Genomic DNA, 219,221 nt, shown 5'->3' with positions numbered 1-219,221 from the left:
TTATATTTAATTGTCAAATTACTTTTGGTGCCTTGAAAAAGGGGGATGGCTACTCTTAAGAGCTGTAATTCCTAAACCCTTCCTCCAATGTGAATGTACATACCCTCAAATTAAACCTGAGAATGTGCACTTTCAGCCCATATCCATTATATAACTATAGCTTGAATATGTTTTGGTAAATACCTGAAAAAACTAAAATTGTGTCTGTGTCCAAATATATATGGACCTAACTGTAAAGGGGTTGGCCAACATGAAAGCAGATTTTCTTAGCCGACAGTTAATTCACCAGAGAGAGTGGGAACTCAATCCCGAGGCCCCTTTTTTTTTTTTTCTTTAGATAAGTCAAGTTTTTGACATCCCTAGAAGACCTTTTTGCCTGCAGGAAAAACAGGAAGGGGAGGCAGTATTTTTCCCCAGTCTAGGAACAGGGATCCGAGGGTCTAGACACGTTAGCGCAGGAATGAGATTTCGAGCTGGCATATGCATTCCCCACTCTGGCATTGATCCCGCGGGTACTACAGAAGCTGAGCCAGTCAAGCTGCAGGCTGATCTTGCTGGCCCTGTGGTGGCCAAGAAGATCCTGGTTCGCCACTTTGAAGAGGTGGTCCATGGCTCCCCCGCAGCATCTCCCAGTCAGGAGGGATCTTCTCTTGCAGGTGCCCACTCTGCAACGTTATGGCTCCAGAAAGGGAGATCCTTAGAAGAAGGGGGTGTTCTGAGGGGGTTTTCCTTCCCACCGTCACTGTGATCCTAGACTCTCTTCAAGCAAGGGTGGATAAAGGTATGGCAGTAAGCACCCTAAAGGTGTATGTGGTGGCCTTATCGGTCTTTTCGGATTGGAGACTCATGTCGGAGCCCCTAGTTAGAGGTTTCTGCGGGCCAGGGAAAGGATTACCCACATCCTTACATAATTGCATAATTTTCCAGCTTGGGATTTGGCTTTAGTGTTAGAGGCTTTAACCAAACCACCGTTTGAGCCAGTGGCACAGATTTCTGTTAGGGTTATATCTTTTAAGTTAGCTTTCCTCTTAGCCATCACAATGGCAAGGAGGATAGGCGACCTTCAGAGCCTGTCTATCAAGGAACCCTTCCTGGTGGTATTAGAGGACAGGGTAGTGCATAGACAGGATCCTCTTCTTTTTTTTTTTGGCCAAGTTGGCCTCATGGTTTCATAGGACAAAACCCTAGGAATGAGAGGGAAAAGAGTTTTCATTTTTTAGATTTCAGACGGTGTTTACTGACATATTTGGATAAAGTGACCTCAGGAAGTTGAGTTACCTTCTAATTTTGGTTAGTGGCCTGAGGAAGGGACAGCAAGCATCTAAGCCAACAATAGCTAGATGGATCAGACAAAACATCTCCTTAGCTTATGAGCAATCAGGGGTTTTAGTTTCTTTACACCTGAAAGCTCACTCTATTTGATCACTGGTGATCTCATTGGCGGAGGGGGCCAGAGCATCCATTGAACATATCTGCTAAGCAGCCACATGGACAAGCCAGAACACCTTTGTGAGACACTACAGGGTAGAGTTGTTGTCACCTTGGGACCTGGCGTTCGGCAGGAAAGTATTACAGGCAGTGGTCCCGTCCTATGGTAGGCCTGAATTCCTTGCCTCTCATCTCAGGTGTGCCGTCCTAAAAGATGACTAGAGAAAAGTACCAGTTACAATTACTGGTAACGGTGTTTCTGGGAAATCTTCCAGGATGGCAGGCCTACTTACCACCCATGTCTGGTGTTGGTTCAATTGAGGCAGATTACCTTTCATACACCAGGGTGCGGGAATACTCTAACATAACTGAGGAGTGGAGGAACGGCGGGGAATTTAAACTCTGTTGTCTTGATTGTGTTTCCTGTCAGGTGGAACTAGTCATTTTTCTCAGGTGTGCTGTCCCAGAAGATTTCCCAGAAACACTGTTACTGGTAAGTGTAACTGGTACTTTTTGTTACTTTGCAGTCTGAAATGAATGGCAGACACGGTTTATGTTTTATCCAGCTGTATTTACTTAGTGCAACTCACATCCAAGTGAAAGATATACCACCAACATGTCAGAAAAAAACAGAGTCACTGAGTCAAAAAAGGATCACCCCCTTGTGTCAGTATTTTGTTGAACCATCTTTTGCTTTAATTAACTTTGCAAATTTAGACATTGCAATATTTTCCCGCTCTTCTTTGCAGAACTGCTCAAGTTCAGTTAAATTGATGGTGACCGTTTGTGGACTGCAGTCTTCAAGTCATTCCACAGATTTTCAATGGGGTTTGAGTCTGGGCTCGGACTAGCCCATGCAAGGACATTCACATTTTTCTCCATTAACCACTGTGTGCTCATTTTTGCTGTGTATTTGGGTCATTGTCATGTTGGAAGATAAACCTTTTTCCCATTGACAACTTTCTGGCAGAGGGCAGCAGATTTTCCTTAGGAATTTGACGGTATTTTGCACCATCCTTTTTTCCTTCTATCCTGACAATTGCTTTAGTCTCAGCTGCAGAGGAAAACCGCCGTAACAGGATATTACCATTTCCATGCTTTACTGTAGGAATGGTGTTATTTGGAAGGTGAACCGCATTGGTTTTCCGCCAGACATATTGTTTAGTGTTATGGTCAGATGAGACTAAAATTTAATTATTTGGCCTCAACACCTTTTTCCATGTGGCCTCAGAATCATCAAGGTGTGTTTTGGCAAAGCCCAGTCGTGACTGCATATGGCCTTTCTTGAGGTGTGTTTTTTTTCTTGCAACCCTCCCATACAAGCCACATTTGTGGAGAATTTGTGATATTGTCACATGCACACAATGACCATTCTTTGTCATAATTCCTGCAACTGCTTCAGAGTTGCTGGAGGCCTCTTTGTAGCCTCTCTGACCAGTTTCCCCCTGGCTCTTTCATGCAGTTTTGAGCAACATCCTGATCCAGGGAGGTTCTGTGTTGTACCAAAAATGTTCCACTTCTTAATAATAGACTGCACTGTGCTTCTAGGCATTGATAAAGCCTTTTACATTTTTTTGTATCCATTTCCTGACTTGTGCCTGTCCACAGTTTTATCCCGGAAATCTTTTGACAGTGCCTTGCCACCCATAGCTGGCTGTTTGCTTCAGTTGCACTACAAGGGACTGAAATGCTCCAGGAAAGCTCTTTTCATGCTGAGTTAATCAAAATTACAGCTGATCCCAGTTAAAAGTCAAATGGCTTTTTGTGCCATTGAGAAGGTCATTAACTACACCTGATTGAGTTTACAAGTCATTTTTAGGAGGGGGTGATCCTTTTTCCAAGTGATTGTTTTTTAATTTTAAAAAAAAATTCTGACATGTTAGTGCTGTATCTTTCACTTGGATATTATACAGTCAGGTCCATAAATATTGGGATATCGACACAATTCAAACATTTTTGGCAAAGTCTAATCTGGCCTTCCTGTTTTTGAGGCTCACCAATGGTTTACATCTTGTGGTGAACCCTCTGTATTCCCTCTGGTGAAGTTTTCTTTTGATTGTTGACTTTGACACACATACACCTACCTCCTGGAGAGTGTTCTTGATCTGGCCAACTGTTGTGAAGGGTGTTTTCTTCACCAGGGAAAGAATTCTTCGGTCATCCACCACAGTTGTTTTCCGTGGTCTTCCGGGTCTTTTGGTGTTCCTGAGCTCACCGATGCGTTCCTTCTTTTTAAGAATGTTCCAAACAGTTGTTTTGGCCACGCCTAATGTTTTTGCTATCTCTCTGATGGGTTTGTTTTTTGTTTTTTCAGCCTAATGATGGCTTGCTTTACTGATAGTGACAGCTCTTTGGATCTCATCTTGAGAGTTGACAGCAACAGATTCCAAATGCAAATAGTACACTTGAAATGAACTCTGGACCTTTTATCTGCTCATTGTAATTGGGATAATGAGGGAATAACACACACCTGGCCATGGAACAGCTGAGAAGCCAATTGTCCCATTACTTTTGGTCCCTTAACAAGTGGGAGGCACATATGCAAACTGTTGTAATTCCTACACTGTTCACCTGATTTGGATGTAAATGCCCTCAAATTAAAGCTGGCAGTCTGCAGTTAAAGCACATCTTGTTCGTTTCATTTCAAATCCATTGTGGTGGTGTATAGAGCCAAAAATGTTAGAATTGTGTTGATGTCCCAATATTTATGGACCTGACTGTAAGTTGCACTGAGTAAATACAGCTGGATGAAACAAAAACTGTGTCTGTATTCAAAATGTGAATTTTTGTTTGGGGGGGGGGGGTGATTCTTCTCTATACTCACTGTAAATGTATTGGTTTTAGTTGCTTTGGGGGGGTTCCTTCAAGTGGGACAACTTTTTCTTAGGGCTGGTTCAAACTACATTTTGCTCAGCGCTGTACATTACAATGGGAGAAAGAACATGTGACAGTACAATAACAATACAATGCGATACACGAGGGGTTCGAGGGCCCTGCTCTTTGGAGCCTACAATCTAGGATGCATTCCAGTGAGGTTTATTTCTGCATCAACACACAGAAAGTAGGTTACGTGGATGTCAATGGCATGATTCACACCAGTGCTTGCAGTTCCAGTGCGTTCTAGTTCCAGAAATAAAAAGTAGAACATGTTGCATTTTTCCTGCTAAGAACTGTACTGGAACATGGTAAAACGCATCAAAAATGCACCAGAACGCAATGGAACACATAAAAAAATTAACTGGACCCCAAAAGACCCAAAAAAGGAAAAATAAAAAAAAGTATCTGGAACACATCAGAAAACACATAAAAACATGCATGCAGAAACGAATCCAAAGTGCGAATCTATGGTGTGAATTGTCCCTTAGGTCAGCAAGCTTCTGCTCACATGGGGGGCGGGGGCATTTATTAAAGTAGTTGTAAAGGTAAAAGTTCTTACCAAAATGCATTCTGTGTATTAAGGTAAAACAACTTTCAAAAGCTGCTGCCCCCAGCCCCCCCCCCCTTAAATACCTGCACCTGATCGCAATCCAGCACAGTGCCCATCTGCAGCAGCTTTTTGTCCCTCTCTCTCCCTTCACAAGAAACTAGGCAGCAGCAGGAGCTGTTGGTTCCTGCTGTTGTCAGTCAAATCCTGTGAGGAGGGGGCAGGGCTGAGCTGCAGTGTGTGTCTTTTGGACGCACACAGCCCAACTCGGGATTGAACTTGCATGAGTGCCCTATAGCAAGGGAAGATAAAGCGTTAGAAGTCCAGTAAAGAGGTACTGTCAAATTATTTTTAAGCAGCATGTGTTCGCTAACTGTAAACGCATTTAAAAAAAAAACTAAATTTTTTAGGTAATTTTACAATTCTGTGTTGTGCTACATTCGTAACCGTCTTGGCCTGCAGGTTGGACACCCCTGATTTATAACTTCCAGTACAGCTGCTCTAAAATAGCATGACAAGGGAATAAAACTTGCCTCTGAACACCTTTTTGTGTGCCTGTTGGGAGTGAAAATATCTCATCTTGTTGCAACTCTTCCTGCCTCATCCCCAGTTGTCCATTTGTGGTGCTCTGCTACCCAGGACTATAGGTGCAGGGGTCACAAATACACTTGAAACCTGTTTTAAAACTTAAATGTCAGGCAGCATGATTTGCATCTACATTTGTTGCTAATTTGTCACACACTGTCTCTAATCAGATTGTGATCATGATTGGCTGGGCTACTGAGCTAAGGATCTCCTTGTGAAAGGTGACTGTTCACTTGATTGGCAGTTGATCAGCTTCCTGGGACTTTGTATATATGGGAACCAGCTTGTTATGTAAAAACACTTTCATAGTATGCTATGTATGAATGTTAGTTAGTGACCTCAGATTGTACGCCCCTTGAGGGTTAGGGACTGATGTGAATGTACAATATATATGTGTAAAGCTCTGCGTAAATTGACAGCACTAAGTTCCTGAAATGACTCACAACCAAAATAATCCTGTGGCTCTATCATCCATCAGCTTCAGGAGAAAAAAAACTTGAACCTGCCTCTGCTTATAAATATGTAGGGGGCAATTCAGAGGGGAGGAGTTGAGAGAACCTGGGTTACTCTATGATTTCTGTGATCACCTAGGGCAGTGATTCGGTTGGATGTGCATGTCCCATGTGACTCAGGCAACCATCTTGGGTCAGGTAGAGTCTATTTAAGACTTGACCCCTGGTTTTGGTGTGCTTTATGCAAAAAGATAGTGTAGGGACAGGGTTGCCGTCTGTCATAGACAGTGCTAGTGATAGGAAAAAGTTCCGGTGGAGTAGGGAGAGAGCAGAGACTACATCTACCTTCTGAGGAAGCTTTCCCTTTGGCCAGGCCACACTGTGCTCCTTGTGGAAGACACTGTCGGCATCTTTGAGTCTTCATACTGCTGCCTCTCCGTTGCATAGTTGTAAGTGGCTCCAGATAGGTGAGTCTCCCTACCGGGCCTGTTTGTACTGTTGACCTATTGTCTCTATACATCACTCTTTGCAAATCAGGACTCTGTGTGCTTATAGCCCACCATACCATACTGCACCTACCCGAGAGGCTGCAATGGAGAATTGTCAGGAAAATAAATTCATAGTGAAACTGAACTGAGGTGGATGGGGAAATTTTCCCTGCTGTTTCATATGTTGACAGTAGGACTCCCCCGCTGTCACAATACACTGATAATTGCTGTATTCTGAATGCTGGTTTTCCTGCAGGACTGTTTGATAGAAGCCAGGACAATGACCAGCTTCTGCTGAACACAGATGGCTACAAATGGATCGAAATTCGTCTGATTTCGGCTGAATTTCAATCTATGTATGGCCAGCTTACTTTTTTAAAATTATCTGAGAAATATACAATCTTACCTGTGCATTTACAACCAAATCTTCACTTTGCTCAATGATGAGTTATGGTATCAGAGTCAGTTGCCCTAAAGCTGCCCATACATGGATAATGATTTGACTGGTTCTGCAGGGACCAAACGAATTTCAAATAATGCATGAGCACTGTGCTTGTACAGAAGTAAGTCTACTAACTAACTTCTGTATAGCCGCCCTGCTGGAAAATGTACTCTGAATCAGCACTGAAGGCTATAGCTTGCAGCACTGATCTGTGTATTCTGATATTGGGGAAGTCTCCCTGCTGTCACAATACAATGACCTTAAATGTGTGGATGGGGGAATTGGGTCATTCTTTTGCACACATTACCCCCCCCCCCCATAGGCACTGCCCCCTCCTGCACACATTATCCGCCTCCTCTACATGTTACCCCCCCTACCTGTACACAATTTCCATCTCCTGTACATGTTACCCCCCCCCCCCTTACACATTGTCCACCTCCTGTACATATTCCCCCCTACCTGTACCCAATGTCCCCTCCTGTAAACATTACCCCCACCCCCACATGCGCACACACATTGCCCCCTCTATACTGGCCCCATCATCCTCCCCCCTACACATTGCCTTCTTGACAAACTGTCCAGCTCCCCGGAGAACACACCAAGGCCAGCAGAAGTGTAGCAATATGTGGATTAGAGGCTTCCCGGAAAGAAGTCTGCTGCTTACTTGGGGCAGGCAGAGCGGTAGAAATCTGCCTGTTACAGACAGCGGCTGTAGGTTCAGTGAAGAATCACTGTATTGGTCTGCAGCAGCCACCTGGGCCCCCTGGATCGTCAGCAGGGTTGCAGGTGCGACCCCTGATGCTATGCCAATGGGAATCAGATATGAGTAGGGAGGGTGATCGGGGGGGGGCAATTAAAGGAACTCATCCCCTGACCCACATGAACAGGCAGGTCAAGAAAACTAGAGAGACTAAGAGAGCAGTTTGTGGTTTTGTGTTTCAAATCTGAAAAACAGGAGCTTGATGCCGAAAAGCCCAAGAAGCACTAATAGATTTGATAAAGTATGCTTTACCAGGGGGGAGAGGAACCTTCTGCTTCAGACTATAGGCTCCAATGGTAACTTGTCTGATCCACTTTGCAGTGGTGGAGAGGCAAGAGGATCCTTGTGGGAAACTTTGCAAAGAACAAAGAGGCAATAGCTGACAGATAAACACTCACTGTGCACATCATGTCCAAGGAAGGCAAATACAATTTTCCTAGAATGCATTGGAGCCATGCATAAAGATGAAAGAACAATATCAGAATTCAGGTGGAATGCAGAGTTCATCTTTGGCAAAGGTGATAGACAATGCCCAATACTAGATAATTGGTCTACAAACCCCCACCTGTCTGGAGTTACCAGTAGAATTACAAGACCAAAATCCACAAACAGTAATTGTTGGTAAACTAATACAGAAATCTACTATATACAATATATGAAACAAATATCAATAACATAGGGCTGCATATATGTGGCATTAAAGCCCACCCACTGGAAGGCTGAATATATGCGTGCAGCTGCTGGCAAGAGGGTAACTCCAATGCAGTTTATACTAGAGCTAGATGGCTGCTGGGGAAGTTACATATCCTAGTCTTAGTTATGTTGGATATTACAGTCAGCTGTGATTCTCTGCTGCTGCGACTGACAGTTACCTGGGGCTTGATTATTCTCCCCTTATTTTCACAGAATACATGGTGCACTGTGAATAGGGGAAATCTTGCTGTTTACTTAGTACTCCTCTTTCCTCATCCATGCAGGGAGCTCACTCTCACCACAGTAAAGTGTTTATATAGGACCCCATAAATGTGGCTACTCAGCATTAAAGCCCACCCGCCGAAAGGCCACATATATGCATGCGGTTGGCAGGAAGAGGTTAACTCTAATGCTGTTTATACTAGATTTAGGTGGCTGCTGGGGATGTTAAATATCTAAGTCTTAGTTATGCTGGATACTACTGTAAGCTGTGATCCTCTGATGCTGCGGCTGACAGTTCCCTGGGGTTTGATCTTCCCTTATTTTCACAGAATACATGATGCACTGTGAATAGACAAGGGGATATCCTGTTGTTTACCCAGTCCTCTCCTCTCATCCATCCACTTGCAGTATGACATACTAATTCACTGTAAACACAAGAGAACCTAGGCCTTCCTCTCTTGGCACTGTCCATGCCACTGACACATATTATTAATTGGATATTTTATAGAAAACATAAATGCTGGTTCAGGCTAGAAGACTCCCTAACATCCCCAACCTCTTTACCTTGAAGTCAACCCCAAGTTCCCACACTCTGATCAAAAGGTCTTAGCTTTCTTTTTATGTGGGTATTATGATGCCAATACTTTGAAATCCAGTGTCCCCCCAGGGCTACTTGCAATCACTTTTTTGTGTTGGCTGGGGGAATTTCTCTCCAGTAACCAAGGCAGTGTGGGTTGGGTGCTTTGGCTCCTTTGGTACTTTAACCACAGATCTACATCCTTATCCTGGTCACTGGCTCCATTATTTCCAGTTATGGAATTTCAACAACCAACTTTGCAAAAAATGATTTCTCTTTAGGGGTCTTTTGTCCTTCAAAACTCTGTATCTCTGACCTTAAAGAATGTGCTTTTTTCACAGAAGCCACGACCCCCATGGACGCATACAGTTGTGTTCAAAATAATAGCAGTCAGACAGCACTAACCTGATCAATCACTGTTTTTGGTAGAAATGATATTTCTACATGGCAAATAATTTACTAGCAGGAGTAGTAGAGTAATAGAAAGCCAACAGACCCAACAGTCATGACATGCATGCTGCTGATTCTGTGTAATTGAATCACTAATTGAAAGGGGCATGTTCAAAATAATAGCAGTGTGGAGTTCTATTAGTGAGGTCATTCATTCTTTGAAAAACAGGTGGCAATTATTGCCCTTATTTAAGGAAGGAAGGCAGCAAATGTTGTACATGCTGGTTACAGTGCATTTCTCTGTGAAATTCTGAGGAAAATGGGTCGTTCCAGACATTCTTCTGAAGAACAGCGTACCTTGATTAAAAAGTTGATTGGAGAGGGGAAAACATATAAAGAAGTGCAGAAAATGATAGGCTGCTCAGCTAAAATGATCGCAAATGCTTTAAAATGGCAACCAAAACCTGAAAGACGTGGAAGAAAGCGAAAACTACCATTCGAATGGATAGAAGAATAGCCAAAATGGCAAGGACTCAGCCAACAATCAGCTCCAGGAAGATGAAAGAAGGTCTAAAGTTACCTGTGAGTACTGTTACAATTAGAAGACGCCTATGTGAAGCCAAGATATCTGCAAGAAGCCCCCGCAAAGTCCCACTATTGAAAAAAAGACATGTGCTGAAGAGGTTACAATTTGTCAAAGAGCACATTGACTGGCCTAAAGAGAAATGGCACAACATTTTGTGGACTGATGAAAGTAAGATTGTTCTTTTTGGGTCTAGTGGCTGGAGACAGTTTGTCAGACGACTCCCAAACACTGAATTCAAGCCACAGTACACTGAAGACAGTGAAGCATGGTTGCACAAGCATCATGATATGGGGATGTTTCTCATACTACGGTGTTGGGCTTATTTATCGCATACCAGGGATCATGGATCAGTTTGAATACATCAGAATACTTGAAGAGGTCATGCTGCCTTATGCTGAAGAGGAAATGCCCTTGAAATGGGTGTTGCAACAAGACAACGACCCTAAACACACCAGTAAACGTGCAATATCTTGGTTCCAGGCCAACAAGATTGACGTTATGGAGTGGCCAGCCCAATCCCCAGATCTTAATCCAATAGAAAACTTGTGGGGTGACATAAAAAATGCAGTTTTTGAGGCAAAACCAAGAAATAGAGAAGAACTGTGGAATGTAGTCCAATCATCCTGGGCTGGAATACCTGTTCACAGGTGCCAGAAGTTGGTTGACTCCATGCAACACAGATGTCCAGCAGTTCTCAGAAACAGTGCACACTTTTCTTCAATTTATTTAGAGGAACAACACAAATTTGATATTTTTCTTCATGTTTTGATTTGGAATAGAATGTGTAGTGTTCCCAATGCATTTGTGTGTATGGAAATAAAAGCTACACCCTGCTATTATTTTGAACACAACTGTATATGTGGCATATGGACATTTAGGCCCAAACTCTCTGCTGCTGCACATTTGTGTCAGGAAGAGGTTAAAGTACAGTATGACTGAACGCAAAACTTTTTTTTTTTCAGTGTTGGATAGAGTGGAGAGATATTACAACACCTGTCAAGGTTTTATTGTGGTCTGTGCCCCCATTAGGAAGATTCACACTCTGTCTATCCTAGGAAAGTTGTTATAAAAAGTGAAAGTAAAACCCACATTTTGGGTTGTCTCCAGAACAGTAATAGAGGAAAAAATATTCAAGGGATCCATAGTTCTGTTGACAGTCAAGGAAGATCTGTTCACACTTCATAAGGTGGAACTGAGTTGGGCGGCTATTCCAGCACAGTCCCACGGCATGGACAAGGCAAAATGCATTGTCTCCTATGTGTCCGGTTCACACCAGTGCATTGCAGTGGTTTGTGGGCACAGTGCACTGAAAAAAAGTATTGCATGCAGTAATTTTTTTTAAGCACAATGTGAAGCAATCCACTACGAGGCCGGAAATTGAAATTTATATGATGTCTGTATGACATCTTAATAAAGTTTGTTTAAAAATAAAAGGAACCATTGCGATGCACCAGGCTCAGCACATCACAACGAGCCCAGATTTCCTCTCACTTCCTGTTTTGCTTTTGGGACAGGAAGTGAAGGAAAATCTCCTCAATGGTATACAGATGGCGAAAAAACTGACAGGGGTTATAACCCTTCCTTAGGGCCCTTTCACAGGGTCAGAGTCAGTTTTTCAGATGGATCCAGACTGAACCACAATGTATGTCTATGGGCAGGGGGATATAAATGGATAATCACATGTGTACATCCACCTACATCTGTGTTCATTCAGGTTCATTTCTGTTTAGATGGGTCTGAGCGGATGTAAACAGATGCTATCCATTTAGACTAGGTTGACACTATATTGCATGCAGGGCTCGACAAATCCCAAGTGCCATATAGCCATGGCAACTAGAAATTTCATCCTGGCAACTGGGATTTTGTCAGCTGTCCGCTGTCAGGCTGACCAGGATGTCGCTTCACAGATCCAGGGCCCAGAATTCCCAATGAGGAGCAGTCAGGCTTTACCTCTATCTCCCTTTTATACCCATAGCAGTTTAATCAGAGCCTGCTCCCCATCTCCTTCACGGTAGTCACCCCCAGCCTGCTCTGTCTACAGACATTTCCGGTTTCAGACTCCCAGCTGGGGACTCCTCAGAGGTCATATGACATGTCACATGACAGCGGCTCCCACACAACTCATCCTCAGTATTCTTCCGCTGTGGGGTGGCCGGTGGAGTCCATGGGAGTGATGTCACGCAAAGACATTCCAGAGCCTGCCCATGTGGCTGTGTGCATGTTGATTGGAGAGTTGATGGAGGTGTACATTCCATCGTTTCGCTATGAGGACAGTGACCTGGAGAAGGGATACACGGTAGAGGAGAGTCGGCTGTTTGTATGGAGTCTAATATAGATGTATAGTACAGAGGAGATGGGGGATCTACTGTAATATGCAGTATGAGGGACTCAGTCCTGTCAGGTAACCAGCTCTGAATCCATGGACCCCTGACTGTATGATGTCTTCATGTACAGGTGCTGGAAGGGAGGGATAATCAGAGTCCACAGAGGGGACACCACACCTCATACTGACTTCTTCCCTTCCTTCCACTGCCCAGAGCCAACCAGAACCCTCTTGTCTGGCCTCACGCTCCAATTCATGGCATACACAGTCCATGGTGCCTCGTACTTGTAGATCTCCTTCCAATTCCTGTACAGCCAGACACTGTAACATAAACACGAGCCTTTCCAGGTATGCCACCATGTATGCGCAAAAGATGCAGATGGCTACAGCTTGTATGGCTTTAACGTTTAGCCAATCATCGGCAAGGGGGCAGGCCACCAACCACAAACATTCTGAGGGATGAATACATGGTTGATTGGATACATGGCTTATGTCCCCACCCTCTCATTCAATGTGCTGTCTAGGGTACAAAATTGGGCTGCAAAATTGCACTGTAGGGGAACAAGCAGGAATGTGGAACACATTTATGTGTGATTCTGGTGTCAACTGGCCCTTAAGAAAAACATTTTTGTTTATACTTTTGTCACTTATGATTGGTTTCTTCGACAACTAAAGAAAAAAAAAAGGAATGATTCAAAAACTGGTGTAACTGAACGTGTTAAACTGAAGTGAACAGATGTAACTTGCATTCCGTATTCATCATTTCTTTCTTGGCAAGAAACCTGACTGAACTCATGATGCCTGTGTGAAAACCCTTAGGGCCCTTTCACACTAGGTGCAGTTGGATGCATTTTTGACTGCATTCCAACTTTATAGAACAGGGGTCTCTGAACTTTCTAAACAAAGGGCCGTTTGCTGTCCTTTACACTTTGGCAGGGCCAAACTGGCCATTGGGACTAGAAAAGGTCCCAACATCAGTGGGAGGAATGGCGCCTCATCATTGGTGTCATTGGGAGGAATTGTGCCCATCATTGGTCTCAGTGAAGGGAATTATGCTATATTGTTGGTATTAGAGGATGAAATAGTGCCCCAAGGGCCGGATAAAAGCAAACAAAGGGCCACAATGCAAACATACAAAAACTCATGTAAACACACACAAATGCATTGCAATGCATCACTGTGCACATAAAAGCCCAAGGAGAGAAGTGACCTCACAGGACAAATGCAGATAGAAACACGTGTGTCAATTGCATGTAAACACACATAAAAACATGCATCAGGTGCAAGCAAATGTGCAAAACAAAACGTGCAGTAGATGTGCAGTTTCTAGTATGAATGGGCTCTTAGGGCCGGTACATACCACAATGTGCTCATTTTGTAGTGTATTCCCACACGGCACATTTTTGACAGACCATAGGCTGCCTACACATGGAAACACACAAAAAGCACGGCAGGTGCAACTTTGAAAGTCGCGCCACATCGAATCACATGGTATTGTGGTACTTCGTTTTAGTGGCTGCAAGGTGCATTTGCTAGATTGGGGTGCCATAAACCGCTTCCCGTCCAACTTATAGCAGAAATACTGCTACAGGGTGGCATGGGTGCACAAAACCACGTGTATATATACGTGATTTTACATTTCCAGGAAGGGGGCGTGCGCGCGCCCTAACTGCGCCACCATTTGTGGCTGTCAATCACTGGGTCCCAGTGATTAATTGCTGGCGCCTGGTGATTGCCAAGGATCTCCGATGGGAAGGAGAACTGTTTGTAAACAAAACAGTTCTCCTCCCTGTCAGCTCGCGCACACTGCTTTGCATGGCAGTGCACAACACAACCATACAGTAGAAAGCAATGTGATTACAGTGAAGCACTAACGCTGGCCATACACTATACAATTTTCTTTAGAAAATTGCTTTAGATATACCAAAAACCATATAATAGGAGGTCAAACCTAAACAACTCTTTCACTTGTATCCAATTCAGCAGGCCCTTGCACTACACAGTTGAAAGTGAATCTAAAGAAAATTGGACAGAAAATTGTATAGTGTATGGCCAGCCTAACACTTCGCCCCATAGTAAAACACTCCCAGCACACAGTTAACCTTTTCATCACTCCAGATGTTAACCCCTTCCTGCCCAGTGCTATTAGTACAGTGTCAGTGTTTTTTTTTTTTTTTTTTTAGCACTGATTACTGTATTGGTTTCACTGGGGATGTCAGTGCCACCAAGTCAGTTACCCCCCCCAGTGTCAGAATGCCCGCTGCAGTCCCGCTAAGAGTTGCTGATTGCCGCCATTACTAGTAATAAAAAAATTCCAATATATATACACCGCCATTTGTAAACGCTATAACTTTCACGTAAACTAATTAATTTACACGTATTGGGATTTTTTTTAGCAGAGAAATGTAGCAGAATACATTTTGGCTTAAATTTATAACGAAATTTGATTTTTTAAAAAAAAGTTTTACTTTTTCACGTTTAACCAATTCAATACAGGGCAATTTTACACCGTCCTGCCCAGGCCAGTTTTCAGCACTCACACTTTGACAATTGCGCGGTCATACAACATTGTACCCAAACTAAAATTTTATAATTTTCTTCACACAACTAGAGCTTTCTTTTGGTGGTATTTAATCACCACTGGGATTTTTATTTTTTGCTAAATTAACAAAAAAAGACCAAAAATTTTGAAAAAAAAAGTTTTTCTTTGTTTCTGTTATAAAAGTTTGCAAATAAATAATTGTTCTTCATAAATTTAGGCCGAGATGTATTCTGCTACATGTCTTTGGTGAAAATAACCCACATTAGGATGTATTTTTTAGTTTGTAGGAAAGTTATAGGGTTCACAAACTATGGTATAGATCCGAATATTGATCAATCCTGAAGTACTGACGGCCAATCTAATTTCTTGAGGTCCAAGAATGTAAGAACAGTACAGATATCCCCCAAATGACCCCTTTTTGCAAAGTAGACAGTCCGACGTACTTCATAAGAGGCATGGCGAGTTTTTTGAAGTTGTATTTTTTTTTTTGTCATAATTTTTTTGAAAATTAAAAAAATTAGATACACTATTTGTTTTTTACATATTGTCACCAGTGCAGTCCAGCGTCATCATATAACTGGCATGGCGGTGATCAGGGACACTGGTGACAGTATGAAAAAAAAAAATATTCTATATTTTTTTTTATTTTTATTTTTTTAAGATTTTTTTTTTCATATTTCACTATGACCAAAGTAGTACAATGTTACCATAGTAACATTGTACTACTTTGGGGAAGTGATCAGTATTTTTTTTTTTTTTTTTACACAATTTGCTTATAGCAAAGAATTACTTTGTTATAAGCAAGCATTTACCTGAATGACATCGATTCATTCAGGATTTTTTTTTTTTCTTTGTGCTTAGCTGTGATTTGGCCACAGCTAATCACATGACATGTGCATGTGATTAGCTGTGACCATTCACAGCTAGACACTAGTATACAATGGATGGCATGAATGAAGCCATCCATTTTATACAACTGTCATGTGACCTGCTGTGATTGGTCACAGCAGGTTACATGGTACCGGCAACGGGGCCGATACTTAGATCTGTCAATCTGCGCATGTGCAGGAGGATGCCATATGGCGTCTACCCGGACGCTGATGACATTTGCCGCCCGCCATTCGGCCATAGGGTGGGCGGCAAATGGTTAATAGCAAAAAGTCAAAACTATTTTTTCTCAAATTGACGGTCTTTTTTTTATAGCGCAAAAAATAAAAAACGCACAGGCGATCAAATACCCCCGAAAGAAAGTTCGATTAGTGGGAAAAAAAAGTATGTAAATTTCATTTGGGGTGCAGCGTTGCATTACCGTGCAATTGTCAAAGAAATGCAGCGCCGTAACGTAAACAATGGCCTGGTCAGGAAGGTTATTAAATCCTCTGGAGGGCAAGTGGTTAACAATTAATGGCATCCACACGTGTCTCATAAGGGCAGCCCATTCCTGTGCAGTGAATAGGGTCACCACCTTTAGAACCCAACACATATTAATTACACAGATTCTGGGGATAATTTATTGCAGATAAGGCACTATGCGAGTTTAACCGCCTCCTACCCGCCATAGAAGGATGCCAAAGGATAGGCCCAAGGTGGTTCTTTCAGTCTGGGAGCACGTCATATGATGTCCCTGGGGGTGCACAGCGTGACGATCAGTGGTGCGCTGTGTCCCTGGGACACAGCGAATCACCGATCAGCGGAAAGAGCAGATGACTTTGGCTCTGTCGTGTGATCAGCTGTGTCCAATCACAGCTGATCGCATGTAAATAAGGAAATGCTGGTTATCGGCATTTCTCTCCTCACGAGCTGTCACGCTGCCGGTAATCGGCATCCCTCAGAGGGGACATCTACACTGATCTGATGATCAGTGCCACCTGTCATTGCCCATCAATGCCACATAGTTCCTACCAGTGGACATCAATGCCACATATCAGTACCCATCTGAGTTGCCTTTCAGTGCTAACTACCAGTGCCACCTATGAGTGCTGCCAATCAGTGCCACCTAACATCATTATACAGGATTTATATAGCGCCAACAGTTTGCTCAGCGCTTTACATTATAATGGGAGACAATACAGTAACAATACAGTTCAATACAAGAGGGTTGGGAAGGCCCTGCTTGGAGCTTACAATCTAGGAGGATGTCAGTGCCACCTAACAGTGCCAGCGAGTGCCATATATAAGTACTGCCTTTCAGTGCCCATCAGTGATGGCTGTGAATGCCTGTCAATACCCATCAGTGCTACCTATCAGTGCCCATCACTGCAGCCTCATTAGCGCACATCAGTGAAGAAGAAAAATTACTCGATTACAAAACTGTATAACAGAAAGTAATTCCAAAATTTTCAGTTGTTTTTCAAAACATAAAAACCGACTGATTAAATACAACCAAAAGAAAGCTGTCTCAAAAAAATGTAATATGGGTACAGTGTTGCATGACCGCGCAATTGTCATTCAACACTGACAGCGCTGAAAGCTGAAACGTGGCCTGGGCAGGAAGGGGGTATAAGTGCCCTGTAGGCAAGGGGTTAATTTCCACCTTAACTAGTTACCGACCGCAGATAGCCGAATGACGGCTAAACTGCGGCCGGCCAGTTCTGAGTGGACGTCATATGACGTCCTCCTAGAACGCGCTCTGGGGCGCGCACCCGGCGATCTCCATGATCGCTGTGTCCTACGGACACAGCTGATCACGTGATGTGGTAAAAGGCCAATCATACCGGCCTTTTACCACTTGATCAGCGGTGTCCAATGACACGCTGATCACAGGGAAATGCAAGTGCCGCTTCTCGGCTGCACTTTCCTCACGCTGTCAGATCGTGAGGAAAGTACTGCGGAGAACCGGCAGTTGTCAGAGCGGGGATCGGCACCGATCATCAGGGCACTGATGATCAGTGCCCTGATGATCGGTGCCCAGCAATGCCACCCGCAAGTTCCGCCCACCTGTGCCCAGCAGTGCGCCCACTAGTTCCGCCCACCTGTGCCCAGCAGTGCGCCCACTAGTTCCGCCCACCTGTGCCCAGCAGTGCACCCACCTGTGCCCAGCAGTGCACCCACCTGTGCCACTCTGCAGTGTCACACACCTGTGCCCAGAAGTGCCACCCACCTGTGCCCACCTACCAGTGCCACCCACCAGTGCAGCCCAGCAGTGCTGCCAGTCAGTGCCCAGCAGTGATGCCAGTCAGTGCCGTCTATCAGTACCCATCATCAGTGTCACCTATCAGTGCTGCATATTAGTGCCGCCTATCCGTGCCACCTCATTAGTACTACCTATCAGTGCCCTTTAGTGCTGCCCATCAGTGTTGCCTTATCAACGCACATCAGTGAAGGAGAAAAAATACCTGTTTGAAAAATTTTATAATAGAAACAAAGAAACTTTTTTTTTTTTTCAAATTTTTTGCACTTTTTCAATTTATAGCGCAAAAAGTAAAGCGCCCAGTGGCGATTAAATACCACCAAAAGAAAGCTCTATTTGTGAGAAAAAAATGATCAAAATTTCATATGGGTACGTTGCATGACCGCGCAATTGTCAATCAAAGTGGGCAGCGCTGAAAATTGGCCTGGTAAATAAGGGGGTATATGTGCCTGGTAGGCAAGTGGTTAATCAGCCACAGGACCTGTGTAAATAATGTATTCAGTTTTGAATGGATGAGGTGACAACCCTAGCGGTGAATGTGCCTAGAAATGCAGGTTTCCCGCAGCACATTTGGTGTGAACATGCCCTTGCGCTACCCAAAATGGAAAACAAGGTTTTTCCCTTTAGTTCTACTTCTAGACGTACTGGGGACCCCTGCCTGCTCTGCGAACTAGGCCTCGACCTTGTAGCATCTACAAATCATCAGCACCTGCAAAGCTAACACTCGCTGTTCTTGGCCCCAACTCCTGAAACATGAACAACTATTTTCACAAACGTTTATTGCAGGAGTACAAAGCCGCTAACATGACAAGCATGGACACACAATGTGTTTGGCAAAATGGCGGCAGGCCACCTCGCTAACGTCCCTGCACCAGGGATGCCGGGAATTGTAGTCCAACAACGGCCATGTACGCACACCTGGACCAATCCCTGAAGATAAATACGGGTGGAACCAAAAGAAACAAACTCCATTTCCCATGATGCCTCTCATTCGTTGACGTCTCGCGATATATTTAGCAATCCTATGAACAAATCTATACTGTACATTCATGCATGTAAACACTGTACACCAGGAATGCAACAGTCGCCATACGCCTAGTACGGGCCCAAAGGGAGTTCATAGTATGGCTACAAATTGATGGGAGCCCGGTTTCTGCGGCTGCGCAACTCCTTGCGCCGAGTGCGCTCAGCCAATAGGAAGAAATCACATGCTGACAAGCGGACCAATAGGCAGGCGGGGAGCGATATTTAAATTGTTTGTTGGGTTTCCTCGGTAGACGGTGTAGAATTTCTGGTGATCGGAAGGAAGCGGAGCTGGTCGGTTGGCGGCAGGGGCTGGCGCGATAGTAATCATGGCTACCCGCCGGGCTGCTGTAAGTACGGTGTGTGTGGCGTCTTTCTGTAGTTCGCGGTGCTATGGCTGGCTATAGGGCGTCATTCGGTGCAGATTTACAGAGCTCTGTGAGGCCTAAGCTGCGGGACGTTCCTGAGCATGACCGGTGTGGGGCAGTGTGATCACCCCTTCCTGTGTGAGCAATCCCCGGGCCTGATCCTGGACTGCTAGAGCAAGGAGGCCGGCTACAGGGAGGGTGTGCTGCTGTATGGGGGGGAGGTGTTGCTGTATGGAAGCCGCTCAGCACCTTCCCTGCCTGAATATTGGTGGCATCCATGATCCAGTGACATGGAATGAGTTCCTTCTCCCCAAACAATCCATTCATCCACTTCCTGGCCCTGGAGTCGCAGGAAACTTTCCCTGCCCCTTCTAATGTGAGTTCCTGAATCTCTCCTCTTCCCTTTGTTTTGGAATGAGGTTAGTTGTGGCCATGTACACTACACATCCCAGAGTACATCCTTCTCTCAGGAAGGAGAGCAGTATGTTCCAACATATGGGGGGATCCTAGCTCCCCTGTAATAGGAAGTCAGATTGCCACAGAAAAAGGAGTTGGAGGATGAGAGGTGTGTTTGTGTGTTTATGAATAAATAAAGTTGGGAATATTCTTTATCCCTTCACATTTGTGTGGTCCATAATTCTCATGGGTATGAGCCTGTTCATTTGAATGGACTCCTGTGCCCTGGGCCACACAGGGCCGTAGTCTTTGCACTACTTTAGCAATCACAGCCCACCCAGAACTGAGGTTCCCAGTACAGTTGTGATTTTCAGTGTGGGTGGAGTAGAATTAATGGCACCTGCCTTCCTGTGTGTGGGTGGTGCAGCTCCAGTCATTTGTGAGGGTGGTGCAGCAGCTGCACCTGAAGATGTGAACTAGGGGTTAGTATCGTGTTTATGTGACATACTCTCCATTCTTGACTCTCATCGATTGGTATGAGGATCTGCCTGATTTAACTGCTAGCCTACAGGGCACTTATGCCAATTTCCAGCTTTCAGCGATGTTGCACTTTGATAATTGTGCAGTCATGCAACACTGTACCCATATGAAATGTTTATATTTTTTTTTTTTTTTTGTGTGTGACCGCTTTATTTTGGTGGTATTTAATCACCTCCTGAGTTTATTTTTCTTAAACAAACCTAAAACCACTGAATTTTGAAGAGAAGTTTTTGTTCTAAAATTTTGTGAAGTGAATTTTCTCCTTCACTGACGTGTGTTAATGAGGCACTGAAATGTGGCACTGCTGGGGCTACACAGATTATCGGGGCACACGTGTACATGTCCCCTCTGAGGGATGCTTGTTGTTGGCTCTCCTCTCGAGCTGTCAGCGTGACAGCTCGTTGGGGGAGAAATGCCGACAACCGGCATTTCCCTGTTTACATGTGATCAGCTGTGATTGGACACAGCTCATCACATGACCAAGCTGACATCTTCAGCTCTTTCTGTTGATCAGTGATCCACTGTGTCTGCTCCCTGAGCCGCGCATGCTCTGTTAGAATGGGAGAACGTCATGATGTCCTCCCAGAACAAGAGAACCGCCTTGCATCCGTCATTTTTACTATATGGTGGGCAGGAGGCGGTTAAAGGGGAAACTAAACTCTCAATCTGTAGTAATTCTCTTTGTGCTGCTGGCCTTAGTACAGGGCTGCTCAGCCTGTGGCCTTCTGCAGAGGGCCTCTGATATGGCCCTCTACTTCAAACCATGGAAGTGCACTCCTAGTTCTGGTGTACAAGATATGCTGGTAGTCTATAGCAAGTGCACATGCAGTGTGGGTAAACTGTAGCACATCTGTTAAAACATCCTTATACGGGGCTCAAGATAGTAAGGCCTTGTTTGGGGGGGGGGGGGGGGGGGTTGTAAAACCCCATGCCTGATGCAGGTTTTTACCACATCTGGTGTAGTCAGGGCTTGCAATGGTGACTTCACCCCATACTCCAGGGGGCCTGTGAGGCCTCTCACATTGTCCTTTCCCCTTGGACAGGAGAGGCAACTAGCTTCTCTCCCTCCCACCAGCTTTCAGTGGCTGCAGATGGAAAATGTTCAAAATATAAAAATTAGTCTGGCTGAAAGACAAAAGTTCAACCCTTAATGTTATAATCCTACACCCACAGTTGATCCAGAGGAAGGCAAAAAAACCCAGCAAAGCATGATCCAATTTGCTCCTGCAGGAGAAAAAATTCCTTCCTGATCCCCCGAGAGGCACTCGGATATTCCCTGGATCAACTTTACCTATAAATGTTAGTATCCAGTTATATTCTGTGTATCCAAGAAAGAATCCAGGTCTTTTTTAGGACAATCTACTGAACTGGACAGAACCAACTCTTGAGGGAGTCTATTCCACATTTTCACAGCTCTCACTGTGAAGAAACCTTTCCGTGTTTAGAGATTAAATTTCATTTCCTCCAGACGTAAAGAGTGCCCCTTGTCCTCTGTGATGACCTCAGGGTGAATAACTCTACACCAAGTTCACTATGTGAACCACTGATGTATTTATACATGTTGATCATATCCCCCATTAATCTCCTCTTCTCAAGAGAGAATAAATTCAGTTCCTCTAATCTTTCCTCATAGCGGAGCTCCTCCATGCCTCTTATCAGTTTAGTTGCCCTGCTCTGTACTTTCTCCAGTTCCCCAATGTTCTCTTTTGTGAATTGGTGCCCAAAACTGAACTACATATTCCAGATGAGGTCTTACTAATGATTTGTACAGGGGTAATATATCTCTCTGGATATCCTCTTTTAATACAAGATGATTTTGCTTGCTTTAGAAATTGCAGCTTGGCATTGCAAGTGGGTTTTTTTTTTTTTTTTTTTTTTTTCCTGCAACTGGTAACCTTTTGAAGAGCAAGGGCCACTTAAGTGATTTGTTACAGTACCCATGCCTTAGTAAATGGATAGGAAGGTTTTGTTTTTTTTAAAGCACTTTTAGTTAATACTGGTTTTATACTTATTTTGATGCATTCATATAGTATGGTTGCTTTTATACAGCTTTTTGGCGTTTTATTTATTTTTTTATATGATCTGTATTCAGGACCCCTATTTGGTCCTGCACGTTTATAATAAAGTGACTTTCTGATTGTGTAAGTACAGCTGAAGGCTGTATTATAATTTGCCTTTAGCCCCCCTTTTTTCTGTAGCAAACACACTGTCCTGTATCCATAAGTATGTTCCACTTGTTGTTGCCCCACACTTTGTGTTAATGTAGCCTTGCTCTGCAGACTGTCAGTGTTTTACATCCAGCTATGTGCATTCACCAGCATAGCAATAGTCTTTAGACCAAGGCAAAATGGTGGCGGCCGACTCGCATATGCGTAGTGTTCTGCGGTGGCCATTTTGCGCATGCGCGGTGCGCTCCGGTCTTTGGCAAGATGGCGGCCGTTAATAGGCAAATCGCCAGTATACAGTATAAATAGCACACAAGACGTCTACCTGCATGGCACACCCCTTCTGAAGATGTACTAGTGTACGAAACGTGTCTTGGAGGAGCCTGCAAGCTTTGACGTCAGAGATCCGGCGGCCTCATTTGATCACTAGCTGGTTAGTGCTCATAACAAGTTGCTGCATTTTTTTTTTTTCCTACCTATTGCTCTGACACGGCTGTTGGCATGTTCAGCATTTAATGTAAGAGGATATATATATTTCTTTGCTGCTGCAGAATATCCTTCATTAAATTTTTCTAACATTACTAAACTATGGGCATTTCCATTTGTTGCTCTGCATTGAGCATTTAATCCCCCAGAGCTCCCCTTGGTGACCATTCCACTGCACTGAAGAGACTGCACCCATGTCCTTAAAGTGGACCTCCAGTTTGAGAACATTTATCAAGACTATGTCCCTTCATCCTAGGCTGGCTCTATCCTGAAAGGGACCCCCTGGCAGACCTCCATTTTGTTGATATATTGCGCAATTTGTTTGCGCTTCCAGTAAGTGCGCATTTTATACATACCTTGCCCCTCACCGAGTCTTACTTCAACTACGACCGTGGGAATATTATATCACCTGAGCTCTTATTTTTGTAGTCTAACCCATTTATGAACATTGCCACCATAAATTTGTCCGAATTGCACCCAGCGCTGCACTTATTTTAGTTACATAAACCTGCTCCCACCCAGTTATAGGTCTATTCTAACTACTTTGTAAAGGAACGATGTCTCTACTTTGGGTATGCTGAGGTGCCTCAGTCCAGTCACATGATCTTGCCAGCAGTTTGTCTAGAGGAGATTGCCAGTGGCTGCGGAGCCTGGGTGATGACACTCATAGGCTTATGGGGCATCCATTGTTGGCTGCCCCTCTTCTACACTGAAGCCAGCACTGGGATCCGATCATGTGTACCCTCAGCATAGGTAAGTATAGTCATCTTTCCATTTGTAGAATGGGGTGTGAGTAGGATTTCACTGGAATGCGCTTTTTTTTTTTTTTTTTTTTTTTTTAAATATATATATATATATATATATATATATATATATATATATATATATATATATATATATATATATATATATATATATATATATATATATATATATATATATATATATATATATATATATAGAGTTGAATCGTGTTTTCAGCTTGCGGTGATCACATACAGTTTAGTTCTGCTTATTTCAAACTGAATTGATTGATCAGCTGTATCCTTATTTCATTTTGAAGTTAAAGAATTGTATAGTATGCAGGGGTGTGGAAATTTTTGAAAAAGCTACTTGTCCAGGGACTAAATCAGTGTCCCAGTCTACTTTGTCCTGCATGAGAATCTACTGGTCCTGATAAACAAAAAAATCAATATTAACCAAAACCGTATTTAATCCTGAGATGCTGTTAGGAATGTTTGGTACTCTTAAAATCAAAAGTGCTCTATGGTAACTTAAACATTTTTACTTTTTTTTTTTTTTTTTTACATTGCTCTGTATGTCCCCTACCTGCCGGTCTCCAGCACTGCACCCAGCAACTAGCAGGGAGGGGAGAGACCGTGAAGTGTAATGAGCACCAATTGGGTGCTCATTAGGGTAGTGTCTGGCTTATCCTTAATCCTTTTTGATGCCAGATCCATTTTTTTTTTTTTTCCATTTGTTTAAAAAGAGTTTTAGGCTTTAAGATTACACAACCCCCAAACATCATATTTTCTGAAGGCAAAAACCCTAGAGAGAATAAAATGGTGGTAGTTGTTTGCATGATATTGCAAAGATCTAGCAAACAGTTTCAGTAAAATCTACTTTATTTTAGGGCACAAAAAGCAATTTTTTTTTTGTAAGGTCCTCTGTGACGGTGCATGGCATCAGACCCCAGCCCTTCTTACCAACTCGTGACTGCAGGACCAGCCGATCTCACACCACACTGTCACGTTGTGTAACAATGCCATTCTCAGCTGCGCCCTGCACAAAGATTTTCCAGCTCGTGGGACCACAACCTGTGCCAGCAGCCTGAGAGCGATTGTTACTGGGTCAGGTTAATTACACAATTAACCCTTCACACTGCCACACCACCTTTTTACAGAGGAGGAAACTCACAAATCTTAGTATAAACGTCTGTTATACACCCTGTCACCACAGACAGATTTATTCAGAGGATTTTCACATACAGTAGCACTCTTCAGAGACAGGGATTCTTCAGTTCGCATTAAAAGCTTTAGACCCCACACTTTTCAGAAAATAGGATTTTTTACTAAAAAGGTCAAAATGGTGTAATTTAAAAGATTTGACAGAGCAACAAAACAGAGATAAGAAGTTCAGAAGGCAGAAGTTCTTGGTTTAAGTCCAACTGTCCGAACAAAAGTCTGCTTTGCTCTCAAGTCTGAGATGGTTCCTGTTCGATGTTAAAGAGCTTCTTTTTCTCCAGGCTCAGTCTTTCTATCATCTCAAAGGGGTGTCTCTTGAGAACAAATGACCAATCGTCCCCCCCCCCCCCCCCCCCCCCTTCATTACCAGGCCAATTTTCAGCTTTCAGTGCTGTCGCACTTTGACGATTGCGCGGTCATGCAAGATTGTACCCTTATGAGATTTTTCTTTCCCTTTTTATTTATTTATTTTTTTCCCCCCCTCACAAATAGAGCTTTCTTTTGGTGGTATTTAATTGCCGCTGGGCACTTTACATTTTTTGCACTTTGTTTATAGTGCAAAAAGTAAAGAGATTTTTTTTCTTTCAATTATAAAATTTTTCAAACCATTTTTCTCCACTGATGTGCGTTGATAGGCAGCATTGGGCAGCACTAATGAGGTGGCACGTATAGGTGGCACTGACTGGCGCAACTGCTGGGCACTGACTGGCAGCACTGCATTGGTGGGCACAGGTGGGTGGCACTTCTGGGAACTGGTGGGTGGCCCTGCTGGGCACCAATCAGGGTACTGGTCATGAGTGCCCTGATCGGTGCTGATCCCTGCTCTGACAACTGCTGGTTCTCGGCAGTACGTTCCTCGCGCTCTGACAGCATGAGGAAAGTGCAGCCAAGAACCGGCAATTGCATTTCCCGGTGATCGTGTCATTGTACATTGCTGATCACGTGGTAAAAGGCCACTGTGATTGGCCTCTTACCACATCGCGTGATCAGCTGTGCCAGATCCTCACCATGTCCTCTTCTGACATTGACAGCTGGCTGCTTTTACTGAGTTTAGGAAGCCAGCCCCTGATGCTACCAGGTGCACCCTCTATTTGATGTATAGAAGCTGCTGGCTCTCGGGAGGCCCTAGGAGCAGAGCATATCAGTCTCTGCTAGAGTAGGGTGTCAGTGGGTAGGAACACTAATTTAAAAAGTAAGCAAACTAAAGGGGTGGCATGTTGCAAATAAGGAGGGTTTAACAGGGAAAGTATATAGTCAGCTTTACTATAGATGAAAGGGTTTGCTTCAATATGTTTAAACATAGTTGAAAGATTGTATCATATAGGTCCAGCTACATTTACTAACAATGGCCTTTCTGACTTGTAAACGGGTGGCTTAGGAAGAGTCACATTGCATGGTGTTGCACAGTACTATGGCTGGTTTTTAAGATGATGGCACACTTTAAAACCCTGTGAGTGTAACCAATGGCTTTTCATAACTGAGCTCCTCCAGCCCCCTTAACTTTGCCCTTGGACTCTCTCCAGTTTGAAGATATCCTTGGTGACCAAAACGGCCTTCTCAAGATGTGGCTAAACCAGACTTTTGTAAAGTGATAGGATTTGCTTTTATCTCTTGGCATTAAGTAACCTTTTTAATGCTAGCCTTGCTTTCTTAAGGATGAAATTGCATCCTATTACTCTGTGTGATCTAAAAGGACCCCCCCCCCCCTATCCTTTCCATCTTCAATTAATTACTCCCAGCAAGTAATCTGCATGCATATCTTGCGCTCACAACCTTTTTTTTTTTTTTTCTTTTTTTCTTTCCAGATTCCACGTGAAGCAGACAATGCTGTTGGAGCAATGAGATCAAAGGCCCAGCTGAACGGTAGAAGAGCTGCTCTAGGAGAAATTGGTAACAAGGTGACAGTGCGAGGTGGAAAGCAGCCTGCGGTTAAGGTATTGTACACCCAATTTTATACAGACTGGTAATTGGGAACCATTTACAAAAATTTCACTTTTCAGAGTTTAATTTACAGAACTCCAATGCAACATCAAAGCCTGCTACTACCAAAGTGTCAAATGTGAGTGTGAAGCCAAAAGTTGTACCTGTGACAGTGATTGAGGCTCCCCCACAAGTGAAAGTAAGTTAGAATGAAAGTTATAACAAGGTTACTGCCTAGAACACCAGTAAATTAGTTTCCTGTAACTGAACTTTGCTTTCCTTAGCAGACAAACTGTATTAGATTTTAAAGGTGTCATAGTAATCTGGTGTACTGACTTCTGACATGTTTGGCTTGTTAAGGAAGCCTCTCCAGTTCCTATGGATGTGTCCATGAAGGAAGAGGAGGAACTGTGTCAAGCTTTCTCTGAGGTTCTAAACAATGTGGAAGACATTGATGCTGATGATGGTGGTAATCCACAGCTCTGCAGCGAGTATGTCATGGATATCTACAACTACTTGAGACAGCTAGAGGTATTATGTTTACTAAAATGAGACCTGCTTTAAGGCATTTGGGGCACAAATTATCTGCATGTCTGTAAATGCATATACAGTAGGTGACTGGACTCTCCTTCTATATGCCATCTTAACTGATTAACAAAATATCCTATTCTAGCTGTACACACGGTTTGGCCACTTAGTGTTGAGTCAGAAACAAAAATGAGCCACGGCTGGCCCTGGCACCAGCTGGCTGGATAAGTAAAAACTTGATTTAAGTTGGCTGAACTGTGCATTCTATGAAAGCAGTTGCTGTCTGGGTTATCCAGACAGCTGTGACTACACCAGCCAGCAGTTCAGATTTCACCATCCACATGGTTTAACTTGGATGGGGATATCTCTCTAATGGGGGCTAATAAAGTAGACCTCTACACATGTGGCTATCCTTGGGAAGCAGTCCTTTGACAGTTGTGATTGCACTTGATATTGTGCTAATGGTGGTTTGTTTGTTTTTTTGTTTTGTTTTTTTTTTTTGTAGATTCAAACCATGGTAGATTTTGGTCTTTGACAGTTAAGTAATTAGAATATATTAAATCTAACTTTCTGGAAATGCAGACATTGGTCTGCACAGTTTTTTTTTTTTTTTTTTTTCTTTGCTTTAAGAAAACCATTAGTTTGTTGAATTGAACTTAACCCTTTAAAGTATTGCACCAGCCCTGCATGGACTTTTTTTTTTTTTTTAACTTTTGGACAGCTGGGCAGGGGGGGGGGGGGGTGTGAAGATCCTTCCCCTGCTAGTTGTCAAAACAGGGATGCAGGGGCTGATCCATTCATAACATGTTTACACCCTGAATATGGGCATAACTTGTTACAAAAAGTGAACTTTATAATGTCTTGACTGCCTAACTTGGGAGGGGGTATTTGCAGTGTGGAAGTTCACAATTTGTCATTTACCACAGGTCAAGCAGTCCATAAAACAAAGATATCTAGAAGGAATGGAGATCAATGAACGCATGAGAGCCATCCTGGTTGACTGGCTGATCCAGGTTAACTCTAGGTTCCAGTTGCTTCAAGAGACTCTATACATGGGTATTGCTATTATGGATCGGTTTCTTCAAGTAAGTTGCCTTTTCTTAAATGGAATTGTGGGTACCCTGACCAGTAAAGAATCTGCAGGCCTCGTATGGGGGGAAAAAAAAAGTCAGCGTAGCTATTTACTTGTATAGCACTAGCAATATTACACAGATTGGAAGGACCTTGAGGGTAGGGACCGATGTTAAGTCCCTAACTCTCATACATGGGGCCAACGTGGACAGGAGCCAATGAACCTACCAGCATGTCTTTAGTGTGGGAAGGAACAGGAGTACCTGGATGCAAACCACAGGCCAGTAGTGTGCTATGGTTGGGATTTGAATTGATGACCCAAGTGCTAATCACTGTGCTGTCCAATAAGTTACTGTCACTTAAAGCATTCAAGTTGTTGGTACTGCTGATCTTTTTAATTTGGCTGTCCCAAGTACTAAAGCCAGAGATGGTCACCCTAGAGACCTCAGGGCAGCAATGGCACCCTACATACGTAGTACAAGCTGTTCTAAATATTAAACTCTTCCCCCTAGGTTCAACCTGTCTCCCGTGGCAAACTCCAGCTGGTTGGTGTGACTTCACTCTTTGTGGCTTCCAAATATGAAGAAATGTACAGTCCAGAAGTTGCAGACTTTGTTTATATCACAGACAATGCCTATACAGCTTCCCAGATTAGGGAAATGGAGATGTTTATCCTCCGTGAGCTCAACTTTGACTTGGGACGACCACTTCCCCTTCACTTCCTTCGCCGCGCATCCAAGTCATGCAGTGTAAGTTTGCATAAAGCAGCCAATTTCATGGCAGTTTAAGGGCACTTGGCATGGTGCTTTAGGTTAATCGCATAGTTATGTTGAATCATAAAATAAAAATTGTTTTACTGCCACCTCAAGATGCTGGCAAATGCTTCCTCAGTTTTTGTTGGTGTTCTAGGTTGGATGCCCTCTTCCATTCTTCAAAACTTTTTTTTTTTTTTTTTTCTCTAGCCTACAGAAACTTTTTTTGGTATCTTCAATTAGGGATTCTCACTCAGTACAGCACTGGGGTGGTCTGAATATTGGCTATACAAATCGGTGCTTCTTTGCACTGGCCAGACCTTACTAGACAGTTGCTAGCCTAGAATGTGACCTTTGAGCTCTTGCAATGTGGTGATTTTTGTTATTTTTACCACTAGCTGCAGAGTACATCCTGGGGTCCAGGGCTTTGGTACAACTCTAGGTGTAACCCTGTCATTTATGCACTAGGAGTTGCCTCACTGTACTGGTTTGGTGAGCTTTCACACTTCCCCTAGTGTTTACTACAGTGAGTTAAGGATGAGGGGAATGCTTTGCTGTACAGGGCAGGCAAGATGATTCCTGAATCAAGGTTGGGTAGGCCATTTGGTGTTCAGGCCAGAGACCACATCCCAGGTGTAAAGTGGATGGGTCCTGCTCTTATGTGAAACACTGGGACTATAATACAAATTCCTTTTTGTAGGGATAACTCTGTAGTCCAGATTGACTTTTGGATTACCTTTTGGGCAGCTACAATTTGAGAGTTTGCACTGTGAAAGGATTCATTGGATCTCATGCATGACCACACAACCTTCACCTTCCTGAATTCTGAAGCCTGGACCTTGTCTTCAGGTCTGGGTTGCGGTGTTGAGTTGTCTAGTCGGCTACCTCCCTTTATCCTTAATGTCACAGAAAAAGACCAGGTCCAAACTTTGTAATACAGAAGGTCTGACCACCCCATGGTGGCTGAAACTCTAGCATTGCAGGGGACTTAACATAACCTGGTTCAGCTCAGCGTGGGTACTTCTAGCAGTCCAGTGATACAAATAGTTCTTTTGGTCCTTCCTTGGTTCTTAGTGGCTGAACTGCTTTTGTTTCTAACTTCCTCTTCATGTATGGAGAATGACTTTTGTAGTTGCTGTAAAATCTGACTGAGTCCCATCCATTGTTTGTGCCCTGTGCATCTTTGTTGCAAGACAGGAATACTGGGAAAAGTGGGTGTTGCAGGGCTAGCTTGCTTCCCCCAACCCTCCTCCCCACAGAATAAAAGGCAGTACGCCAGCCTCAGTCATTAGTATTTCCTCTGGATGGATGTAACCTGTTTCCTGGAACCATGTGAGAAGTTCTCTTCCCCAAGGCTGGTTGGAAGCTCTGTTGGGGAGGGATTTTTTTTTTTTTTTCTCCCCTCTTCTGTCTTCTAGGCCCCGCAGCACTCTTCTCCTAGAGGATTGGATATTAGGCTGACAGGCTTGACCCTTCCAGGGCCAGGACAGTGACATCCCTTTTGACCAGTGGGTCCCCCCTGTGGAGAGGGATGGGGCAGGGTGGATAGTCAGCCTTACCTTATCTGGAGACTGCATCTTGAGTTTAGGGTTTGCTGTCTCTGTCATCCAGTGTAGAGCAGTGTCTTTTGCAGACCAAAGGTCCTGACCCCAAGAGAAGAAAATGTGCAGTCAAATTGGGTTCTACTTGGAGCAAGTCCTTGTGCCGATCCTGTTAATCTTGTCAAGGAGGACTGTACCTCAGCTTGTGTCGGTAAAGCGTTGGTAATCGCGTTCAGTTCCTTCAAGACTAAAGGGTTTTAAAAAGAGAAGAAAATCCTGCCCCACCTTCCCCTTCCTCAAAGGAAGCTGGTCCTTCCACAGCCAAGACCTATATGCCTGTGAAACTCGGGATGGAATTCGTAGATAGAGCTTTTGGGGGTGAACTCCTCTGAATGTTCCCTCAGAAGAGGGAGATATCTCAGGTACTAGGTCATTGAGATACAAGCTCTCTGGAGGAAGTAGATGACTTGCTAAATGCCGTTTACAAAATGATAGAAATGGAAGACTGAGTCCATCTTTCCAGACATGACTTGATGTACAAAATTTTAAAATCTTTCCCTATGCTCTTCAAAGCTGTTGGGTTTCTTGCAGACTCTTCTGCAGAAGCAGAGTGGCAGCTAGAGCTTCAGCTCTAGTTCTTCTGCTAAAGATCACTTTGGCTTAAAACTTGGTCCAGTGATTCTGCCTCCAAGGCTTGGTTGTGTGCGCTGCCCTTTATGGGAGATGACCTGTTTGTTCCCGGGTTGCAGGAGGCATTGGATCACACGGCAGATAAAAAGGCTTTCCCAGAAAGAGCACAGGGTGTTGGGTAACGCTTGTGGCCAAAGGCAGCAAACTGAACTGGGTAAAGTGGCCAGGCCAAGGAAACATTAAGCAGGCAACAATGGAAAAATAGAGGAATCTTGTTTAATCCTCCAATGACTCCTTTCTCCCACTGGGGGGATCCAACCAGATATGGATCGGTTTGCCTCTCTCAAATGCAAATGTTCAGAGATTTTTCTCCATGGATGCGGTAGTGGCCTTAGATGCTCTAGCAAATCCATGGCCTTACAGTCTAGCTTACCCCCCCCCCCCCTTCAGATTAATCCCAGTGGTAATAAAAAAATTCAGCTGGAGAAGTTAGATCTCGTCCTGATGGCACCACATTGGCCTACATCCTTGGTTTGCCCTCCTGAAATCCCTAGCAGTTTGCCCTCCCTTGTTTCTTCCAAAAAGGGAGGATCTTCTGTCACAAGGACCAGTTTGTTGTCTGGGCTTGGACATGTTAAACCTCTCGGCATGATATCCAAGGGGCAGTTAAAGCAGGAAGGCTTTTCAGATGGGGTAGTCGAAATGTTGGTCAACTATCGTAAGCCAGTTACTAGAGCCACTTTTTTTTTTTTTTTTTTTTTTTTTTTTTTTTCCCCCACAATCACTACGGCTCGTAGAATAAGTGAGTTGCAAGCTCTATCAAAACCTTTTGCTGGTATTTGACAGGATTATTCTGAAAACAGACCTGGGTTTTTTACTGAACATAGCTACGACTTTTCACAGGTCACAAGACCTTGTGCTACCCTCCCTCTGTGCCTCTGCTGCCAATGGAAAGGAAGAGCATTTCTGTCGACTGGATGGAAGATGTCACTTGCATTACTTAGTTGTAACCAAACCATTCCGAAGGTCTGACTTATCCTCTTTGCAGGCAAACGTCAAGGTTTTCAGGCCTCTAAGCCAACTATTGCCAGATGGATGAAGCAAGCCATTTCTTGTTGCTACCAAACCAATGGATTGTCAGTGCCTTTCATTAATGCACATTCTACTAGGGCCTTATCCACATTCTGGGCAGAAGAACTGGTCCTTCCCCAGATCACATTTGCAAAGCAGCTACTTGGTCAAGCTTCTCGAGATTCGTTAAGCACTACTGCGTGGATCTCCTGAACAGTCGGGAGCAATCATTTGGACATAAGGTCCTCCAGGTGGTGGTCCCACCCTAGGTTGGTAAGTTCTTGCTTAACATCTAGTGAGCTGTTCTGGAAGACTACTTGGGAAAACTAGAGTGAAAACCAGTAACTCCATTTCTTGGCGTCTTCCAGGATAGCTGGGTTCCCACCCAATGCATTGTTATGCTGTTTGTCAGGTCTGTCCTTCAGTACTTGTGGTTTATTGAGGCTGGAGGACCACCTTTTTAATTCTGTGTGGGGTAACTGGTTTCCTTTCTCATGGGAGGAGCTCTACATCGCATGGGCTGGCCTGGAAATGGTTACCGGTAAGTAACTCTTTACCAGTGAAACTTTGTTCTGTGGGCAGCCAAGTGAAGGGGAAATCTAACTGTGTAAAATGGGATGCACAGCAGACATGACTACAGGTATGGAATGTTGCAATACTTTCTTCTCCTTCCCCCCCCCCCCCCCCCCCCCCTATCTACAGCAGTGTGCATGCTTGTCTGAACAGCCTAGATAATGCTCTTTGTTGGTGGTAACCGCATCTTATCAATTTTATAACATGCGCCCTTTTTTTTTTTTTTTTTTTTTTTTAAATGCAGGCTGATGCAGAGCAACACACGCTAGCAAAGTACCTAATGGAACTTACCCTTGTTGACTACGAAATGGTCCATTTTAACCCTTCTGAGGTTGCAGCAGCTGCACTCTGCTTGGCTCAAAAGGTCCTTTATGTTGGCAGCTGGGTAAGAAACAGATTTCCACATGCAAAGCTTGTGGTGGTTGTAATGGCTGACATTGCCTCTGTATAAGTGTGAAATATTTTTGACCTGCATTTTAACAATTTGACGACCGGCCTATGGCCAAATGGCGTCCGTAAAAATGTATTTGCTTTCTGGGAGGCTGCCATATGGCATCCTCCCGCACATGCGCAGTTCGCGCTTGCAAAGCCGTGCAGCGGCGCAATCTGTCACCGGCCGTGTACCTTGGACACGGCCGATGACAGATCTGAGTACCCCGTTGCTGGTACCATGTGACCTGCTGTGACCCATCGCAGCTGGTCACATGACGGTTGTATACAATGGATGCCATCCATTGTATGCTAGTGTCTAGCTGTGAATGTTCACAGCTAATCACATGCACATGTCATGTGATTAGCTGTGGCCAAATCACAGCTAAGCACACAACAAATACTGATCACTTCCCCAAAGTAGTACAAATTTTTTTTTTTTTTCTTTCTCGGTCACCAGTCGGTGTCCCTGATCACTGTCATGCCAGTTATATGATGATGCTGTACTGGTGACAGTATGGGCGAAAAAAATAATGACTTTTTTCATTTTCTGAAATTATGACACAACTTCAAAAAACTCGCCATTCCTCTTATGAAGTACATCTGTCTACTTTGCAAAAAGTGGTAATTTGGGGGATATCTGTACTATTCTGACATTCTTGGACCTCAAGAAATTAGATTGGCTGTCAGTACTTCAGGATTGATCAATATTCAGATCTATACCATAGTTTGAACTCTATGACTTTCCTACAAACTAAAAAATACATCCTAATTTGGGTTATTTTCACCAAAGACATGTAGTAGAATACATCTTGGCCTAAATTTATGAAGAACAATTATTTATTTGCAAACTTTTATAACAAACGTGTGGGTTTTTTTTTTTTCAAAATTCTTTTTTTTTTTTTTTTTTTTTTTTGTTAAGCAAAAAATAAAAACCCCAGCGATTAAATACCACCAAAAAGCTCTAGTTGTGTGAAGAAAATTATAAAATTTTAGTTTGAATGACAATTGCGCAGTCATACAACATTGTACCCAAAGTGTGAGCACTGAAAAATGGCCTGGGCAGGAAGGTGTAAAATTGCATGGTATTGAATTGGTTAAAATGGTTCAGGAAAGTGTATCTGCTGGAAACATAGTGAGTTGCCTGACACTGCTGCATTAACATGACAAGCAGTGTTAGCTGTGCCAGGAGTCTTCACTGCTGAGAATTGACACCTCTCCCTCCTAAGCATAAGGGATTATTTTCAGCAGGAGAACTGATGGTCAGAGCTGAAACTAGTAACTTCAGTAGAGGAGTTAAAAAAATATCTTTTTTTTTTTCTTTTTTTTTCTTTCAGGCAGGGTGTGGGGGGAATAGACCTGTAAAGGGTCTTCATGCGGTGTAGTTCCATGCCAAAGGTTTTTGTATTGGCCATATCTGTTCTGTATATTTGGATACCTCCTTTTTTCTTTTTTTTTTTTTTTTTGTTGACTTGTTAGGGGCCCACACAGCACCACTACACTGGCTACACAGAGGAAGATCTGACTCGGATCATGAAACACATGGCTAAAAATGTTACCAAAGTCAACCAGAATCAGACAAAGCATGTGGTAAGTGACTTGCTGATCCATCCAGAAACACTGCATAGCATAGTGTAAAGACATGGGTTTTTTGAGGGTTGGCTTTAGTAAATGGATTTCATAGAACGGAATGCCTGCAGTCTTCTGCACACTATTTGCTGCAATTTTTCAAACTAGCAATTTGCCACCCAGACCCACTGTATTGTGGGATGGGAAGGAGTTTCAGCAGCATATGAAGACATGTTGAGGCACACATACAGGTTTTTGTGAAGTACTAAAGGTAGCTGTAAATACTACAGTAGGGTAGTAAGGTTATGGGCCAGGAAACTGTTCAGAAAGGTAAACTTTCTTTTAGCTTGATGCAGCATTGCTTAATTTTAAGGCTTTGCCTTTAAGTTCTTTTATGAATTGGGTTGAACTTGCTGGTTTAGGGAGTGCATCTTGGCTACAACTATAAAGTCCGAAGCAAAAAAACTTCATTTTCTAGTGAGGGGCTAGATCCTTTGTCACATTGCTGCCCACCACCTGGGCACTTATCAAAAACTCATGAATTTCTCACTTGAGAGCCTTTCCTCCATTTGTGCATGGGGTGATATGAAATCTCTCCATTGGCACAGATGGTACTCTCATTTCTAGAGTTTCTACTCTAGCCAAAAGAATAGGGCTTTAGATAGATTTCCTCTGTATTGCTGTACTGATGCCATTAATTTTTGTTTTCAGGCTGTAAGGAATAAGTATGCCAGCAGCAAGCTGATGAAAATCAGTACACATCCTCATCTGATGTCACCAGTTATTACAGAACTGGCTGCAAGTTTGACTTCCCAGTAAACTAGCTTTGAAAACGGCTACCACTTTTGCACTTTTTTTGGAACTGCCAATCCAGGCATGAATGCTGCTGACTTTTGTAAATAGTTTTAGAAGTTTTAAGATTCTTATGCAACATTGACTGCTGGGACTCCTGAATACAAAATAAAATTTTTCCCTGTTTTTTAAAAGTGTTGTGGGTTTTTAATTTGCATTTTTAAGACTGTATGCTGGAAGGTTTCTCACTATGTCACCCTGATTTGTGGTTCATGGTGACTTGAAGGGGGAGGAAGCTATCTCATTACCACAGCAATAAAACCAGACCCAATGGTGACCTGTTTAAAGGGGTTCTCTACAGCAAGTATTAACCTTGCACTGATGCACAAACTGAATTGATTATATGGGACATTGCAATTTTTCCCACAGTCTAGAAGCATGCTTAGAGGACAATTTTTGGTCTAGAATTTTCTGCTTTGTGGGTTGACTTGGCTGTTAGGTTGGGGGTTCACTGGTCAGGATCGACTTCCATAAGTTTGGTTTTGTGTGTTTGGGGTGTTTTTTTTTTTGTTTTTTTTTTTTTTTTTTTTTTTTTTTTTGTGATTTCCCTCAAAAGGAATTCACTGCAGTCTACCATCTCAAAGATTTAACTTGGTTATACTAATGCCTAGTGTGAAGCCATACAGTGAAATGCATGTTATACCCATGATACATTGCACTGTACCCTCTGTATAGGCAAGTATGGCATTTAAATCTGCTTTATATGGATAAAGTGTATAGACAACAATTTGTGCATGTTCAATAAAGTGTTACATCTTACAAACATAGTACATATAAAATTGTTACAGAATGTGTCCTAACCCTGTAACATACAAGATCAATGCAGTCATATGCTGTTAATAAACCCCACAATTTAAAAGAGATGCTGCATCTCATCAATAGGGGGGGGCTGGGGTGTACTCTTTAAATAGTAATGCGATGATACCACTTATGGAGTTTTTTAAGAAGATTTCTAAGTGAGATGAGAAAATTCATTGAGCAACAAATACAACATATGTAATATTTACAATGTACATCCATCAGAACAGATGGTAACTAGAACAGATAATTCAAGGTACATACATCTGCCCGTAGAAATTGGAGGGAAGCATTTAACACCATGAGGGGCCAATCAATGAGGGGATCCCAGCAACACCAATAAGCAGACTGCACACCCTATGACAGTACCTGGTGCATAAATAGGTATATAAGGATTGAAGAGGGTATAGTAAGGTCTTGCTAAATGGATTATACCAATTATAAATCGAAGGATAAACGAACCTCCCTGTTGACCATAGTGGGGCTGCTGGCTATTGTCCTGGTAGGAAACCACCTGAGTCAGCCTGGAGAGGCAAATATTGTGTATAAGGGTCTATAAGAAAAACAAAGGAGGTGCAGTGTGTGTGGGTTTGGGGGAGCATGGAGGCCCAAACAGTCCACAGTTAAGACCCTGGTTTTAGAAAACTGGTAAAAACAGCTGATAAAGGAAACACAGGTATCAAACCTTGCCTGCAAATTCAATAAAGAGTCATAGGCCCTGGATCAGCCGCAAATAGTGACCTGACAGATTAATAATATGCCTTCTGGGGTGTAATACTGGTCTGTACTATGGCTTTCCTGGATAGTAGTAGATATCCTTTAGCCAATCGTATGAATCTGCAGAGGTATGTGCCATTCCCCTCCCCTCCCCCCCATGCTTAAATTTCTCTCAGTAAGACAAATGACATTTACTGTACCTATAAAGATGTGAAAAATGTTCAATACAAAGGCCTGAAATGCCACTGCCATGAGCCACTACTCCCAGGATGCCTGTGCCATTTGACATCACTGAACCGGTCCACACATGCATGCCACATTAAACCACCTTAAAGATGGTGGGGAATGCACCAGTGGGTGACACTTGGTGGCCATGTTGGACAGCCCTTCCTGGAAGCGGGCAGCATCAATAGAACGCGGCAGCCAAGTCCCTGTGTGGCAACACAGGGACCACGTCTGTGGTGCTAACAGCCACCCATTGATCACTGTGCCATCCATAACAGGGACCAAATGCCCACCCTACACAACCCCAAGCAGATGCATATCAATCAAATATAACAAATGGATATATTCCAGAATCATTAAATGGTGACAATTCAATACAGTAATACTGGCTCAGTTATACCACAGCCCCATGTGCTAAAATATGGAGGAACTTGAACAGGTGCAGAGTTCAACAAGCATGACTGTCAATGATTAAACTTATTATAGTAAGATTTTAATCAGATACAAAGGACTACTGGGTATAGATTACAAAAATGGTTTGTAGAATAAAATTTCATTGATGTCTGGTGTGCATGTAGCATTTGACCATTCAATCTGAAACCACTTTTTGCAGTATGTGTTTTATACCAGTTACCCCCTCTGGGCTCCTTGGGAATTACATCCAATACCATAAATGAAACCATAGTGGTATCAAATCTGAGTCGTAACTTCTTGAGTCTTGCCAACATAGAAGGCCCCATATTTGCAGGTCATAAGATATACCACGCCTTCTGTGTTGCAATCCATGCAAAGTTTAGGGTGGAAATCGCCCTGTTAGGTAGGGTGAATAATTTACCTGAATTGATACAAGGACATAGGTCACATTGGTTACATTTAAACATCCTTGCAGAATGGACCTTTGTATATATTGGATGAGGCATGTAATGGCGCTTAGTGAGTTTGTTGCGTAGAGATGTAGATTTCTCAAAACATCTTCCAGGACAACCCCTTGAGATGTAGAGCCTTATACAGGAAACCTGTACGCCCAGAACCTTAAAAGCTGGACCTCCAGGCCCCTCTATTCAGTTTTTAATAGTTCCTCCAGAAGGACAGATACATGTTCAAAGGAACCAGTATGGGAGCCCTAGGCTCAAGGGTGGTGCTGGTGTCTCCTGTTTTTGGTACAGTACCTCTTCTTTGCCTGGTGCGATCCCTCCATGTCTGCAGAGGAGTGGAGCTGTGCTCCTGGTGACCCCCCCCCCCCCCCAGCAACCCCCTGAGAGGTGCGGTCCACGTGCGCCCCCCCCCCCACGCCGTTTGTGGTGGCCTGCTGTGGAGCCTGGGGGCTGAGTCAGCTTCCTTGATTGCAGAGTGGGCAGCTGTGACTTCCAGGCGGCAAAGCAGCTGCACTCAAAGCTGGTCAACTGGAAGTTGTGGTGAAGTCATCGTCAGGAGACTCATGGTTCCAGTCTCCATAGCAGTGCATGCAACAGGCTCGGGTGGCTGGTGCGGTGTGAGACCTAGCAGAGGCTGTGGCTACCACACCACAAAGGACATGATGGAAGGCGTTGGCACCGCCAAGCAAGCAGGCCCCTAAAAGGAAGTGTGCAGTTTGTGTGGCAAAATTGGGTTGAGCTTGGGAAAAGCCATTATGCTGCAATTGTGTGGATAGTCTAATTAAGGATGAGTCATTTACAGCCTGCCATAGGTTTCTTACCACTATTAAGGATGACACGACAACTACATTTGTCATTTAGATCCCTGCTGGATAGAATGCAGATACCGCTGGGACCTTTAGACCCCGTCGGCGGGTACTGCGGTATCAGAAGTGTTGAGAAGGGAGGACGACGCAGAACAAGATCCTAGGTCCTTTGCTTCCTCACAGGCAGGTTTGGGCTCAGAGAAGGATAACGGTGAAGCTTGCTCCTCCAGAGGTTCCAGGTACAAATCGGCCCTTGATGTAGATGACCTCCTTAAGGCTATCTATGAAACCTTAGAGATCGAGGAGAACATATGTCTAAACATAACCTCATGTATCAGGGTCTACATGCTAAAAAGACTAGGGTCTTTCCAGTCCATAGTTCCCTGGTTGATACCATTAAGCTGGTGTGGAAAAACCCTAAATGGAAGCCCCTTTTTTTTTTTTTTTTTTGGGTAATCTTAAAAGGAGATTTTCTTTTTGATGAAGACAGATCCCAGGGATGGAACAAAGTTCCAAAGTTAGACGCCCCCTTATCTAAAGTCTCTAAAAAGATGGACTTAACTTTTGAAGATATGGAGTCCCTAAAGCAGTGGTTCTCAACCTTTCTAATGCCGCGACCCCTTAATACAGTTCCTCATGTTGTTGTGACCCCCAACCATAAAATTATTTTCGTTGCTACTTCATAACTGTAATTTTGCAGTGGGAGGACTAGCGCCCCATCACTGATGTCAGTGGGATGAATAGTGTCCCATCGTTGGTGTCAGTGGGAGGAATAGTGTCCCATCGTTGGTGTCAGTGGGAGGAATAGTGCCCCATCGTTGGTGTCAGTGGGAGGAATAGTGCCCCATCGTTGGCGTCAGTGGGAGGAATAGTGTCCCATCGTTGGCGTCAGTGGGGGGAGGAATAGTGTCCCATCGTTGGCGTCAGTGGGGGGAGGAATAGTGCCCCATCGTTGGCGTCAGTGGGGGGAGGAATAGTGCCCCATCGTTGGCGTCAGTGGGGGGAGGAATAGTGCCCCATCGTTGGCGTCAGTGGGGGGAGGAATAGTGCCCCATCGTTGGCGTCAGTGAGGGGAGGAATACTGTCTCATCGTTGGCGTCAGTGGGGGTAGGTATAGTGCCCCATCGTTGGTGTCAGTGGGGGTAGGTATAGTGCCCCATCGTTGGTGTCAGTGGGAGGAATAGTGCCCCATCGTTGGTGTCAGTGGGGGGAGGAATAGTGCCCCATCGTTGGTGTCAGTGGGAGGAATAGTGCCCCATCGTTGGTGTCGGTGGGGGGAGGAATAGTGCCCCATCGTTGGTGTCAGTGGGGGGAGGAATAGTGCCCCATCGTTGGTATTAGTGACACAAATGATGGGGCACTATCCCTTCCACTGACACCAATGATAATTACCTTGCTGACTCCTGCTCCAGCCTGGGCTCGCTCTCTCCCTCTCCCATCTACAGCCTGCATACCTGGCTGCAGCAGCAAAATTTGCACTTACCTGTCAGCTGTCTTCCTTCTCTGGCCTCTCTGCACTCGTTCCTGCAGCTCCCTCAATCTTCTTCGATCTCTGCGCGCTGCCGCTCGGCTCCTCCTCTCCAAGCTCCACCTTCTCGCCGGTGATTGGCCGCCTGTGTGCCTCTCCTGAGCTACAGTTCCGGTGGCCAATCAGCGGCGAGAAGGCGGTGACAGGGGCAGCATATCATCCCGCCCACACATCGCCGGAGACAGCAGCGATGTCTCGGTTCCTAAGACCATCGGAAATATGTTTTCCGTTGGTCTTAGGCGACCCCTGGGAAATGGTCGTTCGACCCCCAAAGGGGTCGCGACCCCCAGGTTGAGAACCGCTGCCCTAAAGGATCCTATGGATAAGCGAGGAGAGATCTTACTCCGGAGGGCCTGGGATTCCACCTCTATTACTTTTAAGCCGGCTTTATCCGCCACCTGTGTCGCCAGATATCTGGAATGCTGGTTTACCCAGTTATAGACACATCTTTCAAACACAGCAAATACTTTACTCCTGCGCTGGGGATGGACTCAACAGAGGCTAAGATAATGTAAATGTTCTGGAATATGCTCTGCTTGCTGCCCTCAAGGGACCAGGGTAGCCTAAAATCACTGCATGCAAAAGAAAAACAAAAAGAGGGCGCACTGGCCTAGTGCATTATCGTTTAAAATATTTATTGAAAGAATAAAAAAGTAGGTATCATACTCACAATGGACATATAAAACACAGGCACATCACAATGAACAAAAGTGTTCAATCCATATAGCATCTAAATTCACAATGATGGAACCCTGGATGACCAACTAACTATCTGACGCATTTCGAGGACTCAGCCTCTGTGGCTCGGAGGAACAGGCTGAGTCCTCGAAACGCGTCAGCCAGTTGGTCATCCAGGGTTCCATCGTTGTGGACTTAGATGCTATATGGATTGAACACCTTTGTTCATTGTGATGTTCCTGTGTTTTATATGTCCATTGTGCGTATGATACCTATTTTTTTATTCTTTCAATAAATATTTTAAACAAAAATGCACTAGGCTTGGTGCGCCCTCTTGTTGGGTTTTTTTTTTTTTTTGCATTCACAGATGCATCTCTCGGCAGGGACTTCCAGGCAGCAAATTCTAAAATCCTTTTCTTTGCTATGTAAAGCGGTAGGTATGCCTCAACCCATCAGTTTTGCATTCACAGATGCATCTCTCGGCAGGGACTTCCAGGCAGCAATTTCTAAAATCCTTTTCTTTGCTATGTAAAGCGGTAGGTATGCCTCAACCAAATCAGTTAAACTAGCTGCAAGAACTTCTGCCCTGGTGAATTCAGCTAGAGGGGCATTATGGTTAAAAACCTGGGCAGGGAACTCCGCGGCCAAGCTGCGCCTTTGTGCCTTGCCCTTTACAGGTGATAACCTTTTCGGTCCAGGTCTCGAGGAGGCTCGATAAAAAGAGGGCATTTCCAGAGAGCAAAAAGAGATGTTACTTCAGGAGGGTTTTTCATCAAAAAACACAGGTCCGGCAAAGTAAGGATGAAACATTGGACAGGGCATAAGAACAAGGGTGAAGGGAAGGGGGGGGGGGGATGTTATTCAATCCTCAGGGCCCCGCCAAGTCTCAATGACTCGAGCGCCCCAGTGGGAGGAAGACTGGAACCTTTCTCCCTCAGTGGGCTTTAATCTCCTTGAACCCGTACGTTGTGGACTTGATAGGAAAAGGGAACAGGTTGGAGTTCGACCCCAGTCCCCCCCACCAGGTATCTGATAACCAACCTTATCAAGGATTGGGAGAAGGCACAGGCTCTGTCTGGCCTAATTGGAGACCTGGTAGATCAACAGGTCCTTATTCGAGTTCCCCAGAACGAGCAGGGGAAGGGATGTTATTCCCATGTTTTTGTAGTGAAAAAAAGCCCTCAGGCAAGTTTCGCCTTACCTTAGACCTGCACCCTCTCAATCAGTCTCTAAGGTACAAACACTTCAGGATGGAATTGATCTTCTCTGTAAAGAAAATCCTTTACCCAGATTGTTTCATGGCTATGCTGGATATGAGGAATGCGTATCTTCACATCCCCATTCAACATGCGTGTCAGAAATACCTTAGAATAGCGGTAAGGGTGGGTACAGAGATCCACCATTGGCAGTATTGGGCTCTACCTTTTGGTCTGGCCTCAGCACTGAGAATTTTTACGAAAGTGCTTGCATTGGCCTTGGCTCCTCTAAGAATGACGTCTATTACAATCATTCCCTATCTAGACGATCTCCTCTTCATGGCCAGATCTCACCAAGAGTTGACAGAGGATCTGTGGGTTGCTCAGGACTTCCCTGGAGTGGCTCATAAACAGGGACAAGTCATTTTTAGCTCCCTCCCAGAGAGTTACCTATCTGGGGTACGAGATTTCCTCGGAAGAGAGAAAGATCTTCCTTCCACGGGAAAAAATTCTCAGGATAGATCAGGTGCTGGCAGAGCTGCAGACCAATTTGTCCATGGCAATATGGGATATGAGGGCAGTGGGTCTCTTGACATCATGTTTCTTGCTGTCCCCTGGGCAAGATTCCACCAGCAGCCGCTGCAGTCTTTTCTTCTTAGGTTTTGGAACAGGAACAGATCTGCTCTGGATCTTGCAGTCTGGCTCCCGTCCAGGATCAAGAGATACCTATGGTGGTGGCAGAAGCAGTACAATCTAGCCAAGGGGCTGGAATGCACCTTATCCAGTTATCATTATGACCAATGCCAGCAGCTTTGGTTGGGGAACCCATCTAGGCGATAGAGCGTCCCATTTGTCGTGGTCCTTGGGGGAAGTTCGGAGATCCTCGAATCAAAGAGAGCTTCTAGCAGACCAGCGAGCGTTGGATGCCTTTCAAGCAGATCTAATAGACCATCACATGCAGATCCGTTCAGACAATATGGCTACAGTGGCATACATCAACAAACGGGTACAAAAAGCCCTTCTCTTCAAGCAATCGCAGACAGCATTCTGTCTTGGGCCGAGCAAAACTTGCATTCGATATCTGCCATCCATCTGAAAGGTGCACAGAATTCCCTAGCGGACTTTCTCAGTTGGAATCCAGTCAAGCACGATGAATGGTCTCTCAACCAGAAGGTGTTTGCAACCATCACTTTGAGGTAGGGCATGCCGGAGGTCAATCTCTTTGCTTCCCAGGAAATCAGGAAAGTCAGCCGGTTCTTCTCCCTAAATCCGCGAGATCAGGCTTTGGGTGTAGATGCCTTCACAAACGCATGGGAGTTCAGTCTCTGTTATGCGTTTCCTCCAGTGAGGCTGATCTCAGCAGTCCTGCAGAAATTTCTGTTGGAAAGGATAAACTTCATTCTGGTGGCCCATTTTGGCCAAAGAGACCATGGTTTTATCTGCTGTGGAGCCTGGCCTCGGTTCCCCCGTTCCCTCTTCCAGAGAGGGATGATCTGGTCTTTCAGGGTCCAGTGCTGCACCGTCAGGTGAGAACCTTCAGGTTGGCAGCATGGCTACTGAAGAACAACTCATGAAAGCTCAGGGGTTTTCTGACAAAGTAGTAAGGACTTTGTGAACTGCTGCAAACCAGTTACCATAGCTATTTATACTAAGGTCTGGAAAAGATTCAACTCCTAGTTGTTAGGTAAGGGTCAGAGCCCCCCAAATATCCCGTCTGTGTTCGATTTCTTCCAGGATGGGGCAGATCAGGACCTTTCGGTTAACACTTTAAAGGTGCAGGCCTCAGCCCTTACTGTTTTCCACCATGTCCCCCTCCAGCAAGATCCTTTTATAGCAGATTTTTTCAGGGCTCTTTCCAACTCCAGGCCGGCGGCGGTCAGGTCCTGTCAAGTTTGGGATCTGTATTTAGTCTTAAAAGCTTAGGTCCTTTGTCCCTTTGAACCTCTGGAAAAAATCTTCAACAAAGTTTTTAACTCTAAAAACTGTATTTTGGTAGCAATCACATTGGCCAGTAGGGTGAGTGAATTGCAGGCGCTTTCCTTTATTAGGGAGCCCTTTTTGTCAGTTTTCGAGGATAGAATTGTGCTCAAAACAGATCCTGGGTTTCTTCCCAGTTTCCTACTCCTTTCATAGGTCTCAAAATATAATCTTGCCAACCTCCTGTTCTGCTCCCGCAAGCAAGGAGGAGGAAGATGAAGTTTATTAGATGTTAGAAGAAGCCTTTTGACCTATCTTAGTAGATTCAGAGAGTTCAAAAATTCAGATTCTCTTTTTGTTCTTTTTGCGGGAGCGCGGAAGGGTTCCAAGGCTTCCAAGTCCACCATAGCTAGATGGATTAGGATGGCTATCGCGGCATTGTATAATTTATTAGAAATACCACCCCCGTTTGTTAATGCACACTCAACTAGATCCTTGTCAGCATCCTGGGCAAAGAGCCGGTGCATCGCCAGAACAAATCTGTAAGGTGATAAATAAATAATAGTGCAGTGCTAAAATGATGATTAAAATTATGACCATGGGTGGGAAAAAAAAGCAATATAATATGAGCGTATAATTAAAACATATAAATGAAGATAAGTATGATATACAGTTGTGTTCAAAATAATAGCAGTGTGTTGAAAAAAGTGAATAAAGCTCAAACTCCTAATAGCTTTTATTTCGATACACACAAATGCATTGGGAACACTACACATTCTGATCTAAATCAAAACATGAAGAAAAATATATCAAATTTGTGTTGTTCCTCTAAAAAAATTGAAGAAAAGTGAATATTAGACTGTTCAAAAAAATAGCAGTGTTTGTATTCTTCTTTACAAACTCAAACATTCACTATATAAACTGAAAAATGTTTGAAGATTTTGCTTTCCTTTGAATCACTTAATATTTATTATTATTATACAGTATTTATATAGCGCTGTACATTATAGTGGGGGACAGAACTTGAGACAATACAATAACAAAACAAAACATGAGGGATTCAAGGGCCCTGCTCTTTCGAGCTTACAATCTAGGAGGGAGGGGATAGTGGTACAGGAGGAAGTGGCTGTGAGGGATGGAGTGGTAGGAGGAGTGGAGGAGATCGGCTGTTAGGTGAGGGTGGGGTGGGCTTCCCTGAAGAGATGGGTTTTCAGGGTGCGCCTAAAGGTGAGGAGGGTAGGTGACAGTCTGATGGATTGGGGTAGTAAGTTCCAGAGGACGGGGGAAGTCCTGGAGAAGTCCTGCAGTCGGGTGTGGAAGGTGGAGACCAGGGAGCTAGAAAGTAGGAGGTCTTGTGAGGAGCGAAGTTTATGGGTAGGGTGGTATTTGGGTATCAGGTCGGTGAGGCAGTTTGAGGCAGCATTATGAATGGCTTTGTATGTCTGTGTTAGTAGTTTGAATTTAATGCATTGGGCAATCGGGAGCCAGTGGAGGGAATGACAGAGGGGGGTGGCAGAAGCGGAGCAGTTGGTAAGGTGGATGAGTCTGGCCGCTGAGTTCAGGATAGACTGAAGCGGGGATAGTCTGCGATGAGGTAGGTGGGTGAGAAGGGAGTTGCAGTAGTCCAGACGTGAGATAATAAGGGAGTGAACAAGTTGTTTAGTAGTGTCTGGGGTTAGGAACAAACGTATTTTGGAGATGTTGCAGAGGTGGAGCCTGCATGAGTTTGCCAACGATTGGACATGGGGTTGGAAGGACAGGTTTGAGTCTAGAGTGACACCTAGGACTTTGGCTTGTGGGGTGGGACTGATGGTGGCGTTGTTGGTCATGGGGGGGGGGGGCACGGGCTGGGGGGAAAATCAGGAGCTCGGTTTTGGAAAGGTTCAATTTGAGGAAATGGAGCGACATCCAGTCTGATATGTCGTTCAGTAGGTGGGTGATATGGGCGGAGACTGAAGGGGTGAGGCGAGGGGTGGAGAGGTAAATTTGCATGTCATTGGCGTAGAGATGATAGTTGAAGCCGTGGGAGTCTATCAGTTTGCCGAGGAAGGAGGTGTAGATTGAGAAGAGAAGGGGCCTGAGGACCGAGCCTTGGGGGACCCCAACAGAGGGGGAGGTGGTAGCGTTATAGGTAACGGTGACGGAGCGTTGGGATAGATAGGAGAGCCAGGAGAGAGTGGAGTCTCTGATGCCGAGGGAGTGTAGTTTGTTAAGGAGGAGGGGGTGGTCGACTGTGTTGAAGGCCGCGGAAAGGTCGAGGAGTAAGAGGACTGAGTAGTGGCCATTAGCTTTGGCGGTTAGCAGGTCATTAGTGATTTTGAGGAGGGCGGTTTCGGTGGAGTGTAGGGGACGGAAGCCGGACTGTAGTGGATCGCGGAGGTTGTTGTCAGTGAGGTGGGCGCTTAGGCGATTGTAGACTAAGCGCACAAGGAGCTTGGATGTAAATGGCAGCAGGGAGATGGGTCTAAGGTTGTTCAGGTCGGTGGGGTCCAGGGAGCATTTTTTGAGTATGGGGGTGATGTGCGCGTGCTTTAGGGGGGAGGGGAATGCGCCAGTAGAGAGGGAGAGATTGAAGATGTGGGTGAGGGAGCGTAGGATGGAGGAGGACAGTGACCGGAGGAGTTGTGTGGGAACAGGGTCAAGGGGGCAAGTAGTGAGGCGGGCTTCTGAGAAGACCTTAGTGACCTCCTCAGTGGTAGCAAGGCTGAAGGAGCGGAGTGTTGGGGAGGTTATAGTGTGCAGGGACGTTAGGTTTGGTGGGGGGTAGGGCGGTTGCGAGGTCAGAGGAGGGAAGAGTTGGTGGGGTTATGGTGGGAGGGAGGCTAGGTGGGGAGGTAGGTTGAGCATTGGCGATGTCCTTACGGATTGCGTCGATCTTATTTTGGAAGTGATTGGCAATCTTGTGGGCGGTGAGTGAGGTACTGGGTGGGGGTGGGGGGGGGAGAGAGTAGGGAGTTGAAAGTGGAGAGGAGCCGGCAAGGACAGGTGGAGAAGTTGTTGATGTATAACCACTGTAGTTGTATAAGCACTGTTTCTGAGAACTGCTTTACATCTGTGTTGCATGTAGTCAACCAACTTCTGGCACCTGTGAACAGGTATTCCAGCCCAGGATGATTGGACTACATTCCACAGTTCTTCTCTATTTCTTGGTTTTGCCTCAGTAACTGCATTTTTGATGTCACCCCACAAGTTTTCTATTGGATTAAGATCCAGGGATTGGGCTGGCCACTCCATAACGTCAATCTTGTTGGTCTGGATCCAAGATGTTGCACGTTTACTGGTGTGTTTGGGGTCATTGTCTTGTTGGAACACCCATTTCAAGGGCATTTCCTCTTCAGCATAAGGCAGCATGACCTCTTCAAGTATTCTGATGTATTCAAACTGATCCATGATCTCTGGTATGCGATAAATAGGCCCAACACCGTAGTATGAGAAACATCCCCATATCATGATGCTTGCGCAACCATGCTTCACTGTCTTCACAGTGTACTGTGGCTTGAATTCAGTGTTTGGGGGTCGTCTGACAAACTGTCTCCGGCCACTAGACCCAAAAAGAACAATCCTATTTTCATCAGTCCACAAAATGTTGCGCCATTTCTCTTTAGGCCAGTCAATGTGCTCTTTGGCAAATTGAAAGCTCTTCAGCACGTCTTTTTTTCAACAGTGGGACTTTGCGGGGGCTTCTTGCAGATAGCTTGGCTTCACATAGGCGTCTTCTAATTGTAACAGTACTCACAGGTAACTTTAGACCTTCTTTAATCTTCCTGGAGCTGATTGTTGGCTGAGTCCTTGCCATTTTGGCTATTCTTCTATCCATTCGAATGGTAGTTTTTCGCTTTCTTCCACGTCTTTCAGGTTTTGGTTGCCATTTTAAAGCATTTGCGATCATTTTAGCTGAGCAGCCTATCATTTTCTGCACTTCTTTATATGTTTTCCCCTCTCCAATCAACTTTTTAATCAAGGTACGCTGTTCTTCTGAAGAATGTCTGAAACGACCCATTTTCCTCAGAATTTCAGAGAGAAATGCACTGTAATCAGCATATACAACATTTGCTGCCTTCCTTCCTTAAATAAGGGCAATAATTGCCACCTGTTTTTCAAAGAATGAATGACCTCACTAATAGAACTCCACACTGCTATTATTTTGAACATGCCCCTTTCAATTAGTGATTCAATTACACAGAATCAGCAGCATGCATGTCATGACTGTTGGGTCTGTTGGATTTCTATTACTCTACTACACCTGCTAGTAAATTATTTGCCATGTAGAAATATAATTTCTACCAAAAACAGTGATTGATCAGGTTAGTGATGTCCGACTGCTATTATTTTGAACACAACTGTATATCAATCCTATACAATGTGAAATTACATAGGGCAAAGTGATCCGTAGTGATGACTAAATGGTGCTCTTAATGTCCCCAAAGATTCAATTGGTGCTTGTGATTGCGGAAGAAATGCGCACTCACCAGATGCGCAATAGTAATGCGCGTTCAAATAAATAATCCTGATGTCATCAAGGTAATCATCTGGGCCAGTAGATGGAAAAGGCTCCCTCTCAAGGTGAATGGGTCCTGGAACTTTAGATGTTGATGATCCAGGGGTGTCCAGATTTCCCTTTAAGGGATTTGGTGGATGCAGCTCACAAGAGTTTGTAGGAGGCTCCCTCTCTGGAGGCAATGGGCTATTATTTATTTATTTATTTATTTCATTAAGGTTTTTGTTGGTTACCTTGAGTGCATAGCTGCTGACAGGTCAGCGCTCGCTTCTTACACTTTTATAAATCTGTAAGGTGGCCACCTGGTCCAGCTTTTCTACCTTTGTGAGGTATTATTGCCTCGATCTGCTTTCTAGTAAAGATCAGGCATTTGGGCGTAAAGTCCTCCAGGCAGTAGCCCTGCCCTAGTGGGTAAGTTCTTGATTATCGTCTCAAGGGGCTGTCCTGGAAGATGTTTTGAGAAAACCAGAGTTAGACTTAATGGTAGCTTGTTTTCTATAAGTCCTCCAGGACAGCCGGGATTTCCCACCCTAAGTATTGTACGGTAATGTATCTTTATGCATAAATGGTTATATCTTTTAGTGCCTTCCTGTGGTTCTTGAGCAAACTGAAGAGGGAGGCCTGGAGAACTGTCTTTTAAGGTTCTGGGCTTACGTGTTTCCTGTCCCGGAGGGAGGAGCTCTACGTCTCAAGGGGCTATCCTGGAACACTTAGGAAAACCAGAGTTACACCAGTAACTCCTTTTCTATAAGTACGATTTCTGGGTAATTACCAATATATTTCTTCACAGTGGGACCTTCTATGCACCTTGACCTGTATCAGAGATTTTTATACCACTTCATTTATGGTATTGGAAGTAATTCCCAAGGACCCCAGAAGGGGTAACTGGGATAAACGCAAATTTGCAAAAAAAGTGTTTTGGATTGAACGGTTAAATGTTACATGCCCGCCAGGCAGCAATTGAAACTTTATCCTACAAACCATTTTTGTAATCTATACCTAGTGGTCCTTTGTATCTGATTAAGATATTACTATAATAAGTTTAATCATTGACATAGTCATGCTTTTACAACTCTGCACCTGTCCAAGTTTCTCCGTATTTTGACGCATGGGGCTGTGGTATAACTGAGCCAGTATTACTGTATTGAACTGTCACTATTTTACTGATTCTGGAATATATCTATTGTTATTTATTATATTTGATTGATATGATATGCATCTGCATGGGGTTGTGAAGGGTGGGCTCTTGGTCCCCGTTATGGATGGCCTAGTGATCGATGGGCGGCTATTAGCGCTGCAGCCGTGGTCCCTGTGTTGCTGCACGGGGACTTGGCTGCGGTGTTCAATGGGTGCCGCCTGCTTCCAGCGGTGGCTGTCCAATATGGATGCCGGGTGTTGCCAGCTGGTGTGCGCTCCCCTTCATCTTTATGGTGGTGTAATGTGCAGTGCGCATTCATGGTCGGGCTCAGTGACGTCAAGTGCTACTCCTGACGGCGCGGGCATCCTGGGTTGGGATCCCTTCAAATAGGGGAGGCGGGCAGCTTCTCATGGCGTCATGGTGGTGGCATTTCAGGCTCTAAGGCGAACTTGAGGCCTTTGTATTCAACATATCTTTCATATCTTCATATAGCTACAGTAGATTTGTCATTTGTCTTACTGAGATTGAGGGAAAGGTTAACCATGGGGGTTTGCTTAAGGGGTTATATATACATATGTCTCTTTGTAGATTAATACACAATTGACTAGAGGATATCTACTATCCAGGAAACCCATAATACAGACCAGTATTCCACCCCAGAAGAAGTATTATTAAGTCATCAGGTCATTATTGGGGGCTGATCCAGGGCCTTTGACCTTTTCTTGAATATGTAAGTAAGGTCTTTCCTTTATTGACTGTTTTACCAGTTTTTCATAACCAGGGTCTTAGCTGTGGACTGTTTGGGCCTCCATGCCCCACAAATCAAACAATTATTTACGTTCTTTCCTTCTGTGTTTTTCTTATAGACACAATATTGGCCCCTCTAGGCTGACTCAAGTGGTTTCCTACCAAGGCAATAGCCAGCGGCCCTATTATATTCAGCTAACAGGATTTATCCCATGATTTATAATTGGTATTAATCATTTAGCAGGGTCTTACTATACCATCATCAATCCTTATATACCTATTTAAGCACCAGGTACTGTCATAGGGTGTGCAGTCTGATTCTCTGGTGTTGCTGGGATCCTCTCATCGATTGGCCCCTCATGGTGTTATCAGACGCTTCCCTCCAATGCCTATGTGCAGATTTATGTACCTTGAATTATTATATCCATTCTATTACCATCTGTTCTGATATATGTACTTTGTAAGTATCTTACATAGGATGATGATTTGTTTATCAATGCAATTTTATATCTTTCATTTAGAAATCATCTTATAGCTCCTGAAGAAGCAGTATCATCGCAAAACATGTTGAGCCATTACTATCACTATTTAAAGAGTACCCCCTCCTAGTTGTTGACGGGATGCTGCATATCTTTGAAATTGTGGGATTTATTATTAGTATATGAATCTGCATTGACCTTTTTTGTATGTTATGGGGTTAGGACACATTCTGTAACAATTTTATATATGTTTGTGCATGTTCAATAAAGTGTTACATTTTACGAATCCTTGTTGTAGTGCCTATAAAGTCTATAGGCCTTTTTTTTCTCCAATTGCAATAGTTAATATTTGGATGAGGCACTTTGGAGTTTGTACTGTGTCCCCACAGTAACCACTCTGTGTTGGGAGCATCTATTTCCAGTCTATGATGTTAGTAAGCATGACGCTGAGTTTTTTTTTTTATACTGTTTGCTGCCAGAGCATGAATATCATCTTTTTGCATATTAAAGCTGAGACACAATCTGTAGCTTTAAGCAGAAACTGGAGAAAAATGGTGGTAGTGCAATAGTTTCAAGTCTGCAAATTTTCAGTAAAATATAAAGATGTTCCACCATGTAGCCCAACATGTCAAATCATACAACTGTGTACTGGTAATGGGGATGGACTCAGTACCCAATTGTTTCCATAGGTGGTGACCTTTAAAAACTTTTAAAAGTATTCAGTTTAGTGTTGCTGCATAATGACCCCACAATAATCCCCCCTCCCACAGCTCACTGACCCAGCAATGACTATCCGCTTCAGACTAAACCCGAGCTCACCCCAGCCCTTACACCCTTCTGTCCTGGGTTGTCAGTGCCTTATGTCAGTCAGAAAAATGGCCTAGCATCAATGGTGGTGCGGCAAATTGTCTAGTGTGTGACCACCTCTACCTGCAATGCACTCTGATTTAACTTTTTCATGGTTTGTTTGGGCCAAGCTGCTCCAAATGAAGTATTCATTTACTAAATGATGACAGTGTCAGCGCTCTGGCCAATAGGAGTTGGGGGCTCCAAACACGTAGCCTGTTCTGTCCATCTGTTCCAGTCCTTGCTGACATCACTTCTGCCCAACAGGCGCATGCGTTCCATGCTGGTTCCAACTGGCCTCTGGGGTCTAGTGTCTCTGGTCAGCCAGACACCACTTCCAGCCTGCCACAACGCTTAAGCAAACATTGGACTAGGATGCAGAGGACTTTTATCTGTTAAGCCCATGTTCTTCTATATTGTAAGTGTTTTTTTTTTTATTACCGCTGAATTATTAAATTACTATACTGCACTTAGATGGTGCTTCCTCTCTTTAGTTGCATGTATCTCAATCTGGAGACAGTTGAAAGTTAATTTAAGGTCATGTCCCCGTGTTCTTGGTTTTGATTTCGTGTTAAATACTGTCCTCCTGAACCTTATTCACCCCCTTGATGTAATTCAAGGTTTCAGTGTCTCCCCTTTCCATTCTTTCCTCCAGACTGTACATGTTATGTTCCTGAACTCGCTCTTGATATGTTTTATCCACCAGACCTTTCACCATTTTTGTTACCTGTCTCTGGACTCATTCTATCTTATAAATATCTTTTTTGTAAGTGAGATCTCCAGAACTGGACACAGTATTCTAAATGAGGTCTAACGATCTATATAGGGGAATCAAGACCTCCTTTCTCCTGCTGGTGACCCCTCTAGTGATGCATCCTAGAATTATATTCGCTTTCCCCACTGCCTGGCCACACTGTTTGCTCATTTTGCAATTATCTGAAAGTACCCCCAAATCCTTTTTCTATGAAGTCCTGGCGAACACTGTACCTCCAATTTCTCAAGGTTTTTTTTCCCCTAGCTGCGTTATTTTACTTTTTTTTTTAATTGATCAGTCTTCCAGCAATGCCAAATCATGTTCCATATTACAGACACCTCCAGGGATATCAACCCTATTACATGCCTTTGTGTCATCAGCAAAAAGACATACCTTACCTAGCAAACCTTTAGTTTTATAATTTACAAATAAATAGAACAGGACTTAGTACAGAGCCTTGTGGTACACCACTAGTGACTGGTCTGTTTTGAGTGAACCCCATTCACATCCACACTCTGGTATCTATCCTTTAGCCAGCTGCATATCCACTGAACCACCCAAGGGCTAAGTCCTAGCTTGTACACCTTTTATATTAGATCATTATGTGGGACTGTATCAAAAGCCTTGCTGAAATCAAGTTATGCTATGTCCACAGCACCACCATGGTCCAAAACATTTGTAATATAATCAACAGCAAACTAAAGTCTGCTCAAAGACAGAAGAAGGGTGAAGAGCAGAGAGTCGATGACTGACAGACTGTGAAGTGAACGATCGGCAGTCTTTGGCAGCAGACAGATGCAGCATCGGAGTGATGCTGCATCCACTTAGAGGAGTATGGTGTTTTTTTTTAAATCCCAGGGGATATTACTGAGACTGCACCCCTTCAGATCGGTGGGGTAATTACTGGGATCGCCCCCCTGCAGATCGGAGTAGTTACTGGGACCGCCCCCTGTCAGTTCTGGACTAGGCTGTCAGTAAACTCGGACCCAGACTGCCAAGCGCTCCTGCGGGAGCGGACTACATTCACAGAGCGGTCATCCCTAAATGTGAATCCTGAGTGTGAACCATGAGGCAGTGGAGGACACATGACCAGATCTGACCAGACCTATGTGAGGACATCTGAGGTTTCTGTTATAAATGCGCATAAAGATTGCATATCTGGTGAGTGCGCAATCTATACCCTATTTTCTCACCTCATCCACGATTTTAGTAATTGGACGTCTGAAGATCATCTGAGATCTCACTCACATTGTCACCTTGGACTTATCTTTATTTGATATAGTGCATCGTTTTCACGATACCAGCCACATAATTTAGTGGCACATATACTTGCACAGTGTCACTTTATTGTATGTATTTATATATGAATTTATTTATTTATTATCTTTTTGAATTTCTATTAGCGTTGCACCCCCCCCCCCCTTATTTCTGTTCATCTGAAGGTCTTATACGGTGCCTTTGGTGCATAGCGGCTGTTATAATATATTATCTTAGCGCTCACTTATTTATATATTTTTAGAATCTGCTTATAGGGATTCTTATAGGGATTCTACGTGCAGCCCTGCACTATCCCTGACAGTATCTTCGTTTGATTCCCCCTAAGTCCCAAAATCAGACTGAGCCTGTGGGTCCAGTCACTTTCTCTGACCGACTCCCAGCAGTCCTGACTGATATTGAGCCACCAGGCAGATTGATAAGGGTTTCTATCAAATCTGATTGATTCCGTGCATACTACCTTGCATTTGGAGGATTAGCCTGCTGTTCTTGACCTAAGGCAGTGTTTCTCAACTCCAGTCCTCATGGACCCCCAACAGGTCATGTTTTCAGGATTTCCATTATTTTGCACAGGTGATTTGATCAGTTTCACTGCCTTAGTAATTACCACAGCTGTTTCATCTGAGGGAAATCCTGAAAACATGACCTGCTGGGGGGCCATGAGGACTGGAGTTGAGAAACACTGACGTAAGGTCATAGAACTTCTTCAGCTGCCAAGATCTTTCCGTTACTCTTGTTGTTTGGGTCATTCTGTGTGGGGATTGCAAAAATGCACTGAAAGATCCTAGACCCTTCTTGACAGTATGTCAGTGTTCTTCCATTTTTTGGAGAGAGCTCATAAATCATTGGTCTCTTCCCACCATAGATGGAGTTATCCACACTAACAGGCACTAGACGGATTAGGGGTGTTTTCACCTTTTGAGATTTTACTGATAGTCAGCAAATTCTCTCCTCAGATCCCAGTATGAGTTGACTAGAGAGGCTCTCCATCCTATTTTGGTGGTAATGTTAACCTGCCAAACCATGTCAGAATGGGTAGACGTCCATAAAGAGGACCACTTTATTGCTTGGGCATGTTCATTTGTCATGAAGTGATTGGAATAAATTTCCAGAGCCTTGTCGACCACCCCCTCCTCCTCAAAAAACTACACTCCCTCGGCCTCAGAGATTCTGCTCTCCTGGCTCTCATCCTACCTGTCACAAAGCTCCTTCAGCGTTACCTATAATGCTACCTCCTCCCTCTCACTCCCCCTCTCTGTTGGGGTCCCTCAAGGCTCTGGGTGCATACTCGGACATAAATGAAACATTTAGGAAACATCTTGATTTGTTGCCCTTTGAAGAATGTTGTCTCTTCAGACCTGCTCTAGACAATATCATTAGAGACACCACTGGTGGAAGGGGCATGTCCTGCCACAAAGCGTGATGTCTGTGGAAGGGTTTCAAGAACCCTACTCTTCTTCATCTCCTACTGCAGGTGCTGCACATAAGTGCTCAGAGCCTGTTTCTCACTCAGGCCACAGGGATCACAGTCAGAGATATTCCATTTCCTCTTGTAAAACTTACAAAAAGGTACACCCCCACCTCTTCAAAAGTGAGGGGTGTTTATTCATGCAGAGTGCTGAGGCACCTCACTACCATTTGGGTGTGCAGGTTGCATTCCGCAGCCATCAGTTCAAAGTGGAACTTTGGTCAGAAAATTAACTCCTGCTATATCACTTCAGGTTGGCCCCTTTTGCAAATATAGCTATGTAAAACATTGCAAACAAGTGCCTATATGGTTTACAATCCAGTAAAATATTCTGTCTCACCGTGCTCTGCACATGCTCAGTTGCTATCTATTTTTCAACACTGTGCCTAAAATCAGAGCCACTAGAGACCAATCTGCTCACGGCCTAAAGATTTGCTGCTGCTAAGGGGCGCTGGGCTTATGCAAAATGGCAACCTCTGGCAAGAAGAAACAGGAATAATGCTGAGGCAATTTACAGCACAAACTAATTTCAGTAGCATAATTATTAATGTGGAATGTATGTTTCTTGCTAAAGAACATATTTTCTTATGTTATTATGGGTAAAGTTGTGCTTTAAACCCTTGCTTTTACCCTTATGTTCAGCATTCACTCATCAGATCCTACAGGGTTGTTGCCAAGAGTGTATCTGTCGGTGCTGTGCAAGTTCTCCACACTCTAGGACCTCTGGTTTCTGACTTTGGAAAGAGCTTGCCTTCCAGAATAGTACCCCTCTTGCCCCTGCATCCTTCCTTACAGGGGAGGGGTTTTCTATCTTTGGGTACTGTCAAGTTATATTTACCAATTAACAGTCCTCTCCCGTTTCTGCCCTACACAGTTAACACAAATCTTGTTAGCTTGTTGGATGTCAGAGACATCCAAATTATTCCTTTGGATCAAGAAGTCCCAGATATTACTTTGCTGGCTAAGGACAGGATATTGCCTTCCCATCACCCTGAGGAGGATTCTCTGTCTCGTGTTTCCACAACTGGGAGTTTTTTGGTTCACCAGAACAGACTGTTCCTGCCTCATCTGGGGATGAGTCTATGTAATGATCGGGCTTCCGTTGTCTCTTGGGTGCTACAAAACCTTCCCCTCGGTGTCCTCTTACCTTCTGCAAAGTCGAAAAGGCTTTCAGACATGGCGATTCCTCCTTTAAAAGGGATTCTAGTGTTTTTTGCTCTTCTAGATCTATACCTTAAAATAAGCATGTGGGTATTCTTTTCAGGGACAACTAAAATGGCTTTATGCATATACATTTTTTTTTGTTATTTTACCGCAAGCCTTTTTTTTTTTTTTGAAGATGAGACACTGCTCCGATGACACTTAATTTTACTGAAAGCCACCTCATCGTTTAAATAACAGAGAGGGATACTGCTTTACATGTAAGGGGATGAGAGCGCCCCCTGTTGTCAGGATAGAAGACTACATAATATTATTCTATATTTACCGGACAAAGAAGTTAGGGAACTTAGTACTATGCTGGTACTAGTAAGAAAATGACATTAAATTAGAGGGGGGCACCTAAGATGTTTTTGAGGCTAATAAGGTTATCAGATGTTTTCTCTTCTTAATTTTAAACATTAAGCCCAGGTTCACATATGTACGGGGCTGGTTTCAGTGCGATTTTTCAAAGGCGTCCACTGTAGTTTTGTTAAGCAGTTCAGGTGCGCATATTTAAAGTGTATGACACTTGAAATCATACCTTACCCTTTTAAAAACACACTGTGGCCAGCCTGCACATACAGTTGTGTTCAAAATAATAGCAGTCAGACATCACTAACCTGATCAATCACTGTTTTTGGTAGAAATAATATTCTACATGGCAAATAATTTACTAGCAGGTGTAGTAGAGTAATAGAAATCCAACAGACCCAACAGTCATGACATGCATGCTGCTGATTCTGTGTAATTGAATCACTAATTGAAAGGGGCATGTTCAAAATAATAGTGTGGAGTTCTATTAGTGAGGTCATTCATTCTTTGAAAAACAGGTGGCAATTATTGCCCTTATTTAAGGAAGGAAGGCAGCAAATGTTGTACATGCTGGTTACAGTGCATTTCTCTCTGAAATTCTGAGAAAAATGGGTCGTTCCAGACATTGTTCAGAAGAACAGCGTACCTTGATAAAAAGTTGATTGGAGAGGGGAAAACATATAAAGAATTGCAGAAAATGATAGGCTGCTCAGCTAAAATGATTGCAAATGCTTTAAAATGGCAACCAAAACCTGAAAGACGTGGAAGAAAGCGAAAAACTACCATTCGAATGGATAGAAGAATAGCCAAAATGGCAAGGACTCAGCCAACAATCAGCTCCAGGAAGATCAAAGAAGGTCTAAAGTTACCTGTGAGTACTGTTACAATTAGAAGACGCCTATGTGAAGCCAAGATATCTGCAAGAAGCCCCCGCAAAGTCCCACTGCTGAAAAAAAGACATGTGCTGAAGAGGTTACAATTTGCCAAAGAGCACATTGACTGGCCTAAAGAGAAATGGCGCAACATTTTGTGGACTGATGAAAGTAAGATTGTTCTTTTTGGGTCTAGTGGCTGGAGACAGTTTGTCAGACGACCCCCAAACACTGAATTCAAGCCACAATACACTGTGAAGACAGTGAAGCATGGTTGTGCAAGCATCATGATATGGGGATGTTTCTCATACTACGGTGTTGGGCCTATTTATCGCATACCAGGGATCATGGATCAGTTTGAATACATCAGAATACTTGAAGAGGTCATGCTGCCTTATGCTGAAGAGGAAATGCCCTTGAAATGGGTGTTCCAACAAGACAACGACCCCAAACACACCAGTAAACGTGCAACATCTTGGTTCCAGACCAACAAGATTGACGTTATGGAGTGGCCAGCCCAATCCCCGGATCTTAATCCAATAGAAAACTTGTGGGGTGACATCAAAAATGCACTTTCTGAGGCAAAACCAAGAAATCGAGAAGAACTGTGGAATGTAGTCCAATCATCCTGGGCTGGAATACCTGTTCACAGGTGCCAGAAGTTGCTTGACTCCATGCAACACAGATGTACAGCAGTTCTCAGAAACAGTGCTTATACAACTAAATATTAATTAAGTGATTCAAAGGAAAGCAAAATCTTCAAACATTTTTCAGTTTATATAGTGAATGTTTGAGTTTGTAAAGAAGAATACGAACACTGCTATTTTTTTGCACAATCTAATGTTTACTTTTCTTCAATTTTTTTTTAAAGGAACAACACAAATCTGATATATTTTTCTTCATGTTTTGATTTGGAATAGAATGTGTAGTGTTCCCAATGCATTTTTTGGATGCCATTCAAAATGCATCCAATACACATACTGTATATGTGAACTGGAGCTAATTTACATTCAAATACTTCAAAGGGTTAACCCCATTCCTATAAGGAAATATTTTTTGCATCATTTGATAGTTGAAGCAAAAGTACAATATTTCTGTTGCTGCATTGCAGTCTGGCTCACGCACAGGGAGCTGGACCAGAAATACCTTTGATGAACCTCCATCAAAAACTGTGTTTGGTGGGTTCAATGTGTCTATCTAAAAGCATTTTGGCTAGAATTTAGTTGTAGAGTGGGGAAAGGTTAAAGTGCCTCTACCAGGGTCATACTATGATCTATGTTCCTAGAGTCTTCTGCATTACCACTGAATGTTCCAGCAGGACATATCATGGCAACAAGTGAAGAGGGAAGGGATTTCCTTCACTCCCTGGCAGGCACCGGATCTGATGTAGGTCAAATTTCCTAACTTAACAGGTCATTTGCTTTTACAGTGTTCATGAAGACATTTTAGATTGAGGGAGGGGCACTATGTAATAAGCAGATCTTACTTTTTACTGCAAGATGCACTTTAAGTTGTTATAAGCCCCATCCCATGGACAGTGTTCTAGTTTGTGCTGCTCTTTATTTGAATATCCCCCCATTTGAGCCCAGAATCAACTGTAAGGGCTCTACAGATATAAATCTATGTCCTGCCACATTTAAAGAAACCCGTCAAAAAACAAAACTTTAAATCAAAAAAATAAGTAATCACCAAGAGAAAACCTGTACTGCTATTCAAGTGGTAAATAGTGATTGTTGTCTGATACTCCATAAAGGCACGCTTTTGCATGTGCATTGTTGCTGGGGTTAGGTGTTGTAGAACACACTATATGCGCACTGCCATTGATGTTTAATAGCACCCCAACACACATAGGGGCACAAGGGGGCACTCTTTACATCTGGAGGAAAAGAAATTTAATCTCCAAACATGGAAAGGTGTCTTCACAGTGAAAGCTGTGAAAATGTGGAATAGACTCCCTCAAGAGTTGGTTCTGGCCAGCTTAGTGGATTGCTTCAAAAAAGGTCTGGATTCTTTCTTAGATACACAGAATATAACTGGATACTAACATTTATAGGTAAAGTTGACTCAGGGAATATCCGATTGCCTCTCGGGGGATCAGGAAGGAATTTTTTTTCCCAGCAGGTGCAAATTGAATCATGCTTTGCTGGGTTTTTTTTGCCTTCCTCTGGATCAACTGTGGGTATAGGATTATAACTTTTTTTTGTTTTCTATGGTTGAACTGAATGGACTTTTGTCTTTTTTCAGCCGGACTAACTATGTAATATATATATATATGGACAAAACTAACATATGTAATAAAAACATGGTTGCAAACAAGTGTCCCAGATCCTACACTGCAAAGTGTGCTTATTTTGTGAGGCCTCACTCACATGGGAGTACTACAGCATATACACCCATGCAAGGGCAGCTGCTGCTCCCAATTTGACAGTTATGAGGGTGCATGGCCCCAAATGTACACTGTCTGCAGGTTTCGTGCAGCTGTTGAACCCCAACTGACATGAATGGGAATGCATCCTAACAAACCTAGGTCAAGCCCCTTTTTTTTGGCTGACTGAGCTCATCTCCTAGCCAGAGGAGAAACTAAGTGTTAACTCTCCGTCTAGTGTGCATACAGTATATGTTTTGTAAGAGATTTACTTTAAAAATCATATTGTGTGCTTATATTGACCCTATAAAAATACTAGAGAAAACAAATCGAGTACTCAGGCTGGTCGAACAGTGGGTTCCACACCACTGGCTGGTCTAGTTCCTCTTTATCAAGGGTCTCTAAACTGCAGTCCGAGGGCCAGATATGGCCCTTTGCTACCCTTTATCCAGTCCTTGGGGCGCTATTCCTCCGTCTGAGACCAACAATGTGGCAGCACTTCTTCTATTGAAATCAATGATGGTGTACTATTCTTCCCAGTAGAACCAATGATGGTGTACTATTCTTCCCAGTAGAACCAATGATGGTGTACTATTCTTCCCACTAATACCAATGATGGGGCACTACTCCTCCTACTAACCATAACCTTGAGGCCATGTTTATTCTCACTGATGCTGGGGCCAGGACATATGCTATCCGCACTGGCCCTAATCTGGCCCTCCTAAAGTCTGAATGACCGTATACCGGCCCTTTGAAAAGTTTGGAGACCCCTGCTCTTGATGACCTCTAGTCACTGCAGGACACAGTAATGTATGGGTTGTTAGGAGGAACCCCTGCAGCTTGTGGGGGACATGTTATTTTACACACTGGAAAGAGTAGGATAGGATTAGTTCCCAAAGCTGTTACAAAGTTTCTGAAAACCAGCTGATGAATGGGATGGAAAAGAGCTTGGTGAATTTGGCAAGATTTCACTTTGCAAAGAACACCCAATCATGTGCAAAGAAAAAAAAAAGTATTTTTGCTTGAACATGATTGGATATTAGAAATGAGCAAAGCTTTACCTCATTCATTGACCATTATGCTTGTCCATACATGTCCTCTCTTTCCCCTCTATGTGACTCCTAATGGAAGCTAAAATGGCATGTCAGTGATCTTCCTCTTTGAATGCAGACCTGTCCATGAATTCAGGCTTTTTGGCAATTTATACACTCCTTTTTGACACAATGCCTGGGTTTTATGGTTTCGTGCTTAGCTGTTATTCAAGGCATCTATAGGTCTTATTCCATTTCATTGGCTTTTATGCATGGAAACCTCATTTGCTTCATCAGGCCCTCTTCCTCCAGATAAAAAACCAAACAAAAAAACTTTACATTAAATTAATATATTGGTTAACCACTTGCCCTCCAGAGGATTTACCCCCCTTCCTGACCAGGCCATTTTTTGCGTTAAGGTGTTGCGTTACTTAACTGACAATTGCTGTCATGCAACGCTGCACCCAGATTAAATTTATGTCCTTTTTTTCCCCATGAATAGAGCTTTTTTTTGATGGTATTTGATCGTCTGTGCGGTTTTTATTTTTGTTGCACTATAAAAAAAACAACAGAAAAAAACAGAATTTTGAGAAAAAAACAAAAACACACTATTTTTGACTTTTTGCTATTAAACATGTCCAGTAAAAAAATAAAATAAAATAACAGTCATAAATGTAGGCCAAAATGTATTCTGCTACGTCTTTGCTAAAAAAAAAAAAAAAAAAAAATAATCCCAATATGTGTAAATTAATTGATTTCCATGAAATTTATAGCGTTTGCAAGTGGTGGAATATATACTGGGATTTTTTTATTTTTACTAGTAATGGTGGCGATCAGCGACTTATAGAGGGACTACGGCAGGCATTCTGACACTGGGGGGAACCGACTTGGTGTCACTGACATCCCCAGTGACACCAATACGGTGATCAGTGCTAATGAAAAGCACTGACACTGTACTAATGGCACTGGGCAGGAAGGGGTTAACATCTGGGGCAATCAAAAGGTTAACTGTGTGCATTTTACCAAGTGTGCTGTGTTTGTGCTTCACTGTAAGCAGATTGCTTTGCATGGCTGTTCTATTACAAACAGTTCTCCCCCCGGTCGGAGATGCTCGGCAATCACTGGGCGCCAGCGAGTAATCACCGGCAGGGACCCGGTGATTGACAACCACGGCCGCGAATGGTGGTGTTATCTACTTTTGTACATTTAAGATCATTATGTCTATATATTATGTATAACCATAGGATGTATTTTATATGTATAATATTATATGCTGTGTTTTGTTTAGCAGCCATACTCAACTGCACACCATGAACACCTGAAGAAGCAAAAGTACAAAATTCGTCAAAATCTTTGCACCCCTTTCCTGATATACATATACAGTAATTATCATGATGTTTTCATATATATTTTTGATTACAAGTGATTGAGGAGAGGAGGTGCCTTTCTGGGGGGCTATTTAGGGGTTTATGGCCTGCTTTAGACTTTACTGTGGAATTTTAGGGGACTATATACACCCCAACGGTTTTTAAATGAAATTTTGTAATAAACTTTGATGATTTTATTTTATGGGTTCGTCTAATCTGTTCTGAGAAAAAGGCATCAGCACTATTTATTAATTTAATCTTATTCTTTTTCTTTCTTGACTTCTCCTCCTACAATTTGCAAGGGATGAAGTGAATGTATTATTCAAATGAACCTATTAGTCTATTTGTGTACTAATGCTGTTTGTAGTGTTACTTTATGCAGGTTATTTTAATGGATATATATTTACCTTTTAAACAATAATAATAAATGCACATTTTTTTTTCTAGGGAGCCTGCAGAATATTGCACCTGAGATCAGCAGAATGCGGGTGCTATCTCAGGCTCCTGCAGACTCCCAACATAGGTGTCTGCCCACGCATACCTTGTACAGACAGGCAGCTACCTGAGAGCAAGAAGAATCAAAACTACCAGAGCGCTCACCCACACCGTCATAGTTCATTGAAAACTGCAAGCCGTCAGCTGCAATGAATGATGGTACTTGTAGGCATTCATTCACAAGAAACTGAATGAATGACTTGGGGCTCTGCCCACATGGCCGCATCATTCATTCAGTGTTTCCTGTGAATCAATGCCTACAAATACTGTCAGTCATTATGGCTGACAGCTTGTAGCTGTCAATGAACTATGAGAGCTCTGGTGAGCGTTTTTCAAATAATGACAGCAGGCACGTAGAGAAGATCCCCCTCCCGCTGTCAAAGAAAGGGGTGTGTGTGTGGGGGGGGAGGGGAACATCTAAAAATGGGGTGGACCATGTAACATGTTCCAAAGGTGAACTCATCACTTTAACCTGGGACTAGGGATGAGTATGTGTTTGGGCCGAACTTAGGCTCGGACTGAAACTGGAAGCAAGTTGCCACTTCTGCTAAATCTATGCCCAATCAGCTGCGGTCAAGGCATTGCCCACTTTGCAGCAGAACATAAAAAAATGGCAGGGATGCTTGTAACATCATTGACCTAATATGACCACTGGCCATATATGAACAATGTCATTGACCAAACATGGCCATATCTGGTCAAAGTTGTCACAAGCAACAAGTAATGCAATTACAGAAAGAAAAAAGGAAAGAACTCATGCAGATAAAAACAAAGGATATTTATTAAATAGCCTATTAATGGTTTCAGACTGGGCTGGCGTCTGTTAATGGGTATTTAGGACATTTGCAACACCTAGTCATTTCCACATCACACCAACTCATTTCCATCGTAAGCAACAGTTAAGGCTACAAAGCTTTAAAAACATGGCGGTAAGTGCATATTTTGTTAAGTACCTGATATAATAGCCTCAAAATTGCATTTAAAATCAGATTATGTTATACATTCATGGCTAATTTTAACATAATTATATACTTTTGTATATATTTATATATATATATGTACAGTATATGTCATTTGAATTATCCATTTACAGTTTCAGAGACTGAGATGTTTCCTGTAACAGGTAACAGCATTAACATGGGCCAGCCATATTCTCATATAAGACTATGCAACTGTGCAGTGAATATACATCTAATACGCAGTGCCTAGCAGATTCTGCAATCTATTGATATATAGCAACTACATTCTTACTGCATCCCGTTTCATTCCGCATTGCCTTTTCCTATGTCAGTCAGTGATGTGTTAGCAGCATATGAAACAGTTTCCTTCACTTGGTGAGAGAAACAGTCTTCATCTTCATATAACTTAACATCAGTAAACAAGAAAATTAAGGCACTTGCTATCACAAACTTGTCATATCATTCACTCTCTTTAGCCATCTTGCTACTGTAAATTCTTGCAACACACTGCTCCGCAATGCATTGTGATCTACTGGGCAGCAAAGTCCAGATATAGGATTAAAGGCAATAAATAGCTTCCAGTTCAGTGCTTTGGTGTCCTTGATTTGGGTTCTGTGTAGCTGAAAGACTGCCCCTTCCGATAGGCACAGGGCTGTCATTTAGTCTGATGTTCTCAAATATAGATCTTAGGCACTTTAGAGCTACTGGAAGGTGATAAATAGAAAAGGCTGGGATGGTCCAGATGAAGTCTGACAGTTAGATCTTGGTCACATAATTATTAGGGAAGAGTCCTTGCTTGCCACGTAGTCGGCCTGTCCACCATCCTGAGTGATCTGTTAATTAGAAGAGATTTTTTTTATATTAAAAGTAGTATGAGGTAATAAATGTAATACATGGATATAGAATCACTGGAATCAGGCAAATCACCTAATGTAAGCATTAGACAAGTAGATTGTTTTTTTATTTTTTGGAAGTAGACTTATTTGAGGAATGTGCCATCAATTAAGGCTGGGTAATGTTAAAATGTTGGTAAGAGAAATTGCAGCATTGGATTTGATACTGAAAATGAGGAAGGTGAGGCAGTACACATTGAGGTTGATTTACTAAAGGCAAATAGACTATGCACTTTGCAAGTGCAGTTGCTCCAGAGCTTAGTAAATGAGGAGAAGCTCTGCTTGATTCCAACATCCAATCATGAGCAAGCAAAATGTTTTTTCCCTTGCGTGTGATAGGGTATTCTGTGCAAAGTGAAGCTTCGCCTAATTTATGAAGCACTGAAGCAACTGCACTTGCAATGTGCACAGTCTATTTTCCATTAGTAAATCCACCCCCTATTGCCCTTGGTTTTATGAAGGTTTTATACTATTGAGAAAAAAAAATCTAGTGGACCAACTTGTTACTATGGCCACAGCAAAAACGACTTAAGGCCTTTTATTGTCTTTTTATGCTACCTTAGCATTACACTCTACCCAATTCCATTTATATCCCTTTTAAACCAACACAGTGACAACAGAACTCAGTCACCAAATGATGCTCCTTGAAGATCTTTCATAAAATAGACCGCTCACTAGCCTGCATATTTATGCCTATTGAGTAGTAAGTGAAGTTTTGGCCACCATCACTAGCTGTTGAACAGTTTGGCCTCTATTGATCATCAGATTAGAGAAGGTGCACGTTCAGCTGCAAAAGACCTTCCCTTTATACCAGCTATTTCCCTGCGCGGACTGTAAACTCCCTGAAGGGTCCACTTCAGAGCTAGATGGGACTGTTCCCCTTTGAGAATAAATGGTGATCTATTCATTAACAGGAACACCACTAGACAAGTGTTTTCGTTGTTATGGTTTGTTACGAGCATCTAAGCTTATATCCTAAATGGGTCTGACGTTCAGATGCACAGATCACTCTGGTGACACTGTTGGGACATCAATGACATAACCAAGGAGCAACTAACTCACTTGGCCTTTGAGGGAAATCATCTCTTTGGATCTGCATTGACATCATGATTTGTAATGCCTCAGGTGGTCAATGTGTACTGTTGCCGCAAAGTAGAAGATCCATAAGAGGTTGGATGCATCCCACCTTTTTCCTTCATATACTTCTTCAGTAGGTGCTCTCAGCCCCCTCAGAACCTGAGTCAGCCCATAAGACTTCAACTTAGAAGTCAGGTAACCCCTCAGAATAGTCCTCTGTATGAAGGTGCAGCACCACTTCACACCTTACACAATTTGGCTCTCCGGAATTCATTCGGAAGAGAGTCCCCTTTATGCCCACAGGATAACTGTTGCTTCTAGTGTTCCCTCCTGTTTATTATTATGCCCCTAGTACCACTACACAGACAAACGTACCTTCCCCCAGCCTCCCTGCGTTCATCTCATGCCTGGACCCCTTGCTCTAGTCCAAATGATAACCTGAATTCAGGAACTGTGCCCCATCGGGCCTCTACCTCCTCAGGACATGAAAAGCTTCCATTTGGCACACGGTATACCTAGGCATCCCTCTTCTCCAGAGATAACCATGACCTACAAGGTTGACCGAGACCAGCTTTACCTGTTCCCTACTTGGATAAGGACCTGGATCCTCAGTGTTGCTCAGGCACATCTACAGTTATGGCGAAAAATATTGGCACACCTGCATTTGTCAGGTAATGCACCATTTCGCCCAGAAGATTATTGCAATTACAAATGTTTAGTAATTCTCATGTTTATTTCTTTTGTTTGTATTGTTATGACAAAAAAGTGGTGAAACAAAAGCCAAATCTGACGTCTTCCACACAAAACCCTAAAAATGGACTGGACACAATTATTGGCACCCTCAATTTAATATTTGGTAGCACACCCCTTGGAAAAAATTGCTGAAATCAATCACTTCTTGTAACCATCAAAGAGTTTCTTCCACCTCTACTAGAATTTCGGACCACTCTTCTTTCGCCAACTGCTCCAAGTCTGTCAGATTGGAAGAATTCCTTTTCCCAACTGCTGTTTTGAGATCTCTACACAGGTGCTCTATGGGATTGAGATCTGGTCTCATTGCTGGCCAGATCAGTATTCTCCAGTGTTTTGTCTGAAACCATTTCCGGGTGCTTTTTGACGTGTGCTTTGGGTCATTGCCCTGCTGTAAGACCCATGACGGACACCCAACTTTCTGACACTGGGCCCTACATTGCACCATAGAATTCTTTGGTAGTCTTCAGATTTCAAAATGCCATGCACACGGGTCAACACATCCAGTGCCTGAAGCAACAAGGCAACCTCAAAATATCAGTGAACCTCCACCATGTTTGACTGTAGGCAATTATTTCTCACAATTTTGAGAAGGTGCTAGTTTTGTCTGGTCCATTTTTGGGGTTTTGCGTGGAATGGTGGAATCAGATTTGGCTTTTTGTTTCTTTACTTTTTTGTGTCATACCAATACAAACAAAATAAACATGAGAATGCCTAAACAATTGTAACTAACAATTTTCTGGGCGAAATGGTGCATTATCTGACAGAAATGCAGGGGTGGCAATATTTTTGGCCATGACTGTACTTCTTTTCAGAGCATTGCCTCTTGTGTTCAGTCTAGTGCAGGGGCGGACTGACAACTCATGGGGCCCCAGGCAATAGGGGGTCATGGGGCCCCTGTGTCCTTGCCCAAATTCAAAAACACCTATGAAAAAGGTACCAGGGGCATCTCATGGGGCCCCCTACTGACCCCGGGCCCTCAGGCAGTGCCCGAGTTTCCAAATGGTCAGTCCGCCCCTGGTCTAGTGCCCTCCCCTGGCATTGTGGGATGCTCTGATAGCCTCCTGTGACAGAAGTCAGCTTTACAGATTCTTGCATTCAGTACCTTTCTACCCCCCACCCCCCCTCCCATACAGCAAAGATTTACATCTTTTATTTTAACTGGCCTTTCAGAGTAGGATCTGTTGGGGGAAAGATACATTGTAAAGATGATTGTTGTTTACAAACAGGATGGAGTTGGTAAACATACATTTGGATGGGTGGTCTATGGTTTCATTTTCACAAGAACATTATCAGCCTCTTAAAGGATAAGTTCACTTTTGGGAACATGTTCCACCCGTGTTTAGGGTGGAACATGTAGCATGTTCCTGCTCCTGCAGATCTCCCCCCGTGACAGTCGGCTGGGGATCTTCTCCCCACACCCGCTGTCATAATTTGAAAAGAACGTAGCCATGCAAGGCTCTGTCCCCACACAGCCGCGTCCATTCAGAGTTCTGAGATTGAATAGACTACAAGTACAAACAGCCTTTGTGGCTGACAGCTTGTAGTTCTCATCGATCTATGAGGGCGCTGGTGAGCATCCTCTTATTTCATTGATTTTTCCTGTCATTCAGTAATTGCCTGCTTTTATCAGAGGTACGGGCAGACAGCTACACTGACAGTCTACAGGAGCTGATACAGCACCCATGATCTGCTGATTTTGGGTGCAATGCTTTCCAGGCCCTAAGAAGAAAAAAATGTAAATGCAAATTTTTATACATGCAAAAAAATGTGTATTATTTTTTTTAAGGTGAACTTTTCTTTTAAATACATTTTGATTTATATGCAGCCAATTCAGCCATCAACCCAGCATAACTGATGACATCAAAGCTGACTGGACCTACATACAAGGACAGTGTGAGAGGATCACATCTATCATATTTACCTTCTTTGACTATATCTATGACATCATTGGCATTAAAGCTAAGTTCATCTGTATCTTGTGCATCATATGCATATAGGGCCTTGCATTGTGGCACGTTTGGTTTTGGTTTAGGCTGAGGCTTGGGTCTTCCTCCTCCTGGTGGGGGCCGGTTTGTTGTCTGCCGGCGTGCACTAAGACAAAAAAAAAAAAAAAAAAAAGACAGGTGAAGTGACATTTCAGTAAATGTTGTTGATCTGCACATGCACAGTACATTATATATTTCATGTTCTCACTGGATAGGATTGGAGTAGACTGACCAGCAGATGGGGCTGTTTTACAGAAAATATGAAATCTGCCTCTACCAGATGAAAGAACCGTCTGTTCAGAGGTCACCATTCACCCCACAAGCACTAACAAGAATGACATGCTTGGAGAGATAATTACATATTTATGTTAGATCAGAAATTAACTGATATCAGAAGCCAATTGCAGTTGTCAAGCAAATCAATGAACTGTAAGATCTATGATAACCTGAAGATAACCATTGGAATGACACATTTATAATAGTGAAATTTATAGGTGCAATTTTGGGCAGCACAGTGGCTTAGTGGTTAGCACTTCTGCCTTGCAGTAATTGGGTCATGGGTTCGATTCCCAACCACGGCGCCTCCTGCATGGAGTTTGCATGTTCTCCCTGTGTTTGCGTGGGTTTCCTCCGGGTACTCCGGTTTCCTCCCACACTCCAAAGACATGCTGGTAGGTTAATTGGCTCCTGTCTAAATTGTCCTAGTTTCATCCTTGGCCATGTGGGATTTCCTGCATGGTAGGGGTTGGGGAAAGACCTGGCAACCTACCCTGTAAAATAATTGCTAAGAGAATTCATGGAAAAAGTCGCTTACGAGTGACAGTCCATGCAATCGCCAAGGGTCGGATACGACTGAATGGATAGATATATAGATGCAATTTGCAGAATACTACATATTCACTACCAGGTTATCACAGATAAAATATATACACTGATTAAAGAGTGTTCCTTTAATTTTTTTTTAGCAGAGTATAGCATCAAGCCAATAAAACTCCTGGGATATTGATCTGGTCAGTTAAGTAACAGAGGGTGTTGTTAATCAGTTTCAACTGCTTTGGTGTAAATGAAATTAACAGGTGCACTAGATGGGCAACAATGAGGTGACCCCGAAAACAGGAATAGTTTTACAGATGGAGGCCACTGACATTTTTTACCCTACTCATATTTTCTGACTGTTATTCACTAGTTTTGCATTTGGTTAGGGTCAAAGTCACTACTGGTAGCATGAGGAGATACCTGGACCCCACAGATATTGCACAGGCAGTCCAACTCCACCAGGTTGGCACATCAATACGTGCCACTGCCAGAAGGTTTGCCGTGTTTCCCAGCACAGTCTCAACAGCATGGAGGAGATTCCAGGAGACAGGCAGTTACTCTAGGAGAGCTGGACAGGGCCGTAGAAGGTCCTTAACCCATCAACAAAACTGGTATCTGCTCCTTTGTGCAAGAAGGAACAGGATGAGCACTGCCATAGCCCTCCAGCAGGCCACTGGTGTGAATGTCTCTGACTAAACAATCAGAAAGACTTCAGGAGGGTGGCCTGAGGGCCTGGTGTTCTCTAGTGGGCCCTGTGCTCACTACCTGGCACCATAAAGCTCAATTTGCATTTGCCAATGAACAAAAGAATTAGCAGGTCCACCACTGGTGCCCTGCGCTTTTCGCAGATGAGAGCAGGTTCACCCTGAGCACGTGACAGTTGTGAAATAGTCTGGAGAAGCCGCGGAGAACATCGTTCAGTATGACTGTTTTGGTGGTGGGTCAGTGATGGTCTGGGGAGGCATATCCATGGAGGGGGACACAGACCTCTACAGGCTAGACAATTGCACTCTGACTGCCATTAGGTATTGGGATGAAATCCTTGGACCCATTGTCAGACCCTACACTGGTGCAGTGGGTCCTGTGTTCCTCCTGGTGCAGGACAATGCCTGGCCTCATGTGGCGAGAGTATGCAGGCAGTTCCTGGAGGATGAAGGAATTGATACCATTGAATGACCCCCACACTCGCCTGACCTAAATCCAATAGGAAACTTCTGGGATATCATGTTTCGGTCCATCTGATGCCACAAGGTTGCACCTCAGACTGTCCAGGAGCTCAGTGATGCCCTGGTCCAGATCTGGGAGGAAATACCCCAGGACACTATCCGCCTTCTCATTAGGAGCATGCCCCGATGTTGTCAGGCATGCATATAAGCACGTGGGGGGCATACAATCTACTGAGTACCATTTTCAGTCACTGCAATGAAATTTCAGCAAAATGAACTAGCCTGCTGCATAATTTTTTCCCTTTGATTTTTGGGGTGTCTTTGAATTCAGTCCTCTGTAGGTTGATAATTTTCATTTCCATCAAACGATGGGGCATCCTTATGTTCCTAACACATTACCCAGTCCATATCAGTGTAGATATCTAGCATGATATTTTTCCCTATTGAGATCTATGTGTTTTCAAAATGTTCCTTTAAGTTTTTTGAGCAGTGTATTATTCCTTCTAAAGCTAAACTCCAGCTAGATGTAAAAAAAACACTAATTGATGCAATTACACATTCCATAAAAAGACATTAAACAATTTAACAGAAACCACTGCATTGTCACGGATTGTTTTCAGTTGCTTTTTAAGGGAGAATTTTCCATCATGTTTCTTCGTCAGAAACCTCACTGAACAGAAGTTGATTGTTTAGTAGGAGTCCACACAATGAGTGAAATTCGAGCAGTCCCTTCATCCGAGTTTTCTAGCATGTCCCAGCATCACCTGATCAACGTCTGCTAAGGACAACCCTGGTGACCCTGCTAAGCTTTGATCAGTGTATGGGCAGTTTAAAGGGTTAATTCACCTTTATGAAAAAACCTGCCTATACTGGTAAGGGGAGCCTGTAGATAATAAACTGTGCAGCTTTGACCGTAGTTGGATAATGTCCTTGCTATTGGTGTAGGCCAGTGGTCGGCAAGCCGCGGCTCGCGAGCCACATGCGGCTCTTTACACATTTTAATGCGGCTCTTCTGTGTGCCGGGCGCCCGCTCCCCTCCCTCCTCTCGGGCGGTCGCCCCAAAAGTCAGGACTCTGCAGCTAGCCCAGCAATGGGCAAACTACGGCCCGCGGAGCGTGGCAAACATTGGCTGTCAGGATGTAGGCGGGGCAGCCAGGATGTAGGCGGGGCAGCATGACGAACTCCTCTCCTCTCACAGTCCGCCCTGAAGACCGGAACGGCGCGGGAACACGGCGAGAGGAACGCGTGGAGCAAAGGTAAGTGAATTGACACAATATGGGGAATGAATTACTATATGGGGAATGAATTACTATATGGGGGATGAATTACTGTATGGGGGATGAATTACTGTATGGGGGATGAATATATGGGGGATGAATATATGGGGGATGAATTACTATATGGGGGATGAATTACTATATGGGGGATTAATTACTATGGGGGATGAATTACTATATGGGGGATGTATTTTCAGTTTTAAAAATGTGGCTCTCAAAATAAATTTCAATCGTGGTTTTGGCGAGATTTGGCTCAGTTGAAAAAAAAGGTTGCCCACCACTGGTGTAGGCCATTTATGTACATCCTGAAGCCTGGCTGAAAAACTCCCAGAGATCACGTTATACCATCCTGTCTTGTTGCTAAGATACTCCTAGTTTTTATTGTTCACCTCCATCATCACAGGAGTGAGCTCCTCCAATTCCACCCCCTCCCCCGCTCACATGCGCTCTCCCCTGAGCTCTGAGAAAACATTTGAGAGCTCACTCCGTAACGGTGGAGGTGAACGGTAAGAGTTATGAGTCTCTTAGTAACATCCTAGCAACAAGGCAGCATTTGATGATGCCATCTCTGGGAGTTTTTCAGCCAGGCTTCACAAGGTATATAAAAGACCTACACCTATAGCAAGGGCATTATTCAACTTGGTCAGAGCTGCACATTTTGCTTGCACTACAGGTGCCCTTTATCTGCATAGGAAGCAGGGGCGGACTGACCATTTGGAAACTCGGGCACTGTCCGAAGGCCCAGGGTCAGTAGGGGGCCCCATGAGATGCCCCTGGTACTTTGTTCATAGGCTTTTTTGAGTTTGGACAAGGACACAGGGGGCCCATGATCCCCTATTGCCTGGGGGCCCCATGGGTTGTCAGTCTGCCACTCATAGGAAGCTTTCTGGTAAAGGTGATCTATGCCTTTAAGTGTGTGGAAAATGACATTTTATATCCATACTAATCTGTGCAGGCAGAACTCGGTGATTAAATACTGGTTACTCTAACACCTCGCAACTCATGGAAGATACTCAGTTTATTTCCTAGAACAACATTTTGCCTTGGCATTGATAGAACTTCAGCCTCAGCTACAGCTTTGAGATTAATCAGCATTTAATTTCCTGTTCACAAACAAGATTTGACCTCATCCTAACATCAGCAGCATGTGGTAGAAGTTTACATTACATATGGCTGCTGTATAGAACGCATCTAAATATAGACCTACAATAAATATCCCGCCATACCATACATGATCATTTATTCTTGGAGCAGAATGAGGCTGTGCAACGTGTCATGTCGGAGGGTGATACTTTCCATATATGCATGTCGTTTTGCGCTCAGTTATAAAGCAATATTTGCAGAGTATAGATCATTTTATAGCCCAAACAATTTTTTTTGTGTGTGAAATATATGTTTGAGGACACATTTTATTGCGACCTGTGGTTTGTACACTCATGCCTTAGTCTAGTTAAAACAACATTGTCTCAGTATTAAACCACCAAGCGGGTCAGCAGCAACTACTGAGTACAAAGAGCCTTTGACTTGTAGTGGTCAAGTTCTCTGTGGTGTCTTGTGCGTCCTCACAGGAGAACGGTGCCTCTGTTTACTGCACTGCTAAAATGCCATCACATAATCTTCCTTTAAAGCGTCTCTAAAGCCAAAAGGCAGGGGAACCTTAAACTGGTTGTAAACCCTTACATATACCCAGTGAAGTGACTGGCCTCAGGTGATATACAGAGATGAAACAAATCCTACTACATACGTTGGACCTGATTATCTGCAGCCTTCTCTTCACTACAGCCATTGAGCCTGGGTTCACACAGATGCAGTGAGGAATTTACCGGTTTCTGTGCAATTTCCACACCGCATCATAATTGCACCCCGTTCATATGAACCAGTGCGGGTTTCTATTTTAAGTTAACAACACTCTGAAATCAGTTTGCAAAACATACTGCGAACTCCTACCTAGGCGATCAGATTCTGGGTGCGTACTAAAAAGGGGTCCTGCACTTTTTTGGTGCGGATACGGTACGATTTGAGCCATACAAAATGTATGGCTCAAACTGCACCACACATATATCAACATGTGATTTGTACTGGAAGGCGGTGCCGTTCCTGTGTGAATCACATCTGATGTGCCGCACCACATCAGTATGAACCCAGGTTCAAAGTGCTGAATTTATAAAGCTTACATTAGAGTTCAGAAAAAAAGGAGGCGAAGAGCTGAAGTTACACACTATACGCACTCAGTGAGGAGAGCTCGGATAGCTGATTGGGGGGAGAAAGACACGCCTCTCCACACAGCTCACAGCAACAGAGCTGAGCCTGTCAATCTGCTGGAGCTCCCTCACTGTCATCATTTTTTCTCTTGATGTCAGGAAAACTTGTCAGAAGTGACACTTAGTGCACTGGATAGAAACAAGTACTCACTATAGAGGGAAATGCTTTGTTCATATTTCATGTCTGAAGTTTACAACTTAACTGCTTTCCCACCGCCCTATAGTAGAACTACTGCTACAAGGTAGCAGGGCTGTGCAAAATCACGTGTATATATACACACGTGATTTTCACTTCCAGGTAGGGGGCGCACGTGAGCACCACCCTACCTGCACCGCCATTGGCAGCTACGGATGTCAATCACCGGGTCTCGACTAGTGATTCCCCGCCGGCACCCAGTGATCGTATGTAAAGCTGACAGGGGAGAGACCTGTGTGTAAACTCAGGTTTCTCTCCTGCCAGCAAGGACATGCTGCTTCACGTGCTGATGCATGTCTCGATAGTAAAACAACACACAGTTAACCCTTTAATCTTCCAGATGTTAACCCCTTCCTGCCCAGTGTCATTGGTACAGTGTCAGTGCTTTTTATTAGCACTGATCACTGTATTCGTGTCATTGGGATGTCAGTGGCAGTTAGTCAGTTCCCACACATCGTCAGAATGCCCGCCGCAGTCCCGTATTCCCGCTATAGGTAGCTGATCGCCGCCATTACTAGCATATATATATATATATATATATATATATATATATATATATATATATATATATATAAAAATTCCAGTATATATACACCGCCATTTGTAGACGCTGTAATTTTCACGTAAACCAATATACATGTATTGGGATTTTTTTTTTTTTAGCAAGGACCTGTAGCATAATACACTTTACACTTATGAAGAAATTTAGATTTTTTAAAATTTTTGTACTGGATATGTTTTCGAGCAAAAAGTCAGAAATATTTTTTTTTCCCCCAAAATAGTCAGTCTTTTTTTGTTTATAGCGCAAAAAATAAAAATGCAGAGGTGATCAAATACCACCGTAAGAAATCGCAATTTGTGGAGAAACAAAGGACATAAATTTCATTTCTGTACAGTGTTGCATGACCGCACAATTGTCAGTTAAATTAACGCAGCGCCATATTGCAAAAAATGGTCTGGTCAGGAAGGGGGGTAAATCCTCTGGACGGCAAGTGATTAATGCAGGGGATGCACTAAGGTTAAAACAAACAAAAAAACCCCCAAAAAAAACACAGTTTAGGTTTAGAACCACTTTAAGCCCCTACCTTGTTTGAGTAGCAGAACACCAGTGTAGCAGGACTAGTAGCAGTTCCTACTGCGTTAATTGCTGGAATGGAACGGTTCTGACCCTTGGTCAAAATTGCTGGTTCTTAGCATATAGAAGCTTTCAAGCTCCCATGTTATGTAAAGCATTTGTGTGCATGGCTGATGTTGCAGGAACTTGCAACAAATAAATGGAAATATTTAAGGGAATACCACCATCCCTTCATAGTAGACTATCCCACCAACAAAGATTTTATGGGACTTTACTGGTAGTACATAAAAAGAAATATTTTAAATGTATAATATTTTTGATTTTTGTCCATTAGTAAAATACCATAGATATTGTAAAATTAGATGCTCATATCTATCCACCATATTTCTGCATTCCCTCCATCCCATTCCCAAACATCGTAAGTAGATAAATTCATAGCTTGAAGCACACAAAAACACTTAAAGCACCTGATCTAGCCCCACCACTGAACGCCTCACTCCTTCAGTCACCTCTCACATTACTAACTTACGGACATATCAACATGGATGTCACACCACTTCCTCAAACTAAATCTTTCCAAAACCGAGATGGTAATATTCCCCCCACCTGCGCCCTCCACCCTGACTTTTCTGTAAAAATCAATAATACACCTATCAGTCCCTTCCCTCACGCCAGGGGGTTATATATAATCCTAGACTCCAACCTGTCCTTACAGCCCCATAGCCAATCGCTGTCAAAATCTTGTACACTTCACATCCATAATCTCTAAAATTTGTCCCTTTTTAACTAATGAAACCACCAAACTACTCACCGTAAAAACCGCTTAGTGTGCCACCTCTCTCTGCCAATCCCTCCACTGGCTTCCGATTGCCCAGAAAATTAAATTAAAAGTACTAACAACATACAAAGCCATACAAAACCCTGCCCTGTGCAACATCATCAATCTGGTCTCAAAAAGTCACCCAAATCATCCTCTCTGCTCCTTCCAAGAGCTCCTACTCCCAAGTTCTCTTGTCTCCTCCCCTATGCTTGTCTCCAGGACTTCTCCAGAGCCTCTCTCATTCACTGGAACTCTCTACCTCAATCTGTCTGGTTCTTACTCAAGCCGCCTTTAGGCAGTCCCTGAAAACTCTTCTCTATTACCTTTTGTACCACTTACCCCACCTTACTAGATTGTAAGCTCTTTTGAGTAGGGCCTTCTTAACCCTCTTGTATTTTATTGCAACTGTCCTGGCTCCTTTTATATATAACAGCAAACTGTTGGCGCAATGTAAATCCTGTAGAATATTAATTGAATAAGAACAAGAATTATGCATTTGTGGTAGAAATTGTGAATCCGCCTACTGTCAATGTTGGGGCATGGAATGGAGGGAACATGCAAATAAGGTGGATACATATCAGCGCCTCATGTTTTACTATATCTATGGTATTTTACCAATTGACAATATTATAAAATGTTATCAGTTGTAATGGTTTCTGTTGATATGTAATACTGCTGAATTCCCATATAAACCTTGTAGGTAGGATAGAGTTGCAGGGACTTGATTCACATATTCCTTTGGTCCTAAGAGAATAGAAGCTACTTTCTGATCATGTGTGCACATTGTAGTGGTTTGTATGTTTTGAGGTCTCAGGCCTTCAAAGGACAGGAACGTGAACAAAGACTCCTTATGTTGAACTCCCTTCACAGCAGTCACACTCTCATCCGCTTACTTCCTGGAGGTTAAACTGAGCAGCCCATTGATAGCAGCTTGCAGTGGTCAGGTTGTACCTTGATATTTCAATGGTAGGAATAGCAATTTTGGCTGCAGGTATGGCATAAATGACTGTGAATTATACTTTTCTATGTGTACTTTACCAGCAAATACGCACTAATAGTACAATAAAAGTGTAAGTTATAAAAGGTTGTAGGTATCATCTCTAAAATAAGGAAGGAAATAAATACTTTAGACTGTTAGAATAAAAGGTTCTGCTTCATAATCTCATAATTAAAATAAGTAACTGTTGAAGCCTTTTTGACAAGCACTGTTCTTAACCACTTCCAGACCGGACACTTACCCCCGTCCTGACCAGGGCAATTTTCAGCTTTCAGCGCTATCACACTTTGAATGACAATTGCGCGGTCATGCAGCACTGTACCCATATGAGTTTTTTACCATTTCTTTGAGACAGATAAACTTTATTTTGGTGGTATTTATTCACCGCTGGGATTTTATTTTTTTTGCTATGTAAATGAAAATTAAAAAAAAAGTGTTTTTCTTATAAAATTTTGCAAATAAATAATACTTCTTGGCCAAAATTTATTCCGTTATCTTTTTAGTAAAAAAAAAATAAGCCAAATTAGTTTATAACCAAAAATTATTTTTAAATTTTTTTTTACATTTTTATATTTTGAGATTATTTTTTTTTTTTTTACATACTGTCACCCTAGCAGTACAGTGTCACCATGGTGACACTACTATTTTTGGGGGGGCGATGAAGATTTTTTTTTTTCTTTTACACTGATTGCTTTTACAAGCAATCATTGTAAAATATGTAAAAGCAATCATTTCTCTTTCTCTCTGTCAGCATTCTTGCAGCCATTGAGAACTACTGAGTGAGCTGTGATTGGTCAAAGCTTGTCAGATGGTACATGGCTGTTGTGAATAGCCTTGTACCATGTGACCTCTGTGATCATTCACAGATTTCACACGTAGTAAGCAATGATGTCAGAAGTGACATCTTGCTTACTACTTTGCATGTGATCACTGATTGGCCAATCAGTGATCACATGATCGGGACCTCGTACAGAGGTCCCGTCCGACGATCGGTGTTTCACTGTGTCCGGAGGACACAGCGGGCAATGGATCGCGGTGCTGTGCGCTCCCTGGGAGCACGCACAAGCAGGATGCGGGGAGGCCGTTTATAAACGGCCACCCGACCCTGCACTGCCACCGTCCGGCCGTTTATATACAACGGCCGGTGGGGAAGTGGTTAAACCTCCGCCCATACTACAGGAAATACATGGACTGATCACCCTCTTCTACTCAATTCCTCTGGTAAGCTAACAAGAAAAGTGACCTTTATGAGAAATTTTATATCTTCTGTCAGGTCACTGAAGCGCAACTAAAGTTCCGCTGTAAAAAACAGCAAGCAGGCAGGCTTTTATTGCAGAAGAGGCGTGCAATATCTCATCTGAAATAAAATGCCCCTACCTGCCCGCTCACTGTGTTCTCTGGCACTGTAAACTGAGCTGCACATGTGCAGCTCAACTTACAGTGCTGGTCTGTGAGTGTTGGGAGTGACGTCATCCCGCTCTGGCCAATGAAGAAGCCCAAAGACCAGCACTCAGATGAAGATGCTGGTGCTGCTGTGGGGCCGTTGGACAAGTATTAATACCTAAAGCTCCCCTTAAATATGGGAATCGGGCAAAAGCACGTTAAAAACAAAAATTAAAAGGAGGGACATGTAACTGTTTTATGGAATGCTACATTCACATATTACTATCTAATCATAACATTTTCTAGCATGGCAAGATGAAGCGATAGAACTAATGGAGGCTTTCCCAAAGTGGTATTATAAGAATGTAATCAGACAATCAACTTAAAAAAGGATAAATCTGGGGTACAAAAAAATACATTCATACTTGCCTCTATGCTGCAGTATAGGTGTGTCACTGCAGTTGTCCCATGCCAAGACTAAGAACTGAGCTATCACGTGACCTCTGATCAGTCAGCTCTCTGTCTGCTCATAGCTGAGAGGATTGACGGTCAGTCATTGCTCTCCACTCTGCTCCTCCGGCACTCAGAGTGCCAGGCTTGGGTGGTGACCATGGCTGGCTCCAAGTCTAAGTTGTACCCTGAAATGTGGAGCCAGCTATCAAACTAGCAGACAGGTGGCTCCTGACAATGTTGACAATCAGGTGACTCTGGGTCACAGGAGAACAAAAGGTAATTTATTTTTGATCCAAAAGGGAAGTACAGCCACAAAAGGTTAGGCCATGTTCTCTTTAAAAGAAGAAATCCGGGCAAATTTTTTATTTTCCCATGCAGTGGAGCTGTGCCAACACTGCACGGGTTAAATGCTTGTTTTTGTCTAGGGGCTCAGAAAGTAAGGATATACTTACCTAATCCGAAAGTGAGGATGGCAGGAACAGTCCAACGCTGGATGTGAGGGTGCGTTTTCCGGAGGAATGGGTAAGTATAGCTTTACCCTAAGCCTCTAGACAAAACGAATATTTAACCCATGCAGTGCGGGCACAGCCCCACTGCATGGGAAAACAAAAATGTTTTAACTGGAGTTCTGCTTTAAAGCATAACTAAAAAAAAAAAAAGAAAATGCAAAGGTTTAGGCTTAAATTCTCAATTGTTTCATTCTGTTTCTCTAAAGAGAAATCTTCCACCTGGGAATACTTATTCCGGGGAAAAAAAAAAATATTGGACAAGTATTAATACCTTTAGCTCCACTTTAAAGAAGAGACTTGGGCAACAGCATGTTAAAAGCAAAATTAAAAGCAGAGCATGTGACAGTTTTGTGAGAAAACCGGTCTTAAGAGCTGGTTCACATCGGAATCACACAAGAACATGGTCTACAGTCCTGTGCAACTCAATGGGGTGTGATTTTCAGCCTATTCATTTGATTCATCCAAACACAGATCACAAACGCAGTGCATTCGCTTGCACTTGATCACACAGTTCCTCAGTACCATGCAATCCAGTGCAGGCGAATGCACTGTGTTTGTGATCTTGTGTTTGGAGTGTTGTTAGGAATACACTGGACAACCGCAGAGGTTCACACACCCAATACATTTTAAACACAATGTGGGAAACAAACAAGCACCGAACACAGTTTTCCCATACGCTGCTCTGGTGTGAACGAGCCTTAAAAAGGTTGTTTCCCTCACATTGGGAGGAAAAAAACCTGGCAAGGATTTTAACTGTTCCATACTTTATCCAAAACAAAAAAAAAAAAAAATTATATATATATATACACACACACATACACACACACATATATATATATATATATACATACACACACACATATATATACACATGCATACATATACACACACACACATATATATATATATATATATATATATATATATATATATATATATATATACACACACACATACATACATATATACACATGCATACATATACACACACACACACACACTTTAGGACACGGCATCTTTAATACAGTACTGAATACATCTTACCCTGCGACACCTTGGTCTGGCACACGCAGACAATCCAAGCTTTGTGGTTGCTGTAGATTTCTGGCTGAAGCTCCAGCCACTTGCCTTGGTAAAGTTGGGTGGTCCATAGAAGGATGGTTTGTTCTAGAGTTACTATATTGCCTTCCATGTTTCGGTTGCTGATGCCCATACTGGGAACTCTGTATCACCCCATTTTGATGAGACCCTTTTACAATGAAAAAAAATAAAAATTACTGAAACTATATAATTTAGTATGACACCAGTTTCCAAACTCACTTATAATGCAATATACCACAGCAAAGCTTTGTATATTCAGTACTCATTTTCTACTAAAAAAGAAATTGCAAATACATATATAATGAGTCTATATGTTTGCACAGGTGTAAATGTATTTTTCAGATCAGAACAAAAACAAAACGGTTATATTAAAAACACCTACATTTCCTTTAAAGTATTTTTATGCTGTACACTTATGACCACCCTCCTAACATTTCCCTTTTGCCACTAAAACAGCCCTGATCCATCGAGGCATGGATGTCACTAGACCATGGAAGGTATACTGTGGTATGTGGCATCAAGCCGTCAGTAGCAGACCCTTTAGGTCCTGTAAGTTGCAAGGTGGTGCCTTTATGGATAGGACTTTTTTTTCCAGCACATCCCTCAGATGCACAGTTGGATTGAGATCTGGAGAGTTTGGAGGCAAGTCAACCTTGGACTCATTCTTGTGTTCCTCACCCCGCTTTTGAATCACTGGCAGAGCACATTACCCTGCTGAAAGAAGCCACTGCCATCAGGAAATACGGTTTCCATGAAGGGGTGTACTTGGTCAGCAACAATGTTTGAGTATGGAGTGCGTGTCACGTAACATCCACAGGAATGGCAGGACCCAAGGTTTCCCAGCAGAACATTGCCCAAAAGAATCACACTGCCTCTGCTGGCTTGCCTTCTTCCAATATTGCATCCTGGTGCCATCCTGTCCCCAGGTAAACGACACACACACACCCAGCCATCCACATGTGATTCATCAGACCATGCCACCTTCATCCATTGCTCCGTGGTCCAGGTTCTGATGCGTATGTGTCCATTGTAGTCAGTTCTGGCTATGAACACTGGTCAGCATGGGCACCCTGACTGATCTGCGACTACACAGCTCCATATACAACAAACTGCAATGCCCATTTTTTCTGCCTTCAACACATCAGCTTCAGGGACAGCATGTTTCTTGCTGCCTAATATATCCCACCGACTTTCAGATCCCATTGTAACAAGATAATCAATGTTATTTGCTTAACCTGTCAGTGGTCATAAAATTATAGCTGATCAGGGTATATAACATAATATTTAAAGGGAATCAATGGGAGCTCACCATCCCTGTTAATACAAATAATACTGTACCTGGTGGTGGTGGAGCAGCTCTGCTTGGATAGGACTTGACTTTATTTGTGTTATTTCTTCCATCAACAACATTTCTCCTTGTGGGCCCTGGAACACAAGGAAGACAAAAGGGAATTATCTACATAAAAGCGCTGTTAGCGCTTATGGTACATCAGAGGAGGATTTAAACATACAGTTACCATTGGGCACCGAGTACATTTTCTCAGAGTAAGTAGTTTTAGGCTGATCTTGGTTGAAAACGGTTTACAGTAATCAATGCCATTTTAACACACAATAAGAGGCAATCATTCTATTTTGCATGCATAATGGATTCCAACTTCTACAAAAATATGGTTTACAACCATCTCAATATTCATTGACTGTAAAGCTGAATACACAATGTGCAGTAGATGGCAGATTATGCAATGTCCTCTAGATATTATAAATCATATTTTATATGGACTACATCAACATAAAGAAAAGGGAAGCTATGCAAGTTATTTGCAGACTGAGAACCTGTCTTATATCAAGACTTCAAGATTGAAAAAACAAAAAACAAAAAAAACAAAAAGTAAAAGTTACAAGTAGAAATCTGTAAAAAGGAAAAGGAAAAACTCAGGTTCATCATAAATTGGGCCAATCAGTTGGTGCCTAGATTTACATCAAATCTCACATTTTCTTTAAAAGCAAATGTAAACCTGGTCACGGACACCTCATATACAGTGCATATAAAGTGTAAAATGTCTGATGTAAAAAACTGAGACAAAGATAAATCAATTCAGAACTTTTTCCACCTTAATGTAACCTATAAACTGTACAACTCAATTGAAAAACAAAACTGAAATCTTTTAGGAAGTGAACATAAAAACTAAAATAATGAAATAATGTGGAATCCATTATTCCTCCCAATGTCAGAATGCCCGCCGCAGTCCCACTATAAGTTGCTGATCACCCCCATTATATATATATATATATATATATATATATATATATATATACATACAGTTGCAAGAAAAAGTATGTGAACCCCTTGGGATTACGTGGAGTTTTGCATGAATTGGGCATAAAATGTGCTCTGAACGTCATCTAAGTCACAATAGAAGAACACAGTCTGCTGAACATAATACTACACAAACATTAGATGTTGCCATGGTTTAATTGCGCATAACATGTAAACATTCACAGTGCAGGGAGGAAAAAGTATGTGAGGCCCTAGCTTAATGACTTCTCCCAGAGCTAATTGGAGCCAGGAGTGAGCCAACCTTGACTCCAATCAGTGTGATGATATTGGATGTGTTGCTGACAGCTGTTCTGCCCTTAAAAAACACACACCTGTTTTGGGTTTACTGGTTTCAAGAAGCACTGTCTGATGTGAACCATGCCTCGCAGAAAAGAGCTCTCAGAAGACCTACGATCAAGAATTGTTGACTTGCATGAAGCTGGAAAGGGTTAGAAAAGTATCTCCTTGAGCCTTGATGTTCACGTGTCCATGGTAAGACAGACTGTCTACAAATGGAGAAAGCTTAGCACTGTTGCTACTCTCCCTAGGCGTGGTCGTCCTGTAAAAATGACTGCAAGAGCTCAGCGCAGAATGCTGCATGAGGTAAAGAAGAATCCCAGAGTGTCAGCTAAAGACCTACAGAAATCTCTGGCACATGCTAACATTTTTGTTGACACATCTACAATAAGGAAAACATTAAACAAGAAAGGAGTACATGGGAGGACACCACGGAGGAAGCCATTGCTGTCCAAAAAGAAGATTGCAGCACGTTTGAAGTTTGCAAAAGAGCACCTGGATGTTCCACAGCACTACTGGCAAAATATACTGTGGACAGATGAAACCAAGATTGAGTTGTTTGGGAAGAACACACAACACTATGTGTGGAGAAAAACACGCACAGCACACCAACATCAAAACCTCATCCCCACTGTAAAACATGGCGGAGGGAGCATCATGGTTTGGGGCTGCTTTGCTGCCTCAGGGCCTGGACAGATTGTTGTCATGGATGGGAAAATGAATTCCAGAGTTTATCAAGACATTTTGCAGGAAAACGTACGACCATCTGTCCGCCAACTGAAGCTCCGCAGAGGATGGGTGATGCAACAGGACAATGACCCAAAGCATACAAGTAATTCAACAAAACAATGGCTGCAACAGCACAGAATACGCCTTCTGGAGTGGCCCAGTCAGAGTCCTGACCTCAACCCCATTGAAATGCTGTGGCATGACCTTAAGAGAGCGATTCACACCAGACATCCCAAGAATATTGCTACACTGAAACAGTTTTGTGAAGAGGAGTGGTCCAAAATGACTCCAGATCGTTGTGCAGGTCTGATCTGCAACTACAGGAAACGTTTGGTTGAGGTTATTGCTGCCAAAGGATGGTCAACCAGTTATTAAGTCCAAAGGTTCACATACTTTTTCCTCCCTGCACTGTGAATGTTTACATGTTATGTGCAATTAAACCATGGCAACATCTAATGTTTGTGTCGTATTATGTTCAGCAGACTGTGTTCTTCTATTGTTGTGACTTAGATGACGTTCAGAGCACATTTTATGCCCAATTCATGCAAAACTCCATGTAATCCCAAGGGGTTCACATACTTTTTCTTGCAACTGTATATATATATATATATATATATATATATATATATATATATATATATATATATATATATATATACACACCGCCATTTGTAAACACTATAACTTTCACGTAAACCAATTAATTTACATGTATTAGGATTTTTTTTTTTTTTAGCAAAGACATGTACCAGAATACATTTTGGCCTAAATTTATGCCAAAATTTGATTAAAATTTTTTTTTTTACTGGACATGTTTAAAAGCAAAACGTCAAAAATATTGCTTTGCTTCTCAAAATTGTCGATCTTTTATTTCTAGTGCAAAAAATAAACACAAAGGCGATAAAATACCACTGTAAGCAAGCTCTATTTGTGAGAAAAAAAAGGACGTAAATTTCATTTGGGTGCAGAGTTGCATAATGGTGCAATTGTGAGTTAACCGCTTCCATACAGGGCACTTTTACCCCCTTCCTGCCCAGGCCAATTTTCAGGTTTCGGCGCTCTCACACTTTGGATGACAATTGCGCGGTCATACAACATTGTACCCAAACTAAAATTTTTGCATTTTCTTCACACAACGAGAGCTTTCTTTTGGTGGTATTTAATCACTGCTGGGGTTATTTTTTGCTAAATTAACAAAAAAAGACCAAAAATTTGAAAAAAAACCCCACGGTTTTCTTTGTTTCTGTTATAAAAGTTTGCAAATAATTAATTGTTCTTCATAAATTTAGGCCAAAATGTATTCTACTACATGTCTTTGGTGAAAATAACCCAAATTAGTATTTATTATTTAGTCTGTAGGAAAGTTATAGAGTTCACAAACTATGGTATAGATCTGAATATTGATCAATCCTGAAGTTCTGACAGCCAATCTAATTTCTTGAGTTCAAAGAAAGTCAGAACAGTACAGATATCCCCCAAATGACCCCTTTTTGCAAAGAAGACAGTCCGATGTATTTCATAACAGGCATGGCGAGTTTTTTGAAGTTGTAATTTTTTTGTCATAATTTTTCAGAAATGAAGAAATAAAAAAAATTATTTTCACAGTTTTTTTTTTTTTTTTAACATACTGTCACCAGTGCAGTACAGAGTCATCATATAACTGGCATGCCGGTGATCAGGGACACTGACTGGTGACAGTACGGAAAAAAAAAATTGATAATTTGTTTTACTTTTTTTATTTATTACATTTTTTTAAGATTTTGTTTTCATATTTCACTATGACCAAAGTAGTATAATGTTACCATAGTAACTTTTTTTTTTTTTACACAGTTTGCTTATAGAAAAGAATTACTTTGCTATAAGCAAGCATTTACCTGAATGAAATCGATTCATTCAGGAATTTTTTTTTTCTTAACTGTGATTGGCCCAGCTTGTGCATGTGATCGCTGTGACCATTCACAGCTATCCACACTTGTATACAATGGATGGCATGATAGGAAGCCATCCATTGTACAGCGCTGTGTGAACTGTTGGCGCTTTATAAATACTGTATAGTAATAATTGTATACAACTGTCATGTGACCTGCTGTGATTGGTCACAGCAGGTCACATGGTACTGGCAACGGGGCCAGTACACAGATCTGTCATCGGCCATGTCCGAGGTACACGGCCGGTGACAGATCTTGCTGCTACGCGGCTCTGCTGGCATGCAAACTGCCTGAAAGGAAGTCATATGGCGTCCACCCGGAGGAACGAGGGTTTTTGCCAGCCGCCATTCGGCCATAGGCCGAGCGGGAACTGGTTAAAGTAACGCAGCAACGTAACACAAAAGATGGCCTGGTCAGGAAGGGGGATAAATCCTCTGGAGGGCAAATGGTTAACATAATATAGACAATTCAGAAGGAATGGTTACATCTGCAACTTTTCTTAAAACAATCCCTGGTGGTCCTTCCATGTTTAGGTACTTCCTGTTACAAGGTGACAATGCTCTGCCTCAGTTTCTCAATTCTGTTGTCATCCTGTCATATGTGCCCCCAGTGAAGAGCACAAGATGCTGTGTTGACACATAAGGCAGGCATGGTCCACCACCATCACTATATGAAGTTTGCTCTAGAGCAGCCTCTCAACCTTTTCACCACAGAAACCCTTGAAATAACTTCCCAGTCTCAGGGAACCCCTGCTAAAAGTTACTATATCTACAACTCATGATACTTGGGTAGTAGGAAAAATGCTCCTTGCATTTGTGGTCACTAGCAAGAATTACCCCCTGACAGATAGCTAAAAAGATCAATGGTGTCAGTGGGAACTTATCTGAGAGGCAAAAATTGCTCAAGAAACCCCTAGCAACCTCTGTGGGAACCCTAGGGTTCCATGGAGCCCTGGTTGAGAAATCCTGCTACCTGCACCTTAATAGACAATCACTGTGGAACTACAGGAAATCACTGACGGTTGACATGATCAAGACAGCTAGGCTGTGTATACCAACTCATTAGATAGACACTAGTCCCCCAAGTCTGCAGGAATGGTTTGCTAGATTGAATAGAACAGAAGAGACAGTAGAATCCATTCATATCTCGCAAGACAGAATGTCCTCCTTTACAAAAATCTGGGCAGGCTGGATCGATTTTAAGTCCACAGATTCATACAGGCAGATCATGTCACAGACAGAGGAATGAGCTTCTGTATAAGAGGAACAGACAGATAGGGTCTCTCAGTAGGTGTGGCTTATGACTGTGCAGTGGGTGGAGAGTGGAGTATGTAGCACACAGCAAAAGGGCTCCCAAGTGTCAATACTGAGAGGTTGGGGTCCTCATGAAGTCTAATTCTTTTATTCGGCAACTTCAGCCAGCTGAAGCTTCCCAAACTTCCCCCATGCACCTCTCAACAGAGGGGAAGTTCCCCTGTTACTCTCTGCTTCCATCTACTACATAGCTCTTCACTCCACTGTCCCCCTCCTTTTTTTCCCTCCCCCTCCTTTTGACTTGAGGGACCTGGACTGATATATTATTGGATTGGGTACGTTTATTGGGATACCGCTGAGCAATAACCAGATATTTAGCAAATATTTAAAGTATGGTTTTTCATGGTGTGGGCTCTGCTTCCATACACAACAAAGCAATGGTTAGAATCAAGTCTGCCTACATTCCAGGGAATCTTGTCTGCCAAGATAATTGTTTTTATTTTTAATTCTGTTCTGCATTTTGTTGTTTTATTTGGTATATTGTAATGGGATATAGTATGTATTCTATCCCTTGTGACATGTTTTCTTTGTTCTGTACTTTTCTATAGTCACGGTCTATGACCAGTCTTTGTCAAAGTCAAAAATTTTTCTCATTCAACATATTATGAGAAACTCCCCCCCCCCCCCCCAAAAAAAAACACAGTCTTGGTGGTATTGAACTAAAATATCCGATTTACTGAAGGTGTTCAGAAAGTACACACAAATTGTTACATAGTTAGTCTGGCTGAAAAAAGTCCATTCAGTTCAACCATTAAAAAAAAAAGAAAAAAGAAATTTATAATCCTATACCCAGTTGATTTGGAAGGAGGCCAAAGCATGCATAAGTAAATATTCACTTCAATTATCCAATCAGGTATAGATTAAATAATTTCTTTTCACTTGACTGGATGATTGGAAATTAATCTTCACACAATAGATGGCAAAATCAGATAAATTTTTTATGCCTTCCCAGCAATATTGACAATCAAACATCATCCCTCCCCTCAGAAATTCTTTTTCTATACCCAACTGTATTTATGCTACTCAAATTTATATTGTACTTGGAAACTCTGACACTAAACGCTTCTTTGATGACTGAATTCACAGAATTCTATGAAGTTATACTATTTCATAGTGCTATAAACATCTTTATGAATTGACATGTTTATAGTGCAAAAGCAGAAATCTGATTTTATACAGAACTGTGGTAAATTGGATGGTATAGGCAGTGGAAACCTCCAGGCCATGACTTCACTTCAATTCACTATATAAAATATTGTGGGCATACTGCAAAATGAATTTAGAATTACATTTACAAGCTCTGTTGGCTATTGTAGGCTATTAACAGAAAAGGATTGCTGTAAAATAGGGACACTACTAGGTCTATGTAGCCTTTCCACTAATCTAAAGGTGGCCACAGATGGATTGAAATTTGCCCAGTTCAGCAGGGACCAGCTGAATTTCGATCCACGTGTGGCCACTGAAGTTGAACAGAAGTCTATCTACCGGTCAGTTAAAAGCCGCTCAATCAGGAACTGCAGCACTGATCTATGTATTTGGGCAGCGAGGAAGTCTCCCTACTGTGAGAATACAATAGCACAGCGTGGAAGATTCCCCCATCCACCTCAAATGTTTGGATGGGGAAAATCAGTTCAGTGTTTTTCGTTCAGCCCACTGGCTGAATGAAAATAACGGAACCATGTATGGCCAGCTTTAGTCTGGTTAGTGAGTGGCAGAATGAAGATAGTGTAAACCTACTGTATATAATCAGAATATACTTACGAGAGTTCTTTGGAAGGCCTGGACCAATGTTGACCTGTAGCACCTTATTGCTGTGTTTCAGTATGGCTACATCTCCAAACCCTTGAACAAACTGTACCTGTCGGGAGCCACTTCCTCCACTCCATGGGCCCCAAGATTCTTTCTTTAACTTCATTTCAAGCCTAAACAGAATTAAATTAGAAATCAGAATAAATATGATGGCAGACCTTTATTTTCATCAAATTTAATATTACTTATAACTGTTATTTTCTCCATTGTATGTTAAAATGTCTTGCTTCTTACTGGTAAATTGTGAATGCCATACAAACAGAGCTGAAATTAATGGTTTGGAGTGGAAGCATGTGTACCGATATGATCCCTCTCAGGATAAAAGTGTTTGTTAAACTCACTGTATAGCAGTTTGTATATATTCTTTATGTACGGTGCATTTTTATTATTTTTATTTAGATAAATATGCATATGAATATTTTATTTTTTTAATGAAATCAGCAAACTTTGCCTTTTCACATTATCCACACCCTCTCTCTAAGAGTTTAAGAATCTGAAAGTAAAAAGCTACTGCTGTGCCCTCTCAGGAAAAAAATTATAATATGGTGGGAGTCATTTTCCATTCATGCGCACTTTATTAAAGTGTTACTAAGCCCAGTACCCTACAGTCACTATATCTGGTCTCCCACAGTACACAGAACATGGAAATGCAATTATTTTAGTAAATATAAACTGCAATCTTGTGACTTCTATCAGTGTCCAGCAGAGCACTGTTACAGATTGTAGGAGGAGTTTTCATTCTACCCAGATTGTCCTATGAGGCTGCAGAACCCTTTCTCTGTCTGGACAGGGCTAATTGTCCCTCTGCTGATCACATACACTCTACCAAGAAAACCAAAACACTTTAGCAATACACACCAAACTGAGCATGCCCAGCTTGCCCCAAAGGCTCTGTTCTATCAGAAGATGGATTGGGGATTGTAGAAGGGGAGCATCAGAGAAGACAGGATCAAACTGCTTTTTTACACAATGCAGAGGATTAACCCCTTAGGTTCCACAGTGAATATAACAAGCATGCTTTACTGCATATACAGATTGATTTTACGGTTGTGGGTTTAGTAACACTTTAATTATCTGTACAACTGTACAAACAAGCATACATTAAAAAGAAAAAAAAAAAGCCAACAAAAACAACATTTCAGTTTCTCTTTTTGGAGCACTTCTTTGACTGGTACCCTTCAGATGGAATGACATACTAAGCTTCCTGACTTGAGTCCATGGTAAATTTGGAGCTGGCAGAGGATCTTTACTTCAGTGGAACATAGTCTCTGAATACGTAATATTAACACAGAAGGCTCATTGAACTCCCTTTTCACTGAAAATGCTTTAGTGAACCTCTCTTTTAAGATGTTAAAAGAAACAGCATTTTTGTAACTTTTTTTTTTAATGGAGTTTATTGGATACACAAATTAAAAGTACACATATATATGAAATGACATACGTCAGTACGGTGGTAGAGGACAGAAGAGATTTATATATGTAATAATGAGCTTATTGGTTTACAGAATAATCAAAGTTTTCCAGCGTTCTAAACATTAATTAGGTCATCATGTCAGTGTGTAATTATACATCTGATTATTTTAAAATAAGGAATCTGCAAGTTAACCAACTCATTTTTATTGTCATTTTTTTGCACATCCAGATTATATCAATAGAGAACTTGTGCATATATAGTTAATATGTCGGAGTAAACCTTATGTTTGTTACTGCTGTATGCTAGTATTCAGGGACTTAACTCCGTCTGACCGTATTTAATCAAATTTACTGGGGCAGTCTCTGGCTTTGTAAGTTAACATAAAGCAGTATAACTGTTTACAAGGTTTTATAGCATATTAATAATTAAGTGCATCAGTATGTATCCAATTCAGAACTATGGTTTATGGTCTTCCCTAGCATATAAAAGGAGTAACCTTAGGAATAGTTTCTTTGCATTTTCTAATTCCGCATCTCTCAGTATACCCCAGTTTTTCTCAACCTTTTTTCAGTCAAGGCACCCTTTAAAATTATGGACAGTCTTGAGGCACCCCATTCTAAAATGGGGTGCCTCTAGACTGTCCATAATTTTAAAAGGGCACCAGTTCTAAAATGTGAAAAACTATCCTATCAGTTTTATATAACACAGCAACATCCACACATGTAGAACACCCAACATTAGGAGGTGATTTGTTCTTCCAAAGAAACTTACTTACTTACTAGTATTCCAATGTTTCTCTTCTCTCTCAGTTTTTCTCAATCACAGAGCTAATGTGAGCCCAGCACTGATGGAGGGGCAGGGTAGGGTCAATCTAGGATGCTGTGCAGGCAGCTGACATCCTCCTTATCAACTGACATCATTGGTTGTCAGGATGCCAGCGGCTAGAAGGTCATAATGGTGCACAATGTCCACCAGCTTGTATACAAGTTTTGGGCAATTTTTAGACATTTTGCCAAGGCACCCCTGAAGAACCCTCAAGGCACCCTAGTTGAGAAAGGCTGGTATACCCAATATACTCCTTGTAAGGTTGTAGATATTTGGTGTTGCAAAATTGTCAGGAAAACATTCTGTAAGCTTTGGCCACAAAGGCCTGATTTTGTCAAACTCCCATACCATATGAACAGTAGTTTCTTCATTTATTTGACATTTGTGACACAGGGAGGGGGGGTCTCCTTTTATTTTAAATTTGGCGGGTGTAACATATGCTCTATGAAAGTATCTGAGGTGTATTATTATTGTTATTATACAGGATTTATATAGTGCCAACAGTTTGCTCAGCGCTTTACAATATAACAGGAGACAATACAGCAACAATACAGTTCAATACAAGAGGGTTAGGAGGGCCCTGATCCTTGGAGCTTACAATCTAGGAGGTAGCTTGTCCCTCACTTAAATAACCATACCGAGTATGAGTTATGAAGTACTTTCCAGTCTAGCTCAGCGATACCTTTATGCCAACATTATTTGACCTGGGCAAGTCTAGAGGTCTTCCCTTGGGTAAGGACAGAGGAAAAAAAACCAAAAAAAACTTAGAGACCAGTTTTATAGGATTTGACTGAATACCATGTTTTCAAAGTTAGACATTGGATCAACATACTACTAGATTTTTTAGAAGCCTTTTTTTTTTTTTTTTTAATTTTAAGAAAATATTCTGCTCTTAGATGCTTGAACCAGTTCCCTTCTTGGAAGATCATTTCCACGTATGCGGATCAGGAACTTTGACAGTTAGCTTTTTTGCTCTCTATATCCCTGTTGCAGATTTTTCCCTCATGTGAATTCTTGTGAAACCATTGTCACTGTGTAGTAAGTGATGTAACTGTGTGAGTAATAATCTCTGTTACAGAGTCCTGGATAGCAGAAAAAAAATGTTATGGCTGGAAATACACTTTAGGGTTGGGGTATGTTAAGGGCACGGTGTTTGGGGCAGGTTAAGATTACGTTTCAGGGTTAGATTGAGGATTAAGTGTTACAGGGAGGTTACTAATAAAAGCGTATCTAAAAGTTGGGGTCAGCCTCAGTGTTTTGTTCCCCGCTGCTGTGCTTATATTGGATATGGAAGCTACTCACGTATTATTGAACTTCAGAGGTAGTTTTCTTTGGGTTTTCTCTTCGTAGTGCTTGGATAAGAGACTTATGAATTCGGTCTTGAACAGCGATTCCAACAGACTATCATATTCTTGCTCATGAAGAATGAAAAAGTCATCCTGCAGTGTGCTGTAAAAAAAAAAGCATAGGAAATTTAATCCTTTGAAACATTTATGCCAAATCTTGTATATTCAGAGTTTAGAAGAAATCTATTCAGCCAACAAACATTTTAAATTGTAATGATAAAGTTTGCCCATCCAATTTTTTGATTTTTACTGATCTATAACATATTTTCAAGATAGTATTTCATATAAAGTTCTATAGATTCCCCTTCTACCAGCTTTCAAACAAGTAAAGCTAGTACTCTAGATTAAAATATGCAGATATAAAATCGAATAATGCCCCGCTCCTTAACCACTTCCCGACCGGCCGTTGTATATAAACGGCTGGACGGTGGCAGTGCAGGGTCGGGTGGCCGTTTATAAACGGCCTCCCCGCACCGTGCTTGTGCGCGCTCCCCGGGAGCGCACAGCACCGCGATCCGGTGCCCGCTGTGTCCTCCGGACACAGTGAAACACCGATTGTCGGACGGGACCTCTGTACGAGGTCCCAATCATGTGATCACTGATTGGCCAATCAGTGATCACATGCAAAGTAGCAAGCAAGATGTCACTTGTGACATCATTGCTTACTACTTGTGAATTCTGTGAATGATCACAGAGGTCACATGGTACAAGGCTATTCACAACAGCCTTGTACCATGTGACAAGCTGTGACCAGTCACAGCTCACTCTGTATTTTTCAATGACTGCAAGAATGCAGACAGAGAGAAAGAGAAAATGATTGCTTTTACATCCTATATGGGTGTAAAAGCAATCAGTGTAAAAAAAAAAAAAAAAAAAAAAATATAAAAAAATAAAATAAAAATGTAAAAAAAAAAATGTAAAAATTATAATTTTTGGTTAAACTAATTTGGATTTTTTTTTACTAAAAAGATAGCGGAATAAATTTTTACCAAAATTTATGATAAAATATTATTTATTTGCAAAATTAAAAAAACAAAACACTTTTTTTCAAAATTTTTGGACTTTATCATTTACATAGCAAAAATAATAAAAATCCCAGCAGTGACAAAATACCACCAAAATAAAGCTTTATCTGTCTCAAAAAAATGTTAAAAAATTAATTTGGGTACAGTGTGGCATGACTGCGCAATTGTCATTCAAAGTGTGATACGGCTGAAAGCTGAAAATTGCCATGGACAGGAAGGGGGTAAAAATGTCCGGTCTGGAAGTGGTTAATGTTTTTTTAGTTTAGCTAAAGTGTGGAATATTTACAGCACATTTCCACTTTTGCAGTCAAATTTAAGAAAACCCTATTATAATGTTTTTCTATTCAAACATCATGAATAAAAAAAATAAAAACATGTTAAAGTAAGCCTGTCCCAAGTCTGTTCTCATTAAAATACAATGCAAGAATCCCAGCCCCTAGACCTTTAACCCTTTGTTAGGACAGACAGTGTTTCAAGTCTAGTTACAATTGATAATGAACATCTGCCTGCACAGTACAGACAGGGTTAATTATGGCAAACACTGATGTCCTGCCCCCTCAAATGTAGGATTTTTCTTTGCTGGGGGACCAGAATAGAACATCTAAAAGGTAACCTACAAATTTTAAAATATTTTTTTTTTAGTTATGCTATGTGAATGCGGACATGTAACAAATGTACAGTAGGTGTTATCCCACTTTGGCTTCAGAACTGGCTATTACTGTAAGATTCTGGATAGGCTGTTATCAAACCCTTCCTCCCTTTCGGTTTTTGTCTGTGCTCCTTTTAGAGAGATTTCTCATCACTCCGTGTCCAGACAGGAAGCTGGAGGAAATCTTGCCAATTGGTTAACAGAGGAGAATACAAAACCAATAGCAGAAGCTTCAACCCTGCTCTATTTCAAAGATATTTTGGCTGGAGTTGTGCTTTAAAGTGACAGTGAACCCTTACATATACCTAGTGAAGTGACTGGCCTCAGGTGATACACAGAGATAAAACAAATCCTCCTACACAAAAGTTGTACCTGTTTATCTATAGCTATCTTTCCCCTACATCCAAAGTTCAAATTTATACAGGATCTTTCAGCTCTGAAAAGCAGGGGGTGGGGGCTGAAGTTACACTCTGTGAGGGGGACTCAGAGCTAAATCTGAGGGATGAGACACTCCCCCCTCCCACAGCTCACAGGAACAGAGCTGAGGCTGTCAATCTGTTAGAGGTCCTTCCCGTCACCATATTTCTCGTCAGGAAAACTTGTCAGAAGTGATTCATGCTCATAGCAGAGAAATGAAGCAGCAGACAGAAATGACATTGCTCTGGATTGGGACAAGTACACACTATAGAGGGATATGCTTTGTCCATATTTCATGTCTGAGGGTTACAGCCACTTGAAAGTCACATACAGATGTAGTAAATTAATGACCAGCATTAAGCTTAGGTTCACAGTATTTCGCCTATTAATCGCAAAGGAATGCGCAGCACATTTCTGAGCAATTCACATGTGATTCAGTGCAGTGCAAGTTGAGCGCGTTCATTTTGAATGGGCTCAAATAACACTGCATTGCACCAAAAAGTAGAGAATGCAATACTTTTGGAAACTCACTGCAACGGGATTGCATGGAACACATATTTGTGCCAGATTTATTGGAACTGGTTTGTGTCTGAACAAGGATCAAACAATCCACATACTAGATGCTCAATATTGCTTTCTCAATAGAGATCAGAAATCGAGCTCTGCTCACATTTTAATCATTTAGAAGTTACACGGTGCAATGTTTAGTACTTTGTGAGAAGAGTGCATGTCATTACAGTGGTAGCATAAATACTAATCAGGGGCAATTTTATAAGGACCCATGGCAATCTGATATGAACCTATTCTAATGGAGACCTGTATTGAGATGTGCTGAGAATTTAAAAATGCCTGTCTCCGACCTCAATACATGAGCCAACGCCTTATCTGTATACATTACATAAATCGGAATGAAGCTATAGGATTAGCTGGACACTCAGGAAATCAGTATTTTAGGAAGCAGAGGTCAGAATAAGCAGCTTTTATACTTCCTCCTTACAGAGTTTTTACAAATGCTCAAGCAACGAGCTTCTGTTTGTCTGGATTACACAAATTAGGCCTCCGTTACTATATACTATTTAGACACTGGGGATACTTTGCTAAAAGCATATAGATTGTTCAGTTTGCAAGGGAAATTGCATATTGCAATGGCATTTTCCCCAGAGCTTATTAAATGAGGTGAAGTGCTGCTGACTTCCATCATCCAATCATGTACAAGCAAAAATGGCATTTTTCCCCTTACTCATTAAGTAAGCTCTGGGGATAACTTACTTGCAAAGTGCAAAAACTGAAAACTGAACAGCATATTTGCCTTTAGTAAATCAACCCTACTGCCTCTACTTATTCTAATTACTTAAAATAAATAAATCATCTATTAAAAGCTTCCCAACCGCCCTATAGCAGAAATACTGCTACAGGGTGGCACGGGTGCACAAAATCATGCATATATATGTGATTTTCCATTTCTGGGTAGGGGGGCGTGAGCGCGTGCCCTACCCGCGCCGCGTCTGTCAATCACTGGGTCCCAGCCAGTGATTACTCGCCGGCGCTCGGTGATTGCCAAGCACCTCCGACAGGGAGGAGAACTGTTTGTAAACAAAACAGTTCTCCTCCCTGTCAACTTGTGAACATAACACTGCCATTACTAGCAAAATAAAATAATCCCTATATATATTTATATATATATATATATATATATATATATATATATATATATATATATATATCTATATCTATATCTATCGCCATTTGTAAACACTATAACTTTCAGGTAAACCAATTCATTTACATGTTTTGGGATTTTTTTTTTTTAGCAAAGACATATAGCAGAATACATTTTGCCATAAATTTACGATGAAATTTGATTTTTTTAATTTTTTTTACTGGACATGTTTAATACCAAAAAGTCATAATTTTTTTTTTTTCTAAATTGTCGGTCTTTTTTTTTAGGACGTAAATTTCATTTGGGTGCAGCGTTGCATGACAGCGCAACTGTCAGTTAAACTAACGCAGCAGTAACGCAAAAAATGGCCTGGTCAGGAAGGGGGTAAATCCTCAGGAGGGCAAGTGGTTAATGGCTGTAACGCTATAATAGTTTCATTGATGGCTGTCACTGGGAAAGTTTTTGTAATTAGCAACAGTTTTTTTTTTTTTTTTTTTTAAAGTATAAAATCTTAAAGAGGAGTTCCACTCACACTGTAAATAAAAAAAAGTCAGCAGCTACAAAAACTGTAGCTGCTGACTTTTAAAAAAACAGCCACTCACCTGTCCCACGATCTCGCGGTGCCCCCACCACAGCCCATTTCACCAGCTATCTGGTGTCCCAGGTATCGGCATCTGCAGTGTGGGCACCCGGCTGTGACAGCTTGCGGCTTCACAGCCGGGTATCCACTGTGCATGTGCGAGTAGCGCTGCACATCCTGAATGGCCCTGTCGTCTTCTGGAACCTGTCATGTGTCCCAGAAGACTACAGGGAGGGAGAGTAGGAGGACAACTTCCGCTTCCGATCGCCTAGTCGATTGCAGCAGAAATGGGAGCGGGTACCTGTTAACGGGTACCCGCTCCCACCCTGCTCCTCAAAAGGTGCCAATCCTTACTGGGGAACAGGGGACCAGTCTTTAAAGCGGAATGTCCCCTTTTGGGTGGAGCTCTGCTTTAAGTGCCAGAAGGATGAGAAAGGAACACGATAACTTTCCTAGATTCTTCTGCTCTTCTGTAGACTTTTCCTTGGATCCCAACTCTGATTTACTCATAGTGACTGGAATACAATCTCTTACAGATGTTTCACTTTGCAGAATAGTTTTCAAAGACAACATTACTGTTGAAATACTGTTTGATCCTCTGCCACAAAAACTTTGGAATATCACATTTTTTACTTTCCAAAAACTGAAGTAAATGAACTTTAAATGTTGCCCTCGTCATCAAAAACAATATTCATGAATGAAAAACAAACCTCTTTATTGCAATTCGAGGGATAAAGTGTTGAACCACAAATAAGCTCCTCTGTCATTGCCTGGTCATTTATTTCACATGCTCCAATCTATATCCTCAAGACAAACTAGCGATCAGCACCTCTCCTTTTACAGGTGGCCATACACTAGTAGAAATTCGGTCAAAATTTCTAGTTTTAGGAACATTTGTTCGTTCTTTTAATTGTTAGGGGAGTCAAATCAACATTCATTTTCAGCCACAGTGACGAGTAAATTCGAAGGAGCAGGATGGAATATTTTTTTAGATGAACAAATTTCTAACAGTAAATGTGGTTTTATTTATGAAAATCGTTTTGTTCCAAAATCGAATTAACAGCAAACGGAAGTCTGCAAACACTGAATGCACCGGGATTTTTCATACAAACGTTTGCCTAAAGTATGTTTGTATGGGCTCCTTTAAAGTGGTTGTAATCCTCTGAAATAAACAAAGCATATCCTCATAAATGTACTTGTTTCAGCCCATAGCACTTAGAAGTGACAGAAGAGGAAGAAGAGAGCAAACAGAAGCTGCTCGGACAGTGTTTCCAGACACTAGGTAATACTGGTATATGGCCCACCCTCCTCACTAAAACACAGCAGACAACCGACAGCCTCAGATGTGTCGGTTTCCCAGGGAGGCTGTGTAGAAAGGATTGTGTCCTGTCCCTCCACTCAGATCCCAGATTACACTCAGCTCTGTGCTTTATTGTGTGCAACATCAGATCTCCACCCCTATCTCCTGGAAGCTGAGAAAAATATCATCTATATTGAGTAATTTAGAAGGCTGTACAGGATAGAGGGCTGCAAATAAACAGGTACAGCAGGGGTGCTCATCCAGCGGCCTGCGACCTTCTGCTCTGGGATGGCAGGTCAGCAACTCCAGTTGCCAAACTGCCACCCCAGAGTATCAGAGTGCATGCAGCCAGCACCAGCAGTGAAGGAAACAAGCGACCTCAGGGGCAGCAGGTGCTGCATAAGCCGATGCTTCCTCAGTAGTGCTGAGTGATACCAAGTGCATTTTGTTTGGGACCTTTCTAGCAGCCTAGCGTTGCCAGCAGAAGCTGGAAGAGAAAAAGGTCAGTTTATTAAGCATCTCATAGTTTTGCATTGGGCATATCAGCATGTATATAAAAGGGTTATTAGGCTGCTTTCACACTGATCCAGTGCATCTGTGGCTTTCCCGCAGGTTAGCTGCACTGAGCCATAGAATTCTATTACATCCTGCAGGCTTGGTGCGCTTTCTGAAAGCACACCAAAAAACTGAATACAGGAGCTTTGGTGTGCTTTGAGAAAGGATCGGGGCTGCTCTGTTCAAAACGAAACCAAAAAACATAAAAAAATTGACCATTTACAAACACCTTCAGTTCTCTGGGTCTGTCCAGTCCAGTGCTGGAAAATGTCTTTGCCCAATTCCTGGAAGTGGTGCTTTTTCCAAGGCAGAGCATACCACAACATAGCACATCCCTGCCTGCAATCAGGACTTCCTGGGTAGCCATACATAAGTGGCCTCCTGCACCTAAAAGGATCCACAGCTGTATCAAGTAATACCCATTTTTCAATAAGAAATTTGATCAAGTTCACCAAGGAAAATCTAACTGGAAGATTATAATGACATTTTAATTAAATCATTTGATTTCTTAGATTTTACAGTGTCTGTTAATAAGTGAACGGGAAACACAATATTTTTTAATTACTATTCAGTAATTTATATGGAGAAAATGCATGTATGTATATCTGCACATTTCTCCTATATGTCAGGTAACACCTGCACATTTTACCCCTAAGAGCTGTGTGTATAGATAGAGTTTGTGTCCCGTAGAAAGCAGATTAGCAGTCGATGAAAAAAGGAGTGACAGTCACATTTCTGACCGCATTAAAACCACAGATGCCCTACTGTAGTTTTTTGTTTGCATTAAACCTAAATTAGTAGATGTAGCTCACATGAGGTTAAGTATTAATATAAACCATTATGCTTTTGATTCTAGCATATGTCATCACTGTGAATATTAGTGTGTGACTGACGGGATATGGTGCAGCAGCAGATTTCAGCCCAGACAATACAACATTCCCCTCTGCTAGGGCCAGATGGAGCTCACTGAAGCAGGTGCAGTGCAGTCCAATGAGCCTGGTGACAGCTCTGTTTATTCTGGATTGACTTCCAGCCAGCATCTGTTAAGTAACTGAACATCTCCAAGAGGGGAGCAGGATTGCTGTCTGATGGGCTCATTTAAACACTCTTGCTTTGTGCACGGTAAATGTTTTGTCACCTTCAACATTATGTTGCAATAAAAATTAAAAAAAAAAACAGACCTTTTAAGCAAAGGACACATTTTAAATGAATCTTTTAGGAGTGACCCTAGCATGCTGTATTTGCACTGATCATTGTAATCGGAATGGGGCTCCTTGTAACTGGATGCCATTGTTGGACCAAGTAAGTGAAGTTTATTTCTTTGTTGCAGGCATTCATAGAATGCTGACAATTTACATACTGTACATTCACATCAGTCTCTGCCCTCAAGAAGTATACAAATCTAAGGCCCCGATTTCACATACATACACACATACACATACACATAATAGGGACAATTTAGATGGGAACCTATGAACCTACCAGCATGTCTTTGTGAGGAAATGAGAGTACCTAGAGGAAATCCACACAAAAACATGGAAACTCCATGAAGATAGTGTCCTAGAAAGTATTCAATCGGAGGGCTCCAGTGCTGCAAGGAAGAAGTGCTAATCACTGTGTTGTCCTAAGCCAAAGCTTTTTTATTGGATATAATAGGGAAGGGTTAGAAACCCTGTCATTTTCTGCCCTACAGACACATCTAGAATTGAGATGTAGTCTCTCCAGAAATGAGCAGAAATGAGGGAAATCCTCCTAGGGCTTGTGTTGAGGTGGTATTCATTAGCATCAGAACTGCTTCTCCCCCCCCCCCCCCCACAAACCTATGGGAATGCAAAATCAATTTGAGGCAAGTCAAATGCAGTTCAGAAGAAGAAAACTATCAGTCCATTGCAATTTCACTGAACTCAGAATGATCCCAAACATGTCTTAACTGAATGTCAAAAGCAAGATGAATTTTCCTACTGACACAAGTCCTTAGTTGGCACTGTGAGGTGTCCCCTGTAGAAGAGTTCCTCTCTATTCTTGCTCCAGTGACACCTAAAAGTTTGGATTTTCCCTCACTTTCAGTCTGGGACACTAGGACAAATGGAAAGGGTTAATTTTCCCATCAGGAATATAAATGCCTGACAGGCTTGATCATCCTTCCATACTCTGCAAAAAAAAAAAAAAAAAAAAAAAAAGAAGAGGAAAGAAGGACACAAGGGTGGACCCCACCAGTAGTAAGGCTTGATCCCCAGCAGGGATCACTGCATCGGAGGACTATGGCATTCAAGACTGCTGCAACAGCTCTTGGACACATGCAGTGGGAGGGCCACGTGAGGAACAGGGCATGTCTAGCTGACATTTCCCCAAACCAGGCAACATAGGGCCCAGGAAGTGACATGTGGACGCCATAGTATTAAAACAAGGGGCAGCTCTGAAGTCTCTCAGAAGCACACCAAATTCAGGATTCCAGGGCGAGAAGGCATCCTGTGAGGGGATCAACCAGTGCCAACAGACATTGCACAAGGAGGTAGGGAGACTGAAAATGGGGATAATGGCAAAACATTACGAATCTACTATCTGCAGTAGTCCGTAGCAGTCAGTCTTGCAAGGTACTAACAAAACAGCCTAGGGTAATTTGGTCATATGTCCAACATGTGATATCTCACTGCACCCCCCCCCCCCCCGGGTCACACACAGGGCTGTTTCAGCCAGCCCTGCACAGAGTTAGTGGTCTGCATGAGCTCAAAAGGCTGATCTGTGGGTACTACTGGATATAAAATTATATAGCACAGTGGCTAAATGGTTAGCACTTCCGCCTGGCAGTACTAGGGTCGCTGGTTCGAATCCCAACCCCAGCACCACCTGCCTGGAGTTTGCATGTTCTCCCTGTGACTGCGTGGGTATCCTCTGGGTACTCTTGTTTCCTCCCACACTCCAAAGACATGCTGGTAGGTTAATTGGCTCCTGTCTAAATTGGCCCTAGTATGTATATGTATGAATGTGAGTTAGGGACTTTAGATTGTAAGCTCCTTGAGAGTTAGGGACTGATGTGAATGTACAATATATGTATGTAAAGCGCTGCGTAAATTGATGGCGCTATATAAGTACCTGAAATAAATAAATATAGCCTGTAGCCCAGCTCAGCTGTTGACTGAAAGTCCTAAAGAAGAAAACAAAACGAAAAAACATAACCCTGCAAAGGCAGGATTACTCAGCATAAGCTTAGGTCCTTACTCTTTGATACTAGGCAAAAGACTGAGCTGCCTTTCCAAATGAGTGTTTGGCCACCAGCAGGGGCTGTCCTTAGGTGATTTAATTTTTGTGCCTAGAGTCCCTCTCCTTCAGATTGTGCTCAAATTCTACAGTCAAGAATCCAGTACTGGACTGCGCCCTTCAATGAACTGATAAGCAATAAACTTAATTCAACCACTTTGTAAAATGTGCAGGCATGCTATGAGATACAATAGGTTTAATAAGGTGCATGTCACCTCCTGGACTTAGCTATCCTTCCAGGCATCATAAAACTGTCAGATGTAAATTAAAGAGCTATCACAACATTTCCAAAGCTCTGAAGCTGGACCTTCTAGTCTTTTCACTTTCAGCTGCAGAGTCGCATGCAGTTGCTGTGCCTGCCCCTCCTACTGCCCAATCACAGAATGCTTTGTATTATGTGAACTCATTCACAAAGTAGAAAGAGTTCTGTGAATGGGATACAGAGGAGAGGTGCAGGCCTGGCAGCTTCATGAGACTCAGCTGAAGGAGCTGAGACTAGTTTTGGAGCTCAGGAGGGGTGGGCACAGCAGCTGTCTCTCTTCTTAAAGTCCCGGAGTGTAGTGACAGCTATCCTCTGGGAGCTCCATAAAACTGCCAGATGTAAATAAAAGAGAAAAGTCCAGGTGGTGGTATGTACCTCATTAGGCTTAAATCATAGTATGCATGCAAATTTTATAAAGTGGTTGAACTCCAGGTGTTCACCTTTAAATACACTTTAAACTTAAGAAAGGATGTGTGTGTGTGTGGGGGTGGGGAATAAAACAGTTTGGTTAGTCCTGTTTTGGATAATTATATTTTACACACATCATAAGAGTAGAAAGGAAACTGTAAAACTTCCACAGAAAAGAAGGTCTGACATTTTTCACAGTGCTCAGTTTACTGCTTGTGACTTCCATTTCTAGAAATAAACACTGACCTTAGAGAGACAGAGAGAATACGTTCAATGTCGATCTTTCTTTTCACAACTTCCTTCACTAGTCCCTTATCTGGACCCTGTTTCATTTTTTCCCGTCCAATGAGGTACACAGATTTCGGTGTTAGTATAAGGTCTCTTTTTATGCCCTGAAAAACAGATAAAAGATATTTATTTGTATTATTCATAAGTTTAAATATACATGCAAATGCACATAAATGTGCCAAGTCACACAATGAGTCACTACCTGTGAGGGTTGTGACTTTACACCCAGCATAAAGCTCACTGACAATATGACCCATTTCATGGGCAAGGACTGGAGGGGGCTACATGATGTAAACACTATCCCCACCCCTTCACTTATATAGCTGATGACAGCTCAGGACTGCATCTGGGATTGGTTGCATGCAGCAAGTCATCAGGGTTCTTTTTTTTTCAGGAAAGTCTATGGGCATTGTGATGGACTTACAATCCATGCAATCCATGACATTTTTGGGATTTTTTTTTTTTTTATTAAAGGGTAAGTTCACCTTTTGGATAAAAATAATACATGCATATTTTTGCAGGCAAAAAAATGTGCATGGATTATTTTTGTCCAATAGCAGCCTGGAAAGCATTGCACCAGTGATCAGTAGATGGCTGATGCCATGCAGGTCTCCTGCAGACCTGGCAGAATATCTGCTTGCTGTAGGAGAAGTACGGTCAAGCTAATATTCTGAGAGGAAGCTTCAATGAACTACCACAGAGCTCCACAGCGCCGTGGTAGTTAATTGAAAACTATAAGCCCACAGCTACTAAGACTGTTGGGACTTGAAGTTCATTCATTTGCGGATGTCCTTGAATGAATGATCCGAACAATGTGGGTGGAGCCCCACACGGCCACGCAGTTTTCAAATTTGACAGATAGTATGGGGAGACTTCTCCTTGTATTATCGGTCAGAGGGAGGGGGTGGTGTGCGTGGCCACAGCTATGAACATGTTACATGTTCCCAAAGCTGAACTTATCCCTTAAAGAGAAGTATGGGCTCTCTGCTCTGGCCCCAGAATGTTCAGTGGAGCACTGGGCTGTAGAGGGGGCGGGAGGGGCTGGCTCAGGCTCTTGGCAAATCATTGAGAGGCTGAGCCAGGTGACAGTCCAGGATTCTGGGTGGATCCGGACCATATGGTCAGGATCTTTCAGAGCCTGGACCAGCTCTGAAGTGCACTTCCATAGAAGACAGAGACAAAAAAGCTTTGGCTATACTTCTCCTTTAATGAAAGACTTGTCAAATGTTTGCGTGTTTATTTATAGGGGACAATTTTTTTTTACCCCATACTCATTCCCATGGTGAAGTGTGGTATTGAGGTGCCCTATATTAAAAGGGCTTTCAGAATACGATAGGTCCCCCCGCAACTACCGACCAGGGTTGGGGGGGGGGGGGCATGTGACCTGGTATGGGGGAACACACTCTGGCTCACACTTTTATTCCCCCCTGCCTTCCTGACCAACCAAGCTGCATACTTGAATTGACAATTTTAAGGGGACTTCAAACTTTTTTTTTAATTTCCTTTTTTCATGTGGCGATACCCCTTATAGTCCATACCAGACCTGAAAAAACGGCAAAACACCTCCAAAGGTCCCCCAAAGCACATAGCAGACCCTTGGAGGAGTCTGTGTGCAGTTTAGTGAACCAATCACTAAATGTTATCTGAGTGAAAGCAGAACATTCTCTCTAGAGTTGTTTTACACCATAGGAACCTCAAAGGTTTTTGACAGAACTCTTGTTCTTCCTTGCTGTATTGTATCTAACAGCTTTCTCATTAGGCAGTCATCTGAGTCTGCAAATCAGGAAACTACAAGAAAGAGCAGCCAGACCATTATACAATGCCGACAGAGGGATCACTAGCACCTAGAAAAAGAAATGGTTGGAAAGACTCTTATGCAACTTTGGAAAAGCAGTAAAACGTACGCGAATTCCAAGAAACCCTCACTGATTTGTCAAGGCAAACAAGAATACCACCATAGTGTAGAGTTTCGATTTAAAGTGGTTGTAAACCCTTACATATACCTAGTGAATTGACTGGCTTCAGGTTTCACACAGAAATGAAACAAACCCTCCTACATAAGTTGTACCTGTCTATATATCTGCGGTCTTCTCTTCATCTGTTCAAATTGCAGAATTTTTAAAGCTTGTCTGAGATTTCAGAAAAAAGGGGCAGAGAGCTTAAGTTACTCTGCAGAGTTCAGTGAGGAGAGCTCTGAGAGCTGATTGGAGGGAAGAGACACCTCCTCCACACAGCTCACAGGAACAGAGCTGAGGCTGTTAATCTGCTGGAGGTCCCTCCTCTGTCAGCATTTTTCTCTTGTGTCAAGAAACCATGTCAGAAGTGAATCATACAGATAGAGGAAGGAAGCAGCAGACAGAAATGACACTTAGTGCTCTGGATAGAGACAAGTACACACTATAGAGGGATATGCTTTGTTCATATTCCATGTCTGAGATTTACAACCACTTTAATAAAGATATACAATAGTAATTCACTTACTTTTAAAAATAAACAGTTTATCTCATGCTGGAAGTTGGGGTGCTTTTACTCCACATGGCCACAGCAGAGCTGCGTGATCTTGGGCTACACTGAGAAGCCAGGACCCCAGATATCAGGGCTATGGATAATACAATCAATCCTATGCGTTCTTTCAGGAGTCGTTGATCTTACATCAGGCCTTACATCAGAATTTTGCTGACCTTTGGGTCCTAGCTATGCTTTGCTAGGTACCACTTCAACAGCCTGACAACCAACTGGGCTTATTTTCATCTTATAGTTTGAGCCTAATTAGCATCATTAGTATCTGGTTACACTTGATTCCTAGATCAAATGTAAATATCATTCGTTACATTCCCTTTCCGGAGATTTTATTGCTAATTAACATACAGTGGGTATAGAAAAGAATCACCCCCTTTAAAATAATCACTAATTGTTGCTTTGCACCCTGAAATGAAGACAGACCCAGTTTTTGTTTTATCCACCTGTATTTACTTTGAAAGATAGAACACCAACATAGCTGATTGTACAGTATATCTGGAGCTGCAGTTTGTACGGTTTAAAATACAACACAAAGTCCCACCCTACTCTGCACATGCTCAGTTGCTCTCCATTTTTAGGCACTCCTGAATCTGCAGAGACTGATCCGCTGACAGCCTTGAAGCGGAATTAAACCCTCCTATCCTTTACAGCCAAGGAATCTGCATCTGTTTAATCTGCAACTGCCATGATGCTGCATATGTGATCATTTATGGAACCAGCCATTTGATAGTTTGTCACATTTGCTTGTGTTTTCAACCAAACTGTCAGTTACCCAGCATTCTGGGAATGTGACTTTTTTTAAACCATTAAATCAATGGGTTTAGTTCCGCTTTATAATTTACTTCTGTTCAGGGGCTCTGGGCTTCGGCAAAATGGCAGCTGCCAGCAACAAGTAACAGGAACAAATGCTGGAGGCAATTTACAACACACAGTAATTTTGGTGGCGTAACTATTAACGTGGAATGTATGTTCCTCGCTAAAGAAAACTTTTTCATCAAGTCGTTATGGGTCAAGTTCTACTTTAAATTTACAAAACATATTTTACAGATTGACCAAGCCAAACAACTAAAATCTACTTATATCTGTTCAACTTACTTTTGATCTGCGGTCATACTTGGTAACAATGTCTGCAAAATCTACTTTTTCCCGTTTTCCCAAAAACTGTCGAAGTTCTGGATGTTCCTCCATACCAATGTAATCTCCAATGAAATTCCGATTAATACTATTGCGCCTTCTTTCTTTTTTGTTTAGGAAAAGATCAGAGGCTGGAACAGTTTACAGAAAAATTAGACACATGCTTGTGACAATAATAATTAAAAAAAAAAATGTTTTATTGAGCAATAATGGAAGACTAATATTCACCGAGAGCCTGAAACCACAGCAACAAAACATGCAAGCGGTATAATGTCTCCCTTTATATTTACCAGAATTCTCTAACAGTTTTACATGGAGATAATTCTTCTGTTACCTTGGTAGCTTGTGGCAAATTACTTAGTACTTCTGCACCAAGTGCAAGGTACCATCCAGAATATTATCTCCATGTCATTTGTATGCCGTTTTATGTTTGTAGAGCGTTTCTGCAAGTGCTCTAGTTTTCCATCACAACCCCAAAACATAGAGGTGAGTTACCTGTGCCAGAATAAACAGACCATGATTGTGTGTGTGCCTATATACTGTAGGTACGAGAAACACATTAGATCATAAACCGCCCTGAAGGGACTGATTTTTAGCAATCCTAAAATATAGTGCAGTATGGAAAGCAATGCACTCTGTACCAATACCATATTTGGCTGTAGAATAGCTAAAATTGATTAATGGCTTGCTTTATTCTTGATTGAAAAAGTTAAAATGACGTATGTTCCTGCTTACTTAAATCCTTTACTCCTTCCTATTATGACTTAAACCCTTAATTTGGCCAAAAAAATGGAAATGCAAAAAACAGGCAATTAACCCTTGCAGGGCGGCACAGCTCCACTGCAGTTCAGCTTTAAATGTTTTAAAGCACAACGCTGAGCACAAAAATGTTTCATTTAAATTTATTCCTCAATAGCCCAAATGGATAGAAATTAATTTTGTGTGACAAATGCCTTTGTAAATCTAGACATCGCCACGTAAATGTAGTAACTACTTCACTGGAAAAGTTTCCCTTCAGTTACTGTCTGGTGACCATGTGTCACCGGGATATCAAAAAGGGTAAATATCTGCAAAAATATAGACTGTAATAAAAATGCTTATTTTTTTAAATTAGAGAAGGCCAGAACCCCTGCTAACTTTTAGTTGTTGCCCATATTGGCGCCCCCCCCTTCCTGTTTTACCTTGCTAGAAAAAGTCCCCAATGAGACGTTGACTTCACAACGTTTTAATTTCTATATGCTATTAGGTTCTCTCTTTCCCCCACTCTAATGAAAAGTGTTTTAATTACCATTATGCTTTTGCTTGTTACCCTTCACTTCTTGTCCTGTAGACAACTCTGTCATTGGGACAGGAAGTGAGGAAAAATCTCCTAGACAGCCATCCATCTAAAAAAAAACAACAAATCTGACAAGGGTTCTAAGCATTCTCTAAGCCAGGGGTCTCTATACTTTATAAACAAAGGGCCAATTTACTGTCCTTCAGTCTTTAGCGGGGCCAGACCATGGCCATCAGGAATAGAAAATGTCCTGGTATCAGTGGGAGTGAACAATGCCCCATTGCTGTCTCAGCCAATGAGGAGGCAGAGACCTGGGACAGCCGAGGCTGTCATTCACATCGCTGGATCACGATGGGGCTCAGGTGGTGTCAGTGAGAGGAACTGTGCCAAATCGATGGTGTTATTGGGAGGAATTGTGCCCAAACATTGGTGTCATTGGGCCCCATTGTTGGTATCATTGGGATGAACTGTGCCCCATCATTGGTGGGATGTGTCTCATTTTGTTGGTGTTAGTGGATGAAACAGTGCCCAAGGGCCAGATGAAAGCAAGCAAAGGGCCACATCCGTCTCCCAGGCTGCAGTTTGGAGACCACTGCTCTAAGCGGTCCAAAACTAGAAAAATATTTTGGTTTGATTTATAGACTGTATTGGATTAGAATACGAGGCTTCACAATCTTAACATACCAGTAAATTAGAAATTTATTCATATGACATTGCTGGCCTACACATATGACAGACAAGTCAGCTCATTTCATACCTTGTTCTCGCATTTCCACATACTTCTTCCGGGCTACGTACTTCCTCCAGGCTTTCTGAATTGTTCGAGCATAGCCATCATATTTTCTTTCACGCATCTCCTCCAACAGAAATAGCTGCACATGGGGAAAAAATAGGCATCATATAAACAACCATAATGTGAATATGTCAATATCAGCCTGATATACTGGAATATGGTGGGTGCACATACACTAACCAGCCACTTTCTTAGTTAAATCTTGCTAGGACCAGGTTGGACCCCCTTTTGACTTCAGAACTGCCTTAATTCTTCAAGGCATAGATTCAACAAGGTGTTGGAAACATTCCTCAGAGATTTTGGTTCATATTGACATAATAGCATCATGCACTTGATGCAGATTTGTCAGCTGCACATCCATGATGCAAATCTCAAATTCCACAACATCCCAAAGGTACTCTATTTGATTGAGATCTGGGGACTGTGGAAGCCAATGCAGTACAGTGAACTCATTTTCATGGTCGAGAAACCGGTTTGAGATGATTTGAGCTTTGTGACATGGTGCATTATCCTGCTGGCAGTAGCCATCAGAAGATGGGTACACTGTAGTCATAAAGGGACGGACATGGTCAATAACAATACTTAGGTAGGCCATGGCGTTTAAACGATGCTCAACTGCTACTAAGGGGCCCAAAGTGTGCTAAGAAAATATTCCCCACACCATTACACCACCACCATCCTGAACCGTTGCTACTAGGCAGGATGGATCCATGCTTTCATGTTGTTTACGCCAAATTCTGACCCTACCATCTGAATGTCGCAGCCGTAATCAAGACTCATCAGACCAGACAATGTTTTTCTAATCTTCAAGTGTCCAATTTTGATGAGTGTGTGTGAATTGTAACCTCCGTTTCCTGTTCTTAGCTGACAGGAGTATCACCAGGTGTGGCCTTATGCTGCTGTAGACCATCTGCTTCAAGATTTGACATGTGTGTTCATAGGTAGTATTCTGCATACCCTGGTTGTAACGAGCGGTTATTTGAGTTACTGTTGCCTATCATCTCAAACCAGTCTGCCCATTGTCCTCAACAAAGCATATTTATCCACACAACTGCCACTCACTGAATATTTTCTCTTTTCCAGACCATTCTCTGTAAACCCTAGAGATGGTTGTGCGTGAAAATCTCCCAGTAGATCACCATGTTTTGAAATATTCAGACCAGCCCATCTGATACCAACAACCATGCAACGTTCAAAGTCACTTAAATCCTCTTTCTTCCCCATTCTGATGTTCGGTTTGAACTTCAGCAAGTTGTCTTCACCAGTTCTAGATGCCTAAATGCATTGAGTTGCTGCCATGTGATTGGCTGATTAGCAATTTGTGTTTCCAATTGAACAGGTGTACCTAGTAAAGAGAAAACCATCACTGACACCCTCCATAAGGGGGGAAAGCCTCAAAAGGTAATTGGAAAAGAAGTTGGATGTTCCCAAAGTGCTGTATCAAAGCACATTAATAGAAAGTTATGTGGAAGGGAAAAGTGTGGAAGAAAAAAAGGTGCACAAGCAGCAGGGATGACCGCAGCATGGAGAGGATTGTCAGGAAAAGACCATTCAAAAGTGTTGGGGACTTTCACAAGGAGTGGACTGAGGCTGGAGTCAGTGCATCAAGAGCCACCACACATAGACGGATCCTGGACATGGGCTTCAAATGTCGTATTCCTCTTGTCAAGCCGCTCCTGAACAACAAAAAAACATCAGAAGCGTCTTACCTGAGCTAATGAAAAACAGACCTGGTCTGTTGCTCAGTGGTCCAAAGTCCTCTTTTCTGAAGAGAGCAACTTTTGCATCTCATTTGGAAACCAAGGACCCAGGGTATGGAGGAAGAATGGAGTGGCACACACTGCAAGATGCCTGAAGTCCAGTGTGAAGTTTCCATAGTCTGTGTTGATTTGGGGAGCCATGTCATCTGCTGGCGTTGGTCCACTGTGCTTCATTAAGTCCAGGGTCAACGCAGCCGTCTACCAGGAGATTTTGGAGCACTTCATGCTTCCTTCCGCAGACGAGCTTTATGGGGATGCTGACTTCATTTTCCAGCAGGACTTGGCAACTGCCCACATTGCCAAAAGCACCAAAACCTGGTTCAATGACCGTGGGATTACTGTGCATGATTGGCCAGCAAACTCGCCTGACCTGAACCTCATAGAGAATCTATGCGGCATTGCCAAGAGAAATATGAGAGACAAGACAGCACTCCAATGTTCCAAAACAATCATTTACTGAAGACCTATATCAACCAAAAACACTGACATTTCAAGAATATGCAGACTCTCTTTCTCAGTGTGATGGAGACGCTGTCTGTTGGTCATCTTGAGAAAGTGGGTCTGCCCACCCTTGAAATGTTGATTACGTGTGCTGATATGGGGCTTCAGTAAACGGTCTTTTTGGAACGTTATTGCAGGGCTGGCTTTTTTCTACATTGTATAATAGCTGTCAGGGCATGCGTGTCACTGGAACAAATTTCTTGTCCTTGTAGCACAAAGCCAAAAGATAAGCATATATATCTAAAATCAATAAAGAGAAAAAAAAATTACAGAAAGTTCTAAATTTCACCACTCTGTAAGAAAAAAAAAAAAAATCTGCCTAAATTAGGAGCCTACTCTATGCAATCTTTTTGCACACCAAGCCGATGCAGAAACTGAATTGCAGCAACTTGCCTCGGTTTTGTTGCTTCACTTATAAAAATATCATTGATGGGCCCAGCTCTGCTACAGAGACTGGGTGTGTTATTTTTTTGGCCATGTACTTACTGTCCAGATATACAATGAAGTTGTGTTATGTTATTTACCAAGTTTAGGGTAGCTCAATTTAACTTTAGTTTCAGCTTTTTATTTTATTTTTTTTTATTATGATAGTTTTTTTTTGTTTAATTAGTCTAGAACTGAAAATCTTCTGCATGCAAAGGGCAAGATTCCAGCAGATCACATTATCTTACCAGACCACCAAAATGTCTGTCTTTTGGAACACATGAACAAATCGCTTTCCAAGCTAAACACAATGGTGGTTGAATCCGGCTCTGGAAAGACCACTCCATCCGCCTATTACATGTACAAATAATGGTGCTCTGTGCTGCACAGGAAATTTCTAGGCCACAAACATTGTGATCGGCAGGGTGTTCTGCATAGCTTGTGCTAACAGCTGTCAAGCATTAACAGTTTGCTACCCAAATGGAACTAACAGTGACAGGGTCCCAGTATACAATACTGCAGAATGTTAGAAAAATTAGGATATTAGTGAACTATTCCCATTATTTTCATACAAATTAATTTGTGAAAATTGTGTTAGACTTCAAAATCAATGGCCAATAAAAAATGCATTTTCAAAACTGTTTTATTATGACAGATAAAATTGCTGCACTGTGCTAAAACAAACAAAACAAACACCCCCCTCCCCCAAAAAAAAAAACAAACCCTACAACTCTTTACATACAAAATTAAATTACTTTTTATGGCTCCCTTACAGAAGAACCACAGGAACGGTCTCTCTGGCAGAGATCGAGAAGCATGGCAATAGCTCTTCTCCTGACACTCCATAAAAATTAAATACTAAATAACAAGGTTGCATACACCTTGTTGGATGTAACCACATATGAGCCAGCAGATTTAAAAAAAAAATGCTGCAATTCCTAGAGTTCTTCTATGTGGATGAATGTAATTTTTTGTTCTTGTGATGGCTCCTCTTCTTTAAAATTTCATCAGATAGCTGGTTCGTACCTCTCTACAGAGCTAGAAGTCTTACTCAGCAGCAGGTTGTGTCAGACATCTTCAATCAGTAAAGTTCATGGTCTCTGCTGGTTGGAGAACTCTAGCTCTGACTCAGCAGGGTGTGTGTCAAACCTCTGCAGAAAGAACACTGCTTCCACAAAGCAATGTCATGCTCTACAACAGGCTGGCAGGGGAAAGGCTTTTCTACTCTAAAGAAACTGATTTGTCAGCCTTTGTATACTTTTTGTTTTTATGCACCTAGAATGTATTCAGCTGATTTAAAGCAAAAATTGAGCCAGGCTTTAACCCATTTGCTGCCACCAAAATATGTCATGCATTGGCAGCAGAGGGGAGATTTACACCGGCATTTCCCTGTTTACATGTGATCAGCTGTGATTGGACACAGCTGATCACAAGACCGAGCCGACATCTTTGGCTCTTTCTGTGGATCGGTGATCCGCTGTGTCCGAGGGACACAGAGCACCGCTGATCACCGCGCTGTGCACTCCGGGAGCTGCGCATGCGCGGTTAGAATGGGAGGACGTCATATGACGTCCTCCCAGAACGAGAGAACCACCTTGCGCCCGGCATATTGTTATATGGCGGGCGGGAGGTGGTTAAAGCATCACTTATGAAAAATGTAGAGTACAGAAGTTTGTTGCCACGTCATAGGTGGACGAGTTTTTAAGGCTTGACATGTTGGGTATCTATTTATTCAGCACAACCTTTTAGATTTTAACAAAAAACTTAAATAACATTTTAACTTGTGCAAGAAAAAAACAAAACAAAAAAAAACCAAAGAAAAATGGCTCTGGCAGCAAAAGGGTTGAACCTGCTCAGCACATCTCATACTATTACTATTGTACCATAAATATCTTCATCTCTATATTCCAAAGATGCATTTGAAGTATAGGAACAGGATAAATGATGTCACTTGGCCAATGGTCATGCAGGATCCTTTCACAAACCTTAAAAACTTGGTGGAAGGACTGAGTAGCTCACATAAAGCATCACATAAAACACCAGCTAAATATAATTTAGTTCTCTTTTAAATTTTATTCACAGGATACCTTTGGAAATATACAGTATAATGAGTCATCTTGATCATGTTGTCTGAATGCTCAGGCATAATGATGATCTGCTTAGTATGGGGATAAATGTTCTCTGTGTCAGATGCCATTACTTTGCTCAGTGTAAATGAATGAAGAGGAGCCTGAATAACTCGCCAAGCATCATGTACAGACTGCAATCCATGTGTTTGAATTATTTTTAGCACTTTTTATTTATTCAGGTGTGGCTAACACGTCAGTAAAGAGGATGACTGTCTCATTGCAGCAACAGGTGGGGCGCCCTACAAATGACTGCAGATGCTGCAAAATTTCAGCATAGTCTGAAAAAAAAGATTGCTGGACATTTCTCTTTTTTTGTGGTTCATTATGTTTAACATTAAGCTAGCTTATAGAAACTTGCAAGAGAAGCAAAGTATAATATTACCATGTAAATAAACAGGCAGGGTGAGAAAAAAAGGGCACAAGCAGAAAATGGAGAGTAAAGCTGGTGAGAAAAGAGTGAGATATGAGTGAAAGGAGGAAGAAGAGACGCAGACCCAGATACATAAAAGCAGTAACATTTCTTGTTGCGAGTGACAGCCAGTGAGCTTCTAACCGGTATTTGTATGCTCCAGGTTTGCTCCAAGTTCAACTTTATGTTTTTCACTTTTCTGTGACATATAAAATGTGTTTTTCATTAGTTTGTTTGTGGACCCCATTATACACCCAGGATACTCACTGACTCAGGAGCTTTAATGAACACTTTTGTTTTCCCCAACTGGAACTGGTCAGGCTCCATATTGACAGAATGCAGTAAATGGAGGACACCCCTTTTCTCATCTCCACGCCATGTAGGCCAAGTCTCTTTGGTCAAAATTGCATATCTGTAAAGAAAATGCACACATAAATAGAAATATTTTACAGACTATGATAATTTATATAAAACAGCTCCATAGTAAAGTGAACAATTATTGGTGTGACTTTATACAATATCAGATTTTGTTTAAAGTGATGTCATATTCTCCTCGTCCAATCAGAAAATGCTTTGCATTCTCCTAATGGCACCCATGCCGAGTGACCGACCTCTGGGGTTCAGAATGCAGCAGGGTAGTCACCCAGCATGTGACTGATAAGCGAGTGGAGATCACTGGAGTAGAGGTGTCTACTTCAGTGATTTCAAGCTTCCAGGGGCATCGGTCGGGTATGTAATATACAAAGGTACATTGGTTCAAGGTGGACGAACGTAACTATGCATAAAATATTCATACTTGGAATCCCTGTTTTAAAGGAACACATTAGTTAACACTGACTATTCCAACAGTCTCAAGTAATGTTCATATTCATCACAGCACTTTCCTTCATTGGGCAACATATGGATAACACTGGCCCACACTAGGATTACCATTCAACCTCAATAGATCATTGTATTATTTCACTAATTTAATTAAAGTAGTCAGTACTGCCAAACCCGACAGTTTACAATCAAATACTACTAATTCATGGTCACAAAACAGACCAAGCTAGGGCCAATTTAGGTCATGGTCAATTAGCCTTCAAGTATTTCTTTAGATTCCAGAAGGAACCTGAATATCCATAGAAAAAACACAAAAATTTGAAGATCATCAATATGCATAGCAGACAAATCAGTCATTGTGCAAAAACCAGCAATGAGATGTAAATTACAGAAATCATTCAAGCAATCACTTATATCATCTCTGCTTATTGCACTGCATTACCAAAGTAATCCCAATATTGTCCTGGTCAAAATTAAAGACGAGATTCCTGAACTGCAGTTTCACCATGCCAATCACTGTGCTGTTAAAGTGTATGTTACTCTAAATATTTTATTGTATGTGTGCATTCACATGTGCATTTTATAAATCGTAGTCTATCCTTTTTATGTACTTCTTCCATCTGAAGTACCTAGTTGACCCTGGCAGTCACCCCCCTTCTTTGTTCTAAACTGACCACACAAAAGCACAGAACCTGCTCTGTTCTTGCGTGGTCAGTTTTTCATCTTTTGTCTTTTCAAAGGTACAGGATGCTGTGCAAATAGCATGACTATGTTGGGTAGTTTGTGCAGCCACCACAACCTCCACCCCCAACCAATCACAGCCTGCCTCTGGTGCACACACACCCTTACCAATCGTATCCTGCCTCTGAAACACACCCCCTTACCAATCATAGCCTGCCTCTGGCACACACCCCCTTACCAATCATAGCCTGCCTCTGGCACACACCCCCTTACCAATCATAGCCTGCCTCTGGCACACACCCCCTTACCAATCATAGCCTGCCTCTTGAACATACCCCCTGCTCAAGCGCAACCTGCATCTTGCCTCAATCTTAACAGACTATGGAGTACAGGCATGATGTGTGTCTGCACAGTGTCCTGTAACCTTGCCCCCCACTATCAGGAAAAAGAAATGTATGTTCACACAACATAACGTTTTAACTATAAAACTGTAAGACAGATCATTTTTTAAACTAAAACAAAAGCAGTTATGGTGCCTGCAAAATTATAATCACCAAGGGTCACATAGTATGTTCATAACTACTTTAAAGTGTCTTAAAATGTATCAGTTTTGAGACGTTATGCACACTTTTTGATATCGCATTTTGCGAATACCATCGTTATCAGCAATTGACATTTTTTTAATGCACATTTTGGTTTGATAACTTCGTCCCTGATCACATTTTTTGAACGTATTAGCGTATTAGCTGTGACTCTCCTAAGGGTAGGGGTCTTATTTCAGATTTGTATCGCCTTTTTTGGCAACTATCTTTCCCTCACTCCCCTTGTATAGACAGAAATGGGAGGCTGATAGTGGTGTCACCTTCTCTGAAGAGGACTGGGAATCCATGGTGGATAACATACGTAAGAGCTCTAGATCTCTTTTGGTCTATGAGACGGCCCTTAAAAGTATTAACCTGTTGGTAATATACCCCCTCTAGACTACACATCATGTTTCCAGGGACGTCTCACCTTTGCTTTTGGGGTTGTGGCCTTGCTGGTACCCTTACGCATATATTTTGGGCCTGTCCAAGCCTTTCATTGGTATGGCGCAAAATCTCTGAAGTGGCCTCTACTGTGGCAGAAGCCCCAGTGCATTTGTCTTTGCAGACTTGCCTACTGGGAGCCCATATCTCTGGAATATGGACTGAGGCTATGAGGCTAATTCATACCATCTGTTTTTCAACCCTATGGGCCATTGCCCTTCATTGGAAGTCGCCCACGGTAACATTGGCCTCAGTTCTATAAAGTCGATGTGGTGATGCTCATGGAATGTATTCACTATACTGGATAGGATGCATTTATTTGACAGAAAATGGGATGTTTGGAAAACTCATAGACATTTACTATCTGAACAATGAATATTCGTGATTTGATTGATAGTGTTTTTCTGTTGGTAGCCTTATTGCTCTGCCTACCTTGCTCATGTAGTTGACTTTTATGCCTTATATGATTGTACCTTATTGGAATGAATATTACAGATGTGCCTTTCTTCTGTTGTATATTATACTTAATGCTGTTATGCTGTTTTTGTAGTCTATTCCTTAATAAATAAAAAGGTTTGTAAAAGTGTCTTAAAATGCAGATGTTCCTTCAATTAATATTCTGACAATTTAAAAATGTACTGTGGAAATATATAAATAATCTTAGCTTGCTTTACTAATTTATATATGAAGCCATTAGACTGCTGCTGTTCTGTCCTGCACACATATACTGTATGTCCACATGTAACAGACAAGGAATGAATTCATAACCTTTTCATATAGCAACACACTTTTATTCTATGTACCCTTACAATACATTTATTGGCAGTCTTCAATGGCTTTTGCTCAACTTTCTCTTGTCTAACATCCTTTGTGAACATGGTTTAAAAAAAAAAAAAAAAAAAGTACTAGATTGGCAATCAATATCATGCTACAGTAAACAATGTAGACTGATAGAGAAGGGGTAGCATGGCAACTACAGAACTAGTGCAAACATGAATATATCAGTGTCATATGTGTGCACTATGCAATGAAGTTATTACCGTAGCAATAAATGTGTACAAGCAGACTGTGATGCTGCATGTTCACAATCCTAATTGTAGAGATCAAAAGTGATTCTTGCCTGTTTTATTCATGAGTTCTGACAATTTTCCAATTTATAACACTGCTTGGTCTCTACTCAGTTTTCAAAATTTTGAAGGAAGGTTGAAATAAACCTCTGATATCTTTCACCAGCTTACTCAAACTTCCTATTAAATTTTCAATGAAAAATATTTACACTACCCTAAGACTTCTGTAATCCATTATACTCAGCGGGGTGAAGCAGGAAAATGAACATTTTCAGGGCAAACTAGGCTGACATACTGTTAAATGAAAAATATAAACCTAAGCAAGCAATGTAAAATTAACTGTCAGTCTGAACTGACTAAAAGTGAAACTAAACTCTGGTTTAAAAGAAAATCTATTTAAATATGTATTCTTAATACAAAAAGTACTTTCTATTGCTCTCAGCCTCATCCAAATTCATATTTTTTTGGATGCTGTGATCCTACTTGTTGTTAGAGGGTGGCTATGTTCATTATGCATGGTCACTCTGTATGTAAGAATGCAGCCACCCTCTCCTTGCTCACATATCCCATACTTTCCCTTGAAACCTGTTCGGAACTAAATATGGAGGGTGCTGCTGCCCTCCTTCTGAAAGCTAGTGAACTCAGGGAAAAGGCATAACTTCTGCAAGTCAGACACTTAAGCTTGCCACACAGTAATATTTTTTTCATTCAGCCTACAGGCTGAATGAAAAAAACCAAAAACCAAAAAAAAAAAAAAAAACCAAAAGAAAAAGCAAACAAAAAAAAAAAAAAAAAAAAAGAAAGATTCCACTTTCCACGCTATACAGCGCAAATGGACAAATTTGGAGTGTCGGCTATTGTATTTTGACAGCCAGTGTCGGCGAATGTCAAAATACCCAAAGAGCAGCTGTATTTGATTAGATGCAGCCAAGGATCGGCCAACAATTTTCCACCTGTCAGGCTGTAGGGTGTAAACAAGGCTACCCACAAAGTGAAATTTGCTTCTCCATGAAAAAAATAAGAAACTAGCATTGTTAGTTACTTTTTGAAGGAATCCCTAGTTGTCATCAGAACTAGTGTCCCCATTGGAAGAGTACACATTAGTTCCTGTTCGGGCGAAAGCCTTTAATTTGGGTTTTTTTTTTTTTACTTTCACTCTCAGTGATAATGGTATGCAGGACAAATACAGACAGTGAATCTCCCCAACAAGGGCACAGACAGCAATAGAAACAGGTGCTCTAGTCTAATCCTTATCCACTCTATCCAAAACTAAAAAAAAAAAAGGTTTTAAATTCAAGGATAAGTTCACCTTTTTGCCAAAAATAATAAATGCACATTTTTGCAGGTAAAAAAAAAAAAGTGCATTTATTATTTTTGTCTACATGAGCCTGGAAAGCATTGCACCAGTGATCAGTAGATCGCTGATGCCATGCAGGTCTCCTGCAGACCTGTCAGAATATCTGCTTGCCATACGGGATGTACGAGCAAGCAGATATTCTGGCAGGAAACTTCAATGAACTACCAAGACGCTCCACAGTGCCGTGGTAGTTCACTGAAAGCTACAAGCTGACTGCCGCTAAAGCTGTCGGGACTTGCAGTTCATTCATTCATGGAAGTCCGTGAATGAATGATGCGGGCGTGTGGGCAGACCCCAGCACGGCCTTCAAATTTGACAGATAGTACGGGGAGAAATCTCCCCGTACTGTCAGAGGCAGGGGGGCCGCGGCTATGGAAATATGTTACATGTTCCACCCTAAAAACCGGTGGAACATGTAATATGTTCCCATAGGTGAACTTATCCTTTAATAGAAACATTTCTCCCTTAGTAATTCACCCCTTGTGTGTGCGTATATATATATTTTTTGTTTTTTTTACACTTTTGTGCATTTGTCAGCCTATATTTAAAATATAGCACTCTTGCATACCACATATGTCCTTAAAATACAGAAAGATTATTTGTTATGCAAATTAGTCACAGTTATCAGCAAGTCAACCATTACACTCTAATGCTGCTAAACTTTGCTGTGGCATCTCGGCTTCAATTTTCTCTGGTCACAAAAGAGATATCTAGAGGCAAGTTCCAGTGGGGAGTAAACACTGCAATAACCTGCTCTGTGTTAGTTATTTAGAACTTGTTCAGGCCAATGTACACATGGAAAGGGTTTACACAAGGTCTACCCAAAGAAACACAATAGTCATTCACTGTGAACTTTGCATGCAAATAAAAAATACTGCACATGAACGACTATGTGAACCTCTGATTACTCCGTGCTGCCAGGAAGTGGCCAAAAGAATTAACAGCAAATCGAGAAACACACATTTCCAGTCCTGTCATATTTCCCTACACAACCTATTCATTTTACTACAGCTTTGAGGACATTAATGATGTCATTGACTTACAGGGTTGCACCACACTAATCCTATTTATTGTGTCATGGCCTCCAAGTGTTTATCCTGTGTATTCATAGAACCATTTAGGTTTAAAATGTTTTTGCTAACAGCATATAACAGCAACTTATTTCAATATTTAATTTATTTGTATCTGACTTAAAAAAGGGGGTTTACATTTCAGTGAAGAAAGTGGCCAACGCTTCATCATTCAGTACAATACAGTTCTTAGCCTAGCCTCCATTGATGATCATATCAGCTATTCAACCATTTCCATTATTCCCTGAAAAGGGTTTTAATCATTTTGTAATCCATTCAAAAAGTAAAAAAAGGATTAAAGGAAAAAAAAAATCCTTTCTTGGAGTCCATTTAGGGACACAGGTAGTCTTAAAACCCCTGTTTATATTGGGCACTGGTAATAGAAAAACAAAACAAAAAACAAACAAAACTGTAGGCCAGCCCAGGAAAAGTCCTATTTTCAGAAGCCAGGGAGCCCTTCTAGGATGAAAAAAAAAGGATCAGTCTTTCTCAAAGAATCAAAGGCTGAGAGACAGATAATTGTCCAGTTCTTCGGACTGTGATGGTCTGATAGTTCAGAGGTCCCACTGCATCTGTTGGATCACTGCTGCACTGAAAATATGGGCACAATAGTAAGCATCTTTGATGTCCACAGAAGCCAGAAAGTCTTCCTGGTTGAGGAAGGCAATAACAGAACATAAACATTCAGCTCCATGAGATCCAAGATGGGGGTGAATGTCCCTGTTGGGACGCACAAAAGTAGCAAAGGAAAAACTAGGCAGAGACATGGAAATAAAGCTGAGATTTGCAGCCCTGGGACATTATCCATTGCATCCAGGCATCTGGAATGCAAGTTATTCAAGCTTCCACAAAGGTTGACAGACATCCCTCCACTCTTGAATGTGGGGAAACACCTTCATACGGAGGCTTGTCTGAGGATTTGGCAGACTTGGAGGGCCAGACTTTGTAGGTAAATGGAGGCTTAGGTGGCCACAACATTGAGTGAATGAAGAAACCAAAGAGTCATTTGATGGGGAGCAAGGAATGACTTGTCTGCCTTCTCCCTAGGTTACTTCAGTTCAGGAAGATGGGTGTTGTCATGTTGGTACTTGACTCCTTGCGTATCTAAATTTGCCCCCAACCCCCCCCCCCCACCTCCTGACATGTTTTCGGGGTTGTAGAGAGCACAGCACTCTTCTCCACATCTAATGGTCCTGCCCCACGGGGTCCCATAGCAATCTGTTGGATCACTGATGCACTGAAAATATGGGCACATTAGTAAACATCTTTGATGTCCACAGAAGCCTCTCTGGTTGAGGAAGGCAATAACAGAACAAACATTCAGATCCATGAAATCCAAGAAGGGGGTGAATGTCCCTTTTGGGTTTGGAAACAGTGAACAGGTTAGAGTAAACCCTCCTATAACCATTTTGCTGCATCTCATGGTCGTGCTCCAAGGCCTCTCACTTTTGGATATGTGTATATAACTTTATTAGATCAGTCCTACTTGTTAATCTTGCCTGTAACCCGTGGGAAGCAGTTTACACAGGCCCATCTCAGTCAAAAGAAGTAAAAGAAAGTTGGGGGGGTCTAGGTTCCTGGCAGCTCAACAAATGTTAGCCAAAGCCTGGAGACAACCAACAATCAATTTTTCTGAGGTTAAAACAGAGGATCATGAGGACTGTTCTACATGAAAAATTCACCCCCATACTCACTGATACCCTAATACGGTAGGCTTCCAACAAACAGTCACAACTGATACTAAATGCTACAGCCATCTACTCCATGTGTTCAATGAGCAAGGGATCAACTGAAGCAGTGGTTAGATGCTTTTTAGGGCATTTTGACCAGTGAGACGTGGTTTGACATGGTAAAGTAACAGCCAGAATCAGGTGTGGGACACACCAGGAACAATATAGCTCCAGAGAAGGTCTCCAACCACTTACTGATGGGGTCATTTTGATGAGACCCGGCCAGATCCACAGTGTGGATGGACAATTTCTAAATATTATTTATTTATTTCAGGTACTTATATAGCGTCAATTTACGCAGCACTTTACATTTATATTGTACATTCACATCAATCCCTAACCCTCAAGGGGTGTACAATCTAAGGTCCCTAACGTACATTCATGTATGCACATACTAGGGCCAATTTAGACAGGAAACAATTAACCTACCAGCAGGTCTTTGGAATGTGGGAGAAACCGGAGTACCCGGAGGAAACCAGAGTACCCAGAGGAAACCCATGCAAATCTTCATGGATACAAAGCTAATAAATGCTTAAAGTATTACTAAACCCAGGATCCTGCATTCACTATATCTGGTCTTCCACAGTACACAGAACATGGAAGTGCAATTATTTTAGTAAATATAAAGTTCTAAATACCTTTTCTCATCAGCAGTTAGAGCAGTCTTGTGACTTCTACCAGTGTCCAGCCAAGCACTGGTTAAAGTTTGTAGGAGGAGTTTTAATTTGCTCTAGGAGGAAGCAGACCCCCTGACCTCTATCTGGACAGTGCCGATCACATGCACTCTTCCAAGGAAAAAAAAAACCACCTCTCTAGCAATACGCAGAAAACGGAGCATGTGCAGAGTGATTCCACACGATATGTCTTATCAGGATATTAGAGGGGGGCACTGGAAGAAGGGGAGGATCAGAGAAGTTATGATCAAACAGCAGTTTTACACAATGCAGATTAACCCCTTAGGTTCCAAAGTGAGAACAAGCATGCTTTACTGCAAATACAGACTGATTTTACTGCTGTGGGTTTAGTAACACTTTGAGAACAAACAACTTGGCAGGGTGCTTCCATTCTCTGTACAGAAACAGTTGGAAAACTGGGCACACTGGGAAAGTCTTTGCAGCTTTATGAGTTGTAAATGGCACAAGCCTTGAAACTGCACTAGTAGAAGAGACTGATCCTAATTTCAGAGTGATGCATGCTGTGTCAATAGGAGCTGAAACTATCTTCTTTACATTGGGTGTAACAGCAGCAAATCCAGGCAAGGATTTTGCAACTCAGAATCAGACAACTGTTTAGATACACAATTTGCTGGAGAGGGAATGGGAGCGTGCTGCTGGCCACTGCGATCAGTCTGAAACCAGCTGGGTAATTTGGGTCAAATTCTTGCAGCACCATGAAACCTTAATGAAAATGGCAGAGGTATTTACCCTTCCACGACAGACTGTCAGGAAACCGGGTATAATTGCTCTCCATTATCAATAAAAATTGGGGTGCACAAAGCATTCGGCTCAGCCAACTTACTTACTAAGTGAGTCTTCAAAAACAGAGCAAGAAAAGAGGAAATGTCAGCAGCTCTGGACCTGGAAAATGCTACAAAGCTAACTTAACCAGAACGTAGTCTAAAAGCACCTCGCACAGAACCCAGTGACAGAGAATCACTTCCAGGCGAGCATTGTGATGCCCAGTACAGTGGAGTCTAGATGCAATATGATTCAAGGCAGGGCTCAGGATGACCATGCCAGATCATTGAAAATCAGAGGGAGAAACTCCAGCAGTGCAGTAGAGAAGAGTATGGATTGAAGAAAAAAAACTGAAAAAAGCACTAGTAAGTTTATTCAATTTTAGTTTAATAGTAAAAGAAACAGGTCGTTGCAAGATCAGAGCTAAAAAAAAAAAAAAAAAAAATGTATTCTCCTAGGACATTAGCAAACAACTGAGGTATGCTGGTGGTAGGAGGGGTTATCCTGGGCTTGCCCACAGTTCTCCTGTAGACAGCTGTATAACCCGAACATTTAAGACTGTGTCCCTCAGTGAAGAAGAAAGAAATACGTTTTGGCTTTAGATATACTTTATTAAATCCTCTGAGATCTCAGAAATCTGTGATAATCTGCAACAAGGATTGGCTGCCTCAATGACCAATACTGGAGGAGCAGGAGGCAGGGGTGGAAGGGCCGAAGCTGAGCTGCAGAGGCGGAGTTTCCAGGTTTCTGGGACACACCTTAAGATTGCAAGCACATTTCAAATAAAGACAGGCTTCTTTAACCACTTCCATCCCTTAGGACATACCTGTACGTTCTTGGGAGCAAGTGGTTAAGGGCTCGAAAGGGCCCCCCTCCCTTCTTCTGCCACGGAGCCCAGTACCGCTACAAACAGTGGAGCTGGCTGCCGACAGAGAAGGAAGAACACTTATTCCCCCCTCCTCTGTGTCAAAGCCAGAAATGGAGGATTTCCTTACTTCTGGTTTTGGTTGTTTACTGCTGTTACCAGCCAGTGAAGCAGACAAGCAAACTGATCCTGCTTTGAAGGGTAGAAGAGGATCAGGGGTCTAATAGAGCTAATAGATCTCTCCATAAATATGACCTGTGACTGCGCCAGCTATCACAAGGATTGTTGTTCATCCTTTGTGATAGCAATAAAGTTGAATACATAACAAATGAAAAAAAAAGTGTTGAAAGAAAAAAAAAGTAAAGCACCCCTGTCCCACTGTGCTCATGTGCAAATGCAAACAGACACGCAGGTCCCGTACGCATAAATAAATGGCGATTGTACTACACAAGGTATCGCTGCAAACATCAGAGCACCAGAGCTCATGTTTACCACTAAACTGTTAACCTGTAAAGGCTTTTAAAGCATCACCTATGAAGATTTTTATGCACTGTAGTTTGTCAACATTTCATGGGCGTGCAAAAATTTTAAATCTTGACATGTTTGGTATCTATTTACTTGGTGCAATGTCATCATTTTAGGTTACGAAAAATTAGGTTTAATATTGTGTTTGTGTGCATTTAATTTAGGTGTATTTTTTCCTGAAAATTTGTAATTGATATACAGGAGTGCAAATATTGTGTGAAATAAATTCCAACAGGCCACCATTTTACTTTCCAGGGCCTCTGCTTTCAGAAAATATATGTCTGGGGTTCATTTTCTAGCAAAAAAAGAAAATGCAGATTTTCACATGTACTGTATGTGAACATTTTCGAAATTGCCCTGGCCAGTTAGTGGTTAAGTACAGAAAAATCAGAACAAACCACACGATGAACCTTTTTATACAGTTTACACATTTTACTAAAACATCTCCCAAAACTACTCATTCATCAATTAATCTTTTTTTTTTTTTATTAGAGGATATTAGCAACAGCTTATACTTATCTTTGCTATTCTACAGCCAGCATTGAGAAGTTGTTTTGGTGCTTTCATAGGTCAGATTACAGCTTCCCCACGGGAAGAAATTATGGAAAGTTAACATGACAGTGTCATCCTCACCTCTGCAGGAATTTCTTGAACACCCTCCTGTAGGCATATCCTGCTCTGCGTACGCGGATGTTTTCCTTCAACCCTAAATATTCTACTTGATGTTTGACCCTGGAGAAAAATTTTAGAAGCCAGTGTTAAGACATTCTTAAAAGATTCAGTTTATGCAAAAATATACAAAACATTTTCCTGGTTTCCTATTACTCAGCTTTGCAGTGAGGACATGACTGACTTGAGATAGACTCATGATCTATCTAATTCAAGTGAATGGGATACGTTTTTCTGACCCAAAACCAGTATGTATGACCTACAAATTTTTATGAGCGCTTAACAGTCCTGGAAAATCACTGACACACACACACATTGCACCAAAACTGATATGCTCCTGACACTTGAAACTGATACCTTTGTGGTGCGATTTGAGTCCATACAAAATTAATGGTCACAAATTGCACTACACAGGATCACATGTGATTTGAACAAGAATGCAGTGTGATTCCTGTCCGTGGTCATGTGGTTTCCCTGTGGGTGCGGTGCGATTTGCAGTGCTATACAAAATTACTCACTCAAAATTGCACTGCACATGCAGAGAAACCGCAGGTGATTTGGACAGGGCCACATTCCTGTTCAAAATCACAGACAAAGAGCACACAGCCTCTAAATGCAGCCATTAACCTTTATTTAAGAAGTATAACATAAGTAAAGTTGCACTCACAATTGTAGGTGTATATAATAAGGCATATCATCCCATGTGTTGACATTGCGCTGTGAAAGTCCCCCTCTACTCTCCTCACTGCTTGGATGACCGTTCGGCTGCCCGCTCCATATACGACTAACATTGACCCAGTGTGCCTCCGCACACACAGACTCCCACAAGCTGTCAGACTCCAAGCCCTTAGCGGCATAGAGGAGCGCTACTGACCGCTCGGTGGCTGTTAGTGGGTGCAGCGATTACCCTGGTCTATTGTCTGACAGCTTGTGGGAGTCTGTGTGTGGAGGCGCACTGGGTCAATGTTACAGCCCTATATGGATCGGGTGGCCAAACGGTCATCCAGGCAGTGAGGAGAGTAGAGTGGGACATCGCAATGACAACACATGGGATGATATGCCTTATTATATACACCTACAATTGTGAGTGCAAATTTACTTGTGTTATACCTATTTAATAAAGGTTATTGGCAGCACTAGGAGGCTGTGCGCTCTCCTTTTTGTCCATGATTGAACAGAAATGCGGTCATTTCCAAATGACCAATCAATTTGGTAATTTCCAAATCCTGCAGGTGCGATGCAATTTGTAGTATGATTTGAGCCATTCATTTTGTACGGCTCAAATTGCACTGCAAATCGCACCACTCCCACAGGGAAACTGCATGTGATTCAGACAGGAATCGCACCTCATTCCTGTTCAAATGACATGTGATTGTTTGCAGTGTGATTTGAGCCTATTCATTTTGTATGAGCTCTAATCACACCACAAAAGGTATCGGTAACTCGGTATAGGCGAGTACTTGATCAAAAGTATCGGTACACATACTCGACGGTAAAAAACTGGTACTGGTGCAACCCATCATCAAGAGCCTTCTCAGAAACCTCCCATATTTCATCACACATACCTATTTTCCTCCCAGTCTCTGGGTTTCTTTGTCTCATTTGGTTTGATGCACCGAATATAATGAGGTGTGCATTTCATCAATGTATTCACCAAGTCATTTGCCTGTTTCTGTGAAGGTTAAAATATTACATGTGATTAAATGTTAACAAAACATTTAGTGGACCAAGTATATATATTTTTTGCTTACTTACCTTGATCTTACTGCTTGCTGTAGTTGGGCGCCCCTTCTTTTCTGCATGAAGATTTTCTGGAAACAAAGCCTTAATGAAACGCCTGAAATATAAAATGAAACAATGAATGCAAAAAGATCCGATTTTCGGTCCAAAGCTCTTTAGAATATTCAAGCTAAAGGAGTTCACCTTTCATAACATGTTACACCCTTATTTAGGGTGTAACATGTTATTAAATGAGCAACCCCCCGTTGTGACAACGGGTCTGGGCTCTTATCCCCACACCAGCTGTCACAATTTAAACAAAGAAAAAAAAGTGACTGTACAGTGCTCCACCCATCCAGTTGTGTCATTAATTCACAGACATCTGAATAGTAGACTTGCGGCTGACGGTTTTTAGTTTTCAATGAACTATCAGGGCGCTGGTGAGCGCTCTAGGTAGTTCAATGATTCTTCCTCTCAATGTGTAGCTGCCTACCTGTACGAGGTACAAGCAGAAAGATACACTGACAGTCTGCAGGAGCCCTGCATTGCACCTGCGATCTGCTGGTCATGGGTGTAATGCTTTACAGGCTTCTAATAAAAAAAAAAAAGGAAAAAAAATTATATATATATATATCTATAATTTTCTATGTACATTTTTTTACCTGCAAAAAGACATGCTTTTTTTTTTTTTATGTCAACTTATCCTTTAAGCACAGTGCGTCAGAGATTAGTGCTGTTAATGTGCTCCAGTATTGGGGACCTAAGATTAATTCCAATCTGGGGATGGCAAGAACTGATGTGACAGATGTAGTGTTCTCCATAAAATGGGAATACTATGCAAAAGTATTTAGTGTTTTTTAAATGAATTAATCTAGTTGTACTCCATGATACCAGACTGAAAGTTTTCACCTTCAATTTATTCAGCTTTCCTTGTACCCAAGGGCCTTCTTATTAAAACACTGACCTTGAGAACACATGCCCCAAGATATCTGCTGCCATCATCACGTTAGCTCACAAGGATTCACCCCAGACTAAATGGTCACTTTCATTAATATTAGAGCAGAGTTCCATAGCTGTATTCACATTGTAGCTGCACTACCAGGGTATCTTTCTCTTGTGGTTTCCATAGCTCATACATTATGCATTTAGCCTGTAACACTATCCTCAAACCTAGGAAGGCCTACAAAATGATGATTATTCAGTATGAATTGCCATGTTGTGTTCCTTAAGCACGGGAAATGCTTCCACAAGTAAAACAAGCACAATTAAACAATTGCAATCATTCTTTGAAGAAACTTGAACAAAACAGTGTAGTTTCATGAAGCAGAACTATATACTGTACCTGTGTAATAACCTCATAACAATCCTACAGTCATGCATTTTTTTTTTTTTTTTTTAACCCGTCCCCACACATACAGCTGTAATCAAAACATACAAAATGCTTAACTGACAGGAAGTCCAAACCATGGCAAAATTATACCATACACAGACATAAATAACAGCCACGCACTGTCATCAAAGATTAGCTTGTGGGAAAACCTCGGGTTCTGAAAAGCTCTTACTCTAAGTATTCCTTACATTTCTGGCACCCCATTGTCAAAACAACGAGTCATTTTTAAAAAGCTTTTGTTGGGAAAAATAACCTCTTGGTCTATTTAGAGACCATAACTACTATTTCTTCCCTAGATTGTGGTTTTCTGCAGCATCGACTCGGAAAAAGCCTGTCATACAAAAGGCTGCTCAGATGTGAAGACTGCCAGCTATGCTCAGTGAAAAGCGGGCAGTTCCTATTTCATACGATCTGCGTTATACAGTTTATAAGAGTCTTGCCAATTCTTCTCAGGTGTTGTGTAATGCTACCCATTTTTATTAGATACAGATTGGTAAAAAAAAAATTCACCAAATGAAGAATTTTCTTTCCACTCAATAGGGACCAACATCCAACCAAAGCTGATTTTCTTAATTCAATAAGTTTGTATTGACTTTTCCAAGGAAAAATTGGTTTGGCAAGCAATGAAACAAAAGAAAGAAGATCAATATGCTCGCAGTAACATTTAGATCAGTGAAAAGGGCATAATAAAATATTAGTCAGCACACGAGTGGACCAAAGCGGTCAGAAAAACACAACATAGCAAAAAATACTACTTAGGAGGAGGTGTGCCCCATGTTCTGGGAGGAGGAAGAATATAACATATTACTAAAAGTTGAAAGAGAAAAACTCAAAAATTCTAACTGTAAAATACTGACTTAATTCTTAATATTTGTACAGCGTTCAACAGCTCAATAGAAATCCCATCTAAACAATAAATGAAAATTACAAGGCAAAAAGGCCAAGTAAAAAGTCAAAATACCGAACCAACCCAATAATAGATTGGCAGCAACCTAGTCACTTCCAACACGTGCCACAAATATAAAAATAAAGCAGAGCTAGTGCATGACAGATCTTAAATTTCATTGAAAGAATCAAAAAGATAATACATATTGGGGTTGATTTACTAAAACAAGAGAGTGCAAAATCTGGTGCAGCTGTGCATGATAGCCATTCAGCTTCTAAATTCACTTGTTCAAATGAACTTCGGGGAAAAAAAACAAAAACTGGAAGCTGGTTGGTTTCTATGCAGAGCTGTACCAGACTGTGCACTCTCCAGTTTTAGTAAATCAACCCCATTGAATATGTATTATATTACGCTCATCAAGCATTGTGCTCAGGTCAGAAGTGTCAGTTTGATACTGTTCTAAAACCATACAGTAATACAGTTTCTAACTGCATTACTCACATGCTCCTTTCCATAAAAAAGCGTTTTTCCCAGCCTGTGGGTAGATATGCATGCACCTGGGGGAATCCAATATGGCCACTGTGTCCGGACATACGTCACCAGGAAGTAGACAAACCGACGCGTAGCGTCACGTGCGTCGTGACTTCATCAGGGTCCCTGACACAGTGGTCCCTGATGAAGTCACGACGCACGTGACGCTACGCGTCGGTTTGTCTACTTCCTGGTGACGTATGTCCGGACACAGTGGCCATATTGGATTCCCCCAGGTGCATGCATATCTACCCACAGGCTGGGAAAAACGCTTTTTTATGGAAAGGAGCATGTGAGTGGAAAACTTTGTAATTTTTAACTTTGCCTATTAAATTTACTACACTATGGAAGGCTTTCTTGTCTTTTTATGAGTTGCATAAGAGAGGAGGAGGAATAAGGAGTCTGCCAGAGGAATACACCACTGAGGTGGTAACTGCTTTGAGGCCCTGTGTGGGTCGAGGAAGGGAGGTGAGCAGGCATTGCTGCCATTTGAAGGAGAGTACTTGCACTTAGAAGTGGAGATCACGTGTGTGTTCCAGCTTAAAGCACAGTCACATGCATGGAATATTTTTTTCACCTTTGATATTGTCTTGTTCACCTATGGCATATATCATTTATGTATAATTTAGACACCATTGTATGTGGCCAATATTCTGTTTTCACGTATATATATTCTGTTCATTATATTTGATTTATGCACTATATATTTAGTTTCCTAATGTGTGTTATTTAGCTATTTTGGTTGACACTATTTTTTTTTTTCACTAGAGGGAGTCAACACACATTTATTATATATAGTGGTCACTTTGATTTATAATTACACTATATGGAGATACATGATTGTATTCATGTGATACAAGCGCTTCACTAATTTTTAATTTTATTTTGCACAGGTGTGTGTGTTATTCCCTCATTATCCCAATTACAATGAGCAGATAAAAGGTCCAGAGTTCATTTCAAGTGTGCTATTTGCATCTGGAATCTGTTGCTGTCAACTCTCAAGATGAGATCCAAAGAGCTGTCACTATCAGTGAAGCAAGCCATCATTAGACTGAAAAAACAAAACAAACCCATCAGAGAGATAGCAAAAACATTAGGTGTGGCCAAAACAACTGTTTGGAACATTCTTAAAAAGAAGGAACACACCGGTGAGCTCAGCAACACCAAAAGTCCCGGAAGACCACGGAAAACAACTGTGGTGGATGACCGAAGAATTCTTTCCCTGGTGAAGAAAACACCCTTCACAACAGTCGGCCAGATCAAGAACACTCTCCAGGAGGTAGGTGTATGTGTGTCAAAGTTAACAATCAAGAAAAGACTTCACCAGAGTGAATACAGAGGGTTCACCACAAGATGCAAACCATTGGTGAGCCTCAAAAACAGGAAGGCCAGATTAGAGTTTGCCAAAACGACATCTAAAAAAGCCTTCACAGTTCTGGAACAACATCCCATGGACAGATGAGACCAAGATCAACTTGTACCTGAGCGATGGGAAGAGAAGAGTATGGAGAAGAAAAGGAACTGCTCATGATCCTAAGCATACCACCCCATCAGTGAAGCATGGTGGTGGTAGTGTCATGGCGTGGGCATATATGGCTGCCAATGGAACTGGTTCTCTTGTATTTATTGATGATGTGACTGCTGACAAAAGCAGCAGGATGAATTCTGAAGTGTTTCGGGCAATATTATCTGCTCATATTCAGCCAAATGCTTCAGAACTCATTGGACGCCGCTTCACAGTGCAGATGGACAATGACCCAAAGCATACTGCAAAAGCAACCAAAGAGTTTTCTAAGGGAAAGAAGTGGAATGTTATGCAATGGCCAAGTCAATCACCTGACCTGAATCCGATTGAGCATGCATTTCACTTGCTGAAGACAAAACTGAAGGGAAAATGCCCCAAGAACAAGCAGGAACTGAAGACAGTTGCAGTAGTGTCCTGGCAGAGCATCACCAGGGATGAAACCCAGCATCTGGTGATGTCTATGCATTCCAGACTTCAGGCTGTAATTGACTGCAAAGGATTTGCAACCAAGTATTACAAAGTGAAAGTTTGATTTATGATTATTATTTTGTCCCATTACTTTTGGTCCCTTAACAAGTGGGAGGCACATATGCAAACTGTTGTAATTCCTACACTGTTCACCTGATTTGGATGTAAATACTCTCAAATTAAAGCTGACAGTCTGCAGTTAAAGCACATCTTGTTTGTTTCATTTCAAATCCATTGTGGTGGTGTATAAAGCCAAAAATGTTAGAATTGTGTCGATGTCCCAATATTTATGGACCTGACTGTATGTACTGATCAGTTAAGCTTCAATATACTTTGACAAAGAACACACATAAAATACTTAATATTCTTCTAATAGTGGCCTGTAAGGGTCAGCAAAGTAGTATTCATTCTGAGAAAGGAAGAGTCAAGTATTCTGAGCCAATCAGGAATCTAGCACATACAGTGAGCACTGGTAGGTGGGAAAACACAATAATGCCCTCAAAAAGTCTAAAGGTTTTTTTCTTTTTTTTTTTTACTTTAATGCATGCTATGCATTAGGGTAGAAAACCTTCTGTGTCACAGATTTCTCTCCTCACCCCTCCTTATACTTAACCGAATCCCATTCTCAATCCAGTGCTTTGCATGAGGGCAGCGGATCGCTCTGCTCTCTCCCTCCTCACAGTGCAGACTGATAGCAGTAGAAGCCATTGGCTTCCACTATTGTCAATCAAATTCTGTTACTGTCTGTGTCAATAGATGAATACAGAGAGGCTTGGGAGCAAGACTGTACGAGTGCCCCCAAAAAAAGAGTTTTTAATGGGGGCATTTGATGGTGGTGGAGGGTTTGAGGAGAAGCCTGAAGCATCTGGGGGGGGACGTGAGAAGAGGAAGATCATGGCTTCTCTGTGCAAAACCAATGCAGAGCAAGTAAGCACGACATGTTTATTTTATAAAAAATAAATAAATAAAAAGCTTTACAATCACTTTAGTGTGCTGCTTTTCTTAAGTGTCCAGGCAAAGGCTGGGGAGTGTTCTAGACCAGGGTTTATTGCAGTATAATCTGCAAAGACATCCAGGACGTGGCTGTGCTGTCTGGCTGGAAGACCTGAACTTCAAAACTGACTGCACTGGTGAAACTGTTCTAATGTATATAATGGAGATCTGCTTCAATAAATGTATGCAGTCCTAGATTTTCTACATGTTAATGTGGTATGCACAATGGGAAAATATGTGATAGAGAATTCAAAACTCATCACCTGCTAAGCTGTTGTTGTGAAAATTTGGCACAAAGAAAAAAAAAAAAAAAAAAAAAAAAAGAAGAAAAAAAAAAAAGGAGCTTACTGGTTGGGGGATCATGGATAACAGCAATGTTATCCATGATCTGGATTTTTTCTTGGATACACAGAATATAACTGGATACTAACATTTACAAGTAAAGTTGATCCAGGAAATATCCGGTTGCCTCTCGGGGGATCAGGAAGGAATTTTTTTCTCCTGCAGGAGCAAATTGGATCATGCTTTGCTGAGTTTTTTTGCCTTCCTCTGGAAGAACTGTGGGTATAGGATTCTAACTTTTTTTTTTTTTATATGGTTGAACGGGATGGACTTTTGTCTTTTTTCAGCCAGACTAACTATGTAGCTGAAGTTAACCATTAGGAGTTTCCAGGTTTTATTGCAAAAGCTTAATTGAACAAGCTGAGGTTAGAAGCCGATTGGGTGCCATGCACAGCTGCACCCGATTCTGAGTGAACCAGCTTAGTGTCTACTTGTGGCACTGGTAAGAGCAATACTCTATTGTCTACGGCAAACCTATCTCTTCCACAACCTATGCCTGCTGAGTTGCCTCAGTATCAGGAAAACAGAACAAAGGACTAAATAAGGCCATACACCTGAATATTCTGGTTTATCTACACAGATCTTCTGTAGCTACTTATTTGCAATCACCTCATTTGCTGCACTTTGATTTCAATTTGTTTCAAGTCTGGAGATTGCCAACAAAAAGTTAAATCACTAAGGTCAAACAAGCAGTGGCATATGTGGGCATACAGGGAATTGTGTGCGTCTATGGACGCACACAGCTCAGCTCGGGAGCGAGCCAGCATCCGTGCTTTCTATGGGGGCGCACAAAGGAGAAGCCAAGAGCACCAATGGGGGACCCCAGAGGAGAAGAAGATGCGGGGCTGCTCTGTGCAATACCATTCCATAGAGCAGGTAAGTATAACAGGTTTATTATTTTAATATATATAAAAAAAGTGTAAGCTTTATATCCACTTTAAAAAAAACAAATGCAGGAGGCTTGTGTGAAATATGCCCAACTAGTGTCAATATAAAGCATCAATTTCCACCTCTTCATTTTTTTGTGCAGACTGTGTGGACAGTGAAAAGATTCATTAAATTTTTCATACAGTGCCTTGAAAATATCCATACCCCTTGAAATTTTTCACATTTTGTCATGTTACAACCAAAAACGTAAATGTATTTTATTGGGATTTTATGTGATAGACCAAAAAAAGTGCCACATAATTGTGAAGTAGAAGAAAAATGATAAACGGTTTTCAACATTTTTTACAAATAAATATGTGTAAAGTGTGGCGTGAATTTGTATTCAGCCCCCCGAGTCAATATGTCGTAGAACAACCTTTCGCTGCAATTACAGCTGCAAGTCTTTTTCGGGATGTCTCTACCAGCTTTGCACATCTAGAGAGTGACATTTTTGCCCATTCTTCTTTGCAAAATAGCTCAAGCTCTGTCAGATTGGATGGACAGCAATTTTCAAGTCTTGCCACAGATTTCAATTGCATTTAGGTCTGGACTTTGACTGGGCCATACATGAATATGCTTTGATCTAAACCATTCCATTGTAACTCTGGCTGTGTGTTTATGGTTGTTGTCCTGCTGGAAGGTGAACCTTCAACTCAGTCTCAAGTCTTTTGCAGACTCTTACAGGTTTTCTTCTAAGATTGCCCTGTACTTTTGCTCCATCCATCTTTCCATCAACTCTGACCAGCTTCCATGTTCCTGATAAAGAAAAGCATCCCCACCACATGATGCTGCCACCACGTTTCACGGTGGAGATGGTGTGTTCAGGGTGATGTGCAGTGTTAGTTTTCTGCCACACAGTTTTGCTTTTTAGGCCAAAAAGTTCAATTTTGGTCTCATCTGACCACAGCACCTTCTTCCACATGTTTGCTGTATCCGTCACATGGCTTCTCTCAAACTGCAAACAGGATTTCTTATGGCTTTCTTCTAGTCACTCTTCCATAAAGGCCAGATTTGTGGAATGTATGACTAATAGTTGTCCTGTGGACAGATTCTCTCACCTGAGCTGTGGATCTCTGAAGCTCCTCCAGAGTTACCATCGGCCTCTTGGCTGCTTCTCTGATTAATGCTCTCCTTGCCCAGCTTGTCAGTTTAGTTGGACGGTCATGTCTTGGTGGGTTTGCAGTTGTGCAATACTCTTTCCATTTTTGGATGATGGATTGAACAGTGCTCCATGAGATGTTCAAAACTTGGGATATTTATTTTTTTAGCACCTAATCCTGCTTTAACCTCCTCCAGCCCACCATATAAGGCAATGACGGGTGGGCAGCGGCTCTCTCGTTCTGGGAAGACGTCATTTGATGTCCTCCTACTCTAGCTGCGCATGCACTGGGGGTACGCTGTGTCCCCAGGACACAGCGGATCATCGATCACAGTAAGGAGCCAATGACACAGGCTCTGTCACATGATCAGCTGCGTTCAGTCACAGGTGATCGCATGTAAACAGGAAATTCCAGTTATTGGCAGTCCTCTCCTCACCCTGATAGCATGTGCGGACAGGAGGGCCTGTGTGCGGCATTCCTCAGAGGGGACATCTACACTGATCATCAGGGCACCGATGATCAGTGCCCTGATGATCAGTGTAGCCCATCAGTGCCACCTGTCAGTGCCCATCAATGGAACATGTTCGTGTCCATCAATGCCTACTAGTACCCATCAATGCCACATACCAGTGCACATCAATGCTACATATCAGTGCCCATCAGAGCTGCCTTTCAGTGCCGCCTATCAGTGCCATATATGAGTGCTGCCTTTCAGTGCCCATCAGTGATGCCTGTCAATGCCAATAAGTGCAACTTATCAGTGCTTCCTCATCAGTGCCACCTATCAGTGCCCATAAGTGCAGCCTCATTAGCGCACATCAGTGAAGGAGAACAATTACTTATTTAGAAAATTTTAGAACAAAAACGAAGACAAAAAAACTTAAAAAAAAAAAAAAAAAAAAGTCAATTTTAGTTTGTTTAGCAAAAAATAAAAAAACCCAGTGGTGATTAAATACCACCAAACGAAAGCTCTATAGGTCTCAAAAAAAGGATAAAAATTTTGTTTTGGTGCAGTGTTGCATGACTGTGCAATTGTCAAATTGCGACAGCGCTAAAAGCTGAAAATTGGCCTGGGCAGGAAGTAGGTAAAAGTGCCCAGTAGGCAAGTGGTTAAACTTCTTCACAACTTTATCCCGGACCTATCTGGTCTGTTCCTTCGCCTTCATGATGTTCTGTTTGTTCACTAATATTCTCTAACAAACCTCTGAGGGCTTCAATGAACAGTTGTATTTATACTGAAATTAAATTAGACACAGGTTACACTCTATTTACTAATTAGGTGACTTCTGAAGGCAAATGGTTCCATTAGATTTTAGTTAGGGGTATCAGAGTAAAGGGGGCTGAATACAAATGCACGCCACACTTTTCAGATATTTATTTTTGAATAATTTTGAAAACCATTTATCATTTTCCTTCCACTTCACAATTATCTGCCACTTTGTGTTGGTCTATCACAGTGGTGGGCAACCTTTTTTTTTCAACTGAGCCAAATCTCGCCAAAACCACGATTGAAATTTATTTTGAGAGCCACATTTTTAAAACTGAAAATACATCCCCCATATAGTAATTCATCCCCCATAGTAATTCATCCCCCCTATAGTAATTCATTCCCCATATTGTGTCAATTCACTTACCTTTGCTCCGCGCGTTCCTCTCGCCGTGTTCCCGCAGTGTTCCGGTCTTCAGGGCGGACTGTGAGAGGAGAGGAGTTCGTCACGCTGCCCCGCCTACATCCTGACAGCCAATGTTTGCCACGCTCTGTAGTTTGCCCATTGCTGGGCTAGCTGCAGACTTCTAACTTTTGGGGCGGCCGCCCGAGAGGAGGGAGGGGAGCGGGCGCCCGGCACACAGAAGAGCCGCATTAAAGTTTGTAAAGAGCCGCATGTGGCTCGCGAGCCGCGACTTGCCGACCACTGGTCTATCACATAAAATCCCATTAAAATACATTTATGTTTTTGGTTGTAACATGACAAAAGTGGAAAATTTCAAGGAGTATGAATACTTTTTCAAGGTGCTGTAACAGGTAGAACAGAAAGCACCATTAAAGTGGTATTAAAAACATTGCTATCCTGCAATATATTTGTTTCTGGCTTTATGTGGTGGCTACATTTTATAGGCTTTTTTCTTTTATTTTCACCTGGTGGCCCTGCTAGTAATTGTTATTTTTAAACTTCCTTTAGACCAAGCTGTCCAGAAAAAGTGGCAGTTAGAGGGTTGAGACAAATCATTTAACATGGACAGGGGTGCTTACAATGATCAGCTTTTTTCTACTTATGTAAAACCTTTATCTCAAAGATAAAACGGCTTACGACAATTGATTGACAATGCTGCTGTCCTAAAGGTGTGTCTGTTTCTCCATCCAAAATTCAGACACCCTATGACAGGAAGTGTGTCACTGGCTGGATCAACAAGTGAAAACAAATCGAAAAAAGGCCTAAAAAAGAAAATGAATGCAACCACCACATCTAGGGATTGGCAAGCTGCAATATATTAAATGTTTGTTTTTGGGATTAATACCAGTTTAAAGTGGACAAAATTGCTGCTTTGATTCTTGAGCTCTGGCCGATTACTACACTCTTACTCTCCTCTACAAGAGACTCCTGATGTCTTCTTTTAGGTGTTCAGTTTGATTTGAAGCATTTAGTTTATAGAGCAACAATAAGTGCATACAAGCTTTGTAAAGTGTAGAACAAACTTTAGGAACAAAAGATTCTGGTTGCTTTTACGAGTGGAAGCTAAGCCACGTTATTTGCAGAACATTATTATTAATATTATACAGGACTTCTATAGCGCCAACAGATTGCTCAGTGCTTTACAATATAACGGGAGACAATACAGCAACAATACAGTTTAATACAAGAGGGAAAGGAGGGCCCTGATCCTTGGAGCTTACAATCTAGGAGAACATTAAGATTAGTCTTCCGCAATACCGCTAGGCTAGTAACTATACAATGTAATAGAGCGTTCAGATATACCTGAAGAAATAAATAGCACCAGAAAAGAGGAACAGAAGAGAGTCGTCTACCTGGGAGTTTTCAAACAGGATTGGGAAAGGCCATGGATGACCTATAGGCATGACCATGAAGATTGTAAACTAACGAGCAGGGCCCTCCGATTCCTCCTGTATTGGATTGTATTGTAACTCAACTGTCTGCCCATATACTGTAAAGAGCTGTGCAAACTGCTGGTGCTATATAAATCCTTTATAAATTATAACAATAATAATAATAATAACACAACATCTTTTTGAATTTCTGAGCAACATTCATGGGAATGCTGGAATCCATGGGTAATTATACTGTAAAATGAACTAACCCTTTAAATGCAAACAGTGTAAGTACATTAATTTGGACTTGGTATCAGTCTTTTGCAGCAAAGCTCAGGAAGCATGATCGCAGTAAAAGGAGCCAATTAGGTGTGTTGCAATGCAAGGAGCATGCTGATAAGAAGAGAAGAGTGACAAGATGAGGTTATTAGCTTGCGGCTAGTCCTCCTTGGTGTACAGTCACAGAGCTAGGATAGGGACAAGACCTGTAGGTGAAAATGAAACTGCAAACCGTGCTTTGTCAAAACTGTATAATACGTATGACTATATGGACAGACAAACAAATTCTTTTGCCAGGTAAAACAGCTCTCATAGGTATTTCTGCACTTCACATATCTGTGTACGAAGCTAGTTGCCTGGAGTTTTGCTTTCAGTAAATATGTCACAAACATGGGCAATTCAAACTGAGCAAACAAAAAATGGATAAAGAAAGGACCTTTTTTTTTTAGTTTTGAATAAATTTAAGAGGGATTAAAACAGCTGTAAGGTTTGGATAGGGAGATTCACCCTCTATTCGTTTTTACGGTTATCACAGAGAGAATGCCAAATTTCGGGCTTACACCAGAACAGGAATAATGGTGAAATTTCCCCAGTTCCCACTAGTTCTGAAGACAAACGGGGGATTACCTCCTACTTCCTGTTTTGGCTGTGGGACAGGATGTATAGGGAAATCTCCTCTATGGAACACAGATGAACGAAAAAAGGCTTTAGGCCTACTTAAAAATTGTACTTCCTTTTGTAATTTTGTTACTCGGCATTCAGTAAATATTTTAAATCAACTGGAGAACAGCTGGAGCCTTATTAAAATTACATTTTCTAAATACCGAGGCCTGCATGCACCAGTGTGATATACCCACTTTAAAAACCCCACCAATGGAAGATCCAATACATATTTTAATGCCCTAACCACCATCATCCTAGAATTTTCCTGTACTTGACTACAACTGTCTGGTAGAGGTATGACGGACAGGCAGTACTTACAATTGACTACTTTGCATCAGTTCAATGAGGTCTGTGAAGAGGACATCTCTGTTTCTTTCACAGAATCCGTCCATGTCATAAGACACCTACAAAACAAAATTAATTGAACAAATTTACTGTAAAGTGAAATCCTAACACTTTTATGCTTGCAGGGCATGAGTAAAGGGACACATCTGGATCTAGATCCTTCTTGGGTTACCCCAAAAGAGGTTATTTTAGGGTCAATGACAAAAATATAAAAAATATATATGCTTAGACCGTGCATCTCAATTAGACATTACATAAGTGCATAATCACGTAACAATCTCAAACTCCAGAACATAATTTGCCAGTTGTGTAGTGATTATTCACTTATATAAGGTTTATGATGTATAAAATATTTTTTGTTTTCATGGTAGTATACACACTAAAGACTGCTGCAACTATTTTAACAACTGGTATTTGATTTATAGTAGATATATGTTTATATCAATTAACACACTTGACACATACCCATAAGCGCAAGAGCACTATTAAAATACACACACACTTTAACTGCTTCCCGACTGCCCAATAGCAGAACTACTGCTACAGGGAGACAGGGCTGTGCAAAATCACACGTATTTTACGCAATTTTGCAGTACAGGGTGGTGGGGGGGGACCATCTGTGCCCTACCCGCGCCACCATTGGGAGCCTCAGCTGTTGATCACTGGGTCCAGGCTGGTGATTCCCCGCCGGCACCAAGCGATCGCTGAGCATCACTGACGGGGGAGAGGTCTGTATGTAAACAATACAGATCTCTCTCCTGTCAGCACCTACACACTGCTTTGTATGGCTCTGCATAGCAGAGCCATACAAAGCAGTGTGCTTACATAGTAAAACACAGCACACAGTAATACACACACAGCACACAGTTAACCCTTTGATTGCCCCAGATTTTAACCCCTTCCTGCCCAGTGTCATTAGTACAGTGTCAGTGGTTTTTATTAGCAGTGATCACTGTATTAGTGTCACTGGGGATGTCAGTGACAGTCAGTTCCCCCCAGTGTCAGAATGCCCACCACAATCCCGCTATAGGTCGCTAATCGCCGCCATTACTAGTGTAAAAAAAAAAAATTCCAGTAGATATACCACCATTTGTAGAAGCTATAAATTTCACATAAACCAATTAATTTACATGTATTGGGATTTGTTTTAGCAAAGACATGTAGCAGAACACATTTTGGCCTAAATGTATGAGGAAATTTGATTTTAATCTGTTTTACAGGACATGTTTAATAGCAAAAAGTCAAATAGTTTTCTCAAAATTGTTGGTGTTTTTTTGAGTATAGTGCAAAATATAAACCACACACAGGCGATCAAACACCACCAAAAGAAAGCTCAATCTGTGGGGAAAAAAGGACAAATTGAATTTTGGGTGCAGCGTTGCATGAACACACAATTGCCAGTTAAAGTAACGCAGTGCCATATCACAAAAAATGGCCTGGTCAGGAAGGGGGGTAAATCCTGTGGAGGGCAAGTGGTTATATTAATCAGCGATATCAACCTTAATTTGCCTTAAACTGCACCTTAGGTTCAAGTACACTTACTTTTGCAATCTGAAAAAGAACACTGCTAAATAAGGTTAGAATAACAATGGGACTGATTTCCTTTTCAGATAAATTCTGGACTGTATTATATTACCAACTATAGTTTTGAAAATCTTAACTACATTGTAGAACCAAAGGATGCAGGTGGGGACTAAACAAATAAAACAGCATTGTCAGGCAAGAATAGCAAAAAAGAACCTCTTTTTAATCCTACTTCCTAACATTGTAGGCCAGACAATGACACCATTCAATTAGAAGACATCAGTTATTTTATAAAGTGAATATGGTCATAGAAATATGGTAGTTTACATGCATTGAATATCCATATGGAAGATGTCACAGTGTCAGAAAGGTCTAATGCTTAGTAATCATCTCTTCCTTGGGCTATGAAACGTCAGATCCTCTCATCCTGGCACTGCCAACTGGCGATTCAAAAAATTTTATTGTTGGAACTTAAAAGGGAAAAAGTATAGTTTACTATTAGTTATCACATATATTGAGCTACTATAATGTTTATATTTATGAAGTAATTGTTATGTGACTTTGGCAGTAGTTGGATCGAACCAGGGACCATCTGAACTGCGATTGTGTGGTCATCCCTGTTCACCAGAAGTTGATCGCTAGATCAACTTCTGTCAAATGAGAATGTTTGAAAACTTCTTCGAACAGCTGCTGCAGCCACTGATCACTGTATTCTCACAGTTGAGTCCCATAATCAGAATGCAGTGTCGCCAATGAAGGAAATTCCTCCATCCACCTTGCTTGTGTGGATAGAGTAATCTGTGTTTTTTTTTGTTCAGCCTGATAGCTCACATATTTATTGTATGTCCAAAAGCGAATAAACTAGAGAAAATCTGGCTTTTCTAGTCTATCCTGCATGTCGAGGTGACAAGGGTAGGGAATGTAAAGCATTTTGGCTCCAGTGACTACTCCTTCCCTCTACCCTGTATGAACAGCGATCAGCAGCTTGTAAGTTCTCTCAGTTGCAAGGCTGAGTTCACACCAAAAATGCACGCAGTGTCCTTAGTGATTTCATATGCACAGATATGCTTGTGGCAAAAGAGGATTATTCATTATGTGCTGCAACGCAACACATTGGTGTGAATAGGTCCTTTTGAAACTATGTATCTGGTGTAAACAACCCCAATGAAAAGATCTCTGTAGCCGTCCCTCACTTCTAGCTATGTTTTAAAACATTTTAAGAAATATTTTTCACTTTTTAAGTGTTTATGAAATGTTGCAAATTAATATTATTATTGTTATTATTATTACAAGGTTTATATATAGTGACATCATTTGCACAGGGCTTTACATAATGAAGGGAGGCAGTACATTTACAATACATTTCAATACAAGAGAAATCAGAGGGCCCTGCTCGTTAAAAGCTTGCAATCCAAAACAGAATATAGTCTTTTCTCCAGGATTCAGTAGCTCAAGTAGAAAATAATACAAAATGTGAACACCCTAATCAATTGGATTATATTGAGATTTCAAGAAAAACCAGGCATCCTGAAAGGAGATAACTGCTTGACGTGGCTGCCTGTTTAACTAACCTGTAGAGCTCTGTGGATCAATGAGCTTTTATTGTAAATAAACTATTGCATAGATATAGCCAAAATACATACAGTATATACAGTAAATTCATCATCTAATGAACCAATACAATAGACTACCATAAAATTGCCCCCAAAAAATATGTTTTCCCTTTAACTGCATTTTTAAAAAGTGAAGTCACTGATCAGATTGTGTTGCCCTGCAGAGGTATTTGGATCACAAGACTGGCTTAAACAGAATTGCAGTTTAATTCACATGTAAGACAATGCTGTGTATGTATTTAAGAATTTAATTCAGTCAATTTAATATCCAGAGGATGAATAACGAATGGAATTATATTTGTACCTTTATCTGTACGCACTGTTATTTTAGGTATGTCTGAAATGTCACAATGATCAATGTCTTAAATTGGCGAATGTTCAGCTTTGTAAAGTAATGTAGCAGAATTATCGGATCGGTAAACTGTACATAAAGTGCCATTCTAAATCACTGTGTCACTATGAATTCCAAGAATGTGAACAGCCATTAACAGAGCTTTAATTATTTCTTGGCACTAATTAAATTTCCAGATTGCTTTGATTTATAATTTTCACTTAAGGCTGTGCTGCTGATAAAATTAAATCTGCTTTCCAGTTTTACTGTTGACCGCAACATGATTCTAAAGAAATGAGTGAGCAAGGCAAAGTGTAAACGTCTGTCAGCACATTCTTGGGCAATTAAACATAATGCATACACATAGGGAGTATTACATAAACACTGCAGCAGGTTTATTAGGATCCGGATGTCAGTACATAAAAATGAAGACACTGCAAAAAATCTGACCAAGCAGACTCTACAAAGATTAATTGTGGATTAATTCAGTTCATAAACACATACTGTGTAAAGTACTTTGGGATAGCTCCCCAGAAAAAAAAAACCATTGGAAAAGGAGGGGGGTGTGGCCAGGATCTGGACAAAGATGGCTGCTTAGTCACACAGCTTCAACACAGGATGGTCCTTCCTGCACCCTGTGAGGTCACCCAGCACAGCCAAAATGGGGAAACCTGATCAAAGCACCTCAGCAACCCGCTCCCGATCCCCAAGGGTCCTCGGCGCACAACTCAGCCAGAATATCCCTGAAATATTCAGATCCCAGCAGCGGGACATGGCAGCCTCTGCCCCAACCTCCAGCAGTGCACCACGCTCAGAGAGGGAGATCACGAGCCCGACCCAAGCCTCACACACCACCACATGATGCTGCCCTCCATACATCTAAACCCCCTGGAAGATCTATATGTAGTGGCTGCAGACATCAAGGAGACACTGTCGGCTGCAATATCTGGATTACACCAGGATGTAAAAGCTATAGCCTTGAGGCTGCAGGAGGTTGAGGAAACCACGCCATGACACAACTAAACAGGAGATGAGACTAACTACTGACACACATACTCAGTACTTACGAGATAATCACTGACATCTCAAAGATCTTGACAACAGAGGTCGCCGCCACAACCTGAGAATCAGAGGTCTCCCTGAGTCAGTTGAATCTGGTCATCTGCAATTGCCATCTTCAATTACCTACTGGGCAGACCTCTAGACAGGCAGATTGACATGGAATGAATACACCGAGCCTTACGACCCAGGGGCAGAGACACGGATCCAGAGATGTAATTTGCGGTGTTGTAAATTTCAAGCTAAAAGAAGAAATTATGTGCAGAGCAAGACTCAGGAGCAGCCTTCTCTACCAGGGAACAAATATCAAATTATATCAGGATCTCGCTCAGATCACCTTACAACAACGCAAAGATATTCGACTTTTGCTTGACCTACTATGGAAACGAGAGATACCATTTCACTGGAAATTTCCCTTTTGTTTATCTGCAGGCAATGCCAGCTGCACAGCACAACTGAGTCTTACTTGTAAGGATAAAAGGCATACAAGTGAGCGCTAAGGGTGAGCTGCTGTAACACCGAAAGGCACCAACAACCTTTTGAGACCAACTGATATATTAAGGTGCAGCGCTAGAATCATAAATTCAATATAATGCAATCAATAATGAAATTATCCAAAATAGTCTTGATGATATATAAAGTGCAGATAGTGTCAATGTAAGTGATGAATCAATCAGCACAGATAAATAAATAAATAAAGTGACAACAGGAAAAATGCACATCCAAAAAAGGTGAAACCGGTGCTAAAAGTGTCAAAGTCTATATATTGATGTATAAATAAACGTGAAGCTTCAGATAACGTGATCCTCTGTGTATCTTCTGGTGATGAAATAATAGAATTACGCACTCACCAGATGCATAATTCCATCATGCATTTGAGAATAATTACATCTCAGTGGGCCAGCTGGATCCTCTTATGGACGCCTCTATCCTGGTATGGACTTCCCTCTGGGTCATCAGTGGGCTGCAGCACCTCTCACCTAATTTCACAATGGGCTCTGTGGGTGGTAAGGCTCTATACGCTGGTAAAGGACTCCATACATGAAAACACCTCCAGATCAGTCGTTTGCGAAAACTCCTCCAGAACATCCACAGTGCTCCTCCACCACTAGAAGGGACCCGCAGGACGGAGCAGCCTGAACAAGTATAGAGGAAGCTCCAAGTAAACTAGACTGAGGGGGCGGATGAGGACACTCCGGGGGGTTGTAAAGGCGAACACAACCAGCTCTCTCACTGCTGCCTGTATCCGGGCTTCTACTATAAAGGCAGCCGCCTTCCTGACTGCACTGACGTCCTACCGTTCGGTGGTAGGAGTCAGGAAGGCGGGCTGCACAATTTGGGGGAAGCCAATTACTTTAGCCAATATATACAGCCCTAATTCGGCTCAAGTAAGCTTTCTCCGTAACATAGCTACACTCTTAGCATCATTTCAATTTGTTATCCCTATCCTCGGTGGAGACTTCAATCTAGTACTGCACCCACTTGAGGATACCTCCTCTGGTACCTCATCTTTGCCATATCGTGCTCTCCGACAGATCAAATTGCAACTGCAGGATTTACTACTCCATGATTCCTGGCACACTCTCAATCCTAGGAGACAAAGACACACAATGGCTACTCACGAATCGACTACATATGCATCACACAAAAGACCTTCAGTTCTTAAAAACAACTACAATTGAACCGATGTTCATATCGGATCATCATCCTATTACTATGACTGTCAAATTCCCAGAACGGTCTTATACCAAAACATGGAGATTGGACACTACTTTTCTGACTGATCCTGTGAATGCAAACACCATCCGCCCACATATAGAGACCTACTTTGAAAACAATACACCTGATACTAGCCCCCTTAATCAATGGGAAGCCCACAAATGTGCTATACAGAAATCTCTTCTAGCTATGGCAGCAACATGCAAATGAATCTCACAAGAATCCATCAATGCTCTTTAAAAAAAAATACAGACCTTAGAAAAAACCCACAAATTGACACTTGCACGACAAATCCTCACAGACCTGACACGCTCGCTCTCTTTTAGCTGAGGAACTAGGATGCAAAATTCGATGTAAATAGACGTCATCTCAAAAGCTCTTTTATGAGTTTAGCAATAATAGTGGGAAATTCTTAGCGAGAGCTCTACAAGCCAGAAAAGCGAACACCACGATCAGAAAAATACGCACACCACACGAGCAAATGCTTACATCCAACGATGAAATTGCAAACCACTTTACACAATTCTATGCTGAGTTATATATCCTTCCCCCTGAGAAACGGCCCTCTGATGACAACAGGCCACACACACTAATCCTTGAAGAATTCCTCCAACACTATAGTTCCAAACAAATCTCCCGTCAACTGGCTCGTAAGATGGATGGGCCACTAAAGCTCGAGGAATTCGCACTAGCACTCAAGCAAACAAAAGTAGGGAAAAGCCCAGGCGGCTTTTCTGCCGCTTATTACAAAACCTTCTCGGATCTACTGGCACCTTCATTTCTACGACCTTTCAACCTCTTGTCCAAACCAACCCCTCCACAACATAACCTACTTGAAGCACACAACTCAGTCATTCCCAAACCAGGTAAGGATGCAACCGCAGCGTCAAAATATAGACCAATATCGTTGCTGAACATTGATATAAAAATATTTGCCAAGATACTTCATCATGGGTATGCTGGCTGCACTTTCATCTTCTGAGGACTATCCCCGGGAAATGAGAACCCCCCCCTCCCCATTAGGGCTGGAACTAGAGTGGTAACCCAAAACACATACATTACTCTCCAGACCCTTGGGAGACTATCTACTTCCACTGGATGTTTTATGCCAAAGAATGGGACAGAATAGTCTGCACACTCCGAATATACACTATGAAATACCACTCTCACCCATAACTTCCTCACAAACATAAGTACGTAGCTACATGAAGAAATAATAGAATAATGGCATATTAACCAGCCTATGGTGGTAGACGCACTCCCCCCACCCCCCTTTTTTATATACTCTTCTCCCTATTATAAGAATATCCCCTTCAAATCCAGGCCACACACACACCATTATTATTCTCACTCTTCTGAGACTTGATACTGCAGGCCACGTACAAGTCCTGGCAGACAACCCTCTACGGCATTTATAGCAACCCTGTCACTTAAAGATACATTATTTAACCAAACTCTGACATAACTCGCCTATAGACAACTTTGTGTTTGACAGTTAAATTTACAGTTATATATGCAAGTTTACTTTACTGCCTCCAACTAAATCTTTATCACTATAGGGGATATCTAGATACCATATAGATAGATACTCTGGAAATACTTTGTATTTGGGGGGATTTCCCCTTCGCCCCCCTTTTTTTGTCTTTCCACTCACATGTTTAGCACTCAAGTGCCATAAGACATTTTATTACTGTAATTAGTTGGTGTTTGGCATTTAACAGAATGCTCTCTCTCGATTTTGTGTACCCCACCCCTATTAAAATTCGCAAGAAAAGTGGAGGTAAACTTTAAATGCTTGTTTACATCTAGGAGACCAGAAAAAGCAGTTATAATTTCTTAATCCTCTGCTGCTGCAGGTTGTTCCACACAGCAAGATCAGTCTCGCTCATCCTGTTTTCCCGTATGCTTTGACAGTTCGATGCCCCTGACATCTTTAGGAGCAATGCAGAGCCAATAGCCCTACACTGCAAGCTGAAGGAGAGTCCACTGCTGGAGCGTATGAGAATTCAGGAGAGCCTCATCCTCCGGGGCAGCAGTGAATCCGGTAATCAAGGCCCCTTTCACATGAGGGCAGAATATGCTGTTCTCAGCAGGGGATCGGTCCGCTGATCCCCTGTTGAGTAGAGCAGAGTGAGTGGATGACAGGTCCATGTCTGCTCAGTTTCTGCAGAGCGGACATGGACACAGTTTGCTCTGCTCTATGGGCAGTCAGTTTACACCCGAGTGCCCTCTGATCTCATCCATCTAGATGTGGGGGAACAGATCCCCTTCAGTTTTTTTTTTTTTAACAGACCGGATTAGAGTTAGGAGGGTGTAAATGGACTCAAGTCCATTACACCCGCTGGTCCATAGTCATACATGGACCATTTGATCAGGTCCACCTGAAAAACTGACAGGCAGCCCCACTGCAAGGGAGGATTTTTACTTTTTCTGGAGCTGGGCTGTAATCGTTCAATATCACGTTTGAATCCAGTTAATATAGAATTCCTACCAAAATGATTTCTGCCTAAATATTTTTGCAAACTCATGCACAGCATTCAGACTTACCTTTCCAGCATAATGATGAACAATAAAGCCCTGGTTCCAGCTATTAAAGTGTTCATGGGTCCCCACAGCCATCTGGAGCTTTTGTAAAAGTGTCTGATCAGCCCCTTCTCCCACTGCATGCATTGTGGCACATACATCATCCAAGATACTCATTATGCCTGGTGGGTTCTGGAAGTATAAAAGAGTGGTACAAGACACAGTTATACTGAAAGTTAACTATTTTACAGAACCATCAATACTTCAGAACGGAAGATACGGTTTATATATCTGCCTTTACTATACACAAACAGCATCTCTGTGCAGTTGGATGTCACATCAATGGCCTAAAACAGAACCATTACCTGGAACAAAATATATATTTTTGAAGAACTATAGCACATCTAGACATAAGGGCAGCACTCAAAGATAAGTAGATATACATATCAGTCTGCATTGTGCTCTGCTGTATTTCAGATATCAGTTAAAAACATATTTAAAAAAATATAAGAAGTGTTTGCAAAAGTCATGCTCTCTGTTAAATTAAAAGGGGCTCCAGTGGCTAAGTTAACTTGATTGTCCAATAAGACAATTAAAATCTTTGATAAAACCAGTTTTTCATTTTGTATCACTATATTTTGTTAAAGATTGGTCTCCATTGTCTAAGCCACGGTTTGCATACACTGCGCTAACGATGGCCAACAAGTATGAAACAGCTATATCTAGTTTGGAATAAACGGTTTTATAACAAACATCAGTTTTTGGACATATAGTTAGCAATTGGGCATAAAGGTATGATTTCAATAGCTTTGCATAAAATAAGGAGCGAGCCCCTTATTTTCAAGATATGTAATAAGAGGGAGACAATCAATACGATCTGTTGTAGAAAGGCTCTACTGTGATTTATGGTGTTAGGCCTGATTCACACCTATGCTTTTTTTTTGTGCTTTTTGCAGAAACACAGTACAGTCTATTTACTATGGGTTCCTATGGGCAAGTTCATGCTCTTTTGAGCTGCTGAGTTTTTGGAAAGGGTCTGGGACTTTTTTTAAAATGCAAAACGTTGTGTTCTTGATTCAATAGACTTCAATGTAGATGCTGCAGAAAACGCAGGTAGTGCAAAAAAGCAAAGCCGCATCAAAAAACATGTAAAAAATGCAAAATGTACCGCAAAAAGCACTGCAAAATGGACAAAACGAATACAGTATTGGTGTGAACCAGGCATTAGGCTGCTTTCACACTGATCCATTTCTCTTCAGCTTTTGCGTTAAAAAAAATAAAAAATCGGAATAAAAATGTGTGACCAAGCATTCCTTTGGAACTCTTCACACTGATTTCTTGTGGGTCAGATGCGTTTTTTTTAAAATCCTGCTTGCTGCATTTGTGGTGTGGTAAAAAAAAATACCCTAAGATGCACCTCCCTATTGAACGCAAATGGAAAACATGACGCCTTAAAAATGTATCAAATGTACCCATGTTGAATTTTTGGGGCGGTTTTTGAGTCACATGTCCTGTAAAAAATACACTAAAAACGCACCTCCCCACTGAAATGAAGGGAAAACGCAGCAAAAACGCACCCACTTTGCGTCTTTTTCTGCCTTTTTGCTGTTGATCTGTGTGAAAGTAGTCTTAAAATAAAAACCACAGATTCATGGATTCTGTAAAAGGGAAATTAATTGTTTAGGATAAATGCACAGTATTTGAAGGTTATACATTAACATATATTAAATGTTTTTAAAATCTTTGTTTATTTTAAGCAAACATTTAAAGTGGTAGTAAAGTTGACAAAAATAAACTTCTCCCTGCAAGGTAATATCATAATGTGCTAGTATGCGCCGCAAACTAGCACATTATGAAAGACTTCCCTTAGAATGAAGCCCTCCAGCAGTGCACTGTCACTGCTGCAAAATGTTTCGATCTTCACTCAGTCTTCCTTTCAGGTTCGGGGGCTGCAGCTGCTTGAATGGCCAAGCCACCGATGATGTCACTTGTGCGCATGCGTGAGGGAGTTTCGGCCATGGCACACAGCTGCACTGAAGAAACAGCACAAGTATGCCATTCCTTCACTGGCTGCTGCACTAAAGAATATCTCCTAAATGGTGCACGTTTAGGAGATATTCATTTTACCGGCAGGTAAGCTTTATCATAAGCTTACCCGCAGATAAAAATATACAAATTGACTTTACTACCACTATATTACAAGACCTAATAAGTACTATGGCTTATCTAAACAGACAACACAACAAAAGCCACCTAGATACAAGTCTTCCTTGTGTTGATAATGGTGCATAACTGTTTAAAACACTGGAAAAAAGACATTAGATAAGCAATAACCAATTTCTATGAATCACTGCTTGACTCATTCACTTGTGTGCATGAATTTAAGCTTGAGCTTTTGGAGGTCTACAGCAGTAAGGAGACAGAGTACCATTTGAAACAAAGCCCAATGCTCGACAGAAGATCACATACTATTCATGTGCAATATTTCATGTATATTCAAAATTAGAAAATATTTGTTTATCCTTTTAGTCCTGTCTATGATAAATACTAATCTATCTATCATACATTACCTTTAAACCCAATGAACTAAAATGAGGAAAAGGGAATACATTAAACGCAGATTACCAGAATAGGATAACGAGACCTCACCTTGAGAAATAAAATAGACATATAATTTTTCCAACACTTACCACTTTATTCTCAATAAGGTCACACACAATTTTATTGTTAAAGTATTCTATTGGGGTCCATCGAATGCCTTCCTGAACATATTCTTCCTGAAATTCAAAGTACAGAAAAATTAAAAAGGTGTACAATATATTGCTACAACACTAAGAGCTAAAAAGTTAACATCTTATTTTGGTCAACCTGTGGTAGTCAAACACCACAACATGACAACAGCAAAATTACACTGTAAAATAATGGACATCTTGAAGTAACCATTCATAGGGGTGCCAAAATATTAAAAGAAGATGCCTTGCTGCCACCAAGAGGTTTCTCAAACAAAAAAGTATGAGGTTTTATTTTAAACTGAAGCATGGTTCCTTCCTTTGGCAATAAACAGTACTAGCTAGACCATCCTTCTTGTTAAAAAAGGTTTGGCTTCAAATGTATTTATATTCTTTTATAATATAGAACAGTTGTAAAAATAGATTTCCAGCACTAACACAAAGTGCATTTACAATGTAAAAACAGCAAGGCAACCTAATGCAACCACAATCCAGTTTATTGTATCCAGTGAAAGATTATTTGCACTGCCTTACTTGGAATGTTTTTAATCATATTATGTTGAAAGCAGAGGAGCCCAGCCGAACCACTAATCCAGAGAGGGGGCACCAGAAAAAGTCACAGAAAATCATTTGCTATTACATCTTAAATATTGCATATGCCAAGCTCCCATAACACCCAATAAACCTAAGCCCTTTAACACCAGCCCTCATCACAGATACTATCCTAACCTTCTAGAAAACTATAGGGTTAGGTCAGTTGAGTTACCTGTTCTGCTTTTAGTGTCAATTCTATAAATATTTGTTGCAATTTTTCATTCACAAAATTGATGCAGAACTGCTCAAAACCATTTTTCTGAAAAGAAACAAATACGTATGTTATTCAGATAAGTACAGTATACCAATGGAGCTACAGTCCTAAACTGTAACTTACCTGAAAAATCTCAAAGCCGTAAATATCAAGAACACCGATATTGTACTCCTCATGATCCTTCTCCATGGCTTTGTTGATGGACTAAAAAATAAAATATGCTATGTAAAGAAAACTGAATCTTAAGCTTTATTACCTACTTATTTTTGTGCTTTTTTTTTTTTTTTTAAATTGGTGACCATGCAGTAGCTATGTTACTTGCTTTTATAGTTTAAAATGTACCTCTTGGTTTTATATAAAGCAGAAATACAGCTATTTCTCAGGGGGTGCAAACGAAATGCTCAGCTAACAGGAAATTGGCAGAATGACACTCAAGGTTAGCTGTGCTGGATAGGGTCCATGAGTAGCTCATGATTGGGGTCCATAACTGGCTCATAATTGGCTGAGCTAGAGGAAGAAGCCGGGGACAGCAGTTGAGAAAGGCAAGTACAGCTTGGCAATTTTTTTTTGTTCGTAAGTTTGTGTGTTAGAAAAAAAATTAGCATATAACAAAAATCTACTTTAAAGCCGCATTCCGCCCAAAAGTGGAAGCTCCACTTATCTGCCTCCTCAGCTGCCACATTCGGCACCTCTTGGGGGGGGGGGGGGGATGAGGCCAGAAGTTTGCACCCCCCACAGCCCTCTGGCACACTTCACAGGTCTCAAGAGGATTGCAGCCCATTCACAATGCACAGCACATATGCAGTAGGAATCTGGCTGCACTGCTGGTTTCCCTTAATCAAGATGGCAGCGCCAGCACCTGACAGCTGATTGAAGAATTGGCACGGGGTGAGGACACAGCTGGACCCCTAGACAGGCAAGTGCCCTAATATTAAAAGTCAGCAGCTACGGTAGTTGTAGCTGCTGACTTAATTATTTTTTGGAGGAGGGGGCCAGAATACCGTTTGAAAACATGTGACTTTATTCTTCAATGCTACAGGAAGCTACTGAATATGAAATACAAGGACAGAAAGCAGCAATCAAGTGTAAACAAACAGAAAGTGGGCCATGCTCTCAAGGACTTACAATCTATGATCTATCAAAATCCATCAGTCATACCTACAGATCTTATATTTGAGGTTGCATGGATACCCAAGGTAGATGCAATTTAAATGCAAGAAAAACTTTGGCAATAAACTGAGGTAAGTCACTGGAACGATTCCAGCACCCGTTCTCCAGTGGGCAGAAATGACTGTATGCTCCCAGTCACCCCCATAGTGTGTATAGTCATGTCTACACACAGCAGCACCAGTGCTGGGAGAAAAATTTAAAGTAAAAACTGACTGGCCCATCAGAGAGCCAGGCATTGTAGAGACAGATTATGATGCACCTGAAAACCGTCTCTAACTATGGTGTTTTGGGGTTCAGACTTCTGAGTTTTTTTTTTTTGTTTTTTTTTTGGAGAAAAAAAAAAACAAGTACAACTGTACATAAAGTTAAAATTGACACGGGAAAGCATATGAACTATATTTACTTCTATACTAACTATATTTACTTCCTGCAATGATTAATAAAACAGCTGTATACTATAGGTTATCAGGACTACTATATTTCCTATAGCAAAAAAATAAAAAAAAAATATAAAAGCAATGCCATGGGTATGTCTTCTGAGACAGGACTTACTTCCACTAAGTAATCGAAAACCCGTGAATGTAGTGCTTTGGCAAGAGCATCTCTGGTATAGCAGGCCTGTTCCACATTCAAAGTCACGTTGATTGACTCGGACTTGCCACCCCACTTGCTATCCATCTGTCTGCTTGTCAACTTCTCTCTTAAGCGACTTTCATTTATCCCCAGGAGGAATGTAGGGAATGCCAAAACTGTAAACAAAAAGAGACCTTTACAATCCAGGACAAATATTCAGGTCAGTTCTGTATAACCATTCATGTGGAGTTCACAAATCCTATACAACACACACACATCAACAAGAACTTAGGACTTGTCAACAGCTGTAAAACTAAAAAAAAAGTACTGAAGTCATTTTTTTCCCTCGCCTGGCACTTTTACACAACTTCAGGTATACCACATACAGGTGCCCTTTAGCCCATATTTTGTTTGAACTAAGTTTCATTTACAATGGAATGAGAACAACTACCTAGAATTATAGTGGTGAGCTCAGACACCAGAAATTGTATTTTAGGTGCATCCAACTGTGTTTTCTAAAAGGACAAGTTTGTAACAGCTGTGGAGCTAAAGGAAGGATTTATAAAAATTTGAATGGAGGTCACACATCTGAATTACAGATTTTTATTATACTACATTACAAAGCTCCTAAGATTTCTATACAAGTGGGATGACAGGTTTCCTCTGTATGATACTTTTTTTTTTTTTTTTAATGAGCTTCAAAACACACTTCTTTTAACAGGACAGTATAGGCCATAATAATTTTAGAATACTGGAAACAATTTAAGAGCATTAAAAAGTACTTTACTTCCCCCTGGCCTTTCTTCTCAATTAATAACAGACTATAGAATCATTGTCTGCATATATCTGCAGACCACATTACTGCTAATGTTGCAACACTACGATGGAGTACAGTTAATACCGCTAGTAAGGCAAATTATGTGCTGTAAATTTATAACGATTGATTGCCTAATTTTCACAAAACAAGAGACGAAAATATCAATCTCACCGCTTAAATGAACAACGGTTTTCTCAAACAACACATACATCATATTGAGTTGTCCTGTGGTTAATATACTACATTTCATTTTTGGATAAATAGTCTGTGGAATTATTTGTTTCAACACAGCTGACCTTATTCCAGAAAAGTCTACAAAACAGCAGTACTGGATACAAAACCCCTTTTTATCAATCCAACCCTTGAAAGCAGATTTGGGGTTCAATGCCACGTTACTGCACTTAGAACTATTAAAATGGGCCAGTTTCCGTTATAAATGTATGATGGAGCAGGCATGACTTCTACATGCCTTTATCAATAGTAAATAAGTCAACTATCTACTTGCCTTGCTTTTATTATATAGGTGAGACATCAGCTTTTAAAAGACTATATTTGGTTTCAATTCATTAATAATAGGTAGAGGATAATGGAAAGCTAGAAAGCTGACCACTAGCGAGTCATCAGGCAGATAAGATTCACATACACTTCCTGTAAATCAGTATATTACGAACATGATATCCCCGATCTCTAATCTCAATGACTAAATGATAAAAAGGTCTAACAAATGGACCAATCACCATCCATCTCTTTGTTTCTTAATGTCCATTTTCATTGTTAACTGCATTCTCACATTAAAAAAATTAAATAAAAAAAGGCTTAAACAAAACAAAAATACAAGCAGAATGATTTTTTTTAAATGATAGAGCTCTGAATAGATTATTGGATACATATCCTAAATTTCCATCATACCATTTCCTATCGATCTAAAGTTATACCTAGAATACTGTGTGCTACAGTAGGTACCATTAGAATTATATAAGCTAACTGCTAACGTTTAGTGTTTTTATAAGAAACCTTTTATGTAACATCACAATACATTTTACACTGTACTATGAATCATCATGGATTAACCTTACTGTATGTACAATTCTGATTAAAGTTTTTAATTTCACCGGTAGCCTTGTTGAAGGGCGATTGGTTAAGCCACCTAAACCATACCGGCTATTTCTCCTGGTGAATGTAAATTGAACTTGACTATCCGCCATTCGTCTAGCGTGCTCTTTACTCTACTAAACTTAGATAAGTGGAATTTCAAACCAAAATTCATAGGAAAAGAACGTTCCAAGAAAGTTAGTCTGTTTTTCAAATCATTAGTGGGTCAAATCAACATTTGTTTTCAACCACAGAGACAAGGAAATTCAAAGAAACGGGATGGAAAAATTCTTACACAAATGAATTTCTAACAGTGTATGTGGTTTGTGTTTGGTAAAGTCTTTCATCCCAAAATCAAAAACAAACAAATTAAATATTTTGCATCACATTCAAATGTCCTGCAAATATTTCGTAGAAATTTCCTAAGACTTTTCCTAAGAATTTTGGTACTAAATTCTATGTCCAGCTTAACTGCTAGGAATCCAGAAACCTTCTCTTCGGGCCCATCGAATCTTAATAGTGAAGTAGGTCCGATGCTGCATCTGTCCCACGTCAGCTCTAAGTGTGAGACTGTCAGTCACCACTCTCTGCTCTGCTTCCCCAGTGCTCACTGGAGCGTTGGGCTGTGCAGGGGGAGGGAGTGACAGAATCAGGCTCTCAGTGCTTCGCTGAGAGGCTGAGTCAGGTGCCGCTCCAGACTCTGGGGTGTGATCCATAGGAAAAATACAGCCAAAAGAGTTTTGGCTGTACTTCTCCTTTAAAGAGCAGCCTCTTAACTAAAATATGAAAATAAATAAATAAATATATATATATATATATATATATATATATATATATATACACACACATACATACACACACACACACACACATACATATATATACATACACACACACACACACACACATACACAACTTAGTATACATTAGTATACCCCAACAGTTCTGTCAGAAAAACTTTACTTTACTTTCAGAATCAACATTTTCTATGGGACACTATACTACAAAATACTCCCACAAATGAAGGCCATTGATTGCAAACAAGATCTGTTAATTTACACACACAAAAAAGTATTTTTTCCTAACAAATTCACACGAGGCCATGTTGCAAAAATGAATACACCCCAATGAAAGTCTTAGGAGAAAAGCTAAATTTTAGACAACAAAATCCTAAATTAACAAGAATTCAAGTACAGGTAAGTCTAATTATTCATTAAACAGGTGTCCAGCAGATGGTTGATTATGAAAGGGCATTACTTAAAGAAATCCCCTTCCCATTTCATGCGGTCAGCAATGGCACAACATGGAAGAGAAACGTCACAAGGCCTGAGAAAGAAAATAATTTCTTTATACAAGATTGGTGAAGGCTACATGATGATCAGCAAAGCTTTACTTATCAGTCAGAATACTGGAGCAAAAGTGATACAGAAATTTAACAAAGATGGAATTGCAACCATCTCACAGAGACATCCATGGAAGTTAACACCTCAACAAGAGGGTCTTCTGATGAGAAGGGTTGAAGAAAATCGCCATGCAGGTTCACTGCAGTTAGCTAAAGAAGTAGAAAGCCAAACTGGAGTGATTGTTTCCCATGACACAATACGGCGTACACTGCAGAGGAATGGCATGCATGAGTGTCGTTCACGGAGGAAGCCTCTCCTAAAGCCCATGGCCAATAAAGCCCGCCTAGAATTTGCCAGGGCCCATGATGAAAAGACTGTTGGGACTCTGTACTCTGGAATGATGAGACCAAGATAAAATGTTTTTGGAACTGATGTCTTCAAAACTGTATGGCATCACAAACTGAGAAGTACAAAGAAAAATGCATGGTGTCTACAGTGAAACGTGGTGGCAGTGTCCTTCTGAGGAGCTGCACGAGTGCTGCTGGTGTCAGGGAGCTGCATTTCATTGATGGCCTCAGACTCCGACCGCTCCAGCCCTGGCAGACTGATCACACCAAAACCCTCAAACGACGCAGTCGTGCCCTGGAGCGACTATGGCGCAAAACAAAATCCCAACAAGCTTTCACCTGCTACAAATCTGCCTTCCGCACCTACACCTCCTCCCTCCACGCAGCCAAACAAGCCTACTTCCTGACCCTCATCAAGGCCCTCTCCTCCAATCCTCGCCGACTCTTCTCCACCTTCAACTCTCTACTCTCTCCACCCCCACCTCCACCCAGCACCTCACTCACCGCCCTTGAGATTGCCAATCACTTCAAAAACAAGATTGACACAATTCGCAAGGACATTGCCGCAACTCACACGCCCTCTCAACCCGTCCCTTCTCACACAGCTACCCCCTCATCTCCCCTCCCCCTCGACATTACCCACAGGGACTTAGTCACTGCTCAAACTCCCTCCAACCCCGTTCCCCCTCACTCAGCTACCCCCTCATCACCCCTCTCCCACGGCCCCACCACTGCTCTGACCTCCACTCCCACCCCACCCTACATTCCTCATACTGAAGCTCCCCCAACACTCCACACCTTTGACCTTACTACCATCGAGGAAGTCTCCAAGATCCTCTCTGATGCCCGCCTCACCACCTGCCCCCTCGACCCTATCCCCTCACAATTCCTACGACCTCCCTCCCCCTCCATCCTACGCTCCCTCACCCACATCTTTAATCTCTCCCTCTCCTCCGGCACTTTCCCCTCCCCACTGAAGCATGCACACATCACCCCCATACTTAAAAAGCCCTCCCTGGACCCCAATGACCCGAACAACCTCAGACCCATCTCCCTGCTCCCACTTACATCTAAACTCCTCGAGCGCCTAGTCTACACCCGCCTATGCTCTCACCTCAACGACAACAACCTCCTCGATCCCCTACAGTCTGGCTTCCGCCCCCTACACTCCACCGAAACCGCCTTACTCAAACTCTCCAACGACCTTCTAACCGCCAAAGCTAATGGCCACTATTTAGTGCTCCTACTCCTTGACCTCTCTGCGGCCTTCGACACAGTTGACCACCCCCTCCTCCTCAAAATACTACACTCCCTCGGCCTCAGAGATTCTGCTCTCTCCTGGCTCTCATCCTACCTGTCACAACGCTCTTTCAGCGTTACCTATAATGCTACCACCTCCCCCTCACTCCCCCTCTCTGTTGGGGTCCCTCAAGGCTCTGTCCTTGGGCCCCTTCTCTTCTCCATCTACACCTCCTCCCTTGGCCAACTCATACACTCTCACGGCTTCAACTACCACCTCTATGCCGACGACACACAAATCTATCTCTCAACCCCCCACCTCACCCCCTCGGTCTCTGCCCAAATCACACACCTACTGAGCGACATATCAGATTGGATGTCGCTCCACTTCCTTAAACTGAATCTCTCCAAAACCGAGCTCCTTGTCTTCCCCCCAGCCCGAACCCCACCCCCCATTGACTTCTACATCACATCCAACAACGCCAATATCAAACCCGCTCTGCAGGCCAGAGTACTTGGTGTCATTCTGGACTCCAACCTATCCTTCCAGCCCCAAGTCCAATCTTTAACAAACTCGTGCAGACTCCACCTCCGCAACATCGCCAAAATCCGCACGTTCCTAACCCCAGAAACCACTAAACAGCTCATCCACTCCCTCATCATATCACGACTCGACTACTGCAACTCCCTCCTCACTGGCCTGCCTCGCCGCTGGCTATCCCCGCTTCAGTCGATCCTGAATACGGCTGCCAGACTCATTCACCTTTCCAACCGCTCCATTTCCGCCACCCCCCTCTGCCAATCCCTCCACTGGCTTCCGATTGCGCAATGGATCAAATTTAAAATCCTAACACTGACGTACAAAGCTGTCCACCATACTGCCCCGAACTACATCACTGACCTAATATCCAAGTACCGCCCAGCACGCACACTCCGCTCCTCACAAGACCTCCTTCTCTCTAGTTCCCTGGTCTCCTCCTCCCATGCCCGCCTCCAGGACTTCTCCAGGGTGTCACCCATCCTCTGGAACTCCCTGCCCCAACCCATCAGATTATCACCTACTCTCCTCTCCTTTAGGCGCACCCTGAAAACCCATCTCTTCAGGGAAGCCTACCTCACCCCCTGCTAACTTGCTGACCTCCTCCACTCTTCCTACCACTCCATCCCCCACAGCTATCTCCTCCTGTACCACTGCCCCATCCCTTCTAGATTGTAAGCTCGAAAGAGCAGGGCCCTCGATCCCCTCATGTTTTGCATTGTATTGGTATTGTTCGGTCACATGTTCTGTCCCCCTTTGTAATGTACAGCGCTGAGTGAACTATTGGCGCTTTATAAATACTGTATAATAATAATAATGTACTGCTCTATATTGAAAGAGAAGATGCTACCATCACTATGTGCCCTTGGTTGTCATGCACTTTTCCAACATGACAATGATCCAAAATACACATCTAAGGCCATTGTTGTATTTCTGAAGAACAGGGTGAAAGTGATTCAGTGGCCAAATATGTCTCCTGATCTGAACCCAATCGAACACCTATGAGGAATTCTGAATTGACAAGTTGAGCATCACTCTCCTTCCAGCATCCAGACTCTAAAAGGAGGTCGTTCTTGAATGGAAAAAATATTGCTGTTGAAATATCTCAACAACTTGTTCATTCTATGCCTAGAAGACTTGGTGCTGCCCTTACAAATCATGGAGGTCATACAAAATATTAAATGTAGTAGTTTTGTTGTGGGCTGTATTCATTTTTGCATCAACTAATTTGAATAAAAGTGAAGATTTTTTAATCTAAGGTACAGTGGATATAAAAAGTCTACACACCCCTGTTAAAATGTTTCTGTGATGTACAAAAATGAGACAAAGAGAAATCATTTCATAACTTTAGCCACATTTAATGTAACCTATAAACAACAAACTGAAATCTTTTAGGTGGAGGGAAGTAAAAATTAAAAAAAAAACTAAAATATGGTTGCATAAGTGTGCACACCCTAAACTAATACTTTGTGGAAGCACCTTTTGATTTTATTACAGCACTCAGTCTTTTTGGGTATGCGTCTATCAGCATGGCACATCCTGACTTGGCAATATTTGCCCACTCTTCCTTGCAAAAACACTCCAAATCTGTCAGATTGCGAGGGCATCTCCTGTGCACAGCCCTCTTCAGATCACCCCACAGATTTTCAATCGGATTCAGGTCTGGGCTCTGGCTGGGCCATTCCAAAAAAACTTTAATCTTCTGGTGAATCCATTCCTTTGTTAATTTGGATGTATGCTTTGGGTCGTTATCATGCTGAAAGATGAACTTCCTCTTCACCTTTCTAGCAGAAGCCTGAAGATTTTGTGCCATTATTGACTGATATATGGAACTGTTCATAACTCCCTCTACTTTGACTAAAGCTCCAGTTCCAACTGAAGAAAAACAGCCCAAAGCATGATGCTGCCATCACCATGCTTCACTGTGGATATGGTGTTCTTTTGGTGATGTGTGTGACAATTGTGCGCAATAGAGGCATGGACGCTGTACATGACAAGCCATCTTGTTAGGTCACGGCCATGTTGTCTCTCCTGTCCTCCCTCCTCCCTTTTGAATGGAATGTGAGACTAAGTGAACAGAGGTCAAAAGTGCCTCTTATCTACAACATAGCTAGATAAACTCCAGGGATGTAAACCACTAATTAGTCTGGTCCCAGGGGGTCTGCTTGAAAGCCACTTTCCTCTGCCCGATCGTAAAACAATAACTCAGACAGTCATGACCTGTTAGGCCATTAGAGCTGGAGTGTGCCATAAAAAGTACATTCTACATGAGTCATTTTTCAAACAAATTCATAAACTTCAGCAGGAACTGGGCACCTTAATATGAAGTACATATTCGGATAGGTCATTTTAATATGAGTCACATGACACCTTACATCCCTAGCTCAGCACCTACAAAAGAAAATAAGCAGTCTCTTTTATCCGGAGTGGTAAAGAAATGCTAAGCTTGGTATCTGCGTTCGGGAACAGAATTATAAATATTGATCTGCCAGTTGCTAGGATGCTACCTGTACATTGAAGGTTATTGACCTTCGTATGAACTTGTAAGGAATTTGGTCATAACCTTGGTTACCGCCTAACACCCATCCCAAATGAGATGATTGGCCATTTGTTCTCAGGAGACACCCCTTTGAGAAGACTGACAGGCTGGAGAAAGGGAGCTCTCCTTTTAACATCTATCACGAACTACCTAAGATTTGTGAGTCAAAGCAGCCTTTTGTTCATACGATTGGACTCTGCTCAAACCAAGGACTTTTGCAAGTATTCTGCCTTCTGAACTTCTCTTTTTTCTCTGTTTTATTGCTCTCTTTATATATTTGTTACATCTTTTTCTGTAAATATTTTAATTGCACCATTTTGACCTTTTTAGTAATAAATCCTATTTTCTGAAAAGTGTTGAACTGTCTTTAAAGCTTTTAATGCAAACTAAAGAATCCCTGTCTCTGAAGAGTGCTACTGTATGTAATAATCCTCTGAATACATCTGTGTGGTGACAGTGTGTTACAGACGCTTATACTAATATAGTGTTACTGCAAAATATATCCGGGTTTGGATTGCTTAATTCTGAACACAGCTACATTTCCAGTTATAAGAGGTTGTGCACACTTATGCAACCACATTATTTTAGTTTTTTAGGTTTACTTACCCCTCCTAAAAGATTTTAGTTTGTTTTTCAATTGAGTTGTACAGTTTATAGGTCACATTAAAAGGTGGAAAAAGTTCTGAAATTATTTATCTTTGTCTCATTTTCTTACATCACAGAAACCTGACATTTTAACAAAGGTGTGTAGACTTTTTATATCCACTGTATACAATTAGCCTTACTTACATGTAATGAGCTAAACAAATGTTCTATAAAACTCAGTTTCGTAAAAATTTTTTAAATTGTTCATTGAGATCGTGATCAAAATCAAAAGAGGTGTGAGTATATATATACACACCGTGTTTCCCCGATAAAAGACATACCCATAAAACAAGCCATAGCAGGATTTCTGAGCATTTGCGCAATATAAGCCATACTCCGAATATAAGACATAGTAATGGACGGGCAGCCCTTCTCATCTCCCCCATTGTGACAGCTGCTATCTCGGAAGTGAATGGAGAGGTTTCGGGCAGCCCCATCAACAAGGTCAGCTCCCAGTCATTCTGTCAGTGCTGCAAGCTGATTCATAGGGGGAGACAGTGAAGGCGTAGAAAGTGAACGTAAAAGTCTCCTCAGTGAAGCGAGGAGCAGGACGCTCTGCTTTAGGTACCGTATTGTGTGTCCTCAGGGGGAAGAAGTAAAGCTGTGCCTGCTGTTTTACTCAGCACTGTTGGTCTCTCTCCCCCAGCACCAACCAGCAACAGTCTGTGGGTCTCTCTCACCCCCACAAACATCAGTAAAGCTGCTGCTCCCCATACTTGCCATACGTACCACACTTAATAAAAATAGGACATCCCCTGAAAATAAGCCATTGTGTGTCTTCTTGAGGAAACAAATATAAGACAGTGTCTTATTTTCGGGGAAACACGATATATATATATATATATATATATATATATATATATATATATATATATATATCTCTGCATTGTAGCCCCATTTACTTAAAGTAAAAATAAATGAGAAGCTCTTTGTGAAAAATCATAGGTTTGATCAATGTAGAGCACTTCCCACATTCAGATATCTTAATGTTACTTTACAACTGCTGGACGTGGGTTAACTTCTGGTTTTGATTTAATTACCCTTTAAATGGGGAAGTAGAAGCATGAATATTAGAATGAAAAACAAAATATCTTAATACTTCCACATCTTTGAAATTTCAGATATTTATTAGACAAGACCAGGATATCTGCTATACATATGGATATCAAGGCTGCTATAGGAAGAAAAGACCATATTGTGGCACACAAAAAATAATTCTGTATTAACGGGTTTCCCATTTCACTATAAATACATTTTTGGTCTTCATTTCAAACAATATGACATACAATTATAAACATACGGTATATGTATTATATTTTTAGTTGATAACCATGCATAATGCTATATCAAATACATTCTATTAAACAAGGCAAATACAAAAAGACACAAAATATTCAGTGTAGCTGAATATCAGGTTTTATCACAATACATGCCATTTAAAAAGAACAGGGGACAATTCCTTCTGATATAAAATAACTTTGCAAATGATAAGCAGCCTTTACAGACAGTATGACGATGCTGATACCTTAAAGGAAAATAAGTTTCCACATTATCTACAGTTTATATAAAAAGTCTACACACTTCTGTTAAAATGTCAGGTTTCTGTGATGTTAAAAAAAATGAGACAAAGAAATCATTTCAGAACTTTTTCCACTTTTAATGTGACCTATAAACTGTACAACTCAATTAAAAATCTAAAATAATGTGGTTGCATAAGTGTGCACACCCTATTAAAACTGGGGATGTAGCTGTGTTCAGAAATAATCACATTCAAAATTATGTGAAATAGGAGTCCGTACATACCTGACATCATTTTAAAGTGCCTCCGATTAACCCCAAATAAAGTTCAGCTGTTCTAGCAGGTCTCTCTCGACATTTTCTTAGTCACATCCTACAGCAAAAGCCATGGTCCACAGAGAGCTACCAAAGCATCAGACGGATCTCATTGTTAAAAGATATCAGTCAGGAGACGGGTACAAAAGAATTTCCAAGGCATTAGATATACCATGGAACACAGTGAAGACCGTCATCATCAAGTGGAGAAAATATGGTACAACAGTTACCAAGAACTGGACATCCCTCCAAAATTGATGAGAATAAAACTGGTCTGGGAAGCTGTCAAGTGGTCTATAGCAACATTAAAAGGAGCTGCAGGAATATCTGGCAAGTACTGGCTATGTGGTATATGTGACAACAATCTTCCGTATTCTTCATGTATTTGGGCAATGAGGTAGACTGGCAAGATGGAAGACTTTTCTTATGAAGAAAAACATCCAAACCCGGCTAAATTTTGCAAAAACACATCTGAAGTCACCCAAAAGCATGTGGGAAAATGTGTTATGGTCTGAGGAAACCAAGGTTGAACCTTTTGACCAGAATGCCAAAAGATATGTCTTGCGCAAAAACAACACTGCACATCACCAGAAGAACACCATACCCACAGTGAAGAATGGTGGTGGCAGCATCATGCTTTGGGGCTGTTTTTCATCAGCTGGAACGGAGGCCTTAGTCAAGGTAGAGGGAATTATGAACAGTAAAATCAGTCAATAGTGGCACAAAACCTTCAGGCTTCTGCTAGAAAGCTGAAGATGAAGTTCATCTTTCAGCATGACAACAACCCAAAGCATACATCCAAATCAACAAAGGAATGGCCTCACCAGAAGATTAAAGTTTTGGAATGGCCCAGCCAGAGCCCAGATCTGAATCCAGTCGAAAATCTGTGGGGTGCTCTGAAGAGGGCTGTGCACAGGAGATGCCCTTGCAATCTGACAGATTTGGAGTGTTTTTGCAAGGAACAGTGGGCAACTACTGGTCGAAAATCTGTGGGGTGCTCTGAAGAGGGCTGTGCACAGGAGATGCCCTTGCAATCTGACAGATTTGGAGTGTTTTTGCAAGGAACAGTGGGCAACTATTGCCATGTCAAGATGTGCCATGCTGATAGACTCATACCCAAAAAGACTGAGTGCTGTAAAAAAATCAAAAGGTGATTCAACAAAATATTAGTTTAAGGGTGTGAACTCTTATGCAACCATATTTTCATTTTTTATTTTTACTTCCCTCCACCTAAAAGATTTCAATTTGTTGTTCAACTGCGTTGTACTGTTTATAGTTTACATTAAAAAAGGTAGAAAAAGTTATGAAATGATTTCTCGGTCTCATTTTTTTTACATCACAGAAACATGACATTTTAACAGGGGTGTGTAGACTTTTTATATCCACGGTACTTTGCATGTGCTTAATACTATCGCAAAATTCACCCATTACAGCATCATTACCATTGACATAATTACCGTTGTTTCATGAAGGCACCTAGGGAAAGTGACTGTTCCCATTTATAAATATGCATAATAAGTAAATACATGCCCATGTGAGGGCTAGGTTTGCACGCACAGAGATGCACGGGTATTTTGTGAATCCCTGTGCAGGCAGGCCCATTAATTTCAATTGGGACACAGCAAATGCTCACAATTTGACAGCCGTGTGCATGTGGGTGTATGGATCCGAAAGCGCATGGTCTGCGTTCAGGGCTGCGCACCTGCAAGGCTCTAAAACTGGAAGCAGCGGTTGTGTCCGTGTAGCTGCTGGGTCTTGACTGACATGAATGGGACTGCTTGCACAGGAATGAACGCAACACCTAGGCATCCCAATGCAGGCAATTGTGGCCCTCACATGGGTGTACACTATAGCACACCCATACGAACAAGGCCTAAAAAAAATAATAAAAAAATTGAAATATCTGGTATCATAATTTCATTTCATATGAAAACCGACTAGGCCAGAGACTTCAGGGGCAGTTAGATATGCACATGCAATCCAGCTGTTAAGAATGTTTTTTTCTTTCCCAAGTGTCTTAATGTATTCAGAACAGTAAAGCACGCTTGTTTAATAGAACATTTGAAAGGATGTCTGCACTCAGGATGCTGTAAACCTTTATGTAGGAGTATGGCAACATCATAAAAGCTCTTACATGTTTTGTACTGCATGTAATGAAAAATACTTTTACAGCACTTTTAATGTGCTGCAAGTATTGTTGATTGTGGATGGCCAGAACTGCACCTAGGGCATGCTTCAGCTGATATGCACGTTGACCTGGAGCGGTGTTCGATTGTGGTGCATGCCAGTATACGGCAGGAGGGGGGCTTCCAGAGAGGGCTCTCATGCTGCCAAACAGAGGTTTGGTCATATCAGATGATTTTACTATTTTCTCGGTTATCTGAAGACCAGATATGTCCAGTGGGGTTTGAAGGTGGTCATTGAGCTACTGTGCCTAACCAAACCAGTGAATTTCCATTGGGTTGGGCAATGCTCATCATCTCATGTCTACAGTCTTTAGCATTTTGAAAGTGCACCTGTGCCTGGACTATGGACAGTAAACTAGTTACATATTCTTAAACAGTACAATTGCTTTAAAACAAGCCATTACTCAACGATCTAGCTACTTGTACTGTAAAGTAACTTTTAAAATAACCTCGGAAATTACAACAAAACACTGTGAAGTCAGGTTTAACATCTTAGAAACACCTGCTGCTTGTTTATATAAAAGCCTGGTTGGCTGCCAAGATCTGATCTTAAATATAAAAGCTGAGAATTCAGTGCCTTTTTGAAAACAGCATTCTCCACAAAGCTTATAGCTATAGAGTTAATTTAGAATTGCTTGTTCAGAACATGTAAATACTTTAGTGTGTATAGTATGGACACCGGTGATTAATTTTTATGGATCGTGAACCTACTACCCAGGGGTCCCCAAACTTTTTAAACAGGGGGACGGTTCACGGACCTTCACACTGTTGGGGAGCCGGACTATAGTTTGAAAAAATAAATATGAATTCCTATGCACACCGCACATTTGTACAATATTTAAAATGCACTGTACACTAACGCACTGGACACTGCAATGCACTATACATTGTAACGCACTTGGCACCACCATGCACTGTACACTAACGCACTGGACACCAAATGCACTGTACCTGGTGTGCTCTACTCCTCTCCTGTTGCTCCTCTGGCTGCAACAGGTGAAATCAGAGTCTTCTGGCCGAAGACCCAGTGAGCAGCCTAGCTATTTGCTGGCCCGTTTTTTTTTTGTCCGGCTGGCTGGATAAATGGCTTTGGCGGGCTGTATCCAGCCCGCGGGTCGTAGTTGAGGGCCCCTGCTATTACCGGATTGTACTAACCTTATTGGGATCGCTAAAGAGAAGCAAGAGGATTATAAAAGAAAGGTCTCTTCCTAGTACCAGAAGTATTTGTTACCAATCTCATTTCTTTTGAGAGTAAGTGCACATTAGAAGTTTTCTTGCCTCTGTTTACACATCTGGAAGCCTGTCAGATGGTAGAAGCCTCTCCCAACAATCAGAGCATTTCCCACTAGATTATGTACGGACTCATAAAATTATAACTTTTTTTTCAAGACAAAAAAAAAAAAAAAAGCATGCGATGGTGCACTAAATCATAACTTGATTTAATCCAAAACTAAACAATCTGTAACTCACAGATGATACAACTACTTGGAGATTTAAGAAATACCTACACTCTTCACTCTCCACTGCTGCATAGTTGCCTTTTTCCTTGAAGCTAATATTGCCCAGGTGTAGAATTCCAGCTACAATCTGCAGCACCATAGCTTGCTCTTCTGCAAAAATTCCAATAACACCCATGGCATGCTATGAAGGAAAGAAAAGACAATTGATTTAGTCTCCATCTAAAACAATATTTTTGGATACCAATTTACCAGTTTTTCTCACTATGGAAATAATCTATTTGTGGCTATTGCTAACTAGCACTGCATTTCAAAAGTAAAATATAGTTCTTATATTTTAGGAGCATTGATATGTCATCATGTGAAAAAGTAAATACACTGCATGGTATTTGTCAACATTTTTTTTTTACATAACTGAACAGGCAAACATTAGATCTTCATAGATAAAGGTGATAAACTTAAAATGGAAAAAATTGCCTTTTCAAACCCTATTCTTTACAGCCAAGAAAGTTGCCATCTTAGCCCTTGTTTGATTTGCTGTTGCCATGGTGCTGTACATATCAGTTATAACACCAGCTACAGTACTGTGCAAAAGTAAGTCTTAGGCAGGTACTAAAAAATATTTTAAATTAAGTGTCCCCCCAAGAATAGTGATGTGCTGCCCCCTAGTGACCTAAAAAATACACTAATAATAAATACCCTCTTGAGCATCAAACCCAATGTGTAATAGAATAAATCTGTGAAACAAAAAGTCAATAGTAAATTAAAAAAACAAAAAACTAGCTGAGCCACTAAATCCAAAGTGAAACATATAAAAAATAAAGCAAAAGCAAGTAGCAATAAACACCTGGCCAGCCTATAATAAACACCCAGCTGAACTGAAGAATATAGTGTAAACAAAACCCAAAAAACAGAACAGTAGAACGTATATCAAAAATAACACACAATCACAATAGCAGTAAACACCTGACCAAGCTATAATAAAGTATATGTGGGAATACATTTAGGTGCTTGCAGCAGCTTATTATTTATTTGTGGCAGTGCATGCGTATTATATCCTTATTTTAAATTAAGAATGCTTTCATAAAGAGAAGTGTTCATAGCTTTTTTTTGATCAATTAACAATAAGGAAAGTAAATGAACAGAAGAGAAATCCAAATCTAATCAATATAGCATCAATTCTAGGTACACTTGCAAACAGTTTTTGAAGGAACTCAGCAGGTAGGTTATTGCAAACATTTTGGAGAACTAAGCACAGATCATCTGTGGATGCAGGCTGCCTCAAATCCTTCTGTCCCTTCAAGAAATCCCAGACAGGCTCAATGAACTTGAGTTCAGGGATCTGTGGGAGCCAAACCATCGCTTCCAGGACTCCTTGTTCTTCTTTAAACTGAGGATGGTTCTTAATGACATTGGCTGCATATTCATGGTCATTCGACAGCTGCAGAATAAACTTGGGGCCACTTACATGCCTCCCTGAGGGTATGGCATGATTGAGTGTCTGCCTGTATCTCTCAGCATTGAGGACACCATTGATCCTGACTAAATCTCCAACACTCATTTTTTTCACTTGTAAACCCCCCCCCCCCAAAAAAAAAAAAACACTATAAAAACACTTCTATTTGTAAATAAATAAAATTCTGAAGGCATTCTTACTTTACAGCATTTTTCACACCTGCCTAAGGCTTTTGCACCGTACTGTATTTGAAGGCCTGGACATTTCGACTGAGAACATAAGCAACTATGACAGTTAACATTCACAGCATACCTTGAAAGTAACAGTTTTGGGAATCTGTTAATACTATGGGTTTAGTTCCGTTTTAACAAAAATGTCAAAAGTGGTAAAAAAGTTAAGTAAACCCTCAGTCTCAGAAGCTGGTACTGCCTCCTTTAGAAAAATTTTATACAACAGCTCACCAGATTTTTATAAATCGACTTTATGAAATGTTGTGGCCACTGTTCCAAGTAAAATTCCTTCAATTGCACAATATTTGTGGGCTTCCTTGCATTAATTGCCTGTTTCAACCCCCCCACAGCATTTCAGTGGGATTCAAATCAGGGGGATTTGACTAGACCAAGCCATAACCATCTATTTCTTCTCTCGAAGCCATCCCTGTGGATTTTCTAGTATGCTTCAGATTATTATATTGCTAAAAGGTCAATTTTCAGTTTAACTTCAACTTTGGACAGGTGGCCTCACATCATATTTTTAAGCACACTTTGATGTGATGCAGAATTCATAGTTGACTTAATGACCATGTGCTGCCCAGGACCTGAAGCAGCAAAGCAACCACATTTTGGTGTGAGGTTTTTCTTCTCGAAATGCCATATTTGGTTTGTGGCAAACATGTCTATAGTAACTATGGCCAAATTAATGTCTCTGAGTCGTCCTTCCACAACACACTGTTTGCAGAAGACCTGGTATCTGCTTTAGGAGCAATGACAAATTGTACTCTTTCTGTATTGTTCTTTATGTACAGCAATTGCTTTTTCCTGGTTAAATTACCATACAGGTTGAATTGTTTCGATCTCGGATTGTAGATGAGTGCACTTTGACACCAACTGCTTTAAGAGTTACCTAAAGATCCCACACTGATTTTTTGGGATTCTTGGAAGACTTCTTTTAGCATCAACTGTCAGCTCTTCAGCAGTCGTGGACAAATTAGCAGTAGTTTGAAATGTGCCCCACTTGTAGATTATGATTCTTCTAGTAGAATCATGGAATTCAAATAAGTTGGTGACCTCTTTAAGTCCCTTGAAGACTTCTAGGCATCCACAGTCTTCTTTCTGAGGGTCTTAGAGATCTCTTTTGATCTTGGCATGATGGCATCAAATACATCAATAGCAAAGAGAACAACAGACCATAGATCTTGGTGGTTTAAGTTTGACAGGTTCCACGTGGCTACTCCCTTTAAAAGGTTTGAAAGATTGGTATCCAGTCTGGAACACCTCATTCTAATGTTCATGTATTTGAAATGGTGGTAAATGTAGGGGTGTACTTTTTCCCATATGACACATCTTTATTTTATGAAAATGAATACACCATATTAAATGTATATGTCGTTTGTTCAAATACATCATCTTCATCTGTAGGCAATGTTTGAATGATCCAGTGTTTGCTGGTTTAAGATGTTTTAAGTCAGTTTTACATGCATGTACAGTAATTCAATAGCTTACAATGTTGTGCAGGAACCTTTGATTGTTCATATTTAGCTGTTAATTAAAATCAAATGAAGGGATATCAACGAAACACTGCAATTGTACTAAGGAAATCAATACATTTTTAATGCTATGAATTTTATATAAGCCCTTGATCCCCTCATGTTTTGCATTGTATTGGTATTGTTCTGTCACATGTTCTGTCTCCCTTTGTAATGTACAGCGCTGAGCGAACTATTGGCGCTTTATAAATACTGTATAATAATAATAATAATAATATAATCCCGTGAATGGCTTCTTATATTTAGTAATTAACACAATTAACCCATATGAACAGTAAATGTATTAAAAGGCTACAGAAAGTCACTTCAGTACACAGAAAATACACATGCAGTACCATAGTTTCCTGAAAGTCTCTCTTGTCATTGATGTCATCCACTTTGTAAGATCCAGACTGGCTTAGATAATAGTAGTAATCGATGGTTGTTATGCCAAGGTCATTCCTTTGCTCCTTAGAAGCGCCTTCAATCAACTGGCAACACACAAATGTATACTAAACAGATTAGTTGAGCTCATATACTAACAAGCAAAAGTCCAAAAAGTAACTCACAGCAATCAATCACGTTACATAAAACTAAACTGTTATTGGTTGTTTTGTGTTACTGTCCTTTGCACATCATTGTTTTCACGGCTTAACTGAACGTACCTGATTTTGAAATATAAGCAGATAAGCATGTGATTCTGTTATGGAATTCAGATAATGTTCATGAAAATTGAATATTCTGCATTTCCTGTGAACCAACTTTTTTTTTTTTTTTTTGGAGGAGTAATATTTTGATTTTGCAGTTCTCCTGAAAGATCCGTTCAGGTGAAATTCAACCAAACTAGCTCTCATGTTCAACAACTGGAAGTAAGGATAGTGATAAAGCCAGAGTATACGATGTAGGCACTTTTAAAGTTGTCCATTAACCCCTTCACACCTAAGGGTAAAACAAATCTAAATGCCTAAGCACAATTTTGCAACGTTGACATATGTCACTAAAACCGTACATGTCATCACAACTACTTTGTCCATCCAGGTGAATTATACCTTGTTTTTCAGAACAAATTGGGCTTTCATTTGGTGGTAAATTTTAATGGATATCTCCTGATTTTTTTTTTATTATCAGAAAACTGGCCCAAAATAGTAAAAAAAAAAAAAAAAAATTTTTTCTTTAATTTAGCTGTGTGTTTCTTCTTACTAACATAACCTACCACCAAAGAACAGCCCAAAATAAATTCTCCAGCTCTTGGCGATTGCAGCGATACCATACATGTGTATGTTATTTGTACCTGTAGTACAGCCCAGAAACAATAGTGTGCATTTTGTTTGTCTTTTGTTTAATCTAAAAACACACTGACATGGACACCAATTTTTTTAAATCCTGACCTTTGACCCTGACCTTGACCAAAGAACTAACCCTGGCACTGAACTAGATCAAAACTTGATCTAGATATTTTTTCTTTATTTTATTTTTTTTTTTACATTTTTCCCTTCTATGACAGGAGTTCGAGAGATACAATGTATCTCTCGCCTCCATTCACAGCGCGAGAAAAAAAAAAAACAAGGGGGCCAGGCTGTACAGTGACTGATCACTGTGATAGCTGATCAAGAGGCTATCACAGCAATCATGTGACCCGGAATCGAGAGTCCCGGGTCCCGATCGATAGAACGGGACCCGGTGCTCTCAGTGACATTGCGGTCTTTGTGCTGGGAGCGCGCTGTGTGGCATGCTTCCATCATAAAGACAGGTACGCAAATATGCGGCCCCACGGAAATAAGCCCTGTTCTGTGAGGCCGCATATTTGTGTTATGTCGGTGTCAAGGGGTTAAAGAAGGATAACATCTCATACTGCTGTGCAGCACCAAAAGACAATATCCAGGTGTTAATGGTTTTGCAGGGTTCATTCACACTGCAACATGTGATGTACATTGATGCCTGTTGCATTGGAACAGATTTCAGATACTTTGTGCTGTGTTAAATTTTTTAAAGAACTCGACTGACTCAAATTTTTAAAATGCAGGTCAACACACACAAAATTCAGTATATATGTCCTTTCCCAATGCACTGCAAAGCATTGCACAAATGTCAATAGATTCTAAAGAAAAAGAAAGGGCTCTTTTCTATACATTTTACTTTTGTTAGAAAATGGTAAAAAATCCATGACAATGTATGCAGTGTGAACAAGCCCTCATTTTTTTACTACTTACAACATATGCTAAGGTTCAGGTAGGTTTGGTGAAAAAGGTGGACTTCAAGTGTATGTCTTTGCAAAATAAAATAAATATGCAAAAAAAAAAAAAAAAGCTACAAGTACTGAATCATATGGTTCAGGCAATTTGTTAGAAATCCAATGAGCTCCCAACATCCTGTAGTGAACATATGGTTAAAAAAAAAGGAAAAAAATCATTTCACTGATACTGGTTGTGCTGCCCAGTCTCCTGCCATGATGTTGTGACTAGCTAAAAGGAAAGAAAAGACCATTTCCTCTTATACAGCAAATTAAAAGCTGCCCATATGGTAATTTCTTTTCCACATTGCTTGGCTCCAAGGAACTCTGAGCTCAGTCCAACAGATTTATAAAAATATGTCATGTAAAATCAAAATGAATCATGCAATTGCACTGAACCTTTCAGATACAAAGTAAATGGTAAAGCAGCAAACATAATAAAAAAACCAAAACGGTGATACATTAAATGTATGAAGTGTAGGAAATATAAAGTGCGTGGACTAATAAAATCCACATGCTATGTCTACCCCCTGCACCTCTCCTGGCATTTCAAGGTCCCTGACAAAAGGCTCAATTCACAAAAGCATGAACACATAAGGTATTTTCATTATAGTGTTTTATTTGCTGATGTTTATGATGGAAAATGGATTTTTCTATCCTCTACCTTTAGCACCTGGAGCAGATTTCTTTACCACACACAAACACACATTCGGTTTGCTGAAACACCAGGCTGAGGATCTTTATACTAGTCATGTGACTGTAAATTTCAGATCTCACTAAACTGTAACTATTTTAACCTCTTTACGGCCACATAACACATACCGTATGTGGCATCCAGGAAATGGGCTTTAAATCTGGGAGCTGCATATATATATGTTCCTGTGTTTGTACTGGGGGCTCGGGTCTCCACTAACAGTCACAACCCAGGGGAAAAGGATCCCGATCACATGATCGCCCTTTTTTTTATCCTTCGAAAAAAATTAAACTAGTTCAGTGCTTTACCTAGCTTAGTGAAGGTAGGTGGCAGTGTCAGTGTAAACATCAGTCAATGGCAGTGTGTTTAGGTTAAAAAACAAAAAAACAAAACCCAAAAAACAAACAAAAAATACACACAATAAAATATGTACTATTGTTTCTTGGACCTACTATACACAAAGAACAAATTATACACATATATGTGGTATTTCTGTGATTGTCAGAAGTAGGAGACTTTATCTTGCAGGTTTTTTTGGTAGTGGTACATGGTAATAGCTTAAAAATATACAGCTACATTTTAGAAAACTATTTTTTATTTGATTTATGTTTAACTATTTTGGGCCAGATTTCCTTTGATAATAAAAATAATAATCAGGAGATAACCATTAACATTTCACACCAAATGAAAGCCCACAAAAGTTATAATCCACCCGGTACACTAAGTAGTTGTGATGATATGTACGAGCAGTTTCACCAATTCATGTCAAAGTTGCAAAATTGGGCTTGGGTGTTCAGGTTTGTTTTCACCGTGGTCATAAAGGGGTTAAAGAATGTAAAAAAAAAAAAAAAAAAAGTATCCCTATCCTGGTGTGTTAGGCTACTTTCACACTGATCCATGGCAAAAATGAATACGTTTTTGCTGTAAATCCGCACCAAAAATGCAATGCAGGTGCTTTTTGGTAGCCTTTTCCATTGAGTTCAATAGGGAGGTGCTTTTTTTTTTTTTTACCGCATCAAACCTGCAGCAAAGCAGGACTTTAAAAGACTTTCAAAAAAACGCACTGGACCCACAACTGATCAGAGTAAAGAGTTCCATAGGAATAAATGGTCACATGTATTTCTTCTGCTTTTTTTTAATGAAAAAGCAGAAGAGAAACAGATCAGTGTGAAAGCAGCCTTAGTGGTGTATTTACTGTACATTATTTTATCTATTTTGACATTAAACTTCAGATTTACATAGATTATTTCATGGCTTATCCACCTTTAAAATAAGAGTGATAAAAATAACTTTGTGAGGCAAAACAGCAATTCACAAAATAAGTCTGGCCATAGAATATTCTTTTTTTGATTAGCCAGTGAACTTATTGGAGAAAATTAATGGATTCCCACATCCACATGCGAGTTGGACTGAGGAATCCGAATATTATAGCACAGGGACAGACAATGGGACTCTTCTGCTGCCAGAATACACTGATAAGAGGCTGCAGCGCGCTGATCGAGAAAAAATTTCCAACTTTTCCATTGAGCGATAAGGGGCATAGATGGACTGATATGCAACCCGTCTTTGCTCTGCTTCGAAATATGGCCAGCTTAAATGATTTCCCCATCTAAACAAGATCTATGTTGTTAATTCAAACACTTTAAGAGAAAAGATCATGCGAGAAAAAAAAAAAAAAAAAAAAAAAAAAAAAAAACAGGAGAAAAAAATTACTCATCTACAATATTAAACAGAGCCAAAAAAAGGCAACCGATGAAAAGCATCGGTATTTGGTGAAGTCACCACACTAGTCCCTTCTGTCCATCGCTGCTTCTGTAATGGTGTGTTTGGTATTCTGGGTCTCTTCTAGGCAAATATAATTTTATCCTGCTTTTCATTTGAAGAATTGAGTAGGTCTTTCTTCCTTCTTTCCTTTTCAGTCTGTATATACTGTAAGTATTGTGCCTACTGGGCACCACTATATATCCCATGAGGCCAATTTGCAAACATCTCCAAGGTATGCTGGGCCCTGCTACATCCTATGAGAATTTACTAGAGGGAAGAACTGAGCGATCAGTGGCGTTTGATCGCTCGGTTCTCAGCCCTAGAGCCGGTGGGGGTCAGACGCAGCATCAGAGTGATGCTGCATCTATCTAGGCAAATATGATTAAAAAAAATTCCAATACTTCTCCTTCAATGCAAAAATGCGTTAAAGATAAAAACCTTCAGGCTATATAACCACTTGGCATACAATTGCAGTGCGGCCCCATTGATCTCAATGGACGAGTCTGACAGGTGGTACTGCCTGTCAAACTCTGCAGTTCAAATTAAAAATGCTGCGAAGCATCACGGCTGTGGCATGTGTACAGCCCTTTCAGGCTGTAATGTTAGAATTCCGCTGGGCAGCCGGGAAAACTATGGCTCAGCTTCCTGTTTTCAATGCATCCCCCCAGAAGCCAGTGTGAAAGAGTCCTTCGTTAGCTTTTGTTTATGAGCAATGTATGGATGTATGAAGTTAGAATCAGCATGTGAATATTAAAAGCCAGCATTCACATATTTTTGGCACTTTTATAAATTTGTAAATTTAGGACTAATTATGAGTTCCTGTTTCTACAGCTTTTCATGTTTTTTTTGTACATCATATTCTTTTCCACATAGTTGTCTATAGATAGTATCATTAATAATCCATGTAATGAATACATATTCTGTTTCCAAATGTGGGGTGATAAAATTCATGTCTTATTTTAATATCTAGTACTTAAACTGTTCTCAGACAAACAAGCGGATTGGATCATCAAGATGTACATGTCATCTGTAGACGTCGTTGAAATAACAGTATAATAATTAGTTTGCATTGTTTCATTGTACATTCTACCAAGCACTAGCTGCTGAAAGACTGGAACAGTAACATCTGTTGACCTGGGAGTATTCTGAAAACAATTCACAATGTTTAGAGGACATTAACACCCAGACATTCCTACTGACCGGAATAGCGGCCTCAATGTCAATAATCTCTTGGAACAAATCTGTTCTGATCCAGCAGGGGCGAACACAATTAAAAATGTGTGGCAGGGCTTTAGGAGTTTTGGCACATGCACATTGTATAATGTTTGTTAGAATTAAAAGCCTAATAGGCTATCTAGCAGCACTGTGGAATACATTGGCACCTTAAAAATAAACGTAAATAGTATTACCTGATAGAAAATGTGAAAGCTTCTCTCTCCTGGATTTCTCATCACCACCCGAGATTTTTCCAGTAAAAAGTTTGAAATTTTTCCTCCATCTGGTTCTCCCCCAGGGCTGAACTGGATCTCAAAGTACTTTCCCTATTTAACATGAGAATGTAAAACAATCATGTTGTACTAGATTTAAAAAAATCCCCTAAATGTTTAATTGAGCAATATGTACACAAAATGAAATGTCTAGTTAGGCCTTGTTCACATGGGATGTACTATAGTATGCCCATGGAGGGCTGTGTTTACCCAAATGGGGATGCACAGGTGTTCTGTGCAACTCCATACAGGCAGTCCTATTGATGTCTATTGGGACGCAGTGGCTGCACTAACAGCCAATTCTCCCAATCTGACATCCGTGTGGGTGCGTGTCGCCAAAATCACGCAGAGCTTCATGAAAGAGGTAAAGCTCTGCTGACTTCCATCATTCAATCATGTGAAAGCAAAATTTTTTTTAATTTCCTTGCATGTGATTGGGTATGCTTTGCAGAGTGAACTTTCACTTTTCTTAAGCTAAAAGGATAATTTTCTTGCAATTTCATTCATTTTTCCTCTGCTTAGTAAATCAACCCCTCTGTGTGTCTCTCTCTGATTGAAAGCTCAGATGAAACAATCAGGAAGGTATGTATGAGTGCTCCCTCATATTTTTGCTTGCATGTTCTACTGCAGCTTATGTTAATTTGCACTACAACCATGTGCCGTGTACACACATTATCATTTGAAAGATCAATCTAACACACTTTTGTGTAAAAAAAAAAAAAAGAAAAAGAAAAAAAAGAAGACATGCATAGGGGTTAATTTACTAAAATTGGAGAGTGCAAAATCTGGTGCACCTGCAAAAAAACCAATCAGCTTCAAGTTTTTTTGTGAAAGCTTAACTGAACAGGTTATTTAGAAGGGGATTGACTACCATGCACAGCTGCACCCGATTTTGCCCTTTTTTTTTTTAGTAAATCAACCCCGCAGTCTTGCAATGTGGTAAATAAAATGTGGCAGTCAATTTTTTGACCCATAGACATAAGAGCTCATTGAAAACAAATGGATACATTCAAAGCAATATGGATTGACATAGGTTGTCAAAAAAACAAAACCAACCCTCCCCCCCTCCCAAAAACCATGCACATAAATGTGTCCTTAAGGTTTTTCTCATGTAAGAGTTCTGTTTCCATTCAGCCCTTCACCATTTAATAATAATTTAACATTTACTATTGACAGAGAAATATTTCAATAGACAAAGTGCAGCTACATAATTAGAAGAAAAAAAAAAAAAAAAAAAAAAAAAAAGGACAGCAACTTACAAATCGGCTGGAATTGTTGTTCCTCACGGTCTTTGCATTACCAAAGGCCTCCAATAAAGGGTTTGATTGCAGTATTATATCCTTAACGTGCTACAAAACGTGAACATTTAGAAAACCATTATCAGACTTACTCAGTCATGTATTGCATGTACAAGCTCAGACAAATGCCAATATTTTATCTATAAGTGCAGAAGGAGTTGGTAACCTGCCATACACATGCGTCCGATACAAAGATTCATGTCCATGAGAGCAGCACAGTGGATAAATGGTTAGCACTTCCACCTGGCAGTACTAGGGTCATTGGTTTGAATCTCAACCACCGCACCACCTGCTTGGAGTTTGCATGTTCTCCCTGTGCCTGCTTGGGTTTCCTCGTACACTCCAAAGACATGCTGGTAGGTTAACTGGTTCCTAAATTGGCCCTAGTATGTATGGGACGTGTGTGTGTGTGTGTGTGTGTGCGCGCACACACACACACACATAAAAAAACTGAATAGTTGTCGCTATACAAGTACTTGCAATAAATAAATAAAATTACACAGGTGGGGGTTACTGTCTGGACAGGCTACAGTAGAGGAATCCAGAGTGATGTTTGAAGGTAAATGGAAACTAGAAGCTGGTGAATAAGGTATGAGGCTATGTTAATATCAATAAAGGGAGTATATGGGGGAACTATATATTCACTAGAGGATATTGGACAGACAAGGCCTGCAGGACTTTCAGGACAATAGAAACTAGCAACTAGCAACTAGCGACAAAGAGCAAAAATGGGAGTGTTATCCACTTTTCTGCTATGTTTTTATGTCTCAGATATTGTTACGTTTGTTTGTTGCTTCATTGGAAATATTACCATTGTAAGATTTATTGTCTGTATAATGCGCTTATTATGGGCATATAATTTAAAATTTTATATGCGATCAAACTCAGTTTACAGGTACAGAGTTTACAAGTATAACAGTAACATTTCAGATAAAGCTATGTGGCTATCAATTATCAGGAGGCCATACATGGTTCAGTTTTTGAAAAAAGATCTGAACCAATTTCCCTGTCCACACACTCAAAATGGATAGGGGAATCTTCTCTGTTGAGTCCTTGTATTCAGACAGAGGGACTCCCCACCATCACAATATACTGATCAGTGCTGCAGTTGATTGACCGCATGAGCTGATCACAGCAAAATATTCCAACAAGCCCGCACTTGAAAGGTCTTCTCATGTATGAGAGCAGCTGTACATGGATCAACATTCAGCCGGGTCCTGCTAAACTGGCCAAAGTTCAAACAGTGTATGGCCAACTTAACAGAGCAGGATGTCTTGGCTGTCCTATCAGCTTGGCATTAAAACATACCAAAACTGGAAAAAAAAAAAAAATGCAGTGCGCAGGACCAGGCTCTTCATGTTAAATTGTAACATGGCCTCAAAAAGTTACTAGCACACAAACCCAGATTAATTTTGGTTGAATCCATGTATTAATTCCCTCCGAAGCTCGGTTACATTCAAAAAAGGACTCCACCATCGGTAAAGAACAGTAAAGAACAGTTTTCTCACCTGTACTTTAGGACCACCTCCTGACACTTTAGAGATGTAGCTCATTATATATTTGGCTGCTACAGTCTTCCCGGCTCCACTTTCACCACTTTAAAAAAAAAAAAAAAAAAGTTGTAACATAATATAGACTAACCTGGAAATCACTCAACTCCCATCCTACTGTACACTGCCCAATTGAAACAAAAAAATCCCATTTGGAATGTGAAGTGATTTCCATATGTCTCCAATGGCTCCAACTTAGAAAGAAAGCCATGTATTTATATTTTATTAATTCCATCTCATAAGTGTAGGACCATCTTTAAACTTGTTGTAAACTGCAGACATGAAATATGAACAAAACATGTCCCTCTATAGTGTGTGCTTGTCTCAATTAAGGGCACCAAGTGTCATTTCTGCATGCTGCCTTGTTTTTCTGCTATAAGCACAAGTTACTTTTGACAAAATTTTCCTGGCACCAAAAGAAAAAAAAAAACAAAAAAAAACCCAACAGGGTTTGATTAATAACCTTCGCTCAGTTCCTATGGGCTGTGTGAAGAGGGTGTGATATTTCCTTACAACCAGCTCTCAGAGCTCTTCTCACTGATGTACAGTTGTGGCCAAAATTATTCAACCCCCACTGAAATTGAGTGTTTTGGCCAGTTTGACATTGCTTTTGATCATTCAGTCATCTTGCTTACATTTACATTAAAGAGGCACTTGTAGGTCAGACAAATATAACATAACAGTTATAATGAAATAACCACAAATGTCTTTTCTGTGCTCACAGCATTATCAGTTTTATTCAACCCCCAAGTGACATTCAATCTTAGTACTTAGTACAGCATCCTTTTACAGTTATAACAGCTTTTAAACGTGAAGCATAGCTTGACACAAGTGTCTTGCAGCGATCTACGGGTATCTTCGCCCATTCTTCATGGGCAAAGGCCTCCAGTTCAGTCACATTCTTAGGCTTGCGCACTGCAACTGCTTTCTTTAAGTCCCACCAGAGGTTCTCAATCGGATTTAAGTCTGGTGACTGCGATGGCCACTCCAAAATGTTCCAGCCTTTCCTCTGCAACCATGCTCTAGTGGACTTGGAGGTATGCTTGGGATCATTGTCCTGTTGAAAGGTCCAACGTCTCCCAAGCCTCAGGTGTGTGACGGACTGCATCACGTTTCCATCCAATATCTCCTGGTACTGAAGAGAATTCATGGTACCTTGCACACGCTGAAGCTTCCCTGTACCTGCAGAAGCAAAACAGCCCCAAAGCATGATTGACCCTCCACCATGCTTCACAGTAGGCAAGGTGTTCTTTTCATCATAGGCCTTGTTCTTCCTCCTCCAAACATAGCGTTGATCCATGGGCCCAAACAGTTCTAATTTTGTTTCATCAGTCCACAGAACACTATCCCACAACTTTTGTGGTTTGTCCACATGGCTTTTGGCATACTGCAGTCGACTCTTCTTATTCTTTGGAGACAGCAAGGGGGTACGCCTGGGAGTTCTGGCACGGAGGCCTTCATTACGCAGTGTGCGTCTTATTGTCTGGGCTGAAACTTCTGTACCCACATCTGACAAATCTTTTCTCAGTTCCTCAGCAGTCACACGGGGACTTCTCTCCACTCTACGCTTCAGGTAGCGCACAGCAGTCGAAGTCAGCATCTTCTTTCTGCCACGACCAGGTAGCGTTTCAACAGTGCCCTTTGCCTTGAATTTGCGAATGATGCTTCCTAAGGTGTCTCTTGGTATGTTTAACATCTTTGCAATCTTCTTATAGCCATTGCCCTTCCTGTGAAGAGAAATCACCTCTTCTCTTGTCTTCCTGGACCATTCTCTTGCCTTCACCATGTTTGTAACCACACCAGTAAATGTCTAGAAGGAGCTGAGTATCACAGTCATTTTAAAGCTGCCTAATTGGTGCTTATTATGCTTGATTGCTGCTCGGTGACATCCACAGGTGTTTTCAATACCTGATGGAAAGCACCTGTATGAACCTCTGTTCTTCAGAGTGGTAGTCTTTAAGGGGTTGAATAATTGTGGCAATGAAGAAACCACATAAGAACCATTTACTACTGTATTACATAAACAATTGATGTCATTTTAGTTGCATTTGGGTAGTTACAACGTCCTTGTAGGATTTGATTCTGAATACAATTCCAAATGTACACTATAGTCCCTAAACCCCTTTACAGCATTGGGGGTTGAATAATTTTGGCCACAACTGTAACTTCAACTCTTTATTCCCTGTTTTTCAGAGCAGAGAGATCCTGTGTAAATTCTGCACTTTCAATGGAGGACAGTCACTTCACTGGGTACACACTGTATGTAAGAGTTTACAACCACTTTAAAGTATCCACATTAACATGCAACTAAATTGCATAGCGACTTAAAAATAACAGACATTTCCTAAAAGGACATTGAGAGGGGCATGACACTGCTGGTTTAATATATATCATTACTTTTTCCTATTTACTAGATAAAAAGTCTTTATGAAAATCATAGTAACCCGATCTTCTGTTCCATGTGAATAACCATGTGGGTTTTGACTTCAAAGCCATCCAGGTGTCTTAATTGCACTTGTTAATAGAAGCCCCCCCTTGAGTTCTTCACTGGTAATCACAACATTATAGCAGTTTGACCTATGCTAAAAACAGATCACTAGAATCTTACTAAGATATGGGTGTCTTAGAAACATAAAAAGCATTATAGACAAACAGAACCAGGATGTGACAGTATCAAAGGGTTCCCGTGAGGATGGGATGAATCATTCATCTGGCTTCAACATGTGGGACACCAAACTTTGTCTAGGAAGTGCTTCAAAGTTTGCGGCACTCACACAAATTAGCAATGCTAGGAAAACAGAATTGCAGAATGCAGAAAAATTAAGAAAAACATTTACATCCTGGCCACCGAGCATGCATTTTAGAGGCCAATAAAAACATCTATTCCAAAAAAAAAAAAAAAAAAAAAGGGTGGAGGTAAGGGGGGTTATAATAGCATAAGTTATTAACTTGTTCTAACAAGAGTTTGCGTTTTCCCTATAGCAGTTTAGTAGGTTAAAACTTTGCAGCATAAAGTATCCATGTACAGTGTGATCTGCTCCAGTGTTCTGATTTCTGCCCTCAACAGTGCATGCTTTTCAGACTTCCAGGTAGAGGCAAAAAATTGTAACCAGTAACAGCTTAAAAGAAGCATAGTAGTGACTCTATAATCCTGGAGGTCTAAGTGTCAGTGCATACATTTCAACCATCCTGGATTTGCCAAGACCATTTCTCATCTAATCCGATGATGCTGTATCCCAGGGACACAGCATCACTTTTGAGTTACTGAGCATGTACAGTAACCAAAAAAACAAAACAAAAAAAAAAAAAAAACCAGAGGACTGTGGCCATGAGTAAGCAGTTCCTGCATATTTTGGGGCATGTGTCAAATATGGGCCATGATAAGGGCGACAGTGTCCCAGGGGTTGGAACTGATCTGTTGAGAAGTATGCAGGTGATCACCATGAACTGCAGTTGAGAAACACAGTTCTACACAGCTAAATATTGCAAAATGACTTGTACATTGGTAGAATGAGCAAAATAACGTGTATATGTCCCTACATACCCCCCTAAAGTGTATATAAAGCCAAAACTTTTCTATGTGATGCGCTTAACCAGGAGCAGAGTTTAACCATTTGATCTGGACCTACCCAGTCATAGACAATTGTTGGAAAAAGGTTACAGACCTGCTTTTCACTCTTCTTTCAATACCATCCCAACCCCCGAATTGTATAGGCTAGTACTACTTGATGAATCATTTTGGCCCAGATACGTCAAGATACTTTTTAAAGAATCTATTCCTGGTGCATAAACAGATGATTGCGCTTAAAAGCGGAGCTCCACCCAAAAGGGAAGTTCCACTTTAAGGCTTTGTCTCCTGCTCCCTGTTAAGGATTGGCACCTTTTGGGAGCGGGTACCTGAATTAGACAGGTACCCGCTCCCACTTCCTCTGCAATTACCTAGGGCAGGGGTGGGCAACTGTGGCCCTCCAGCTGCTGGTGAACTACAAGTCCCATCATGCCTCTACCTTTGGGAGTCATGCTTGTAACTGTCAGTTTTGCAATGCCTCATGGGACTTTTAGTTCTACAACAGCTGGAGGGCCATAGTTGCCCACCCCTGGCCTAGGGGATTGGAAGCAAAATGTTGTTCTCTCCCCCCTCCATTCCTCCGCGTAGTCTTCTGGGACACGCAACAGGTTCCAAAAGACTACGAGACCATTCACAAAGCGCAGCGCTACTCGCACATGACTGGCACCTTTGGGGGGCAAAGCGGGTACTCAAATTTGACAGGTACCCGCTCCCACTTCTGCTAGGCAATCGGAAGGTGTCCTCCCTTCCTCCCTCCCCATAGTCTTTTGGGACACGTGACAGGTCCTTGAAGGCTACAGGACCATTCAGGAAGCGCAGCGCAGGCAGCGCATGTGCAGTGGGTACCCGCTTCTGAAGCCGCAAACTGCCACAGCTAGGTGCCCACACTAAAGATGCCGGCGCTGAGGAGACAGAATGGTCAATCAACCCAACCGGTGTGAGAACACTGTGGGATTGAGGGACAGGTGAGTGTCCGTTTTTTTAAAAGTCAGCAACTACAGTTTTTGTCCCTGCGGACTTACATTTTAAAAACAAATCTGACTTGACCTGCTTTAAGTGGATTCAGAGCTCTCCCCCCTTGGTCCCGCAGTGGATTAATGGAAGCAATCAAATCCTTCCATATGAAAGAGAGTCATATATGAACATAGATGGTGCCCTCATAAAATGCCACAAGGTCTGGGATGTGGTGTGCAGCTCAACACCATATTATAGCCGTCAATGGTTGATGACCTCAGGTTTCATTGAGCTCTGTCTGCAGAAGGTTCTTATCCTACATTTTTCAGATGTTAGTCTGTAATTTTCGACTAACATATTGCAACACAAAGAAATATACAGAGTTTGTTAGAATTTATTTGTTTATTGATGCATGGCTAAACTGTTGTGCATTGGGGAACTATCATCTCTGTAGATTTCCTCTTATGCTTTGAAGCATCGTATTCTGTTCATTGAATGTCTCATGCAATAAACAGTGTTTAACAAATGATAGCTGTGCCTGGAGCTTTAAAACCCTTATTAGGTCCTGCTTGATGGATTTCACTTCACTTCACTTCCTGTCCTACAGATGCAATTTGAAATAAAAGGAAATCTTTCCAAAGTGAATAGATTTTCATCTTAGGGAGAGTTGTGACAGGAAAGGGTGTCCCAGTTGGAGGATTTTCACTTCTGATTTGGTGAAAACAATCACCAGGACAAATAGCCTACAAGTGTACATATAGGACAACCTGCTCCACTATGCTTAGCCCATCATAGAGCAACAGTTTATTAAAGCCCAACGCCACATTTAATGTCCCTTTAAATAGTTCATTCTTCTAACCGGCTGAGGCAGAGATCATGACATCATTCAACTGCCCCTCTTCCTCCCCCAGAGGAAGCGGTGTATTCATTCACAGAACACAAAGCTTCCCATGAATGGCTGAGCAGCGCTCAGCCTGACTATTTTGTTCCTGAGTGGGATGGGAAGTCCCCGCACCACTACTGGAACACAGTGCTGTATACAGTATGTAGCTGAGACTACATACAGTTCAAGCGGAACTAAAGTCCACTCTTAGGAGATATTCACACAGCAGGCAGCCAGTGACATCATACCTGTGCCGTACCTTTTCAGTGTCCCTCACGCATACGCCGGAATGACATTGCAACCCTGGCCATTCATACATCCGGAGTCCGTGAACCCAGAAGACCTGGGTGAAGATGGATGCATCCAGGAGCCATGGCATCGTTGGGCTGGATTGCTCTGTGTCCAGTTAAAATGCAGTGCATACTAGTACATTATGACTTAAACCTGCATTTTTTTTTACCCAATTTTTGAGGTGGTTTAATACCACTTTAATACAGTGCGCCCAGCAAAACACACCTGTTAGTACAGTCCATTTAGATTTTTAAAAATAACAAATATGTCATTCTTACCTCATCTGTGCAGTGGTTGTGCACAGAGCAGTCCCAATCCTCTTCTTCTCGGGTCCCCTGTTGGCGCTCCTGGCCCCTCCCCAAGCAGCTTGCTCTGGGGACACCTGAGCAGGCTTGCTCCAAAGCTGCTGCTCTGCGTGCTCATTCACTCAGAGTCAATGCTCGGCCTCCCCCTTTCTCTCTCCTTATTGGCCTGCTGGCTGTGATTGACAGTCAATGAGGAGGGAGAGTCCCTGGAGAGATCGCTGGATCATGATGGGGGCTCAAGTAAATATTAGGGGGCCTGCTGCACACAGAAGGATTTTTACCTTTATGCATAGAATGTGTTAAAGGTAAAATCTTGAGCCTTTACAACCACTATAACCATGGAGTTAGTGGTTAACAGAAACTTTCTAACCAATAAAGTTTCCATTTGATGGAAGTTCTTGTTTATAGGTTCAATGTCCCTTATAAAAACAAACCGTCTGCTTTCTGTTTTGAACCTATTAATGTTGCAGGTAATATATGGAAGACAGACATTTATTTCCTATAGTTAAAGCAACAGTAATACAAGTAAAGACTAAACCCACATTGACCACAACACATATTATGTTAGTCATAATAAATTAAAAGACAGAAAATTGCAAGTTTAGTCTAAATTCAATGAAGTAATTTGAGGATATATAAAATTGCAAATAGGTTTGTAATAGGTTATTGCACTACCACATTTCAGTTTTCAGATCACTGAAAATAAATGTTTATTGGGTTGTTTGGAAGTACTGCACATTTATATTCTTAGCTTTACAGTAAACCTTATCAATTGCTTACATCTCTTAATAACATTTCCAATAAACTAACAAAGTATTTACACAGCAAAATGGAAGACTGAAGAATCAGCACGCCAGAAGCCATATAAAAGCACCATACCTTATAATGACACACTGGTTCTCTCTGTCAATAATCATGTTTCTGTACATATTGTCAGCCAATGCATAGATGTGTGGTGGATTTTCATACTGAGCCTAGAACAAAAAGAATGGATAGAAATGTATTTATTTTTTTAACAAATGGTTTTCATATACAACATTTATCAAGGGTTTATGGTATAAAGGAAACAATTCATTACAGCATGGAACAATGGCGTTTTTAAAAGAATAAAGCTGATGCAGTAAACTAATGCACAACGGAAACATCTGAATAAAACATACATGTTGAAAGTACCATTGAAAAGCATCAATAGGGAGTCTCTCTCCAATGACATACATAATGATTAAGGGCATGCAGAGTTATAGAGGTACAACTGTATCTGCATTAAGGGAAGACTACTCACTACATCTTTCTAAAGCTGCATATATTTCAATAGGAGGAGGTGGCGTATTAGTACATTTTGACTATAGAACTTTCCTGTTAGGAAGGAGGAGAGAGTGTCCAGAGATGTAGATTTTATGCTTTCTCTTGCACCTGCATTGGACTAAGGGCTTGGGCTACACAGAAATATATAGAGTAGACCACTGTGGAGGAAAATAGGATGGGAATCCGAATGGTCCGTTTCTTCCGCAATACTAACAAACTGCCAGTGTATATAATGACTGTGTGCATGCTCTGTATTTATGGTCGCTAAGAGAATGCCAGAGGGGTCCTAATGTTTCTCGTGAAGATTAAGTTCAGTTATGTGTCCTGGGGAATGTGAAGATCAGAGATTTTAAAACAAACACACACACACACACACACACACACACACACACACATATATACAAACACACACACACACACACACACACACACATACACACCGTGTTCCAAATTATTATGCAAATTCTATTTAAGTGTCACAAAGTTTAAATATTTTGTTTTTCAGTTTAACTCATGGATGGCATTGTGTGTCAGGGCTCTTTTGTTCACTGAAAATCTCGGACACCTGTGATAATTAGATTGGCCGGGGAGCCCAATATAAGGAAAAACTACTAAAAGGAGGGTGTTCCACATTATTAAGCAGAGCGCCATTTTCAAGCAATATGGGGAAGAAAAAGGATCTCTCTGCTGCTGAAAAGAGTGAAATAGTTCAATGCCTTGGACAAGGTATGAAAACATTAGATATATCACGAAAACTTAAGCGTGATCATCGCACTATTAAGAGATTTGTGGCTGATTCAGACCACAGACTGGTTCATGCAGATAAAGGCACATTGAGGAAGATTTCTGCCAGATCTATGCATCGGATCAAGAGAGCAGCTGCTAAAATACCGTTGCATAGCAGCAAACAGATATTTGAAGCTGCTGGTGCCTCTGGAGTCCCACGGACGTCAAGGTGTAGAGTCCTCCAGAGTCTTGCAACTGTGCATAAACCTTCTATTCGGCCACCAATAACCAATGCTCACAAGCAGAAACGGCTGCATTGGGCAGAAAAATACATGAAGACTAATTTTCAAACAGTCCTGTTCACTGATGAGTGCCGTGTAACCCTGGATGGTCCAGATGGATGGAGTAGTGGATGGTTGGTGGACAGCCACCCTGTTCCAACAAGGCTGCGACGTCAGCAAGGCGGTGGTGGAGTCATGTTTTGGGCCGGAATCATGGGAACAGAGCTGGTCAGCCCCTTTAGGGGCCCCAAAGGTGTAAAGATGACCTCTGCAAAGTATGTGGAGTTTATGACTGACCACTTCTTCCCTGGTACAGAAGGAAGAACTATGCTTTCCGTAATAAAATCATCTTCATGCATGACAATGCACCATCTCATGCTGCAAATAATACCTCTGCATCAATGGCTGTTATGGGGATAAAAGGAAAGTAATGGAGTGGCCTCCACCCTCCCCTGACCTCAATCCTATTGAGAACCTTTGGATCATCCTCAAGCAAAAGAGCTGAGGGTGGGAGGCAGTTTACATCTAAACAGCAGCTCTGGGAGACTATTCTGTCATCTTGCAAACAAATTCAAGCAGAAACGGTCCAAAAACTCACAAGTTCAATGGATGCAAGACGTGTGAAGCGGCTATCAAATAAGGGGTCCTATGTTAAAATGTAACGTGACCTGTTAAAATGTTTAAAAAGTTAAAATGTTGGTTAAAAGTTTGATTGAAATAGCTTTTGATTTCAGTAAATATGCTGCAAACACAACAAATGACAATTTTCAGTTCTTTACAACCTAGAAAGTGTTTTGAAACTTACTGTGCATAATAATTTGGAACAGTGCATTGGAAGTGTTTTATGTTTAAAAAAAAATCCTGTTATCAACTATTAAGAGTACAATTCAAATTTTATTGAACAAACCTCCTAATGATAACATGAGAATTATGCTGACTGTTATTTACATCAATTATTTAGGTAAATGAGAAAAATATCATTTGCATAATAATTTGGAACACGGTAGAGAGAGAGAGAGGGGGGGGGGGGGGGAGAGAGAGAGAGGTCAGCTCATTTCATTAAACAGTATATTTAAAGAATATATTACTCCAACATTTCATATTCCTGCTAGGTCTCTGTTGTACCAAGTAATTGTGTTATAAATTAACCTGTTCTCTTTGTATGTAACACATTGTGATCCTTCCAGTTCCCCTGCTTTCTTACGTAAAATTGACCATGCAGCATGCGACTACATCCTTCCCAGCATGTCAGTCAGTTTTCTGGCTGTCCTGGGAGCACAGCCTGCCTGTCATCCAATGGCCTTTGCTGACATTATCAGGAAATAATTTTTTTCCATGCAGGATCAAATTGGATCAAGCTTTGCTGGGTTTTTTTGCCTTCCTCTGGATCAATGGTGGGTATAGGATAGTAACTTTTTTTTTTTTTGGTTGAACTGGATGGACTTTTGTCTTTTCAGCCAGACTAACAATATGACACCCCCCCGCATAGCCATCACTTCTAAAAATAGGAAAAAAAAAATAATGTATAAACCGTTTTGCCTTTCATTTCTTTTTTTAAACTGAATGATATGTTTGTTTTACAAGGTAGGAGTTCACATATATTTTACAGGCCAGAAGGAAGCAAGATGAAGATTTCTGTTAGGACACACACACACACACTTTTGTTGTGTGCAGCACCCTCCTAGATAGCTAGGAGGAGCAACAGTTCTAATTGACAGTTAGTGGGGCTAGTAGCAGCCCAGGTTCAACAGTCAGGGGGTCGAATTTCAGTCAGGGCTGGGAGGCTCTGTGTACCACCTCTCTAGAAATTCCCCCTGCTCCAGAATTTCTATAGGCAAATGGGAAGGAATGAGGAGTGGCTGGTCTGCACTCTAAAAGGAATCCTGGACAATCCTCAACAGGACGCTTGGCATGGGGCCAGGATAGCCCTTAAGAGTATTTCAGCCTGCTGAGTAGAAGGGAGTTTGGGTAAAAGATGGAGACGTGAGAGGTTGAAGAGCAGGAGCCTGGTAGAGAGCCCAGATGGGAAGGACCTCACCTACAGGCAGGGAAGAGGGAAAGGAGGAAAGTGCAGTACTTCATCGTCCCCCAGAGAGAGGACCACCTGTGCAGCTGGGAAGGAGTGGCCTATCTAGAAGGTCTGAGAGCAGTCATCAACCCATCTGCTCACAGAGGACTGAGTGAGTAGACCTACAGCCCCTGGGCCAGTAAGGGGAAGGAGCATTCTAGTGGGAAACTGGATTAGCTATTACCCGAGACTGTTTTACTCTTAAAGTGACAGGCACTGGATCCCCTGCCCAGGGATTCACCCAATACATCTGAATAGAGTATCTGGGGTGGTACATCAGGAGATGGTGGCTAGTTCTCCAGAAGAGAATTTTTGCTGTCAAGAAACTTGTACATAGTTCCAGGAAGTTTGTCCTCAGTTGCCATTCCCTTGGGCATCCCATATACCCCTTACCCTATCCAAGTTCAAATCCCCCTAATAAAATCCAAAAAACAAGCTCAAAGGACTGGTCACTGTCACCTGGATGCAAGTTCGAATGGAAAATGTGTGTTGCCTGGCTGTGGACTACAGAGGGACCCTAACTTCAGCAACGCCTATGGGGATAGTGCTACATGTGATTTTAGATTTAAAAAGGAGAAGCTTTACAATCTGTCAGGTTTTTAGTTGTCTGTCCTGGCTGGGGATTCACTCACACATTTTGTAGTATTACCAGGACAGGGAGAGGGAAAATCTCAAGAAGAGAGACAAAAATGTAAATGCTAGCTGAATGCGTGAATGGGAGAAAGTTAGGACATCTGTCAGGTTTTTATTTCGGTCTTTGGTTGGCCATAGACAACAAGATAACCATGACAAAGAATGCCCGACTCCCCTAGGAGCGTGTTATTGTAGTGTAGAACAGATGAAACCATGGAAAAATTGTAAGCAATACACAAAATGGGTAAAGAATTTATTTTTATTGAGTGATCTTTGGCCACCTTTTATTGCTGTTAGAAACATTTCCCCTCTCAATGATAGGTATCACAAAAGGAAAACTGAAGACACATTACAAAAATTAACAATATTAAAAACCATAAAGTTCCACCTTAACATAAAAAAAATAAATAAATAAAATATCGCACTGAAACCTACATAGAAGGGTTATTTCTCTGCCTTGGTTTCCTGTATTGCATTCCTCACAATGGTGGAGTTAACAGCCTTTGACAGCCATCCGAAGATAAGGGAGGTTTATAGGATAAAACTGCAAGTATTCGTCTACAGGCGGACTGCATAGGAAGTTGACTGTATCTTAAAATACCACCCCCCCCCCAATCCTCATATATCTCCAAACATTTCACATGAACCAGTACATGATGTCTATTACCCATCTTATATGAAGCAGTTTTAGGCTATTATGTTAATAGTGAAGAGCAGTGGGGTACAGTTATGGATAAAAATCTACAAGAATGTGGCATTTATCAACCTTGAGTGGGTAGAATAAGTCAACCTGATTTTTGATTGGCTGGTGCGAACTTCCAACCATTATTACCAATTAATTTCATTTCAGGCACTTGGGAAAAAAAAAAACCCCAGAATGGAGAAATCTCAAAGCAAAAACATGTCAGAGAAATATAGAGGCTGCCACTGTTGTAATACAATTAGAAAAGTTACATTAAAAGATTGGATTACATTGAATGGATGGATTAAATATATAGCTATATGAATAGAACATTGAATCTACATGAAAGTAGAGGATTACTGCGAGTTACACTGTATAGAACCAGAGAAGGAACAGAGGATGACAAACATAGGCTGCAGTCTACAGTCATGTATACACACACTTCTCGTGCCTAGTGACACACAGCACTGTGCGATACAAATAAAAGATTACCTCTATTGGACACGACTTGCTAATGCTCATATGATCACAACTTCAAACCAAAGTGTGGCATTTCTATTCTGAGCAGGAGAGGAAGTGTCCAGCTGGATCTCATAGGACTCATTGTTCACACAGTTTGATTCATCTTTTTTTTTCTGGAACTTCTTGTTTTATCCCTTTACCGATTTCCTCTTTGTGATCTCTTCTTTATGATCGTAATGAATTACATTATAGTACTATTTTTGCTTTGCAGATTGAAATGAAGACAGACACAGTTTTTGTTTTATCCAGCTGTATTTACTTAGTAACTTATAACATCCAAGTGAAAGATATAACACCAACATGTCAGGAAACAAAAAAAATTTCAAAAACAGATTGAGTTGGAAGAAGAATCACCCCCTTATGTCAGTATTTTGCTTTAATTCCAGCCATTAGTCTATTGGGATATGTCTCTACTAACGTTGCACATCTAGACTGTGCAATATTCGCTCACTCTTTGCAGAACTGCTCAATTTCCATTACATTTGATGGTGATAGTTTGTGGACTGCAGTCTTCAAGTCATTCCACAGATTTTTAGTAGGGTTGAAGTCTGGGCTCTGACTAGCCCATGCAATGGCATTCATCTTCTTCTGCTTCAACCACTGTGTGGTCATTTTTGCTGTGTGCTTTGGGTCATTGTCATGTTGGAAGGTAAACCTTCTTCTGATTGACAACTTTATGGCAGAAGGCAGCTGATTTTCCTTAAGAATTTGATGGCATTTTGCCCCATTCATTTTTCCTTCTATCCTGACACGTGCTCCAGTCCCTGCCTCAGAGAAACACCCCCATAACAGGATATTACCACCTCCATGCTTTACTGTAGGAATGGTGTTATTTGGATGGTGGACTGTATTGAATTTCTGCCAGACATATTGTTTAGTGTTGAGGCCAAAGAATTGAATTTTACTCTCATCTGACCATAATACCTTTTTTCATGTGGCCTAAGAATCTTCAAGGTACATTTTGGCAAATCTCAATTGTGACTGCATGTGGCCTTTCTTGGAGTGGCTTTTTTTCTTGCACCCCCCATACAAGTCACAATTGTGATATTGTTGTCACATGCACACAATGACTACTCTTTGTCATAAATTTCTGCAAATGCTTCAGAGTTGCTGTAGCTCTCCTGGTAACCTATCTAACCAGTTTCCTCCTGGCTCTTTCATCCAGTTTGGATTGATGTCCTGATTCAGGGAGGGTCTGTGTTCTACCAAATACCTTCCACTTCTTAATAATAGATTTCATCGTGTTCCTAGGCATTGATAAAGCCTTTGACATTTTTTTATATCCATATCCTGACTTGTGCCTGTCCACAACTTTATCCAAGAGATCTTTTAACAGTGCCTTGTCACCCATAGTTTGTTTGCTTCAGTTGCACTACCAAGCACAAAAATGCTCCCGGAAAGCTCTTTTCATGCTGAGCTAATCAAAATGACCACTTCTTATCACAGTTGAAAGTCAAATGGCTTTGTGTGCCATTGAGAAGGTGATTAGCTACGCCTGATTAAGTTTACAAGTCATTTTTAGAAGGGTGGTGATCCTTTCCAGGGATTCTGTTTTTTAATTGTTTATTTTTTTATGACATGTTGGCGTTCAATATATATTTTACTTGGATGTTATTAGTTGCACTGAGTAAATACAACTGGCTAAAACAAGCTGTCTAGCAACATGAAGACAAACACAGTTTTTTAAATGAAGACAAAGGGGGGGGGGGGGGTGTTAGGGATTCTTTTCTATACACACTGTATATACTTGATCGTTACAGATGTGGATGTTTAATGAAATATTTAGCCATTTGTTATAGTGTATATAATTCAGTCTCCGTACATTAAGTCATTGCTTTGCTAAGAAAATTATATTACAAAAACAAGGTAAAGCCGAACGCCAGGCTGATGAACAAAAACACAAATTAATCCAGTATTGTATGCATTTAAAAATAATTTAGGCCATATGGACAATTGTGTTTTGCGGTAACACGCAGTAATACAAGCACATTACAGCAGAGCTATGGTGCCATTCATTACAAATAGCTTTTTACAAACAACTTTACAGCAGTATAATTATTTTAATTAGTGTTGATTTAATTAGAATACATGAGAATCTCAGTTCAGTTAGAACGCTTACATTTGATATTTGACTCATGAAGTTCAACTCCAAATATTACCTATTGAAGTGACTAGCCTATTGAGACACACGGAGATGAAACAAATAATCCTACATAAGTTGTACCAGTTTATCTGCAGCCATCACTTCTCTACATCCTTTTAAAGTACATAATTTACACAACTTTTCTAAGTTTCCAAAGGCAGGAGAGAGGTGTGATGTGATGTTACACACTCCATAGCATACAGTATGGAACTGAGTGTAATCTGAGACCTGAGTGGAGGGAAAGGACACATCCCCCTCTACTCAGCAGTATCATAAGGAAACATGCACAGCTGAGGCTGTCAATCACCTTCACTGTGCTGCAGGGGGCACAGGGCAATCTCCTGAGAGTACACCATAGTGAGATATGCTATGTTCATTTTAGATGTTTACAACCACTTCACAAAAAAAAAAAAAAATCCCTTGCAGCAGGGCTGTATCTGCCCTGCAAGCATTAGTTGCTTGTTTAGGTCTAGGAGACATAGAAAGGAAGATCTACTTTCCCAATTCTCTGCACTCCTAAACCACTGCTCACAGCATCTTCTCCCCCATGCTCCATTGGTCTAAGGTCCTGATAAGAAGAAAGCATACAGTGGCACAAACACCTAGTGCATTATCCAAGGTTTATTAAAAAAAATATACAGTATCTCACAGAAGTGAGTACACCCCTCACATTTTTGTAAATATCTTATTATATCTTTTCATGTGACAACACTGAAGAAATGAAACTGTGCTACAATGTAAAGTAGTGAGTGAACAGCTTGTATAACAGTGTAAATTTGCTGTCCCCTCAAAATAACTCAACACACAGCCATTAATGTCTAAACCGCTGGCAACAAAAAGGAGTACACCTCTAAGTAAAAATGTCCAAATTGGGCTCAAAGTGTCAATATTTTGTATGGCCACCATTATTTTCCAGCACTGCCTTAACCCTCTTGGGCATGGAGTTCACCAGAGCTTCACAGGTTGCCACTGAAGTCCTCTTCCACTCCTCCTTGTCGACATCATGAAGCTGGTGGATGTTAGAGACCTTGAGCTCCTCCACCCACCGTTTGAGGATGCCACACAGATGCTCAATAGGGTTTAGATCTGGAGACATGCTTGGCCAGTCCATCATCTTTACCCTCAGCTTCTTTAGCAAGGCAGTGGTCGTCTTGGAGGTGTGTTTGGGGTTGTTATGTTGGAATACTGCCCTGCGGCCCGGTCTCCGAAGGGAGGGGCATCATGCTCTGCTTCATTATGTCACAGTACATGTTGGCATTCATGGTTCCTTCAATGAACTGTAGCTCCCCAGTGCCGGCAGCACTCATGCAGCCACAGACCATGGCACTCCCACCACCATGCTTGACTGCAGGCAAGACACATTTGTACTCCTCACCTGGTTGCCGCCACACACGCTTGACACCATCTGAACCAAATAAGTTTACCTTGGTCTCATCAGACCACAGGACATGGTTCCAGTAATCCATATCCTTAGTCTGCTTGTCTTTAGCAAACGGTTTGCGGGCTTTCTTGTGCATCATCTTTAGAAGAGGCTTCCTTCTGGGACGACAGCCATGCAGACCAATTTGATGCAGTGTGCGGCGTATGGTCTGAGCACTGACAGGCTGACCCCACCACCCCTTCAACCTCTGCAGCAATGCTGGCAGCACTCATATGTCTATTTCCCAAAGACAACCTCTGGAGAGGACGCTGAGCATGTGAACTCAACTTCTTTGATTGACCATGGCGAGGCCTGTTCTGAGTGGAACCTGTCCTGTTAAACCGCTGTATGGTCTTGGCCACCGTGCTGCAGCTTAGTTTCAGGGTCTTCGCAATCTTCTTATAGCCTAGGCCATCTTTATGTAGAGCAGCAATTCTTTTTTTTCAGATCTTCAGAGAGTTCTTTGCCATGAGGTGCCATTTTGAACTTCCAGTGACCATTATGAGAGAGTGAGAGGGATAACACCAAATTTAACACACCTGCTCCCCATTCACACTTTAGACCTTGTTGTTAAAAAATCAACATGACACCGGGGAGGGAAAATGGCAAACTTTGGCCCAACTTGGACATTTCACTTAGGGGTGTACTCCCTTTTGTTGCCAGTGGTTTAGACATTAATGGCTGTGTGTTGAGTTATTTTGAAGGGACAGCAAATTTACACTGTTATACAAGCTGTATACTAACTACTTTACATTGTAGCAAAGTGCCATTTCTTCAGTGTTGTCACAGGAAGATAAAATAAAATATTTACAAAAATGTGAGGGGTATACTCACTTCCATGAGATACTGTATAAAAAGGACAAAAAAAAAAAACCCAAACACTCACAAACAGTGTATATACAGGTGAAACTCGAAAAATTAGAATATTGTGCAAAAGTTCATTTATTTCAGTAATGCAACTTAAAAGGTGAAATATATGAGATAGGCTCATTACATGCAAAGCAAGATAGTTCAAGCCGTGATTTGTCATAATTGTGATGATTATGGCTTACAGCTCATGAAAACCCCAAATCCACAATCTCAGAAAATTAGAATATTGTGAAAAAGTGCAATATTCTAGGCTCAAAGTGTCCCACTCTAATCAGCTAATTAAGTCATAACACCTGTAAAGGGTTCCTGAGCCTTTAAATGGTCTCTCAGTCTGGTTCAGTAGGAATCACAGTCAAGGGAAATACAGCTGACCTGACAGCTGTGCAGAAAACCATCATTGACACCCTCCATAAGGAGGGAAAGCCTCAAAAAGGTAATTGCAAAAGAAGTTGGATGTCCCCAAAGTGCTGTATCAAAGCACATTAATAGAAAGTTATGTGGAAGGGAAAAGTGTGGAAGAAAAAGGTGCACAAGCAGCAGGGATGACCGCAGCCTGGAGAGGATTGTCAGGTAAAGGCCATTCAAGAGTGTTGGGGACTTTCACAAGGAGTGGACTGAGGCTGGAGTCAGTGCATCAAGAGCCACCACACACAGACGGATCTTGGACGTGGGCTTCAAATGTCGTATTCCCCTTGTCAAGCCGCTCCTAAACAAACAAACGTCAAAAGCCTCTTACCTGGGCTAAAGAAAAATAGACCTGGTCTGTTGCTCAGTGGTCCAAAGTCCTCTTTTCTGATGAGAGCAACTTTTGCATCTCATTTGGAAACCAAGGACCCAGAGTATGGAGGAAGATTGGAGAGGCACACACTGCAAGATGCTTGAAGTCCAGTGGGAAGTTTCCACAGTCTGTGTTGATTTGGGGAGCCATGTCATCTGCTGGTGTTGGTCCACTGTGCTTCATTAAGTCCAGGGTCAACGCAGTCGTCTACCAGGAGATTTTGGAGCACTTCATTCTTCCTTCTGCAGACGAGCTTTATGGGGATGCAGACTTCATTTTCCAGCAGGACATGGCACCTGCCCACACTGCCAAAAGCACCAAAACCTGGTTCAAGGACTGTGGGATTACGGTGCTTGATTGTCCAGCAAACTCGCCTGACCTGAACCCCATAGAGAATCTATGGGGCATTGCCAAGAGAAAGATGAGAGACATGAGACCGAACAATACAGAAAAGCTGAAGGCCGCGATTGAAGCATCCTGGTCTTCCATAACACCTCAGCAGTGCCACAGGCTGATAGCTTCCATGCCACACCGCATTGAGGCAGTAATTGCTGCAAAAGGGGCCCAAACCAAGTACTGAGTACATATGCATGATTATACTTTTCAGAGGTCCGATATTGTTCTATGTACAATCCTTGTTTTATTGATTGCATGTAATATTCTAATTTTCTGAGATTGTGGATTTGGGGTTTTCATGGGCTGTAAGCCATAATCATCACAGTTATGACAAATCACGGCTTGAACTATCTTGCTTTGCATGTAATGAATCTATCTCATATTAGTTTCACCTTTAAAGTTGCATTACTGAAATAAATGAACTTTTGCAGAGTTTCACCTGTGTGTATATATATATATATATATATATATATATATATATATATATATATAGCCTGTAAGGCCACAGAGATGGCCGCAATGATGGTGGTACGACTGGTGGTACGGTCAGCTTGCTGACATGTTTTGGGGACGTATAAAGAATGGCATAAGAAAATACTCCTGCGCTGGAAGATGGACTCCACAGAGGCTAGAGCCACAAGTAGGATGCCTAGGAACCGCATGCCTTGCTGCCCTCAACGGACTAGGGAAATCTAGAGTACTGCATCTAAAGAAACAAACAGAGGGTGCACGGACCTAGTGCATTACCTTTTAAAAGATCACTGTATGAAAAAAAGAAAAAAAAAAAAGTGGTAATATACTCACAAAAGGAACAAATGTCAAAAGGCACATCATATAAAGTACAGCAAGGTCCAGTTACACTGGATGATATCCGTAATGGGACTCCTAGACCTCCAAATGGCTATCATCCAGTGTGACTGGACCTTGCTGTACTTTATATGATGTGCCTTTGACATTTGTTCCTTTGTGAGTATATTACCACTTTTTTTTATAAAATGAATGATCTTTTAAAAAGGTAATGCACTAGGACTGTGCGCCCTCTGTTTCTTTACATGCTATATATGTTATATAGCTCCGAGGAAAGGGATACGTCCCTGAAACGTGTCCACAGGCTGACCGTGCCACCAGTCGGACACTCTGCCATCATTGCAGCCATCTCTGTGGATTTACAGGTTTTATATATACGCTATGTTTGGGAGCATGTTTTTTTGTCCTTATATATTTAATAAACCTTGGATAATGCGCTAGGCGTTTGCACCACCTGTATGCTTTGTTAATCTTCCCATCTGAGGAGGGGTGCATCTACGGAACTTTATCCATAGGCCATTCTCACACCTGATCCCCTAGCTTCTCCCTGGTATTGGCTCCTGCGAGGCACTGGAGAGTTAACACTAAGGTCCTGATGACACCAAGGCCAGTGCAGGGTTTATAGCCCTGCACTGGACATGATGATGCTGAGGGACAGTCAAACTGCCAGAGCGTGAGGAAGTGCCGTCTGCTGGCGGATTGGAAGATGGAGTAAGTTAAAGTACAAAAACGCTCTCCTACTCTAAACAGTTAACCCTTGCAAGTGATAAATTTCAGGTTTCCTAGAGTTGGGCTTTAAAACTGAAGTTCAGGGTAATCATAAAGACCAGTCACTTTCCTTGTACAGAGTGAGAGATCTCCTAGGTCGCACCCTCTGTATTTTCTGCAGGCTGCCTGTAGTGGGGTGTTAGCCTGTGCTAAGAAATGAGAAGTGGGAATGACTCAGGACATGTGCAACACAGTGATGATTTCACTACTACCTTTACAAGATAATAATCTGGGTTTGCAAAGACATTTTGTACCCACAGTGTGCATTTATAACCTTTGTCGTCAGAGAAATAAAAATAATATTAGGCTTGTGTGCCTGGAGTTCAACATAATAATAAAAAATTGAGATACTTACAGCTCCTTGGTACATTTCAATCTCCTTTTCTCCAAAGTAGGGCATTTGCTTGAATGGATTAACAGAGATCAGCACTGGACCAATATAGGTCTATGAAGAGTTAAGGATGTATAATGTACAATAATGTTCATATAACTGAACAGGATATACACTAATAAAATCAATCAGCTTTTATATTGCTGTTTGCACAGATGAGATGACAGCTGATTTGTTGGTGAGAGTTCTTGCATTTTGTATCTTTTTACTTGATAGGGTCATACAGGTCTAGACCTATGAAGAGCAGAGCAGGATTATTCAAAATAATTTCATTCCATTTGCACTAGATCATCACAAACTCAGCTTTATAGTAGATGAAGTCATTTTATTTTGTGCTGCAGGTTCATCGGTGCTTAGAAGCCTTTTTTTTTTTCTGTAGCAGTGTTCTATTTTAAGTCCTCTGAAATTATGTTTCCACCCACTGACCTCGTAAACAAAAAAGTACAGATAAAAGTCTGGCAGTTTTATCAAAAGTCAAAAAAGGAAACCGGCATCCAAACATCAACTCTAATCCAAATCCTTTGCAGACTTTGGATTAACTAGAATGAACTGACGATATTAGGAGGCTTGAAGATCATTTTTGATTGGGTCATATGGGTCATTACACTGTTTGACTGTATTCTAATTAAATTGCTCCAGCTTTCTAAAACAAATGGTCAGAACTACCATTTATCTGGGCAACAAATGCACCTTAAGCCTCATTCACACATGCGTTTAGGGGCAGACTATGAATCCCTTCCAGAGACTAAGCGTGGTTTCTGCGAATAGATGCAGGCAGGAAGCCCTTATAAAGCAATGAGTGGCAGACCACATCGGCAATCATTCATGGCCTTGGCATGTAATCAGATATGCTATGAATACCCATAGAGGATCAGTCCTGGGCATAAAGAGCATCCACAGATAATTACTGCATGACCAATTACATGCGAATGGCCACGGGCACTGTTAGTTTCTAATTGCTTTGTATGGGGATTCCCACAGGTGTTCACATAAACCCCACTGCAGGAATTCATAGTCAGCACCTAAAACGCAGGTGTAAATGAGGCCTTAGTGTGAAACTATGACAAACTTTAACATACAATTCATGTACCATTTTAGGTCCAATCTCTCTCAAACCCATGTTGAAGGTGTTACTCTAAGCGTATACAGAGAAAAAAAATCCGATTTAATCCAGTATGAGTTGAATAAAATAAATGTATATTTACATGAACTAGATAAGGATATTAAAAAAGTATGTATGGCGCATACATTTATTTGCACATATGCACCTGTGTTTCCTGCATGGAAAAGATTCTTGTACCTTTTTTTAAAACGCAGCCACACAGAAATCACATGGTGCTTTTGCACCATGCATTTCTGCACATGGGAAACCGTACCTTGGTTTTCAGTGCGTCTTCTTTAAAGCACTGTATTTTGGGTGCAGCTGCATACAGGTGCTGGAATGTGTGCGATTTACATTCCTGCACCCACATAGATGTGAACCTAGCCTTAAGTCATTCGGAGTAAAAGGGAAACAATCTCAGGTCAGTTGTCAAGAGTGGAAATCTTCCTATGAAGATGACAACTCTCTAAGTAGGGATATACCATTACGTAAGAGATGTCTGCTCACTTCCTGTTGTGTCCACAAATAAGGTAAGCAAAAGCAAAAAACAAACAAAAAAGGTGACGGCGCTTTTTAGCCCTTACTACTCTAAAAAAAGAAAAAAAAATGCTTTAAGGCGTGTTGACAGGCTTTTGTTCGCATCGGATCTACTTTTCTCCTCCTAAAAATCTATGAGAGCAAAGCAGGTCACACGCTGGTAAAAAAAATAAGGTCAAATGCAGATCAAATGAACCCTCAATAAAATTCTGAATAATTTCAGGAGCATCTCCCGTTGGCAATGTCCAAAGCCCATCAGCTCTTGCCCTTAAAATACATTACACAGAAGTGATGTCATCCTGCACAAGCAACTGACAACGACTGAACACCGGAACCTAGAAGAAGATGCCGATGCTGGTGAAGGATGGGCACCATTGAAGGAAAAGAAAGCTTAGCTCCACTTTAAATAGCTAGCTACATACCACTGATAAATTGCTGGCATTAACGATTTGTAGCAGTGATGAATCTCTGTGAAAAATTGCCTATGTGTTATCAGTTCTACGATCTGAAATCAATTAAATATTTATAGAATAGATAGGAAACATTTAATGTACAAAAGATAAAACACATGATGTCATATGTACAAGAAACCCCTCCAGACTCTCCATCATGGTAAATATATCAGATCCATGTTTTTGGCACAAGTTCAGAGATCTATGGCCTCATAGGCATTTTTACTAGAACATCTTTCATAGACAGAAGTGTTTGTGGATAACCAACAGGACCATTGGAGAGTGCGTGTCAAACAATCCTAGCTTAAAAGTGGCACAGATTAACACTCATTCATGACTGCCCACATAACAATCAGTTCTTTCAGGGTCCGAGGGACACTAGAAGAATATAAAACCAGAGAACTGTTCTCGTTTTTAACTGTACTTTTTGTTTGGTGCACTTGAATGTATTCAGTTTAATAGAGTGACCTAAAATAATCAAGTCTACGATTTCCTTCAGACATGTAATGATTATATAACAGTATTCACTCAATAATATAAGCAATCTGCTCCTACATGTCCTATATTCTAGTCACAATTAAAACTTTAGTGATACATCAAAGTATGCATGGACAAGCCAAAAGGAAAGTCTAAAAGGCATACTACAATTATTATACATAAGCCATAGAGCATAGAGAAACAATTAATACAGTTTCCAATTAACGATAGAATTATGTTGTGTGTTTCTCGGACCATTATTTTAGCATCCTTTCAAGTGGCTCTGTACCAAGTGGGATTTTAAAATGAATTTAAAGCCAAGACTTTATTTTTTGTTTTCAGTGCAGACTGTGTCCCTGTCCACTCACTTAGTCACATATCCAGGCCTGGACTTGCCATAGGACACATTGGGCATTTGCCCGGTGGGCAGGGGCCCCCTGGACAGGAGAGACGGCCAGGCGGCACAGAGGAATGGAGAAATGCATGGTCCAGTTCCTCTATGTGTCGCCTGGCCGCCCCTCCTATCCATCTCCTGCATGCCCTGGGCTCCTGTATGCTCCCCCCGCGGCCACGCCCCCTCTCTCATCTCCTGCAGAGCTACCACCAGGTCCCCCCCCCCCTGCAGCTGCTGAGGGGATCAGTCAGGATAGATTGTGCCCAGTGCTGACAGTTCCCCACCCACCAGAGACGGGAAAGAAGAGAGAAAGCTGGTTCTGCCCTTCCTCCCGCCCTCTCTTCCTGTGTCTGCCCCGCCCACACTCCCCCTCAGCCTTCGGTCTTCTCTCCCCCCTTCTTTCTCTCTCGGTTTCTCTCCTTTCTTCTTTCCCTCCAGCCTTCCTTCTCCTCTCTTTGCCTCCCTCCTTCCCTCTCTCCTACAAAAAAAAAAAAAATTAAATATAAAAAAAATAAAAAACCTACTGACATTAAATGGTGGAGCTACCAGAGTCGCAAAAGTCGCTCTTGTGACTGGGCCCTGGCGTTCCGTCACCGGGCTCCGAGGAAAGGGTCCCTGGGCTTGGGACTGCTCAGTCCAAAATGCCAGGGCCTATTTTTTTGTCCCAGTCCGGGCTTGCACATATCTGTCCTGGTAACCACTGTCATTGGGACCAAAAGTAGGTTAAAATACAAAATTTTGAGTTGTCACCAGAACACAAACATCCCATTCACACTAGTCAGGTCTGTTGCGGTGCATTTAACAAACGTATATTAGGTTGCACATTAACATTTATTGTTTTAAAGTCGGCCCAATAATTTGGACAAACTGCATAATGAACCACAACAGATAAAAAAAAGCTCCAGAAGCATTTGTAGAAAAGTCAGCACAAATTGCAGTGTCATTTACAGCAAATGGCATTTGCCATGGGATGTGGCACACGCATTTCCAAAACAGTCTGTTGTGAATAGGCCCTAAAAATCTTCCAATGAGTACACTTCTACTGATGGCAACTGTCTAAGAGGAGATTTACCTCAACTTAGAAAGATTTTCTGTCACTTCCTTAGAATTTCTAGAATGGAACACAGATGGAAACAAATAACTGGAAGGTGTTTTAACAATTTTCTACACAAATTGAATTAGAAAAAAAAAAAAAAATTATTTGTATATTTATATATAATTTAAAATTCTGAATCTTCAACTATGGTTTTGAAGTAGTTTTAGAATTCCCTAAATTTTACAGAACTTATCCAGATATCCATTACTACACCATCTCTTGAAAAAGTTAGAACCCTATTCTTTAGCATTATCCAAAGGCTGACACTAGAAAGCTTTGGGTTTACTGAAGTACAGTGACAGTTCTGGCCAAGAAAAGGGCCTCTCTCAGGAGATAGCTATGAGGGGTGTTCAAGTCAAACCGGGACTTTTAATTTTACAGGTTAAAAAGGGATGGTAGTCTGGCGGTAGTACACGCAGTAGTACGTGGCAAGTGTGTCCTATTACTGATAGGCAGTGCACATATCGTGGGTCAGTCCAGAGACCGTTAATCAATAGCAGATAATAGTGTTCGAGTGTGCATGAAACAGCGTGTAGTGATGAAGTTTCTTGTGAACGAAGGCGTAAAACCCACGGATACCTACAGAAGACTTTAAGCACAGTACGGTGATGAGACAATCAGTTGCAGTAAAATTTGAACGGTGTAAACGTTTCTAAGATGGCCGTTTGTTCATCAGTGACAATCCCAGCCTTGGTGGTTACCAGCCCACACCATTCATTCCTGAGAACAGTGAGCATGTGGAACGCCTGATCCTGGATAATTGTGAAATTAAACCCCTAAAAGAGTTCCTCGGAGGTCAACATTTCAGCAATGATGACTAAGTGAAGCAGACTGTCCTAGGATGGTTCAGGCGCACTGACAAATCTTCCCATGCCCGAAGCTCTCCAGCCATTAGTTAAACATTAAGTGTATAAATTTAGCAGGGGAGTATGTTGAAAAATAAATGCAGTTTCCACTCCTTGAAATTTGTTCTTTTATTATATAAACTCAAAAGTCCCGGTTTGACTTTGACACGGACACTGACACACACACGATATAGTTCTAGGATAGAAATAAAATCTCTATTGACTTGTGATCTGAAAATCTCAATTAGATCTAAAGTATTCCACAAGTCTTTACTTCTAATATATCATTTCATTGGTTGCATAAAACAATAATGCAAGAAACAAAAAGGCCATCAGGTAGACAATTTACTCACGGAGCCCACTGGCATGCTCAGGAATCTAGATCTTGCATATCAACAGTAGTTGTCTGCTTCTGCCAATGCCAACTGCACAGAAAGTAACACACCTGATTGAAATTTAGAGAATTTCCCTAGCAGATGCAGAAACACTAGCATCATTACAGAGAATTCACTTTGCTGTGGTAGAATTATCTGGTGCTGTATGGGTTCCCCCTTTCATGGCACTGTGCTTCTTAACGAGGCGAGTAGAATATATGTAAGCCTGGTAATGCAGCACTAAGACACCTGTAACACAACTTTTAGCAAAACATAAAAAGTTTTGTTTTAGAGAAAATTATAAAATATGCAATATTAAAAGAGCAATACTTCCTATATATCTTTACTGTATATCCCTCTCAAAAGGCAATATTGATACATGAAAATGTTATCTAAAGGCTAATTTCTCTGTGTACATCGAACACAGGAGGCAGGAAGGGGAAAAGTATTTCAATTCAAAAAAGCTACACCAAGCTATTCTTTTCAAACCTAGTAGGGACAAAAATGAAAGGGTGGCTTTGATGTGAAAGGAAACCGTTCCAATATTAGATTCTGCTGAGTGGTGTGCAGACCAGTTTTTACTGTCATTTGTGATGAAATACATTTTATATCCACTTAAAATACTCCCATTCTACATCAACCTATTTTGCAACTTTACACACCAACGATACAAACTTCAGTTTAGTGCAAAGTATAAATAATGATGCGGAACAAGGTTCTGTGACTTCGTGAACTTTGAAGAAAACCTCCACTCAAAGTATTAAAAGGGATTGTAAATGTATTTTTTTTAATACAACAAACATGCAATTTTTGCTTGCTCTGGCAATATTTTTGCACAGAGCAGCCCCGATCTTCCTCTTCTGGGGTCTCCCACCCACGCTCCTGGCTCCTCCTCCCTGTTGAGTTCCCCCAATGAAAGTTGCCATTTTGGAATCATAAGATTTACAAAATCATGAAATGGACTTCAAATTGCCCTGTAGAATGGCAAACACATCTATAAATCTCACCCATGAACAAAAGCAAAACAGGGCGCACCCTCTTTGTACATTAATGTAGTAAACCAATAATTTATTGGGAAGCATAAAAATGCATACTCACAAACCAATGGGGGATAAAAACCAGACAAGAAGAGTCCATAATAACAGTCCAAAGTGACGGTAGACCCTTGGTGAGGTAGGCTATCGCGTTTCGGGAGACAAACTCCCTCCATCATTTGGCTCTGATGAAGGGAGTTCATCTCCCGTCTTGTCTGTTTTTATCCCCCTTTGGTTTTGTGAGTATGCATTTTTATGTTTCCGAATAAATTTTTGGTTTACTACGTTAATGCACGAAGAGAGTGCGCCCTGTTTTGCTTTTGTTCACCAGTATCAAGATTTCCCGATCTTTAAGGGCTGCACCTTTATGAATGACAGTTTCAGTTATCCTAGTCTGCATGAAGATTTGAGCAATGATTTCGTTTGGTCATATAAATCTCACCCAGGTCAGACAGTAACAGTGGAATAAATCATAAATATAGATTTACTGTTCTTTGACCAAAGCAACAAAAACATTTGCATATCGGAGGTGCACCAATAGAACCCAAAACCTCACACTTGCAAATTATACGAATAATGAAACTTAAAATTGTATTGTAAAGTTATTTGCAAATGAGCAAGAATTCATTTGTTGTAAAGTGTACCTGCCAGATTGTTCTAATAAGATACAGCTCACCCAAATGCCAGATTGTAATCTATGAAAATGTAGAACCATGATTTGTCCCAGGAAACCGAAACATCTGACAAGAGACACTTCAATTTATAAAAAAAAATAATAAAATGGTGTGAGAGATAAGATTGGTTAGAGGCATCATAATATTATGCTAATGGGGGCGGACAGAACCAATGCTGGAAAACATCAGTCTCCCCTGGTGGATTAGTAAGAGTGGTATGTACTTTAGTAGTGTAATAGGATGTTCAACCTGCACAACATTTTTTACTATCCTTATCAATTATGCCATTTTGAAAAAGAATCTACCTCCAGTTTATTTTTTTTCTATTTCATTCTGATATTGTTTGACATCCATACCCACCATTTAACCACCTTATTCTGCTGGCTTAATTACAATATCCTGCTGATTGGTCAAGGATTTTTAAAGCAGAAATGTTCTTCTCTCTACAAATTTGGTATATGGTCTTGTTTCATTGAAATAATAGAGGACATGTAGAAATATTCAAAAAAAAGTAAGGACGATAGGTGGGTTATTTGATTGCGTTTTCTACGGTTTAGTGAACAACACTGTTTGATGCATTATCTTATAGTCATCAAAAGCAAAGCACACAGAGGCTTTAACTTACTACAAAATACTGTGAATGATCAGAATTAAAAAAAGGATACAAATATAAAGTCATCCATGTAACGTTTCTTTAGGTTCTCCACAATAGAGTCTTCGGTGATTTTGGAAAGGAGGACCATATCATCCACCCCACTGTGCTTGACATTGTGACTCTGCCAGTGGTATCTATAGTGTCCTTTACTTCCCTGTAAAAGAAGAACAGAAACAAAATTAATGATGACAGATTACTACAATAATGGTGCCACAGTAAAAACATTCATCCAAATCTTTTGTGATCCAGTTTTTAAATTTTATATTGTGCCATAATACCTGAAGATTAGAAAAAAAAAAAAAAAAAAAGTTACAGTATGGATGGATTACAGTTCTACAGTTACAATTAAAGTATGAATAAAGGCAACATAACTTTTTTTTAGTTTTTGATAGAGTGGAGAAGAATTAGAACATCTGTCAATTTTACTGCTGATTTTTTTTCCCCTATTCACCCTATTGGTCCTGTGTACCATTAGCACTGAAAGTGAAAGTAAAAAAAAATCCCACATTTGGGGTAGCCCCCAGAAAAGCAATAGGGGAAATCTTCCAATGGGGACACGAGTTCAGGTGACCTGGAGGGGCCCCAAGAGATTCCCTTAATTTGCAGAAATTTCCTCTCAATTCCAGTTTGGACTATGGGATAGGAAGTGAAAAGAAATCTCCCCAACAGGACAAAGACGGCAAGAATAAACCTTTCAGGGGCTATAATCCTCCCTTACTCTATCCAAAATGAAGAATAGGTTTTGCCTATAGTTCTACTTAAATTTATTCACCTAGTTCACATGTGAACACAGAAGCAGCATTGGGCACCAGGATGTAAAAAATTTTGCAACGATCAACTCTACTACCATATTAGCATTTTGATATGAAGTATTTGGCAAAATAATTGAATTAGGTTTTACTTGATTTGCAATTGAAGTTTATGTTAATGTGACTTTATTTAAATTATTACAGGTACTTCTATAGTGCAGTGAATTTATGCAGGGCTTTACATATATATTGCACATTCACATCAGTTCCTGACCACAAGGAGTTTAAAATCAGAGGTTCCCAACTTGCATGCATATATACACATACTAGGGCCAATTTACACAGGAGCCAATGAACCTACCAACATGTTTTTGTATTGTAGGAGGAAACCAGAGTACCCAGAGGAAACCCATGCAGGCACAGGGAGAACATGCAGACTCCAGGCAGGTAGTGCCCTGGTTGGGATTTGAACCAATGACCCTAGTGCTGCTAGGTATAAGTGCTACCCACTTTGACACGGTGACTTACATTCCTACTCCATTCTTCCTTTAAAGCATAGCTCTAAACTAGCTTTCTTAACCATGTCATCTATAAGTGGTTTACAATGTTACAGACTAGTTGTCAGTTAGTGGCAACCTTGCTTGTAATACTGGACATTGCATGTGAGCAATCTCAGTGTCTCTTTGTATCCCAACTATCCAGATAGGTTGTTGGCATCTTTTTCATGTCCAAGTACACATTTAAACTATTACCATACTTGGCTAAACCCCATTTGGATTATTAAAATGAAATCAAAGAATCTGTAATTGATGTTTAAGTTCAAAGGACACACTTTTAAAAATACAGAGCAAAAAACACAGAAGGCAAACAGAAGAAGTGAAGATATAGGAGGAGAATAAAAGTGATTACAAAGTAAAAAAAAAAAAAAAAAAAAAGCTCACATATGGCAGTGCTCGCATAGCGGTCATTCAATCCAGACAATATAACAGACATAGCCCACCCAAAATTGCATATTAGGTTTGTGGTGCATGCTAGTGAAATGAGCTGCTTGATAGCTTCCTATACACAGACACACGTACAATTCAAGTGGATTGATCTCTCCCCACTGTAGATCCAGTTTCTGCCCACTTTGTTGGTGTTGTTACCTACTACATCTCTTAAGAATCTGGTCACATGGGGCCAGATTTGGCAGTGTGTCGCTCCAGCAATTTGGCTTTTACAGGCCTGGCTGAGGGACAAGGCAATTGAAGTATCTGCTAAAGGCCTGAGCACATTAAAGAACCCTGGTCTAAAGACGGCCATAGATGGTTCGAATCTCATCCAGTTCAGCAGGGACTGGCCGAGATTCAATTCATGTATGGGTATGCTGATTTTACCAAAGTTGATACATGGCTTGCTTAGGCAAAGGGTTTTGTACAATATCTTAATGTAATGTAAAACAGTTTAGATTTGTAACCCATTAAATACGTTTTTTTTAACCTTCTGAAGCTGTACCCTCACCAATACCTGAAACAAGACTAATCAGAATATGTTCTCTGTGCCTTACCTGCTTTAAAGTGACCCTGTTATTACAGAGTAAAAACAAAAAGTAAAGACAACTTGTACAAGTTTGCCCTATACTTACCTTTCCGAAGGCCCATGTGTTAAACCTTTGCAGTGTGGCTCATTCCTGGGCCGCTGCAAATAGCCAACCCTTCCAGTTGCTTCACATTCTGCTTCCTCCCGCTATAGCTTGTGCTTCCTCCTGACCACTTTTATGTTCTATAGTGATGCTGATTAAAGGTTTCCTTTAAGGTGACTGGTAATCAGTGGGGTGGATACGGAGTTTGTGCCATTATCTCAGCCTACTATAGTTTGCCATGGAAGAGAAAAAGTAGTGGCCCTTGCACAGATTTGTGACTGTTGGAGGTATGTGGACCATTCATTAGGCATTTTACTCAAAAGGTGGTTATATTGCATGGAGAGTACACAAAAGAAATGACTGTTAAAATTCTTCTTTAACACGGCTTTTATTTTTAGACTTAATTAACACCATTTCAGTACATCTCCTTTGAGAGAGAGAGTAATAAGTAGTAAAACAGCTGCTGACCAAAAGAAAAACAGCTGTAGGATATCGGCAATGCATTCAGTCTGCACGTCAATGTCAATACGTGTTATGCATCATTTAATTGCAGGTCCACAAAATCCCTACAGAGAAACAAGTTGCCACATCTAAAATTAAACAAATTACATTTAACGTATATAAAGATTGTGGTATCCCCACAATGCCTTACAGCTATTTGTCACCTTCTCTATCCCTGAAGTATCAAATTGACTTTGTTTTTCAGTTTAACAGGTGATTAAACTGTGTTCAAATTAATTACAGAGAAAAAAAAAATGTGTTAAAAAATAGCCTGTTCAATGCCCATGGAAGGCCTGGGCTCTGTAAGGATCCTTACTTTAATGTCATGATCCACCGAGATTCCTGACCGGCACCCCAGTGAGTAATGGAGGGGCAGAGCAGAGAGCCAGTGGTTCTCTGCTCACTGAAGACCAATAACTGAGTGATCAGCAGTCTGATTGCTCAGTTCTTGGTGTAGGTGTGCCAGAAGGCAGATGCAGCATTGAACCAATGCTATATCCACCTAGGCAAACATGGATGTGCTTTTTGAAATCTCACAGTTCTCTCTTTTAACAGATTTTTGGTATTTAGTTTTCATTGTAGGTCTCCATCACTATTTATTTCTTTCTGCTTCAGTATTTATTGGATTATAGATTTACAATCAACATTCGTAGTTAACACACGAATTAATGTTTTGTGTTAATTTTTCCTAAGTACAAGAGTACATAGTACACATGTAACAACTTCCAATAAAGGTGCCAATTATGTAAAATGTCTGTTATAACTTCACCTTTTAAAGACAAATATCTGATTTTTATCATCATATGCGCCGCCGTTTAAACTGCCCAGGTTTGTGACATTTAATTTAAGTAAATTTGTAAGGCAATACAAGATAACTCACAAGGGCCCATTGTGTTTTGAGGATGGCACCTAATCCATTTTTATTGGGAAACTGTATACCAGCAGTTCCAGATGTTTTAGTAGTCTGTGAAGACTGCTTTTAACAATTTGCAAACTTTTATTAAAACAATGCACAGCTTTTCCTTGCATGCGCCTAATGCAGCTGAGGATTCTTGCTACAGAGCAGCAAAATCCATTGTCTATTGCGGTCCTGCTAATAGCAGGCAAGTTGCAGCTTACAACCCTCCTAAGAAACCTAGACAAAATGGTGTTTGTTGCAAGTTTTATTAAATTCCCTTTCTTGTAATCATTCAGCCCTATTGAGTTTTGATTTAGAAGGCCATGCATGGGCCCAGCCAGGAAGATTTTGTCACAGGGCTGCTCTATACTGAAGGTGGATGCACATTCCGCAACGGATGGGGGACAGACAAATAGCAGATTAAGAGAGGGGGTTGAGTGCTACATTTTAAAGCTGGAGTCTCACATTTGAGTCAAATAAAATAGGTTTCCACCACTTGTTCATGTTTACAATCAACAGTAGCAAGGATAGTCTTTTGGAACAAAATTACATTAAAATGACTGAATATTCTTCAGTGTTCAAAGATAGTGAAACCAATGTGAAGAACTGCATGCACACCAAAAAGAACATGGGTAAATAGCTAGAGACATAGAAAATGTATTGCTGAAGAAGGCTTTGGCTGGAGCACTTTTTTTACCACCATGAAATAAATTACTGTATAAATGTTCTGTTGCACTCCTGATATGAAAACACCACACCATAAACAATCTTTTGCCCAGCATGATGAATATAGTCACGACATTGCATGCTTTCATGACATTTAGTGTTTTTTAAATTCTTGATGACCTAATAACATTTTCATTGTAAATATATTTGCATGAAAGCATGCAATGTCTTGACTGGGAAAATAACCTTTTAATCTCTTTGTTTATGGTCAAAAGGTTGAACTGTAGGCACCTGTCCTATACCATAAAATGGGCCCCTCACCAGATAACTAATTTTCTAACACTGCAGAATGTGGTCTCAAAGTAATCCATGCACTGTGATAGTTGGTTTAGCCTGACATTAGGCAGAATCTAGACTTAAAAATTGTTTTTTCAAGTCATTGATATATTGCATGCAAAAAAAGGTAATCACAGACTTCTATCTGGTTATTAACCAACATACAGAAGTATATTCAACCTGTGTTGGCTTGCAGGCTTCATAGAGCAAACCAATCTGTATGTGGGTCTACCAACCCTCAATACAACATAAGTATCTGGATGTTCCAACCCTACTAATAAGACTGCCCTCAACCACATAAACAACCTAAAAAAAAAGTAAACAGAATATTGACTTGACACAAACATTATTACGGTTGAGCTTGCAGGGTTGTACAAACAGCTGCCCCTGCATCATTATGCAAACCCTCATATTTCGCACAGAAGTTAGATCTGCCAGACCACAAGGGTAAGTATAATTTCTACCATATTTTCTATAAATGTGGAGTTTATCATCTGTCCTACAGATCTTGTGTGCAGCAGCCGTATTAAGATGCAAAGACTATGACAGACCCTACTAACAGGGCAAAGCCCTACCTGCAGTCATGTCACATGGATGCGCATACCTGATCCAAAACACATTCCGGCACTGTTCTCATTTGATGTAAGCAAGTGAAAATTCAGATCTCCAACTCTGACCCACCAACAACTGACCCTTGCACGGACTCTGCCTATTTACAGCTTACTGTATTCGCAGACTAAGCGAGAAGACCTGAGTAAGTTTACCAATAACTAGTAGTGATTAGAGCATCGGCATTTGGTTCATTTACTATAATAAATTATAACAAGCTACTGAATGAAAAAGAACTGCAACAGCTGATGCCCTTTGCAAGGATTCTTAAAAAAAATGTCAGCTTAGATGTGGTACCAAGATGCACCTAATTTTTTGCTCAGAGATGGACTTAACCATTCACACCCTCCTATACCACACCATCCATATGTTCCTCCATAGCTACAAACATCCATCCATATCATTATCTTAAAAAAGAAAAAAAATTAAAATTATGTGTATTGATATGAAAACATGGCTGCCAAGTACCAAACATCAGTTCTGTTCTGCGAGAGGAAAGTCACATGCTGTACCTGGATATGGTTATTCACCAGAGATCTTGTCCAACTAATATTGTTGACTCTTGCGCTAGAGTGGAGGTTAGGCGGTGGCCCTTCTTTCTATTCAGTCACAATTTAGGCCAAAATATTCCTTATATTTTTCTGTCCGTCATGACATATTGGTGTGTAAATAATGAATTTCCTCAGATGAATATTACATTAAATTTTCCGTTATCAGTACCCTCTCCACCCACCGACTATCCACACTTGCACTCCTGACACTCAACTGAAAAGTTCCACGAATTCCATGAAGAATTTGACTTTTCACCAACACCATCTGTCACTCATAGTTTTTCCATTGCAAAATGCAAGGGCCACCAAAGGAATTACCCACATTTTCACCCTAGTCCTGGGAGGATACACATGTAGTCTTACAGAGTTTGGAATTATCACCATAACCCTGGATATCATCTGACATTGGAGCATGCCTCAGTAACCTTGGAGCAGAACGCTGTCAATGTAAAACTGCTTATAACTATTGCCACTTTCAGAGGAACTATACTGACGCTTAAAACACAAGTCCCTAACCTAATAGAAGGCCAATATATCAAAAAACCTTTAGCATTGACAGAAAATAAAAAATGATTAAACTTCCCCAAATATTTCTAAATAGCATCCAGAAGAAGTAGCAGTTGATCTGTAGTAATGAAGAACAGCAAGACCAGTTTAGATTCTACCTCCAGTTATGGGCATGGAATTTATTCGGAATAGCAGTATATTGTTTGTGCACAGATGCAGGGCAGATGTCAGCATTCTGGTACGCAGTGCTATAGACTGGTGATGTGGCCTGTTGTCACTTTTAAAGCCTAGAAACCCTTTTACCAAAAAAAGGAAGAAAACTGCTATGGTAGTTCAGCTCCTCAATACATTTCCTATTTTAAACAGCAGTTTCCTGCTTTTCTGTAGCTAAAGAATTTGTGGAATTTTTAGCACCAAGTAAAGCTTTAAAATCTGCAAAGCCTCTGCCCACAAAATTATATTGGATTGTTCTCACTGAAACCTTCATATCATAAAACTTTGTTAGCATTAAGAATGGCCTGAACAGGCTAGAGAATAGAATATCTTGTTTAGAAAAGTATTCTGGTTCAGTGATACAAACTGGGCAAAACAAGATGTAACATTAATGCAGGACTAACATTAGCATTCATCTTTTTTTTTTTTTTTTTTTTAGCAAAAACTATTTTAATGTATAGGGATAACAGCAATATGCATGCATAGTTCATTTACAATTAATTACTACAAGTAATCTAAACAAACTGGATATCAATATTCAGCCACAGATTTTACCATACATCAAACACTCCTACAAGCTAGACAGGTAGCACTCAACCTGAAGCTATGGATTAACAACTAAAGAGGGATCTGTTGAAGAACCCAACAAGTCAAGATTGGACGCGCATATTATGAGTTCAGATACAAGCCTAGCAGATTCTTAGCAAAAGCACCATTAAGAGCATATGCTTTCATAACTAACCAATGCCTGGGGTAATGGGAAAATGCTGTTAAGTCTCCTCAGGACATCAGTTGAAGGATTTTTACCAAGCACTTTACAACCTCTCGCTTGATATGTTCATTGAGGAATGTCACCTTAAATTAGATAAGATAAACCAATACCCTAGTGCAGGGGGTCTTCAAACATTGGCTCTCCAGGTGTTCAAGAACTGCAAGTCCCATGAGGTCTTGCAAGACTGACAGCCACAGGCAAGACTTCCAGAGGCAGAGGCATGATGGGACTTTTAGTACTTCAACAGCTGGAGGGCCATAGTTTGGAGACCCCTGCCTTAGTGAGTCAAGGACTTCTCACTTAACTCAGGAAGAGAGTGCTTGGATTGATTGCTCTTGTTACTGAACCTTTAATGACCCTTACAATAGTAAATTCACAGTCCCCCTTAGGCATATATAAAGGGTCCTTTAAGTCTCTTTTTAACCCAACAAACAGATTTAGATGACTGATGCAATCTCTCAAAATCCATCTCATCAATGCGGCCAGATCTTAAATCCCTTTATTCTGGAAATGCAATGAGTCACACCCATCAATGTTCAAATTCAATTTCAAAACTTAAGGAGGACCTTATGCCTTCAATGAAAGAAAAAATAATTTTTTTTTTCAAAAAAACCTGTTGGAAAATCAAAAGGGTTTTATGATATAATGCATATAAAAACAGCAAGACAAATAAACTAGTTACAAGTAGTGAGATTTTGCTGTTTTTGTGCAATCAAAACATGCAATTGAGATACAGTTCCAGACAATGTTGCTTGCACATCATCCGTAACATCAAGTCGATTTCTCCACTTTGATTGCAAGTGCAGTAATGCAAAGAACCTCATTTCAATAGTTTTGAAATAATCAAAGATCCAGTCCCATACCACCATCATCTGGTTCCTATTCCCCCAAGGTAAATGGATACCTCAGGTTAATCCTCTTACCTCCCAACATCTGTATATACATATTCTCCACTTAAGTGTCCATTGCTGGGAAAACATTTACAGGCGTTAATATGTTTGCATCTGCAAACTTTGTGGTACCATGAGCTGCAGATTTGTTTTCTTGTATTGATGGCCATTGTCAATTTGACTGTAGAAGTGATCCAGGCAGTCATACAGCCACCTGTTCATTCTACAAAAATATTCTGGCAGTGTTCCTATGGTTGTGCAGGTGTGCCCTCTCCTTATCTCATCTTTCTCCTCCAAGTGCCTAGGGAAAACAGTGGTGGTGGTGGCGGCAATGGCATTCAGAATGGCCAATGATGAAGAACATCAGGGACATCTGTTCTAGACCACATCTTGCACAGGATGAACCCCCCAAGCTGCTCAGCTCTCAGAACTTCCAGGTTCAGAGCTGTCAAACCCCTAGCAGCTGATTTACAGCAATTGTACTTGAAAATGCCTAAAATTCTAGAAATCCAGTTACGGACCTATTAATAAAAACCTAAACATATTTGATGTTCCTGTACTTCTGATAAATAAGAAAAAAATTGTGAAAATATTTGAAATAGTATTTATTTTGTAAAATTCATAATGTGTTTAAAAAAACAAAAATGCATTTTTTCAGATTTTTGTCCACTTGTCAAAAAGTTATGGGTTTGACGGAATGTGGTGCCTGACCCCTGCCCTTCTCACCAACTCATGACAAAGGAACAGCTGTTCTCGCTGTCACTTGCGCAACAATGCCACTCTCAGCTGCGCCCTGCCCAAAGATTTTCCAGCTCGCGGGATAACAATCTATGTGCCAGCAGTCAGAGCGATTGCCACAGGGTTAGGTTAACTATGCAATTAACCCTTCACACTGGCACCACCACCTTTTTACAGGGAAGGAGGAAACTCACAAATCTTAGCGATAACACTATGATATTAGCATAACCGTCTGCAACACACACTGTTACCACAGACAGGTATATTCAGAGGATTATTACATACAGTAGCACTCTTCAAGAGACAGGGATTCTTTAGTTTGCATTAAAAGCTTTAGACACAGTTTCAACACTTTTCAAAATAGGATTACTAAAAAAGGTCAAAATGGTGCAATTAAAATATTTACAGAAAAAGAAGATGTTACAAAGACATAAAAGAGAACAATAAAGCAACAGAGAAATAAAAGAAAGGAGTTAAGAAGGCAAATACTTGCAAAGTCCTGGTTTAGCAGAGTCCAATTGTCCGAGCAAAAAAGTTGCCTTGGCTCTCAAGTACGTTAAGATGTTTCTTGATTGACGATAAATGAGAGTTCCCCTTCACCAGGCCTGTCAGTGCTTTTCTAGGGTATTAAAAGGGGTGTCGCCTGAGAACAACTGACCAATCATCCGGTTTAGGAGATGGGTGCTAGGAGGTCACCAAATTTATGACCAAGTCCCAACTACAATTTCATACTAATATTAATAACGTCCAGTATGTGCAGGTGGTATTCTAGCAACTGGCAGATTAATATTCAGAATTATATTTCAAGCCCAGGGATACCAAACACAGCATACCTTTGTCAGCAGGAGGGAAGAGAATGCTTTCTTCCCTTTCCTATGTGTTAACATAATCATGTAGAACTTTGTATGTCTCGGCATGAAATGATCTATGCAAATATACCTAATATTAAAGTCCCAAATTTCTGTTTAATTTTATGAATTGTTACATGTGGAATAGACATTGTATGGCATGCTCTGCATTCCTAGCTCTAATGGCCTAACAGGTCATGTGTGACGGCTGACTGAGTTAGTGTTTTACGATGGGGCAGAGGAAAGTGTCTTTGCAAAATAGACATCCTGGCAAGACTAATTAGCGGTTTACAGCTCTGGAGCTGGCCTCTATTTGTGTTTTATTTACAATAAGAGGCTCTTTTAACCACTAGCCTACTGGGCACTGTCACCCCCTTCCTGCCCAGGCCAATTTCCAGCACTGTTGCACTTTGAATGACAGTTGTGTGGTCATGCAACACTGTACCCATATGAAATTTTTAGCATTTTTTTGTGACAGATAGAGCTTTATTTTGGTGGTATTTAATCACCTCTGCGTTTTTTTTTTCCTTAAACCAAAAACCACCGAAAAATTTGAAAAAAAAAAAAAGTTTTTTCTTCGTTTTTGTTATAACATTTTGTAAATAAGTGATTTTTCTCCTTCACTGATGTGCGCTAATGAGGCTGCACTGATAGGCTGCACTGATGGACAGTGATAGGTGGCACTGACTGGCACTGATGGGCAACACTGAAAGGCAGCTCAGATGGGCACTGATATGTGGCATTGATGTGGCACTGAAATGTGGCATTGATGGGCACTGGCAGGTGGCATGGATGAGCACTGAGAGCTGGCACTGATGGACACTAACAGGTGGCACTGCTGGGGCTACACTGATCATCAGGGCACACTGATCATCAGTGCCCTGATGATCAGTGTACATGTCCCCTCCGAGGAATGCTGATTACCGGCTCTCCTCTCCTCACGAGCGGTCAGCGTGACCGCTCGTGAGGAGAGAAATTCCGATAACCGGAATTTCCCTATTTACATGCGATCAGACAGCTGATCACATGACTGAGCCGACATCTTCAGCTCTTTCCGTGGATCGGTGATTCGCCGTGGATGCGCAGTTAGAATGGGAGGACGTCATATGACGTCCTCCCAGAATGAGAGAACCACCTTGCGGCCGTCATATTACTATATGGTGGGCGGGAAACGGTTAAAGTCCATTACAACTTATCCATAACAGCTACAAATTTCATTTCAAGAGGAGGGGTGAAAGATAATCATGAAAAACAAAATGTCTGAGACCTTAAGATGGCTGTTGCGTACAGCTTCCATGTCTCTATTGCGCATAATCGTTACAATGGGTATTTATTAAAGTTATGTGCAAGTAAAAGCCTTATATGTTGCTAAAAAAAAGAAGGTTTGGTAGATAAAATAGTCAAGAGTTATTGTGAGGTTAACCAGTGCATACAGAAACCGCTAAATTTGGCTGGCCATTAAGATTTCAATAGTCCCCAGTCATGAATGGGTTGAGAAACCCTGTTTGCTGGTAATTTATAGAAGTGTTGCATAGTTATTTTGTTAAC

General features: G+C 41.3%; 2 protein-coding genes across 3 annotated transcripts; one reads left to right on the top strand and one right to left on the bottom strand.

The window, feature by feature from the left end:
• The first annotated feature begins 19,225 nt into the window (after positions 1-19,225).
• CCNB2 (cyclin B2) lies at positions 19,226-36,054 on the top strand. 2 transcript variants are annotated; one of them, XM_089667666.1, is made up of 9 exons: positions 19,226-19,415; positions 26,790-26,918; positions 26,999-27,103; positions 27,265-27,435; positions 28,359-28,517; positions 29,016-29,252; positions 33,315-33,455; positions 34,979-35,089; positions 35,780-36,054. In XM_089667666.1, the coding sequence occupies exons 1-9, from the start codon at positions 19,395-19,397 to the stop codon at positions 35,885-35,887; spliced, it is 1,182 nt and encodes a 393-aa protein (XP_089523792.1). In that variant the 5' UTR covers positions 19,226-19,394; the 3' UTR covers positions 35,888-36,054. The 2 variants fall into 2 exon arrangements, with proteins under 2 accessions (XP_089523792.1, XP_089523793.1); XM_089667667.1 differs by lacking the exon at positions 19,226-19,415 and adding an exon at positions 22,816-22,967.
• Positions 36,055-64,270: 28,216 nt separating this feature from the next.
• MYO1E (myosin IE) lies at positions 64,271-207,923 on the bottom strand. Its single transcript, XM_089667664.1, has 27 exons — positions 207,785-207,923; positions 200,099-200,188; positions 187,224-187,318; positions 180,302-180,389; positions 178,755-178,844; positions 177,418-177,549; positions 171,677-171,811; positions 168,172-168,304; positions 154,064-154,260; positions 152,465-152,545; positions 152,300-152,386; positions 151,495-151,581; positions 148,829-148,996; positions 140,009-140,094; positions 127,577-127,658; positions 127,387-127,493; positions 125,786-125,884; positions 114,821-114,965; positions 109,296-109,410; positions 107,224-107,393; positions 103,567-103,712; positions 93,163-93,309; positions 89,574-89,734; positions 82,567-82,653; positions 81,172-81,376; positions 69,111-69,280; positions 64,271-65,299 (listed from the first exon to the last, which is right to left on the bottom strand). The coding sequence occupies exons 1-27, from the start codon at positions 207,860-207,862 to the stop codon at positions 65,223-65,225; spliced, it is 3,258 nt and encodes a 1,085-aa protein (XP_089523790.1). The 5' UTR covers positions 207,863-207,923; the 3' UTR covers positions 64,271-65,222.
• Between the last annotated feature and the right edge of the window lie 11,298 nt (positions 207,924-219,221).

This window comes from Staurois parvus, unplaced genomic scaffold (assembly GCF_062004578.1).
Source record: "Staurois parvus isolate SC_StPar_1 unplaced genomic scaffold, SC_StPar_1.0 ptg000054l, whole genome shotgun sequence".
In the NCBI taxonomy this organism is placed as follows: Eukaryota; Metazoa; Chordata; class Amphibia; order Anura; family Ranidae; genus Staurois; species Staurois parvus.
This window is presented reverse-complemented; position numbering and strand designations above follow the sequence as displayed.

Bases quoted from the DNA above. Each gene is read 5' to 3' on its own strand.
- MYO1E (XM_089667664.1), bottom strand. From the start codon at position 207,862: ATGGTCCTCCTTTCCAAAATCACCGAAGACTCTATTGTGGAGAACCTA. The intron at 151,582-152,299 runs GTAACTCAACTG...TTTGAATTTCAG, and splicing joins TGACACTAAAAGCAGAACAG to GAAGAATATGTTCAGGAAGG. The intron at 89,735-93,162 runs GTGAGTAGCTTC...AATTCTGTTTAG, and splicing joins CCTCTGAAGTTCAATAATAC to GCTTGAAATGAAGTTAAAGA.
- CCNB2 (XM_089667666.1), top strand. From the start codon at position 19,395: ATGGCTACCCGCCGGGCTGCT. The intron at 26,919-26,998 runs GTATTGTACACC...TTTAATTTACAG, and splicing joins GAAAGCAGCCTGCGGTTAAG to AACTCCAATGCAACATCAAA. The intron at 33,456-34,978 runs GTAAGAAACAGA...TTGACTTGTTAG, and splicing joins TCCTTTATGTTGGCAGCTGG to GGGCCCACACAGCACCACTA.